The sequence below is a fragment of the Falco punctatus genome (assembly GCF_963210335.1).
Source record: "Falco punctatus genome assembly, chromosome: 1".
NCBI classification, from domain to species: Eukaryota; Metazoa; Chordata; class Aves; order Falconiformes; family Falconidae; genus Falco; species Falco punctatus.
Window position 1 is genome coordinate 113,423,329 of NC_137580.1, and position 281,775 is coordinate 113,705,103.

At 51.1% G+C, this 281,775-nt stretch overlaps 9 protein-coding genes and 1 long non-coding RNA gene across 30 annotated transcripts in view; 3 read left to right on the top strand and 7 right to left on the bottom strand.

Annotated features, from left to right (window-relative positions):
• Nucleotides 1–1,642: 1,642 nt before the first annotated feature.
• PRPSAP1 (phosphoribosyl pyrophosphate synthetase associated protein 1) lies at nt 1,643–28,801 on the bottom strand. 5 transcript variants are annotated; one of them, XM_080381817.1, is made up of 11 exons: nt 28,607–28,801; nt 27,799–27,910; nt 19,221–19,273; nt 17,733–17,799; nt 13,305–13,477; nt 12,775–12,890; nt 11,695–11,750; nt 11,024–11,169; nt 4,884–4,954; nt 4,050–4,196; nt 1,643–2,735 (listed from the first exon to the last, which is right to left on the bottom strand). In XM_080381817.1, exons 2-11 carry the CDS (start codon nt 27,879–27,881, stop codon nt 2,577–2,579), a joined length of 1,071 nt encoding a protein of 356 aa, XP_080237943.1. In that variant the 5' UTR covers nt 27,882–27,910; nt 28,607–28,801; the 3' UTR covers nt 1,643–2,576. The 5 variants fall into 5 exon arrangements, with proteins under 5 accessions (XP_080237943.1, XP_080237944.1, XP_080237942.1 ...); XM_080381818.1 differs by lacking the exon at nt 28,607–28,801 and adding an exon at nt 28,210–28,359; XM_080381816.1 differs by lacking the exon at nt 28,607–28,801 and adding an exon at nt 28,040–28,184.
• Nucleotides 28,802–36,172: 7,371 nt separating this feature from the next.
• SPHK1 (sphingosine kinase 1) lies at nt 36,173–44,551 on the top strand. The gene is made up of 5 exons (XM_080381805.1): nt 36,173–36,869; nt 41,550–41,699; nt 42,258–42,352; nt 42,578–42,693; nt 43,276–44,551. The coding sequence occupies exons 1-5, from the start codon at nt 36,350–36,352 to the stop codon at nt 44,057–44,059; spliced, it is 1,665 nt and encodes a 554-aa protein (XP_080237931.1). The 5' UTR covers nt 36,173–36,349; the 3' UTR covers nt 44,060–44,551.
• A 1,929-nt stretch (nt 44,552–46,480) lies between these two features.
• Nucleotides 46,481–112,944, bottom strand: UBE2O (ubiquitin conjugating enzyme E2 O). The gene is made up of 18 exons (XM_080380073.1): nt 112,516–112,944; nt 77,511–77,570; nt 72,233–72,343; nt 71,198–71,295; nt 69,712–69,775; nt 67,819–67,962; nt 67,067–67,176; nt 66,072–66,222; nt 64,763–65,265; nt 61,823–61,977; nt 60,272–60,384; nt 59,070–59,195; nt 57,839–57,928; nt 54,807–55,464; nt 53,744–53,880; nt 53,018–53,221; nt 52,245–52,302; nt 46,481–50,625 (listed from the first exon to the last, which is right to left on the bottom strand). Exons 1-18 carry the CDS (start codon nt 112,879–112,881, stop codon nt 49,862–49,864), a joined length of 3,912 nt encoding a protein of 1,303 aa, XP_080236199.1. The 5' UTR covers nt 112,882–112,944; the 3' UTR covers nt 46,481–49,861.
• An 86-nt stretch (nt 112,945–113,030) lies between these two features.
• AANAT (aralkylamine N-acetyltransferase) lies at nt 113,031–125,980 on the top strand. Of its 3 annotated transcripts, XM_080380144.1 has the most exons (5): nt 113,031–119,718; nt 120,940–122,768; nt 123,081–123,378; nt 124,180–124,334; nt 124,721–125,980. In XM_080380144.1, the coding sequence occupies exons 3-5, from the start codon at nt 123,222–123,224 to the stop codon at nt 125,024–125,026; spliced, it is 618 nt and encodes a 205-aa protein (XP_080236270.1). In that variant the 5' UTR covers nt 113,031–119,718; nt 120,940–122,768; nt 123,081–123,221; the 3' UTR covers nt 125,027–125,980. The 3 variants fall into 3 exon arrangements, with proteins under 3 accessions (XP_080236270.1, XP_080236269.1, XP_080236271.1); XM_080380143.1 differs by lacking the exon at nt 120,940–122,768; XM_080380145.1 differs by lacking the exon at nt 113,031–119,718 and having other exon boundaries at nt 119,725–122,768.
• A 92-nt stretch (nt 125,981–126,072) lies between these two features.
• RHBDF2 (rhomboid 5 homolog 2) lies at nt 126,073–147,878 on the bottom strand. The gene is given in 21 exon segments (XM_080380090.1): nt 126,073–127,963; nt 128,600–128,753; nt 129,016–129,116; nt 129,571–129,646; nt 129,886–129,980; nt 130,110–130,173; nt 130,648–130,748; nt 130,891–131,052; nt 131,464–131,538; nt 132,015–132,126; nt 132,295–132,507; nt 132,748–132,881; nt 133,257–133,385; nt 133,944–134,156; nt 134,228–134,420; nt 134,984–135,108; nt 135,203–135,243; nt 135,246–135,352; nt 137,542–137,665; nt 145,917–146,005; nt 147,775–147,878. Coding segments are annotated over 21 exon segments (2,823 nt in total). The 5' UTR covers nt 147,870–147,878; the 3' UTR covers nt 126,073–127,543.
• A 5,982-nt stretch (nt 147,879–153,860) lies between these two features.
• CYGB (cytoglobin) lies at nt 153,861–179,944 on the bottom strand. Of its 2 annotated transcripts, XM_080380178.1 has the most exons (4): nt 174,245–179,944; nt 163,354–163,585; nt 162,633–162,761; nt 153,861–154,334 (listed from the first exon to the last, which is right to left on the bottom strand). In XM_080380178.1, exons 1-4 carry the CDS (start codon nt 174,385–174,387, stop codon nt 154,272–154,274), a joined length of 567 nt encoding a protein of 188 aa, XP_080236304.1. In that variant the 5' UTR covers nt 174,388–179,944; the 3' UTR covers nt 153,861–154,271. The 2 variants fall into 2 exon arrangements, with proteins under 2 accessions (XP_080236304.1, XP_080236305.1); XM_080380179.1 differs by lacking the exon at nt 153,861–154,334 and having other exon boundaries at nt 157,278–162,761; nt 174,245–179,942.
• Nucleotides 179,945–179,972: 28 nt separating this feature from the next.
• Nucleotides 179,973–211,323, top strand: LOC308060904. 5 transcript variants are annotated; one of them, XR_013926961.1, is made up of 8 exons: nt 179,973–183,053; nt 188,753–188,836; nt 189,639–208,018; nt 208,765–208,929; nt 209,835–210,006; nt 210,566–210,654; nt 210,937–211,076; nt 211,242–211,323. It is a non-coding gene; the product is annotated as an uncharacterized lncRNA (long non-coding RNA). The 5 variants fall into 5 exon arrangements; XR_013926963.1 differs by having other exon boundaries at nt 210,585–210,654; XR_013926960.1 differs by having other exon boundaries at nt 210,566–211,076.
• A 1,104-nt stretch (nt 211,324–212,427) lies between these two features.
• Nucleotides 212,428–224,368, bottom strand: ST6GALNAC2 (ST6 N-acetylgalactosaminide alpha-2,6-sialyltransferase 2). Of its 6 annotated transcripts, XM_080380108.1 has the most exons (11): nt 223,582–224,367; nt 223,080–223,471; nt 217,384–217,476; nt 217,204–217,261; nt 216,351–216,525; nt 215,379–215,544; nt 215,158–215,296; nt 214,891–214,994; nt 214,647–214,730; nt 213,951–214,050; nt 212,428–213,734 (listed from the first exon to the last, which is right to left on the bottom strand). In XM_080380108.1, the coding sequence occupies exons 2-11, from the start codon at nt 223,202–223,204 to the stop codon at nt 213,567–213,569; spliced, it is 1,212 nt and encodes a 403-aa protein (XP_080236234.1). In that variant the 5' UTR covers nt 223,205–223,471; nt 223,582–224,367; the 3' UTR covers nt 212,428–213,566. The 6 variants fall into 6 exon arrangements, 4 of the variants coding, with proteins under 4 accessions (XP_080236234.1, XP_080236233.1, XP_080236232.1 ...); XM_080380107.1 differs by having other exon boundaries at nt 223,080–224,367; XM_080380106.1 differs by lacking the exons at nt 223,080–223,471; nt 223,582–224,367 and adding an exon at nt 219,326–221,079.
• Nucleotides 224,369–227,501: 3,133 nt separating this feature from the next.
• ST6GALNAC1 (ST6 N-acetylgalactosaminide alpha-2,6-sialyltransferase 1) lies at nt 227,502–262,977 on the bottom strand. 2 transcript variants are annotated; one of them, XM_080395108.1, is made up of 13 exons: nt 258,945–262,977; nt 256,770–256,871; nt 251,999–252,099; nt 246,523–246,660; nt 244,466–244,501; nt 240,564–241,200; nt 236,240–236,408; nt 235,872–236,043; nt 235,371–235,509; nt 234,883–234,986; nt 234,213–234,302; nt 232,838–232,937; nt 227,502–232,418 (listed from the first exon to the last, which is right to left on the bottom strand). In XM_080395108.1, the coding sequence occupies exons 3-13, from the start codon at nt 252,022–252,024 to the stop codon at nt 232,248–232,250; spliced, it is 1,782 nt and encodes a 593-aa protein (XP_080251234.1). In that variant the 5' UTR covers nt 252,025–252,099; nt 256,770–256,871; nt 258,945–262,977; the 3' UTR covers nt 227,502–232,247. The 2 variants fall into 2 exon arrangements, with proteins under 2 accessions (XP_080251234.1, XP_080251233.1); XM_080395107.1 differs by lacking the exon at nt 256,770–256,871.
• A 462-nt stretch (nt 262,978–263,439) lies between these two features.
• The window catches only part of MXRA7 (matrix remodeling associated 7), a 29,166-nt gene continuing 10,830 nt past the window's right edge, over nt 263,440–281,775 (bottom strand). For 2 of the 4 annotated variants that reach the window (XM_080395221.1, XM_080395218.1), the window contains 2 exons: nt 278,210–278,309; nt 263,440–263,770 (listed from right to left, as the gene is read on the bottom strand). In XM_080395221.1, coding sequence (XP_080251347.1) covers nt 263,656–263,770; nt 278,210–278,309 — 215 coding nt within the window. In that variant the 3' untranslated portion in view covers nt 263,440–263,655. Of the gene's footprint in view, nt 263,771–266,873; nt 268,656–275,605; nt 275,687–278,209; nt 278,310–281,775 lie in introns of those variants that run through there. The other 2 variants (XM_080395220.1, XM_080395219.1) reach the window with 2 other exon arrangements.

Consider the following 281,775-nt stretch of genomic DNA (forward strand, 5'->3'; position numbering starts at 1 on the left):
CCCACAGCACAACACACGCTCTTTTCAAAGACACCAGACCGCCCTTCCCGGGTATTAACACCAAAGCATATAGAACTGTTCTGCATGTGCCTTTTTCTTTTCCAAGCTGGGAGTATGGAATACAAGTAGAAAGATTCAGAGATGGGAACAAGATGCATGGGGGCAAGCAGCTAACCTTCTTACAAGGGAGTGTAAGCCTCAACTCTAGTAAGTGACAGAGCTGCAGCATCAGGAGCTCTAAAGCTACACCCAGGGGCTGGTCAAGCTTGCTGCCAGCACTCCAGGCTGGCAGGGGAAGCTGGAAGAAGTTGCACAGTGCTACGGCCACAGCAGGGGGGGAATCCCAGGGCCAAAGGGAAAACCATCCAGCTTGATGCTGCGATGGTGACAGCAGCATCCAAGGTCCAGGCTGGCTCAGGTCAGGCAGATGGTCTGTCCTAGCATATACCGGCCCCAAGCCACTGTCTCCATGTGACCTTCGGGAGCTCAGTGCATAGAGGGTACCAGTTTTCCTAAAGCATTGAGGGATTCTGAGTTGTGAGCAGCTCCCGGCTTCAGTTCAGCCAGCTGCTTTTAGCTTCCACTCCAGCACCAGCCTCTGCTCGCTGGTGCCGTAGTTCCATGGTTTCTACCCAAATACAGCCCAGCAAAAGCAAGTCTGAGTGGGGCAACAGCATCCAACAGGTGCTGACCTTGCTTCTGGCAGGGCTGACAAGCAGTTTGAAGGGGAGAGAAGAGCGATACCGCTCGCACTTTGAACACTTCACACTGGAAGCCACAGCACCGTCTAATAGTGGCTCAGAATGAGGAGCCACGCAGACTTCACACACTTCAGCCAATCCATTCAGTAATACCTGCAGCACAGTACTGTGCTACTCCAGCAGGCTGAGGAGCCACACTGCAGTCACAGAGCACAGCTGTGGTTTGTCCATAGTATTTTGAAAATGCAGGCAAACCATCCACAGCCTTAAGGCCTCATCTGGCCCTGTGCATCCCTTGGGGGATTTGGCTTGGAGGTTTAATCCATGCTGGATCCTGGAGATGACCCAACCACTCTGGGCCTTTCTGTACCCTCATTACCTATGAGACAGGACACTATTCTGCAAGACACAGGGTCCTCTGCTGAGGCACACTTGTTTGCTTGGTGTTCAAGGCTTGTCCTGCTCACAGAGTCACTGCCTGCCCCTGGTACTGTACACATTTTAGATGCTGGCACGGACAAGAAGGATGTAGGCAGAAGCTGAAGGATAAGCAAAACTAAACAACTGCCTGCTAGAGGCAGCCCGTCACCAGCAGCGCTCTTTTGAAGCAACTGCCTCCAGCAGGATTTGTTCCTCACATCAGTAGGCTAGAAAGTGGTATAGCTTTTACTGGAGCATGTCTGCCTGCCTCTAAGGGGATGATCAAAGTCTGGGAATTCATCCTTATATCAATCATCCCAGAGACCAAGCCCTTCACAAGCACTTTGTGCTGCTTTCTCAAGCAGCCTCTCCACCAAAGGATTAGTGTCACTCAAAAAAGGAGCAAGCTGTGAGTCCTACTTCCCCATGGAAGGTGGCTGCAAGTCTGTTGCAGCAACAGCCCCATGGTACAGACTGAGCAGCTGTTCAGAGGGTACAGGGCTCATAGGAAGCACCAAAAATGAAAATTCTTATGCTTTTTATTGCAGGTTCAGTGTTAGTGTTTTGGAAAGCACAGCTGCATTAGAGGCAGATATTGCTCCACTCCCCCGCAACTCATCAGCCCCAGGCAACTCCAGAAATTGTGCCTGGTTTTGCAGTGCAGACAAGCGTTCAAGTGAAGACCCAGACCCTCATGTGACTTGCCACTGAAGAACAACAATGACCCAAAGTTCACAAAATGAAAAGGCCAGCGCATTAACTAGCATCCCTTGCCTTGCTGGGAGACACATGTGAGCTTGTTCCCAGCACCCCACCACAAGGATGAGTAGCCCTGCAAATGGGTTGCCCTAAGCTGCCCTTTCTGGATGTTCCGCTAACTTAGTTTTGATGAAAGTCCTTGCTATGCTGTGCAAGAGATGAGAGGCCACTCAGCTGGCAAGGAGCTGCTCTGCTGATCAGCTCTGCCAGCAGCATGAAGTCCAGCCCAGCTCCTGAAAGAAACATTCCCCTCTGTGCTCTCAGGCGAGTCACACTGAGAAACAGAAACCCAAAGACTGTCTCCTCTTGCTGCCCACACAGAGCAATGAGCAGTGTCTCTTCCTTTCTCACAAGCTGACAGCTACTTCTTTTTTGTTTTTCTTTCCCCCACTACAGAACAAGAGATAACACACTAAAAAAAATATTAAAGGAAGTTAAAAATTCAACACCACTTCATTTCTCTGTCTCTCTTAATTAAGAAGTAATCCTTCCCATTCATTGCCAGTGGCCTCTTCTATTCACCTGTAAAGTGCTGGTCAGGTTGATTTTTTTCCTATTAGATCTCAAGGCTCAAGATCCTGAAAACCTTCAGGCTCCTACAAGAATAAAAATTGCATTATGCCTATAATTTATGGTATTGCCTTTTCATGCGTATTTCCTTCTCTTGTGGAAGCCAAGACAGGAGCAGCACCAGGTCTAGTCATCAACAGTAATGTTACGAAAGAGATAGGCCATGGACTCGCCATTGTGGATTCGTCGGATGGCTTCAGAGAGAATCAAACTTATATCCACAGTCTTTATCTTGGGGCACTGCAGCTTCTGTACCTCGTGAGGAACCGTGTTGGTTACTACCACCTACAGAGTGCCAAAAAGAAAAAGACCATTAGTTGTGCCGCTGATATGCTCGCTCTCACTGAACAGCTACCCTAGGGTTAACTCCAGGAGGGAGCAGCTGTACCTGCTGTTTCACAGTTCAGGGGGAGAAATCCTTGTATGTTAGAAAAAAAAAAATAATAAAGCAAATTGTCTTCCCTACATGACAGTCAACCTGCTGAGGGGACCAGCACTCTACAACAGCCATCTCCACACAGGCTGATGGGTCCATTTAGATTGCAGGGTCTGACATGTTTGTTACTAAGGGTGAGGTCTGAAATCTTATGCTCTTAAATGTACCCAACAGCCCATCATCAGCTGCAGGAGAGGGACAGATAGAAGGTCTGTACAGTGAGAAAGCAGTCACATGCACCCAGCTGTGGTGAGGGAAGCGTCCAGGCAGGGACGACTAATAACGGTGCATTAGGGAGAAAACAGAGAAGCAGATCTGATCCAAACAAGTATTAATCACACGTGCCTTTTTTTTTCCCCCTCCAATGAAGAACCAGCTAACTGACAGCATCTGATGAAAGCAGTAATTTCAGACATGAGCTAGGTGGCAGGGTATCCTGGTTTCAGCTGGGATAGAGTTAATTTTCTTCTTAGTAGTTAGTACAGTGCTGCGTTTTGATATGACACTGATATTTTTAGTTGTTGCTGGGTGATATTTATACTAAATCAAGGAGTGGCACAGAAAACTAGGAGGGGACACAGCCAGGACAGGTGACCCAAGCTAGCCAAAGGGATACTCCATACCATACGACATCATGCTGAGTATATAAACTGGGGGAAGAAGAAGGAAAGGGGGGACATTTGGCATTATGGCATTTGTCTTCCCGAGTAACCGTTAGGTGTGATGGAGCCCTGCTCTCCTGGGGATGGCCAAACACCTGCCTGCCCATGGGAAGTGGTGAATGAATTCCTTGCTTTGCTTGCATGCGCAGTTTTTGCTTTACCCTTTTTCCCTGGCTTTCCATCCTAATTGTTATTACTATTATTACTGTTGTTCTTATCTTTTTATTCTGTTAATTATTAATTTTTATATTTTTATAATTCTGTAAATTATTACATTGTTCTTATCTCAACTGTCAAGTTTTACATTCCTTTCTGATTTTCCTCCCCACCCTGCTGGGTCGGGGTGGGGAGCGAGCAAGCAAGCAGCTGCGTGGTGCTTGGTTGCCAGCTGGAGTTAAACCACAACACAGGGGAAGAACATCAGTTTGTGGGTCTTGGAGCCTTAAATCAACCCAGCTACCAGAGCCAGCCCTTCCTCTGCAATCCAGAAAGCAAACGCACCTCATCAATGGAGGATTCCTCTATGAGACGGGGGGCATCTGCTGACAGGAGCCCATGAGTAGCCATCACAAAAATCTTGTAGGCTCCACGCTCTTTCAGGATCTCTGCAGCAGCTACAAAGCTTTCCACATCATCAATGATGTCATCCTGAGAAGAAACAGAAATAACATCAAAACCAGGAGTTTACTGCGCCTGCAGGGCGGGAGAGGATCTGTAAGGTACTGCACCTTTGGCTACACACACAGACGAAAATAATGCCTGGCTACTTCAGCTGCTATTGAGATGCAATGACAGTCTAGTGCACAACTTAAGTCTGTGAACTACTTACCTAATTTACGGACCCTTCTGCTAGTGTGCAAAACAAATACTGTGTCTTGGAAACAAATTAATCCCTGCACATGCACGCACACAAACAGAGCTTATCTTCAGCAAGGGTGTTTTTTTTTTTAATTCTGATAGCAGCTGTATGTTGATTACTTACACTACAGCATGGCACAGCAAGTATGAGAAGCTCAGCAAGTTTTTTTGGTTGGGTTTTTTTAAAACACTTCAGGAGATTTCTCTGCATGTCCTGGATTTGTGGCAGATTTGTAGACATTAACATTTGTAGATTCAAGGGAGCAAGGAGATTTCAGGGCTTAAGGTGCTGAAGTACAAAGGGTTTTCAACAGAAAGATGAAATAACCAAAGCCACCATCATAGCTGGAGAAAACACTGGTAACAATCACATTGCTACCCCTACACCAGCAATCCCTCCTACCCTCTGGGATAAAGCAGCTCAAGGAAAGATGCTGGGAGAAAACCACCCACTCCCCCCCTTCGTCACAGTCATACCACAATGATGGCAATTCTTCCTCCAACATCTCCAACCACAGTTATTGGTGGCTTCTCCTTGGCCATCATCACTAAAGAAGAAAAAAAAAAAAAGCCCAGGTCAGTTAACTTCGAGTCAAACCACAACAGCTCCACCACACGTGAGGCCCAGCCCTTAACTGTGTCTTATATTGGTGCACAGATAAGAGACAGGTGCTTTGCATTATCCTGACACCCACCAAAGTGAGTAACCACTGGTTTAACCATTGTTTTCCTCCTTAAATGAACAGCACTGCTGCATTAAGATGAAACTGTTTCTGTGAGGAATCTGTGCTGACCTCAGAGACAGTAAGCAAACCCAAATATCTAACAGACCCCTGTGCAAAGAGAGCTACAAAGCAGCACTTAGCTTATGGGAAACATCAGTGACTTTGTGCTCCAGAACAGAACTTGAAAAAAAGGGGTATCTCATGACTGGGAACAACAAATGGGCTTCTGCGAGCAACACCTCTCAAAGGCATATGCTTTACAACGTGCTATTTTTCACCTGTTGGACTCACTGATTCATCAGAAGGATTTGAGAATCACGCTGCAGCTTGCTTGCTTTCTCTCATATCACCAAACACATAAGGATGTTAATAACACCTGCTCAGGCAAAGAAAGCTTAAGGAAGTTTACAGAAACAGATTTCCCGATTTTTTTTTTTTTTTTAGAGTGGATTAATAGAAAAAGCAGGACAAAACCCAGTTCAAACTTAGTTCTACAAGCCAGTGCAACCAGCAATTAAAAGCAAAAGGACACATTGATGAGCTGTGCTATCTGACACATGGTGAAGAGAAAAATTGGGAAATAAGGTTCCACTCCCCAAAGACCACTTCTGCACTGACACAGTTCATGCAAAAACTACATGTGTAACAGGTTTTGTTTTGTTTTTTATCCTGAAAAACTTCCAACAGCAGTATAAAAAAATAACAGAGATATGGACCAGGATGCTCTGAGAATACTGAGATGTAACACAGCCTTCAGACTCACACCAAACAGCAATCAGCCTCTGATACAGGCCAGGGACTTGCTATCCAATAAGCCACACCTCTCACTTGCCAGAAGGTGCTGGTTTATACAGTGAATACAGTATAAAACCTCCCAGCACAGAAAGGACATGATGGTGGGCATGCACGTTGTCATTAGGTGACAATTTGATCTAACCACTGAAGCAAAGAGGAACATCCAGCATTTTGTAACACTTACCTGGCCCACCTGCACCCCCCAGATTCTACACTCTCTACGGGGAGTGCAGCAAAGCGTCCTACCAAGGCACTTCGTACCCCTTCTCTTTGTATGCTCAGGTCTTGCCAGGATTCTGGCCACAGAGACTTCTCAAGTGACAAGGAGTTTTAGACACACTAGATGGCAAGATTTTTCTCCTGTAAGATAACCTACTTCAACATAATACTTGAGCAGCATGAGAACACAAGCCATTGCCCATCTAAAGGCTTGCCTGAATATTGATTTCTGCCCTCCTGGGTCGAAAAAGTCCTACACAAAACTCCCCATCCTGCACAGTAGGCTGATCTAGTACTGTTCCCACAACTCATCAGTGCCTGGGAATGCTTAAGAGTACAAGCACAGCTGGGTGAGCGAGTCAGACTGAGGGATGCGATGAAAGCAATTAGAAGGACCACAGCTCCGTAGATTCATGAGTAGAGTCATTCTTCATACACAGGACCTACTCCACAGACTGGTTTTCTGTAAGCCTACCAAAACTATAAAGGGTGTCCAATAGTTCTGTTTTGACCAAAGTTATATTACTCATTGCTAGGTTTGCAGTTAAAAGTCACAGCTACCTTAACTGCTCTTTGGAGCACAGATTCCCCAGCCTCCTGTGCACTGTTATTTCTGAGTCTCCTACCAAATGCAAAGTCATGTCCAAATCCTGAAGGGAAAATGTTTTTATAAGAAGGAAAAGTATTTGTAATAAACTAAGGTTAAGCATCACAAGAGATAAGCAGATGACAAATTTCAATTACAGGCAGTACCTACCTGCTTAGGTTAGTTATGAGTTTATTATCTAGTTTGGACAGTAATAGAACTCCTGGCAAGAGCTGTGAAATACCAAAATACACGTGGCCGCCATCCCATCCTTCATGTGCATCCACAGACGAGTACCTTTTCTGTTTAAAAGAGCCAGGCTACGGAAAACTCTTTTCTAAGCAAATGGTGAACAGGCCTAAGGAGCTGAAATTCAGCACTATTTTACTCACAAACACATGAAGTTTCAGCAAAACAGTATCCTTCTATTCCGTAAAGGAAGCAGACACATTCCTTGCTATGCTTAAAGGCTAACACAGCAGCTAGCAACATTAGCAGTGCTATGCATCTCTTTGTTTTTAAATGCTCTATTTCCATTTTGCTTTATTTTTAAAGTACGGTAGGCAACATGTCGACCTACCCGGATCCTAAAGAGATGTTCTCCCTTTTTCGTGTTCAATTTCCTCTGCAAAAAAAAGAAAAAAATTGCAAGCCAAAGATCTACCCACAACCACATCGTATCTCAAGAGAACTGCTCCAGCGTGATGAGAGTTTATGCAACGGTTATTGCAGCCAAGTTTTTTTTCTTCAAAATCTTTAGAAATATCAAGATGTGCAAGTCAGAACTTCTACGAGAAGGTGACTTGAAAAATTATTCAAAAAATAAAAAATGTTTTCCTCCCAGACACAAAACCTCTATTTGTAGGTAGACAAGGGGGCAACAGAAGTAAGCCACAGCTGTAACTCCTGCCTGGCATAACCCTTTGGATTATGTTTAGGTTGAAAGTTTCTGGGTTTTTTTCCTGGAGAGTCAGAAAAGGTTCTTGTGGTATCTGTAACTTCTGGTGGGAACAATAAAGAAAAGAGAAAACCACAAACCAACCACCATTTTTATAAAACAAGAATATCAAAGAACACAGAGAGGCGGCGGGGAAGTAAGTTCATCAGCCAAACACTCTAACCTGCACATTCTTCTACACGCATGGCGCTTAGAACTACCATGTGTTAAAGGCAAGATTATCACTGGCACAAGGAAACAGCATTTCCAGGTGCATAAACCAGTTGCTTTATTTAGTTAAGTAGTCAAAAATGGGTTAAGAAATGCTAAAACAATTCTGTTTGGAGCTGACAGCGTGCATTATAGTGATAATCAGCAAGATAAATAATGCAGCATTTACAACTGAGTCTATGAGCAAAAGGCTGCTCAAGAACAAACTGTTTTGTGAAGAGATAGACCTGTAAGGACAGATAATATCCTTGTGCCCAGGCTAAACACAGGGAAGAGACAGGGGTAAGGAAGTAGGAACAGACCTACGGTCACTCCAATGTTTTCATCCAAACTCTTCCTTCATAGCAGTTTGCTGGGCTCTGGGTTTGAAGCAGACCATTAAGCTATCTGTGGAAAGCACTGAGTTTCAAAGCCACTGAAATGATTCAGCAGATGGTGCTCCACTCCTTTTCTCAAGGACAAAAAAAACATGCAAAGAGTCCACATGTGTTATTAAAGCACAGCCCCAAGCCAGCTGCAAGCTTTGAGGCACAAAGAGCACACAATCAAAGAGAATAAACTCAGAGTAACATCCAGTCTCAAAGACTCCGATTTCTGGGGTTTGAGTGACATGAGCTGTTGCTGCAGCTTTAGCACAGCACTTTTAAGTGCAGTTGGAAGCATCTTTGGCATTTTTCTGTTACGGCTACACCAAATCAGAGCATTGTATCAGGCTACACCCAGGACAATAAATAAGCCATTTCACTCATTAATTAAAGGCACATGATGTCTACTAAAATATGGAGAAAAAGTGCATGCCAGGATGCAGGAGCCCAGCCAATTCACTAGAAGCCCATGAAGAATGGCATGAAACCTAAGTCATTGGTGTAGGCCTCTGGGGCTGCTCCCAGACACAGGTTTCATGCCTCTCTGGCTGGAACTGCTGGGGACCCTGTACTGCAGAGTCTAGAGAGGGAAGATAGGATGTTCCACAAGACCTGGCTGTAGCCCAGAGCAGGATGCTCTATATTTAGTCTCAGCCAGGAGGCACCTCCTAACTGCCCAGACCCATGTTTGTGGTAGCAAAGCCAGGCAGACCTGGAGACCAGTGCTGTTTCAAGGTTTTTCTGGCCAGTTTTGATATAAGGAAGCATACAGCTCTGGGCGAGTAGCGCATGTCCTACCTTTCACAATCAATACAGGGACACAGCTGAACCCTGCTTCACTCCGCCACCAGACCTCACACCACTAGGATGGCCGATCAAGGGTTTTGTTTGATGTTCCCCTTGAGGTGGCAAGACACTTTTCAAATGACTGAATCAGACAAGGAAGGAGGCATGGCAGAGAGGGTAAACACAGTCTCTCACAGCATTGCCATCCTTAATGATAGCTGCAGTTTCACGTCTGCGTGGCAGAGCCTGCAACAGATGCTTACAAACTGCTTTTAGACAGATAAGACCTCAGTATTCGGCACCTCCAGTAACAGAACCCAGCTCACTCAAAACCAGGTATTTATCAGATTAGAAAACTGAAAAGCACCTTTCTACTGAGAGTTTTGGACAAGTTCACCCCATAATCCACTCCACATCCCCTCAAAAGACAGCTACCAAACTACTGCTTGAATCTTCTATGCTTGTGTCTTAGGCATGCAGGAATTAGCCAAGTGCTGAGTTTCTGCAGGAAATAAAGCAGTGACACACAGCAAATTAGTTTGTGTTTGGATAGCTGAGGACTGAAAACAACTTTCCACTAGAGTCGTAACTAAACCGGACAAGGGCACACTTCTAGGTGAGCTACCATTTACAGGGCTCTCCAGCAGCATAAGCTCACGCAGTCAAACTTCCTTAAAGTGACACAGTTGGAAATAAAAATACAGTTGTATCGATGCTCTGGTAGCAGACAAACATCAGCTAGTGATGTTTTGGAGGACAGCATCCTCTTCAGAGTAGGAGGGGAAGGAAAAGGCCAAGAGTGACCTCACAAACTCCTGCTTTGTTGGAAGGGCATGAAAAAAATCCCCTTGTCAGAAGGGAGACAATCAAGATGAAGTCCCAAACTTCACTGCCAAACCCCACCTGTCCCCAAGGCCCAAGAGGAGTTTCACCAGCAACATAAGCATTGTTTAATTGATTGTATTATAGTGAGTGATGACTGGGGTAATGTAAAACGCCCACAGTCTTACTTGCCTCCTTTCCACAACCTGCCCACAAACTGGTTGGATGTCCTCCCTAAACTTCAAAAGACAAGAGGAGACACTTTATCAGCAGCCTTAGCCACTGCTGGTATAATTATGTTTGGCTGCATGATGGAGATAGCTCCTTACCACATACAGCAGCATCCATCCTTTCCCACAGTCACTTCCCAGCCACATTCACAGCACTCAATTTCTGTCCTACCACCATCTACCTAGAAAGCTAAAAAATCCTCCCAAAACAAAGCTGGATTTGGACCGTACTGTTGTTACTTTACTGCTGCTGTTGCAGGAATACAAGCAATTCTAAGAGGACAACATTTCCCAGAACACAGGTTTCCTCCTTCTTTTGCTCTGTGCTCCCAGAACAGCAGCTTATCAATTGATGGCAAGAGCACAGGAAGCTGCTCAGCAGTGCTCTTGGAGAACCTATTCACCCTAGCCACACAAACCTCAAAACCTTATCAAAACAGACACTGGAAGATGATCACCTGGATGCCAAGATGGAAGAAAATTTCCAGCAGTAACCATGGCTGCAGCAGGAGAGGAACACAAAGGCCAGCCCTCCTCCTCTCTACGCTGGGGAACAGCAGTCTGTCTCAGTGGCTGTTCCCATATCAGTTACACTTTCACATTTCTTTTGTTCCATTAGCTCAAGGAGTTTTGTTGCTAAGCACTGTAAAAGAACCACCTTTACCAGAGGTCTGTCAGTCTAACACTGTTGAGTGGGGACAGCCAAGGAGAACAATACTAATGCTCTGCACGTCCAGAAGTTAAGTAAAAACCTTCCCCTGTACCTTCTCCTACAACTCATTGATATCAACCTTTCCTTGAGAAAAATTTCACTGGTCCAACTGCCATCAGGTTGGTTATACCTACACAGCTAAACCAACAGCTACTTCCCACCAAACTTTTCTCTTTTGCCCAAAGGTAAGCTGAGAAGCTTAATCTTACAAGGCAGCTCCAGACCAGGATGCACAGTCGCATTTTTGACCATCGGAGGGGAGTGACGACCATCATCCATGTCCTGCTCTGTACACTGAGCCTCTCCGTGAATCACTGCTAGTCCCAGCCGTAGTCTCTCAGCGTAAGACTGAGCCCTGCAGGACAATCACAGCATGTCAGGAAGATGTTGGGCTGACAACTTCACAGTCCAGTTCAGCAGGCCTCTCCCAGACCCAATAGGGCAGGCAAAGGCTGTTCCCCAGCAAGAAACTTCACTGGAAGTGACTTTTCATTCCTCCTCCTTAATATCCCAAAGCCCACTCTACCCCTTGGCTTCACCGCAAGGGTTTCCTGGTGTCCTGGTAGTCTCCACAGGCTAAATGCTTTCTGAGATCGTCAGGTACCACTGAACCTCATGCAGTAAGACTGATCCTAGCCCCCGGTGAACCACCTAGCTCTGCAGCAGCAGAAACCTCCAGAGTTTACTCCCACATGTTTGGGACTGCAAAATTCAGCTGCCCATCTGCACCACTAGACATCCATCCCATTTCCAGCCACAAAGGACTTATGGACCAAACTGCTGACCCATTTGTGACCCTCCCATATTTTCCCTGGTGTAATTCCCATCAGCCCAGATATTTCCAAGTTACTTTTAACCAGCTATTAAAGCATCTATTTACCTTTTAGCTGCATCAGGAGATTTGGCTACAATAACTGCGTTTCTGTAATCTGGAATCTGGATGTGATAAAAAGTTATTTAAGTAAAGACCTTCTTGCCAGCGAGTAACTGATTTGATACATGGATCAATAATTGCACCCACTCTCCTTCCCCAGAATCAAATCTTCAATCTGTGGCAAGAAAATAGAGGCAATTGTACTTGGTTTTCAACATCAGTATTTGTGCATTCTGCCCCAAACGCAACACACAAGTTTAGCACAGGCAGTGCTGCAGGTCCTACTCTGCACATGACTGCAGCTCTGCGCCTCCTTCCCTGCCAGCGCCCACAAGTTACGGCCTGGTCTGCAGTGCTGAGCAGAGCTGAGCGAGACACAGGGCACCACACACAGTGGGGGGAAGGAAGGGGAAGGTGCAGAGACCAAATGCTGGCTCTCTCCAACATACAGAGCCCCAGTGCCCTTACAGAGAGGGTGCTAGCCTTGTGTTCAAAACAGGTAAAAGCGGGAATGCTCACTGTGTTTAACCTATGCTACACGGACCGGCTGCAGCTAATTCTGTCCAAACCCAGGGCCCACTCTCCCCGTATACGGAAGCTTTGCTCTCACTGTGTGGGCATAAATCATCATCCTTTGAGCAGGGAAAATAAAACCACTGCGCCCTACCCCCATCCCTGCTGTGCGCAGTATTCCTACACTCAGGCCAAGACAAAGTCTATCAATAATTCAGAGCAGTCAGACATCCACTGCAGAACAAAAGGCGAGGGAAGACAGTTTAACAGGACTTAAAAGGTGATTAGAGGCAGAAGCATAAATAGCATCTCTCAAATGGCACTAACTCTACAGAGAGCAAGCTCATCTGCTTATGGTCAAGAATTCAATTTCTATCCAAGTACAATCATACAATACATTTTTCCACTTTTCTAAGAAACATGTAATAGGTACCCCCTAAAAGAGAATTAATTAACAGAATGATTGACCTAATCTGACCACACAACCTCTACGTAAGTGGAGGTCCAAGGCTGCTATCCCATTAAGGTGAATTAAGGCAAGCTGACATATATATAGAACTAGAGTAACCTCACTTCTTCCTGTATATACTGAAGCAAGAAAGGAGATGCTCTCAGGTTGTCTACTGGGAAGCTGAAGAAGCCTTGAATTTCCTTTTGATGAAGGTCCATTGTGATAATGTGTGTTAAACCTAAGAGAAAGAAAAACAGATAAATAATTCATTGAGATGACTCCCTCATGACTGGAGTTCCTCAAGTGTCTCTGTTTTCCAGACTATTTTAGCTGTTACTCAGACTACTATGCCATGTGATAAAATAAGCATAAACACGTTAATGTAAGAAGTTCCAAAGACGTAATGAGAAACAGGCATGCAGTAGGTCACAGCACTAGGCTGACACTGAATTTCAGTATGACACTTCTAGGCCACTTTCCCAGCTGCAAGGTACAAAGAAATAAAATTAAGCTGAAGAAAACGAATTCCCCTGAAGTACTTCAAGGGCTCAGCAGGAGAAGAATGGAAGGATAGATGCCCTCTGGGATGCCCAGCAGCCACATGCACTGAAGCATCTGAGCTTGCCATGCTGTTGTTCCTTGTGACACTCACCTGCCTTGGCAAGCATCGAAGCCAGTAGCTTGCAGACTATAGACCCCCTCTTCCTCATTTTACTCTGTTTGCTGTAGGGGAAGTACGGGATGACTCCAATGATGTTCCTAGCACAGGAAGTCTTCAGTGCATACGCCATTATCAGCAGCTCCATGACAGCAGTATTCACATCTCTAGGAAATTTCAAAACCATTCCAAATATTAGTAGCTGTTTTTCCAGTGCAACTCCTTTTACTTTTATACCCATACCCCTCCTTACCAAACTCCAAGCAAATAATGTTCCATCTTATGCTAATATATGCAAGAGCCAAATTGTAATTGCACAGCTCCTTCCACCATGCCACAGCAGATTACAATCAACTGTTGTATGTATAGGACACAGCTCCAGCACTCAAGAGCTGTGGACTGGAATCTGATTTTGTATTTTAACATGAGGCATATGATGATTTCCCTCCATCATCACAACAACAAAAAAAAAAAGACATTTTTTTCTTTTATGTTGGAACAAATGTCACTTCATACAGCATATTTTGAAATAAAACAGTCTTTTAAAGAAGCAGTACACATGCAGCCAACAACTTCACATACACTGGATTTAAAGTATTTTTATTTTTAACAATGTAAGGCAGATTATTTGTCCTGCCTTAAGAAACACTGTGTTTTGCAGCAGTACGAAGTCCAGACTCATCACTTTGGTGGAGGTGCTGACCTCCATGCTATCTAGCTTATCTAGAGGTGGAAGGAACAACAGCACAGTAAATGCTAAACAACTGTTTCTTGAAAGAAAAAAATAAAAATGCAACATAGGCAGAACATACCTGTAGACCACAGCAAGGAATACACCTAAAACACAATTTTCAGGTAGCTTCGCCACAATGATTGGTGTGGTCCAGCTGAAGTGTATTAATCTGCATTTTAATTCATTTTGGAAGGGGAGGGGAAAAGCCAAGCCCTTTTAGTTCCTTAAAACCCTCGCCAAGGGATACTGTCTGCATCATGACTGAACTGATTCAAGACCATTTGGGAACTGAAGAACATGCACTTCAGAGAAGACAAAGGGACAGGCACTCCTCCTACAATGCAGACACCCTTGCTTGGGGGTATTTCAGCAAGGACAGCCTCAAATGACACACCACTTCCCCAGACTGGTCACCAGGAGGACAACACTGCCAGTGGCTCAGCCATGGAGCCTGTGGTGATATGGGGGCCTGACTGAGCCATCTTTCCACACAGCAGCAGAAGAATAAACAGCACAGAGCAGCTCAAAGCTCTGCAGAGCTTTTTGTACTTTACCCAGGTACTGCTCAAGGACCTGTTTTCCTCCTGACCACTGGGGACAGCTTCTCCAAGAGCTCACAGATACTGTTTTCCAAGCCTCCATCTGTGTGACCCATGACAAACCTTCAACATTTCCATTTCTCCATATCTTCCCCCTTCTTCAGAAATTAACCTCTGTTTGTGCCTCAGTTTGCGAGCACTCTGGGTCTCTGTTCTCCTGCTGTCCCTGCCAGCCCTCGCACACAATGCCGTTTACACACAAGAAAGCTTTGTTAGCTCTGAAGCACCCAGCCAAGAATTACATAAAACATAGCCCCCTGCCACACAGGACAATGAGCAAACAAAGAACCGTTTCTTCCCTTTGGTGTTTTAGCTGTGCCAGTGGGACCACAAGAGGAGAAAAAGATTCTACGATCAGTACTGTATAAAAACAAAGTGGCCAAGTTTAAGTCTACTTAAAGTTCACCCCAAAAATTCCGTATTTTCCATCCTTACATTTCAAATTACTCTTAAAAAAAACATTCACATGGAAAGCAGATAGAGAACAAGACTGCTCCTAGGAGAAAATGTTACTACTGATTTCAAAAGGCACCAGCAGTCCTGGTCCTGCTGTGGGACACTAGTAGCCATACTGATGGAAAAATCACTGGAGGAACAGTACCTCCCTCAATATTCAAGCAGGACCCCTGCTGGACTCCAGGAAGCTCCTGCTGGGCAGACTCATCTGTCCCTTCAGCAGGGCCCGGGGCAGGGGGGTGGCTTGAGGGGCTCATCGATTCGAGGAGTACCATCCTGGATGCTTCATGCTGAGCCAGCTGCCACAGTGATCTGCTCCTCTGCAAGGGGTGCTGACACCAACCAAGGGCCTGGCTTCATGGGGGGAACTAACATCTGTGGTGGAACCCCAGCCACAGGATCTCCAAAACAGGTCCCCAGGAGAGCATCCCAGTCTCCTTGCTGCCCTCCCCACCTCCTGCCTTGATGTCGTACTTACGGTTACTGCCAGAAAGCCTGAGCCAAGACCACACACAGGGACTGTCGGCTCCTTACCAGGACATTTAACGCCAGCTCAGCTATCCCCCACACTCTACTTACCACCCCTCTCCAGCAGCCTGAAGCCTCCCTCACTGCTCCCCATCCCTGCCTGAGCCATCCCTGGAGATCCCTGTTCTTGGGGCTGAACAAATGGCCTACATGAAGCTGCCAATCAACTTTGCAACAACACTCAGCACTAAAAAAAGACTCCTTTTGCTTTTAGTGTATCACTAATAGTTTTCCCTCATAAGAATGCTAGTCCACACACCAGTAGTCTTGGAGGATACCTGTCTTTGCAACTTTTTTAGTTCTGCTATATGATTTTTGGACAGGGAGCTTATATCAAATACTCAGGTCTTTCTCTTCTCTCTGTGCATTTAAGATGCAGGCTGTGAATTCATTCCGCAGCATAGCAAGGTTGTTTACTTCTCTACTCCTTTCCTACCAAGTCCTAATATTTTGTTTGCTTTTCAAACCGCTACTGAGTGCAGAAGTCCTATACTTAGATTATTCAATACAGTCTGTGTTTTTAATCTCCTGAAAAACTCCCTGAAACCCACTGCAAAACTGAGATGCCCTTGAACCTGTCCTCTCAAGCAATGCAGCAAGGCACAGCTGCAGCTTAAGAATAAAAGATGACTTGGCAGCGTAACAGTGGCTCCTCACCTGGGGGGCCTTGAACATTTTGGTTAAAAGGGACCCTTTTCTTGGCCCACAACACTGAATTCAGTTTATGGAAAAAACAAGGAGATCAACAAGTTAAAAGCAGGGGAGGTTTTCCCATCTCAAAACTACTGCTGTCCATAATGCTCTCTCTGAACACCTTATCTGTTCCATGTTTACACAGCTCTCAGTTACAAGTTATTTCAGAGAACTCTCTCACAAGGGACAACAGAATGGCACTATTCTCCTGAAACATAATCCCGCATCAGTGGATTTTCATTTTGCAGAGATTTAGTTGTGCCCTGAGGGAGTAACCACTTGGAGCACCTCTCTGGAGAGAGATGAGCTCTAGGAAAATGTCTCAGCCTGCAAGAGTAATTCCAGAAGTGAGCAAGCTGATCTTGTAGTCTACTGATTTCTTTAACAACAGGCCAAGCATTAAAAGGAGAACATGAACTTGAATTCTCACTGGCCTCTATTTCTTTGGCAAGCAAGAAAAATTTCTGTTTCAAGGGTATTCTGCTACCTTCTTGAGCTCTAGTACCTACTAGTTCCTGTGATCTCCAAAAATCTGAGCTGAATTTGGTAACTTGAAAAAAAACTATCAGACCAGGAATATCTTTGTTTTGCTAACTGTGCAAAAGGCATCCTATCAATACTTCATCTCTGAAACAGCACCTCCCTTACTCATAGTTGGTAATTTTGCAGTTAACATTTACATGCAGGCTCCCTTCCCAAAACACTAGTGCTGCACTCTTTCTCTGCCAACAAGCAACAAGGTTCCTGAGGTTAGCAGCTGGTTTCCTAACCCCTCGGTTACTTGCAGCACTTCTTTTTCCTCTTACTCCAAGGCTAGAACAGCCCTACGTAAAAAATAAGAAGGCCCACTTAAGAGAAGGCTCAAGATCATTAAGAACTATAAGAGTACAGGAAGGAAGCTATGGGCTTCCACCTGAGCTCAGTTATACATCACTGCAACAAGAGAGGAAAAATAATCCAGCTTGTAATAAAAGCAATAGCTGCTGCTTGTTGCTGGCTCTGCTGCTTGGTAATTGGAAGGCAGAGGAAATTACACATTCTGCAATGGACATGCCAGTCAGAAATCACCAAGCAACTGAGCCTGCAAGGACATCAACAGACAGACCAGGGATGTTTCACTTGAAGCCATCAGTCATACTTGTTCTTGCCAAGTGACATACTGAAGCTATTTGACAACAAGCTTCTCAGTTTGCTGTGGCACAAGCGATGCTCTGGGAATTTTAACAGCTTAACACTATGCAGTGTCTTAAATGTAAGTCAAAGCAATGACAACACTGGAAAGCGACTGGTTATCACACCGGGTAACAGTGAGCAAACCATCAACATCAGCAAATCATCAAAACATCGAACAATCTGCTGAACCAGAAATTCAAAGCATATTACAGCTGTAAAACTGAGCCACTGGCCCCTTACCTGGGGATTGTCTGTATAATGAAGATATCCTGTCCTCGGACGGATTCTTTTATTTCAACTCTTGTTTCTGAAGAGGATTGAACACAGAAGTCAGGGAGTTTTTTTCAAACATCAGATTTACAGTGATAACACACCATGTTTCAGCAGCACTCTGAACCCACTGGTCAGGGCAGATGAGGACTTGCTCCTTTGCCCTTCATGCACATACACACAGGTTTTCTAAAGGCTGGTCCTGGGAAGTAAAGAGCTGGCATGGCATACCAGTGAGTGAGTTGTGTTTACAATGCAAAACCAGGCTGAATAGCTGTTCTCTTACATGTAGAAGACAATTACCTAACTCTCAAGGAGAGATCCTTTTCACTTCTGCATGCAGAGTGTTGAAAGCTGTCAATATCACATTTCTTAGTGAAAAATAATCCCCCCCAAAGCAGAACAACCTTCAGTACTTACCAAGAAGGTGAGCAACTGCTCTTTTGCAGCTTACCACTGGGTCAGCTCCATACAGGCTGGATAGCCCAAGGCAACACCAGCAGCACAGAGTTCAGAGGGACAACTCCCCGATTTCACTATCAAGGTCAAGACTTCAACACTGACACAAGCTGGAAACCAGGGTCTCTGCTCAACACAATTCCTGCAGTCCCAGGCTCAAATGCAAAAGCTGAGCCCCAAAGCAGCTCTGCAAAGCCAAAGCAATGACACCAGGTTTCCCAAGGCGCCTGTCTTAGCCACTTATTTTCCACACAGTCATGAACTAGAGAGCAGAGATAAGCTAAAGGAGAGAAATATCTACCCAGCTACCAAACTCAGAGTCTAATTGCCTAGGCACACTGGCAGCAACCTTAAGGGACCCTGCTGAAAGCTGACTGTGAGTTGCTGTGCAGTGATGAAGAATAACTTCAGACCTTGTAGCAAGCAACCTGATTTAAAACTAACCCCAAAGGGCAGCGAGCTCTTACTAGCACAAATGCAACAGCCAATCCAACCATAACCACAGCAGCTTACACACTGCATGGCCCACTCTGGCTGTAAGAGCAGCAGCACTACCATAAATCCTCATGCTGAGCCAAGACTCTTTCCATCCCTTCCTAGGGCAGCTATAAACTGCCTGTGGCAGGAGAGGGCTGGAAGAAGGGGATAAATTTAAAAGTTTTCAAGGCAGACACTTAGAAAGCAGGCCATTACTTTTAAACCTGGGACAAGTTTTGCTAACCACTAGAGCATGTAAGATTTTGTAGCAGCTAACACCTGAGGTAGGACTCTCCTCTACAAGAGAGTTAGCTGATGGGCAGACAAATGAGATAACAGGGGAAAACAAGGAAGACGTTTAATGGCTTTGTCCAAGGTCAGACACAGAGGTTAGCAGTGCCAGGAGCAGCAGTAGTATCATAGCTGGATCACTGCACTTATTAGACAGGTTTGGCTAATGGAGTTACCCAGTATTTCTAAGACTACCTCAAAACAGTTGCGAATAGTAAAGATTTCTCTTACCTCCATTAGTTTCCTGGTACACCACAGATTTTCCCAGCTCAGCTCCAAGACGCCTGGAGAGAAAAAAGGAAATTAAAAATGGAGAAACCCAGCAGTTTGTGATCCAAAGCAGAGACTGGACAAAATATCACAAGATACTTTACCAAAATATCACCAAGAAAACACAGCACTGCCTAACAGGTTGCTGAGTATGCTAGCCAGTCCACGGAACTACAGGTTCTCCCCTTCCTTGGGGGTCTCCTTCCCCCTGACATCCCTGGGGCACACTGCTCTGCAGCCCACCAATGCCATGCTCTAAGAGCCAGGCTTCACATGACTGACCAGAGGCTGTGTCTCCTTATGACAAAGGACATCTTGCTAATCTATGCAATGCCACCTTAGGTGGATCTGTTCCAGAACTAAATATTAATGATTTACTCGGACTTGATTAATGGCAGTTTAGTCACTTTTTCTGACTCCCACATCTCTTATTTCCCCACAAGCCTTTCTTTCAAAATAACTCAGCTGATTGAAGAAATTTTAACTTAAGTTTTCTGATTTTTTTAAATTACTCCCTCCTCTTCCTGAATGTCAAACCTACGACATTCATCACAACAAAGATTACAGTTGCCACCTGCTCCCTGGCCCCCTCCCTTTTTTCTTTAAATTTCTTTCTTATATAATAAAAATCCACTTTGAAGAGCACTTCTTAAAAGGCAGACTTTTCCCTCAGGTGACACTTCTGTATTTAACTGTACTGACAAGTAATCCATTAGTAAGAAAGACCATGCATCAGCGAGATGCTTGGGACAGGTGTGTTGCTGCAGCTCAAGGCAAGTCCCTCCTCTCTTGTAGGGTCTGCTCTGTGGCTATGCCCACATGCTGGATTAGGAAACAGTTTATGCCTGAAAAATACCTTTGTTCAACACGTTGATTATGGTGGTACTTTCCTGTCTGCCTATATACTGTATTTACCTGGACACATGCCAAAATCTTGTGAGTCAGTACTAACCCTGAACAAAAGAGCCCACATCTGTCACTGGCTCTCCCCAGCCTACTGCCTTCAGAAGTCAATCTCTCTCCACAGACTCAGCCTTGTATTTAAATCACCTCAAATATTTGCTTTTTCAGAAGTCAATGAGTGAGACAGCCTGACACTGACATGCTGCTCGCCCATCAGCAACTGCTGGACTTAGCTATGAGCCCACAAGCTGGAGGTCTCAACTAGAAGCTGGCCTGGAAAGCGTGGCCAGGACAGCTGTGACAACAGATACTTGAACGCAACGTGATATATTTACTTAGCTGGCTACAAAGTGCGTATTTGGCACACACGCATTCTTGATCGCATGTGTGGCAGCACGTTTTGCAATGGCTGTGGCTGGTGAGTGAACTCCCACATCAAGAACTGTATGTGTGAGATTGTAACCAGCCTGGCTCATGTACTGACTGCAGCATTGCCCAGGGACCGTGCAGTCCAGAGCAGGCAAGCCACCTTGCCTAATCCCTAATTCGGCTTCTCTCATCAGCCCCACCGGGTTAAAACTTGTGGCTGCAATACAAAGGCATCCTCAGTACCTTCAAAAAACTGCTGGCAGCTGGTCAAGCAAAGGCAAGTCCCACTTACTGATGCACAGTAAAAGTGAGTTTTGCAGATTAGATCCATCAAGCTCTTGCTGCCCACTGGGGATCCCACTGCCTTTCTGATGACAGCCAGGCATTTGCAACCACTAAGCTTTGGCCGAATTGCTGCCAAGGCATCCAAGTTGAAACAAGCTCAGGAATCACAAGCAAAACAAACCAGTATTCGTGGGGAAATGTTTAGTGACTCACACTTGTTCCTCCACAACTGCACAGCAAGTCTTGCAAGCTCTCTTTGGAGGCATGTGCACCCTGACTTCACTGCAGACAGCACATTCTGACCTCACTACTGGTAGAAAACCTCCATTAATGAGACTGTGCAAGTGCCTTTGGTCAACCAACCCTGCATCTCATGGCCGGAAGGAAAGCTTCAAAACCAGTTCAGCCAGACACATCACAGCAAAACACCCTTTGGAAGGTGGCACTTTCAATGCTAAGTGCTGGCAAACAAACACAGCAGAAGTCTGTGACACTGTGAGGATGTACCTGGCAAGGAGAAACCAGAGCTCAGTGCTCCCCTATTCAGACTGTACAGCAGCAATGCAGTTTCTATGCTGCTGAAATAAGAAATCAGAAAGACAAGTTTGCTCCCTGCTGGAAAAAGGGACACTGAACAGCTCTGCTTATCAAACCTGGGTGGAGATAACAGCAGAAGAGACAGTAAGCAGCTGCCAAATTAAATGAATGAGTGGTAGTAGATTGCTCTAGTCAAACAATAAATCCCATCTCTGCTCCAACTGTTGACTGCAAGTAAACAAGGGCAATGGGGAGGATAGGAGATAAAACAGCCCGTAAACCATACATCAACACTGCCTGCAGCACTCTGCAGTCCCACGAGCTGCGGGCATGGCAGACAGACCGACAGGAAGCTCCACCAGAGCAGTTCAGGTATGTTTACCCAAGGGGCACACCTTCCACTAAATGCCTTTCTGAAGGCTTGTGTAAGCAGAGACTTCAGCCAGTGAACAAGGCTAATAAAACCTTGATTTAGTCAAGGATATTAAAGAGGGGACTGTTCTAGCAGCTCTTGTTGTAAAGCACTGAATTCCAGAGGACTTGTGTCAAAAGGAAGATTTGCAGAGAAGTCAAGGGCAGAGCATGGCCTTAGCCACTGCACAGCCTGGGAGCAACTGTTTGTAATGGAGGTCTGAGATAAATTCCCCCTTCCTGTCACTTCTCCCTTCTTCCTCCTCCATCCCCAACTTCTTTCTCTGTAACTCCTCTCCATGCAGAAGCTTCCAATCGGTCATTGCTTTAGGCAACAGAGGCATTAAACTGACAGCAAGAAGTCTGTTTGCATTTGGCTTCAGGACTAACAGCATAACCATATGAACAGAGGCTATCACAATTCCTGGATCACTTGTCTGCAGATACTGGCAGATCCATGCTAGGAAAGAAAAAGTAACGCAGAGCACATCCCCCTGCACAGATACAGCTTCTTCTGGTAAAAATAATACTTCAGGTCCTGCAGATAAACCACATCTCCAAGCAAAACGAGCTCCATCAACAAAAGCCTTGCTATGTGGTGTGGTATTTGGGTATGGGGAGGTGGGGGCCTTCGGTGATACTGAAGTGTTTAAGACTACAGAACAGTCAGGCTGATTTAACAGTATTTGTAGAAATCTCACTTGTTATATCAGTCCCGTGCAGACATCAGAGCATGCACGTACCTCTGGAAGCTCCCTTCTCCACCCGAGCGACACAGAAACTCAGCTTGGTGTTGGTTTTGTTTTTAAAAGCAGCAGTCTTCAGAACTAGGATCTGTTAAAAAAAGCTATGCACACACAGTCCCGCCAAGCCCAGCCGGGCACAGTGAGATCAAGGTACTACCACTCCAGGCTGCTCCCAGCTCTTAGTTTTTAACACCACCTCAGTGCAAGCCTTCCCTGTGCAACCACTCACTGCTCCTGATAGGGAAAGCCCTGCTCCTTGCTCTGCTGTCCTCACACCAGCTCTGTCACTAAACCGAAGACCTGATAGCATCCAAAAGAAAAATTTTATTTGTGGCTTTAAAAATTTTTCTCAGAGCAATTGGCCAGTAAACAATTTATATTGACCTGGAATATCTCTCTCTGTAAACACTGCCCAGGAAAGATGATCTAAATTTCCAGAGTCTCAACAGATGCCAAGAAGATGTTAAGCTGTGGATACAAAAGTGTTTACAAAATCTGTCTTCAATTCACAACCTAAATGTGAACAGCTCAGAAGTCACCTGTAGTTTAAGAAAGTGACACACTGCAGTATTTTAAGAATTACTACAAGGCTGTATTAGACTGTACTTTAAAATGGTCCTCTGAAGGCTGTCAAAAACCACTGTACCAGGCTCTTGAGACAAAGGACAATCCATTAAAAGAGTCCTGACGTATAACTGAATCAAAATTCAAGAGGCAAGGGCACTTGCAATATTTCATGCCATCAAAGCACATTTCAGTACCGCTGGGAAGGGCTCTCAGCCTGGGCTGTGTTTGCTTCTCTCCCTCTGCACCTAAAGAGACATTTGTGAAGTTATCTCTGAAGGCAGATTCCAGCCAACTTGCAGTGCAAACATTAAATTTGAAGAGAAATCTGCATACAAAGCCCTTGACTATGATATGATTTTATTTTGGCAATATCCTCTTCATCACAAATACTTTTACTGGTCTCAGCTCTGCAAATACCCAACTCCCCTCACGCCTACAGACTCTACCATTGGCTGTATAACCCAGAAGGAGCTGGAGCTGACAGCAGAATATCTGCTCTGTGCTTGACCGTGGCCAATGCAAACCACAGCCTGACTTCAAATTGCTTTTCAAACTTCAGCAAACCTTTAAAGATCAGTCAACCAGTCCAGCTAACACAGTGGCAGCTCTACAGTCTATTTCCTAACCTCCCACTACAAGAGCAAGCCAGAAAAGGGAAAGGAAACAGCAGCTTCCTGGATACAAGGTAATCTGTTCAGATGACGTTATAACTATCTGAGCTCTCCTTTACCCTCCTCTATCCACCCAACACGACTAGATACTTGAAGAACAGTCCCTACTCCTCGTCTGCCACTTGCACCCAGAGTCATCCAGTACTTGCATCACTCATTCCAGCCATGCCAAAAGCCATGCAGCTGAACTACTGGCAAATACCATGCAGATTTTCCTCTACTCCTACCAGTCTGCCCATGAAGGAACTTCCCCTAAACCTGGCACTGGCCAGCACAGAAAGCTACTATGCAAAGCTTATCTGCTCAGTCATATTACATGCTCCATCTAGGTTGCACAGAAAAATCTCAAAGCCCAGCTGCTCCACACTCACCCTACTTCAGCACTGTCCCCTGCCTGTAACCCTCTTCAACTGTATTACTTTTTAGATGGTTATTCTTTTCCCTTCCCAAAATCCTTCGATGCAGTTTCACCCTGTAGCATCTCTTTAGCCTCCTGCCACAGCGCTGCATCTTCCAAGATGGAAAAAGAGCTGGTGCCACCTCCTCTCCTCCTGTAGCACCACACAAGAGCTCTTTCCAGAAGGCAAGAACAGGGCTTGGAGATGGGGGAAAGCAGCATCACAAGGTTACTGTGTCTGACTCCCCTGTGCTATTCTCTCACATGCTGGCAAGATAACCTAATGAGGAAGGCTCTTCCTCCATCCCATCAGAAATTCTCCTTCAGCTGAGGAAGGTTGCTGCAAGTCCTCCTAACATACTGTCTCTTCCAAAAGCAGGGTTCACCTCCCACTCAGACACAGCAAACACCACCCTGGTTTTAGTGTTGTGTACCCAGCTTCTTATGACCAAAGATCAGAACACAAGTCTCCAATTTTCCTCATTACTCCACACTGTTTAGGCTCACAGCAGTGCTTTTACCTTTATATCGCCAGCACTTTCCATGCTGCAAACCAAATGCATGTCTAGAACACTCACAGCCTGCAATGAGTTTACAACAGTATCACAGCCCACACAACACAAACCTGCAGGAGCACAGGGGAGGGATTAGGAAGCTTCAATCAGCAATCCCCTCCAACCCAAACAGACAAGCAGGGAGTGGAATGTAATATTTGTACCATCTGAGCCAAACACTGCAGTCAGAAGGAGATCTAAATGCAGCTGTTGGACTCGAGATTAAAAAGATTTCCTAAACCTCCCTCCCCGCAGCAGCACATAAGGCCCATTCGGGATCAGCACTGGCCACAGAAATTATCTTTTTCCCCTGCAAATGCAGCTTGCGATCAGGTGCCAAGTGTCCTAATTACAGCAGGAGGATTTTTTCCATCTGGGAGAGAATTTTTAAAAACAACATCCCTCTCAATTTGTAAGATACAAGTAAACGTATGGGTTTGTTTATGTTTCAGTCACCCTGAATTTAAGGAGCATCTTTACTACTTAGTTGCATGCGGTGTTTGGTTCTCATAAACCAGAACATAAACAAAAGCTCTGAAACTTAGCCTAACCATTTAGTCACTCAGCCTATAACCAGACAAGAATACATAATGGGAAACTGTAAAGATCAGAAGTGTGCCAGAATGCCACAAAGCCTGAATCGAAAGCAAGTTTGGAAGTTTTGCATTAAAAGAAGCAAGGAGATCGAACAGCTTTCAGATGTCTGGTTTATGTCACACTGCTCCTCTCCAGGCTTGAGATTAAAAAGACAAAGGATAAGGCAGGATTGCTCAAGTGTCAATTTTAACATCATACCTGCAGGCAAAAAGCAACAGAGCCTAGAGGGACGAGTGTCTCAAGGGGCCCTACTCCTAATATTGTGTGTTGTTTTAAAGTTCTTTTACTACTTATACTAAAGGTCATAAAAAAACTTTAAAAAGAACGCACAATATTAGAAGACAAACTCACCCTTATAAGACTGCTCCAACTCTATTAAAAGGCGCAACTGACCTCCCCAGCAAAGTACAGGCTGGGATGTGACACAGTGGGAAAGCCAGCAGTCATGCAACTTTTGCAACCTGAAAGAACAAGGGATATATTACACACGTGTTGCAACAGCCCCTGAGCTCCTAAGGGAAGTCAGTACAAAACCCACCACATAAGATGCTGAAAATACCTTTACTTTTGAGATTCTTTACTGCAGGCAAATCTGTACTATTAATGGCTCCTGATTTTGCACCCTACTCCAACAAAACCTCATCCATATATAATGTTTTACACCTTTTCATTTCAGAATGGTCACTACTCCCATTTTACAGAGCTACATGTCGTTAGATCTCAATTTAAGCAGCAGCTGCGTACCACACTGTTGTGCTCATACCACCACTGGAGCATCCAACTTCCTTGCTGACATTAAATCCAAGGCAAGATGTCCACATCACCTCTAATAAAAGTTTACTTTGTGAAGGACAGCCAGGAAGGAGGTCATTCTCTGGATCCTGCCATCATTCACCCTCAGAGAATCACTGGAAACCCTGCAGAGGGTTACATCAGCACATCACACAGCCAGCTGTGCACACCATGTCCTGGGGAAGCTGGCTCTGTGTCTCTTTTCATTACATCTTTTTTAAAAGTGAGTAATTTCTAAGACAAAGAGCAAAGAATAAAGATTGCCTGTTTGCTCTTTCTGTCCTGAGAACAGATGCCAGAGGACTTCTGTTATGTTCTGTGTTGATGCAACAGGACAAGCCTTGTAAAACCACGTCCCTTTTGCTGCAGCAAAACTTACTTTTTTTATATAGAGAGACTTCATTTTCAGAGCTGTATCAGTGAAGGGAAAGTGATACGGACTGACAAAATATAGCAAAAATACATGAAAAAAAAAAAAGCAAAAAAAAAAGCTTTCCACTCCCAAACACAAGGATTTTCCTCTCTACCTCACACCCAGCAAGGTCCACTGCTGTTATCCAACACACATCCCATCAACACCAGCGATCCCAGCCAAACAAGTCAAGTCAGCTTCCTGGAGATAATCTGTGCTAGGGATTGAACATACTGTTTACTAAAGCTTGCTGGACAAATAGCAAAATGTTCTTCCAGTTTAAGGTGACAGCACACCTGTATTTAGCAATGTTTCCAATTTAAGCATGCCCTTGGAGTCGGGAATGGGCCAGCAGCTGCCAAAGGAGTAGCAAGGATGCTATCTGCTGCAGCAGGCAAACAAGCACTAAGCCCCCTCAATTTTGGGAGCAGCTTCCTATGAACTGTAGCTGAGAAGAATCAGAAAGGAAATCCAAATCCAGCTTTAGGATGACAGCTCCCCAATACACAGATGACTCTACCAGAAAAGCCCCTTTGGCTGGGAGTGCCCCAACTGGAACCAAATTAATTCAAAACAAAAGATCAAGTGTCAGGGGAAACTCAGTGCTCCTCTGTGCACCAAGAGCCCCATTTTAGAGCCACCTGTTACCCCCACCCACCCCCATTCAGCAGAACCCAACATATCCACCCTTGCCAAGCCAAGGTCAAACTCTGCCCAAATTGATGGACTGAAAAAAAAAAAAAGCACACTTCCATCCCTAAACTTTGTTAGCACGTGCTGCCCACCTCTCCTACCCCATCAAAACCCACTTCGGTTTCAGTGCAACTGCAGGTGTTGCATCAAGATCCACAGATGGAATGCTCTCTGCACCCCATGCAGGGTCACCAGCCCGTCCCTGCAAAACGTGGTGGAGAGAGTTTTGAGCATCTCTCAAACCAGTTAAAACGCTTTCTCATTCAGCCAGGTTTCACCTCCTCCCTCCCCAAAAGTAACAGCCTCCGCTGCAGCCTGGCCTTTCCAGCATTGAAACGGACGTCAGAGACAGAAGAGGCAGAAAGCAGCGGGTTCGTTTTCATCCCTAGGTCAAACTGAGTTATCAGGAGGGATGAGCCAGCGCTGAGGAGAAGGGAAGAGCTGCTTAAGACTCCCAGTGCAAAACCTCCACAGCAAAGGTGTTTGCAGCAGATGCCTTTGGCTTGGGAAGGCGGGAGGACGCCCACAGCCCCTCTGAAGAAAGGCTGCCTGCACAGCGGCTCAGGGAGGGGTGAGGAGGGACACCTGGAAGAGAAGGAACTTACTCCGTGATCCTCTTCGCCAGCTCGGTGCAGGCTGCCGTGGAGTTGGCTGAGAAGACTCGGTAGCCACTTCTGGCTGCGTTCATCGCCAAAGCGTCATGCAACCCCCGTGGAGCTCGAAAGTGAGAAAAAACAGATTTATAAGGCAACAGCAGCTTCCGTGGCATCCTTTTCTTCCTCTCCGCCACGATCACCGCCCCTTAAGGGGTGGGGAGGAGGAGGAGGAGGGGAACCCTTCCGCTACCTATGGTCATGCTGGTCCACTCCTGTAGCGGAGTATAAAAAGGCGGCCGGAAAATATTACTATTAAAATGGAGGAGCAGCTGCCCTGGGCGGGCAGCCCTGCAGAGCAAACACCCCTCCCCCAGGGGTCAGGCCTCGGGGTACCCCAACCCAAACCTGCCCCACGCTCACCCAGAGGCACCTCATGCACCAGGAGAGGGAAGACCCCCCGAATGTGGGTGGGGGTCTAGGGGCAATGCAGAGAGGGGCTCTCTCGGCTGGGGAAGGGGGGGGGGGGGGGGCGCTAAGGGGGTGTTGCGGGAAGATGCGGGGGGCTAGGGGGTTTCCCTGTGAGGCAGCAAGGCTGGAGGACGATCCCTACGGGGCCGGGCGTGTGAGGATCTCCCTCCCGGTCCCCTCACACAGCTAAGCGAGTTCCGCCGCCTGGCTAGAGCGCCGCTCCCCTCGGCGGCCATCTTCTCCGCGAGCGAGACTGCCCCCACCGCCATCTTAGGTGAGGGCACAGCGGCCACGCTCTCCCCTCACAGCGGGAGAACAGTATCAGCTACTAGCCGAACAGCGCCGGTACCTGAACAGCAAGCGTGAGAACGGCGTAAACTCTCCCTCCTCAGGGTAGGGGGTGGGGTGAATCGCCCGCTTCCCCGGCGCAGCTACTTCCCGTTTCTGCCGAGCAGTGTGAGGCACGACCTCAATGCGGCAGCTTCACTGCCCGCACCTAAGATGGCGGCCGCTCCGGTGGCCCACCGGAAGCGCTGCGGCGGCGCTCTAGCCTCGCTCTATGGCATGGGGGCGGGGGCGGCCTCCCGCCCCACAGGGCTGAAGCCTGAGCTCGGCCGGGGCCCTGCAGGGCCTTGGCTGCGCGCTGGGCCAGGGGCTCCCCGCAGTACCCCGGGGGGAGATGCTGCTGGAGCTCAGCCTGGTCTCTGCACCGTTTGCTGAGGGAATGCTCGCTGATGGGGCTTCTTGGATGCGAAGACAAAGTCCCCCCTGGATACAGGCGCTAAATGACTGACCTAAACAGAAAATTTAACAGATCTAGAGCTCTGTGCTGGCCTTTCCAGGCCCGAAGAGTGTGTTTTGTATCACAGGGATGGCAAACAGCATTCATTTCATCACAAGGATTGCCCTGCGTTGCTTTGTCTGCCCTGGAGGGAAAGGTTCCCAGTAGCTTTAGAAGCCGCAGTGCAAGGTCATCATCATCCCAGTTTTCATCACCCAGTGGAGGGTGGAGAAGGAGGAGGAGGTCATGATAGGTTTCGCTCAGGACATGGAGGACAGGACGTAACACCTCTATTAGCAGCTGTCCCCCTCCTGGGCTGTTTTGGTGTGTGGGATTGGGTGCGTGATGGCAGAGGTGCCTATGGCAGTGGCTCCTGTCAGAAACATTTTGTGCTTAGCTGGGAGCTGCAGCATTGCTGTCACTCTCCTTACACTAAGCACTTCATTAAATGTTGTCTCTCTCCAGCCTTTGTTAAGATGCAGCATCTTCAGTGCAAAGAGAAATGCATCAGTGTCCCCTCCATATGCGGCTGCTGCACTGGCCAGGCACCAGGGTGGAAGGCTGTCTCCCTTTCACCATGCCTCCCTCCACAATCACTCAAGACCACCCAACAGTTATTTACCTGGTGCACAAGCCAGGAGAGTTCCCCCCTTTCACCTCACCAGCCACCTGGGTTTGTTCCTGCAGCAGGATCAGGCCACGGGGTTCTGTACAGGTGCCCTATCACAGCTGTAGGCCTGCCTGGACCAGCCACGAGCACAGCAAAACAGGCCACAGGGTCACATGCTGCAGCTGGACAAGGTCAAGATTTCTATCATTGCCTGCGCTGGCAGGGTGAGGGGAGCTGGGGCACATTCCTCACCCCCTTTGCTTGCTGCAGGGGACAGAGCCAGTGCAGCAACAGGCACCTCCCCCATGTGCTGCCACCAAAGCTGTGTGTGGTTCCCGGTGCCTCTCTAAGTCCTGTGTCCCCCACAGGTCCTTCATCTGTGCCTTGTCACAACAGGGACTATTCTAGCTCAGTTCCCATGTTCCAGCTTGTTCCCCACTGGCAGCGTAAAGCAAAGCAAGAACTAACAGCATCAGCTGTTGGGATTCACTGCAAGAAGGCAGCACAGCCAGGCATGTGATGCTGATCAGGCCTTCAGGCTGGCAATAGCCTTGCAGCTTGGGGTGAATCAGCAGCACCCGTTACGCCTTATGGGCACCCCCAACCCCGGGCAGGGCTCTCCCTCAGCCACATACATGGGTGCGTGTTTAGCTGCTGCTGTACTGCAAGGCACAGGTGTCTGGTAGCAGTCACAACACCCATGCTAAGCCATTCGTCCCAAGTTACTGGCTTTATCCTTCAAAAGGAAGGAGCTGAAAAAAATGTGAGGGGACAAAGTATTTTTGTGATGTAGGAAGCTGGCTGCTTCCTAAGGTCCCTACTGCACCCACCAGGGAAATGGCAGTTCCCAGGGGAGCAGGGATACTCCAGGGGTCTGGGACAGCAGCAATAAACTGCTGCAGGGACACCCTGGCAGGGCAACAGCAGCAACAAACCCCAGAGCAGCACCTAGGCTGGGGGAAGCAAGGGGGAACATGCCCCAGGGGTGGGGAGGGAGACCCAGTGCTGCAGGGGCCACAGCACCTCTGCAGGGTACTCAGCTTCCTACCAGCTCCTTCCCAGGCCCCCAGGAAGGGAATGGCTGCTGCCTTCCTCTTTTAGCACCCTTCCCTCCTGGTTTGCCATGCAATTCAGGTGTGCTGGATAAAGAAGGGTTGTTTAACCCCTTCCCACCCGGGGCCAGCTGGCTCCTCACTCAGCAGCCTCAACACACCAACTCAGTGCTGGTGCTATAGCCTCTTTCAATGTCCTCGGCCTCTGCTTTGCCATCCAGGTCCCCCAGCACCACCCTCTAGACCTCATTCCTGCTGCCACATAGGGTGTTCAGAGCCATCCTGGCCATAGGGGATGGATCCTGCCTGCATTGTCACCTCCCCTTGATTTCCCAGCTGCTGAAGCGGAGATGCAGTGAGTTTGCGTGTTCTGCTGCAGGGCAGCCACTGGCACAGCAGACCCCAGGTGGCACCTCTGTGCCCACCTTGAAGGACTCGACAACACTTTCTGCCCCAAACACAGCCTGCACTCATGTTTCTGAAATTCCCTCCGTGTGTCACCAACTCCGTCCTCGTGGGGAGAGGCCCAGCAGCCTGGCATGGGTGGCCCTGCAGGTCCCACCGGGGTGGCTGGTGGAGCTGCGAGGTTGGTATCAGCCCCCAAGGAGCCCGAGCAGGGCAGTGGGCAGAGATCGCAGCTGTTATCACTGTAACAACCAACCTTTCTCCTGAAAAAGGGAGCGACTCCAGATTCTCTGTGGGCTGGCAGTCACACCTGGTTTTACAGCCAGGCAAAGGAGAAGAAAGAAGCAATTCTGTTTACTTAGGGGCTAATTAATATCCCAGCTCCTGGCATGTACAGAGGCAGCAGAAACCTCCCCCACAGCGTGGTGGAGAGCAAGGCTTTGCAGCCCTTTATTATTTCATTATCAACCAGGCAGGATTAGGAGGGCGGGTCAGGGAACAAGCACCGGTTTTAAGCAGGTTTAGCTCCTTTGAAAAGGCTTACCTCAGTTCAGCCTCACTTGCTGGCTACAATGCAGTTATTTCCCAAGTGGAGGGGTTTGAGTAAGGGCAGGGGCATGGGGATGATGCATTTTTATAGCAAAAGATGGAAGCCCATCAGGGAAAACCTGGGAGGTTCCTTTACCAGAAACCGGCTTTATATGTGGAATTGCAATGACGAGGGAGGGCAGTTTCTCAGTTCTGCCAAGCCCTGCATTGCTCCCTGGAGAAAACCAGGGTCTTGGTGCTGCTCTGTGCACACTGGGGTGTTTTGGGACAGTTTTGTGCATGGGGCCAACACAGTGCTGGGGCAGGACAGCCATCGCAGGCAGAGCAGGAGGAGGTTTTGCTCTTCCTCCTGTACCAAGTTTCTCCCTGGGTGGTGTGGCTTGGAGCACACCCAGCCCAGCCCTGTAAGGAAAGAGGAGCTGTGGGAACTGCACCAGCAAATCGTTCTTCTTTCCCAGGCCAGAAAGGGGGGGATGCAGTGGGATGCCATGTCCCCCATAAATAATTCTGCCCTGTGGATGCTGCCCACAGGCCCCAAGCGTTGCAGTGGGGATCAGCCCGGGATGGAGCCTCCCAGCCCAGCCAGGTGGTTCTCATTGCAGCCTCTGACTCACCTCCCAAAAAAGCTTGTGACGAGATCGTGGTGGGAAACCACTATCGGGAAGTGGTAAAAACTCTGCAATGGCCTGAAATGTGGCTTCCCTCAGCAAAGGGGGAGATCAAACAGCAGCACTTTGGCCTCAATCCCTCTGACACCAGGGCTAGTCATCGGGGTGACTTTTCAGCTCAGCACGTGGTACATGTGGTTCCTCCAGACTCAGCAGCTTCTCGTAAAGCATTTGGGAGTGTTTTGCTCAAGGCGGCCTGACCTCAGAAACATTTTTGAGTAAATCATCAGCTGAAAGGTATGAGCTCAGCCTGCTGGTGCTGCCCATGGCTTCCTGGTAAACCCCTGTGGTCCTGGGCTGTGCTAGCAGATGACGAGAGCTCGGTGGGGGGTCAGGGCTGGGTAGCAGCCCCCAGCAGGTTGCAGAGCCTGGCTGTGATTTAGGAGCTGCTGTAACCCCCAGCTCCTCAGAGGTTAAGAAACCACCTGGGTCAATCCCTGGGCACTGTGTGAAGCTGGGCTTGTGGGTGATTCCTGCTGCTTATGGGCCACAGAGACAGAGACCAAGGGTGCAGTCACTTGCCAGAGTGCTGCAGCAAATCAGCAGCAGACCCAAAACCTGTGTCCCAGCACATGCATCTCAGGTGGGATGCGATCCCAATCACTCTCCTCCAGGAGATAGCTCTGTTAATTTCAGTCCCCTCCTGCTCTGTGCTGGTCTCCTGTGTCAGCACCAGTACCTCCCCAGGGAGCCACAGGGTGACTTCTCCTTGCGAGACCCTGCGGTGGGGGCTGAGAGGGGCCGAGCCGCAGTCCCCGTGCTGGATCTGCCCTGAAATGGCTCTGTCTCTGCATCGGCTGCTCTCGCAGGCTCTGCCTGGAAAGTTCCCACTGCTGCAGTCAGTGCCTGTCCCCCTGCCAAACCCTGCAGCCCAGCCGGCCCCGATGCAGCACCAAGCCGCGCTATTTCTGGCTCCACCTTGAGACATGTACCTTCAGCAGCGGAAACGATGCTAAAAAAGACAGATCCAGGATGAGCGCATCCCCCTCCCATTCCCATCCCTGGGTGGCTGCCGGTGGACGTGGCAGTTCATCTTGCAGCAGAGCCATGTCCTCCGCACGCCTCCTCCGGGGCTGCCTGCCACTGCTGTGTAGGCAGTAGGAGCCCAAAATCCGGGGCCTGCCCTGGCACTGAGAGCCTCCTGCAGCCAGGATGCATCACCTGGGGAGGGCAAAGGGTCATAGCCGGGCCAGAAAGCCTCCAGCCCCTGGGACAAGCTCCCTGGGGGACCAGCTCCTCTAGCAGCTGGGGGCAGGAGGAGGAAGAGCCTGGGGGCAGCAGGGAGCTGAGGAGGTGTTTAGTTGCCATATTTAACCCTTGACTTCTTGCACAACTCAAGGCAAACCCTGTCTGCTGCTTCTGCCTCAGTTTCCCCAAATACAGAGCATCCAAGCATCCATCACCTTCTCCAGTGAGTCTGGGGCATGGCACTCTGGATGTATGAGCCTTCTTCCCTAAATGATGTCTGTGGGGTCTGAGATACCCCACAGGCCCTCCCAGGACAGGAGTTTGAGGGGTATTTGTTCTTGCAGGGAGACTGGTGGCCTCTGTGGTCATGGCTGGACAGGACACCCTGCACCGTAGGCAAACTCCCTTCGTAATGAGAAAGGAGGTGGGAGAATTCACCACTGGCTATTCCCACCGGTACACTGGCTCCACATCACATCCCGGTGCTGCTTTCCCACACACACAGCCTTTGGAGCACCACGTGGGTGGGGATGGAGCCCATCAGGGCAAACAATAGCCCACAGCATGGGAGCCCTGGCTGCCAAGCACCCTTCGGGCTGCTGGTCAGGCCAAGGGAGCTTGTTAAGGCTCTTGTAATTAAGATAGCCAGAAAGGACTGTTTATCAGCACCGAGCAGTGAAGGAATCAATCCCACTTCTGCACTACACATTACATCTGGAGCCAACAAATGGTACCTGCGGGACTGGGTCAAATCAGCCCAGCACTAAGATGGAAAAGGTCTGCCTGGGTGTCCCCTGCTGTCACAGAGGCTGAGTTTATGACAGTCCCATTCAGCACCCAAGAAAAACCTGGCTGCAGCCTCCCCATTTCCCTGCCCCTGGCATTGCCCCCATGGGCAGCACTGCCTTAACCCTTCCTGTGCCCAAATGTGGTGGCATTGCCAGCTTCAACAGCTGGGGACAAAGCCGTTCTCAGCCCCTTTCCCCAGCCCACAGCACGGCTGTGGCCAGCAGAGCCCGGACGGGTATGTCACTCCTATTTAAAGCACAGGCAAGCAGTGCAAGGGGGGTGCCTGCAGCGCGGGGCCCCAGACGGATGTAGCGCGGTGAGGACAGAACCCAAAGCAGCCTCGTCGTTCCATGGCACCTGCAGGGAGCAGTGTGACAGCTGTTGTCATATCCTCCCACCATGTCTCGTGCCTTCCGGAGCGGAAATTGGGAGCAGGTTAGTCACTGAGAAGGGTGAGGGGCAGGTCAGGGCGCTCCCCAGCATCCAGCTATTTTCTCCTGTGACACCTTGCCAAGGACCTCGGGGCTGTTTACAAATGCTGGACCACAGCACAACAGTGGCTGGTGAAGTGGCCATGCCCAAATCTCACCCAGAATCAGCTGTGGGTGCTGTGATCCCCCAGCTGAAAGCATCGGCCAGTAAACAGCTGGGAGTGGGTTTTGCCCCACCACCCCTTCTAAGCAGCTCTCTGAACCCATAGCGCCCAGGGAAGTCTTTCTGGAAAGTGTGCTTCTCCAAATCATGGCATCTCGGCTCTCATTTTAGGTCACTGTGGGAAAGCAAGACTTATCTGCCCAGCTGGTTATCCTGTGCCTTCCCTGCAATTTTTGGCCAGTTCCAGCGGGTTTAAGTAGGGACAAAGGGCTGAGAGCTAATTAAACTGCTGTAAGTGTGAAGAGCGATGCCTCCCTGAGGTGCAAGCTCAAGGTTATGGGGCCCCCAGGCTGCTCCAGCCCAGCAGCACACAGTGTGCAAAACCCACACAAGTATTGCCATGAAGGGTCATCTGAGGGATGAGGAAGGGGCAAGGAAGGCCCAGGGGAGGCGGAGGAGGGGACTGGGGCACCTCTCCACCTGCCTTACCATTCCCACAATGCTTTTCCGAGTGCTTGTCATCTGCTTACCCGTGCAGAGGCTCAGCTCAGCTCAGCTTGGGTGAGAACCTCAGGAGAGCGAAGGGCCAGCTGGAGCATGTGGAGCAGAGCTATAGCCATGGTTGGCAAAGAAAATCATTGTTGGGCTGGGCCAGACCCCCTGGAGCCCAGCAGCCCCTCGGGAGGGTGAGGTCAGTCCTGTCATTGTAACAAGCTGCTGTCAGTGATTTTTGCCAGCCGCCACAGAGTGGCTCCCAGCCACGCTGGCAAGTCGCCTGGGCTCTGTCCCCAGCACCCTGTGCCCTGAGGTGGGGTTCATGACACAGCCCACCTCCCTCCACGGTGCTCCTTGCCCATGGCATCCCCCAACCCTCACTGATGTCTGATGGCAAGCCACCAGTGACGGGCAAGACATCGTCCCCCTCCATCCTCCCTCCTGGACGTGTCCCTGCCAGCTGCCCGCTGTCTTCCTCAATCCTTGTCACGCCTCGATTTCTCCAGGCACCCACTTCGGTCCTCTTGCCCTGTCCCAGCTGGAAGATGCAGAAATGGTGTTAAAAGCTGGTCAGCCCAGCGTGGAGCTCGAGGGACTCGCGCAGGCAGGCTCTCCCTGCCAGTGCCCATCTCTGCCTTGCTGGACACTGTGCACACAGGCTGGGGCTGGCGTGGCTGCCCAGCGCTGTGCCGTTGCCCTCCCCGGTGTGAGTGTGGGCCGGTGCCGTGCCAGCCCCAGGACCGTGGGAGCACCCACGTCGGTCGGGGCCGATGCACCCACAGCAAACCCGTGGCGTCACTTTGCCCACGCGTGTCTGCAGAGCCCTGCTCCAGCTGGGCCGGCGCTGGGGGAAACTGAGGCAGGCTGCCGGGAAGGCGGGGTAGGGCCGGGGCAGCCCCGGGCCGGTTGCCCCCCGGCGGGGAGGGGGGTATGGCTGGGTAGGTGGGTGGGTTAAATTTTTATGAATGGGGCCGCCCCGCCTGCCATTGCCGGGCGGCGCGGCGGGCGTCAGCAGCGAGCCAGCGGCGGGCGGCGCTCCCCGGCGCGTCCCGCTCCCGTTCCGCCGCCGATGGCTGCCGGCCGCCGCGCTCCCCCGGAGCCCGGGGGCGGGGGGGCGCCGGTATTACTTCAAGGCATCTTCGGTGCGGGCCCGTCCCCCGGTGCTGCCCCCTGCTCGCTGGCTTTGACGGCCCGGGAGCTGCAGGTGCGGCGTCCCGGGGGCTCGGCCGGTCCCGACACCGCGCTCCGCCTGGCCGACTGCGTGGGCTCCGCCGCCTTCCCCGCCGCCGCCGCCGCTGCCTGCTTCTCGCTGGTCTGCTACCCCCTCCGCGGGCCACGCTGGGGCTCGCCCGCCCGCCAGCGCCTGGAGCGGACCTTCCGCGTCTGCCTGGGACCCGACGCCGAGGGCAACCTGCGCATCGCCCAGGCCTGGAGCCGCAGAATCCGGGAGCTCTCGGTGCCCGCCGTGCCCACGCAGGACGGTCAGTACCGAGCCGCCGCCCCGCGCTCACGCGCGGCTGCGGGGGAGAAATTGTCCCCGTTCCGCCGCCGGTCCCGACGGAGCGGGCCTCGAACCCTGGGTGCCGGGGTTGTACCGGGCCCGTGGCTGGCAGCGGGGGCCCGCCAGCGCTCCACCGCCCGTGCCCAGGGGGGCGGCTGTCCCCGAGGGGCGGCGTGGGGACGCGGCTGGCGCCGAGCCGGGGGCACTGCGCCGTGCCCGGGCTGCAGGGGCGCAGCTCGGGGCCGGGGGGGGACACACGGCCGGGGGGGGGGACGCGCATCCCCGCAGGGTCACTTGAATCCCCCGGCCCCGAACCGCGGGAGGGGGACACGGGGACATCCCTGCGCACGGCACTGGGGGTGGCTTCTCCCCCGTCTCACCCTTAAACCAAAGGGGCAGCAGGGACGGGGTCGCACCACGGGGCCCCTTTGCACCCCTCCCCCCCCCCCTCCGTCCGCATCGCTTCGGTTCAATAACTAGCAAAGCTCCAAAGGGCAGCATTAACCAAGGAAAAAAAAAAAAGTCCTCGTTGCTGACGCAGGCAGGACAGGAGCCAGGCATCGTCCCCGGCAGGTCCCATCCATCATTTGGGAGCAGGCGAATCCCCCCGGGACCCCGCAGGGCCCAGTGGGGTCTCAGGGCAGCACGGAGGGGTCCAGGTTTAAGTTCCCTCAGCCCCTGCGAGCTGCCAGCAGCTCGGAGGGGAGTGGGGGGCTGAGACCTCCAGCTCCGGTGGGCAGGCTGGCATATATTTGAACATCTGAGTGCAGATTCAATTATATGCACTACTTCATTTATTTAGCTGTCCAGTCGCACTGATCAGACTTGGAAATTAAGAGGCATGCGGTTAGAGGGATCCTGTCAAATCATATTTAGCCCAGCTCTTCCCTTCTTGGATTTTAAAATGCAGCTTTTTTACATGGCCTGCAGCTACAAAACAACTTTCTGCTACTCTTCCTAAAGAATAACAAAAAAATCCAGTGGAACGTAGTGAGGGCAAAACCAGTTCCCCGGCTCTAGTTCCAGCCTGAACTCTGCAGCTGTAAGTCTCCGAGCGTTTTAAAACCCTCGCCCTTTCAGCAGGCGGTGGCGAGGGTGCTGGGGCAGCAGCAGCTCATTGCATGGCAGGGGCCTCAGGGGAGCCCAAGGAAGGAGGACAGGAGAAGGTAGTGTGGAATTTTGCAGTTATTTTTCTAGCTGAGGGCCAGCAGGATTTGCAAACCTCCTTCCCCAGTTTGGGACAGAGCTACAAATGCCTCTCACCACACCCTGCGCTTGCACGCACCCTCGTGTGCCAGCACTGTGACATGTGCGGGACAGATAAGGCTGTGCTGGGAAGCTGCTGTGCTCTGTGCAGAGCAATCCTGCTACTCTGTTCCTGCGGGGAGGGGACCCAGGGAGCCACCAGCCATCCTGTCCTGGTGTCATCTCAGCTCTAGCATCCTCTGGGATAAAAGCCCTGCAGACAGCTGCAGCAGGGGTGAAGCTTCCCCCTCCCTGTTTCACTCCTAGGGGAAAAAAAAAAAAAAAATCCCTCCACAGTTAATAACCCCCAAGTGGGGGCTGCCAACAGTGTGCAGGAAAGTGTCCCGCCCTGCAGCTGTCCCGGGGGGAGCAAAACGCCCCTGCGCTTGTATCCTGATGGGGAAATCCAACCCCTGGTCACAGCAGGAAGCTGCCATTGAGCAGCTGGTGTCACCACGGTATCACAGTGTGTGGGCAGTGCTGCCAGCAGCGAACGGGACCTGGCCTGGCTGCATGCCACCGTTTTGGGGTACTCCCTTGCTGTGCTCATCCCCTTGCTGTGTGGAGGTGACACTCTGCGGAGGCAGGATGCGGTGGGCATGCCCCTGTCCGTCCCAGCCATGCAGCAGCTGGGTCACCGGGCAGGACAGTCTTGTCCCTGCCAGCTGGGCATGCTTGTTCCTTGTGCCCAGAGAGTTTCCAGAAGGATGTGGGGACATAACGGAGCAGCTGGGGCTGCTGATGGCAGAGCTGTGGCAGCATGGTCCCTGCCTGAGTGTGACCAGGACACAAGTTGCGTGAGGGGATGTGGGCAGAGAGGGGAGAGCAGAGTTTGTGCGCTGGCAGCAGCTGGAGCCCCTTCCTCTTGCTGACTCAGTGTCTGTTTTGCTCAGCATTTGAGGTTGAAAGCAACCACGCTGTGCCGGGAAGTGGCTGAGCCTTGCCGAGATGACAGGGGCCGGCCAGTGTTGTGCAATCCAAAGGGATGCTCCTGACATCATTCCCACCCCCACCCCCCCAAGCATTGCTGCTGATGGGCTCCAGCTCTGAACCAGCACCTCTGCCATGGGAACCTGGGCTGAGCCTGGTGCTGCTGGTGTCACCAGTCCCAAATCGGGATCATGTCCCCATCCCTATTCACACCTTGGTACCAGCAGTCTGCCCCTTGTGATGGAGTCATGGCTTGAGCAGGGTTCGTCTTTCCTCCTCCAGCCATGGAATGGGTCCTTGGGGTCCCAGCCATACCCCACCGCCCTGCAGTGCCACAAGCTAGCAGCTACGGGGCCAGGCAGGGTTTTCAGGCAAGAGCCAGGTGCAGCTTTGTGTGTATGTCAGAAACGACGTGGCCGATTAGAAACACGGTGGGTTTAAAAACTGCGTTTAGGTTCTTGAAGCGCCTTGTATTCTTGCTCTGCATCCTTCAGGGCTGGGAGGGAGAAAGAGAGAAAAGCCCCCCATCACCTTCCTCTAGCAGCTGGGGCTTGAGCACAAACCCCCTGCCTGGGGGCTCGGCTGCATTTGCCTAGAGGATTTAGTGCCGGCTGTGCCTGAGGAAGGCTCTGGAGGGGCAGGAGCAGGGCCAGCCCAGCTCCGGAGTTGCCTGCTATGCATGACCTGAGCGCTTCACTGCTGTCCCCGAGGGCAGCTGGTCCCCTCGCATCTGGCAGCGCTGATAAGGGGCCGGAGAGGGCGGGGGGCAGCCGGCAGCTCCCCCTGGCCCTGGGCGGCAGCAGAGAGAGCCAGCTCAGATCAGCGCCCGGACCCGGGCTCAGCCCGGGGCTGACGAGGCTCACATGGGCAGATCTTTGCTGTGGACTTGGTGGCAGGTCCCAAGCAGCCAGCACGGTGACAGGGAAATGTCGTGGACAGTGACAGCCTTACCGGGTCATTCCTGGGGGCTGAAAATCAACCTGATGATGCTGAAGTCAGCAGAGCTGTGTGTGCCCTCAGGCCTGGGACCAGCACAGAGATGGGATGCTCCAGGCACTTCTCCCTGCAGGGCAGCTTGTGGAACTCGGCATGCCCGGGCTTCCCCATCACTGACGTAATGCTGAGTGTCACACAGGTGAGGTGGCACACATGGTGACCTCCATCATCCCAGGCTCCCCTCTCCCTGCCTCCATCCTGGTGGGAGCAGCAGGAGGAGGTTTAGCTAGAAAAACGCTACTCGTGGGTTCAAACAATTCAAATCACCTGGTGAATGCAACTCAAATCACCTGGTGTATGCAGGTGGACAGCCCCGGTGCCCGAGCTGGATGGCCCTGCCCAGGTTAGAGGGGGGGTTCCTGGCCTGGGGCAGTGCTGGGAAATGCCTTCTGCTTTCCTGACTCAGCTCCTGATGGAGCACTCTTTTTGCTGAGTCAGCAGGTGCAGCCCCCATGCTGCCTTGCAGAGCCCATGCACCCTGGTGGGCACCTACCAACTCCCCAAGGGCCAGGTCACGGCTTAGGGGGCCCACAGCTGGTGGGGACAGCCCCCAACCTCCCCCAAACTGACTTCACCCTGCAGGGCCAAGGGTTTCCAGAGGTGCTGTGGGAGCTCGAGGCATGCTGCCCTGCTTGTTTCAGGGCTGGGGGTGCCCAAGCAGCACCCAGGGGTCCTGCCCTCAAGCATGCTGCCGCCAGCTCCTCTGGGTGCCATCGCATCGCTTCTGCTCCCTGTGCCTGCCTTGCAGGGCAGCTGCAGCCTGGGCTCACACTGTCCCCCCTCACGGGGACCGCTGGGCTTGGGGGGGGGGCTGGAAGCAGGCTGGGGGACAGAGGGATGTGGAATCCTGCCAGGCTTGTAACTACAGCCCAACCAGGGCCCTCATGCACAGAACCTGAGCCCCGTGGGGAACAGGGGAAGCAGAAGTGTCCGTCTGCCAGTGCAGGTGTCTTTCCTGGCCCCACCCCATCCGCAGTGAATGCGGGGAATTGGGACCTTGAGTCCCAGCATGCTGGGGGGACTGAGCCGTGTCATGAGTTGTGGGGTTCAGCCCGTTAAAGTCACGGCCAAGAGTGTTTGGGGCCAGGTGCCCCTGGGGAGGTTAGGTTTTGAACCTCCGCTTTGGTTCCACCTTTCTTTCCTCAGGGTGTCCGAAAGCGCAGCTGGCATCACCTGGGGTGTGCAGGGATGCTCAGTGCGAGGCTCTGGCCTGGGCGTAAAACATCTCTGCAGACTGTGGGAGTGCTCAAGACGAATCTCTGCAGGACCCTGTGTCCCCATCTGTGCCACCTCCCCTGCTTTTCCAGCAAGGCCCCTCCATCCCAGCTCACCTCCCATGGCCTCTGATAGGGATGCAGCTCAGGGAGCTTGTGGGGATCGGGGGCAGCTCCCCTTCCTGTGGGGCTGTGGCAAATGCTGCCCCAGCTCAAAAAGCCCTCCCTAGGATGCACCACGACCCCACCACCCTAAGCCCTGCTCTCCCTGCCAGGTGACAGCTATGGGGTGCTGCCCCGGCCCTGCCGTGCGCTAGTGCTGCTGAACCCGCAGAGCGGCGCTGGCCGCGCCATCCAGGACTTCCAGGTGGTGGTGCAGCCCATGCTGGCTGAGGCCGACATCGCTACCACTGTCTTCGTTACCGGTGAGTCCACAAACAGCTCCCTCACCTCCTTCTCCTCCCTTCCTGGGATCCTACTTGGGTGCTGCCGTGCTGGGATGGGCTCCTCGGAGGGCCCGTACCCCTGGCATTGCCACAGCTGTGGCTCCTGTGGGGTTGGTTTGGACAAGACGATGGGTGGGTTGCACTCAATAGAATCATAGAGTCATTGCATGGTTTGGGTTGGAAGGGACCTTAAGGATCACCTGGTTCCACCTACCTGCCCTGGGCAGGAACACCTTCCACTAGCCCAGGGTGCCCCCAGCCCCGTCCAGCCCGGCCTCGGGCACTGCCAGGGATGGGGCACCCACAGCTGCTCTGGGCAACCTGTTCCAGTGCCTCACCACCCTCACAGTGAAGGATTTCTTCCTCATATCTAAATCTACCCTCCCTTAGTTAACAGGGGTGGCTGCCTTGCCTCCTGCACCCCTGGCTGGAACCCCCATGGGCACAGTGGGGCTGGGGTCACTGCCTGAGGGGTGGCAGCAGGCAGGGCAGAGAGGCTTGAGGGTGACGCTCGACTCTCTCCACTTTCCCCTGCAGAGAGACCCTACCATGCACAGGAGAAGGTGCGGGATGAGGACCTGTCACAGTGGGACACATTGGTGATCATGTCTGGGGACGGGCTGCTGTATGAGGTGAGCAGCATGTGGGCATCCCCCTGGCCAGGGTGGGCAGAGAGCCAGGACAAGAGGGGTACCTGCGGCAGGAGCCAAGCTTCGAGACACAAAGGCAGGCAGGGAATGGCGAAGGAGAGATGGCATCTGGCCAGGGGCTCTGCGGGCTCTGCTCCCCCCAGGCTGGGCAGGGGCCACTGGGTTCCCTGCCCCCTTGGGTGCCACAAGCTCCCTCCATCCCTGCAGGTGGTGAATGGGCTCATGGAGCGGTCGGACTGGGAGGATGCCATGAAGAAGCCACTGTGCATCTTGCCCGGGGGCTCTGGGAATGCCCTGGCTGCCTCCATCAACCACTACGCAGGGTGAGCATCGGCTCCGCTGCCAGCACTGCACTGGCTGGCACCGCACAGGCTGGCACACGTGGCTGTGCTGACACGGAGGCAGGGGGGATGAGGGAAGCGAAAGGCTGTGCATAGCTGCAGCCCAGGGGAGGGGTGCTGGGCTGCCCAGCACGGGGGTGCCTGTCTGGGCCCCCATCTCCCTGCAGGCTGGTGCAGCACAGCTCCAGCTGGGCCCTGTGACCATCAGGTTGCATCCCTGCATCGTCAGCTCCCCCCAGGCCCTTCCTCCTCTCTGGGCTCTGAGTCTGGCAAAGCTTTACCCTGAAGGGTCCACCCTGGGGCACAGCTGATCCTGCCGCAGGGAAGGGGGACTGGGATTGCCCTGGCCCAGCAGCCCCAACTCAGTTCCCTCTTTCAGGAGCTGGTTTATCCTTCCAACCCCCAGCAACGTCTCTCCCATCAGCTGTCCCTGAGGGACACTGGTACCCAGCTGAGATACATCCCAGCCGTGACACAGGGGTGAGGGTTGCGCGTGGATGCTGTGACAGCAGGAGAGGCCCCGAGCTGGGTCCAGCCCAAACTCACCCTCTCCATCCCTTGCAGCAATGATCACGTCGCCAAGAAGAAGCTGCTGACAAACTGCACCTTCATCCTCTGCAAGGGGCTGCACACGCAGATGGACCTGGTCTCGCTGAGCACGGCCTCAGGCAAGCGCCTGTTCTCCTTCCTCGGCTTCGGCTGGGGCTTCATCTCGGATGTGGACATCGACAGTGAGAAGTACCGCTGGCTGGGCAATGCCCGCTTCACCCTGGGCACCCTTCAGTGCCTGGCCAAGCTGCGGGTATACCAGGGCCGCCTCTCCTACCTGCCTGCTGTCCCCGGGCAGGACACCTCCTCGGCACCCAGGGACCCCCCCATGCCTGTCACCAATGGCCAGCCTAGCCACGTCCCGCCGCCAGTGGGGACGGATGTGCCTGGGTCTCTGCCCAACGACTCGCTGCTGGTGCCGCTGGGCCAGCCGGTGCCGGCGCACTGGACAGTGGTCCCTGAGGAGGAGTTTGTCTCTGTCTATGCCATTTACCAGTCCCACCTGGGCACTAACCTGCTGATGGCACCGGCGGCCCGGCTGCACGATGACTGCATCCACCTCTTCTACCTGAAGGCTGGCATCAGCCGTGTGGCGCTGCTGAAGCTCTTCCTGGCCATGGCCAGGGGGACTCACCTGGAATTGAACTGTCCCCACCTGTGCTACGTCTGTGTCCGGGCTTTCCGCCTGGAGCCGCGCGCAGCCACAGGCATCATGACAGTGGATGGCGAGGCGCTGGCTTGTGAGCCCGTGCAGGGCCAAATCCACAGCCGCCTCTGCCGCATCCTCAGTGGCTCCTGAGCTGCCAGGTTCGGCACCCCTGTGGTGCTGAGCTGCCGGCACAGCCCAGCACGAGGGCAGCAGAGCCTTCCTCCCACTCAGGAACCTCCTTCTCCTCCTCCTCCCATAGCAATAGCTCTTGGGGGCAGTGGGTACTCATGCCCTTGCTTGCCCCCATGCTTAGCTTTACCCCCCTGGGACAGCCACCAACACTGTCCCAAAAATGAGCCACGAGCCCCATCAGGTACTCGGTGCCAGCAAGATGCCAGCGTGTTTTATCCTGGTACGAGGTCCCGACCCCAGGTGGCTGCGCCGGCACAGCCCTGTCCCCTCCCCGGCTTGGATGCACCTGGTGGCATCGCTCTTGTCCCCGCCATGGATGGTCAGGACCAATATATCATATATCTAGTACAAGAAATTGACTTTTTAAATAATGTTTCTACCCAAAGCTTCCTGTAGAAGCAGAGTTTATTCTTGCAAGAAGTGCAATAAATATCTAGTGTTTGCAAAAAATTTCCCCCTGGTTTTTAAATCCAAGCTCATGGCTGCCGTCAGGGTCAGGGCTGCAGTGCTGTCACCCCAGGCCCACTTGGCTGTCAGGCGAGGTTTAGCTCAGCACCCTTTGCCCCCCGGCATCCTGCCCAGGCTGCCAGACCACTGTCATCTCAGGGTCAGGACCAGCACGGAGTGATGGCCCCAGGAGATGCTCCCAGGGAAGATGCCTCAGAGGTGGGACGTGGGACATCGCTGCCACTGACCCTGATTTTTGGGGTGCGCCGGTGCCTCCCTGCTCAGCCTTGCGCTGGGGCTGATTGAATCCAGGCGGCTCAGCCCCACAGCAATGTTTTGGGACGCCTTGGGGAAGGTTCAGTGCTGCTGAGCAAGGGCAGGGAAGGGGGTGTTGGAGCAGAGGAGTTTGGCTTTCTGGAGGGAGCAGGGGGTCCTATAGGTCCTATAGCTCATGCCTCCCCTTTGCCCAGGCAGCCCAGGGCTAGCTGGAGCCCTGCAACATGTCCCTGAGTGGGGACTTGCCTATGGGGGATTACTCAGCCTGCTTGGTATAAAATTGCAGTAATTAAACCTGATTTACAGCACTCAAGTACAAAGTAGATGAGTGAACAGTGGTGGCTGTTTGCATTTATTCATCTGCAAACTATGCAATTAGGATTGTGGAACCGGGAAAGAAGAGCGCAATTGTTCCCAGCTCCCCCCACCCCCCCCCCGGCCCCGCTTCCTTCTGGGGAGCCCAGCTCCCACTCCAGGACAGCAACCAGGCAAGCAGCAGCTTGGAACCACCTCCCAAAATAATTTCCCTCGTGGCGTTGGGCCAGGTGTAAACACGGGCTCAGCGATGCTTCACTGAACTCTAATCGCACTCCACAGCCGCTGCTGGCAGAGGAGGCTGTGGGGAGAACCCCAGGGCAGGAGTGTGCTCAGAGCCCTTGGCTACCTCTTTCAAGCGAGATGGCTCGCTAGAGCAGAGCCACGGGGGCCTGCAGCACCTGAAAGGCTCCCTGGAGTCTCCTCCCAGGAATGGCTGCATTGCTCACAGCAGCGGGTGGGTTGGGATCTCCCTTACACAGGTTTTCCTGCACAAATCTCTTCCTTGACCCAAGAGCTGTCAGCCAGCAGCCATGGGCTCTTCCTGAGGAGCCCCGAACAGCTCCTCCTGTGCAGCCCCCCCACCCCAACACGTGAGGGGGGTGGCAGCAGCTGCTACACACCCAAGAGGCAGATGCTTGCTGGTTTTGAACAACTCCAGCAAAGCCACAAGTCTCCAAACACCGACATACCTGTCCGTCTCCTCTGCCCACACTAGCACCCTTGCAGCCTCTCCTTGCAGGGGGGGCAGGGAAGGCAGCCGTGACCCCACCAGCACCCGGGAGGTGCAGTAGCCCCTTGGCCCCAACAGCCTGGACACTGCAGCATTTGCACCTCATTACACACTTACCTGCGCGCCGAGGCGAGGGGCTGGGCAGGCAGCACCAGGGCAGAGCTGCCAGGGCCCACAAGCCATCGGCGGTCTGCAGAGGGTTTTGCTTCACTCCAGGTCTGGCCCCATGCACTGGAGCAGCTGCCAGCTCCACTAGGGCACACAGCAAGCTGCTGGGCAGCCCGCATGCACCACAAGCCAGCAAAGAGCACAGAACACCAGTCCGTCCCCCCCCGTCCCCCCCCCATTAATAATAAAAACCCATGAATGAGGGGTTTGGCGAGTTGGTTTACGCAGATGGCGAGTTGGTTTATGCAGAGCCACGGAGGCAGCCCCTCTCTGCCAGATCTGCCTGGCTCCCTCCAGACTCACTGCCAACCTCCATGCCGTCACCTTCAGCCCGTGGGACCCCATCCAGGCCAGACCCTGGCGCAGAGGTGCACGCTGGAGACAGGGCAAGTGCCAAAAGCGTGGAGGAGAGGGGGAAAGAAAGAGGCAACAGTCAGAACTACTCACAGAGGCAAAATTTAATGGCAAGTCATCTTCCCTCCTTTATTACACCTTGGTTAGCCAAACAAACAAAAAAAAAATTCTGCAGGTAAAAAAAGTTTTAATGGTCACACAGCACTTTATACATATATTGTAAGCAACCAAGCATCCACATCTGCACGTGAACGACACACCTCTAAGCATGGCCTCAATAGTCAGGTCTTTTTTTATATCATTAAATACTGTACAGAATCAAGGCTACAAACTGATTTTGTAATGCTTCTTCCCCAACCCCAGCACTTAAAACAGTTACAGGCTGTTCTCATTTGTACATCACACAGTCGTGTAGCCAGTTTTAAGGCTAACAATATGCATCATGCTTTGGCTTTTTTTATGTGTTTTTGATATTTTTTTTTTAAGGTTTTAGCCTTTTAAATTTTGTTACCCTTAAATATTACATACATACACAAAAAATTACATAGCTGCAGTGTGCTCACCATCAACCTCATCACCCAGGAGCTTCACATTATCAAAAGCTTTAGAAAATTTGTAAACCTCTGTGCACGCTTCGGTTTGGGACAGCCAGCTACAGTGAGCAAGTGATGCCAGGGGTAGCGGCAGCTGGGGAGCCGCGTCCCCTTCCAGAAGGCCAATACACACCTTGGTAGGAAGCCCCAGGAACCTGTGCAAAAGCTCTTTATTACGATCAGAGGAAACTAAGAGACTTCTTGGGTGAAGGGGAGGGACTCCAGCTCATGCCAGCAGCCCACGCTCCTCCCTGGGCAGGTGGGCAGCCTGACCAGCCCCTGCTGACCACCTTCCCCTTGAGATGAAAGCCACAAAGAGTGGGCAAAGCAGGGAATCCTAGATCTCCTCCATCCCTCCATCCCCAGCTTGGCCCTGAAGTGTTTTCTCCCTCCTTCCCTGGCCAGCAGGGCTAAGAACAGCCCAGCACAGGGGACAGAAGTCGTCGACATCAGTAGATCACCAACAGCAGTTTTGTCTGGTAAGAGGTTTAATCATTTGTGGAACAAGCCTCTCTGCCTGCCCTTCCTTCCCCTGCCCTGAAGCAACAGCCTCACCCCTCTGCCCCAGTCAGCCCTTCGTATTTTGGAGACGCCCCCGCTCCTCGCTGAAAGGGATTCATTCATTTAGCACCAGCCATAGCCAGAAAGGGGCCGCGAGTTACACACGTGCCTTGCACAGCCCTGACTGTGGCTCAAAGCATCTCTCCACACCCCAGGTGGGGGTCTGCACCCCAGGTGGGGGTCTGCACCCCAGGTGGGGGTCTGCACCCCAGGTGGGGGTCTGCCATGTTGCCAGACCTCCTGCCTGCAGGGTGGGGAGGGCTCCTGGTGCCCGAGCAGGGCCAGAGCTGCTGCACAGGCGATCCACCTGCAGATCAGTGCTTAGAGAGCTCTGCAGGCTCAGATCTGCATTTGCAGCCAAGCCCTGCTTCCTCTGGAGCACCTGGAGCAGGACATACCTTCCAAAATCCCAGCAGCAGCTGGTGACACAAGAGGGGCTTTGTAGAGCCAGTCCCCCGGCTCTGCAGCATCACCGCAGCGGGCACAGGGAGCTGCGGGTGGGGGGATTTGGAGCAGCAGGTGCAGACCCCGGTGTTTCAAGGAGTAGAAAGCACTATGCAAAAGCACCGAGATTTGCCTGCTGTTCTTAGTTTCAAAATGAGAAGGCTAGATCCTGGCCCGGGTGGGGGGAAGGGAACGCAGCCCTACTGAGCAAGAGCAAAGGAGAGTTTTGGCTCCATCCTTACTTCTGGCAGAACCATCTGCTCAGCCTGACTCCTCCCTGGGAAGCCTGGCACCACTGGCTCCCTGTGCCGGCTAGAAGGACCGACGGACTCTCCCCAACAGACTGTGCTCCACGTAGATGCTAAACAGGTGCTTCTCCAATGCCTAAACATTGGGCAAATGCAGTATCCCTGGAGCGTGACCTCCCAGCGTGGACCCAGTGAAAGTGCGCGCACACAGAAAAAGAGGCTTCAGGAAGGTGTCTTGACCAGGAGACTCTGGCAAGTCACTGCTTCAAAGTGCTCATGGTCACCAGCTCAGACAGCTCTCTTGCTGCTGAAACACAGGCTGGTCTCACCAGTTGTTTCCCAGAGTGGCAGGGCAGTGCTGCAGTTGAGATTAGGGATAGTATGTGCTGTGCCCACAACGCTGCTGGCCACAGAGAACCCAGGCCACCACGGGAAATGGCTGGCGAGGGAAGGAATTGATAACAGTCCACACCAGTGTCTGATATGCTCCAACTGCTGGCTGAGTAACAGCACAGGAACAGTCACAAACTGCTGCTGCTGCTGCAGTAGGGCCTCATCACAACGTGACAGCTCCCTTCCCTTGGGTGACCCTGGCTCAAACAGCTCCAAAACACCCATCTACAGCTGAACGACACAGAAGCAGCAGCTGTGCCAGGTTCACCATCCAGACTAGCTGCTAGATCTACAACACCCCCCAAAATCACTCGCTGCTGCCTGCCCAGGCAAGGCTGAGATCCAGGGGTAGGTGTAGTGCTGTGTGACAGCCAGGATGGCTGGGAACAAAAGACGCAGATACCTAAGCAAGTAACAGGGCAGAACCCTGAATCCCATGTATTTCTAGAAGACAGGCATGCATGGTGAGGAAAGGGAAGTTTGCCTTACTCTGGAGAAAAAGAAGAGGGGATGGCTAGAATTGCTTCCAGAAGACTGACTAGAAGTTGCAGAACTGCCTGGAAACCCCACAGCACTACCACAGCAGCACAAGTGCTAGCGCAGAGCCTGGTTCTGCCTACCAAGTCCTGGACTGAAAGAACCTCGTAGCTACTGGTGAACAACTAAAACTAGAGCAACTCCATGTGGTGTAGACAGCTTCAATGCAAACACAATCCAATGTCTTAAGTACATATAAGCTGGGGCAGACTTCATAAACCCCATGGTTAACAGAGAAAAATGAAAGCCTAGAAGGGCATTGCCCTTCACTTCCAGATACTACAGCGATCGCTTCTCCCGGCTTGAACCCCACCAGAACAAGCTGCTGGGTGTAGCGCTGGGTGGGAAGAGTCCTTGTGTGGAAAGGTGCTCCAAGATGAAAGTGCAGAGGGAACGTGGCTGCAAGACTGCTTCTGTGCAGGTCTCAAATCTTAACCATTGCAGGGTCAAACTCGCAAGAGGAGCACATACATGGGACAGGGGAAGGAAGAAGGGCTGGGGGCAAAGAGTTATTCATGCTTAGACAACCTTTCCTCGGAGGAGCAATCAGGCCTACCACCTTCTTTGGAACAAACCAAGCTGAGGAAGAAAAGCTGGAAGGAGAAGCCAGTTTACTGGTAACAGCATTTGCCAATTTTCTTTCTGCTGCTTTCCCTTCTCCCCTGCACCTACCTGTCCCTAACCTGACAGTTTATTTGTCCTCTGTCCACTCTGGGATATTGGCCCCTGCTAAGGCAGCCCGGTACTGCTGCAAGACACCGCGGATACTTTTAATGAACCCCTTGGATAAAGGGAAGAGGGGGAACCCGATATCAGGGTAACCACTCTTCTCCGGAAGGAAACTCCTGTAGCTCTTTCTCCTTTTCTTTGGTTTCACACTAGGCTGCAAGGCAGAGTCCTGGGCAGCCTTCCCCTCGTCCGTTCGGTCTCTGGCCAGGTCCACCTCCCTGGCTTGGCCTGTGCTCTCCGAGTCTGAGTACTGTGGGAGATCACCAGTGCTGGGCATTGAGGTTGTGAACTCCGACTCATCCAGCTCCTCCTTCCCGTCGAGCGCCGAGTCTGAAAGCTCAGCGGCTGCCCCCTGCTCCGAGCTGCTGCCATATTCCCCCAGCGATCCTGCATTGTCTCCTGTGCTCTCGGCCAGGTTGCTGCAGGCAGAGAGAAGGGAGGCAGAATCCGCCCCATTGGCCTGTTCGTGGCTCCGCTCCACCAGCTCATTTGTCTCCAGCCAGGATTCGATACGGGACACCAGGCGCCAGCCATTGCAGCGAAAATGCTCACGGATTTCGTGCTCAAAGACTTCCACCGGCCTGCACAGCAGCTGCATCATGGACTGCACCACCCGGATCAGGGTCATCTCATTGTAGCAGCGACTGTTCTCATAGCCCTCCTGGAGGCCCCGGTCGCTATCAAAGCCTGCCTCGTTGTAGTAGGGCTCGTTCACTAGGATGAGACCTGCCAAGAGAAGGGGAGATCAAGGGGTTAAAGGAGGAACTTTACTGCGGATCGATATCAGAGGCAGACACTGCTGTGATTTCTGCCAAGGTGGCAGAGATTCAAAGGTCACAGCACTGCCTTGCTGAGGTGCCACGCTGGCTTCACCCACAGCCACACCGACACAGGCGGCCCGAGGCTGGCAGCAGGCAGCGTAGGGAAGGGGCTGCAGGAGGACGCATTGTGGGAAGCCATGCTTTGACCTCAAGCGGGTAGCAGAGGCCAGGTTGGACAACCAGAAATCTGCAAGATGCAATGGACTAGTATCGCAAAGGAAGCACTTGTGGGAATGGGTCTCTGGTCTTCTGCTGGGGTGGTGGGGATCTTGGGCACCACTGCCAGTGGCATTCATGATCCTTGGCTGGCAAGAATACTTTTCCACCAGTGCAATGCACAAAGCATGCAACAGCAGGAGGTCAAAAAGGCAGAAGGGGAAAGGTTTCACAGCTCCTTTCTCTTCCCTCCCCTCCCAGGAAAAAAAAAAAACAACCAAACAACAAACCCACAAACACACCCAAAGCTTTTTTTTTCTTGAATAGTTTTTCTCCTTCTCTTAATCAGAACAAAGGCCAATCTTCACTAACAGGCTTTGAGCTGGCCAGGTCCTATGCTATCGAGCATGGTCCCATCAGACAGTGCAGTTCTGAGACAGTGAATACTGTGACGAGTCACCCATACCAAGCTTTCTCCTGCTTGCTTCTGGTCTAACACAACTACATGAATGTAGCAATGGCACCAATACTGCCAGGCTGCTGGCAGCCTGCCACAAACTGCCTTAGAGCTGGTGGAGGTGAGATCACGAGTCTCAAAGCCCAGGCAGCAGGAGGGAGAAAGGAGATTTCTCACTAGCACCAAGTTGCTCCAGTGAAACTTTTAGTATTTTGTTTTCTAAATTTGGATCTTCAGCTTTGTAAATGAGAAACGGCTTTTCTTGTGGTGTCAGAGGATACATGTGAACTTCAGAGGAGCAGGAGTTGCCTGGGCTCCCTGAACAGAAAGTTGGCCTTGAGGAAGAGATTTAGCCTGTCTGCTCCCAAACTAGATATGGCAGGGCAAAGCCCCATGGCAGGAAGCCCTGGGGCTGGTCTAGACACACCCCTGATTATTCTCTGCTTTGGAAGGAGCATAAACACCAGCAACATGTGCAAAAACATGCCCAAGTAGGATGGGCGGGTGACTCAGTGGGGATAAAAACAGTCCTGCAAATGAAGCCCAGTTTAGCAACTTCAACTAACTTCGGTAACTGGCTGAGGACACAGTTGTTCACCTTTGTCAGCTCAGAATAATAGGCAAACCAGCTCTCTGCTTAGCTGCTGCAGTAAGAAAAAGGGAAAGCATTGTGTCAGGGACCTGTGATGCAGCCAGAAATTGGGACGTGAGAAAAGCTTGTATCTGTTTCGACTGCTGAACTGGAGAGATAAGGACACTGCTCCGTCTGGCAAGGTGAGAGCAAGAGGCAGCACTAACCCAACTGGGGTGGCAGATCCCAATTGTGTGTGTCCCCCCCCATAAGCCTACATCCCATCCCCTCCTTCCTCTGCCTTTTCCTGTCCTGCAGGCTCTGCAGGAGGAGCATTTACCTTGGATGGAGATGAGTACTTGAAGGAGGCTGGATTTACTGGTCCACCTTTCTGTCCCCTGAAATGCGCATAAAAATGTGTTAAAGAGCTGAAGCACCATCAGTTTGCTCTGTGATAATTGTTAGATGAAGCTAGGCCACAGTTTCTGTGTTTCTGTTGCTAAGGTCCTGTGGCTCATAGCAGGAGCGAGGAACTGACTCAACAAGCATGTTATGTGCTAGCATCCCATTGCACCAACCCATCTCTCCGTTATTTTTTTTTTTACCAGCACTGCACCCCATCAGGCCAGTTCTGCCTGGAACAGTGTGACCCTACGCACCAGGCACCAGTTCCAACTCCTCCCCAGCGTTGATCTACCTGCCCAAAACACAGCATTTCCCTGGCTCTGTTTGTTCCAGGTCTCCAGCTAGACTTTGTGCCACTCTACATTATTCACCCGCAGGGTGGGAGACAGGGACCCAAACCACAGGAGAACAGCCCATGCTGGTGTTGGCACCTCTGCTCTGTCCAACTGTGACGCAGTGCAGCTGGTCTGACTGCAAGCTTCTCACCAAGACAGAGAAGAGCCAAATACAAAGACAGAAGCAGCCAAACTACACCAGTTACCTGCTCCAGACATCTAAGGCAGAGCCCAAAGCCTAAGCCACCCCCAGCTCAAGCACCACTGAGTCCAGAAGTCACCCCAGGATTCCTGGCCTTGTAGGAAGTGGCTTGTTCCAAAAGCAGCCTGGCACAACCACTGCTCCCCATGGATGGGCAGATGAAAGCGTTACCTTGCCTATCCACGTCCCCAGGAGGCTGACACACACTTTGCCATTGTCATACAGGTTGGGATTCAGTCGCCCACTGCACTGGGAGAGATAGCGGAAGAGAGGTGGGACAGCTGGGTAGATGTTGGGGAGCTGGATATCGAAGAGAAAGAGGCCATCTTCATAGGGCGTGCGCGTGGGCCCTTTTATAAGTGCTGAGAAAAGATCCTGTGGAGACAGGCAATACAAACCAGGCACTGTGAAACATCCTCTTACCTTGGCAGAGTTGTATTTACGTAGAGGGAGAGAGGGGATGTGATTAACCTAGCGCTTGCAAAAGCCAGCTCAAGCAACACATCTCAGGGCACCTTCCCTCTAGAAGCTGCACTCCTGCAATAGCCTGACACCAAACCGAGCCTTCAGAGCTGAAGCAGGGCTTCAAGGATGGCCACCAATCCCCAGACTGCTCACTGGCTGCCCTCTTGCCTTTTCTGCTTGGTGGGACAGGCAGCCTAGTGGGCAAAACACCTGAAATAGCCTTCCTGCAATGAGGATCTCCCTGTTCTTTGCTGCCCTGACCTGGGGAATGCAGAAGCAGCCGTTTATAGTAATTACAGTCGTATTTCAAATGCCGCGCACATTCCTGCAGTTCTAATGCAAAGGATTAAGGCTAAGCACAGAGTTCCAAAGAAAGTGATCTGGATGCTGAGCCCAGCACTAACACACAGGCATTTGAGAGCAGGCACTTGCCATTCGATCCTCGAAGGTTTTAACCATGATGCCATCAGGCAAGGAGGTGGCCAGGAGAGCCATCTCTTTCCGCACAGTGCTAAAGAACTTCTTTGCTTCCGGGGGCTGGAACTCCATTTTCTTGAAGGCATGGGTATCTGCGGGGCAAGGAAGAGAATGGATTAAAGGCTGCCTATGGAACCTGCCACAGGTTCCTTGGGAAGGCAAATCTATCCATCTGTTTGTTAAACGCATCATCTGGAAGAGAAGAGTTGACTTGCTCTGGCGCTGAGCCAGGAGGGAGCCTAGAGATTGATTTTTTTTTCCCCCCACATTGTACAGCAGCCACAATCTGCATCTCCTGTTCTCTGTCCCACACAACATTGTCCCTGTGCCCCAACAAGAAGCCCTGTCCCACAGCTGGGACAACTGCAAAAAGCAACGACCTTTTCCCTACAAAATCTCAGCATAGCTCCCCATTTTTACGTATGCATGCAGATTCAAAACAGTCTGGCCACCTTTCCTTCACTCATCTGGCCTGGCTGGCTGGCCCACTGAGCACCTTGGGCTGTGCTGTCACCAACGTTCCACGCAACCGGATGCTCTTTCTTATTTTTGGCTGATTAACGTTCACATAAGTGAACCGGGACACTCACCCACCAAGGACATCCTGCACAAGAACACCAGCTCCCCTTTTCAACCAATTCATCCCTGCAATAAAAGCCTAAACAAACCCTGCAGCTTTCAAGAAAGTATCTGTGGCGGAAAGCAACTGATCTCCCACAGCCCTCCAAAGTTAGTTACCAATGTGGACAAAAGGGAAGCACGCTTCTGTGGCTTCAGAAGTTGCAGAAGTGCCTAGAGATGCCATCTAAAAGCCAGGTTTAGGTCCCAGAACAGACTGTACTACAGAGCTTGTCTTAATTTCTCCTCCCCAGTTAATGAGCTGTGAAAAAGACTAGGAAGAAGAGAGGATACCCAAACCAAAAGGCCTAGAAACAAAAGGTTTTGCAGAAAGAAGCTGCAGGATGGCAATGCAGGACAGAGTATCCTACTCTGGCCTGATCTGACACTACACACTCACCTGGAGCATACTCCAACACAGAGAAGACTTCTCCCTTGGCACTGGTGAAGGTGACTCCAGGCTTGCCTCCACTCTGCTGGCAGAGCACTGGGGTCTCACTGGGCCACTCTGATCTCACTGGTGTCTGCACCTCTGCTTTTTCTTCTTTCTTCTCTGTCTCCACCATGGCTTCCATCTTTTCCTCCTCTGCAATAGCCACATTATCCAAGGTCTTCTTTAGATTTTCCTGCAGCTTTTTAATATCGTCCAAGAACTTCTTCTCCCGAGTGGGTTTTTCCAGCTCTACAGTTGGGGAGGTGGGAGAGCCAGTCAGCAGCTGCTCCACAGTCATATTTTTCAGGCTTTCCAAGATCTTGATGGCCTCCTTTAGTTCCCGGAAGCTCTTTGGGGCTCCGTCCTTGCCAGCTTTCTCTGCAGCAAGATCTGCAACTGCCATAGCCACAGCTCCCTGGACTTGTTCCTCTACTTTTTTCACCTCCTCTGCTGCTGGCTCCTCAGGCTCTAAATCCTCAATTTTTGGGTGGTCGTCTTCCACGAGGCCATTGTCTGTCTCCCAGCTGTCGCTTTCATCCTCCCACTCCGAGGATGCCCCGCTGGTGCTGCCATCGACAGAATCATAGTCCGACTCCTCAATTTCTGATTCAATATTGTATAAGTGCTAAAGGAGAGCAGAGTTACAAGAGACTTAGGCTGAAACACAGAGTTTTAGTTGTTTTTAAATGCAAGTCAGCTCTCCCTGTGAAAAGAAAGCTTTCACCTAGGATTGGGTCAGGGCTTTTTTCAACCCTTCCGCCTATGCAGGATAGACTGATTTAAATAACATGCACAATGACTGGCACATATTATGAATCAGCATAGCCCATCCTCCACTCTTCAGAGCAGAGCACTAGGGAAAAAGTAAAGAAAGTTCTAGGTGGGCTGCAGCCATCCCAGTGGCTGGAATCCAGCCAAGGAGAGCACGCAGGGGCCAAGTATACCTGGATGCCCCAGGGTTTCTGAACACAGAGCTAGTTCAGAAGGTATTAGGTATCACGTGCAGAGTTAGTATTTCTAGTCCTGCTTCTGTACCAGCAACTGTGTTGGCACACAGCCCTGGCTTGGCTGTCTCCACACTGCATCCTTCCACAGAGACAATGCTGGAATGAGGAAAACACTCCCACCTTTCTTCTTCTGTGGCACACGCTACTTGCCATCAGAGCCCTGCTACACTGCTTTAGCTGTTGTATGTCATTACTGCTTAAAATTCAGCTGAAACAATGAAGCCTAACCCAAATTGCTGAATAAGCTCTTACATAAAACGTTCTTTTCCCCTTCACTACTGGAAATTGAACCTATCCAAACTCCACCCAGCTTCACCTCTTATAAATATGCTTATGCACATGCTTCATCTCTCATGAGATTCCCCCTGCAGAGGCTTACAGACATACTCCAGCTACAAGCACCAACAAAGAAGAAGGGAAGCAAGAACAACTTTATAGAGTTGCGCTAGGAATTACAAAATGGAGCATTTTATCTACATGTTTCTGACACTTGAATGATGACCCAGGAATCCTCTTAATCTTGCAAGATACAGCCCCAGAGGCTATAGTACATGGAGATTCGGTCGTCTTGTCAAAGCCTTGAACTGAACCAGCACTGTATAGCTAGTCCTGTGCCACCCAGAGACAGGCAGCCAGCAGAGGTTAGCTGGGTTCAGCACAAGTGACTGCGGGCAGGAAAAGCCATCAAAACGCTCACTGCCCTCAAAGCTAATCCAAATCAGAGTCAGAAAGTTAATTAGCCAGTTAATGCCATCTTTATTTTTAGAGCTGAGAAAAAGCACCCAAACAGCTCATTTCTGGGCACCTGGTAAAACCATGATTTATCAATGCCTGTCCAACTGATAATTCATGTTCCTGACATTTCCTGAGCTCCCATAATTACGCAGACGAACAGAATCGAAGGGACTGGCGTGACACAGCAGGAGCTGCTGCAGAGCCCCAGCACCGCAGTGTGAGAACAACCCTTTGTGGAACGCACATCAGACCTCCGATTGTGCCTGTGATCCAAGCACATGTGACAACAGGGGGAAGGGAGACAGCAGTCTGCTTTGTAACGCTGTAGTCCACTGCCATAGTGCAGGCATTGACTATTCTACTGTAATTAATGCAGAGCTGCTTGGTTTAAAAAGAAGTCTTGATCGAGTACTTTCTACTTGCAAAGGCATCTCTGCAGCAGAGGCAGCGGTGTTCTCTGCCACAGCGACGAAGACAAGACCCTACAGATGCAGGTCTTATCTTTAGGCTGTCTGCCTTAATTTGAGGCAACAAGGAGAAAAGACATGGGATGAAACAGTGTGGGGAGTAGTGAATAAGATTACAAGACAGTACAACAAAAGCTTCAGACCAATGTAGAAGACATATCAATGGGGTTAAGTGGATTAGCAGTGTGGCTATATCTATGTCTTTAAGCTTGCACTCAACCCTTTTCCCCTCATTGCCCTGGGAAGAGATTCGGGTCTGATCCCTACATTAGCTAAGGTGACAAATTGTGGCTCTAGCCCAGCTTCTGGAGGAGCTTCTTTAACCAAAGAAAATACTATTGTGCCATTTCCAAGCCAGACAGAACAACCAATTGTCTTTCAGCAGCATCTTTGTTGGGCGATTCAGTGAACCTGGGCTTAAGTCAGAGCTGATGATCCCTGAGCTCTGCAACCCCCTCTGCAAGGCAGCAGGTGCTGGAGGCCAGGAGCAGGGCTGTGGTCAGAGCTGTGAACATGCGGTGCAGCGTGTGAAGGGAGCAGCAGTCTGTTCATACTTTCCTATTCTCTATACTTAAGAGCAGTGATGACCAATTAGCTGGCCAGTCCTCCTGACAAAGGAAGGATTTTCTCATGCTAGCAGAACTGGCAAGCCACCCTATCATATGGGAAGGCAGCAATAAATAGAGCAAGACTTCCTCACCCGGTGAATCTCTGCAACAAGGATTTTAAACCAAGACTTGTTACTCAGCTAAGAATTACAGGGATCTTATGAGCTGGAACAGGACCTCACCTGAGGCAGAATGATAGTTTTGGAGTTATCAGCCCACACCACTTCCACTTTACTGCTGACATCTACACGAGCCACCTGTCCAACCGAAGGCTGTGGAAACAAGAGCAGTTTGTCAGTTCGTTTTCTTTCCCAGGCACTTCAACGCAGAGCAGGAAGGTTTGATAAACAGATGCTCCCCAGTTAAAGAACAACCTGGAGCAATGCTTGCAGCCTGCAGCAGAAGTGGCAGGAGTCCTGGGGTCCCATGCTGAGGGGGAGAAGAATCCTACACATACAGACCCCACAACACTGACGTGGAGATGGGGAAAACTCCCCCAGCGAGGAGGCAAGGACCAGGAGGGCTGGTCTGGCAGGAGATCCCGGTTTCTGATCAGGACAGGGGCCATCGCAGGGCTGTGGCCGTCCCACAGGCAGCACCACAAGGGCTGCCCGGAATCGGGGTGCCCTCTAGTGGGGTGCCAGCGGGCAGCCCTTAGGCTTGGACACCCAGCACCGGGGCCACAGCAGCTTCTCCTGGCAGAGCGTGCAGGCATGAACAGACAAGTTGCAGTTGGCACCAGCTGTGCACATTAAGTAGCATCTTGCACCAAAGGAAGGTTATTTAGGTCAGCTAAGCAAGCTCAGATGTGCTGCTGAAACTAGAACCGCAAGAAGAGCCACACTATACCCCTTAACCCTTTGTAAGGGAAGCGGTCTCGAAAGCTGGAGGTCTTACCTACACAGTAGGGAAACCTATTTCCTAGCAAAAAGTGTGTATCCCCTACAATATAAATTGTTCCCTCTTCCTTCCCAGGAGATCAATCAGCTCAACCAAATTAACATGTACGTAATAACTCAGATGAAAACCAGAACCCCCAGTCTTCTGTTGCTAAGTGAAGCTGGTTTCACAACAAATTCACCTTCAACTCTTGCTCAGGAGCCCACAGAATATCCTCACATTAGAAATTACTCTGAAATCCTAAGCAAGAGTTTTATTAAAAACCCTCGGGTGTGTTTGATTCTTGTCTCAACTTTGTTCTTGCTCTGCTATAGACTGTAAACTTGAAATCCTTTGTCCTTGGTGACATCTCCACCAGACTTAGAGATTTGATATATTACTCACGACAGCAGGGGACATGACACAAAGCTAGCAAGCTACGGAGTGGGGCTGAAGGCCCTCCTGTTGACTCTTTCAAGTGTCTCCACTAATACTTGGTGACAATATGGTCACATAACCGTGTCCAGAACCCACCTCATCCTCCTTAGCTGTGGCTCCGTCCGAGTTGCCAATGCGAATCACGATGTCAGTAGTGCGGAAGCGAAAGTCTGGATGATCAGCAATATCATACACACTCACATCCTCCTCCTCCCCGATGAGCTGCATGGGAGACAGAATGCAAGCATGTCAGCTCCAGGATGCTGCACTGACCTTCAGAGCATGCCTTCAACACCTGAAAGTACTTTGTGTTACATTTGATTAATTTTTTCAGTTGCCCCAACAGCCTGCAAGGAGCTGCTCATGTCCCTTCTTGTCACCTTGTCCTGCAGCACATCAGTCAAGGCACAACAATGAACAGAAGCAGATACTCTTGCCTCATCTGCTCACCCTCACCTTTACTTTAGTTCCACATTGCTATGATTACAAGACATGCTAGAACATTTTATTCCCTTGTGAACACCCAGATTTCTCAAAGCAGTTCACTGGGGCCCAAAGGGTTACAGTTTACTTTTGAAATGATCTAAGGCAACAGGAAGTATCTGACAAAGCTGACAATTAATGGGAAACATCTTTCCTTTGATTTCACCTGCAGGAAGAGAGCTATGAGCTCAGAAACAACGAGAAACCCTAGGCCAGGCTGATGTTCTGCTTCTGGATGTAAGGGGTCCTGCTCCGTTATGACAATGTGGCCTCCCACCTCAAGGCAGAAAGCAGTGCATGAGATCTGTGTGGTTCAAGTCTCCCTCATCTCCAACTAGACCGCAGTCTATCGAAGACTCTGCAAAATACAGTGTTCCTACAAGCCCTGAGAAAAAGGTATTAGGCTTACTATAGACAACAGTGTCTGGTAGAGGCGAACAGGACAACATGCAATAGATTGATTCTCTTTCCACAAACTAGCAAAGACATGGGAAGGAAAAATTCCTACAGTGAACTCAAGCAATCAACTGCCTGTGACAACTTCAGCAAAAATCTTTATCCATACCAGAACCTGATGTTGACTATGGGATGTAATCCCCCTGCTTGGTCTTTGCTGCCTTGCAGACATCTACAAATACAAAGTGACACTACCGCTAGCTAAGCCTCCCAGGCCCAAGAACACATTGCTGTTCCCATCCTCAAGGTCAAACTCCACAGCAGAGCCGGCAGGCTTATCTGTTTATTTGTGAACCCTGTGCTGTTGTGCAGCTGCTTTCTCTTAGCTGGTTCCAACAGGCACTGGCTCCTCCACATACCTCCACATCGTCTCCGCTGGATTTCAACTTGAACCACTTCACCACACAGGTACGGCCAATATGGTCACCGGACTGCACAACTCCATATAACCCGGGGTCCTGGGAGCTCTGAGCTTTTGGTCACAATGGTAGGGAAGGAAACAGACAAGTTAAGTGGAGGAGCACAGACTCTGCACAGCAACTGAGGCTGTCAGCTCCCAAGCTCTCACAGCTGAAACCTTCCATTTGTGAATGGCATGAGGAAAAACAGTTCTTCCTACGCTGTCAAAACTGTACTCAGCTAATGAGTTGCATTTTAACGGGGCATAAGGTGATGATAAAGTAAGATTACGTTGCATTGGCCTGGGGGAACACATTCACTTTGGGCCCACTTTCAAGCTCTATCACCGAGAGAAAACACACTCCCACCTTAAGTGCTCTGCTCTCCAAATTAGCTCCGCCCCAAGACTGTCAGAGCTTCTGGACATGCTGGCCAAGAGCTCCATGAGGGTAGCCCTGGCTGCCAAGTTCTTCCTCTAGAAATATGCTACCCACAATAGTTTTGCTCTTCTGGAAAAATGGACTGGACCACAAAGGTGGAAGGCAGGCAGCATGCAGGCAGGTATACATGTGCATATGCATGCATCAGGGATCCAGCAACATCATAGCTGGGCCTGAACCACCTCTCAAGGCCTGAGCTGTTATCCAGCACACTTGCATCCAGACATCTTTCAGTTTTATCTGGCTGACAAGGACCCACCTCCCAGCACTCTTAGCAGTGGGCTGCAAGGAACCGTGGGCATCTCAGACTGCTTGGAGAGTATGTTTGACAGACAGAGGAATACAGATTCCTAGAGACTTAACTAGAATGGTAGAGCTGGAGCTAAATTTAGTTGCCACAAACTACATCTAACCCACCAGACCAGTCAGATTACACTCATCAGAAATGGCCACACAAAGCAGCACCTTTTTTTGCCAAACCGGCTTTCCCTCTTCCCAACCTGACAATATCTTGTGCTCCCCACTGTTGAGGGTCTACCCTGATGGAAGAGGAGCTGAGAGCCAGATGGTGTGCCATTTATGTTTTATATCCAAAAGCTTTAAGTCTCCTTGAACTTGTACTGTGACCCTCACTAGGGTAATCAATTGGTTTGGTGAAGAAAAGGGATGCAAGAAGATGCCTCTGTATCCCAAAACCCACCCTGAAAAAGTAGGAGGGTCTTGATAGACAAGTCATACAGAGAAAGCAGCCTGAGGTGAGCTGTTCATTTCTCCCCTCATTCTGCAAGAGCTCTGATTTGTTGACACCTTCATGAAGAAGGTGTGCCACCTCTACTCTACAGAAATACTGAGAATCCTAGCTTTGCTCCTTGGCATTTATTCCTTCCACACCTTGCCAGTTGTCATAGTTCAATTTTGGTATTTAAATAGTGGTTCTCTGCTGACATTCATGTTAAGTCAGCTACCGTAAAAAGGGCTACAATGTACATTAGGAGATCCAGGCTGAAGAATACTTTGCAATTTAAGAGCATGTTTGTTCCCCAAGAAAAGCATTGCTTTCACACCCAATACCTCTTTTGTCCACCACAAAATCCCCAGGGCAGAACTCATTGTTGTCCAGATGATGGACTGGAATCAGCTCATTGGAGCGAATATTTGTCTCCACAGTGCCATCCTGCCACATCACATCAGCTGAAGTCATCGTGGTCACCACTTCTACAGCAACCCTGAGAACACAGAAAAGCAATGAGTTACCAGGGGGAACATGCAAGACCACAACCAGAATGCGATGCTGCCAACATCAGGAATCAAGATGGATCTCAGCCACACAAAGGTACACATATCAGCAGGCTAGGAAGCAAGTAAGGAAACCCCATCTAGTCCCAGTGTAAGCAGGAACACAGCAGGCTTTGTTTTGATGGGTTCTCAAACGCTGCAGATATGTTGCTGGACTTGCTTTCCAGGGAGCTGATGCTGAGCTCCCTTTTATTCCCAGTGGAACAAATTAACATCTACTAGCACCCACTTTCTACCCCTGGCAGAGGCACAAGAGGAGCTTCAAATACTTTGAAACTTAAGATCTTTTCTCCATTGAAGCACCTTATAGCCTGGCAGCTCTGAGGTGTCTTTGAAGCTAGAGAAGCACGGGACTTGAAGAGACAGACAAAGCAGCATCCACCTCAGCCCTTCCAGAACGAAAAAAAAATCCCCCAAAGCCAAGGAACACATTGAATGTAGGTAAAACAAGAGGATTTTATTTAAAAGAGAAAAGTCTCAGCTGTTCAAACATATACATGTGTGTCTGCAGCTCAGAAATGAAACCCAAACACGCAACAATGGACCAGATGCTGGTACTTTACTGTGGAGCTTGACAGTTGCTTGAAGAGGCAAACTGCTTGGGGGCAGGAGGAATGGAGCTGCAGTTTAGCTGGACAGACTCTTCTAACGAGCCCTCCGCCATATTCAACCCTCTTACAGCACAGAACAAATTGAATTCCATGCTGATTTTAAATCTTGGCTTTATTTTGCTGACCAGGCCTTGCAGACATAACACTAGCTCTGCATTTATATTGGTTTCAAGTCAAACCATAAAGAAGATACAATAGGCAAATACAACTGTTTTCCCCCAGCACCGCTTTTATAAGTGTCAGAGAAATATTTTTAAGTGGAAATAACACAAAGTTTCTAGCAGGGCCAAAACTCAACAGCACAAATCACCGGAGAAGGAAGTGTCATGGGTGACAGGCCAACAGATGGTTCCTTTGGGGAGGTGGGGGCATGTGCCAGTGAAGATGGGGGAGTAGAAAGGCAGGCCACCCAAGGAAATGATACAGTCCCATCTGCAGCACAGTTTATGTGGCTTCACAAACAAAAGTCACGACTTGACATTAATAAAAATCCCTGTATATCCTCACTAAAAAAAAAATAACCAGAGGTCTATGTGCTGCCCAGAGAGCTGCAGCAGGTCACAGAACTGTGGTAAAGCCACATGCTGAGTTGGCCTCCTGCAGTCAGAGATGCCCATGAGCTGACACATCAGATCTGGTGACTAACTGCAGCAAGCCAATCCACTTTGCATTTCTCAGCAGTGCTTGGCAGTGCACCTATAGATGGTCTCACCAGCTTCATCTCAATACTCAACACTGAAGACCCCTCACACTGAGCTGTGACCAGCTGTCACATATGCCCTTTGCTGAAAGACCCTCAATTTCTTATTCTCTGTGACACTGTCTTCTCTGCAGTGTCCCAACATCTGATCTCTGCATTTCCTTGTATTGAGCTGCCTAGATCCAGCACAGGAATCTCTCGGTGCTGTCACAGGAATTTCTCCCCGCTGCCTGTATGGTGCAGAAAGCTGCCAAGTTTACTACCTAAGTAATCCTTAACAAAAGCTTTAGTGAGCAGAAGCACTCAGCAGCGAGGTGAGAGGGAAAAGTGAACCAAGGATCAGTTCCCAGGAACTCTATCACACACACTCATTTTTTTCTTTCACTTGAGTACTGGGGTCTGCTCAGGTTTGAGACCTTGAAATGCAATTTCTCCAAAACCCACAAGGACTAAAGGAAGACCTCTCCCTGCATACAGGAAAAGCTAAAATACCCCCCAAAAATGTGAATGAAGCTTATGGCATTCTCAAACTACTAGATCCCTTGAATCCTGATAACGTCACTTTTCTGGGAGGACTCTCGCATATTATTTTGCACTAGTTCATTCCTGGTGCAGGATCTGTATACAACTGATTAGCCCAGGGAAGCCAGCAAAACAGGCTAGCCAGTTGTCAGATGTCTTTGCATCCCATGAAAACAGTTTAAATGTTTTCAAGTTAGGTAAAAGGCAAAAGCTGCTTAGATCCTGTTTTATCTAGAAATGGGCAGATACATGCAATGTTTCCTTGCCCAAGCTACTGAAATCAATTTCTCTGAGGGTCTCAAGGAGAAGTGCACTTTCTTTGTTTAAAAAAAACCAACAAACCAATAAAAAGTACACTGCTGGCAAAAGTTGCAGATCTCTCTCCAGAACAGGGTAAGGATAACAGAGACCACTGCAGTGTGAACCCCTGCCAGCACAGAGCTACGTGCTGGTCTGGAAACAGCTCTCTAAGGATAAGCTATCCATTGCTGCTAGCATGGTCTACCCTCAGCCTCTCTGCAGAAGCTGCCAATGAGATAACCAATTAGTGTCATGTCTAAGCTGTATGATCTTTATTCACCTGTCTCTCTGCATACAGAGTCTAGCACAGCAAAAATATTCTGTCGATGCCCTAAGGCACAACTGAAATAGAATAGCGTCAGTGTCACATCACGTGGCCTCAGTTTTATCAGACTGAGACCAAGCTGTTCTCACACAGGCCACTGCACAGTTATCACAAGATAATCGTCATTGGTTACTACCAATTGGTGTCCTAATGTCAGGCACATCATTCACCACCCAAGCTGAGGGGGTGGTTTACATCTGAGAACCTCAGTAAGGGAGATTTTGACAAGTATACCTGGGTTTGGAAATCCAGCTCACCTGTCTCCTGGCTTAAACTCTCGTGAAATCTTGGTCTTCTTCTTCTTGTGCTTCCGCTTCAAGTTTTTGATGGAAAGAGGGATGCTTTTCTTGCGACCGGTGCCACTGCCACTCTGCGACGAGGCAGTGGAGCTAGCAGAAGAAGTGACAGAGCTAGTGTCATCAGTGTCATCAGCTGCCTCATCATCAGCATCTTGCTCCATGGACTGAAGCCGGTAGTCAGACGTTCCCTCGTCCTTCAGCAGAAAGGGAGGCTGCTGCTGTCGAGCTGCTGCTCCACCTTTCTCCTTCCCCGTTTCTTCAGGCTGCTCCTCCTTTCTCTCCCCAGGACTTGGTGCACTGTTGGAAGAGTCATCCAGCTCACATTTTGATCCAGGCTTAACCTCTTCTGATTTCTGGTCAGCAGCTGCAGCAGACTCTTTGTCAGGGGCTTCACTGGTACCCTGAGATTCTGGGGAGCATGACATGATCTTCACTATCTGCTTCTTCAGCAGCCGCCTCACCTAGAGAAAGCAGACCTGGGTCAGACAATACACCTGTATGCTCAGCAAGCTGCCAGCCAACTCGGGGAATGGTTAGCTTTGTACAGAGGAAAACAGCACCCTGGGGGCCTCTTCTCATTGCACCTGCACCAGAGTATTCTGCAAACCAGCACCTCACCACTGCTCTACTCAGGAACAGCACTGGACTAGTCCAAGAAAAGCGAGCTTTTCTCCTTAAGGCTATTTTAAACAAGTTCTGAACTTTTTGTTATGGTAGGTCACAAGAGGCTCCACAAGTCAATTTATGTAAGATGCAGCTATGCAGGGAGGTCATCATCCACACTGATGATATCCTGTTATTCTAGGAACACTGCTGCTCTATAGCCAGCATGTAGAAACCATAGCATGACTTGTGGCCTAGGAAGCAAAGATTTCTTTCTTGTCTCACTATAGCACGGATCTAGCTGAACAGTTCAGTCCCACGAGAAACCTGAAGTCATGCTAATGAAAATGACATGTGTCTAATGGTCCCAGCTGTCAGGGCACAGCAGTTCTGACACAGCTTGATCTACGCAAGGTGACACCTCTATGTTTAAGGTCCTGTTCATGTGGTCTCGTGGCATTAGCTGCATGCTTCACCCAGTGCAGTCAGACTGCTGTACAAGGTGACTTCGCTGCTGGCAACAACAAGCCATTACTCTTTACAACAACCACTTCAGGAGTCTCATTTCAGACCACATGACTACCAGGAAGACTTTTGCTTTAAAAGCCACAGCAACCAGAAATACTTAGAGAAGTCAATGCTTCCCTTGACCTCTCAAACTCACCTTTTTGGCAACTGATCCTTCACCCAAGACACAGTTCCTCTCGGGGCATTCACAGGTGATTTTTGCAGGTTCCACTTTGTCTGGGAACACATAGAGGCATCTTTCCCCAAGCTGCCTTTGGGCATGGTCAAAACACCCCAGACGCTTTACCCTGGTAGAGCAGGAGGACAGCCATGAGCAAAGTGCAAAAGAACAGAACCTAGCAGTGATCAGGGCTGGCATGACCTCATGCCAACGGCACTTCTTGTGGGGTAGACAGAAGCTAACACCACACCAAATCTTTCCCAGGCACATGATTCTAAAGGAGTGGGAATCTCATGAGGGACTGCTAGGTGGGGATACAAAAGGACCGGGTGGGACACGAATCACTCTCCTCCCTCTAGCTCCCCCTCCCACAGAGAGCTGCCAAGAAACATCTGAAGTTAGCATTGGGGTTTTTTTTTGCTGTCATCTGAAAGCTGCTCTCTTCTAGCTTATGAATTCCAGGCAGGAACCACACTGCATTGTGCTGTTACTGATCTGACTTCCTTGCTGAGTTTTGCCCAGCCCGTTCCTGCAGCCGCAGCCTGCAGAGGGCACCTGCTGCTGCCTCAGCACTCCCCAGGGCTGGGGCCAGCACCCCACGCCTCTGCTGCCGACCAGACACACACAGTTAAAAGGTGCAGCCTGATCCAGACCCAAGTGGAAGGACAAGGGAAGAAGTGAGCTGTTGCCAGACACCGCTTTCCTTTATGCACTTGTTAGCAGGAGTGTACTTGGAGAGGATTGGCAGGAATCTAGCCCCTGTGTTAGTTTAGACAACACTTGAGTTACTAGTTTGGAAGCTATTATCTTACATTTTTGAAGCTCTGGAATACAACACAGGTGTACAACAAGGAGAAAAACTCACTGGAAACAGCAGCATTGCACCTAATCAGTTGGTAGGTGTGTCACCATAGTCTGTGCAGTGTTGTGCCCTGAGTGTTGGGAGCGAAAAGGGGTTTAACTGATCTCACCTGGACAGGTTCTCCTGGCTGATGACTGAGGGAGGAGGGCTCACACTGTCAGTACCTCCAGGACAGAAGCTTTTAGTGATCCAAGTAACCTTTAGTTCTACCACCTGTACCTGCAACGTAAAGAGAGAGAAGACAATTTAATTTTTCAGAGGCTTTCCTGGACCAGGGTCTAGGATCTGAACGTCAACGCACAGGGAAGCGGCAAACCTGCTTTTACGTTTAAGTGCACTTTCACCACACCCAGGACGTCTACAGTGTCCCCACAGCATGGCTCTTGGCAACACTGAGAGCCTCTACATTTTTTAACTTCAAGAAAGATGACATCTGGGCTTGGAAAGGAAGCTATAGCTCATACAAATCAGCAGTCCAATGTCACAAAGAGACATGCTAATGGACTTGGAACTGCTCCCTCCATCAAAGAGTCAGCAACATTTCTCTCTTTCTGGATAGCATGCAACATTAAGTTTCAATAGAAGAAGTGCTTCTGCTACCTAATGATCAGCAGTACTGGTCTCTAAGTGTACTGGCACCCTACTACCTTACAGGGTGCCAGCAGCACCCCTGGGAGGAAAAGCCAAACCATGCTGAAAAGTCCTGTCAGTCCCCAATGAGAAATTTTTCACCTCAGGAGAGCACAGCCACAGTGCATTTGCTCTTGGAAGGTTACCATGGCAAGCTGACTCTGCTCCAACACACCAGCCAGGGACCATTCTGTGCAGAAGGTGGCCGTGTGACAGCTTGTCAGTCCTTACCTCTTCCACCACCACTCTGAACTTGCTCTTGGTGCTCAGAACAGGCTTCACACCTGAGAGCCACTGCACACTGGAGAAGACTTTAGAAGGCCCGATGAGGACTTGCCCAGGATAAAAGCCGTATGAATCATCAAAGAAGAGACCCTGTGTGGGAAAGGGAGGTGGGGAAAACAACAGCATAAAGGACTCAAGATTTAAGATTCCAGCATTTCTCTTCTCTCATTCGTGATCAGTAAGATTAACCATAAAGGTAAAGTCTGCAAGCTGCCCATGAAGCTCATTCCTCTCCTGAAGTCAGCCCAGCAGTTCCTATAGCAACCTGCTCTGCCATGCATCCGAACCGGATGGGACTGACTAGGACTCAGTAGGGGAGAAGCAAAGGTACTCATAAGAAACAGAAGATGTGTATTTCCATACAAGTGTTCTCAGTAACAAAATAGCCAAGGTGGGCTGAGTTCTGGGCAACAACACCCATCTCTTTTTCATGCTCCGTTTCAAGCACCTACAGCTTTCAGAGCCAGAGGATGCCTGCCTTCACTCCTCTCCTTGTTGAATTACGTTTCTAATTATTACTCCCATCTTAGGTGGATTAGTGAATATGATCGTTCTTTGAAAACAAGAGGACAGTAAACACAGCCACTCTCCTAGAGCTCTTTCCCACTGATATTTACAGTGACTTGATGAGCCAAAGATTCAGAATGCGAGGGTGGACAGAACAGCTTAAGGTAGATAAAACAATGAGCACAAAACTGTATTGAGTCTTGTCAGGATAAGAGCAGCGCAACAAGATCTAAGTCAGGTAAGTATCTAACACACAACAATTCTGAGTGCAGGATCACCAGTAACACTGGAGACAACTTTCAGACGAAACTGCAAGTCTCCAGGGGACTGCATACACCTTAAAGGCAGCTTAACTCAAAACAAGGTCTCTCAAAAACAGGGTAACCAGAAGCTGGATGCTGCTAGAACATCCACTTAGGAAGCAGAACACATATTGCACAACCCAATATAGCAGAGACTAAGATATCGGTGAGTATCTAGCAACAGAATACTCCTCCTCTGTACAAAACAGGAAAACCATAGCAGCACATCCTATTAAACTGATATTCCATTTACTCTTCAAGAAACAGGCATCAAATTTTAACAGAAATGCAGTTTGAGATCAAAGGGACCTTTGCTTTGAAGGCTGGGAAGGATAAGGGCTGACTGCCTTGCTAGTTCCTAAGAATTACATGCCACTCTCAGTCAACTCCCAACACTGCTGCCAGGAGTGCAGCAAGGCCCTACCGATGCCATTTGGAAGAAGCAGCAAGTTGTTGTCAGCCTCTGAAGGTGAGGAGAGGTTAGATCCCATCATCACACAGGGAACTCCGTTTTACCCAAAAGCTAGCAAAACCTTCCCCACCACATGATTTGGAAAATGCCAGTATGGTGGCAGGTCTCCATTCAGAGAATGTAATGGACTACAATAACGAGACAGGCAGTATTTTATGTGATCTGAAAATGGGCTTCTAGCAGAACACCTTTTAAACAATACGCCCTATTCCAGAAGGGGAACAATTTTGAAAGCATTATTAAATGGCATAAGAGCTTTTTCAAGCATGTACGGATATAATGAGCAGTGAAATGCCTTGACATCAGCCATTTGACTGCATGTTATGCAAGTTGTTTGCAAGGAAAGCAGTTCAAAACCTGTTCATTACTAAACATTACCTTTAAGCTACATCCTGTTACATTTACATCAAGTGAAGATCTAGTGAAGTGTTTTTGAGTTGTGATGCATCGTTTAATTTTTAGGGTAAGTGCCTATCGTTTTGCCTTCTCCTTCCCTCCTGCACAGAAAGCTTACAAGATGAAGTTGATCAAAGACACACAGGAGAACCAGAAGCTCACCGAGTCACTGACATGAGGACAAACGTCATACAGCTTAGCTCCATCTTCTGTGCTCATGGAACACCTGTAAAACAGACAACAGACACGGTCACATTTCCAGAGCCATCCACCTCAAAAGCAAATGGCACCAAATTAACCAACACTATCTAAGCAGGTCTGTCCATATGCCCAGCAGTATATCGCTGCACATTTATGGTCCAGAGCAAAACTGGTTAAAGGCAAACTATAAAAGCACTGTCTGGTATCTAAATGTTCCATTTAATATGTAAAAAAAAAAGTAATATGCAGGGTGCTGGACAAGATTTGTCTGCTGCAAAGATCTGGTTTGTTATTCACACTGATTCTGGAACCTAAAGGCAATCTGGGTGTACTTCCTTCAGTAATAGCTTCATTTCCAGAGCGAGACTTGGTGGGATTTCAAATGATTTATTAGGAAGAGATTTTGAAAACCGTTACCTCATTTTACATAGCTATGCATGAGCTGGTAACAGATACCAAGCAAGGTTTTAAATTGCACCAGTAACTGCAAGCAATACAGACAGAGAAGCATAGCTGTTTTTCACTCCCAGTTTAACACGCAAGAACCTTCCAGCCTGGGTTAACTGAATGCTAAAATAATCAAAATCACAGATGCATCCACCAATCATCTGTTACAGTTCTTGCATTACTTGCTTCTCTTAGAGCTGGCTGCAGGACTGTGGGGTTTTTGATTATTATTTTTTTAAACATCAGCATCAATACTCAATTTCTAAGACAGATGGGTTATTCCCCAGTGGCCAGGCCCATAAGTCTCTTTGGCCTCCACTGGTTCCTTCCTTCCCTTGCATCAATAAAAAATAGTTTGTTGGACAAGACAGGCCTCAGGAACAGGGTGAATGAAGTGAATTCATAGGGGTTTAGCTCACAAGTAACTGTCTCAACATGCACAAGGAACAGAATGCAGATCCTTGTGTTGTTTTTGACATATGACTTTGGATTATGTCTTCATTGAAAAAACATTCCTAATACAGTTGCAAATAACAGTGAAATACCAAAGCTGTTCAATCTTGGTCTGCTTTTTCATCTTTGATAAAAAATGCTAACCTGCAAGTTTCTACACTTCACAGACTTTTTTCAGGGTAAGAAACCTCCCTCCCTGCATCTCACTGAAGTTATGCTCTCATACTGAGAAAAGGTTTGAAATAACAATCCATTTTAAACAGCTTCTTTTCCAGGGGAGAAGCACAGTTTAAAGACCAACGTGCTTTAGTTGAGAAGCACTGATCTGCCTGGGATTGAAAAAAATTGGCACCTTCCAGACAACAGCTTTTTCCGGAGGGTTACCAATGAATCTCAATGTTTTCAGAGAAAGATGTGTTCTTACTCTATGTGTGAAGATAATGTAAGCAGTAACTTAGCATGTGAGTGAAGTCCAGCCTGTTTCTAGTTTTCTAAAAATGGACCAGGATTGTGAAATCCAAGGGGGACATTCTTCAGGAAGAAGTACCTGGCTCCATTGGAAAGCTTGAGGATGACCTGGTTCTTCAAATCATAGACCTTGCCCAGCCAGCAGTCATAGGCTATGTAGTCACCATACATGAATGGCTATGAAGAAAACAGGTAACAAAAACTTATAAACATTAACCCTCGTACTTTGAACCATCAAGTTAAGTCCTCACACAATACAGATGAGATAGCAATCTCAAAGGGACTTATGACAGCAACTGCAGATCTCACTGTGAACTAGAATTACGGTACATCGAAGAGTTTGCTTGACAGTCAGAGCACAGCCTGGATTCTCCAGTTAAGCAGCTTGGGCTTTCTCTGGGATTTTTTCCCCTCTGATCTTAAACTTCAAGTGTCCACTTCAAGAGATGCTCTGCAAAGTAGAGGCATACTTGCACTTGCCTTCAGTTAATATTAACAATTTTTATCAGAGACTGATTTTCCATCCCAGAGAAGCTTGTATCCCACTACCTTTCCACAGGCTGTTTCTTGAGAAGGGTTGTGACACTCCTGCTCTTCATTCCCAAATTAACTTTTTCTCAAAGGAAAAAGAATGAGAAAATCCCATCCCACCTGGCCTTTGGAAATCACCTACCCAACTCAAGAGGGAGAGCCAGATGTTTCAGACTGTTCCATCTCAACAGAAAGCTGCTTGACTCATCTCAGCATTTTCGTAGCCTGTTTAAACAGTAATGACTTGCACCACTAAAGCTCTGTGCCACTGCCATGGGGCTGCCCCAATCAGGTTGTCACACCAGTCTATCTCAACACAGTTCTCACACAATTGACTGTGAACCTAGCCCTTCAAGACAATTTGGTCTCAGCAATGTGATCAAAAACACAGAACAGATGGGGAGATGAGGCGATGCTGCATCATTTCTTCCAGGGAGGATGCTTACATTATGTTTAAAATAAAACTGCAGATGCATCTTGCACAATATGGATGCTTCCCTTGCATGTGTTACTTGAAATACAGCAGCATTCCTCCAAACCACCAAGCCCTGGCCTCCCACATGTATTTTGGCTGTATTCTCACCCAGATATGTTGCAGGTCTTTGCTGTTGACAGGGTAGAGGATGCAGTTGGTTCCTACCAGCTTCACAGCACACTCTATGTTGACATCAATTACAGTTCCACACTGGCTGTCCTGAAAACACAAGAGAAGAAAGGGTTTATCACCTCGGGAAGGGTCCTACACACACACACGTACATGCTCTGTGTACAAATCAGAAGTGCAAAGACAAGTGAACTTTCAAGATTAAACCCCCTCTTACCCTTCAGGCCCTCATTCTGAAGGGGCATTTCATGACCCTAACACAATTCAGAAGGTGAGATCACTATTAGAAGACCTGTAGTGTTTTCTTCCCAGTTAAAATTTGCAATGGCTGATAAAGCAGCAGTCCAGAGACTCCTGCATCTGGTCAAATAAGACCACACTAAATCAGGTGATTGGTATTTACTTCCTTTAAAATCTGCCCAGCTCCTTGGTCTATTCAACTGAGCAGATCTCCTCAACTCCACGGGACCATCCTGTAGGGGACTGCCCCGAGACAGGAAAGGCAGGGGGAGATCATTAACCCCAGAACAATAGACAAGTTCTTTAAAGCTTTCTGTGACTTCTCACGTAAAGTTTGATTTTGCAGGACATTATAAAAGGTCTTCACTTACTGCCATACTGAAAGAAAAAAATTAAAATTGGCACCTTTAGTCAGATTTCAAGGTTTCAAGCCAGATAATTTACAGTTGGTCCAGTTACGAGATGGTTGTCATTATCTCCCTCACTTTTTAGCAAAGTTTTAATCTTTTTTGTCTCCAAGACAATAACACATGCTGTCAAGAGCCTTCTGGGGATAGGTTGGCAGGGAGCACACAATATGCATGTTGCTCACACATATGGTGGAGCCCTGCAAGGAAGGGCTGCTAACCCAAACACTGTCAAATGTGGCAGCTGCCCTGGCCTCCTGACAGCTGCAACAATTGATACTCTTATTCATTAAAGACCACAAGTCCATTATAAAAGCTGAGGGCCAGCATGACAAACGCCCTGGTATCTGCAGCTTCTGAGGCTGTCCTTACCTCAAACATCAAGCTCTCTGCTTCAATAGACTTGAGCATAACACTCAAAGGGCTTATACCCTATGAGAAGTGGATTTGTTTGCTCAGTCCACTTATAAAGATGCTGTTCTTTTGACCACAGTAAATATTTATTCAAGGCTTTCACTCAGGGCCCTGCGCAGCCCTTTTGGGAGTTCAGGAGTTTGCTGGTGCTCAACTCATCCAGACTCACCTTGGGGACTGGTAGGTAGAGCAGACTCCTGCAGTCCAGGATAATTCCTGGACAGATTGCTCAGGCCATTTGGCAGGCTTGATTTCCACCTGCCTTCTGCAAGTCATCTTCCTTACATCACACAAACCCTGTGCTTCACAGCCCCCTCAGCTCCCCAGGAGGAGGTAATGAGACAAGTGGGTCCTGCCCCACGCCTTGCCCAATAGCTGTGCCAGCATATCCAGCAGGGCTGGGAGAGCCAGGCTGGCAGACCTTAAAGCAGCAGGGGCTCATTCCCTCCAGCTGCTCCACATATCACTCCTATTTCTTTCTAGAAAGGCTGGGAAGCAAAGGGAGCCTTTCTCAGCAATAACTCCATCGCAACAGACAGCAGCTAAGCCTAACGTAGCTTGCAGCATGCACAGGCTGCCAGGAAAGAGCCCAGCAGAGCTGTACTGTAACTCTCACCTGAAAAGGGTTTGGCAGAACTACACCAATTCACAACAGCTGCTGCCAGCACGATTTGAGCCATAGGATGAGCAAGGCCTGTTCAGAAGTGGCACCTGCTCAACAAACCCACAGCTTCTGTAGGCTAGAGCACAGCTACCTACCCTGCTTTTCCCCCAGATTAAGCTAAATTAAGTATGCCCCATCCATCTTCTGCCTATGCTTTGCAGTTCAGGCCCTGTGTTTTAGACTGCTTAGTAGTCAGAACCAAAAAAACCCTCAAGAAACAAATTCTTTGCCCTGCATTGAGCATTTCAGAATTAATTTTTCCTTTATCAGTAGCCAACATGACAGTAGCTCTGAGATACGATACAATCCAACACCTGCAGTTTCTGTGGATCATCTTGTCTCTGGCTCTAAACCGCCTCTTTTATTGATAGTGAAAAGTAAAAAAAAAACAGGCCTTGGGTGACTGACACCAACACCCTCTGCCCATTCTCTAAGTGACAGTTTCCCCATGGAGAAGGTGCCTGCACCACCCTACAAGCCTGCCTCCCATCTAAAACTGCTGGATCCCGTTAGTCACGGGCAAGAGGATCACATTTAGTTCAGTTTGCTTCTTCCAGTTGCAGAGCACTTGAGCAAGCACAGAGCGCTGTCTGTGGTTAAGAATGATCAATGTTGTAAGCAGCCCCAGAAGCTACAGGGCTGTTGAGTCACAGCTCTCCTCCCTCACCTGTCACTGAACTTTGTTTATTATGAGTTTATTTCACTGTCACATGAAACATTAGCCTACAACACTGGAGGCAGATTTACAGGCTGAGGGGTTCTGCTGAATCACTCTGCAAGATTATAGTTGTGCTCAGCAATGCAGTCCCGGAGGGAGAAGTTGCCAGCTTTTCTCTTGTCTTCCAGGGCAAGTCTACAGCTAGAGTATGGCTCCCCACCAGCCTGCTCAAATACAACTGTCCCATACTGTTCATTAGATGCTCCCATTAAAGGGGGAGCCAAATTAAATGAGCTGACATTTCACAGTTCTGTTACAAAAAACCCAACAACTATTTCCATCAACCCCAACAGCAGAACTGGAAAAGGGATGCGACTGACCTTTGTTAGAAGAATTGACAGGTTCAAGCCTCACTCACACCAGAATTGAATGCACTCCCTAGACAGTCTTCCTGCTTCTTCTGGTACCCTGACAGCATTCACCATGCTGGAGATACTGAGTATTTAAGCAGTGAATGGACGAAGAAGTGAGTCTTTTCCTTCCCCATCAGAGATAAGGCTTTAAGGCAGACCAGCAAACTCCCACCTGAGAGCACAGTGGCTCAGCAAGCACAGGCTTCAATCCAGCATCTCCTGTCTCCCATCCTTCTACTCTTTCCCTCAACACACTCTTTTCAAATAAGGGGATCTTTATACCACCCTCTTATTCCTTTTAAATAAAGGGACAGCATAGCCCAGCACCTTTTGTAGCAACAAAACCCTAACCTGCCATATTATAGACCTGCTTCTAATCTTTCCCCCAAATTAGCATATCACCTGGAAAAAGGAACACTGACACTTTCACCACTTCTCATCCAGCTGGATTAGATTTACAGGCCCAACTGTGTTCAGGGAAAATTATCTCATTTTATGCATTAACCCCTGAAGCAGTCTTTCGCCACACTCAGGGCTCAATAAGAAGCACATGAATTTGAGTCAGCTCTCTTCTCTTGAGGAACAGAGGATTTTGGGTCCTTCTCGCTCAAGGTTAAAAACAAGCCCTCAGAGAGTGTGGTGAATACAGAATAAGTTCCACATTGTGCATTTGCCAGGCCAACTGGTGCAGGGCAGCCATCCCACATCCTGAATTTGGCAGGCTGAAGCTTGCAGATTTTCTATTTTAAGTGCTCTTGTAATTTTTTAAATATATATGATTAACAAGTGAAGGTTTTCTTTGGGATAGGAATTTGTTTCATTTACCACTGACACTTAAAGCATACTTGAGGGTAAGGTGAAATGTAAGTCACCCTCAGAATTCCTACACTTTTGAATAGAGAGAAGAAATTGAGTTACACCCTCACCATTCCATCAATTAAAAAAAAAGTTATCAGGCACTAGTACAAATGATCTAGCAAACGCCAGGGTTTAAACATGCAAAACAGACAATAAATGAGCATGCAAAACAACTGCTGGGTAATATAGCTGTCGATACACATGCGGCAAGCCAGAGAAGCCAGTTACTGCTCAGATAAGTATGAAAATTGCAAACAAAAGCAGCACATCCATGTTTGCCAAGAGAACAACTTGCTGTCCTGAAAGCTTAAAATTACTTTAAGCAGCATCAGAGAACCAGTCAAGAGGCATGACTCAAAGCATCTCTTTGAGCGAGGACATACTAAAGAGTCCAGCTGCACCAGGTACAACAGCATGAACAGCTGATATTTCAGTTTGCTAGCTGTTCATTATTTTGGATTGAAACGCTTTCATAAAGTTGCAGTTTTAGTAAGAAATGTTGACTCCAAATTTCCATTTCAAACAACAATTAGATTTCTTAAGGAAATAACTTGTTTTAGCATTTTTCAAATTGCCCTTCAAGTTATCCCTCCCTTCTCTTTGCAACATTCTGTGAAAAAGGAGTGGGTTTACTTTTTAATTGACAAAAAAGGCTTTATTTAAAAAAACAAAACACCCAGGTCAGAGAAAGGCCTTCCCCATCCCCACACCAGGCTGCACACACCATGTGGTGCAAATGCAGCAGTTAGTGGCCAGCTGCCTGCTTCATCACAACCTTGGTAGCCACATTGCTGGAAGCAAGTCAAGAGAAGATGCAGGCATGCACATGGCAGGCCATATGGCTTGGGGTTATAGGTTAGGTGTGAGCAACAGCAAAAAACTGCCAACCTAGCTAAGCTCTTAAGAGATCACAGCTCATCTGATAATTGAAACTAAATAACATTCCCAGTATTTCCTACACAAGAGAAATCCACACATCTCTGATAAGCACAAATGCTGTACAACTAGAATAGAATGACTAGGGCTTAATATAGTATCCAGAAAGAATAAAGGTAACTATTACGGGCTCTGATTAAGAACCAGCTTTCTTGTCAACCTAGCTGTGTCAGGCATTTCAGCAGTGTCTGGATTTGCTGTATTTCTGAAAGAAACTGGACAAGATGGTGCTCACTGTAGATTGAGGTGTCCCTGAAAATATTTCCTCCAAGTTCTCTACCATAGCACACTGAAAGGCAAGCAGCGGCAATGTGATCTGCCTCCACTCCAGCCTCCCCATTAGGCCTGGCAGAGCATATCCACACTCCCCACAACTCAGAACAGTTTGATTTAAAACTTAAAGGATGGCAGGATAGACAAGCTTGTTGTCTCATTACCTGACATTATCAGGTTTGCTTGCTCAGAGGACCTCTGCAAATACGCAACGGTAGAGAAGCAGCCTTATCAGCATTTCATTTTCAAAGCATGAAGCTAGGTCTATCAAACACACTAAAAATAGACTATGCTCCAAACATTACTGTTCAACTTCATTCAGGCAGTTTGGCAAATCTTAGAAATCCATGCAGCAGTATCATGATCAAAAACAGACAGAGAAAAAAGCACTTACGCTGGAGCTCATATGTCTGACCACATCTCGAGGGACCACAGAGCGATCTTCAAGCTTCAGCTAACGGGAGAGAGAGACTGAATTTAGTGACTCCACATGATATTTAGTCAGAAATAACATGACAAACACAAATACACAGTATCCCAGCCCTCTGGACTAAGGAGGTTTTCACAGCAGAGGATGCTAAGACACCTCTATACACAGAATTAAACCCCTCAGTACATTCACAAAATCCAGTTGAGAGATCTGAAACACAGCAACCAGGCTATCCATCCACCACTGTGCATCAAAAAGGGTGCAAACATTCTGACTCATTCATCACTTCGAGATTCCCTCTCCTCATCTCTGCATCATGCATCATTTCCTACCCACATCCAGTCTATGCACTAGAGAACACAGAAGACAGAGGAAGAAGCACATCACACCATAGTTGTGGTCTCATCCTGCACGCATTTCACCCAAGATACCCACAAATATCTGTGGAAATCCTGTTTGGTCCGGAACATTTTAAGGTACGGTACAGTGAGAAGTCTTAGCTAGCAAGGGAATTGGTGCCAAATTTAGTGCAGAAAGCACTTGCGTTGGTGGGGTAAAAAAAAAGGAAAAGAAATGACTGTCACTGCACTTAGTAGCCCCCAGGTCCATGCCGATAAACTGGTAAGAGCATGGATAAAGTCAAAGCACTGCTCATATTCCAGCTCCTGCTAAAGTACTTGCTGGCAAAGAGCTGGTGCTGGCAACAAGAGATGCGGCTGGACCACGATTACATATCCTATGTTAGATCATGCAGAGCTATGGGCACCAGGAATCATTACTGGTAAGGGGAGGTATCACTTGATGAATCTCTAGTGATTACTGGTCAGTTAACCAAGTGATGTCCTTCCAAAAGTGGTCTTTCATCAAGCTGTTTCAGTGATCTCAAGACTACTTAAAGACTATTTCATTAAGTGTTATCAGCAAGCTCAAAACTACAAAATGCAGTTGCCATTGAATACATTAATACTAAAATGCTACATGGGGGTTAATGTCCTAAGCATACTAAGTAGGGAGACCACAAGACTGAACTCCAATTTCAGGGTTGCTGAGCCTCACTATAACTCAGCTAAGATTTCCTTTTGCTGAACAGGGAGAAGTCCCGTGCATTTCAGTGGTCAAGAACATACTTGCATTGGTACATCATTCTGAGCCCCGCAAATACACTAGTTACCATGCATTTTGGGAAGCACCATGTGAATACAGTATCAGGGACAGAGCCCCTTGCACATTTCGCTTTCAGAATCCACCCCTCCACTATTGCTGCATTTGTTGCTTTTCCTTGTTGATCCCCAGCCCAAAATCCACCGTGCTTTGTCAGCATTTCATCATAACCCACACCCTGGCTTACAGCCTGCTTTACTAAATTAAGACATAAATCTACAATCCAAGAGCAGGATCCGGAATAAAACCCAAGCACCTGAGTATTTATTGCCTTCTTGATTACATGTTTCAGTAAGAGAGGAAGAGAGCCAGCCAGCTAGGCTTTTAGACCCAACTTCTGGAGTCAGAACTCCACCAGAGTGGGAAACCTGAAGCTTCCCACAGCCCATTTCCAGATTGTGGAAGTGTTTTCATTGCCTCCCATATCCCACCAGGGTATACAGACAGACATCAATTTTTATACAGCTTTCTAAAATTATTTGTTAAAGTAAGTACTGTATAGATAGCCTCTTAACATCCAGAAGCAGGCAGCAACATTCACATTCCAGTAAGTACCCAAGCGTGGTTTGGGTATTTTAACTGTAGTTCTCTTGCTGCAGAGCTCAATACTTTCATTTCAACATGCATTAGGGCAATTTAACCTCTGACACGTGGTGTTTAAATTTATGCATTATGTTTCAACATATCATTGAGCCATACCGCTCCATTCTGTATTAAACAGTATCTGAAGAATCCAGACTGACAAGATGATCTGATGCTACCTGGAAGCAGCGATATTTGTGTTAGTAAACATAAATCATAAAAGTTGCAAATTAGTACCTTTCTCATTTTGTGATCCTTCCTGAAGGATATAATCACACAGATTCTTCCCAAAGCAAGGCATAAAACTTTCTCTGCAGGGGATTACATCTAACCATTTTCAGATCTTCTGATTTTTAAAAGGCAGCACAACTATTTTCAGCTCCACGTGCCAGACCCACCTGCCTCAGTTGCTAGGATAAGCAAGCCAAGTAGTAGGCAGAATGCCAGCATCAACAATAAATACTTAGCAGGTCTGTCATCACACACAAGACTCAAAATCCAGGAGAAACCCAACCAGAGGAAGCCAGAATGGCTGTTGATAAACACATGACAGTCGTCATTCCTCCTGTTGTCTGTTATACCCAGAGTGACGTGATCATCAGGCTAAGGTCAGCCCCCTCAACCAGGCAAGGGAATTCAATATTGGAGCAGCACTTTCAGGATAGGTACTTACAGCTCAGTTGCTGTATTTACCTCTGTGAAAGTCAGTATTAACATGACTAGCTTTGTGTTCTAGCCATGTGCCTTGACAATAGCCATAAGCATGACAAACAGCAGTTTCCCAGAGATGCTCCCAGCTAGTCCTGCACTCCTGCATGCCAAGCTGGGCTCAGCACCCTCCAAACACCTCAAATGCAGAGCATGCTTTGTGCTGCCTTTTTAAAAAATAAATTCACATTTATATATGTTAAAGCAAACCACAGACACTCATCACTGAACACACATTTTACCCAGGCAAAAAGGGGCAACCAACACCCTCCCACCAGGAGTCAGATATGTCAGTAAATGCACCGACTGCAAAAAGAAGTGGCAGAACAGCTTTGGCACCCATTTATTCCCTCTGCTGTTCAGATGTTCTCTTGGTGCTCAGCACAGCATCAATGCCTGAGCTCCACAGCACATCTAGTCAAAAGGCACCAGCTGCAATCTGGAGAACATATGATACTTCACCAGGTCTGATGATGCTCTCCTAACCACACACAGCAGGAGGGGTACATAAATGTTGATTTTTGCAGAGGAGCATGTTCTCCTTCTCAGCTCTCACCTGAAACTGGGTAGATTAGGAGAGAAGAACAGACATTTCTGCCTGGCTGCCAAGCATTAACTCATCAAGCCTTGGTAGCTTATTGCTTCAAATAATTTATCTAATTCCTTATCACAAACAACCTTGTCATTTGAAGCAAAGCCTTTGTGATTCTTTATTAATTAGTTGCAGAGGTTGGGAGATACCTCTGTGACTGTAAACTGGATCCTCACTTTAGCAAACAATTCAGCAGTTAAATGTAAGCATCCTTGGGCAGGGGTGTGCTAAACTCACTAACTCTCTGGGTTTAACCTCTCAACTCCATAAAGCAAATGGGAGACATGGGGCCAATTTTCTTCCCCAACAACTATCTCCTGATGAGATCAAAACCAAAGCAATTTATTTTGACGATGTGGGCTGGCCACCAGTGCCAAGTGTTGCGGCAGGTAAGTAAGAAGCAATCACTTCTGAAGTTTAGGGACAAATAATACAACAGTTGCTGAGATTGATATAGGGACAACTAGCCCCAGTCGGTGTGTATCCAAAGAAAAGCAGTACTGGACATACTCAGTATTGGCATAAATCCTTGGTCACTATCTGCATATTTAAAAGCAGAGGTTAAATTCACTAATTACCTGCTCAGGTTTGCTTGTAACAACATTGGTACCCAACAATGGACAAACACACCTTTACACAGGCTCCAGCTACCAGTGTCGTCCCCCACCACCAAGGAGAAAACAGAACACATACCGGCTTACTGCCGGCACATCTCTTCCTTTCCTATTCCCACACAGTGTCTTTTCTGCATGAGCAGGAGTCTTGCTATTTTACTTTAGGAGAAATAAAAGAAGGTAATTCTACCTGTAAAAAGCAGCATTTTGTTTTGCTACTGCCACACTTCCAAGTGGGTAATGTTGTCAGAGGAGATAATTACAAACAAACTGTCCCCTGCTCCAAACAACCCAACAAAAGAAGCTGGGGGACAAGCTTAAACACAGAAAGGAATCACAGTTCTAAAGGCTGAATACACCTACATGCAGTCCTTGGTTGTTCAGTCTCAAATACGCCAGCACACACCTTTTGCACAGGCTCCCTTACCAGCTTTCAGAGGAGCTGACTACTCAGTGGACCTTGCAGGTTCAGCCCACACTTGGACACCAGGAAGGACAGGAGACCTTGTCACTATGACTCACCACTGCCCAAGGCTGAATGTCAGATCACAGTTCCTTACTCTTCAACACCCAGCAACACACGGACTTGGGAGCACACCTCTCACCTGGCTCAGCCACCGTTTTACAACCGCATTTCTGCTCAGCTACCCAGCAACACAGAGTGCATCCTGGCTATGGAAGATGACACCTGATCCAGTATAAAGCTTGCCAGTACCAACTTAAACTGTTAAAGTTCACGCTTAGTCAGTGCTGTCTCACGTAACCGTAATGTCTGACCAATAAAGAATAAAATTTGCTCGGGGGTGCTAGTGTGATCCCACAGCCTCTACTTCCAACAAAATCACTGTGGTGAGAACATCAGTTTCTATTCTAGACGCACTCCAGATTTTATCCTCTGAAACAAGAGCTCTGGGAATAAGCACATAAGGATGGATAAAAAAAAAAGAGCACACACCCACCCTCCCTTGGTAACTGCTTATAAAAATGGGAATACAGGACATTTAAAAAAATGGAGGAAAGCACAGTGCTGGAGATGAAACTCTACACATTTACCTGAACTGCTATATGATGGTTGAGATGTTTATCCAAAGAAGAGGCAGAAGTGAACTATTATGGAAACTGCTTCTGCCACTTGAGTTAAGCAAGGGCTTGGCTAGCAGTGGTCACCACCATGAAAGCAGGAAAGCCAGGCTTTGACCTGCACAGATCTGCCACCACTATCCATTCTGGGCTGAAATAGCCATCTTACATGGCCCAGCATTCTCCTCACACATTTTCTGTAACTGATGTAATATATTTAACAGCATATAAACTGCTGTTCCCAGGCTCCCCTTCTACATTTGTAAGCAAAAAAGTAAAAAAAAAAAACAAACCCAAAACCTTGCAATTTTATAAAGCCTGTCTCATATTAGGGATGGTGAGCTCTCTCAGTGGGCCTAAGAAAAAATGTGAGGAGAAAAATAATAAATGCCTTTTGGTTGTATTACCATTCTGTGGTCTCCTTTTCAGCCAAGCCAAGGTATTATACACAGAAAACATGTCACACTTTCCTTTTCTGTGCCAACAGACATATATCATGATGGAGCTGATGAACTACATATCTGATCCTCTTTAAATTTAACAGTTAGGATTTCAGTCTTACATGTATCAAATTTTGGTTGGTTTTGTGGGGTTTTTTTTGTTTTTTTTTTTTTTTTTTTTGTTGTTGTTTGTGGTGTGGGGTTTTTTTTGTGTGGTTTTTTTTTTTTTTTTTTTTTTTTTTTTTTTTTTTTTTTAACTGCACTGGGGAGTGCTCCTGGCAAGTCAACAGGCTGAATCTGTTCTGGAGTGAAAAATTAATCCCGTCCCTGGGATGTCCTTCCAGATGACCAACTCTGACTGCCAGTGTCTTACAATCCCAACGTTAGTATTTTTGTTTTGAAGAGAGAACATCTACATATTAGCTTAGAAGTAGTCATGGAAACTTGTAGCATCAGTGTTCAGAGGAAAAGAAAAACTACAGGTTAAGAGCAAACCATAGGGAAAGCAGTCTACTGCAGCAACAGGTAACAAGGTAGAGCTCTCCAAACCCAGCACACAGAGGATGCTCCCATCATCAGTTAAAGCTAAATCCAAGCACCTGACCTGTGAAAAGATACAGCCTTGCTTCATTCAGCTGACAAGACTCCTCCTAGGTCTTTTGAATGACCAGGCCTCTCAGCACCTGAAGTCCACATGAAGCAGGACATGGTGTACCATATTTCTGTGGTTTTAAACCTGAAAGCAATTAGGTCCTTTTCTGCAACACTGAAGCTGTCAACCAGAAGCCTACACCAGATAGCAATGGTTTATGACTGGGACCACTGCAGGGCTCTTACTAGAGGTCAAGGTGAAATTTCCTTACTACATGAAGCAGCTCCAGTCATGGGCACTAAGAGAAAATAGAACGGTGCCAACTGATGCTATGGATCACTATAACGTGGAGCAGCTCAGCAGCTGCCCTGGTGCCGGGGGTGACTGTGAGACAGAAGGGAGCACTGCTGGCAGCAGGCCTGGCAGCAGCCAACTCCAGTCAGCATCCTCCAAATTTTTTTGTTTTGTTGTTGTTTTTTAACTTTAAGGTCTGATTGCACACCCAAATTCACTTCAGCTAAAACAGTATCATAACGATCATCTCAACACAAGCTGTTTTTATTTAAATCCAAATGAGGTGTCTAAAATAGCAAGTCAGCTGTCCAAACATAGCATGGATACACAGTTAGATGACAAAGGTTCAGAAATTCAAAGACTCAGAAGATCTGAAGCCAAGATATATTTAATATCATTTCAGTATCAACACATTACCAGTGGCATCACATACTACTCCCAGGAAAATATGTTCTACATACAAAGTTCACTTCCCTTGAAAGACTTCTGTTACATTGATCATATTGCATTGCACATGTGCTGTCTAAAAAGTATGAAACTATGAAGCAGCAAGAACAGAGACTCCCATAGAAGCTCATACTTTGGTTCACACCACAACATTTGAAGTGGTACACATTGCTTCACTCCTAACAACCATAGGTTTCCAGCCACGCTGGGTTTTATGGGGATGGAAGATGGGAGAATGGGGCAGAAGAAAGATTACTAGAAACTTAAAAACTCCCGAGAACCAAAATTTGCCTACCCAGAAGAGCTGAACAATACAGCAGGTTTTAAAAACCCTTGAGGGATGTTGCTGCAAAGCTACAAGAATAAATCTGTACCGACTGGCACAGAAGTTCTGCCTGTGACAGCTCCTGGCCACTCCCACATGGCAAGCACATGTAGTCTGTGGCTCTTCCAGACAGCAAGTTCAAAATCTGTTTGAGACAGGAGGTTGCAGAGCCTCCTGCGCTACTTACAGAAGAGCCATGCACTTCTGGGACAAGGTCTAGGCTTCTGTCTGATCAAGCAGTGGATGTCAGTGGTGTGTGGCTCCCAACACCTACTACAGAACAGTCAGTCACCACTATGTCACATAACTAATGCCTTTAGATGCATTTAAGTTTTTAGCCATTTTGCTTTTTAGCATCATTCTGCATTTTCGTAATATCATGATACCACCTGTCATCTCAAAGCACTCAAACAAAAGAAAATATTTTAGTTTCTTAGGAATTGCACTAGGCTATTAAAAAATTGTTCAATATGGCCTGTATAGAACTGTCCAAAACCTTGAGTGACTCAGGAGCACACAGTTCCCCATCTGGAGTGGTCAAAGCAGGAGGAGGACAGTGAGCAGGGTCTTTGTTTCCTATATTCAGCACAAAAGTCCAAAAGCTTGCTCATGAGGCTGTTCTGGGCAGCACAAAACACTGCAAAAGGTCAGGTTGATAATTAACTTCAGCTGCAGGAAGAATAGAACAGGGGTAAGCGGGGAAGCACTAAAATGCTCCCCAAAACTTAAATACATTTTTTTAAAGGACTTCGCTGAGGCCAAGATGAAATCAAGACAGCTTTGCATCATATGCAGCTCTACCTGCAGACAGTCAACTGATAACGTATTATACTCTCGTTCATGCAACTAGCAGACCTGAATCTGCCAATCATCCAACATTCAGCACATTCACAACTAGCAGCACAAACTTAAGATTTACCACTAAGCCTACTCCAAGCAGTGCCTGTTACGAGCAATCTACTGTGGATATAATTTTACCATATGGACATAACACTTTTTCAGAAAACAAGCAAAAGGCACAACCTAAAGTAGGATTTCCTAATTAGCTCACAAAGATCCCATTGCTGGTAGGGATGAACACAGCAGCTTCCAGCCCCAAGCCATCACACACACTGCTCAAAAACAAACTTGACTGTCCCCAGCTGAATGCCTAAAGCAGCTTTAAACCCGTGTACTAAGGGGACATGAATTTTTATCAAATTACACACCAGTTGTTTACTACTGGACTGCCAGAGCCAAGCAGCACCTGCGATCTTTTAGAGTCATGTAGGAAACACCAAGAGGGTGACTGCAGGGAAGGCAGCAGAGGAGGGAAGCCTTTGCAACACCCACAGGAGATCAGGCAATCTGAAAAACAAGATTCAAATCATTGGCTCTGCATTGTGGTTCCCTGTCAACACTGTTAACAGTGCAGAAAGGCTTGTTACACAAGCAGCTTCAAAATCCAGCTGTGTCATTAGTTCTTATAATTTCCCAACACTGCAAGCCTCCCCAGGGACCTGCAGCGTTCCTAAGACAAACTGACAGCTCTTTAATTTGTCTTTATGACATATTGTGGAGACACAGAAAACTGAAGCTGTGCCACTCAGTTAAAGTTCCTTCCAACTGCAGGCTGAAGCTTCCTGAGCCTCCCCTAACTACACATCTACTACCTGCAAGCAACTTGTAGCTACTTTTGTCCCTGTCTACATTTCTGATCATCCTACCTGTTGGGTTTTTTTTTTTACCCTCCTCATTATTTTTGGCTAGTAAAGTTCTTTGGTAGCAGAATATCCTTCCATCCTCCATAAGTACAAAACTTCTGCAGCACAGTTCTGGTCTTTCACTCACAGTCATATGCTGCAGCATCTTTCCCCTCCGCCCAACAAGTATCACCTTTGAGCCTTCTGGCAGAAAGACAATGAAAGGCTCTACTTTTTCAAGAAGTAGAACTTGGCTAAAAAATTCGAACAAACCCATGGATGCAACAAAAGTTCAGTTTAATTATGATGTGGGTAAATGCTGTGCTTTGGAGCCCAGGAATCTGGCTTTAACATAAATCTTTTGCTTAGCAAAAGTAAGTCTTTTACTTGGATCTCCCTTGTCCAAGACAGTCAAGCATTATTTATTATACCAGCAACAAATCACTTCTGTAGCTCTGCAAAATTACATGACATTTTAGAAAACACTGCAAGACAGATTTCCCTGGCCTGGTGAACTCACCGATCTAACAATGAAGACAAAGTACAAGGCAGTAACTCAAGGGAAGGAAGACAAGACAGCAGGAAGGTTACTGGGTTATTATTTAAAGGAAAAGAAGTGGGTCTGGGAGCATTTCCCAGCAGAGGCAGCAACATGGTTAGTAGAGAGGAGGATCCTGTATGTAGAACAAGGAGAGCTGCACAAATCCACCTTGCTCTCAGCTTTGCTTGGAAGCAACAGAAAGTCTCAGCTTTATCAGCATCCTTAGCCTCACATTCCTCTCTCATGTGGGTAAAAGGTGAGCACCACTGCTCATCACAAAAGGTATGTGGCAACAGGGAACCCACTCACATGTGAGCCTGGCTTAGCTGCCTGAAGAAGGGGCAAAGCACCACCAACCAGCTGGTACCTAAAGTGCCAGCTCTGGCTTGAAGACAACCTGAACAGCATACTGAGCTTTCTAGACTCAGCTAGCAAGAATCATCTTCAGTGCAATTGGGCAAAGGATTACAGAAAAGTTTGACTTTGTCCAATGCTGTCATCAAGTGCTACTGAATTATTTGTTCAAACAGGCTTACATCACATATACTCACATCATCCAGTACCCAGGTGTTTCCATCTGGGAATGCAAAGTGAACCCTGTGTGTGCAAAAATGTTTACAAAACCTTAGAGGAGATCTGAAAAATAACTCAGAATGAACATGATCATGATGCTCAGCACAAAGATACGGAAGACTAAAGTTTAAATATACATGGCTATGACTAAACACACAGAAAGATCTTCTAAGAGAAGATTTACGACTAGTAAGTCTAGCAGTAAGCCACTTAGAGTCCTATGGGGAATCTTTCAAAGATATCTCCAATTACAGGATTTAATTTAAACATAGGATTTTTCTTCTTAGCAGCAGTTTACAGTAAAAGATATGATCCCCCTCCTCCGTGGTTATACTTCTTGCTTCACATACCCATTCTTCTGGGTATAGCAGTTCTGGAAAAATCAGTTGCTTAACAGAAAAGACAAGACAGGCCTAAAGGATCTTCTCCACATGCAATGTCCCCACAGCAAAGATAATTTCAGGACATCCCTCCTCCCATTTTCTTACAGTAAGATGGCTGATTAAAAGCAACACCATCCTACCACCTCTGCCTAAGAATTTGAGAAAAGCTTGATAAAGAGCCGTGCTCTAGCACCAGATGGCACTGTTACCTGAAAAAAACCATGAGACTGCAGTTAAGCCAGGAGAAGCTGGCTGGAAGCAGTAAGCAGAAAAGTAGACATTTTGCCTACACATCAGCCATCACTTCTCGCAAACAGGCTGTCTCAGCACGCCCTCACTAAAGCCTCACCTGAAACACAGGTCAGAGCTAGAAAACCCCACCAAGAAGAATAAAGCTGTGAGGAGCACAGCACCTCTGCAGACACCCAAGCCCAGCTTGTCAAGAGATGCCCAGCTCAAGCAGGACCTAAGGGGATGGCTGTGGAAACCTTAGTGAATACTGAACCATCCAGGGTGAAAGCAACAGTTGTGCTGATCTATTTGGCAGTATCTACCAAGGTCTAAGCAAGGTGCATTTGAGTGCTAGAGAAGACTCCCCTAAGGAGAAGCTCACCTGGATGCTAACACTGATCAGCACGTCTGAGAGAGCAGAAACCCATTTCAGCCACCAATCCAGATTCCTGGGATTCCCAAGAGCCTGCTGTTTTGGCTTGCCAATTAAGCTGTGTTCTTCCTTGTGTGCAAAATGTCTAGTAGCTCTTCCATTTACCTGAAGCAAAAGAATTCCTCAAATTGTTGCCTTGGGAAGGAGATGGCAGCAGTTAGGCAACAGGTTTTCTACCTTCCCACTGGATTGTGCTGGGGTTGCCATCTGAACAGCATCAGCAATGGAGAAATTAGTCACTGCCACTCTGAGCAGCATCTGGGGCACACTGGCAGACCTGGAGGAAAGAGCAAAGCTGCTCCAACCTCTATTTGCGTTTCCAGAGGATAAAAAAAAAAGATGCTGCAAGGAAATTGTGTGACTGTTGCTGACCAATTCACTCCTGAGGCACAGTAAATGCACTGCACCTTTCCACATCTTTGGGAGTGGGAGCTAAGAGTATATCCATGAAAAATATTCCTTTGCTCCATTCCCGGAGCAAACCAGGGAGGGGCTCTTCTGCTAAGCCAAAACTGGATGGTGCTGGGTTGGTGGTAACTCTGTGCTAGGGAACGAAGCACCCTCTCTCCTCCTGCAATCAGATCAGCGGTGTGCAGGAAGAGCTCCTTACTAGCCCACAGCAAAAATCCACCTTGCAAAAACTGCCAGGGAACAACAAGAGGGAGACATATCAAGAGAAAATCACCATGTCTGCTTTCCAGCTGGTTAGCTCATATGCTGCTGTGAGTACAAGCCAGCCATTTAAATTAGCTTCTAATTGTTCACAATTATTCAGAGACAGCATAACCTGAAAGCAGCTTTACAATGGCAGACAAGTAGGAGAGAGAGAAAGAATGGTTTAAGATGCCTTAACAAGATTCATACATTCATGCTTTGCAGTTTCACAGCCTGCAATCTCTGGCAATGCTGCCTTTCCAACAGACCCCCCAGCCCCGCCCCCCCCCCCCCCCCCCCCCCCCCCAGATGTGTGCTCTGCATTGCCCAGGAAGATAACCCAAGGTTGTTTCTACACTTCAGGCTTCTACTCTTTCTTGCTCCAGTTTTTGGACTGGTTCAAAAATTAAACCAGTAACATTTTGGTCTACCCCGTCGTTCACAGTCTCTGCACACGCAGGCAGCTTGAGCAACACTATTTATAAAGCTGCTTAAAATTCTGGACACAGCCAGAGCTTTTTAATAGGATGTCAGCCATGCGACACCCGAACGTAGGAGGTTGACACAGGATGGTTAGTATAATACAGCCCACTCTTCTTTGCCTTTCTTTCACCCAGAGCCTCCACTACCACCCTCACAGGAGTCCCTTCCCCCACAGACAGTCATGTTTCACAATTGCCACAATTTTCTCTTCGAGGAGAGAAGGAACACACTAGCCTGTTATCCTTAAACCCCTAGCATGTGGATTTTGGTTCACACAAGACCCAATGCAAGTCTAGTCTGCAGGTCAAATCAGTTTAGGGGACTGAATCCAGATGTACCTTAATGATGGCATTCCCTCACATTCAGCCACGTTTGGACCCAGCACTGCCACAGAGCCAAAGTACTCATCTAGCTCTAGAAACTGTAGCAAGTTTAATAAACAAGCAGAATTATGTTATCAATTACAGAATCTCCTACACACAACAAAATAACACTTGAGAGCAATGTATAAATAGCTGTAGCTGAAAGCACAGCAAATGCTGTGTCATGCTACACTCTCAAGTCAGTCCTGGGCAGTGAGCGCATGGAGTGGGCTAGTACTTCTTGTAGCTTCTCTAAGCTTCATGGATGCTCTGAAATGAAAGCATCCCCCTGGAGAAATATTCTTGGTTGATCTCACAGGCAGAACACTCTCCCCAAACACGCTGCAGTGCCTTACTGCTCTGCTGCATATGAGGAATGCTGCACAGACAGACAGGCTGACTGGAGCCCAAACAGAAGAGGCAGAGCGCTGAATTCAACGACACAGAACAGGACCTGGGTAAATTTGCTGTTAGCTGAGAAATACAGGATGCTCAGACTGCAGATGGGGGCAGTTTCCACAGCTACTGATTGAGACGTCTCAGGGGAAACTCTAAAATTTAACTCACTAAGAAACTGGTATCACTGCCTCCTCGACAGGACACAGCCAGGGCAGAGGTCTAGGGCAGGCCACCTCTCCAGTCCCTCCTCACACAGCAAAGGCAAGCGCTGTTTTAAGAGGTACAGTGGCTAACACTAGCTGTAAGATATAGCAAATATTCTGCAACGGCCTTCTGAACCAGCTGTATCCACAGTTAAGTCAGATACTGTTTTAAAAAAAGACAATCAAAGCCTTTATGAACAGTTCAAGCAACCTCTGAAACGCTAGAGAGAATCCACCCAAAATTCAGTAACTTTGTGGGCACCCCCTGTATGCATTTATTTCTGATAAACAGCAAAGCCACTCCCCCAGCTCACACCGCAGAAGAGTGTGTGAATGCTACTGGGACAATGCAGCACAATTGCATCATTGCCCCAAAAACCTCAGCTGCATTTTCTATTCACTGAAAGCGTTTCAGTTATCCCCCCCATACATAAATGCTGTATTGGCCATTACAAACAGAAGGAACAGCCCCTACTGAATCCATACATCAGGCCACCAAAGCCCAGCTATTTAACAACTGAATTTCTGCAACTCCTGCACTGTTACATGCCTTTTCATTCAAGGGTTGTATTCACCACTTGTAGAATGGCCTGGGGAAGACTAAAACATCTCCCAGCCAGAGCAGTTTCAATTCACTGCCTCCTGTTTGTGCATCCTATAATACAAAAGCAACCAACCTTCAAGCCCCTTCGATAAATTTGAGAAAAATCTCACCAGGACTGGTGACAGCAGCGATGCAATAGGGACCGAAGTGTAAAAGCCCTTCAGAGTCTGACTTAACACTGTTGGAGCAAAGCACTGTTTCCCCCCCTTGCCCAGGTAAGTCTAGTAGCTCAAACTTTTCCTTCTTCCAGAGCATGAAGCTTTCAGCATAATATTTAAAACCCATCAATGCAATCATACAACACTACTATATTATTTTGCCTTTAGGTGTTTTCTAGGTTGGCTTCTAAAATCATTTATCATAAGCTCTCCAGATCTGTGCCAGCAACCTAAGACAACACAGCATTTGCCCAGCAGAACATCCAACATCTTCATGGAAACACTGCTCTCCTCTCTGCATTACTCCGCAGGTATCCACTCAGTTATTGAGCAGCACATTTCATGTGACAATAATTCAAGATTATAGCTCGAGGAATCTTTTCTTCTTCCCCGTCCCCTTCTTGGCAACTGAGCAACCAAAAAGCACATATATAGACGGCTCACAGAAGCCAATGTATGTAAACACTTACAGCAATGGCACAGAAACCAGAGGGGTAATAAAGCCAGATGTTCCCTGGTTTTATATGAAGTACGCTGTAGTCCCCACTCTAAACCTGCTGGAGTTATATTAAGTACCTCCCCATACACAGGTTTTAACAGCAAAATCCTTTATACCTGCATTAATCCTTGCCAGTCTGGTTTTCCTCTGGACATAGCATAGACAACAGTAAACTTGCAGGAGTACATCTTTATGCTCCTAAACTCTGTGCATGCTGTACAGCAATCATAAATTACTGGGAAAAAATATTTCCCAAGATGCTAAAATCCAGTTTTCAAGAATGGCTTAGGCATTTAGGAGACCCAGCATTGGAAGAGTCCCCAGGGCAGTAACACACTTCTAGGCCAACTGGGAAACTGCAAAATCTTCCATTTTTAATGAGAGGAGCATCTTGGAGAAACCTGGAACTACCCCTTCACTACAAACATTTCTGAAAGGTCACCTCTTACAGGCAAGCAAGGGGAGACTGACTGTTAGTAGAACTCACCTTGGAACTGCCTATCTTCCCATAAAAGTTAGACTTAAGTATCAGAATTTTCCTAACTGAGGCTTAAAACTGTTTTGCTGCATCCCTCACCTCCACATATAGATCAGCAGGTTGCTCCTAGCAAGTTTTTTAAAAGCCTTCTCTGAATTTCTACACCTTCAGCAAAAAACATAGGAACATGCCTCTTCTCTTCTTGGCCCAATATGACAAATATCAGATAACAACATCACCTGCAAGATATTTCAATGCAGACCTGGTTAGAAAAGATGCTAAAATGACATTGGGGATGTCATATTTGACTCAGCAGCTCTGTGAAATACTGCACACTTATAAAGTGCATTTGTTCCCCTTCTATCCTTTCTACCCCTCCTTTCAGACCTTCTAACTCAGCCTAAGGTCTGAGATGAGCTGAGGTCTTTCACCTTAAGCATCTTCACTGCCTCCGTGGACTCTCAGGTGTAACCTGACTGGATGTAAATAGCTCTGCTGAGGATGCCCTTAGAGGAGCTCACTCCAGACAGCACTAGCAAAAAGCAGTAAAAACCTGTTTGCCTTAAGTCAGCAGTTCTGCCTCCAGACACAGATAGTCACTGAGAGGCTTTTTCTTCTCACCCACCACACCCCGCCACCCCGCCCTCCCCCAGAAAAAAAACAAACAAAAAACAACTCACAAAACAAAACCTTTCAGAACAGAAAGGCACTAGATTCCTAGCACAGATGCAATACTGAGTCTTACATTGTACCTGTGCTAAGTATCTCAGGACTATCATAACAAAGAAGAAAAACCACTAAGGACAAATGATGCAGCTAATCAATTACAAAGCCACTGATCCCTGTCCCTGCAGTGGCAGGACTTCGAACATATGCTTTGTGTATCTGGATGCCTTTGCAGCTACACACCAAAGAGTAAGAACAGTCTGTTGAACAACTAATCAATTGCCCTGTCTGCAAAATACATTTTACCTTCTTAAACCAGGTCAGTTATTGTTGACAAGGAGCCCCATATTTCCTGGAACTGTAATTCACTTGATGCCTACTTCCTAAAATAACCTTTTTTGAGGATATATTGCCAGGTACATACAAAATAGAAAAATGCATATATTGCTTTAACACCAGACTCTTTGTTATGTGCCATATATATACATACCATGTTCTTTGCTTTAATGACTTCCATGTTTGCAAACACTGTAGTACCTTTGCAAGATGATTTAGACAGCTCTGCTTCCCTGACAGCTGGAGCAGTGCTCTGCCTCCTCCTCGCTGCTTCCAGCAAAATGGAGGTTAACTGAACTCTCCCTCTAGTGAGGGCTGCCAAAATGCCATAGTGAGGACTATCCTGCAAACCCTTAAAAGAGGTACAAAGCTGCAGGCCTGTGACTGTGGGAAATAAGGACTGGACAGCAGATTTCAAAGTCCCTGAAAAGCCACGTAGCATGAGCTGAACGTGGCTCATTAGTATGACAGTAAGCAGAACTTCTTTGAGATGCTGAGCCCCAACTGTGTTCAGGGAAGGGTCCATGGGTTGGTACGTCTTAAGCTGTCTTATGTGGCCTGTTGTTCCTAATTAAACATACAAACTAGGTTCTTCCTTAAAACTGGCCCTACTCATTAATTGCCACTGTATACTCCTCAGATTTGGCAGGCTCCTGAATAGGATATATAACCTCCTGCAGCAACACAAATCAGGGCAGACCAGCCACTATTAGTACATTCCTACACTTACAACAGTGATTTTTACTTAAAGATTCCCCAGCTTTCCAACGCTATGCATATGCAAAGCCACTGAATTGCAGCTAGCACTGGGGTTGAACAAAGTAGCTATAAAAAAATCAGGTGTATCATTAAACAGTGGACAACAATAAGCCAAGAACACAGCAGTACTTCTCCATTTGAAAGTGTACTCTGCATATATACTCAAGTACTCAAGATACTGTCAAGATTAATTAGTATGTTGAGTACACATAAAAAGCAGCAAAAGGGATACTTTTGCTATGAATATGAAATGACATGCTGTGCTCTTAGCACAAACAAAAAAAAAACCAAAACCAGAAGCACCTGATGCGGCAGAACTCCATAGTGAGAGGTCCTTGGCTCTGAACATCTGCATAATATAACCACTAGCCTTAGACTCACTGCTGACAGGCATTTGTTGTCTTTGTAATTTTTTTTTTTATATATATACCCTTTATCAGGTATACATCAGGAGATCTCCTGCATGTTACAACACATGCCTTTGCAACAGATTCATGCAGTGAACACAGAACACCCCCCTTCTCTGCACAGAGCCAGCTTCCATCCCACTTAATTCATCTGTCCAGATCCATTTCTCATTACCCTGGAGCATCATGCCTGGCTCAGATGGCCATGTATGCAACATTACCTTTATCCTATCAGGTACTTAATGGTGCCTCACACCTTGCTCACTGCTTTCCTCTTCTACCCTTGCCTTGGGCACTGAAGGCTGACAATGCTGATCTGGACAGAAAAACCACTGCAGACAGGAGGATGCACTGGTCAGGATGCCAGTCCTAAAGCCCTAAGAATCACATGTGCCATGGAATTTAGTAGGGCTGAGGCTGCTACTTAATTAGGTTTGCTTAATGAGTCATATTAAATAGTATATATGTAAGAACAGGTTTTCCATTAGTGTGAGGACCTCACTGGATTATCTAGGTGAAATGCTGCCATTACAATGAAGTGTTTTTTTCATTTTATATATTTAACCATGACCTACATTCCATTGCTCAGAGGAGGCCCACCTCCAGAGGGAATGTGCCTCTTTAATCAGCTCCAGCATTTTCTCAGGGTTCAGCAGGGATGGATGGAGCACCCTCGTGTCTCTTCAGATAACACACAGCTTACAGACGCTCCAGGAGAGAGCAGTAAAAAAGCCATCAAGTTCAAATAAGGGCAGGCAGTATCTGCAGCCTGATCTGACCAGCACCCCTCTGCTCCAGAGACCGCTGGGATCAATGAACACCAGAGCCTCCATGGGGTCCCACAGTAAGCCTGGCCAGCTGCTTTACCTTGTCATGCTAGGGGCTGTCTTCCTGGTGAAGCTGCAGTCAAGATCGGGTTTGAGGAAGACAACAAAATTGGAAGTCTTTGGGGCAGTCGACAACCTTAACTCTTGCCTCCACAGGCAAGAAGCCTATGAACCATTAGTATAGATGATGTACAGACAAGCAGACTCACTGGCTGCATTAACATACAAAGAGGGAGCAGCAACTCACATGGAAAGGTTTATACCTTACCCTTGTTTCCCAAAAGTTTTGGGAAATTCAAACTGCTTCCAAGATACAGCCTCTCTCTCCTCCCTACTAATGCAGAACCAGCAAAAAGTGACCCCAAACACTCCTCACCCCCCCAAACCCACCTTAAGAAAACTCAAAAAACCAGAAAGGAACCACAGAAGGCTCAAATGAGAAGGAATTTGTACAAAGCTGGTCTTGGGCCATGTGTCTGGGAAGCTGGGCTTATCCCTCAGGGCTCTAGCCTGAGCTGCTCAGGGCTACTCCCAGGCACAGCAGGGACAGGGACACAGCTTGCCTGAAGGGCATCAGGCTACTGGGACAACAGCTCACTCCAAGAGCATCAGGGCTTCAATGAGAACTGAGAAGGGCCAGAAAAAGCAGCGACAGAGTAACACTTACTGCCACAGCCTTTCGAAAACACTAATTTGATCAACATGTTCTCCTCATCAGGATGTGTTTCAGATTTAAGACATTTTCAATCCCATATCAATTTGAGGTGTTACATTTTGAGACAGTTTTTACAAGCTAAACTACATCATTTTTCTGCCCTCTCCATCACCACCAGCAATAAAAATTCCCTGATACCTCTGAATGCTGTTAGCTTTGTTGATGCACGATGCAGAACAGGATACACCCAATGTTGCAAAGCTCAACAATACTGACAGCAGCAAAAATAACTCCTGCTTTGGTATACTAAGCAGTTAAGATCAGGAGCTGCACAGAGAACGTGCATACAATAATACAATAAGTTGTCACAAAATGACAAGGATTATGTTCCACAGAAATAGGTCTGAGATTTAAACAAATATGAGATCATCAGGGGTGTGGTAAGAAAGCCACAGATGAAGTCAGTCCCACGATTTTCTTTTGTTCACATAATCACAAACCGAACAAACTAAGGAGCAAACAGGCTTAAAGTTCTCTCCAACTGGAAGGAAACAAGCATGCCCCCTCCTTTGTTCCGGTATAAACTCCTTTCCTTTGCAAGTGCAGCTCTTCTGAGAGCAAGCTGGGGGATGTTGGCGAAAAGGGCCTTGCCTGCACAGAGCCAGCCGTCAGCGCAGGTCTGGCAGCCAGACTGCATCCAGATCCAGGCTACCTACCCCCGGACAGACCCAAGCTTCACACTGTGGCAGGACCCACCACCACAGCACCATTCCTACCACATCCTACTTCCTCGCTGCAGCACCAGTACCCCTCAAGTTCCTGGTGCTGTTCAGCATCACATCGTCTCTCAAACTTTTCCAACCCATGTGCCAGACTGGGAAATGAAACAAAGATCCCAAATCAGCTGTGTGCAAGCATGCACTCTCACACTGCACTCTACCAGAGCATAACAGGCTCAGCAAGGAGGCAAGGGATGGAGAGGTAAAGTCTGCTTGTCTTCCTCTCCTTGTACAACCCTTTACAGAACTATCATTTTCCTTGCCAGTAAGTTTCATTTTCAAATCTCAGCCAGAAAAGCATAACCTGGGAGTACAAAGTCATTAAACTACTTCTGGCCTGGAGTCCAAGCAATGGGATAAGGCAGGACAAACAGATTTTCCAAAGGCTTCAACCCATGAGGGGCTGCCTGCCCACAAAGCTACTACTTTCTACACAAGAAGAAATCACCAGTCTCACTGAAAAACCATACAGAAGAGTTTATGAAGCCTGTTGTATGACATTCTCGAGGGCCACTGAATATACAAACCACACTGTAAACTGATCTCATCTCTTTACTTTTGTCGATGTTCAGACCTTAGAACAAGATAAGGTTACTTTTCACAATCACCTAAAATATGAAGACCCCGAAGTGGAACACTTACCTGTTTTAGAAGTTTAATCCCAGATTTTTTAGGGAAACTTAAGCCAACATTTACACTTAAACTAAAACATAACAAGAGTCTCCCCTTCTGATCAGCAGTAACACAAACCATTTGTGGCATAGTCCCAGCAGAAATACAAGTAACCTCTGAAATCATCCCCTGCCTACAAGGGCCGCACTGATGGATGGTTTGAAGTACTGCAATAATTAGTAAATTATTAATTGAATAGAAAATAACCATACAGCTCTCCTATGAGAAATTTGCATTTTCAACTCAAGAGAAGAGGCAAACAACACCATCTTTCTGTGTGAAACTATTTTATAGAAACTCCAACTCTTACCACCCTGAATTTGTGCACCCCTCAGGATGGAGCCTCTAATTATATTCTTACCATACTGGTGTCTTGAACAGACAAAGCATACATGTTGTTTCACCCCCAAATTCAGAGTTCTTCCTAGCTTTCAGACTGGTCAGCATCCTAGGCACAAAAACCAGAATTACTAAAAATCATTTATATGGTGGTATGGTAAGCACTTGTCCATCAGTGCTCAAGTCTTCTGCCACAGCCATGTTCCAGAGTATTTTCAGGATTATATTGTCACCAAAATGACATCAACCCCAGATGTCAGCACTAAGCCTCCTTAACAGTCACAAGCAGGGTAACACAGAGATAACTTCCACAGGCTTTGGATGTTAAAGATTTTTACCAATACCTTACTAACTCACTTAATAAAGCAAGTAAATGCAAAAAGGCGCTCTCCAGTCAAGCTCTCCATCCAGCCACCTGAAGCCTCTAAGCACCTCAGTGGTAAAGCATTTATGTGTCACGCACCTTTTGAACAGAACAGCCCAAAGATCCGAAGTTGGCTTAAGTGCCAAAGCCTATAATTAAAAAATCCAGATCTATTTCACCTAGCAAAGATGGTTTTGATATAGTAGCTTTAAAAAAAAAGATGCCAATGAAGTTTAAAAAGCAGCTTCTGCTCTCATCTCAAGATAAGTGATGATCAGTAGAGTTCATCTCAGAAAGTGATCGTGATAAAAGGCAAGTAAAATTTGCAATTGAATCCTACTTTTATTCTACCATATGCACCAATCACAGACCTCTCCTCAAAGTTCAAGTAACACTTCAGGGTTGAATGGATCAAGAAAAGTGTCAATTTTCCTCTTGTAGAAAACCTCAGCATCAGAAGTCTAGTCCCCCAGCAGAGATGGCGTGTGACACAAGTATTTCAACGGGGAAGTCATCATAGCCTACTCTTTCAGAGGTGTACTGGGTCTGGCAGAGCTTTCCAGCAGCCCTGGGCTCTGTGCAGGCAGCTAGAAAGGTGCTGATACCACAGCGGTGCTTTGGCTCCTGCTGAGCAGCGCTCACAGCACCAGGGCTGTCCCTACAGCCTCCCCCTCACCAGCAGGCTGGGGGTGGGCAACTTCTTGGGAGGGGACACAGCCAGGACAGCTGACCCAGCCTGGCCAAAGGGATATTCCACACCATGGGACACCTGCTCAGATACAAAAGCTAAGAGAAAGGAGGAGGAAGGGGGGACATTTGTTATTAATGGTGTTTGTCTCCTGGAGCAACTGCTGCGCGTACTGCATCCCTGCTTGCTGAGAAGTGGCCGGGCATCACCTGTTGATGCGAAGTGGAGAATAATATTGTTTTCCTTTGCTTCTGCACACATGACCTTTGCTATTGCTTCGTTAAACTGCCCTTTATATTGACCCACAAGGTTTTTTTCACCTTATTTTCTGTCCCCTCCATTCTGCTCAGGGAGAGAGTGATAGAACAGCTTGGTGGGCACCTGGCATCCAGCCAAGGTCAACCCACCATAAGAGAAGAATTAAAGACAATTGTGAAGATACTTGAACGCTGCACCAAAAAGCATATTGCTAGATGTTACCAACAGTCTGGGCACTTGAACAACACTTCTTTTCATAGTAACAGGACACCACCCCCCCCACACCTTGTGATGTACACAAAAGTAGGGAACTGAAAAAGTATAGTGTTTCCTGGGAAAAGAATAATCACAGTGCGGGAGTGGGATAAAAACAATACATATCTATCAGTGTGATGTGTTAATAACAACAGCAGCAGCAGCTTTCGTGAATGGAGCACTAAGATGATTCAAGAAAATATGAGTTTCAAAAACACTTCAAAGAGAAACTCTGATCAATAGCTGTCTCACCATTACAACATCTCTTGGCAGAGATGCACGGCTTTCAATCCATCCGACTAGGCAAGACAATGCCCCTCTCTGGTCAGAGACATGCATTGAACACATCACTCAGATTTCACCCAAGTGACATTTCAGTAGCACCTGGCCCCAGTTAAAATAGCTATTTATAGCAAGGTGGGTGTCAAGAAGGGTAATTTTACCCATCACTTGAGGCTTGGGTGCAAATCACAGACCACATGTCATCATTTATGATTAAAAGCACTTCCTTTTCCTGGTCTGTAGCAGAGATTTGCCACTTTGCTAAATCAACAGTGTAGCTGAACATGACAGGTGCCTCCTTTTCCTGAAAGCACAAGATAAACTCCAAGGAACATATTAAACATCCTTTGTTTCACTCTTCCTCAGAACACAGATAATCTTGCCTCATTTCAAATACCCTAAAACAATTTAGGGGAAAAAATGCCCTTTTAGCTCACACACCAGCACTGTTCATTAAGCAGGAAAACCCAAAAATCCATCTCAACATCATTCCTCAGTTCAGAGATGCAACACTCCCAGGCTAGAAGGTCGTACTTCACCAATTAAGTGCTTTGAGAACAACCAGAAGTTTTTTTTCTGATGAAACTGGAAAAGTGAGAGGCCAAACAGATGCCCTGCCAGCTGGGGAGGCAAAGTCCAGGACAAGTCTGCCACTGTCCAGAGCAGGGTACGGACCACACGCTTAAGAGCAACATGCTATTGCCCCAAATAACTCCCAGAGAAAAAAAATAAGATAGCAAAGATAAGGGATATGAGGATAAATGGGTGGGGAGAAAGGGCCTATGAGGCACCAGAGATCCTGGTGTGGGGAGAAAACGTAATCAAAGGGCATGAACACTTAAGGGCCTCTGAAGCAGCAAAACAGTTTAAAAATGAAAGAGCTATGCAAAAAGACCTGCTACCACAGCACACTTTTGTCTAAAGAAGCAGCAACACACCTGATCCTCATAGAGCACAGCAGAAACCAGCTGAGCTAAGAGCCAACCTAGCAAATACTTAAGAAAAGACTGGTGTCTTTTCTACCATGCTCAGTAGTACATACAAGTTGGACAGTGATGCCATGAGTGTAGTTCTGTGTCTAATCCTTGATCTTTTGTTTTAAGCCTTCATTCAAGCACTGCCAGCACTGTAGATCAGAGGCAGGCAACACAAACTGAACTGTAGCTGAGCTAAGTTAGCAGCCCTAACAAGAACAAACGGCATTTCATGAAGATTTCTTAGGCTGCTTTCCAGAACAAGTATCACGGACTTTCCAGTTCCTGGGCTGTTTGGTACGCTGCCATCATTGCATCAACACAATCCTCCCAGCACCAAGTAGATGCAGACAGAAGCTGCACAGCAGACCTCTAAGATTGCTCAAAAATGCCTCTACAAAATGGCTTGCTAGCCCCAAATTACTGGAAAGCAAGAGCTTTCCACCTTGAGTTTGTTGCACCCTCCACACGCTCATCCTTCACAGCATAAGAGCACAACACTCATTTAGAAAGGCAGGTAGACAAGCACAGAGATAGCACTCTGCCATACAAACACCACCTTTAAAAGCTGATCTTTTCAGTCCCTTCATTTCTCATCTCAGCTCTCCTGACAGCAAACACTTATCAATGCCAAATTAAAAGAGATTAACTAAATTATCACAAGAGAAATTTAAGGTTCATGTCAGTCACCACAGGCAGTAAAGTACACTCAGTAGTAACTATCAGAGGTAGGGTAGCTGATGAGACCAGTCTACTCAACTGACTACCACCAAGAAGGTCAAGTGTAATTTGTCAGACCCAACATATAGGGCTCACCATTAGTCTCCAATTATCTCCACCATCACTAAAGAAAAAAAAAGCTTTTGCAGTGAGTGCTCATTTTACAGCCAGTAGGACAGCTACAGGAGTTCTCAAATAAGAGTATTCTCTCTACAAAACAGCCTTGCTTGCATGGTTGTACATATGCTAATCAGAAAGACTGCTGTAATCTGAAGAGAAAGCAACTTCCTGGGGCAGAAACAAAAGTAGCCAAAGCATCACTGTGAGGGAGAAGACTGTTAGGTGTGAATATACATTGTGTGTTTGCACCTGAAGGTCAATTAAACAGTTGAATACACAGAATTAGTACAACACACTCAGGCCACATTCACTATCCTAGTATAACTCAACTCACAATTATTTTAACCATTGTGCAAGAGCAGATAGATTCCAAATAGTAACCAGTATCTATGGATGGCAATCTGGAACCAAATTATGTTACCGAGAATGGCGGGGGGGTGGGGGGGGGTGGGGGGGGTGGGAATACAGACAGCACAATTAAGAGGAAGCCAGGAACTTAGCCTGGATTTCTTCCAAAGCTCAAAACATCAACACTGGAAAAAACAGAAAGACTCCTCCAATTAAAGATTTTACATATGCATTCAGTGACCACATATCGTATTTCTGATATTTATTTCCTGTTAATTATTAATCATTCTCTAAGACCCCAACAAAATAAGAAATACAAGAGATCATATAACACTCCTGTGAAATACAGAGTGCTTGATATGGGAAGTGTTAAGTTTTCATGTAACACTTGAGCTCAGATAAAAGCAGCCTCAGCAAAGAGACATTAATACCATTCAACAAGGTACTTGAGGCTGATCAGGGCAGGCAGAACCAATCCTGACCTAGAAAGCGCAGTGTGAGCTGGAGCAGGTGTGGACAAGGACTGCAAGAGGAGCAGGGAAAGAGCCTATCTGGCAAGGAAGTTAGTGACACAGTCTGAGTATGAAAGGGGAGAAAATGATTGTGCTTCACCACATAATAGCATATTTATAAAAACAAGAAGCTACTTAGGAGCCAGGTTTACTTTTTACAAGAAGAGACAGGTGTAGACTGCTTGCGCATTTATGCTAGAAATTACAAATTTTCTCATTAGGATTGGGACAGCTTCTTAATTCAAGAAATCAAAGCAGTTAACTTTTTTTATAAGACCTTCCGTGATGGGTATATGAGCAGTCTGCTGCTGCAGTGACAGCGGGGACTGGCTCAGGATGCCCTCACTAGCACCAGCCTGGAGTGCTCACTAGTAATCACAGGGAGTTCCTGCCCAGCACACATTTTATTACAGTAAAGTCACTGTGTACTTTGCACTTTGCTTTATCATTACAGGGCATATTTTGTTTGTGAACCAAATGAGACATTCCTCTGTCATGTACCAGCACAATCCCCAACACCACAAAAAAACCTAAATAGATGAAGTTTCTAGCCACAGAGTCAAAAGGGCAAATAAGCCAATTCAGCTATGCAGATCAGATGTTCTGGGTGAAAAGGTAGTTACTGAGCCAATAACACACTCTGAATCTCATTGTCTAATTTTTATATGTAAAGTGAGATTTCAAAACATTGAGAACTGGCAAACTAGGATGATAAAAATATCAATTAATGTATTAAAAAATCCTGCAGTTTCTTCCTAACCTAAGCAGCCATGAATAATGGTATTTCCTGCACAGTATCACCTTCCCTGCTGTGTAATTCTGCAAGGCGCTCTTTCTTGTATTTCAGGAACATACAGAGGCGCATAGTCTAGGAAGCAACTTACTGCCTCCAGGATGCAGCCTGCTTCATCCTGTGAAGTTTGCCCCAGCTCAGAAAGCTTCCGCGGTCAAGATAATTCAGGCCTATACTCATCAATCACAAGCTGCATTAAATATACCCCAAGGAGGAAACATTATATACTATTACACCTCCTAAGGAAGAGCTTCCCAAGCCCTTTGGAATATACCCGAAATGCTGGCCAGCCCACCTCTTACAGGAAGCAAATGAATCATCCATATCTGCAGAATTTAAAAAAAAAAAAAAAACACAACAAAACCAGAAGTTTTCCAGGAAGGACAAGATTCCTCCCTCTCCCCTGCTCCCATTTACTGCTTTAAACTGAAGCCCACAGACAATTCACTGAGACAAGATTGTACTTCAGCACGGGAAACTAGAGTCACTTACAACCTGTGGCACAAGGACAGAGAAAAGGCTTTGACAGAAGTTGCATGTGTTAAGGACAAAACAAATATGAAGTGGCAGATCATTATGTACCATCTCCAGCCAGTTACACAACTGCATAGTAACTCTAAATTTAGAAAACGTGGTTATTTTGTCTCGAGACTAATGCTGTTTCAAGGAACTTGGCCTCAGATGCTGAACAGAAGCAGGAGTATTTCTTGCAATAGTCATGAGAATGATTCACTTGGATTAGATACATAACCCACCTTCCAAAGTCAAAAAACAACTTTCATCTTCAAAAGCAGACAGAAGGGCAAAGCCAAAGGACAAATAGGGCCACGCTGGAAATCTGATGAACTCTGAACAAAAATATTAAGCAGCGCTCCATGCACACTCACCTCAAATACTGAAAAGCAAAGGTGTGAGGGGAGAGGCCAGTGACAGCACCAGCCACTTGGGATGGGCAGCACACCCCCATGCTGTAGGGGCTGAGACCTCCAACCCCTCTCCAGCTGCAGATAACAGAAGTTGCCATTTTAGTGCCATGTGGAACAAAGCTGGATGAAGGCAAATGCAAAGGTTCCTCGATGATCAGAGTGCTATTCAAGCTCCAGCTGTGTTTCAGCATAGCTGCTGCCTTCACTGAGGCCTAAGATCTAGGACCAGTTATTTAACAATATATCTTGAGCTAAGAGGCCTGAAACACCACCATGAACTAAGTTAACAGCCTACATCTAAGCTGCTCTTCACAGACTACATTTCTAACCTAGCCTCGCAAAACATACAGCTCACTAGATTTATGCCTAATACCTAAACTAACTTCTTAAAATGCTACGTTACTTAGTTTAGCTACTCATATGAGTAAAATCAAATCAAAATCGAGTGCCTCAATAGCAAGAGATAGAGTATGCCACCTAGTTTCCAAGCATCCCATTTTACACATATGCTGAATAGCCAGTGCAGTATGGTTTGGGGTGAGAATAATTTGCCCAGACCGAAGTTTCTGCACTGAGGAACATCAAGAGTTTTTCCTGAAAGCAGAGAGCTCATGCTCTCCAGCCCTGACCAGAAAGGGTCAAAGAAAGAAGGCACCGAGCACACACCAGGAGAACAGCACCAGGGCCTGGCAACACTGATGCTGGCCAGAGTCACCTCAGGGGGAAGTTTTTGTCACCTTTCTAGCAAGTGCACAACCGAAGAGGCACTGCCACATCAGAGCCCAGAAAACACTTTGAAGATTAAAACTGCTACTTATTTGCTAAGTATCCTTATCAGGAGAGAAGCAGCACTGTTCCTTACAACCAAAACTATTCATACGCAAAATTATTTTATTCTCAAATAAGTTATATCCTTTCAAAAGTAGGTAAAAAAATAAATCAGTCGTGATGGAACTAATTCCAGCTCTCACAGTATTAGCGCATTTCACTAAGCAGAAGGTCCATCACCCACTGACAAATGAAAACTGTACCCAGTCACTTCAACAGGAATGATGCACCAGCTTTGGGCTAAGAAACACAGTCAAAAGCCTTAAGCTCCTGATCTTTGCAACTGGTGATCAAATAGCCCTCTTCACTTGTCAGTCTTCAAACCCCTCCTTCACAAGCAGAAAAGCTAATAGCTTTACAGGGAGCCTAAGAACAAACCACCCAGGCTGACGTGTGCTGAATCAGAAGCACATGGTACCGCTGCTGCAATTTTTTTTGTACAAAACTAATGCTGCTTACTGGACCAAGGGTATAAGCTACCCAGTTTCTCTTCAGCTCGAGAAACTGTAACCAGAGGCTGTGAAGTGATAGCATTGCAAATGCAAGCTGAGAAGAGTTTCCTCGTTTTAAATTTACTCCCGTGATTTTAATTTTTTCCTGGCCTGGAAGCTACAGTAAGATACCAAGCGCTCCTGTCCTCTCTTCCCTACTTTGCTGCAGGTTTTTGGTCTCACCTCCCACCAACAGCTGTCACACTGCCCATTTGTTTCATGAAGAGTTACAGCACCAGCTGCTGAGGAATGAAACTGAGGTCATGATTTTAAAGACCATGGTAGAAGCAGGGAAAAACTTCAGCTTTGCCACCTCAAAGAAGCCTACCTACCTAGGGCATCCAACATATACCCATAGCAGGGAGCTGTGTTTCAAGGAGTTGTTCAAACTCCTTGAAAAACCGGGCAAATTATTTAAGATTAGTTCAATACGTCCCACCTCCAAGACTTCAGCATGTATGCACAAAAAGCATTTTGTATCTTGGCTTCCACCTGCTCCCCTTACGTACCCAGGCAACCTTCTATGCCATGCCAAAAGCTAAAATAACAAGCACTACAGAGTCGCACTGAGATACTGCTGTAGACACCACTTGCATGCATCTCTAACTATTAATTTGTTAACATTTAAACCAACAGGTCAGGAGACAAGTGATGTACCCTCTATGCTCACAGCATACAGGCATCAACACTACTTAGCTTAAGTCTTGCTCATGACCTGAACAGAACTGCACTGCAACCCCCTGCAGAATCACAGAACTACAGGGCTTCTCTGCACAACATGCACCTGACTGATGCAGAAGGATGAACTAAGCATAAAGGTGATGTCATTTCCTTAGAAAACAAGCTAAAAAGCAAAGTCTAATGTACAGAGGGACATATTTCCTAGTCTTAAAATCTGACCACTCTCAACCTGTGTTTTTGGCCAAAACCTACACGTCATATTCTGGAAGCAGGAGGAATTCCACCTGCAGGTGGATCTCTCCATTAAGTTGCTTTAAACTCTACACAATTAAGGGCAAAAGACATATGCAACATCACCCACACTTCCCCTTACCACTCCCACACAAGCAGATATCCAACATACAGTTATCAAGTCCACATCCACCATCAACATGCTTGTTTCCATCTATACCACAGTCTGAAGATTTGAGCCCAGTAAACATTCACAGTTCCTATTTGGGCCACTTCCACTGCCTGGTCCAAGCATCCCCAAAGGCTGGGGTAGAAAGCGCAGCAGATGTGACTCCACACCTTTCTTTTTGCCAGATGTACCGTCAAATGCACAAGGTAGGTAAGCATACTACTGAAACACACAGTAAGAGATGCTTTCTATCAATCTGATGTCACAACATGCCTAACTGCACAAAGCTGGGCTGTGTTTGCTCTGGCTTACCCCTACAGGCATAGGATCCTCCATGCAATTCATTCAGGACAGACTGAAAAGGACACCTGTCAACTTGAAACTCCAGCACATCTGAAAGCACTGCAATTATTAGTTATCAGTCATCTCCACCACCTCTACTGCCAAAACCACATTTGTCACAGCATTTTTAATCACCCCTTGCAATCATTACTGCTCTACCCCCCACATAGTCTCCTGCTCCCTTCACAGAAACACTTAACATTCAGAAAGAAAAAAACCTTACCTGTCAGAGGTAAATCCCGCAACCCAGTCCCAGGACCTTGCCATTAAGAGAAACTGACTTTTGCTGAAGTTTGTTAACTTGCAAATTCAAGTTATCAGAATATTTTGGTTCCAAGCACAAACACGCACACATCTATTTAGCAGCCTAACAGCCCACAGAAAATGGAAAAAAGCCCAAATATTACCATGGAGTCTCCTATGGCAGTGGGTTTTTTGTTCCAGAAGATGGAGTAAGCATTATTCTACCTCACCACATGTCTAAAGGTTTCAGGGGTGGTACACATCAGCTATACAAGGTAGAGCCTGAACTGAATTAAAGATCAAGTGCTCCAGAGCACGACAAAAAGAAGAAAGCCAAGCCATCATCTCAGATCCAGGAAACTCAGGACTGACAAGCTCAAAAGCAAGTGCAAAGATTTCACATTCAAGTATCAGCTCCTGTGCTTACAATGACCCATTTGGGCAAAAACCCAGCAGCGGTGGGAGGTAAGAGCAGAGAGGAAACAATGAGGCAGGTTTCTCCTAAGTGGCATTTAGGAAGGTGTCATGACCTTCTGAGCCTTCAAAATCCCCCAAGTAATTAAACAGTCAATGGAGAAGAGACTTTCAGCTTTGCAAACGCCAATTATTTCCCAGCATCAACAGAGATGCCAAACATTAAAAATAGTGTCCTCCTCCTGAAGAGAGGAGGAGCAGAAGACATCTGCCATAAGCAAGCAAGACCTTGCCCCAAAAAACATCTGTCAAAGCTTCTGCCATTTAACTGCAATGAAGAACATTCAGCCAAAAAAGTAACTACAAAACTGCTTAAAGCCGATTCTTTCCAGAAGTCTGCGTCACATCAGCAAAGGAAGAACTTGTAAGAAAAAAGTCACAACAAAATGCTTCATTCACACAGGTACTTCAAAGTCCATCATGGCCTTTGATGGATTCCTTCTAAAGCTTTTAGTGCACATTAGTTTGTTTACTAGTCTTAAGAGCATTACTAATTTAGTTTTAGGGTTTTTTTTAAGCTATATCAGCACATTGAGAGTGAGTGCACCCTGGAATAGAGCACGTCACAAAAACTGCTTGCATGGGGAGAGGTTTCATCCATTTTAAAAATAATACTCCTGTCTAGATTTGGACTAGTTATAATTAATTGCTTAGTCCAGGTGGCCACTTGCAGCTCCTGAACTATCAATTCACTCTGCACACTATACAAAAAACAACTCTGCGTACAGTAATAGTGTACACTATTTAGTACTCCTGAGATTTCCATACTGTGAGTTGTGCAGGATTCTACTTCTGCAGTAAAATACTAATAATGATCCCCAAGTCTATATTGTAGGAGCCAAACAAATCAAAGTAAAATGGGGAATCATCTCAAGGGTATGTAACCTTGACAGGATACTCACAGGATGGAAAGGTCACCTGTTACAGTGGTTCTATTTTACACAGAACTGCAAAAATTCCAGTAAGTCTTTTCTCCTAATGGCTACAAACATCAGGTGGTTTCAAAGAACCCCCCTGGGAGATTAACTGAAATGTCAGATGCAAGAGGAGGGTTACACAGAGCTTCCTCACACAATAAAAGCCGGTATTAGTAATTGATGGGCATGGAATTTTAGTGCTGCAACAAAGTAGAGTTCTGCACTGTGACCAGCATTTCCTCCTGGCTCCTGAAAAGGACGCTGCGTGTGCAAGGCAGAGCTATCCCTCTTCACCTCCTCATCGCCGCACTTCCAGATGGCAAACGCCTTGCCAGGTTTGAAGATGGAAGATTTTTAAGGCGCTCTGTTTTCACTCCTCAATTGCAAATAGGTTCCACCGAGTCACTAACTAGGATAAACATCTGAAGAGTGAACGCTGGTGGACCAGCATCCTAGCAGTGAGGGCTGAGAGTGGCTGTATAGGGAGAGAGGGAAAACACAGACCTTCAGTAAAGCAAAGTATTTCCTTCTTGTACAGTATAAGCATAGAAAGATCATAACTTAGAAGTTTAGGTCACAGCAGTAACTACCTGGCAGAATTCAGACAAGAAATAAAATATTCATTGAAATCTTGAAATGATGCAAGTATAACTTCTTCAGAAACTTCTCCTACAACCTTATATTCACGACTCCATATTTGAGGTCAAGAAATTATATAAATGAAGGTGGAAAGGAATAGAAAGGCTGTGTGGGATGAAACAGAGTTGAATTAATAGAGACACTTATGGAGATAACATCAAATAGTTTCCAGCTAATAAGCTGATCAACCACTGGATTATGTCTGAGGAGCCCTGATAGTTTGAATCCATTCCCAAATCAAAGCTGAATGTAGTAAGAGAGCCACCCTTACAAAACAAAAGGCTGATAAAAAACTTTAAAATAATTGCACCTTAACTCTTCTGGCAAACGTACCACAGCATCACACCAAGCAAGATGCTAGCACAAGGATCCGCTCCCAGAGGTTAACACAGAGCAGGAGGCAGGGAACTGGCCAGCTGAAAGCCTCCAGATAAGGTGCTGAAATGCAACACCTGCACTTCCCATTTCCCCCAGCTGCAGAAGAGGCATATCTGCCCTGCACAGGCTTTGTGAAAATGAAAGGTGGCAAAGAGCTCTGAGGCTTTCAGGTGAGAGGCAGAAGGAAAGGTAGCAGCCTTTTAAAGCGCCCTATGAGCCTTAATAATATACAATATGTTTGAGCATTTTTCTAGTTTCCAAAGGCAGCTCAAGTGTGCAGCAGGAGCGCTAACCTACAGCTGAGAAATCCTGAAATTAAAATTCAGCTGGGTCTCAAGTACTCCTGCTAATTTGTTAGAAAACACATCAAGTGCTCACACCAGTTCACAGTACTTTCACAACCCACATTGCAAATCATATCCAGCATTCAAACAGTACCACTAAGACAAGAGATACTGCTTCAGACAATCAGAGAAACTGCTCTTCAGGTTTATCGAGTCAGGCAAGACATGGATGGCAAAAATATTTGAAAAGGGAAGTTTTCTCCTTCCAGGACTGCTTGGATTTTACAATATTCAGCAACAATGTCTCCTCAGTGTTTTAAGTGGGGAAAGTGGTCATGGAAGGCAGGAAAGGAGCACACTGAGCCAGAGCGTAAGAAATCCCAGCTCTTTTATTCACATCATTGTCATGATAGTACTAATGACTATCAACACAGGAATCAAAGGCAGGAATGCGCTCAGATATACCACTTATTACTGGAGGAGCTAGTGCGGCTTTGTACCAACTGCTAGCTCTATGTCAAGAGAAAGTTTCTATTTCTTATTAACATCAGCAATCGTGCATTTGGATTTAAGTGGCAGTCTGCCTACCATTTCCAATAGGAAAGAGCAACAGCAAACACTGAACTTCTAGAATCAACAGTGGAAGTGATTAGCCTACCTATTCCCCTGCTGGAAAAAAATTATTTAACCACCCGTAGTTTAAAGAAAAGACAGGAAAGCTCTAGGATTGTAATTGGGTACAGAAAGCCGCTTCTGACATTTGCACTGGAAGCCAAAGATGCTGTTTCACTATTTTCAAAATTTACAACTTATTTCTCCCTCTGATACAACACTTGCTCTATCCAATACATGCACCAGGGGGTTCACAGATCTTGAAGCACCTGACAAACTGGAGATAGACAGGCACTCAGCCTTCCACACAAAAGCAGGATCTAACATACAAAACAGGCACACAACAGCACAAGATGGAGCTAGTGAAAGCCCTGGCCCCAACACCACCTTTACCTTCTGCCCATTTCAGAATTAAAAGCTCAGGGAAATAAAAGGTAATTAAAAGGGTGCTACAAGCACCCTCTTGAATCCATGGTTTAGCAGTGACCAGAACAGATTAACATCCTTAAGTACACAAACAGGAATCTCACAGCCAAAGATGCTAGAGTCAGTCACAGCCAAAAGATGTTATCTGCAGATAACAGCAGGCAACAGCACCCAAAAGCCAACAAACTTTAGGCCCAGGACAACCATGTGGTGCCTATGGTTTGTACCACTCCCAGCATGGACAATGATAAGCACATCAGGCTTACCTGGCTGGTTCTTACTCATCACTGTAACCCAAAAAGGGCTGGGTCAGCAGACAGCTAAAAAACCCAATTATAACCACAAAATGCTAAGTCCTACAGCAGCATGTCTCCAATGGAGTCGGATTTGTTTTTAGCAACCCTAAGCTGCAGCACAGATAGTACACAATGCCTCTCAATTTTGTTAGCGGGCAGCTTTTCAAATGGAAAAATCAATATAAGTATACCTAAAGTCCTCAAGCACTTAGGAAACTTCCCCCCAGGGTCTACTACCCAAGTGGTAAAGATGTCTATACGACGGGGAGGAGGACCATGAAAAGCAAAGACAGATGGACAGTTTATTTACATAACTGTCTTTGATTTCTGATCCTCCCCAGGCTAGCTTTTTCTACCATTGCAAAGTGTACAGCTACCAAGCGACTAAAGTCAGAGCTGACACTTCTGGGTTTAGGAACCTACTAATTCCTGAGTTTACTCACCCAACTTGAGGTGGCTTTGTTTAGATGTTAAAAATCATGCTCAGCTTGGGACAAATTTCTGCTGCAGGAGCACACAAAGATTTTATTGGAAGGCTGCAGTGATTGAATTGTGGTTCTTTAGAGAAATAAGGCTTTTTTTTTTCTTTAAGATAGAAATACATCACATGGGAATCTTTTCTGAATACCTGTTTTCATTTTCCTTATCTCCAACTGGTCACGTGTCTAGTGACACTACCACCTAAATTTAGCTTGTTCTGTTAGCATTTGCAATCCTGCTGATGCCTGTAGGACTGCAACACACCTTTCTTCCTCTCAGCCTCCTCTCTCTCCTTTGGTTGGTGTACAGGGCCATTTCAGAAGCAGCAAAGCAGATGGCATACCGGGAGCCCCCCGCTTTTGCCTGCCACCCCCAGAAGTGCACTGGGACCCTCTCCGCTGCAAGGACAGTGCAGGCCGCCTGTTCTGTTCGGTGCAACGCCCATGCCTTGCAGGCCTCTTTGTGCTATATTACAGTGCCCCCTCGCTCGCTTTTGTCTCCATACTGTCAGTCGGTAGGCACCAAGCCCCACACCAGGTGAACTTTGGGAAGTGGGAATATCCTAGCACAGCCCTACACCTTGTGGCTCTTCAGGTATAATTAAGAGGTCACAGACTGACGTATGCCCCATCAGCAGGGGGTGAGCGCTCACCTAAACAAGAGCAGACCCAAGCTATGGTTGCTCCTAGTCGAAATCTTTATCTAGTTGGTTTCCCTATTGGGCTGTTGACTCCCCCAAAACAGGCGATGACAACACCATGCAATCAAGGCAGAAATGCTGGCCCACCTCCCCAGCGAGCGAGGGGGGCCTGCAGGCTGGGTGGAATCACCTCCACAGGCAGGCCTCTCCTCAGGGCACCAAACCCCAGCGACCCGGCAAGGCAGCCGCGCCATGAACGAAAGGCCACAGCAGCTCCCGTGCCGGGCTTCCAGGAGCGTGACGAAAGAATGGGAAGGGATTTCTGACTCTGGAGGACACCGACCCCGGCGGGGAGGCACAGGGGGCGAGGGGTAAGGAGCTGCAGGCCCCTTGCCGGGGGGGGGGGGGGGGGGGGGGGGGGGGGGCGGGCCGCGCAGGCCGACACCGCAGCCCGCGGGGCAGGGGGCCGGCAGTCCCGCAGAGCTGCAGGCCGCGCAGGCCTCTGCCCCGGGAGGCCTCCAAGGCGGAGCCCCGGCCTCGCAGCCAGGCCCTCGGGCTGGGGGGGGCCGCGGGGAGCGCGCTGGGCCGCGGGTAGCCCCCCGCAGCGGGGGCCGGCGCAGCCCGAGGCCGCCGCGGTTACCTTGGTCTCCTTGACGTGCTGCTTGATGCCCTCCGGGTACCACTGCACCCGCACGTAGCCCCGCCGCAGCGGGCTGGCGCGGCCCTCCTCCGCGCCGCCGGCCCCGGGGCCTCCCGACTCGGAGCCCCCCGAGCTGCCGGCGCCGCCGCCGGTCCCGCGCCCGCCCTCCTCCGAGTCCTCCTCCGAGTCCTCGCCGTGGATGAGGCGCACCAGGCCGAAGCGCACCGAGCCGCGGTAGCGGCCCGACACCAGGTCGTGGGAGAAGAGGAGGCGCTGCGAGCCGCCCGGCGGGGCCGGCAGGGGCAGGGCGGCGGGGGGGGCCGGGGCGGCGGGGGCCGGGGCCGCCTCAGCGGGCTGGTCCGCCATGGCGCCGGGCAGAGCGGGAGAGCGCGCGGCCGCCGGCACAGGCTGGGGGAGGGGCGGGGCGGTGCGGGTCGCGCGCAAGTAACGGCCCGGGGGGGCGGGGCCACAGGGGACACGCCCACCATCGCGCCACGCCCACCAGGCGGGAGGGGCCGGAGCCGGGATCCGGGGGGGCGCCGCGCTGCATCGTCCCCGGGCATGGGGGTCTGATCGGCATCACCCCGGGGATCCGGTCATGAGGGGGCTGCACAGCATCATCCCAGAGCCCCGGTCATGGGGGCTGCACAGCATCATCCCACGGCCCCGGTCGCTGGGGGGCTGCACAGCATCATCCCGGTTCTCAGTCATGGGGGGAACTGGGCTGCATCAACCCTGAGCCTCCAGTTCTTGGGGGGCCTGCATCATCCTCGGGTCCCCAGTCATGGGGCGGGGGGGGGGGGCTGCGCTGCATCATTCCCAGTATCCCACTCACTGAGAGGACAGAGATGCCCCCAACCCCAGCGCCCGTCTGGAGCAGCCCATGGGTGTCACCCTAGAAGTGTGTGTACTTATACTATAAAAGCCCTCAATAGTGCAACCCAGATGCAGTATCTGCATGGGGAGGGGGTACAAAGCCCACCAGCCACCCCTCACCCCCACCCCAGGCCCTCCCTGCCCTGCCGACACTGCAACCCTGGACATGGGGTGGGGTCCCCCTGGCACCAGGCACTGCCCTGTGCTGGGAAGTCCTCTTTAGCCCACAGCGAAGCCTGGCCTTGCTTTTTACAGCTCCTAGAAGCCCTCATTAGGGTGTGCAAATAAGCCAAATATTTGGCTTCATTGACTCTAACAGATTTTTTTCCCCCTCTGTCTGCAGGGATTCTTGAAATAGAAATGGCTTCTTGATCAGGTCCTGCAGCTCTGGCAGTTAAAGAACTAAAGGAAATCCAAAATGGCCTTCACTGCCTGTCCTTTACCCAAAGACTCCCTGCCTCTTTGCTCCCCAGATCTCCCCCTCCCCCCGACAGCACCAGCTGGAACACCAGGGAGATGCCCAAAATCCTCAGCCTGACTTGTTTTGTTGCGGGAAAGATCCCAGGAGCAGCAGAGCAGTGGATTCCCCCTTGCCCTTTCCCCCTGCTGCTCTGCCTCGGTTGGATCAGCCAGGTGGCTATCAGTTCTCCCTCAAAGGTTTCTCCTTTTAGGAAAAGTAACTGGGATGAAGGTCTGCCCATGCTCTCCTCCGAGACTCATCACTCCATGAGGGAGCAGAAACCCTGTCCTCAGGCCTGCTGGGATTTTCCAACCTTGAAAATGGCCCTAAAACCCTGGAAAGCAGCTGGGAAGAGGCTGGGGCAGATGGGTGGTGTGAGTAAGGGATGTGCTGGGACCCAGCCAGTGTTTCAGCTCTGCCTGGTTCCTTGGCTATCCCAAGGTATCATCAAGGCAGCATGATGCTATAAGTGATCATGAAGTACAAACTATTCCCATCTTGCCTCCAGATCAGGGAGCTGCAGACAGCGAAGCACTCTCAGTGTCTGCCTTCCCCCAGGCCAGCCCGACCTCCACGCCAGTATTTAATCGCTCACTACAGTATCATTTTAATCAGAAGGGCAGCGTGTTGATGTGGTTCCCTGCTGGAACACTTCTTGGCATCAACCCCAGGGATAAGGAACTGAATAGAGCTAAAAGGGACCATTGGGTGGGAAAATAGTAGCATACCCTTGGGGAAAGACAGTTTAAATATCCATTTAGTGCCACGTGGTTATACACTGTTTACAGGGAGGCGCTTTGGGGAGTACAGACCTCTTGTCCACAAACCATGACCTCTGTAAAGTGGACTAGGCAGGGAGCAAAAAGGCAGCGCTCAGGACTTGCTGAGCACACGAGTGCCTCCAGCATGAGGATTTCACCCTCCTACCATTGCCGTGCCTGGAGCAGGGAGCGTGGCACATCTCCACAGGACATTCAGCCAGCCCGCCTGGAGCTGGGGACAAGGTACTGACCTCTCTTCCTCTGTAGTCAGGGAGAATTGTGCCTTTGTGGGAATAGGATCAGGCCTTTGGGAGAGGAAGAAGGTGCTCTTTGGTTCCATTTGAGCTGCTACCCTGTTCTTCTCAAGGTTTCAAAGCATGGCTTTATCCAGCATGGTAATGCTTCTCATCATGTCCTTAATGTACATCGCAACGGCCGCTAATAAAATATAGATACATGTAATGGATATAATCATGTGTGTAGATGGAAACTGTCCCTCTCCAGAGCAATTACATGCTGAAGAGCAGCAGTGGGGTTTCAGATAGCCACAAATAGGCATGCAAACAATCACATTATGCAACCAGCTGGGCTCACGGCAGGGGGATTTTAATGGGGACAAGTCAGGGCTGTTTGCTAGTTAGCAGGAGTTGAGCTGGGTGTGTTTTTGAACTGTGATCCCAGCTGGAGCTCTGATGTGCTTCCATCAGGAAGTGGCACTGAAGGATGCCACTCATTGCTTTTTCAGGACACAGCAGCCTGGGCCCGGACTGTTGCAACACTGACATGCTTTGGGCACATTAGAGTCCCAGGGTGTCAAAAAGAGCATCTCCCATTCCATGCACCAGGCTGTTCGGATCTCCACTGAGGGACCTCAGCAAGTCAGACCGCCCTGCAAAATACTGTCAAACCCAAGAAGTATTTTGCATGCATGATTTTTTTTGGCGAATGAGACTGATTCAGCAGGAGGTCTGAACACACAGGACTTCTGCAAAGTGACACATGTCAAGCAGCTCCCCCCTAGGCCCTGTTTAGGGACAATTCCTGCTGTTAGGCTGTTTTGGGAAGCAATGGCCTTTGCTCTGTGGAAGGACATCCTCCCTGTAAGCAAGATGCCTGTGTGATCTGACTGGCTTGCAGTTAGACCACCAGTGTCTCCCTGTCAAGATACTGCTAAAAAGCAAGCCTTGTTCTTCCTCCCTGGGACCCAGCTGGCACCAGGTGCACCTCTGATGGGTCATCATTGGACAGGCTTTGCAGGTCTTAAGGGGCAGGTGTTGGGATGCCTGCTTGGTCCTGGGATGCCCAGAGGGTACCTGGACGCCCGCAGGGTGCTGGGGTGCCTGCCAGGTACTGGGGCTGCCCACAGATTACCAGGATGCTTGACAGTTGCTGTGAATGTCTGCAGGGTACCAGAACGTCAGCCAGGTGCTGGGGTACCCACAAGGCACTGAAATGCCTGCTGGGTGCTGGGATGTTCACCAGGGATACCCACAGGGTGCCCACAGCGTGCTGGAGATGCCTGTTGGGTGCCAGAGATGCTCCCAGGGTGCCGAGATGCCTGCAGCGTGCTGGGGATGCCCAGAGGGTGCCAGGATGCCTTCGGGGTGCCGGGGATGCTCGTTGGGTGCTGGCTGCCCTCAGGGGGCCCGCAGGGTGCGGGGTCCGGCCTGCGGCGGGGCTCTGGTGCCACCTCGTGGGCTGTCGCCTCCCGCCGCAGCGCAGGGAATGTCTCCAGAGTCTCCCACGGGAACAGGCTGGGAGTTTATCACCGTTACGTAGATAAACATCTCAGCAGTAATCACTGCGTCCTGATCACATCAGGGAACAGAAATATCAGCAAGTGATGCAGCGCATGGCAATCTTTCATCCCATCCTGGTGAGGCCAGCAAACCTCCCCAGGCTGGGTGGGCAGAGGAAAGCCTCTCTCCTGCAAGAGGGGTCCCCAGCAGTGCCCAGTGCCCTCGTCCCACACTGGGTTATCCAGCCCATGCCCTCCTTGCTTGTGCTGCCCTGATCAAACACCTCTGGCCCTCCCCACAAATGGCTTCGGAGTGGCATCACCTTGTATATGTATAAATGTGTGCAAGCACAGTCCTCCTCCACTCCTTCCTTTCATCCTCTTTGCTGAGACCAGGACCTCACCAGTCCCCTGACGGGGAGATGCTCTGCAGGATTTGGCTTTCCCTTAGGTGGCATGTGGCCCTCAACCATCTCCGTGGGGTGACCTGGGCTTCCACCAGCAGTGTGCCAGGGCTGGGGCTGGACCAGGGGCAGGAGAGCACCCATAAGAAGCAGGATGCCCCAGCAACCACCATCAACTGCCATGTCACAGAGTCAGAACTGGATCTAAACTGCCTGGAGGTCTGGGACCAGAGGGTGGGGGCTGCCTCTGCTGAACCTCTTCGCACCTGCCTGGCCCTCTCCTCCCAGAGGAGCCCCTGCAGCCCCCACTGAATCCATCCTCCTTCCTCCCAGGGACTGTATCATGAGTAGCCATGACCTAGTTACAAAGTACCACAGCCCCGCAGAGCACAAAGCAAAGGAAAAGAGATGCATCACTGCCACGGCCTGTGCTCCAGGGAAGGGATAAAAGAGGTCCTGGCCCCCCACCTCCTGCTTTTGGCTGAGGCTGCCATGGCCAAGCAGATGTGGGTGAAATTGTCCCCCAGACTATTTGTACTCTTTCCTCAAAGGCCCACATAGAGGAGTAACAAGATACACCAGCCCTGCAAAGGCACATTTTGATCTAGTGCAGGTCAAAGCCTGTTTCCCCTGCCCATGGCTGGGATCCCAAATAAGCTGTGAAGTAGCTTTGCTTCAGCCCTTCCCCAGATCCCTGTGACTGCAGAGGGAATCAGCCCTGCACCCTCACAGAAGGGCATCAGCTGCACTGATGGGCCAAGAAGAATATACCAGAGGAAAGCCACATGTGTATATTTGCATGTTATATGTATATTAACATTTCAGAGCACAGAGCAGAACCAGCCCCTCTAGGATCTATTTAGAGCCTGGGGCTGGGGTCTGGCCAGCATCCTTAGGAGCCCTGTTTTGCTGTTTTGAAAGAGAACCAGCTCCCTGGCTCCTACGCCTCATGGAATGCCCTGCTCCAGTGGAGAGGCTGGAGGCATGCTGGCCTTGCAGGACCTGCTGGTGATTTTGAAGTGCTCTTGGCAGCACGAGAGGGGGGCATGAGGGATAAAAGCAGCAGGTACCCAGGCTGGCAAGTGCTGAGAATACCAAGTCTGTCCAAAGAGCCACATCCTGCTGTGAAGTTACGACAAGCACTTGCATGATGCCAGTCTGTGGCAGCTGATGAAAAGGCAGGAGACAAGGGAGAATGAAATCAGAGCCCGTGGCTGACCTTGCAGCGATGCCAAACTGCAGAGTCCTGCTGCCACCCTGTTATGCCATTACCAGGAGGAAAGCGTCACCCTCTTGGGTACACAAGTCCCAATGCCTAAGCCAGGGGAAGGTGCAGAACAGGGCTGTAAGCAGAGTGTCCAGCTTGGCAATTATGTGGGTATTTACATGAGTTTGGGAGATAAACTTTCCTGATTGTGCCACTCAGGGGAGGAACCCTGATGCCACCTGTGTCCCCTGTGATGGCAGACTGAAGGCTGCAGCCACCAAAAGCAGCTTAATCACCCTGAGCACTGGAATAACAGGCACTGAAGCAGGGACTGAGGCAGAGTGTGGCACAGCTGGGGAGCCCTTGGGCTCTGTGTGTGTTACTTCATTTCCAAGCCGTGGAGGGTGGGGGGAGACATATATGAGTCATGATTCATCTGCCTCCCACGTGTTGCCCCTGGCTGCAAATCCTAGCCAGAGATAATTGCTATCTTCCTTAGTGGGCTTCCCAGTGGAGGGACCAGCCTGGCCGTGGGGCCAGAGTGACAGCTTGGGGTTCTTTGAAGATGCTGAAAGAGCTGCTAAATATGCAAATCTCAGCACACTGCTGTGGCTCTCATTTAATGGAGTTTTTGACCCTCTAGCTGTGTAGGGGCAGAGACCCAGCTAAAACCACTGAATGCAGCACCCTTGCTTGACTATTCCAGCCACAGGCCAGCCTCTGCTCTGCTGGGCTCAGTTTTAATGGCAGCGAGTTGCTTTGAAATGCCATTTCTGAAGAGCAGAAAAGCTACTGGATCATATTTCTGTTTTGAGTCTATGAGAAAAACTTAAAAGAGGGAGATAAGGGTGTATCCCCAGGTCACTTTGCCCATGGCTGGAAACTAAAGCAGGTCCTGAGCAACCCTGGAGATGTTGCCAGTGGAGCAAAGCCAGCTCTGCTTCCTGCCTCCTGCTTCTTTCAGAGCTGCATCTGGTTCATGATGATAATGATGATGCCAACATCATGCTCCTGCCTGGGATAATCCCCCTTTTATTACACATGTCCTGACGTGGACAAATATTGCTGGCTTTGCCTATTTGGTTTCTTATGTAATAGCTGGCAGGGACCGAGGGCTGCGTCAGGGAGAGAGACTTGGTCTTTGGAGTGAGCTCCTTGGGGCAGATACCTTCTGTCTGGCCCCCCATCCTACAAGGAGGCAGCAGATTCCCCTGGGAAATACGCCACTGCTCAAGCCCAAGCGACGATCACCCCTGGCACGATCAACAGGCTCCCCATCCTTGCCACAAAGAAAGCTCATCCACTCTTGGCAGGGCTGCCTTCAGCTTCCTACAGGCTCCCGATGCCATCAGAGAGGTTTGGGTCAGGCACAGCGCGTTGCTTTCCTTTTCTAGCTAACTCCTCTGCTGTCCCTGCCCAGCCTGCAGCTGGGACTCAGCGCAGAGCAATCAGCTAAATGCTTTATCCCTCTGCAGGCAGTCTTGGCAGGGGGAAAAAAAAAATAAAAGCCTGATGGGATCCTTTTGCTGGCCTGTCACCTTAAAGCCTCTCACCTCTCTCTGTCTTTCATCAGAGTTATAAACTCCTTAGGGTGTCATCACGTGCTCCATAAATAACAAATATATATAAGGAGGGGCTGTGGAGGCTGCAGCAGACAGAGGAGGGGAGGCAAAAGCCCAGGTCCTCCTCTCCTGCCAGCTGCGAGACAGCACCACCAGAGCCAGGTGGGCAGAGGAGCGGCGTGGGGTCCCCATCCGGTAAGCACCCACATTTCTGTTGCATCCCGGTGGTACTTACAGCTGGTGTCCCAAGACTGCTGTGACTTGCTGACCCCAGTATCCTAGGATGGGGGGAATTGCCCTGGAAGGGTGGGAAGTTGGTGCATGGAGCTTAGCTTGCCTGAAAAGTGACTGGTGGAGGTAAGAGTGTGACTCTCATTGCAGCCCACATCCCATCCCTACACTTCCAACCCATGCTACCAAACGCTGGGTGTAGGGACCCTGCTCATTAAAACCCTCCATGCTTGGGGTGTGGGAGGAACTTGAGCTCTTTTGCAAAGAATATTTGGTTTCAAAATTGGGTGAATAACTCCTTATTACCAACTCATTTAAGAATTCAAGCTCCAAATCCAGGCAGACATTTATAACATAATTAAAAGATGCTGTTAGGGACATACTGCAGACTTGCCTGTTTGTTTACATGTAAGCACCTCTCTGGACCATGCAGATGCTTTGATCTCTAGTGCACAAACACAAATGGGGGGGAGGGCGGGAAACGTATGTGCAGGGCAAGCTTCTACACTGCTTACATATAGGTACATATAAGCTACATATGCTTACACATAGGTACACTGCTATGTACTTACAAATGTATTGGGCTCATCTCGGGCAGGTCTGGTAAGGGATTAGAGCACAAAAATTACCCGGAGGTCTAAGTGACTTGAACAGTATAGAGGAGGCTGTGCTGGAGCATTGGAAGACAGATGTCTCAAGTCAGGGAGAGAGGATTTTCCTTCTCCTCACCCTGATTCTTACTTACTCTGTGAGCTGGGGTGAGTTTCCTTCACGTCTGCAGTTCAGATGCTTCCCCAGTGTATCAGCAGTGCTGGTACCCCCATGGCCGTGCAGGGCCTGGGGTCAGCTCTGGGGAATGGGCTGCGAAGGACATCTGGTCCCTCTGCACTCTGCAGGTCCTGTACATCTCCCTACTCATTAAGACCTTTGCATCCGTGGGGAGCTGAGAAGCAAAGCAAGAAGCTCATTTCCAGAAAAAAAAACCCCGCAAATATATCATCCCTCCAGCTGTGTAACCTGGGTTGCCAGGAATAAAGTGCCAGAGGGGAAAAAATGCAAGGACAACAAGGAACAGCCTTTCCCCATCATTGGCTTCTGCTCCGTGCTCTTGCTGGCTGGGGTCTCAAGAAATTTCTAAAACTAGCTGAAGGGATCTGATTCTCCTTTCCTGGTTATCTCTAACAGGAATGGAGCAGCCACTTGCACAAAAGGCCTTCAACCCTCCAGCTCTGTAGGCATCTCTGGAGACTTCCCACCATTCAGTTCTTTCCAGCATTCATATGATCTGGGATAAAGACTTGCTCTGGGACAGTGAGCTGTTTAACGGTGGCTATTGGTGAGCAACATCCCTGAGCAACCTGGTCTAGTTGATGTCCCTTCTCATTGCGGGGGGGGGGGGCTAGATGGCCTTTAATGGTCCCTTCAACCCAAACTATTCTATGATTCCATGATCCTGCTCTGTAATTCCCATGGCTGCTGAAAGGCCAGCCCTGCCCAAGGCCATATACTCAGCTGGCCACGCTGCCCTGTCATCCCTGCACAGCCATCCCCTGGTCTAATTCAGCAGCATCCCCAGAACCAGCCCCACATGCTCAGCACCACCCAGGATCAAACCACCACTGCATTTTCTAGGTGACCTGAGCCTACTCCCTTACCTGCTCTGGCATTTATCCAGGTGGATGAGCCCCTAATCCAATTAGCAGCATGAGTTCCAGATGATTTGATAATAAGCTCTACAAACACCACAACCCCCCAGCACCCCACTCCCCTACACAGTTTCTGGCAGCATGAACCACCCATTCCCAGCACCATTTCAGTTAGACCTTGGTGACTAGAATAGGCACTGGTGATGCTAAATAATTCCCCCACGAAAGAAAACCCTTCTTCCTGACGGACCTGATCTCTTAGATACATACCCACTGCAAAACCAGCAATTCATTGAAAACAAATCACGCCACCCCATCTCACCTCAGACTGGATAAAACAGGCATTTCAAACACCCAGCCTTTGGCATTTCAGGATGGAAAATTCCCAGCTTGCGCCGGTTCTGCCCTGTGCAATGTTTGTGCTGGTAATGCTTTTGTTTCTATAAATCCTATTAGCTGGAGGCAAGCCTATAATTAGCAGGGAAAGCTGGCACCTCTCAAGCAATAATCGAAAATGACCTGGCTTTGCATTGGCTTTGCTGCAAATTGCTTGAATATTGGGCTGAGCAGGGATGGATGGATGGATGGCTCTGGGAGCAATTCCCACTATTTCTGCCTGGGGGATGTTTGTGTTTAGTAAATTTATTAGCTCAGTTTTGTGGTTATCCCTGGATTTATTAACCTGGTTCACTCACACATGAAACCAGGGGCAGATTGAAGCTATAGGCTCTGATCCAGATAGAGGGATTTGGCTGGGCAGTGCAGGATGGGTGCTGTTGGATGAGCTCAGGGAGCTTGGGTGCTGGTGACCCTCCTGGGGGAACTGAGGATTCTGGGGTCCCGTGTAGCTGGCAGCACATCCTGGGAGGGGCTGTGCCCAGTGGGATCACGCTGCCCAAAGCTCCTGGGGCAGGGGGCAAAGCCTGGGGGCACCTCACCCAGGGAGGACACCTGAGGCTTGCAGCCATAGGCACCCAATCATTCTGCCATGGACCCGTCTCAGCTCAGTTTGTGAGCATGGATGTGACCTAAGAGCCAACAGGGTTTAAGCTGTGTCACTTACCCAATGAGTGAGCCGGAAAAGGGGGTAAATCCTGGCAGCTCAAGCTGGCTCTGGGAGGTGGCTCCAGCTGCCTGACGTGTCCTGACGTCCACCTCATTGCACGCGTGGTGGCCTGGCACCAACCTCTCGCTCGCGCACAGCTGTGCTGCACCAGAAACGCAAAAGCATCTCAGGAAGCTTTCACCCAGAGATGCTCATTTTGCAGCCTCTTGGTTTCCTGCAGCCACATCCCATCCCGCCTGTCCCCAGGACTGGGACTTGCCCCAGGACTCTCCTGCCTGTCCCACTTTGCTGGGAAGTGCTGGGTAAGATGCTTGGCCTCACGCCTGCTCCCCCTGCTCCCCCTCTAACAGCCTTGTCCCTGCTCTGTCCCACCACCCAGACCCCCAACTGGTCACCATGCTTTTGCCCCTCTGGTCCCTGGGGCCATGGGGTTGGTGCAGCCCATGGCTGATGCCAGCTCCCCCGTCCCCAGGCACCGGCCCTGGCTCACAGCAACAGTAGGTTGGCAATGAGGTCAGTGTGAGCAGGTATTTGCTGTACCTATCTATATATATACACACACATATGTATAGGGAAAGGGTGGCAACCAGCCTAATCCCGAGTGTGATCAACAGGTATTTTTAGCAGCTAAGAGCACTGGAGAAGATTGGCTGAAATAAAGGGTGCTGCGCTGCCGCCGGGACCAGGAGCCAGCAGAAGCTGCCCTGAACAGACGGAGCTGTGGGAAGCTGAGCAGGAGAAGGAGGAGGAGGACGATGCCGGCACTCAGCGCATTGCCTTTCCTGAAGCCCATTCACCTGAGGTCCCCCCGAAGCTCGGCGGGGGGCCAGCGCCGCCACACTCTGCCCGCCAGCGAGTTTCGCTGCCTCAGCCCCGAGGATGCTGTCAGCGTGTTTGAGATCGAGCGGGAAGGTAAGGGGCTGCCCAGCAGAGGTCCTGCCTGGTGACATTGGCCAGAGATGACACATCCCCTTCCCTCTCTAGTCCATCGTGCTCCTTGAGGCCACACCATGATGGCAAACCCCTGACGTGTGCCCTCATGGGTGACATGGGAGGGAACCAGTAGCTGCGACTTGTGGCCAGGCCACCTTGGGCTGCCTAACGAGGTGGGGGAGGCTGTGATTAATGAGCTAGAGAGCCATGACCCCCAGCTCACCCAGGGTGGGGATGGTGGGAGGTGATGCCCTGGGCTCAGCAGCCTGGGGTGATCCTGGAGCGGGACCAGGTGAGCAAGGGGCAGCTCCCCCAAAACAGCCCTGCCAGAGCCAGTGGGCAGGATAGGAGAGAGAGAAACAGGAGGAAGGACAGCACACTTTGCCTCCTGTTGCACAGGGGCACTTTGAAATGCACCCTTGGCAACCTTCCCCCCTCCCCTCACCCAGATTCCCCCCAGCCCACTTCTCCTTCCTCTCCAAAGGGCAAGGGCAGCTGGGAGATGCCAGGAGGGATGATTCAACTTGGCCCCCACTGCTGTAGCCCTGGAATCAGCAACAAGCCCCCTGGGCCCTGGGGGGGGGTCTGCCTCTGGAGGAGCAGAGCTGCTCCCTGGAGCCGTCCATGTCCCTTAGAGCTTCTTTAGACCAAGTAGGCAGCAGGACAAATGCCACCTCTCCCGATCACACCCCGCTTCCCCCGCTCCATTGGTGCTGGGGAGTTTTCTGGGTCTGGGTGTCCTTAAGCCCCCTTCCTGCACTCACTGCCACCCCCCTCCAGCCTTTATATCTGTTTCTGGGGACTGTCCCCTCCACCTGGATGAGATCCGCCACTTTCTGAACCTGTGCCCGGAGCTCTCCCTTGGCTGGTTTGAGGAAGGGCGGCTTGTGGCATTCATCATCGGCTCCCTCTGGGACCAGGAGAGGCTCAGCCAGGTAAGAGCCAGACCCTCTTCTTACCAGCTTGTGCACTGGGAGAGGCACTGCCAGAGCCTGGGGATGGGGAGAAGCTCCCGGGGCCCCAAGGCTGCTCACTAAGTCTTCTCCCAAGACTGACTGCTACAGGGCTGCTCTGGTGGAAATGAACTTTTGCATTAATTAATTTTACTGATGCTGTTAAAAATATGCCAAGTAATTCCCCTCAACATTCATTCTAAAATTAAAAGGCCTCCGAGGATGATGGTGGGAGGTAAAGGGGGATGGCACTGGGACCCTTCTTCCTTTGGGGGAGGATGCAGACCCTGGTTCTTTGGGGTGGGGAATGAAGGACTAGCAGGACGGGACCCCCCTGGTCACACTAACCCCCGCTCCCCACTTTGCAGGCAGCGCTGACCCTGCACAAGCCGCTAGGCACGGCCGTGCACATTCACGTGCTGGCTGTGCACCGCACCTTCCGGCAGCAGGGCAAGGGCTCCATCCTCATGTGGCGGTACCTGCAGTACCTGCGCTGCCTGCCCTTTGCCCGGCGTGCCCTGCTCATGTGCGAAGATTTCCTTGTACCCTTCTACCAGAAGTGCGGTTTTGAGGTGCTGGGGCCCTGTGAGGTGACGGTGGGGGAGCTGGCCTTCATCGAGATGCAGCATCCTGTGAGGGGACATGCCTTCATGCGCAGGAACAGTGGCTGCTGAGTGCCTGCAGTCCAGGCCTGCTGGGAGCGGGGGCTGGAGAGAGGTTAGGGGGCAGGTAAGAGGCTGCAACCCCTCTCCATCCCTACCCATGGCTGTACATCTTCCCTGGCTGGCCCTGGCCACATCTGCCTTGCCAGATCAGCCTGGTCCCACCAAAGCCCCACAGGGCTGGGGACAGAATTCCTTGGTCTGGCCCCGCTGGCAGCACCAGCCCCCTGGGCTCCGCTGGCACGCCTGGGTGGGCTGCATGCCCCGCGGGGAGGCAAAGGCATTGTCCTAGGAGCAGCTGGCGGGGGCTTTTAATTGGCATTTAAGGGCTCTCTCAGCCACATTTGGCTAAGACACCCACCAGAGCCTATACACACATGCCCCAGTCCTGCACCCCCTTAAGTGAAGCACACCACGGCCAAGCCTGTCCTGAGCAGCCCCCAGCCCAGGCAGGGATCCCAGCTGTTGTCCCCTGCCCACAGGCATCTTACCAGACCCCTAGGAGCAAACCCCCAGCCCCTGGCTGCCCCCAGTCACACATTGCAGAGCCTCCCTGGGGGGCTGGTCTAAACCAGCCCCCCTCACCCCAGACCCACTACTGGCCCAGGACAAGCCTTCTGCCAACACCTTGGGCTGTTGTGAAGCGGCAAATAAAGACATGGCGGTGGTTTCTAGGCAGCCTGTGTGCGTTCCTGCCCTGGTCTGACTGCCACAAGGGGACATCCACCACCCTGGGGGCATCTCAGCTTCGAGGGAGATGGGACAAATCCAGCCCCGCATCATTCAGTGAAGGGTGGGATACAGGCAGGGGTGGCTCTGCACTTAGGCAGGGTCGGGAGGGTCTATGGGTCTTTTTGCTCCAGCTCTTCAGCTTCCCCTTGAAATCCTGCCCCCTCCCAGGAAGGGGTTTGGGGAGTACCAGGGGACAGTGCAGCCCTGCACATCAGGCGCTGCCAACTCATTCTCCTTCCCTTCCACACCAACCATTACGAAAACAACCAGAACCCCCTAGAAGTGCTGCATCCCTGCGGCTGAGAAAGGAGAAGAGGCCTTGTGCGTCTCATTAAATACAGGTAGAAATTTATTAAGGGGGGAAAAAACCCACAGCTTTTAAAAAAAGTATCAAAAAGAGACAAATGAGGTGAAGTGTCTGTCTTTGGCTGGAGCAGCAACCAGAGGGACAGAGAACTGGCCCATGGTGGAAGGAGGGACACAAGGTGCCACAGAGCTCCTGGGCTCAGCCGGGGAACAGTTACGGACAACAGGAGCTGAGCTCCCAGCCCTTGAATACTCATGCCAGGACATCCCGGCTGGGGGATTCCCACCTTCCTCCATTTAACAGTGCTGAGCCCCAGCAGCACCAAAGCAACATGTACCAGGGGAGGGAGAGCCTGGCACCAGCCTGGGTCCAAACCAGCCCAGAGGGGTCACCCGGACCCCAGGAAGGACCTGCCTTCATGCCACAGCCGGTGGGAGGGAGGAGGAGATGCTGGGGAGTAGCAGCCCAGGGCTGGGGGTAGGTGGGGATGTGCAGCCTCGGGCAGGGGAGGGGGAAGGCAACTGCCCCCCTCAGCACTTCTCTGTTTGAGGAAGGAGAGTTACCCAGGTCTCTATGCTTTGAGAAAGGGAAAGGGGTAACAGCAGGGACTCGAGGCAGAGTGAAAGGTGGGAACACCAATGGCTTCCCGAAAGGTCTGTGGGTTTCAGGGGCTGCCACACAACACCCCCACCCCTCCAGGGTGTTGTTCTCCATGCTTGCCTCCTTGGCATGGCACTACAAATGCAGTATGTGCTGCTTCTCTGCTTCCAAAAATGTAATTTCACTGAAATAAAGGGAAAAGAAGTCCCTCTGGGCCCAAGTCCTGCCTCTCCATCCCACGAGGAACCCAGGTGGCAAGTACAAGTCTCCTTCTATGGCCTCAAGGGAGCATCAGATGCTAGAGTGGGGCTGAATAATACCTTCAAATCCCAGCATTGAACACCTCACGGCCACAGCAGAGGTCCTGGGGAGCCCAAAGTGGGGGAAACCCTCAGCCTAAAGAGCTGCTGGTAAAAGAATAAAAATAAAAAAAGTGCCCCTGCAAAAAAGGGGGTTGTGTTCACAGTATGAGCTGCAGCACCCAGGGGCACCGAGGTGGGACGGGGTCCCAGGCAGGCAGAGGCACAGGCAGGAGACCTCAGCAGCTTCAGCTCCAGGGCTGGGAGCCCAGCCTGGCCATGGATGCACCAAAATCCCGCTTCCCTCGGCCCTTCCCCCATGCAGGCAGCAGCCAGGGTCAGCACCCGAACCAGTTATGGCTTTTCAGGGTCAAGAGGCAGCCCCAAAGGGGTGCAAAGCAGGGCTGGCTCCAGCCCTGCTCCCCACTGCATCCCCAGTGTTTAACAGGGGTGAGCCCGAGGGTGAAGCTGTGCCCCAGGGTCTGTCCCACCCCAGAGAAGCTGCTGCCATTTCCTCCAGGCTAAGGAAGACCTACCCCACAGGAAGCATCACTGCCGGTGCCTGCCCCAGCCCCAGCCCCACCAGCAGGGTCAGTGCAGGACCTGCTCCAGCTCGTACTTCTCGCAGAACTTGCTGGTGAAGGGCAGGCAGGTGAGATACTCCACCCAGCGCCAGTTCACAGGGTAGACGTAGAGCCAGACCACCAGCGAGGCAAAGAGCCCCATGAAGACCAGCAAGGAGACTATGATCATGGCTCGCTTACGGTACTTGTCCACTGTGCCGAAGGTGATGTAGGGCAGGAAGGCGAAGGAGAGGAGGAGGCCGCTGAGGAAGCCAAAGAGGTGAGCAATGTTATCTATCCATGGCAAAAGGCCGCAGATGAAGAGGAAGAGGACAATGCCGAAGAGGTTGAGGAAGGCTTTCCAGGGTTTCTCCAGCACTTGCCAGCTCTGGAAGAGCTCCACGAAGAGGCAGGCTAGCAAGCCAAACTGGGACCCAGCAGGGCCCACCTGCAGGGATGGGGGAAGTCATGGCCAGATCTGCACATATCACCCTGGACACATCCCCGTGTCCCCAGGGACTGTCTCTTCCCCATGCAAAATGCATTTGGCTCCCACATCCCTCCAAGGGCTGCAGTCAAACTGGTGTGGAGCTCAGGGGCAGAAGCCCTGGCACGGGAGAAAGAGGAGAGGAGCACGCTGGTACTGTTTCAACAGAACCTGTACTTTCCATGACTCAGCAGCCAGGCAGCATCACCTCCTCCCATGCCACAGCCCCCCCGTCCCCATCCTGATGAACCCCCAGGTGGGATTAGGGCACTCAGCGTGATCTCATTTAAAGCCTGGCAGTGTTTCGCTCCAGCAGATTAGCCATCTGCCTGCCCAGGAACCCCGCACACACACCGACACGTGGCAGCGTGTGGCCCATGCAGCACGTGCGAGTCCGACACGTGGGCAGACTGTGCCACATGGACACCAGCCTCCCACCCCACCGTGGCAAAATGTGCCAAGGCACGAGCGCTTTGTGCTGCAGCCCCCTCCCTAAGCCTCTGCCAGGACAGGGATGGGGAGGGGTGTCCTTTAGTCCCCCCAGGGGAGCTGACTGGTTTCAGGGTGATGAGGGCAGAGCCCCCCCGCAACCCTCACCTCTGCCCTGTACGGCAGGAAGATGGCACTGGCCAGATTGCCCGTGATGCCACTGAGGATGAAAATGATGGAGATGCGATGCCAGCCTGCCAGCTTCTCCAGGTCCCTCAGCACTGTCATCTGGAAAGTCACTGACACCAGGCAATGGATGATGCTGGAGGAAAACACCCTGTGTTAGAGACCCCTGCCCTGCCAGAGACCCCTGCCCTGCCAGAGCTCCTGCCTAGCCCTCCCACCCGCTGCCCTGGGGCACCAGAATTCTTACAAAACACCCTCCACTGATGGCACCTGTTGTTGTAGCCTGGGGGTGTGCTCTCCTCTTCTCTCCCAACCCATCAGGGATCGGAAGACCATCCCAATGGATACTCTAGTCCCCCCACCCCCCAGGGCAGGGGTGTGTGTGTGCTGTGGCTCACCCAGCGTGCAGGAACAGGGACAGCCACAGGCGGTAGAACTGGTCGGGGACCTCTGGGTTGAGGAAGGGCAGGAGACCACAGACCTCATCCAGGCAGTGCACCTGCAAAGGCAGATGGGGTTGGGGGGTGACAGGGGGCTCAGCGCCAATCCCAAAGCCACAGGGATGCATAGGCCAGTGATGCCATGTATCAGTTGGTGGGGGGGGGAGACACACGACCCTGGGTGGTAGTGGTGGACCCACATTGCCCAGGTATCGGGCAGGGAGCAACCAAGCATCCCCAGTGCCCCAGGAGATGCTCAAGGGCTGTTTTCCTGCCTGGGATGTGCCTTTCCCAAGGACACGGGTGCTGCCCAGCTGAAGCCCTACATCCCCTCCTGCCCCACACCAGCGAGGCGGGCACACAGCAGCAGCAGTCCAGCTGATAGTTGGGCATCCCCCTGCTCACACCCATCCCATCCCTGGTGGGATATTATAAAGCCCTTTGGCATCAGCACAATGATGCACAACCTGCCTGCCAGAATTGTCCCACATACCCCCCTCCAGCCTTGCTCACCTGTGAGCAGAGCGTTGCCTCCTCATGGAAGTAGCCATGCATGAACTCGCAGTATTCCCGCGTCGTGATCTCACAGCTGGGCAGACGCAGGGAGCAGGCTCGCTCAGGGCAGAGCTCGCTCCCCATTTCCCCCCAAGCATCCCCCTCTGCTCCCATAGCCGTTTCTGCCACCGCCATGCTTCCCACACACACCCCGAGGCTCCGTAACCTCCCTCTCCCCCTGGCACAGCTCTGGACACTGATGAGGCAACAAGAGGCAGCAGGGCAGAGGGGGGAGCTGAGCCCCGTCTGGGTGCCTCCATCGTTGTGACCCACCTGCCCTTGGTGCCGATGCAGCAGGGCCTGCCCTTGATCTGGCAGTCCATGTGGGCGAAGCCCGTGTGGTTGGTTTTGGTCTCGTAGGTGCAGATCTAGAGGCATGAGAGAGAAGCTGTGGTCAGGGGCTGGCCCAGGGCTCTCCCTGCAGCCCCTTGCCTGGCTCGTTGCCCACTGTGCCTCCTCACAGTGCCAGCCAGCTTATGGTGGCACTGGGCTCTTACCGGCCACTTGGTGATGTCGTCTGGCCACACGTGGGGTGGGTTGGATGCTGGCTCCTCACAGGTCCTGCCAGGAGGATGGGGGTAGGGAGTCAGGTGGGGTCCCCCCTCCAACACATCCCTCTCTGCAGACCAGTAATGCCCCTTGGGCACAGACAGTCCTGGGACCTGCCCCCTCCCCTGGCTTGGGAGGGATCCTGCACATCAGCGTCCTGCAGCACCCGCAGCACTCACATCTGCCAGACAACCCCATTGATGCCTGCCCACAGCATCACCCATACCAGCGCAGCAGAGCAGGCAGGGACCAGCGCAAGACAATGCTGTCACCTGTCACCACCTATGTTTAAGACAGACCCCACCTCAGTTTCCTCACCAATTCCCTCTTCCTTATCATTCTCCTACAGTATGCAAGAGCCCCCCAGCCCCTTGGACAAGGGGATTCAAGGCACCCAAGCTGAAAAATGCAGCCCCAGCAGCACCCCCACCATGCCCTGCATACAGCCAAGTGACCGTGCTGCCTCTCCCCAGCTGTCACTCCTACCTGGGGTCCTGGTGACACACAGCCCCTGATGTCCGCTTCTCACCCGAGCCCCTGGCTGGTGCATTGGTGCCTGGCCACTTGATGAACGTTGCTAGTGTCTCCTGCAATGAGGATGGAGACACTAAGGATACAGCAGTTAATGCACCGCTCTGAGCCTGCATGCATCCTGCCCTGGTGCTATGCAGGGCGCAGATGGTTTCCCCCTTTCCCCCAGCACTTCCCAGGACCCACGGTGGCACGCACCGAACAGTCCTGCGGCAGGGTCTGGATGCAGCCCGAGTTGTCGTTCTGAACGCAGCAGCCAGAGCCACGCTCCCGGTCCCGCTCGCGCTGGATGAGCCGCTCCACCTGCCGATCCTTCCGGATGCAGGGGGAGAACTTGGCTCCCAGGTGGATCAGGTCGATCTGGGAGGGAGATGTCAGTCCAGGGGGGATGTCCCATGGCCGCCTGCACCTCCCCTTCCTCCAGCTGCCCCCAGGGAGCACTCAGCAGGGGCAGGGGGTCCTCACAGGTGAGAGCCCAGAGTCTCAGTTACACCAGTGGAGGGAAGGTGGGTGGGGAAGGGGATGGGGTCTCTCCTGACCACCCTACTGTGATGCTGCAGCTCTGGGAAGCACTGCTGAGCCTCCAGCCTGGCCAGGGACCAGGCGCACTGGGTCCCAGAAGGATGAGTACACCAAGGGCCCAGGGCAGCAGGCTGGGACGAGGGGTTGAGCTCTCCCCCCAGGGACCCCCCTTGGCTCGACGCAGGGGGAGCAGAAGCTGCCAGAGGGCAGAGCCTCAGGCCAGGGGGTGAAGGGCAGTGGAGACCTTACCGAGCTGGGCCCAATCCAGAAGTTCTCCTGCTGGATGTACTTAACGCTCTCGTAGACACCCTTGTTCCTCAGCACCTGCCGGGCCAGGCCAGGGTCAGCTCCTGCCAAGGCAGCCGGCCGTGTAGGGGTGCAGCCCCCTCTGTCTGCTGCTGCGTCCCACCAGCAACATGGGAGGGAGAGCGGCTCTGCTGCCAGCACGCACGCTGCTGCAACATGCTGCTGCTCCTCCAGAACACGCACCCCTCCTGTCCTGGCTACTTAATGGAGCCTCTCCAACAGCAGGAGCCAGCAGCACCCTGAGATGCTCCCACTCCTAGCAGGGAGCACATCAGGCATGGAACACTGGTTGTCACAGCCCCCCCCCCCCCCCCGAAGATGGATGCCTACTCTCTGGCCTGGGTGCCAGGGAGCAACACAGCCGGCTGCAGGTTCCCAAGTTCAACCCCATCAGCCTGGCTTTCCTCAGCAGTTAGCTGGTTGCCATTTCAGAGCCAGACATGTCACTGGACAGCTGGAAGGGGACAGCCCTGGCCAGTAGCTCTTAAACTTACTAACTCTGTCGTCACGTGCTGGGTGAAGCCAATGGGGGCAATGCCATAGGTGCCAATGACCAGCAAGGTGATGAGGATGTGGACAAAGGTGATCCAGTATGTGAAATACGGCCTGTGGAGGAAAGGACCCAAAACTTGAGCAGCTCGGGGATGGCTGGGCAAAGGGATGCTGTAGTCCCCTGAGCCCTGGTCCCCAAGCATTGAGGGGGGACACATCTGAGTTACAGCTGGGGAGCCCTGAGGAGCCCCATGCCCACCCACCCCATCAGTCCCCCCTTACCGGTGGCTGTCTGTGATCTCCAGCTGCGACTGCACGATGCTGCTCAGGCTGCGGCGGTACGTCCTGTTCAGCCACTTCCCTACCACCCCCAGCCCGTAGTAGCGTTTCTTGCGGTCAAAAGCAAAGTGCTTCACTTTGGAAGCGATGCGCCTGCCTCGCCGGGGAGCTGGGCTGGTGCCAGCAGAGGCTGAAGCAAGCTGGGTACCCTCCCGCCTGCAGAGAGAAGAGAAAGCCATCACACCTGCTGAAAGGGACCAGTTGAGAAATACCCCACAACCACAGCCCCGAGGATGCCCTGGAATGAGGGCTAGGGGCACCTCTTGGCTTCATCCTCCCAGAAGCGAGCTGAAAGTGCCTGGTGCCCACAGCAGGGATGGCTAGGGACATTGTCCTGACTGCAGCAGGGCATCTGGGCAGCCTCAGGGGCAGCCCCTGCTGAGAGCCGGTACTCACTGGGTGGGCTGCTCCACCTCAGGAGACAACCTGGCATCCTCCCCCACCGGGTGCATGCGTAAGTACGTGGCCGATAGAGGCGGCGACTCGAAGACATCATCGGGCATGGAGTACGTCTCGTCATGCATGTCCATCTGAAAGGAGGATGGAGGCATGTTCTTGGATGCATGCAAAGGGTGAGAAACCTTCCCCTGACCGAGCATGTCCATCAACTACTAACCCAGCTCTGCCTGGTTCCAGAACCCAGGGAGGGGGTAACCCCCACCCACATCCCACCAACTGCATGTCACAGGGTGTGACACATCCCCATGATGGTGGTGGCATTGCTCCCTGCCACTCCCAGGGAGCACCACAGCACTGGGCACAGCAGTCGCTGATGCCCCTGCTCCTGGGGCAGGGCAAAGCACCAACACAGGGGTCTCCGTCAGAGCTCCGCTCCACATCCAGTCCCTGTGCAGGGGCATGGGGACCCCTCCCTGCTCCAGGAACTGGTGTGGAACGGCGCTTGCCTTACTGAAGAAGGATGAGTCCAGGGTATCGGCAGCATCCACCATGTCCTCGTCCATGAAGCTGGGGTACATGAAGCTCCTCTTGTTACTCCTCTGCTTGGGAGCCAGCGGCTCCAGGACAGAGCGTCCCTTTGGCAAGGGAAGCAAATGCAGGTAAGCAACCAGAAGCCCCTCAGTTTTTGCAGCACTGAGGGTTTCTCAGAGCTTCCCTCCACAAAGTGCAAAGCATTAAGTCCCAACTGGACACCATATCCCCCAGGGTGGGAAGGGTAGGCAGCAGGGGCTGGCAGCAGATGCTGCTGCCTTTAGCTCCTCAGGGCCAGTGTTGGACCATGACCACGTTAATCAGCATGACAAGTGAATCCCATTCGGTCCCAGTCCCACAAACCCATACCCAAGGGTTGCTCAGGGCTCCCCAGGGGCTAGAGAGCTGTCAGAGAAGCTTCCTGGCGCCTCAACAGTAAAACCCAGAAACTGCTTTTTTCTTGGGATGTCCAGTCCTCACTAGAAATTCTCTTTTTAAGCAGAGCCCAGGCTAAAACTCACCAGAGCCTCCCCCCTCAAAGCCATGCTGGAGAGTCAGAGATCTCTGTGCAAAGCAAAAAGCCAAGAAGCAAAGACGATGGGCAAGAGAGAGAGCTGAAACTTCAGGAAGATCATGATGCTCCCCAGGTCCCCAAAACTCACGCGGAGAAGGGCTGCGGCCGCCTTGAAGCTCATGTGGGCAACAGACTCCCTCTTCCTGCGCGGCAGGCGGCTGTAGCCGGAGCGGATGCTGTTGAAGGATGCCAAGGAGACAACGCTGGGGGTGAGTGGGGGCAGGACGTGGTGAGGTGTGTGGGGACGGTCAGTCTCATCAGGATGGCGGAAGGGACGGCCCCTGGCCAGCGGGTCCACGATCTGGAGGAGGGAAGAGGTGTCGGTGCTGGGAAAGCAAGGCTGGCAGCCCAACCCCACATCCCGGGCTCTACCTTGGGCATCTTGGCAGTCTTGGGTGACTCTGTGCCTTGGAAGGAGGGCACCTCCTGGCTGGGCAGCTCCATGTCACGGTAGGCAGGCTTCAGCTTGCCATATCTCATGCTGCAGTGCTGCAAGCTCTTGCGCTGCCACTGCTGCCGCTTCCCCTCCCAGTCGCTGCTGATGCCAAACCATTGTGCTGTGCCCCTGGACACACAATGTGCACACTTGTCACCCAGCTGGTCCCCCCACCCCAGGTACTGCCATTCCACCTGGCATCCCATCTGGTAGATGATTTGGGTTGGGGTGGCCCGGCCCAGCCCACAGCAGGGAGGTTTTGACCTTGCTGTGGGTCTCAGGGAAGGGGGAAAGGGAAGGGAGGGGGCTGCTGGCCTTTGGGTCTCTCTGGAGAGGTAACTCCATCGACACTTGCACTTTGCACAGGACAGTGCATCAGCTCAAGGCTGCAGCAGATGTCCATCCTGAGGCGCCTGTGAAAGTCCTACATAAACAGGGCTGAGAAACTTCCCCAACATAGAAAAAATGGTGTGAATTGGCACTAAACCATTCTGCTGCGGGATTATCCCCAGGCAGATACCAGTGAGTCAAAGCAGAGCTGGCTGCACAAAACCCTCTAAGGCATTCCATTCCGAGACATGACCCTCTATCCCACAGCCACGACACCCCAACGAGGACCGAGGGACCTCTCCAGTGACCCAGCCACTGCCAGAGCCAACCCTGCCCTCACGCTGCTGCTCCCTGGCCCTCACTTGCGGATGCTCTGGGACAGGGAAGTCTGCCGGCGGAAGCCGGGCCGGTGCTCCAAGCTGTCAGATCCTTTTGAGCGGGGCTCCTGCAGGCTCTTACTCTTTCGGTAGATGGGAACCTTGGAGGGCTGGAAGGCAGATCAAGGCATTAGGGACAGGATGGCACGGCGGGGGGTGGTGCCCTGGGGATGGCAGCCCCCCAAGCCCAGCCCTGTCACTCACCTCCTTACGGATGCCATCCTCCTCTGCCTCCCGGGGGGGGATGACGATGGAAAGGTTGGGGGGCTTCTTGCTCTGCAGGCGGCTGCTGCTGGAGCGGCAGCCCCTGTTCTTGTCGCCGGCTGACATCTCGGGCCGGCAGCAGTTGGCAGGCTGGGAAGGTGCAAGGAGTCAGCGAGAGAGGAAGGAAAAATCTCCCCTGGTGTTTGTGTGTGTGGAAAGGCTGGGTCCCAGTGGGAGACAGGGCCTCAACAGTGGGATCTCACTGCCTCAGCCCCCTGGGCCACCAGCTGTGCTGCTGAGATCTCGCTGCCACCAGCCCAGCCACTGCATCCCCGGAGCCTTCATCGCCTCCCTGGGTTTGGGTGGACTGGAGGGCTTCCATCACACCCCAGTACCGCCCTTTCACCTGCTGGAAGCAGAGCAAGGGATGGCAGGAGCAATGGGGTCAGAGCATCCCCAGCAGCCCAGCAGCACCCGTGGGACACCCAGGTTTCACACCCCATCAGGATGTGCCTGAGCAACTTGGCATCTGCATGGGAGACATGGGGGGGATCCCTGCAAGCCCTGGCCTGGCCCATGGCACACAGCCACAGCTCTCAGACATGGGGACATTGGCCCCCCTGGTTTGGTACAGCGACAGAGCAGATGGGGGCTCACAGGCACTCCTGAGGGGTCTGCAAAGCACCCACCTTGCCCATGCAGGGCAGGGTGAGACACGAGGGGATGCAGCCAGGCAGGAGACATACAAAGCCTGAAAACACCCGATTCACACCCCGACCTGCACCACAGCCCCCACACAGGGGACAGCTCCTGCTGCAGCGAGTGGTTGGGGCAGCCCACGTCACCTCCAGCCATGGAGCCGGGACCTGCCGTGTGTGTGTATGGGTGTCCCATGGGAGGGGAGATGCGGGATATTCCTCTTCGGGGCATGTATACACATGCCAGGCTGGGAGACGGAATCCTCCCTGGCCCCACGTGCAAGTAAGGTGAAGCTTAATGGCTAAGAGGCGGTTAATTCCTCGAGCAATCCCCTCCCGAGGGTCCCTGTAGCCTGGCTCTACCAGGCAGGACCTCGAAGGCAAGGTAATTCCATCCGAGTGCAAGGGAGCAAGTCCCAGATCCTATTAGGGGCTATGGAGGCTCTCAAAGGGAGGCACAACCCCCCTGTCCTCTTCTCATCCCCCCGACCACGTGCCAGCACAGGGACAGTGCCTCCTGCCATGCTCCCCCTGTGTGGCGTGCGCCGAGCCCTGCCACGGGCTGGCCACAAGCACTGGCATTCCCATGGGATCTGCTCCCTAAGGGAGCTGGCCCTCTCCGCCTAAGCGGGATGGTAGAGTCCCCTGGGAGAACCAGGCAGCCTACTGTGGCTCCTCTGCTGTCACCCACCACCACCGAGTCAAGCTCAGAGTCCAACAGTGCCACTGGCTGCCAAATCCCAGCTTGATGCACAGGCTCAGCTCCTCTCTGCCCAGGATCTGAATAACCAGCCTCGTACAGCTCCACTCTCCTTAGGTAACCACACTTGAGCAATCAGCTGAGTGACCAGGACCCCAGTAGCCCCCTCTGCAACAGGGTCGCTCTTGGCAGCCTGTTCCTGAAGCAGAAGCCAGCACAGGGACACATTTATAGCTCTCCCAGCACCCCAAGCTGCAAGCATAACCCTCCGCTCAGACCCCACCACAAGCAAAACTTGGCTTTAGGAGCATGGGGACCCCATGGGACCTGCAGGATGCAGGAGCCCGTCACCAGTTCCCTGGGGACATGGGAGCCTGGAACTGGTGGTGCTAGAAGGCACCACTGCCCTCCATCAGCTCCTGGGCCAGGTGACAGCCTGCTGCCCCTGCACTGAAATTCGTGCTATGCTCCCCTCCTGCAGGGCTGGCTGTGGTACCGCTGGATGAGATACTGGGGACACGTGAAACGCGTGTGGCTGGGGAAATGCCAGGCACAACCAGGGCAGTGGCTTCGCTAAGACCCCTCCATCCAAGGGCACCAGCAGCCCTGGCTGGTGGCAGGGCAGGCTGGATTAACCCTGCTCCTCTCTGGCCAGGGCGACAAATAAGGTTCATGGTGGGGATCTAGACGGGAAGACGCAAGGCAGCCATCACACAGACAACACCAGGACCACGTGAGATATTGCTGGAGGCAGCACCTGTGATCACAGGCAGCATCCCAGCATGCTGCCTGCCTCCCCTCCTCCCCAGGTGCACCAAAGCAGCACCCTTGGGTGCTGCCAGCTGCTCAGCTGCTGCCTCACCCCTTGCTGCCATTAAGTGCCAAAGCTGTGAGCAACCAGCTCCCAGTTTCTCCTGGGGGGTCAGCCAGGGTCTCCCTACCTCATAAGAGTGGCAGGGATCCCACACAGCACGTCTTGATGGCAAACACCCACTGCAGCCTTCCTCTTCCTCCTCCGTCCTTCATGCACGGCAGCACCAGGACACGGCTGATCTCCTGCCTCACCTGGCAGACAGAAAGGCTGCAATGAAAAGCCACGCGTGGAAAAGCAGGGAGGGCTGCGGGAGCATCCCAGGCGGAGGGAGAGCTGAGCTCTGCACTCCCTGGGCCTTGGGGATGGGGCCGCTGGCAGCTGGGCACTGGCGACACGGACCAGCCATGGCACAGCGGCAGGAGGAGGAAGAGCCGCCACTCGCAGCAACGCACCTTGCTCCATGGCCGGGGAACTGCACGGGGCAGGCAGGGAGCTTCTGCCCACTGCTGCCAAGCAAAGGTATCGGGAAGCGAGACACCCACGAGAGTGGGCATGGAAGGAGAGTGCCTCGCCGAGGTATTTAATAGCTGCGCAGCTGGGACAATGCCAGCCAGGCAGTCCAGCCCCAGCAAGCAAAACTTTCCATCCCACTGGTGAGCTGGAGACGCTGTTTGTTTTCCTCCCTGGGCAGCCAGCAATGAACTTGAGATGCCAGCTGCTCTGGAGAGCCAGGGGTGGGAACATGCTGGGATCAGAGCAAGCCCTGGGACACCCTCATCCTCCTCCAGCACTGGGGAATGGCTGTCAGTGGTGGGAGCCAGGAGCACAGAAACTGAAGCCAAACTGCATCGTTCAGAGGTGCGAGAGGACACTGTGCCCTTGCACAGCCCCACTCTTACACCCCCATCCTGAAATCCCACCCCAGGCAGCTCTCTGCAGGGACCCCCATGCTTCCTGGTGCAGCAGTTCTGCAGCCCACCTAACAGCCCAGTCCCACTCCCCACCGGCTCCCAGTGCTGCATGGGTGGAGGGATGGAGCTGGCCTCCCCGGAGTAGCGAGGTGACGCAGCTCCCGGGGCAGTTGGCACAACCGGCAGGCACCTGCCGTCCTGGTCACGCAGCACGGCTGGAGCAGTTTTCACAGCTCTGTGCATTAACACAATGTTTGGCACTAAGAGAGAGGGGGGAGGAGGAGAGCAGCCCCCAAGGGCTGAAGTCCCCATGGCCACATGGGCTGGGTGCAGCGGCCACCCCGGAGCACAGATCCTGACCCACAACAAGTTTTACCCCATGCCAGCCACAGAAATCCCCTAGGGACAGTTCTGGGAAGGGGTTTTCCAGCTCCTCACATGTTTTGCACTGGCATCCAACCTCTCTGGTGCTGACACCACTCTTGCCCAGCACGCTTGGTGTGAGAACGGGCTGGCCAGCACCTCCAGCCAGAGCAACCCTGCCATCAGCTCAGCACTGCGGGTCCCCTTCACCCCCGGGACAACGCCACCAGTAGCACTGCCCTCCACTCGGCAGCCCTGGCACCAGTCCCATCTGCTGGGCACATCCTGGCCACCCAGTGGTGCTGTGGGTCCGGAGGGAGCCTTGGCACAGTCCCCAGGAGGGATGCAGTGGCTTTGCTCTGGGGTCAGGAAAGGGAAGTGAGAGGCTTGCAGGGGGGGGACGGACCGGACGGACACACACACTGGACAGCGACGGGACAGGGACAGGATGGACGGATGACAGCTGTGTGAATGCCCTGCTGCAGGGACAAGGCAGGTGACAGCAGCGGGGGGTGCAGAAGCACGTCCTAAGCTTGGCAGGAGCTGTGTGCTTTGAGCTAGAAGAAGGGTCCTGGGGGCAGCACAGTGTCACTTCAAGCTGGAAAAGATCTCCAGGGAGAGAGAAAAATGCACTAAGGATGCTGCTGTCTCTCACGGGAGAGAGATAAATGGGCAGAGGGATGCAGGGGGGTAAGCTGGTCTGGTCAATAAGAACAAGAGATCCCACATCACCATCTTCCCTCTCAAAGCTCTCTTGCCCACTGAAGCTCACCAAAGCCTGACATCCAGCAGCAGGGGGATGAAACCCCCATCTTCTCCCAAGAGGGCAGCTGTATTGGGGTCAGTGGTGAGCAACCGGGATGAGGTTTTGGTCTTCAGCCAGGCAAGGTACAGGGAGGGTGAGGAGTGCTGGCTCCTAGCCCCAGGGTAAATCATGACAGATGCTGACCTGAGGAAGCACACCCAAGGAAGAAAGTGATGGAAAAAACTGATGCAGCTCATACAAGGCATCACTGCAGGATGCTCCAAGCAACACAAAGGGACCATCAGCAAGGCCAAGTGGCAACCTGCAGAGCAGAGTTGGGGGCAACCAAGCACAACCATCATGTAGACAGCACTGCAGAGCAGCCCCGGTTGGAGGAGGATGTATGCAGCATATGGTGGGTGCACAGATGCTCAAAGAAGGATCAGAATTGCTTTCCTGAGCCTGATGGTGTGGAGGGAGGCAACATTACCAGTACTGGAATAAAAAGCGCATCGTGCCGGTGCAATTAAGCAGGGAGGAGAAAGCAGCTCTGAGCCACCCGAGGGTGTAGGGTCAGGAGCAGGACCCCCGTGAGCACAATGCGCCCCTGCTCTTCCCTCTCAGTCTTTGTACGGGAGCGAGAAAGGGGTCAGCAGTGCTGCAGAGCCCCTGAAAAAGCCCCACAGCCATCACAGTTGCTCGCACCCAAGAGCCCATCGGGCAGAGCATGCCGCTGCTGCACGCCAATGGCTGCCCGTAAATGATTCACGAGCGTGTTAAAGACTCTCTCAAGCCTGGAGCCTTGTTAAAAGATGCTCCTAGTTATTAAGAGCCTTGGATAGGAAAGTCAATTCGTCCAATTGCTCTAAGCTTCAAGTCCCTGTGGACTCACACCCGAGCGGAGGACCCCGGGCGGCTGCCCAGCACCTCCCCCCCTTCTGCTCCCTTTCTAAAAGCTTTTCACCATTTTCCAGTCTCAAGTTTCAGGTCTGAGAGAAGCAGTCCAGCACAAACAGCTCTTGAAATGAAAAGATAATATTGGGAAGAAGAAAAAAAAAGGAAAAATAATTCTGGGATGGGGAACTAAATATCTGAACATTTTTCCTTCTTCTTGGAAAGCCCAGACCTGTGTGCGCCTCAGCCCCTCATGGACCCACTCAAATAGGGAAACCTGGAGAGCACCAACCCCCAAGGCAAGGAGCAGCCTGGCTCTGCTGCCTGCCTCCTCCCAACCTCTACTTAAGTACTCAGGCCTTTTTTTTTAAAAAAAAAAAAAAAAAAAAAAAAAGATAAAAAAAAAGAACAAAATACACTTTACAGCTCTGCTGCAGGAACCCTCCTGTCCCTTGGGGACCCTGCACAGCCCCATGCCCACAGCACAGACACACACCCCCCCCCCCCAGCTCACACATGGCCATTTCACACCCTGGCACCACATTAGGCTGATTTTTTTTTCTCCTCCCAGCACAGAGAAGGCAACCCCATCTTTTCCCCAAGCGTGCCCACCCCACTGCAATGGGACCACTCAGCAAACCTGCGACACGCAAGGTTTCACTCTGAGTCCTAAGAGAGGACTGCTGTGTTTCAGGAGGTATTTTAAGCTGCCCCCTCCCTCTCCCACATCACTGACCCATGCAGTCGGCACCAACACTAGCAGGAGCTTTAATCCCCATCTTCAGTGCAGCTGGGGTGGCAAGACAGGTTCTGGATGCCCGACGAGTGCTGAGAGCCCGGCTGGTCCCTGGGGCGTGCAGGCAGCTGGCGTGTACCTCACCCACGCTGCCATTAGGAAATCCTCTCCTATTTTCCACATCAGGCAGGACATTGGGCAACTGCAGCGGGTTTGTTCAGCCCAGGCAAGTGCCGTGCCCTGGGAGGAAGCAAAGCTACCCGGGGAGATAGAGCACGCTGGCCGGGGGTGCTGCGCTGGATGCTGCTGATAAAGGTGCAGTGGGCAGAGCAAGCGGGAGCCGGGGAGGGTGCATGGCTGCTCGTGCCACTGCACAAGGCAGCCATGTGCTGGACTTCCCTGCCGCAAGGGTCTGATCGCCGGGAGTGTGTGGTCCCGGCCTGCCCGGCCATCCTGGGTGCTGCTACTGGTATCAGCAAAGAGAGGGAAGGATTTGCCAGCGACATCTGGGAGTGGGTGGAAAGAGCCATGCGGAGGATTTCCTGCATCTCAGCCATGGCCTGTTTCCCACCCGCATTAATTTTTACCGGTGCAACAACCCCCTGTCCCAGCGGTTCAAGCGCTGGCATCTGAAGGCTTCTTGACCTGCTGGGGTGGGCAGTGAGCCCTGGTGAGCCGGGGTCCCCCGGTGCTACTGACCACTCACCCCACACCTCCCCACTCCCCCTTCCCTGGGGGCTCCAGGGGGTCCACAGACCCTCACAGCAGAATAACCTCAAACAGGGGGCACTGCACAAACCCACTCTCTGCTTCCCACAGCAAAGACGCACCAGCTGGGGTGGCGGGTGCTGCTGGAGGGGCCATGGCTGCACAAGGGGACCCTCAGCCCACCAGCCCTTTTGTTGGGCTGGAGCCCAAGCCAAGCTGGGAACATGCATGTGGAGGCCTCGAGCCACCCCAACAGCTTTGGAAAGAGCAAAGCCACCACTGGCAGCAAGGGCAGCTCCACCAGTGACCGTGCAGAGGGGCCAGCTGCTCCGCGGCAGCACCGCAGGCAGGGCTGCAGCACCCTCCATCCCAAGGAAAGCTCTTTTCCAGGCGCCGCACGGATTCCCCAGGCTACCAGGATTGATCTAACTTGATTTTATCTCAGAACTGAGTAATTACTCAGACCTACTTTGATTCCTCATTAGCTTGGCTTAAACATGGGGTGCACGGGCGTGATGGTGCAAGTGCTGTGGCCCTGGCTGCGCTTTCTGGAAGGGGCTGAGGGGTCCCAGGTGGTTGCTTACCCAAGGCAAGGGGGCAGCCTGCCTGCAGGCTGTCTGCTCGTGATCCCCCACGCCACAGGTCATTACTGAGTTCATTCTCACTTCCGTCTTCGAAGTAAAATTCTTGGTGCAAGATGACAATGGGGATGGAGGGGGACTTTCTTCCTCCAGTTCTTCTGCAGAACACTCATTTTGACAGTGACTCTGGGCACAAGGGCTCAAGCTGGACTTGCAGACTTCCCTAATCCCCCACTGCCTGTTTCAGAGAGCACCGAGCCACCCAGAGCAGCACTATGCTGGGAGGAACGCCCTGTATTTGCAGAAGATCCCCTCGCCATGAGCTCTGAGCATCCCTGTGCCTTGTGGGATGTGGCAGTGGGAAGTGGTGCTCAGCCCTGCAAATGAATTCAGCTCATCCCAGACACAAGATGAGCCCTGGGCTGGCAGCAGGACTCGCCCCCTCAGCTGCAGCTCCCTATCTCTGGGAACAGGCTCCTTATCTCAGCTCAGCCGTTTCAAGGTTTGTACAACAGGCTGCTCACCCAGCCAGCCCCCATTCTGTACAAAGGGAGAGACCCAGGTGGATGCCAGCAGCCTCCTTCAATCCCCGCTCAGGGCAAGGAGCTCCCTGAGGAGAGGGGACAAGGACCTTGCAGTGTCCCTCTGTGCCATGGATGAAGATGGCACCTTGGCTGGCAGCGGGCTGCCCCTCAGACACTCCATTGAGCCTCAGTGGTCCCCTGGCCCCAGCGCAACCCAGGAAGGCTGCTCCCTGCCACCCCTCCATCCTCTCAAGCACCAGCAGCCGAATGGGGGCCGCTCTTCAGCCTTGTTCCCTTTGGTCCCAATTGCCACAAGGCCAGAAACACCCAGGTCTGCACCCTGCAGAGGAAAGCCTGACCACAAACAGCTCATCTCCATCCAACACAGCGCAAGGCCAGCATGAGGGATCCTATGCTCACCGGTGCCTACTGAAACCATGTGATGCTCTCACCCCATCGCAGCATTGCCATGGACCTGTGCCAGCAACGCACTTTGCAGTCTTTCAGCTGCCAAGAGCTGGTGATGGGGTCTCCCTCACCATCCTCCTCTTGCCTGCCATCCCACCTCAGGGATGTTGCACCCACAGGGAAGCCACACAGCTCACTGTAGGGGCTTGAGATGCTGATTTTTAAGGAGCCAACTCCATGTCTTCCTCAGGAGCTCTTGGACTGCGTTAAGCCACCATGTGCATGAGCAGACTTCACCCTGATCATGGCATCACCTGTGGAAAAGCCCTATGCCAGCAGCACTGTGCCAGTCCCAGCAAAATCTCCCTGCTCACACCATGGAGGAGCTGAGGAAAGGACAGGACACAGCAATGCCAAGCACTGGGGATTCACCCTGGCTGCCCACGAGCTCAGAGTGCAGCCTTCGGGCTTATGCATAACAGGAGGTCATTCCCAGCCCAGTCTTGGCATTCCTGCAGGCCAGCAAATTACAAGGATAACCGTGCCAAATCCCTGGCACAAGCTGCCACATGATGCATGGGGAGCAAAGGCAGCCCCACAGTGAGGGGGGATGCTCCGACACATTGAGCATCTCAGGGGGGTACCAGCCACATCTCCCTTGCCCCAAGCAGGTCTGTCAGACCAGAGGAATACATCAGGAATTATTATTTTTAAGCAAAAGGTCAATTAAAAAAAACCACTAAACCAACACAGACTGCTAGAAGGAGGGGCCCATTGCCCTGGGCTGCAGCAGCTCACAAAGGCACCTGTAGGTGGGAGGGATGGCTGGGCAAGTGGCAGCCCCCAGGATGGGAGCAGAGGGCAGGACCACCTGGCCGAGCAGCCCACCACAGGGCTGAACATCCAGCACAGAGACAGCATGCCCCCCATGCTGGCTGATTTCTCCCTCCCACCCAAGGGCTGCTAGGAAAAGGTTGAGGAGCATCACTGGGCACTGCCCTGCTCCCTCCCTGCCCCCATGCCCTGCCGCAGCCCCCAGCACCACGGCTGTTGAGTGAGTCTGTTCACAGCTACATTCTCCCCTCTCAAGCTATGGCCACATCAGCAAGTCCTGCACCAGTGGCTGCTCAAACTCCCCTTGAGGTGATAAGCAGTGGGTTTTACAGGAGCTAGTCATGCTTTCTGACTCATTTGTGGTATTTCATAGGTGCGGAAACTGAGGCATTGCAATGCAATAAGCCTCCCTGCCTTCCCACTGCCACACTGCCCGAGAGCTGGTCCCTTCCCTGGGCAGCTTGTAAGGCTTTATCAAAATCTGTACAACTCCCCCAAATTTAAGGTATTGGAGGATGGGGGGGGAAGCCCTTGCACGTAAACCCCATGAACACTTCATTTCCACCAGGGGAGCAGGCTGCTCCCCTGCCCTCCCAAACTGGTTATTTGGGGGTTGCCCCCATCCCGCGCTCAGCTAACACAACCAGCACCCCACGACGCTGGCCCTCAGGGTGTGGGTTCCTAAGGATGAGGGGGGAACAGGGGTACTGTGCAGCGGCCAGGAAGAGGACAGGGTTGGTCCTGGGGCCACCCAGCACATGGGCCTTCCCTAAAGCACCCTCCCCCCGTCCATTACCCACCCTAAATGGCTCATGAAGAGAGCAACCACCAACCAACTGGGTTTTGTTTTGTTTTTTTTAGGAAATGGGGATTAAGTGAGAAAAAGGGTACCAGCTTCCATACTCACAAGCAGACATACAGCTTTCAGCACTCACTCAGAGGCCAGGAAACAACCACAACTCAGAGCATCCCACGCTCCCAACAAACCACAGTTCTGGAGCCTTGTAATTAAAAGAGACCATACCCATCCCCTCTGGGGGCTCGTCACATTACATCTCCCAGCCTGCCAGGACAGCAGGGACCAGCAGTCATTAGCTAAAAAGCTCCGCAAGAGTAGAGTTTATGATCCCATCACTTGTGAGTTCATATAGATTTAAGTAATTAGTTTTCAGCCTTCACTAATTGACTCCTTTGGTCCAGAGCCCCTGCCAGCACCAAGCCCATGCTTGCTCCTCTGGGCTCAGGTCCCTGCTGGGCTCCCAGTGACCGTGAGAAATGTGGAAACATCACAGGAGCCCCACGCCAGCCTGGGCAGCTCCCCACACGCAGCAGGCAAGGGATAGCATGAGAAGGACAAGCCCCCCCCTCACAGAGCATAGCTCACTGCCACAGATGCTTTAGGACGTGGGACCAGGGCTCCCACCACCACACACCCTTCACAACTCCCCCACTGGCAGCCTCTCCATCAGCAGTCCCCCACTTTCTTTGGGGACAAGCACTGTTCTGAGTCCAAGCTCATCCCAAGGTTTGTTTTCAGATCAAGACCAATAACCTAAGGGAAGGAATAAGGTTTTCTTTGGGAGAATCCCTCAGCTTCACTGTAAGAGTTAAATGGGAGCATTATCAAAGGGCAAAATGCAGACTCAGAATGCAGCCACATGCTCGTCTTTCACCCCAGCACAGCCAAACACCACCTGAATTCCCCATATCATCCCATGGAGTGCAGCCCCCCAAAGAGAGACAACCCCGCCAGCAACCTTCCCCCCCAGATTCACAACACTGCATTTCCAGCACCCACCGGCATCTATTGTTCCTCCTGCCAGCATCCACGCTCTGGCAATGCCGCTCACACATGCATCTGACAGAAACACCGGGCTCGGCCTCATCCTGCAGAATTTGTACCGAGGTGGCTGTTTTAGCATTAAACCTCACTCCACACACTGTGGTTTACCCTTTCTCACCCCGGGGCTCACAGCGCCTCCAGGTGCAGTTTCCAGCACAGCTGCAGCAGTGCTGGAGAAACCCCCACTGTGGGGTGGGGGGGGTAGGGGGGAGAAGGAAGGTTAACGAAGCTCACTTCAGTCACATGCTTTCCAGCAAACAGGAGCAAAACCTGCAGAAGCCACCCTCCAAATGAGCAAGCAGCAACAGGTGTCAATCACCTCGTTAATTGCAAAGGAGCTTGGAACCACAGAGCTCAGGTAGGGCAGCCTGGGAGCCCAGGAAGCCACTTGTGAAGCCAGTGGTGCCTGGGGTACAGCAGGCAGAGGCAGCTCTGGTTTCTCTCAGGCATGGCTGCAGTTGAACCCTCCAGCTCGTTTTGGAGGTGGGACACTTCCAAGCTGGTTATTTCCCACTTGAGAAACAGGCAGGAGCCAAAGGATGCTCCTTCAGAGGGCACAATGGAGTGAGCTGAGCTGGGTGGCGTTTGCCCACTCAGGATAGCCATGGGATGCTCCTAAACCCTCCAGCTGGGCCAGTGCGCTGCAAGCCCAGGACAGCAACAATATGATGAGCTCACCCTGGAAATCCCCAGAAGTGACCATCCAGGACCTGGGCACATGCAGGCGGGAGAAGGTCCTGGCTCCCTGCAGTGGGAAGGATGATGCTGTGCTGGGGAAGAGAGCAAGCACTTCCTCTTGCTGCAGGGACCCAGCGGCGACAAGGCAGCCTCTCGGGTCCCCTTCCCCCTTGCAGAGTGTGGGTGTGGGGAGCTGAGTGAACGCTGTGGGGTCTCAGGCTACGGTGGACACCGCAACCTGGCTGCTGGCAAGCCTGGTGGGGCCAGCTCTGCCCTGTGCTGCTGGTGGGCAGCAAGGCAGGGCAGGACCAAGGTAATGCTCAGCCTCACACCTCTGTCCCAAAACCACTGAGAGCCAACAGCAGGAGAGCCAGTGGCTAAAACATGCCCACCCAGCATCCCTCTGCTCCCTGCGGGATGCCCGTAGGGATGCAGGATGACCGGACCCTTCTGATCTCGCAGGGTTTTGTTGGCAGGGGGCTGGCGGCAGCACGTGCGAGCGCCAAAGCCTCCAACCAAAGCTCACACCAGCAGCGACAACAAAGCCCCAGCGGCGGGACAGGAGGACGATGGTCCCTACAGGGGCACCCTGCCCCCCCCCCGGCACCCTGCCCGCCCTCGCCTGTACATCGAGGCTGCTGCTGCTCCGCAGGGCGCTGCCAGCCTCCCTCACCTGGGAGGGGGAAAACCCACCCGCAAAACCGCCGGCCCGCTTGTTTATCGGGCCATCAGCTCCAGAAGTAGGTTAGGGCCTTCCTGCCCCGGGCAGGGCAGCGGGCAGGGCAGCGAGCAGGGCCCGCCCCGGCAGCACGGCCGGGCTACCCCGCCGGGCCACGCACCCACCTGCCCCCGTGATGAAGAAGAGGAAGAGGAGGGTCCCCCCATCTGCCCGCCCCGGGGGGCACGGCCGCAGCCCTGGCGGGGGGACCCGCGCCGCCCTGGCAAAGGGTCCGGGGTGGGGGTGGGGGCGGTGGGTGCAGGAGCAGGCGCCCACCCGGGCCGGGCCGAATCGGGCGGGAGCGGCGGGGCGAAGGAGGAAGCTGGCGGGACGCGCCCGGTCACAAAGCGGCAAGAAACCGAGACGGCACGGAGGCACCGGGATCCCCGCCCCGCTCCCACGCTCGGCCCCGCTCACCTCGGTGCGGCCCCGGTCCTGACCCTGCTCCCGGTCCCGTCCCGCCGGCACCAGCCGCCGCTCCCCGCCGCTTCCACCTGGGCCGGGCTGGGCATGGGGGCGGTACCGGGGCGGGGCCTCCCTGGGGCGGGGTCTCTGTGGGGGCGGGGTCCCATGGGGCGGGGACGCCCAGGGTCCCGCCCCGCCGAGCGCCCGCCCATGGCGTCATGCGTGGGTGTTCCCGCGGGGCCCCGCCCCAGCGGCAGCTCCCTGGGCCCCGCGGCCCGCAGGGGCTGCCGGCGCACGGGCGGTGCTGAGCCCCTGCCACCTGCCCCGGGCCTCTGCCCCGGCGTACCGGGTACTGGGCGGCGGGACACCGCCGGCACCGCGCGCTGTTAGGACCGGCCACTGTCAGGACTGGGCACTATTAAAACCAGCTGCTACTAGGACTGGCCAGTGTTAAGACCAGGCAGTATTAGGACAGGCCGGTATCAGGACTAGTCACTGTGAAGACCAGCTGCTACTAGGACTGGTCAATGTTAGGGCTGGCCACTATTAGGACTGGTTACTACTAGGACCAGTCACTATTAGGGCTGGCCACTATTAGGACCCCTCACTGTCTGAACTGGTCACCATTAGGGTTGGCCACTGTTAGGGACAGCCACCATTAGAACCAGTCACCATTAGGACCAGCTGCTACTGGAACCAGTCACTATTAGGGCTGGCCACTATTAGGACCCATTGCTATTCGAACTGGTCACCATTAGGGCTGGCCACTGTTAGGGCCAGCCACCATTAGGACTGGCCGCAGCTAGGACCCCAGGGCACTGTCCCTGACCCCACTGCCAAGCCGCAGGGGTGCTGGTGTGTGAGGCATCGTGGCGGGCATGGTGTGGGCTGACACACCCCAGAGGGCCCCGCGGGCTCCGGCACAGCCGGCTGGGTAACGACAGCAAGGCTGGGGCAGAGCCGGTCACGTTGGCTCTGGCTGTCGTGACTCACCCAGCACCTGGCAGAGCCGAGCCCCTCGGGGTGCTGCCCTGCCGCCCACCGCCCACGGCACCCCACAGCAGCCTCCCCCCTCCATGGAGGGTGCCGGCAGGATCGGGGGGGCTGAGGGGAGGCCTTTCTAGGCTGGGTTTGGCGTGGCTGAGGCTTTTACACAGGAAAATACGCCCTGGGGTTTGGCCACAAAATAAATCCTTGATTCACGACTTGCTGCAGGTCTCAGGCAAGCAGCGACTGCATTTACAGCCAGGACCAGGCGGGAGCAGGGATTAACTTTGCCTCGCTATTCAAAACTGCGTTTTCCTTTTATGTTTACCTTACCCTCACAGGGAGACTTCAAGCGAGCGTGCTGTGCTAAAACTGTCCCTGGGTGCTGCAGCTCAGGTCCAGCTTGGCTTCACTGCTGTCTAGTAGGGTGTTGAGCTGGTGCTGGCGGTGGCCCCACACCTTCCACATCCATGGGCTCTTGCTCAGCAAATCTGCTCCCGGTTCCTGGTAGAAAAAAGGGTGGAGAAAGCTTTCATTTTCTCCCGGCTCCTTTGAAGTTGTGCTTTGAAGCAGGTGCAGAAGGGGAGGGCTCCGGATGGGTGCTGGATGGGTGGCTGTGGCACCCCGACATAGGCTGGGGGGGGGGGCAGGGGAATGCTTCCTGCCTGTGACTCAGGAGGGAGGTGGGGGTGTCCCCAGCTGCAGGCTGTGGCAGGTGGCAAGCAGGGACCTGTGCCAAGATGCCAGGCACCGACTTCTCAGTGCGTCTGGGAGGGGACATATCAGCCTTGTCTTTGGCTGGGACAAACAATGGCCGACCAAAGCCATGGCTGACGTGGTCCTGCCCACATCCCACTCCAAGGCTTGGACCTGCAGGATGTGTCCTGTGGAGGAGCTGGGCAGAGCCCTATGTGGGCTGGCAAGGCCCACAGATGGAAAGAGAGGATGGTGACTGCCACCTGTGCAAACCCGGCGGAGCGTTGGGCAATAAGGAAGCGAAAGAAATGACCAAAAAACCCCCAAGGCAGCAACGTCAGGGTGTTGCATCAGCGTGCCGTGCAGGGGAGATACTCTGCAGAGCACTTCCCTTTGCAGTGCAAAGCTGGCCTGGCCAGAAATGTCCTGGCTGGCCTGTCCCCAGGGGAGATCAGGGAGGGGACACTGCTGCCACGCCCCAGCATTGGGAGACCCGTCCTGTACAGGGGACAGCCTCCAGCAGGGCCGATGGGTGACTTGCTGGGAGCCCCGGTGCAGTGTGCCAGGCCCAGGGCTGGGGCATCTCGGCAGAAGCCATCCCTCCCTGTTATGCCATGAAATCTTCTGGGGTGGGATCCATCCCCAGCAGGCTGAGGCCAGGCAAGGTCCTGCTGCTTACTGCCTGCTGCTCCAGAGCAGGTCCTGGCTCTGGATGTGGAGACACATTGAAGCACCGGTGGGGAGAAGATCTAAGCAGCATTGCGATTCATTAGCAACCAAAGCCAAGGTTTCAGGGCATTTCAAAGAGGATTTTCAGTGGCAAGCTCAGCCCAGCTTCCCTTGGCCTTGGTATTCCTGTAGCAGGACTTTTTCTCAGATAATTCAAATATGTTTGGAAGAAGACATTTGCATTCAGGGCAGCTGTGGGTTTTCCTCCCAAGGATGACAGTGCACAAACCTGTATGCCAATGGGACTGTGATATGTGGCATGAGCCCAGCCGTGCACTGCAGGAGAGCTGGCGGAGCCAGGAGGCTGCCTGCTCCAAAGGGAGAGGGAGCCCTGCCTCCTGCGGTATTTGACCTTCCCCAGTCGCCAGGCACCCTCCAGCCCTGGCTGGGGGACACAGGTGGACTGGGATCTGCTGGGGCTGGATGGAGCTGGGGAATGGCCTTTCGGGTGAGTGCCTGCCTGCAGAGGGGCTCTGGGAGCCTGGCACCAGCTCCAGCGACTCTTCAGAGGCAGGTCACAAAGATGTTCAGGGTGGAAGATCCTGATTTTCACAACCTTATATTTTTCGCGTTGTAATAACCACATGTTCCCATCCTGGGGCTGTAGTCCAAGGTTTCCTTGTCTTTCCAACATATCAACTGCTCCCTAAAACATCTCGATCCAGGTTCTCCAGGAGTTTTTTCCCCTTGTTGGCTCTTCACAAGCCCCCATCTGGGTGTGAGTGCTCCGGGTTGTCCTGAGTTGCTCCCACACACAGGCAGATGGGATTGTGTCCCCACACCCTCTCTGGGAGCCGGTCCCCCCATCCCCTCGTCCCCTGCTTTATCGGGACACAACCTGGGGGGCAAATCCCACATGGAGGGGACACATCTTGCCCCAGCTCTCACCAGTGGGTTGGACCCCCGCCATGTCCTGCTCTCACTCTGGCTCATCTCAGTCAGAGTTAAAAGCTGCCCGTCCCTGCTGCCATCCTACCCTGCCTGCCATGCCTGCCGAGGGCAGCCCGCAGCCGGTGCCGGTGCCCGCAGCGCTGCCGTTCCCGGTGCGAACGGCAGAGGCCAGGCCATGGCCGCGCTCAGCACCGCGGGGAGCAGGCTGGAAGCTCTTCCCAGCAGCGGCAGAGGATGCTCAGCCTCTGGAATCACTTAGTGCTCCCTTCCCTCTCACCTCCATCTCACCAGCGCCTGCTGCCCCACTTGCCATCCCGGTGGGTACCGTGCCAGTGTCACGGCTGTCACCCCTGCCCAGCCCCTGGGGGACACGGGGTGCCCTGGGACCATCTAGCTCTTGGTGCTTCACCGGGAAGTTTTTCCTATCAGGCAAGCTGGGAACCCAGTTCTGGTTCTGTGAGCCTTCCCCACTGGCATCACAGTGCTGGTGGCAGCAGTGCCAACCGGCTATGTGGCAGACAGAGCTTGTCACGATGTCACTGCCTGGCAGTCCCTGCTGTTCCCTTGTCTTGGCCATGGAGGGGCTGGGAGATGGAAAGCAGCCCCCGTCGCCCACCTGTGCTGTGCTCTGCAGCTGCCCCGTGCTCAATCACCTTTGCAAACATAGGGATGCTCCTGCTCACCTTCACAGCCTGGGGAGCTGGGCAACCCCAGCTCCCGTCCTCAGAGGCACTGTCACCCCCAGAGCAGCACACAGACCCCTCCAGATACAGATGTTAGTGAGAAATTTGTATTTTTACACCCTTCAAGCACTGTTTCCTCCTGCCCCCCCCTCCCTCCTCAGCCAGCCAGCGGTGGGAAAGCACTAAGAAATAAAACAATATCAAATGCAACCAAAGGCAGGCTGGTGGGAATTTCTCTTTTGAGGTTTCTTTCTCTTTTATTGCTTTCCCAAAGAATAAACATTTGGGAGGGCTCTGGGGTGATTTAGTGGAGCAGGAAAGGGCAGGAGGCTGGAAGCTGTCTGCTCCCTTTTGCAAAACTCATAGGATAAAGGTCCAACCTTGGGGATTTTCCTTCCAGTAGAAATGACTGTCCAGTAGATGATAAGGCTGGGAATAGCCTGGCTTGATGGGGGAGCTGCTTCGCCCCCTAGCACTGGGGCTGGGGTTAGTGGGAGCTGCTGGGACAGGAGCTAGGGCAGAGAGTGCTGCCATGGAGAGGAGGAGGGAATGAAGCGGGCTAATTCATAGCAGTGCGGAGGAAGCAGTGACCTTTGAGAAGCAATCTTCCTCGTCCGCTGCTATTTATCCAGCTCTCCCCGCAGCCCCTTCAGCCAAGCCCAACCCTGTATGCAGAGGCCAGGCTGGGAGATGCTGGGCTCCCTGGTGCTGAGCCATGGCTGTCTCCTACTCAGGAGTGGTTCTGGTTTGTGGAGCCGAATACAACGTTTTCTGCTGGAACAGCAGCTCTGCAAAAGGCTGAACCTTCCTGCCTGCCAGGTGTCCTTGGGCAAGCGAGTGGGGAGGAGAAGCTGTCCAGTTGTCCCCAAGCAGCCCCCTTGCCTGGCCTACCTCCCCGCTGCCGCTGCTGGGACCGCAGGATGAGCCGTGCCCGGGCTCAGAGAATCCACGCCTGGCTAAGCACAGGCTGCAGCACGGTGTTTACCTGCACAGCCATCTGCATTCACCTTCGGAGAGGTTACCTGCTGACAGTGCTCAGCCAAGCTGCATCCAGCAGCTGGGCTGGTGTGGGGAGCAACGCTCTGGCTGACTGGGCACCACAGCCCTCCATCAGCCCCAGCCCCTCTTAGCCAGGGCAGGGCTGTGGCCAGGGGGGCTCCAGCATCCTCAATACAGGACCCCAGGGGAGATGGGTGCAAGGCTGGACTGCCAAAACGGTCCTGGCACATCCCTGCCCGCACCCGCATCTCTGCCGGCACCCTGTATCTCCATTGGCACCCCAGTGTCTGCAGGCACAACACCTCTGCAGACACCCCAACCCTGCAGGCACCCCATTCTGCTGTCACCCTGACCCCTCTGCTAGCCTGTACGATCCCAAAGGGCACCGTGTCACATGGGGTTTCACAGAGAGGGGGATGGCTGCTGTCTCACTGGTACACCCCCCCACACCCCTCCATCATCACTAGGATTATTTTTTAAATCAGGTTCCCAAAGCTGACAGTACCATTCCCAGGACCTGTTCCCCGCCTTTTGCACCCCTCATCACCTGCAGAGCTGGTGCAGATGTCACCTGGTGCCCTGGCAGACATGGGCCAGGGATATTCTGTTGCAAGGGACAGAAAGCAGCTCAGTAAAGGTGCCCAGCTGCATCCTGGAAGCAGGCAGAAGGCAGGGCACAGGCAGGGCAGCCAGGCCTTCCGCTGGGAAACAGCAGCAGCACCACCAGGCATACAGAGCCACCCATCTCCCAGCAGCACCAGGACCTCAAAATACAGCTACAGGACTACATTATATGTAGGTCGATATGAAATATATCGTTAAAACCTGAGCATAACCATAATTTGCTGGTGACAGAGCCCTGAGTGATGCACAGCTCTTGGAAAACGTGGGCTTTCCTAAGTTTAAAATAAACCGATTTAATTGTCCGTGTGCTGCTGGGCTTTTCGTCCAGCCCATTTTTCCTCTACCAAGAAAACAATAAAAATAAGTGGAAGTATTTGTAGTTATTTACTGAAATATCTAAAGAAAGCAAATGAAAATCACATTATTTCTCAGAAAAGTATCCCCAAAACAAGCCCCTCTGCTACATAAATATAAAACCACAACAATGCACCAGAGCCCAACGATTATTTTATTTCAGGAGCTGTTTGGAACATCAGCCTCAAAACTGATCAAACATACAAACAGCAGCATCTGCAGGGCAGTTTTCTAAAGCTTTCCCTTAAAGCAGATATACTTGTCAATGAATAAAAAGGATTTGTAATTAACAGCAATAGATGTCCCATCTGTGTGGGGATGGGAGCCCTCCCAGCAGCAAAGCTGTTTTGTTCGGGTGATCTCATGGTGTTTAATGTGGTGAGCAATGGGAACGTGCTTTTTTGCTGGTTTGTTCCCCAGACTGGGGGGCGCAGGTGCTCGTTAGCGTGGGGACATCAAGTGCCCCCCCAGCTAACGCACACCCACCCAGCAGCAAGTGGAAAGCAAAGGGGGGCTCCTCTCGGGCACAGTGCCAGCTGCGCGGGTTCAGGTGTCCGGGAGCACCTCGGTGCCTTCGGCACTGCTTCCTCCGCTGGCACCTGGGGGGTCCTGCAAAACCAGAGGATGATTGGGCTGGGCTGGGGGCTGCAGGCCCTGTCCCCCCCCACCCCTGCGTCCCTGGCAGTAGGGCCAGCTCCTGTGCATGGGGCACGTGTAGTTTCCCCACTTCCTTAGGTCCCAGCCTGCCTCCCCAGGAACCATCCTCCTCCTCCTGGTCCTCTCCCCCATCCTCCCTCTGCCCTTGGCTTCGTTCTCTCTCAAGAGTGCCTGGGAGAAGAGAAACCTGGCTGCAAATTAGCAAGGAGGATTTTTCAGTCTGAGACGTGCACTTCCCACCCTGAGCACTGTTATTTCATCACTTGGCTGCCAAACTCCCGGGAATTAATCCTGGCCGGCGCTGACAGTGTTTACATTCAGTGCTGCTCAGATAAACCATATCAGACGGCACAGCAGAAGAGGAGCCGGGTGCGGAAGGAGGGGCTGGCTTCTGCTCAGTGTCAGCCCCACCGGGTGGGATGATTTTTTCCTGCTTTTTTTCCCCCCTGTCAGGGGCTTTGCTCTGAGCAAGGAGCTGCCAAAAACCCCGCACTGGTGAGGGTGGCCATAAGGCGGTTTGTACAGCAAAGCCTGGAGCTCCCAGCTCTTATCTCGGTGCAGATAATGGAGAAAAAGAAGGTATGTGTCCTTCAAGCCAGTGGGAGCCTGCAAGCTCTGTCCCCCGAGGTTTCTTGCCCTGTGCCACCCAGCGCACAAAGGAGGACTTGTCCTTACCGCCAGCTCACATGGGCTGGTTTTTCACAGGTATCTGTGCAGTACAGTTATTGCAGATTCTCTTTTTTAATCTCCCCCTTGCAGATGTATTTCTGGCTGTCCCTCACAGTAATCTCCTGGCTTTCCCCTTGGCTGTCTCTGGGCACTGACTGGACATGGACACACAGTGATGTGCCACCTCTGAGCCCACATCTGCGCTGCGCCCATGGAGCTGTAATTCCTCCAGCACATGGCAGGCACAGGACCCCATGGCCAGCAGTGTGGGGCAGAGGGGTTATCCCAGGGCTGGACCATGGGAGACAGGCTGGAAGCACACCCCATGCCATGCCTTAGCTATCAAATATCCCCTCTCCCTTCATTTCCCAGCCTGTAAAACATCACCAGAGCCACCAAGGTGGTTTCCAAGAGCTGGATCTCCACCAGCTCCCTTGGGCGAGGGGTGCCTCCTGGAAAGCAGCATCGCCAGGCTGTGACATTTGGAAACAAGGTGGTTTTAGCCCTCCCTGGGCACAGGGTGGTCAGAGGGTGTGAGCCCATCACCCAGGTGCCTAGGTCAATTTTCCAGTGTGCCCTGAGCCTCAATCTCCCACCCTGTTCCCTTTTCCACCAGTGCTTGCAGAGCACCGGTGTGGCCACCAGGTCCAGGTCACAGTGCGATCGTCACAGCCACCCTGAAGTGACAGGATCTGTGGGTAAATATTAGTACAAAGTGAAGGGCTGTATACATATTTTCTCCCTGCAAGGTAATGCTGAAAATCCCAGCTCCTTTTCAAGAAGCCATTGGAAAAACAAGCCCCGTGTTGGCATCCTGTGGCCACCGCTGGTTCTGGCTAGTCTCAGCCCAGTGTGCAAAAGTCTAAGAGCTTCAGGTCCCCACTGCAACCTCCCCACTCCTGAGCTGGCCAGTTCTTTTGCTTGTGGTTTCAAAGCTAATGTTTCCCATCTGGACCATAGCAGCGCGCAGGCTTTGCTGACCATGCGCTTCTGCCTGGAAGTGTATACAGGATGCAGCAGAGACTCTGAGGATGGCTTATTAATCTCATTAACAGCACCAAGTGGTTTTCGCCACAAAAAAAGATGAAGCGGGAGAAGATAGATTGAACTAGGCACTTATTCCTTTCACCACGTGAGTTGGCCTTTGGTTCCCTTTGACATGGCCATGGCCAGATTAACTTGATTTGGCTAAGCTTCAGGGGAAGAAATAGGCTCCCCTTGCATGGCTACCCCAGTCCCTGTAGCCTGGGGACCCCTGAGTAGCTCACATGCCTGCCCACAGAAGAGCTACTCCACCACGTGCAGGGCTGGAGAACATCATTGCTGCCCTCAGCCCAACAGGAGACATGCCAGTGTCAGGCTCCCCAAGACCCTTGGCAGCCTCTGAGGCCCTAAACTCTGCCCTCCTCCCTCTCAGACCCCACTGAGCGCCCCCCCCCCCCCCCCCCCCAGCCTCAGACCAGGGTCCTAAACCTAAGATTGCTCCCCTTAAAATTGCTTGTGGCCAGGCGCTGGTGGTTTCTACCATCCTGGTGGGATAGGCTTTCCCTTCCCTGAAAGCCCGTTCTGACTTGTGCTGATGTACTCTGCATCAGCAGGGGAGCACAATAAAAAGGATTGCTCAGATTTCTTTCCCAAGCTTACACACCACAGAAATGAGGCTTATGGGACCATTACACACATCTGTCTGTCTGCTGTCCACCCGTCCCCTGCCAACAATTTTGGAAAAGCTGGCCAGCATCAGCCAAATCTGACTCTGCCTCCTGCAGCAGAGAGGAGCCTTCATCTCGGATCCTGCCAGGATTCATGTGCCACGGAGGCAAAGTCCCCGGCTGGTCCCATGCAGCAAATCCTCCTGGCGTGCATTTTGGGCTGGCCAGGCTGGAGAAGGCAGAAAGAGCTGCTGATTCAGGGAGAGCCCTCAGAGGTTTGCACAACGTACCTGGAAGCCAAGTAAAGAGCCTGGAGGAAGAGCAGACCCTCCCCTTCGCACCTGAGCCTGTTAGTAGAATTCCTCCAGCCACCTCTACCACCCTTGGTGCAGAAGGGCAGTGAAGGGCAGTGAAGGGCACATCTCTTCCTTTTGCTGCTGCTTTCCAGCCACGAAGCTCCCTCACTGGTTTCCTCAGAGCAAGCAGGAACCCACAGACCCGTCTAGCCATAGGGCAGCCTCCCACATCCCCCCACCTCGCAGCCACCCCACCAGAAAGAAACCAAGAAGAGCTGGAGGGGTTTGATTGATTTATCCACTGAAGATACAAGTTTCAGTTTAATAACACCATTCTGTCCGGTTACAAACATACTAAAAACCTACAAAAAGAAAAACAAGTTACACCCATCGTACACGGAACAGCATGTATAAAACCAGCACAGAAGCACCGAGAAACACACACATGAACAGTATCCGCAGCTGTAACAGGAAAGACACGGAGTTACATCAGACCACGCCGGCTCATGTCGGTGGGTCATGGTGGGACTCATTAAGACATACTAACAATTAAAGACAACTTCAGCTATGGAAAATAATTAGCGTCGCAGTCTGTCAAAGAGGTTGGACCCAGGTGGGTAGTTTTATCCATCCCTTTCTGTAAGTTGGTCCAAGATTAGCTCATGGGTTTCCCTTCCACCCGTCTGTCTGGTGTCGCTGGTGCTGGCCCTGAGCAGCCTGTGCACCAACATCAGCACACTGGGGCAGCTTCCCTCTGGCAAGGGGCAGGGAAGGCTGAGCTCTGGTGCCAGAGTCCAGCCAGCCAAAATCTGGTCCCCACTGAAGTCACTGGGCATGTCTCCAGAGAGCAGGGAGATGCTGGGATCCCCTTTACTGGGGCAAACTGGAGCAAACTGGCAGAGATGCAAGAGGAGTCCCCCTGGAGAACCTGCAGCTTGGCTGCCTTGGGGATTTGTCTCACCATAAGAGAAGATGAGGGTGGTGGCATAAGGTCCTTAAGGACTCCTCGTCCAACCAGCTCTGGTGGCAGTGGGGTGTCCTTCTGGCTGGCTGCGTGCCTATGGAGCTATACCTGCCATGAGCATTGGCCGGAGGGGGACACCAGGCGGATGGGATCTGTGTCCCATCCCAACCCAGAATGTCCCATTCCCTCCAGCGCTGACCTGCCTCTGACCAAACGCAGCGCTGAATGTGGGCTGGGGGGGGACACAAGCGGATTGCCATGAGCGGGTGTCCCCCAAGACATCCAGGATGAGGTGCTTGGGGGCAGGGGATGACCCTGCCTGAGGGACACTGAATGCCCCCCCTCACTCGGCACTCATCTGCTGATGGCAGGGGGCACAAAGACTTTCCCACCCAGGTCACACGCCCCCAAGCCCAGTGCTGACACTAACACAGAGAGGCTGGCTGAGCCAGGGGCCAGATCCTGCCCTGGTTGCAGGGGTGGAAGCTGAGACCTGAGCTCAGCTTGCACAGAGGCAGCCGCAATGGCATGGGCATCAGAGAGGAGAAGAGCAAGCAGGAGCAGCCAGCGGCATCCCTGGGGAAGGTGGACGGGGCTGGGGGACATCAAGGTCCCCTCCAGGGCAGAGAACAAACCAGGAGTCCCTAGCTGCCATGCCCTGAGCCCCCAGCTCCCACCTGTGAATTTTGGGAGACCGCATTTACAAGTCGGTCCCTACCTGCCACCACCAAGGAGAGCAAAGCAGAGCCAAAGCACACATGGGCAGCGCCCTTACCTCAGCCCAGGCACGCTGGGAGGGGAAACTTCGAGCCCCAGCGAGCAGGGCCTGGAGGGAAGAGGGGATAAGGGGGTCCCCAGCCAGCTGTGGTGGGTTCCAGGGGGGGCAACAGGTAACAGGGAGCAGCTGTGCAGGTGTCTGTGCCGGAAAGCCATGCTCGGAGCAGGAACCTGGCCTCCCTTTCTGCTCTTTAACATGGTGTTTATCAGCCCTGTCACTCCGGAATGATATTTTTTTTTCCTTTTTCTGTTAACTTTCATCTATCTCCAGATGAGAGTTTTCCCTGATTTAAGCAATGCCTCCTCTGCTGCAGGTGGCAAAGAGGGGGCATTTGCTTTATCTCCATCTCTTCCCCTCACAAGTTTTGCCCCAGGAGCCCTCCCTGCTTCATTTTACTTCCTGCAGTGCTGGTAAAAATAAATGTTTTTGTTTGCATATATTCAACTGGCCTGCAAGTTGGCTGATGGGGGGGGGGGGGCAGTCCTCAAGGGACAGCAGCTGCATGCATCTGGATTTGCTTTAGAAAAATGTGCCTGGAAAAAAACCCAAGCGCAGCACACATGCGTGGGTGCACAAGGTCATGGGTCAGATTTTTCTAGAGATGCAAAAAAAAAAAAATAAGAATAAAGAAACCAAGCCCCATTCAAAGGCGAGGGGACACACTTCACTGATGCTCCCCCAAAGCCAAGGCACTCGGGTAGGTTGGGCATGAACGCAGGGACTTTAGAGTCACCCGAAAAATCGCTTCCCTGCTGACCATGACTGATTCAAATTTTGGTTGTGGGAAGGGAGAGAAAGAGTTTGTATTGTGAAACTAAAATTCCCACCTGGAGAATATTAAGCTCAAAGGTTAATGTGTGAACTTTGTTTAAAGATAAAACATCCCTGGTACGAAAACATCCTTGGCCCAGCATCCGCAGAGCATGGGGAGTACATGAACTCATTGAAAATATGCGCTGCTGGCCCCAAGGTTTTGGCAGAAATCAGTGAAGCTGTGCTCATGAGAGTCCTGTGATGCACCCAAAAAAATAAAATCTAACAGTCTTGCTCCGAGCAATTGCTCTCCAGTCTTGTGCTGGCACAAAGTCAACAACTGAACAGGTCTTTTCCCACCTGCACAGGCCTGATGCTGACCCCAGCCAGCAGCTGCCTCTTGAAGGATGTCTCCACCAACCCTGCAAGGGACGAGCGGCTGCTTTGACATTCAGACATGAGCTGGAGGCATCAGCTGCTGGCACCTTCACTGGTGCAGGCTGGTGAGCTGAATTTTGGGTGTGCTGACTCTAAATGACAGCCCACCACATGAGCAAAGCAGTATCACTCGTCACCCTGTGCACATCCCTTCCTTTCATAAACCCCTTGACCTTGCATGCTGCCGTGCCAAGGACAGCTGTGCCCTCAGCAGGTATTTCCACCCATCCCTCCATGGATGCCCAGGATGTGCCATTGCTCCTGGCCCCATCACTCTTCTCCACCTGTTATATTGTAAGACATAGGGAGGAAAGAACCGCAAGGCTAGAGAGCAGCTGTAATGTCATTAGTGGAGTCCTGGCACTATTTTGGGGACTTAACCCTGGTCCCAGGGCTGTGCAGGAAAGCAAGGGAGCACTGCGGAATGCAGCCAAGAGGTTGCATCCCTCCCCAAAGCCCTCTTTGCCCAGAGCCAGGGCACCAGCACAAACTCCTGGCTGCATCTAACTGAGTCCAGAGGAACAGGAGAAGACATTTCCCCCCAGGCGTACCTCCCCTGCTCTTTGAGCAGCGGTGCCCAAGGCTGCTGCCCAGCCATGGATCGTGCCAGCATCTTGGTATGAGTGAGGGAAAGGGCAGGGCTAGGGTCCAGGGGTTTGCCCGTCTATACAGGCTCCCACAGACCCTGAGCAGAAACCTGCTGTTACAGCCAAGAGAGGAAAGGGGAAAACTCCACTGAGAGCTTTTCTGGGAGCAGGCACCTGATGCTGGCCACCCTCCCAGCAGCGCCAGGGCTGGGGGGCAAAGGAGCCCCTTGGCATGGAAGCAAAACACCAGAAACAGGAAAAACCCTATTCCCCAGGGGTGATTAAAAGCACAGATTAATTGGTTGTGGGTGAGCAAAGCAGGAGTTTCTGGCTGGCTGCTCCAGGGGAGGGAGGTCAGCCCCAGGAAAAGTTGCTGCTGCCACCTCCAGCAGTGTCCCTGTGGCATGGGGATGTCCCCAAGGTGGCTGTGGAGACACCAGCCGGGGACTGTGGGCTCACTGCCTGTCAAGCCAACATCCAGGAGAGGAGCTGGTCTCTCCCAGAAAGCTGCCAGCTCTTCAGGGCAGTAGTGGAACGAGAACCAGAGAAAGTCTCAGAAGGGACACCCCACCCCCACCCCCCGCTCCCACTTCAATAGGTAACATTGCCCTTAATGCTAGGGCTCTAAAAATAAGAGAGACATTTTGGGAAATAACTGGGTGACAGGGATGCCAAAGCTTCCTAGCACATCCGATGTTTCGTCCCCAATCCTTTGCCAATCAGTCCCCAGAGTGTCCTATAAATCCAAGCACATACGTGTAGGAGGCAACAGGGCTGCTCCTCCTCCCTTTTTCATAACCAAAGGCGAAACAGTCAGAAACCAAGCAGACTCACCCACAGAGCTGCAGAAGTCAGTATCAGAGGCAGGATGAGGGCTGCCAGCCCTGCAGCCACATCTCACTTTGGGGGGGAGGGGGCCTTTGCCAGGCACCCGCAGGAGCACTGCTGGCCTCCGAGTAGGGACACAGCTCCTGCATGAGCTGATTTTGACCAGGCACTTTATTTGAAGGAACATGGTTTCACAAGAGGGCAGGAATATGCTCTATGTAATAAGTTATTTATTAATTTTAACAGAGCAGGGACCTTTCTTCACACCCAGGAATCCCTCCTGTTATGTCCACTTCATCTTCCCCCCTCCTGATCACAGCCTGAACCCCACTTCTCACCAAGCTGGGCAGAGCCACCCCAGCCCTCTGTCCCTGCATTGCCCTGCTGCTGGCTGCTGGACAAACAGACCTACACATGCCAGCTCCCAAGGCAATGGCACAGCACGTGCCACGGGTGGGCTCACCAGCTCCTGCCATCTGAACAAGGATCTCACCTATGCACTGTGCTCCGAGCCACGAGGGGAGGCAGCCCAAATCCCTCCTTTCCCACTCCCTCACACTGGAGGAGCACATTTTCCCCTCCACTTTGCTCCCTCCAACCCCAGGAGGGTTTGCAACAGCCAGCCAAGGAGAGGGAGTGTGGATGACGGGAGAGCAAGGGCTGCTGCTGGTCCCTGGTGCAGGGCGATGGACAGCTGAGAGCAGCTCTGGCCACAGCCATCAGCCCTGCCACCCTGCCAGGTGAGTGCAGAAAGTGCGAAGCAAAGCATTTTTGGTGCCAGCCAGGCAGCTGGTGGTTCCCATAAGAATCGTGCCCCCAAAAGCAAGGAGCCAGGTTTACCCGGGGGCTTTGCATGGAGAGCAAGGGTCACATCAGTGAACAGGGCTGCACATCACTGCTGCACAGCAGTGCTTGTCCAAGGGACTGTGAGATGGTGCAAGCGAGGTGCAGGATTTGGGAGGTGGTGATGGACAGGCCAGGACAGTAAGATGGAGCCAACAACCAACCAGCACTCTACATCCCCTGCAACTGCTTCACTCTGACCCACCCACACCCTTTGTGCTTCTATTCTTTTGGCTTATTTAGTTTGGTTTTTTTAAACCCCATGGAGATCAAATTGTGACTTGGCAGCTAACAGAGCCGGCCCTACCGGGCTCCCCAGACTGAGCAAAGATCTTGAGAAGAGACCAGAGTGAAGTCCTGGGGTGAGCGAAGCCCTCCCTGCCCCTCGCCTGGCCCCGCTGGCCGCTCACAGGGTGGCGGTGGGGTACTGCGCCCAGCCCACCTCCTTGTACGCCGCCGTCACGTGGGTGTAGATGAGGGTCTTCATCTTCGTCCAGGCGCCGTGTGCCTCTGGGGTGAAGTCATTAGCGTATTCTTCAGCAATGACCTCCAGCATGACACCGGTGAGTTTCTGGAGGGAGGCGGACAGCAAAGGGTTAATAACTCTCCAGGGACAGGCTTACAGCAAATTTAGCTTTTTCCTCCGAAAACAATTTAACCCTGCGGCCGAGTTCTGGAAACAGCCACCGCCTTCGGGACAGACAGAGGTGTGGGAGGTCTGTCAAGACCCCAGGGAACGGGCAGGGCAGGTAACGAGCCTGCCCCAGCAGGGAGGAGGCTGCGGGGTGCTGCTTGCAGGGTCAAGCATTTCCCTAATGTGGGTACCTCAAATTTATTCCCTCCTATCATGCTTAATTTCTAAAAGAAGGGACATGTGACCACAGCCACACCGGAGGGGCTGCAGGCAGGGCACAGGCAGGTGAACTTCCCTGGGCTGGGGGAGGTACGTGATGCTGCAGCAGTGGCTCCATTTGGGAACGGTGGGCTGCGTGGGACAGCATGGCCGTGGGACACTGCAGCTGCATCGGGAGCAACCCCATAACCAGTCAGCCAGCCTCCCCCAGGCGAGGACAGGCGGCACCAGCTCGCTGTGGCTCCCTCTCTCCTGCCCTCTTCCTAATTTCTAAAGCACCCCAGCAATTTTTTTTGCTCCCGTCCTTTACCTTGAAGTAGATGGGCTCCACTTTGTGCTTGAGGGCATGGGCCTTGCCCACCAGGGCCAGAACGGAGGAGACCTTTTCGGAGTCATTGAGGTTCTCCACCACAGTGTTAATGGCACCCATGACCCGCCGAGCGTGCTTACGCAGTTGCAAGCTCCTCTCCATCTCCAGCGGGTCCTCCATGTGCTTGAACTGGCTGAAGTACTGCTTGGCCGAAGGGAAGTTGACAAAAAACCTTCAAAAAAAGAACAGATACAAAATGCCATCAGGAGGGTGAGAGCAGGCTGAGAGGTTAAAGCAAAGTATGGAATGGTGGAGATGCTGGAAAAAGCTCCCCTGCATCTAACACAGTCAGAGCTGGTTTTCTCATTGCATTCCCCAGGAGCTGTGACATTCAGCTGCCTAAAAATCAGCAGGTTAATGCCTTTCTCCACAGCCTTCCCTATCTGCTACAAGGGCATCACAGCTGGATATTAACCTACAAAGCAGAGGCAAGACGGAGTTTCTTGATATCCAGAGACTCCACCCAGGCATACCAGATGCTGTAGTCATGCCGACATACATCAAACCATCCAGTCCTGTCTCAGAGAGCTGGAGATGAGCACAAAAACCTCTCTTTATCCCAGCCAGCCTCTCCCTGCCCCTCTTCCCCAAGCCCCACAGCAGCTTCCTGGCCCCGTGGGCTTTATTCCTGTATTGCCACCCAGAGCAACCCCCTTCCCCAACACCACCACCACATCTCACAGATCAGCACCACCAGAATCCCTAGCAAGATCTCAGCCCTGAGCTCACATCACCCTTCACCTATGCCAGGAGCTGTTGTCTCCAGCACAAGGATGCCCCAAACACCCAGCCAACCCCTCTGAGAGACTGAGGACTCTCTTGCCTGCAGGATTAAATCAACCCCAATGAAATGCAGCTGAAGCAAATGAAGCTGTGGTTGCAGCTGATGCACTGAGCTCCCCGGGGAGCTGGATGGTGTGGGTGTTTGAAGGGCACAAGAGGACAGGGTGTAGGGGCTGGGACTACTGGTGCCAGCATTGCAGCAGATCACTCTCAGCAGCTGGGGCTGATGCTCGAGTGGTGTTAACCAACCCCTTCCACCTGATTTACACTGGAGAGAACCGTAGAGGCATTTGCTCCCCCTTTCACCCAGCTCCCTCTCTCTGACAGGGCTCTCCCTGCCTCCTCCTGGGTGCCCCTTCACCTGAACCAGTGAAGGATGCTCCTGAGGTGGCAGGCAGCTCCCAGGGCTGCCCCCATCACCCTGGGCTCCAGGCATATTGCCTCCTCCCCTCTCCTAGCCTGCCATAACCCCCACCCCAAGCATCATCCCAAGCCACGTGAAGCATCCCACTTCTTCTCCCAAGAATCGCTACCTCACTCCAGGACCAGGTGGGATCCTCTCCCCCACTCACCACTCCACGAATAATCACAATATTGAGGACTAGGCTCATTTACCACTTCATTATCCTCTTTTTTCCCCCCTCTCTTCCTTTCCCCGCTCCCTTGGCTTGCAAGAGCTAGGGGGTATTGCCAAGGAAGTGGTGTGAAGAAGTGCCTGGAGTGCACCACCGCTTCTGTTGCTTCCCTGAGGCATCTGGGATTCATCAGATGGCCCAAAATAGGTTTCGGAGGTGTGAAGAGTAAGTGTAGGAAAGGGTGGGGGAGGAAGGAAGGTGGAAGGGAGAGGCAAGGTGTTACTTTTAAAACCTGGAGGGGACCCACGACAGAACTCTTGTTGTTGTGCAGCCTCCCCCCGGGCAAAGCTCCTCCTGACACATCTGGTCCCTGTCAGGAGAAATCATTCCCAGGCTTGACTGTCTCCAGCTCCTGTCAGCACAGAGATGCTCAGTCCATACCTTCAGCTTGAGCTGTCAGAGACGGATACTGGTCCCCTGGCTGGGGCCATACATACAACACTGTTCCCAGGTTTCAAGACTCCTGCCCTGAACATTTCTCTGCAGAAGGAAAAATTTCTTCTCCGTTTCAATGGGACCGTTTTTTACATCTGGCCCCAGCATACTTCTCCTGCCATCCTGCCCCTCCCCACCTCTGCGCAAGCTGCTGCGGCCCCTGAGCCTGCAGCTCCAGCCAGCCCTCCAGCTATAGACAGTGAACACACTGCCGAGGTCGGGGTCGGACCTAAGAGTTTTGCCATCCCTGCTAGTGGATCTTTTCCCCCTCACCCTCCAGCTCTGGCAGACATCCCCCTCAGGCACTGGGAGCAGGGGTTGCAGCTGGAAGTGGGACTTGCTGCCCACAGACTACCCCAGTTTAGAGGATGGAGGCTGCCAGCCGGTCAATGCATGCCCAAGCCTCTGAATCCCAAACCATCAGGCATTCCCTAGAAAGCCCTATTTGATCTCAGCTCAAGGGCATGATGATGTGAAGACCCAGGGAACAAGCTGAGAAAAAATCCTGGTCTGAGCTAGCCTTTTGCAGCAGAAGAGTACAGCAAGGTGGGGGGCTGACCCTTGCATTGCCAGGATCCACAGCATCCGCCTGCCAAGAGACCCACCAAAAAAAGCCACCAGGCTCTTTTAAATTTTTAAACCCCAAAAATTCCCCAACCTGCACAAGGTCAGGTGACAGAAGGATCCAAATATTTAGTTCCTAACCTTCCCCACCTTTGCAGACCCTCAAGGTGACACCCCTGGGGGAGCTGAGCCCAGCAGTTTTCCCAAGGGACCTGCAGGAAGGATGGCGGTGATGCTGGTGGTATGTAAAACCAACAACCCCCCAGCTCACATGCTATCTGCTCACTTTCAGCGATGGAGAACTGAAACAGGGGAGCCCAAACCAGCTTCACGTTGAAAAGCAAATTCATGGCCAGCCAGAGACCCGCAGGCACCTCTCCTCGGCCAGCACCTCTACAGGGGTGGGGAGAGGCAGGCGCCTGCAGCAAGAACTTCTGGCCTAGAGCAAATATTTGAGTTGTCGAACCAAGAAGAAGAGGGAAGGAGGCTCGCTTAGTGGTAGTTGTTAATAAACAGAGAAGATTAATTTAACACAAAGGTTAAATATAACCAGAGGAAGGGGGGGGGGGGGGAAGGAAGAAATAAAATAACTCAAACAATAGTGAATTAGAAGAGGTGTCAGCTGGGGTTTTTCCATCTACAGAACATATTTCCAGAGTTCAAACATCTCAGGCTCTGGAATTTTGTTCGGTTGTTGTGTGTGTTTTGGGCTCTTTTTCTTCATCGGAGTTATTAAAAAGACTATATTTACCATTGCATATCACACAAAATGATGATTGATAGAAACCAGATGCCTGCATACCAATCTCATTAAATTTCTTTTTAAGTGTTTCCATTCTGCACCCGCTAATTTGTACTCTGTGAGCTACATCTGGACCCAACGGACAGGATGTCAGGATTGCTTTTCCTCTCTTTTGTCCTTTTAACAACTTTAAGGATACAACCATTCCCAGCAGCAGAGCCTGTTTTCTGTTCAGGAGAGATGCCACTTCTCCTCCAGTCTCTCTCCCTCTTCCCAGACCCTGCAGAGCAAACCCTGCATGGAGGAAATCGCCAAGCCCAGCCATCTTCCTTCCCCAGCTGGAAAGAGAACACCTGGGTGCTGCTGGCTTGGTCCCCCTGAGCACTGAAACCCTTGATGCCTCACTTACCCTGTTTGCAAACTGCAGGACGAATGCTAGGGAGCTTTCAAAGCTGTCGGGAGGCTTCAGCTGAGCCCCCAGCCAGCACTCGTAGACTTTTTGCTAGATTTTCCTACCAATGCTTTCACATTTTCTCTCACCTCATCCTCCCTACGTGGGAGAAACTCTCTCTAACACAGCCTGGAGCCTCTCTGCATCCCTTTTCAAACTTCTACTTCCTTTCTGCTCTGGCGTCTACAAAGCAGCTGATAATGGGTAGGTAGGTGGTGTGTGATGCTGCTGTTTATTATGCTGAGTGCTGTCTCACCGCTGCCTGCACCTTCCCCCTGCTCCTCCCAGCCACCTGTAGTCTACCATACTATTTTCAGGCTGGGGCAAGGGTGCTGCCTGTGGTTACAGCTCCCAGCCCAAGGTGAGAACAGTCCCAGCCATGTCAATGCCACTACTCAGCAAGACAGAAAAAGGCAGATCTAATTGGAGTAGGAAGAGGATGGTGCCTGCTCACTCCTGCAGCATAGCTCTGCCCATGTCCTGTCTCTGAGGGCTCATGGACCGGTGGAGATGGTGGTGGGAAGTATCTCCAGCTCTGGCAAGGGAGAGCTGGATGGAAAAGGGTCAAGCTCCCAGTCCACCCACATTTAACTGATGCTAAATTCAACTTCTTCTGCAGCTGAGGGAGAAGAGGTGTAGCTGGCCTTCCTCCAGGTGAAGCCCATGTCCTGCTGCGAAGCCTCCAGAGCAGCCTCCAGCACAATGCTGAGCCATGCTTGGAGGCCGTCATGCCCCGGGCACTGCAGAGCCCCAGGGCAGAGGGACTGGGACACCCCAGTGAGGCTGGGAGAGGACCCAGCAGCAAAGATTCAGACAAATACATGTGGGCATGTCCTGCTCGCTTGCATGTGCATGGCTCACGCCTCCAGGTCCTCCTTGCTGTCGTCTTCCCCTACCACGTGTGTGGATTCAGCCCAGAGCCTCTTGGCTGCAGAGATGAAGCTTCAGGCTGAGGTAAGGACAGCTTTCATCAGATAAATGAATTAACAATGCTAAAGGGGCTTTCCCACATGGCTTCCGTTTCCTATGGTTCTTGCAGTCCCCTTTTCTTAGTGCCTTCATCCACACCATCAACATCATCAGGCCCTCCTCATTTGTGTCCCTGCACCTCTCCGCTGCCAAGCTGCTGTCCCTGCCTGCGTCCTTGCCTGCTGGGTGCAAGCAGCACGCAGGGGTGGCTGGTCAGCCCCCTCCACCCTGCCACCAGCATTCCCCCCGCACCAAGCACCCTTCCTACAGCTCTGCCAAGCAGGGCCAGCATGGCCAGCAGGAACTGTAGGTGTTTGGAAACAACGCTAAAACGTGACTCTCGTTGCTGAGGCAGATGCAGGGTGAGGATGGAGTTTGCAGGGACAGCAGAGGGGTTTGGATGTAGAAGACAAACCCCAGCTGGGTGGGGAAGGGGTAATCCAGATTCACAAGGATGTGCTCCCTGTGCCGGGACCCACCGTCCACCCAGCAAAACTGGGAATCCAATTTTTGCTGGTGCCCACCACCATTGTCCCATCCAATGCTCCCATGCCAATTCCCAGCAGCCCCAGTTCGGCGTTACCAGCTGCTCTGCCGGCCGCTTCCCCTGGCACTGTGCTCCGGCGGGACTGCCAGCCAGCCGGCACTCTCCATTCCACAGCCATGCTCAGTGCCAGCCTGGCGAGGGCTGTCCTGACATTTCTCTGACTTTAATGAGTGCTGAAACTCCGCAGATGGGCGCTCGCCAGGCTGCGTGCAGAGGTACAGCCCCGCTCCACTGCAGCAGCATCGTTAATAGCGCCAGTTAGCAGAGCAGAAACTTGGCCCTTGCCTCCTGCTCCGGGGGAGGGATTTTCAGGGCTGGTACCAACACATCCAGCATGTCCTTGGCCATAGCCAGGGAAATTAGCCATGGAAACTGTTTGACCCCCTCTGCTTTTGCTTCTCTTGGCCTCTTGGCCACCTCTTGACCCCTCACGGCTCTTGAAAGATCCTACTCAACACCCCTAGCCTTGTGCAGCTCACAGGTGATGCAAAAGCAGCCCTGGGACAGGGGATGTGGGGGAGGCTCTTCTCGGCTCACCCTGAGAGCTGCTGGCACCCCCAAAGCCGCAGCTGGTGCAGGATGTGCCACAGGGATCCCCGTGCAGCCACCTTGGCTGTGAAGTGTTGAAAGGGCCGGTTCCAGGTGCTGCGATCAGAGAGACAACACAGCCCTACAAACAGGGGCTGTTTCTAGACAAAACCCACACTTGCCCCCTTCACCACCCGGGAGGGAGCCGTGGTTTTGGAAAATGCTCCTTGTGCGTGTCCTTGCCAGCAGAGCAGTGTCCTGCTGCTCTCGGGCTCTCCTTGTTGCCCAGCAAGCATCTCTCCAGCTGGACCACAGTGATTGGCAAGTCTGTGGCAAGCTGTGGGACAGGGGGACAGGGACATTGCCACACAGAAGGCCAGTCTTTTCACTGGGCCCTTTCAAAGTGAGATATTGCAGCAGGAGGATCTTTCTGAGCTGCTTTGCTCGGAAATTTGCCCTCCGGCAGCCAAGAATGGACCCCTTCCCTATGGACCCCTCCACAAAGCACATGCTGGCTTTGGGAGTAGCTGCAAAATCATTTATTTAAATGCCATTTTTGGGTGGATTCAACCCATTATTTTGGATTCAGCTGGGGAAAAAAGGGGGTTTCTGCATTGCCAGACTCATTGCTCAGGCTTTTTGCTATTTTAACCTAAAACTTACAATATCTGGCATCTACGAAGTGCTTTTATATTTCAAAGTTCTTTGCAAACTGTCTGAATCCAGGTGTATTAGCTCAGACTAAGGAGCTGTTGAAATCTGCGGGCCTGATTTTACTTTGGCAATCCCTTTGCTTCCCCTCCTACACCTCCTGAGAGGGAAAGAGCACATCAGGAGTGATGGCAAAGGTAACAAATCTGGAAATTTGGAAAACTACTGGAGCTGGAGGGAACAATGACGAAGAAATGCTGTGGATGTGGCACAGCCTGTGGTGGCTGTGGCAGGTTGCGTTGCCTGAGCTTGGCACAGAATTAACATTTGGTGCAGATTTGCCCTGGAGCTAATAGAAACTGTCCCTGGGTTTTATCGCCTGATGAGATCCGCAAATTTTTGTGGTCCCACATCTGTGACCACAGTACGTGTGTGTGGGTGTGGGAGCGAATACGTTTGAAGATCAGGACAGACTGTGGGTTTAGTCCTGCCGTCCTGGACTTGGTCAGGGTCTGCAAAGGAGTGAGGGTCCCGAGCCCCCACTGACGCTCAGCCCTGTTTGCCTGAGTGCCCTCAGCCCCTGCATGCCACGAAGGGTGGGCAACAGGAGGGCTGAGCCACTTGGGTGCTGGCACCCCCCAGCACAGTCTCAGAACGTGGGGTATGGGCAATAAGCCGTTGCAAGGGCATTAGTGAAAGGGAGGTGCTTGGGGAGCAACAGCCACGCACTCAAAGGGCTCCTGTGCCGCACACGAGGGCTAATGCAGATGCTGGAGGCTGCCCTACTCCCCTCGCACACCTGGGCTCCCTGCTCTGAACTCTCTAGTGAGGGATGTTTTTCAAAAAGGACCGAGTCCTAAATTACAGATGGGGAAACTGAGGCACAGCAATGAGCCGGGGGGCATGGAGAGGGTAGGGTTGAGCTGCAGCCCAGGGCTCCTAGCCGTGATGGCCGGTGTGCCTACTTGGGAGAAACCCAGTCAATATGCATGGCCCCAGACAGGTCGAGGCTCCAGCTGCAGCTCCAGCAAGGGTTAAGGCTGCGAGATGGCGCCTGCAGAGGCCCCTGAGCTCCAGAGGAGGAAGATGAGTGTGGCGAGGAGATTGTGCTTCCTCCGGTTCGAGGCTCCCCCACCGAGGAAACTGTCAATTAGTGACATAGCTTTAACCACACAGCGCAGATTCCCATGATCTGGTGGCTGCTCAGCCAGCAGTCCCCATTATTCATGTTTATGTCCCCTGGGATGCCAGAGACCCTGTGAGATCAGGACCCCACTGTGCTGCTGGCAGGACTGCAGGGCTTTGCTATGGCTTCAAACACTTCCCCATGAAGGCTGGAAACCTGATGGCTAGCTCTGTGCCTCAGTTTCCCCATCAGCAAAGCATGGAAAGGCTGGGGGTAGAGGAGGAGGTTGTTGAGCAGGGGCTGAAGGAGGAGCAGAGTGAGCCAGACGGGGCTCCTGGGGGACACTGGCACTGCAGCCCTCCTTATCGCTGCCTTTTGGGTGCGCATCACTGCCTCCCTGCCTTTGCCCTTGGGGCACAGGATCAGGCCTCAGATTCATGTCGACCCCCTATGTTCAGAGGTGCTGCAAACCCCCAGACCTTCCCACGCAGGAAAAAAAACATTCCCTGCCTTCAACGGCTCTGAAGGGATGGAGAGGGGACAGAGCAGGAAAGCGTGGAGATACCCTCTGCCACTGGACACAGGCAACAACCTGGTCACAACCCTGACAACAGAAATGTGGGTACTAATAGATTTGCCTGCTTTTACTGCCCTGCACATGGGAGTTGCACCAAAGGGGGGCCTGCAGCCGTGCATCCCCCTTCCCCCTCCCTGGCCACCCTTGTGCCCATCCCTTTCTGCCTCAGTTTCCATCACAAGGTGATGAGCCATGTACAGGTGAAGCACGGAGGCTGGCTGGGGCAGCTCTCAGCCCCCGGCACGTGGCATGTGATGCACCCAGAGCATGCCAGGCAGGTCAGCTCACACCGCACCAGTGGCTGCCCACTGTCCCCTCCCCAGCCCCAACCTCTGGAGCTGCTGAATCATGTCTTGGGAAGCGGCTGCCGCCCGCCCGCGCCACCCGGGCTCCCGGCGGCCTCCACGCATGACCCACTTCTCCCAGCGGCTGATGCCAGCTGGGAAACACAGCTGGGAAAGCAGTGGCCACCGGTGCTCCCAACCCCAGCCAGGGCTGCCCTGCTTTCGCCAGGCACACGCTTCCCCAGGCGAGCTCAGGTTTTGCTCATCGGAGCTGGTGGGGGGAGCGGGGCTCAGGGCAGCAGCACGAAGCCCTCTTTGGGGATGGGGTTTGCTGCCGAAGGAGCAGCTCAGCCACCGGAGCCATGGCACGGGGAGGCAGGCAGGTGCGCTGCTCCAGCCAGTGCTGCTGGAGGGGACGGTAGCTCTCCCAAACGACACCACATCATCAGGGACATGCACTGAAAGTCCAGACCTCACTTTAGGCATCCCAGGGAAGCTCTGGCTGAGGGAGCAGGCAGTGGGGTTTATCTGGGATGTGCCATGGCACATGCAATGGCCAAGCATGGAAAGGTTCCAAAGGAGCCAGTGTTCACCCTAGGAGCAGCTCAGTCCTGCCCTGTTGGCACAGCAGGGGGAAACCCCTCACCACGGCACCACAACTCACCCTGGAAAAATTAAAAACTGCACCAGAAACTTCTACTGGGAAAGTTTGAGTCAGGATCAGAGCTCAGCCACATGGTCCCCGCTGCCACACCTTGCTGCCCCCATCCCTAGCCGTGCTCTGGGCCCCATGACTGCACACAGAGAGACACCAAAAGCAATGAGCTACCCTGGGTGAACCCCCCCCAGCATTGCCATGAGTCCCTTGGCACCAGCCGCGAGCACCCAGCCACCCACCCTGTGCTTGCGGGCAGGGGAGCACCCAGCTGTGCGGACGGATGGGGCCACGGCATGACCTGAGTGCTGGGCAAGGAGCTGGCCGTGCACAGCTGCTAGCCAAGCCCCATGCTGAAGCTTATGGGAAAAAGGGGAATTTTACATCGCCCAGACCTCTGCCATGTGTGGGCTTTGAACCCAGCCCAGGTGGGTTTGGTATCCCCAGCCGTGGGGCTGTTGCACCCCCTGACCACCCTAGTCAGCTGGATGGAACAGGGGGCCGTGGGGGAACGGGCTTAGTCACCAGCTGGCTCTGAGAGGAGGTGGAGAGGGGACTCAAAGTCATTTTGGATTCTCCGCGGAGGGGTCTTGTTAGGAAAATCCCATTGCAGTGCTGGCAGGGAGCCTGGAGGGGAGCCAGCTCTGCTCACCTCCGGGGAGCCTCTGCTCTCTGCAGATCCCGTGGGCTGGAGGCATTAGCTCTCAGCCTCCTGGAAAACTTTTGGTTGTTATGAATAAGCCCTGCATTCATCCGAGGGATTCTCCAAGCACCTGCAGTACCCTGCTGCAGGAGCAAAACGGGAAGGACACAATCCAGCCTCCTGTCTGCTGGCTGGGGTTGGGTCCAGGCAGGAGCCTGGCCAAGGGGGGTTCCTGCGTTGCTGCTCCCTGGGATGGGCGGTGGGAGCTCTGTCTCTCTGGAAAGCATCTTTGCTGTTTGCCAACAGGTCAGCGCAGGCATGTCGCCTGCCCCTCTCCTCCCACTGCCCGTCAGCCTCTCCCCTCTTAAATAAGGGAAACAGCTTCTTGGTGCTGCACCCCAGTGATACCCCAAACTCCTGGCGTCTGTGGGATCCCGTGGGATTCCCACTCGGTGCTTTACCAGGGTACTCGGACAAGGGTTGCACCCCCAGACAATGCAAGAAACCCCAAAACCCCACCTGCCTGTTCCTCACCTCAACAGCATCTCCCCTGTTTTGGTTTCAGGTGCAGACACGGGGCTTGTGAGCTGCCCGTCCCTGCCGCACAGCCCCACACCGTCGGGTGATACTCTGCACCCTGCTCCTGGGGCGGCTGGGTCCCTGCCCCCGCTGCCACCCTCTCCCACTTGTGCCCCCCACATCGCCCTTCCACCGCCAACTTCAGTGCTCTCCTTCCTGCCGACGCTGCCGCCGAAGGGACAGATGGTGCCCTCGGAGACACACCTGCTTGGGTTTTATCTTGGCTCCCAACTTGCATTATTTCACCCGCCAGCCTGCTACGTACTGATGCCATCCACACACAGCTAACCGGGGGTGTGTGTGTAAAAAAAAATACCCCCAAACCACCCAAGCCCAGCACCACTCTCCCCCAAAGCTGCCACCCCCCCAGCTCTGTCCACGGGCTAAGGTGACCTTTGCAATGGAAGCAGCTTCCCTCAAAGTCCCCAGCAAGGCTCCCCCCGCTCCCCCCCCCCCCCCCCCCTCCCCCCCACGGCTCAAAGGTGTGGAAATCAGAGGAGTGCTGTGAAACCCTCACTGCTCCCAGCCAGCAAATACACCCAGCCAGCTCCCCACTCACTGTCATTCATTTCAGTTCAGTTATATATATTCTGCCTCTTTCTCAGCTATAAAGAGATTTAGTTGGATTTGCTGCTTCCTTTTTTTGTTTGTTTTTTAAATACCTGATGAGTATGGAGACCCCAATGTCCTCGCAGTTTGCATATGCTCTGCTCCATGTCTCTTGAATAACCTTTTTCTCTGCGTCTGAAATCTCTTCACTTCTTTCCCATCTTTCAATCTCCATTTCTCCCTGGACTTTCTCCATGGAAAACAGCCGGCACGATCCTCCAGGAAGCCAGGAGGAGATAAAGAGAGATGTGTGTGAGCGGGTATATCCTGCGAGAAGAGACAAGGTGTTTGCTCAGTGGCCGTGCGGGTGCTGGCGGCTCTGCCGACGTGTGGATGTATATTTGTGTGTGTGTGAGCGCGGCTGCCTGTCAGTGTGTTTATATATGTAATTTAAAAAATATCCCGGAGGTATGATGCATGCGATTAGATTTCAGATCTCCTAGTACTGTCCATGGCTGTAGTTAGCTTCAGCTCAGCTCGGATCTGTGTGGCTGACTGATAGGGAACTGCCTAAAAGTAAAATATTCAAAGGCATTGCAAGACCAGCCTCTTTACCAACGTGTGAACGTGAGCTCACTTTCTCCCTCTCTCCTCCTCTCTCCCACTCCTCCCTCCTTCTCTTTTTTTTTTCCCCTGAATGGGAGGGATGAGGGAGATGTTCTGGGCAACATCAGGACGGAGTTGGGCGGGGGGAAGGTAGGGCTCGAAGTTTTGGGGTTTTTTTCAGCCCTTGCAAACAGCTCAGAGGAAATTCAGAATCCAAAGTGCTGAGCTGAAGTTATCCCAACCGCTGGCTGCGCTGAGCTCTGCCTTGGCTCTCCCCCTTGTGCTCCCTTGTTTTGTAGGTGGTTGTGTTTTGAAGGACAGACCCAGACCCTCGCTTGCCTCTGAATTTTGGGCTGCATGGAGAGTCGGGGTGATAGGGGAGCACGAGGGACCCCCACCCACGAGCATCTCTCTGCCATGCAGGAGAGATCGTGGTCTTTCCCACGGGGACTTTTTAATTTGCTCTCGTGGCAGGACCCAATCGTACAGGGATCCAGAGTTAATGCACTCATGAAATGAATAAATTATTGTTGTTCTGTGATTGCATAGCTCCTGGTAGCATCTTGGCAGGGACAAGGAGCGCGGGAACACCTCCACACCAGCCTTCTCACTGCCTTTGTGTGTGTGCTTTTGGGCTGTTTTTTTACCCAAATGCCATTTCCAGCTCCCTGACAATCTGGCATATTAAACCCGCAGCACAGTCCATTTGCACAGAGAGGAGGAAAATACTACAGAGGCATGTAATAACCGACAATCCCCCAGAGGGGGATCAGAGACAAGAGAAGCAGCCTGGTGTGCACAGCCACCTCCCCCACCCGCTGCGCACCCTGGCAGGGCAGGCAGGCAGACGGACAGACAGGCTGAGGATGCCGCTCCGACACCCGGGCAGGCTGGGGCTGGGGAGGTGGCTGAGCCCATTTGCGGGCTGAGGCTTTGTTATTGCAGATCTGTCGAGGCTTTTTGCTGTATTTCTCCTCCAAACCAGCCTCGGCCACCTCCCGTTTACAGCAGCCAGACCGGCAATGTCTACCAATTTGCTTTTGTGAATCTAAGGAGCGCTGGTGGAGAAGATGCTGCTGCCCACAGGTCCCCCACTGTGGGTCCCCCACTGAATTTCTGTGGGGACAGACCAGGACCCCACACATCTGTGAACCCCACGGCTCAGGGGCACAAAGCTCAACTCACCTGGAAGCTGCCAAACCCACCAGTGCAGAAACAGCAGTGTGGCCAACCCTACCCGGCCAGAGGTTGGGCTCATTCAGGTCCGCGATAACACGACCCCTGGCTTCCAAACCATTGGATTTTCACCAGCCAGCTTAATGTTTATATTTGCTTTCCATCCTTTAGCCACTGGGATTAGCATCCATGAGCCTGAGCTCAAACGTTAACTACAATGTGCCTAGGTGGCCACCATGCAGCAGAGAAACCCCTCTGGACCCAGGATGGCATGGCCAAGCTTATCACCCTCCCTTAAAAATGCAGGGGCAGACATGCTCTGCTTAGACCCAGCCTAAACCAAAGCAAAACTGCAATGCAGCACTAGCGCTTTCAAAAGGGAAAAAACTCAATTTCTGATAAATATGAACACTCGGGCAAAAATCTAAGTGGAGCATTGGTTAAGTTATTACTTGCTGTGTGTTTAAGGAAAAGGACTCCAAAGTTGTTGGACCTTGTGGCTGGGTCAGTACTGGGCTTGCAGCCTGGTGCCTGGTACATGGTGAGCCTGGCTGCAGTGGGCGCTTCGCCTCACTCCCTAGCGCCAGGAAGCAAAGGGTCTTGGCTCAAGAGCCTCCATTTAGAAATACTAGAATATTAGAAAATATTAGAGAAGTAAGTGAAAAATACCCCAGCCTTTTCAAGGTTTCTGCCTCCCTCTTTGGGGGCATCACATCTGGCCCTGGCAGGAACCCAGCCCCATTCCCACATACCATCCTGCTCCACAACCAGGATACAGTGACTAAAGCAACAGCGATGCTCTGCTGCCTCAAAATCCCAAACAAACCCCAATGGCCCTGAACTTCTGCGTCTCATCCCAGACGTGGGACGTAAATCGGGACAGGAGCACAGGCACATGCTCTTACGTGCCAGCCACCCATTTCCATGGTTTCCCATGACTATTGCTCTCGAGGGCCAGGGTTAGGACACAACTTGTTCCAGAAGGAGAAAGATGCTGTGTTGACACCATTGCTACAAAATCCCAGCTGGGGACTGCACTGGCAGGCGGGCAGCATCGCCCTGCAATGCCCTGCCAGCCTGTACAGCCCCATAGTGACTTGGGTGACCCCCTGGTCCCTTTGGTGCCAGGTGCTGTGCGAAGGGAGGTGGCAGCCCTGAGGGCTGAGATGGCATTTGCTCACTCTGCCCAGCCCAAGATGCCTGTGGTTGCTGCCTGCTGTCCCAGAGGGGAGCTCAGCACAGTGCCCACTGCCACGGCAGGGTGGCCCAGGGCCATGGAGCTCAGGGATGGGGACAGAGGACTTGGTCCCCATGGGCAGTGGGAAGGCTGAGATAACATCAGGCTGGGTAATCCATATGGAAGGAATCACTCCATCTCTCTCATAGCCCAAATCATTTTAACACCCTGATCCCTCTCCCCGCTCTAGTCGAGCATCGCAGCCCTCCTGCTTTCCACCTCCTTCCCATGGACCTGTCCCCATGACAAGGTCCCTGCTCCTTCCACAGCTTCTGCACAGCAGGGAGACATCAAATGCCTGTTCAAGCCATCCTCCATCTGCACAGCCACAGGGGGTGAGGAGGGGTTTCCAGGCTCTCAGAGCCTCTGCCCACAGCTCGCTGTGTTCCTACGGGGTCTGTATCCACCTGCCGATGGCTTTTCCCACTCCCCCCATGCCCTCCTACATTGCCTCTCCTCCTCCCTGTGCGCTGGGTGCAATGAGAAATGTACTTGGCTCCCAATCCTCGAGTGGGAGGTGAAGGCAAAAAAGCCTGAGACTTCAGCTCCACAGCGTGTGGGATGTGGATGATGGCAGATCCCCACCCTTGACTCCTCCACTGTCTCTGGGGCTAAGGCAGAAACCCCAAATCCAGACCCTCAGGGCTGAGCCCACTTTCCTTAAGAGGGGATATCCTCATTATTTGGTTCCTGGAGAAAAGCGGGGGACTTTTTGTGCCCCTTGCAAAGTCAGCTCCCTGGGACCTTCTGACAAACACCACTAGTTGGGGTGACCCTGGGAAGAGACCCCATGAGCTCTGTCAGGGAGCGCTTTGGGAAGGAGCCACAGCAGCTGCCCCAAGTCCTTGATGCTGGTGTGTGTGAGTCCGGTGAGGACCCCTTCTCCATACCCTCGAGACACACACCTGGCCAGAACAGGAGAAGTCCTGGGACTCTAAGTGAAATAAGGCTGGAGTCACTAGTGTGGTAAAGCTGAAGGCATCCAGAGAAGCAGCCCTGCCCCTGCCCCTTTTCCCTCTGAGCCGGACAGGGTTGGGGGTAGAAGATGCTGATAGCGGCTGAGGACTATTGCAGCACACGTGTGAGTTGCCAGGTTGGGAGTTCCTCCTTCACCCTCCTCTCGGAGCTGCTCCAGGCTGCTGCACTATACCACCCAGAGACGTTGGACTTGTCACCCTGAACACTGGTGAAACGAAGCCCATGGTTGCCAGCCCGGCTCACGCACCATTGCCCCCAGCGTGCAATGCCTCTCTCCCCCGCTTCCTAATACAGCCCTGCTTGCCAGCTGCAAAGTCCTGGCCTGAAAAAGAGTAACAAGACTTTAGGAAATGGCTTTGCAGTCCCTGCTACCTGGGGAGGGAAGGATTTAGCCTAAAGCCTGTATAAATGCTTTGTACTTATTGCAGGTTTCCTTCCCCCGGCTTCTCTGATCCCAGGAGACCCGTGCACAATCCCAGTGCTCCAGCTCTGCGCTGGCAGCGCCTGTGGCCTGCGAGCTGTCACTGTGGGAACGGGCTGGAGGACAATATGCTGGGGGGTTATAAGGGGCTACAGCCAACAGGACCCCCCCAGATCCAGCTGGGGTTCCACCACTGCCTGTATCTCCATCACATGGAGGTGGTGAGCCCACGCGGGATGCTGTCGGATCCCAGTTTAATCACACAGCGATTGTCCATGTCACTGGTACGTTCAGTCATTTACTTGTAAAGACCAGTAGTACTGAGAGACTGGGATAACCCAACTCCAGCTCCACCAGGCAGCTGGGAAGAGCTGGGCCAGGGAAGCAAGAGCGTGGGGAGCTGTTACCCCCTCCCAGCCCTGGGCAGCCCTGGGGTAGGACCCCAGGGTGCTTGTGCAGGACGAAGCTGGGGGCAGCCATTCCTCCTCTGATTGAAAGCAGACCTCAGTCAGTGCTGTTCCCAGTGGGAACGCATTCAAACCAAATCATCCCAGAATCTCCTTGCATGGAAACAGGGCTCACCTGCTCTGGGGTCAAAGTCCAACAGATGCAGCTTTGTGCAGAGACTGAGGTCTGTGGTGCTACAGAAGCAAAGCCCCCCATGGGACCCTGCCCTGAGCCCCTGCTCCTAGAGGAGACCCCAACCCCTGGCGCCACCCCGACCTCCAGCTCACCACCCGACATGTGGGAGCAGGATGGTGTGGGATGCCAGGAACGCTGGCCTGGGGACTGGGACAGCAGCAGCGCTGCGGTAACGTCCGGGAAGGGAGCACGAGATGAAGACACCCAGGCAGGACCCTTGGCAGCAGTGGGCAGAGGGAAGGCTGGTGGGTGAGAGGGGGAAAGCATAGCCTCCCTGTGGTCTTCTTAAACCTTGTGTCAGCTTTCCACCTCCCTCTCAAAAAAAGTCCCTACCAGCCCACACAATCTAAAAAACCCCGAGGATTAGGAAATCCAGGGGGGGGGAAAGGAAGCAGAGAGGGGCCCTGAGAGCAGGGCTGGGTGCTGCCCAGGGCTCACAGGCAGGGCAGGGCAGGATGAGAAGCTGCCTCAGCAGCCCTGGAGAGCACTTCCCATCCAGACCGACCTGGTCCCAGCCTGGGAACTATTGCAAAACCCCACAGTCCTACCCTGGGATTTGAGGAAACTGAAACCTTGTGATGCAACCGTGAGGGATGAAGCAATAGGCGCTTGCTCAGGAAGCAGGTGACTGATCCAGTACCGTGGGGTTGCACAGGCAAGGCGTCAGCTGGCTGCTAAACTTCCTCAGATCCTGAACAGCCTCTGCTGTCACCATCTTTCCCTTCTTTCCCCACTGTGCCAAGCTCTCCCTACTGGCGGGAACTGCTCCCCCCCCCGCCCCCCCCCCGGGAGCACAGCCCCTGTCACAACCAGTAAGATGGGGTAAGATGGGGTAAGATGTGGTATACCACATCAGTGATAAGCGAGGATGACAGGGTTATTGGGAAACAAGTCGACACTTCCAAACAGATTCTCTTTGCTGCTCTTTTCCTTCCTGAAGCTGGTCTGAGCGTGGCAGGGGTTGCTCAGGAAAGCCAGTAAGCTAATATATTCATGTCAACTCACATTTGGTGCCAGGACATGAAGTAAACACCGTCAGGAACCTTGCTCCGGTTCAAAGACAAGCCCTGTTTCTTATTCCGATCACATTATCCATGCTCCCCGTACAGCTTCATTGATTCATATCTTAAAAAGAAAAGCCTTCAAAACCCATTAAGTCTGCCTTGCCATTCCAGCCCTGCTCTCAAGGGCTAGGGCAAGAAGCATTAACTAATCTGCTCACATTACCTTGCCTTTGAACCGAGCATCTCTCGGTGTCAATCAAGAGTGTTTGGAAGCGATACGCTCCCACACAGGGTGAGTTTTGGCTGCTGAGGTCACCCAATGTCAAGCAAGTGGAGGGACCAGCCCCCTGCACTGGGCTCCTTTTCGCACCTGGGCAGCACCCAGAGCTTGTGCCTATGGAGACGTGGTGGAGCAGCCCCTTAGAGTCCTCTGGCTGGTTACGGAGGACCAGACAGTTATAAACCAGCCCATGAAGGAGCAAGCTCCTGCAGCTGTATTTTTTCAGGGCCTCAGATGGCACCTGGGGCATGAGAGCAGGGACCTTGCTGGTGGCAACTAGGTCTCGGTGAGGGGAGAAGGGTTTGCAAGCAATGACGTCCTCCCAGGGATTACGAAAGCCATGCTGCCTGTTGCCAGGGAAGAAGGCCCTTCCAGCTTCTTGGGCTCCAGCTCAGCCAGCAGCCGCTGTTTATTTGGCTTCAATGACTTCCCAGCATACCAAAATGTGCTCCTGGGGGCCCAGCATGCTCCAGCGCAGCTGGCCGAGACATCAGGCTCAGCCACCCCACGCGCTCCCTGGTGCCTTGCATAAGGCAGCTTTGCACCCTCTGGCCTGACTTCCACTCGGGAAGAAATTATTCACTCTCATTTTCATCTGGCTGCAGGAGACACTTGGGATGTTTCTTCCACTGCCCTCCCAAAGGCTTCCCATCCTGCCAGTGCCAGCAGCAAGGCAGGTTCCATCCTCTCTGCCCCTGGCCGACCCCCAAGTTCAGGGACAGGGACTATTTACTGGACAGGCTTAGAGGGATTTGGTTTTACTAACATTTCAAGTGCTGCTCATGAGTGTTGTTTTTAGGGTTTGGAGCACTTTGAGAGGACGTGTCCACCAAGAAGGGATTAACCACAGCCAGCCCAGGCTCCTGCCATAGCTGGGCTTGGGGGGCATCTCCAGCACCAGCTGGATGGGAATGGAAAGCCAGGCTTCCTGGAAAGCTCAGCTTTGCTTTCTCTTTCAGACCCAACCAGTCATTGAACCCGGAGCAATCTAGGTTGCTTGGATTCAGTTCTGTTTTCAAAATCCTTTAGCTGGGGGAAGCTGTCTTCCAGCTGAGTTACAGGGATGCCCAGCTTGGGGCTTTTCTCAACTGTCCTGCTGCAGCCAGCATCCATCCCACTTCAGCCCCTGCCTCATGCCCCAGGGCCAAAATGGAGCCAGGGCATGGCATAAAAGGCAGAACAGCAGAGTTGCGTGCAGGCCCCTGGGCACAGCCCCAAAGGGAGACGTGTCCCAAATTTGCTGAGCACCAGTGTCAGAGCCCTGAGGGTGTCCACAGCCTGGAACCCACTGCCAGTGCTGGTGTGGGGCAGGCAGCGCTGGGGTGTAGGTAGCAGAGAGCATTCACCCAAAGATCCTCATGGCAAAACCCCACCTAGGGGCAAAAACCCATGTGGGGGCAAAAAGCCACCAGGGCACCGACCCATGGCTGCTCAGGAAGCCAGTGCCCATGGCTCCCTGCCTGCTCTTGGGTCTCCTCCAGGTCAGGACCTTCATGCACCATTACAGCCTGCATGTGTGCATTCACAAGCGTGCATGTGCACACACACGGCTGTCTTCCCCTCTTGCTCTCTCTTACAGAGGTTTCTTTCACAGTTGTTTTCTTTAATCTAAACCCACAAAGTCACTTGACTCCAGAAGGCGTTTTGCATTGCAAAGGGCTGAGCCAGGACAAGGTGTGTGAAGGCACTTCTCTGCCCATGGGCAGGGACATCTAGGGAGCTTGTAGGGGAGGGAAAGGTTTCCCTGGCAAGATAATGGAAACGGGCACAGAGGTCTGGGGGGAGACCGTGGGGGCAGAGCCGTGCGGTGCTGGGGAGCAGGTGGGGGGAGGAGGCAAACCCAGCTGGGATGAGGGGAGGATGCAGACAAGGTCTCTGGATCAGCTGGCTGAAATTCGTCCATGGGGAATTACAGGCAGGTCTGAGCCTGTCAGATTACTAGAGCCTGGAAGGGGGGAGGCAGGTTGAGGCAGGTCTGGCAGGAGGCGGGATACAGGAGCTGGAGGGAAAGGGAGGAGCCAGGGGAAGATGGGTAAAGGTGGGAGGGAGGCACACGGAAAAATGGGGAGCACCCAGCCCTGGTGGTGATGGGGCCGGTGGGAGCAGGAAGACGGCTGGGAAAACCATGGGGTGGGAAGAGGCTTGGTCTATCACGCATCACGCCCAGCATCACCTCACTGAGGTGCAGGGCCAGGGCAGCCAGGGCAGGAGCACCACGCACCAAAACCTATTAAGTGCTCAAGGGGTCACAGACAAGCTGCTGGGCTCCCCCCCACCCAAAGGTCAAAGGAAAGCGCCCTCATTTGTTGCCTCTTAATTACATCTGATCCTGCCCTAATTCCTCCTAAAACCAGCCCCGAGAGCCTTCAGGTGGCTGCTGGGGAGAGGTGCCCGTCAGCTGGGGTGGCAGGCCAGCCAGGCAGAGGTGACAGCCCTGGCCCAAGTGGTACCTCCAGGAAGGATGTGAGGGGCTGGCGGCACTGCGTGGTGATGGAGGAAGCACCATGTGCACCACCGTCCTGCTCCTCGGCACGCTGGTCATGATTCTGCGGCGCCACTTCTTCAACAAAGTTGAACCGTATGTCCTCTCCTGTCCCCTTTGTATGTCCTCTCCTGTCCCCTTCCTGTCCCCTCGGGGCCCTGGGGCTGGGGAGAGGGAGGGTGAGGGGTGGCCCTGGGGTGGAGGATCTTGCAATTCAATCTGAGACCCATCCTTAGAGAAATTTGTTTTCCTTCTGGTTTCAGTCCTCTGGGTGACACCAGGAGACATTCCCTTGTGCTGGGCTGAGGGGAGCCTTCTGTGTTGTCACCTCCTATCCGTTGTACCAGTGCTAGCAAGGTCTCCAGTCTTTCTGGTGTGAAGGGACAGGGATGAACTCCTGGGATGCTTTTGCACGCACCAATCAAGGTGTTTTCCGAATGGATCAGTCGAGCACCCTGCTATCCATCCAGGCAAGCAGCCTGGCTGCCTGTTTGTCTTCATGCCTTGACTGGGGAGGAGACTGAGCAGTGCTTTCGGCCATGGGGACATCACCAGGCTGCCAATGACACCCGGCAGCACCCAGATGGCAAACCTTCATCTAGCGTAACACAACCCCAGGGAGGTCCCACTCCATCCCTGGGGTACTGGGAGGTTGGATGAGCACCTGGGTGTGGAGGATTCTTGAAAGCACCAGCTAAATGTTGGCTCTCAAAAGAGCCAGCAGCCACCACCCTGCAGCTGTGGCCCTGTGTGCTGTGCTCCATGCCCATGCACACGCTTGCACACACTCACACATGCCCTGGCTCTGAGACAACAGCAGGGAGCAGATGGGAAGGGACTTGCTGCAGTCCCGCGTCAAGGCAATGACAAAGCTGCAACCAGAGCACAGGGTCACCTCCTGCTTGGTGCATCCCTGCCGCGCCATGGGCATGGTGCCGGCAGCTGCAGCTTCCACTACCTGCAGCTCCCCGTGTCTCTTGGGAGGGAGTTTTGTTCCAGTTCAGCACTTGCTTGGCTTCAGCTCGGGAGCAGCAATGCCATGCTCACAGTGGGGCTGAGCATCGCCCTCACTTGCTGTGCAGACGCCTGCTCCAACGCCAGGCTCAGCTCGAGGAGGTTTCTGTTGGAGATGCATAAATCTATTTACCAGTGGAGACTGGAGGCATCTGAAAGTGAGGAGGTCAAACTGGTGCTTAATGAGCCAATTAAGTCAGGGGAGGGAGAAACAAGACTGGAAGCAGGGAAGGCATCTCCTGGCCTGTGTGCCTCCGGCCCTCCCCTCCCCATGCTACCGGCAGCACTGTCTGAATTAGAGTCATCGAGTTACCTGAGCAAACACACGCTCGTGGCAGAGGTGGGGGCTGGCTCTGGGCAGGGGTATGGGGGTGGCTGGCAAAGCCAGCAGAGCTGGCAGCCTGCGGGTCCGGCTCTTGGGAAGCTGCAGGGCGAGTGGGCAGCACTGCCTGCACACAGGGCAGGTACATGGCTGGAAGGACAGGTCCCCTGGAGTGATGGCACCGGTGCTGGCAGCGTGCAGGCAGCCTGGGGAGGCAGATCCAGCCGCAGCACAAGCCCTGTCCATGGGAGCAGGCACAAGCTGCCTTCAGGGTGGCCAGGGCAGGGGAGAGGGGACAGATTTGCATCTGGCTCGGCATCCTGTTAGGAGCAAGCAAAGCATGTGGGTGCAGGAGAAAGTGTCAGGGCTGCAGGACGGGTTTGTAGCTCAGCCACTGTGTCCTTGCCGTTAGGAAAAAGCAGTGGGAAAGCATAAAACCTTGCAGGAAGAGGTATGATGGAGCCTGGAGCTGAAAAAGCTGGGGCTGAGAAGGACATGGGGGCTGCCCTGGCTATCTCTATTCATGGCAGGATCAGCACCCCTTCCACCAGGTCTAAACTGGGGCCCTGCAGCCTGGTCAGACCTCACACCTGACTGCCATCAGCACCACCACCATCATCCATGTGTGGCCGGTGAGACAGCAATGTAGTGCAGGGAGGGAGCGTGCCTTGAGCTGGCACCAGCAGCTCAAGGCTGGGCTCAGCACGAGGGGTCCCCAGCAGCACAGGGGAGACCCACAGCTGGATGGCCAGCAGAAGCCTCATCCAAGACCCACTGCAGCTTTCAGACAGGCACCTGATCTGGATGGGAAAACATCAGTCAACAGGGAAGCTGTACGTTGCTTGATTAGTTCTTTTGGTGATTAATTGCTCTCACCATTAAAGACCAGTGGCTATTAACAGGTTTTCTACTTGTTCTATTTTGGACATTAATCTACTTACCTTGCTTTGCACTGGCATAAATCAGAGCAGTTTCACTGACAGCTTTATACCATGAGAGCATTTGTCTCCATCCTTTCCTATTTTGGAAAAAGAAGCAGCAGAAGCAAGAGAAAAAAGTACTGCTGGCTAGGGACTGGGAGAAGTGGTAGAGGTGACCGAGGCAGACTGGACCAAGGTCTCAGATGGGCGTTTTGATCCAACTGGATTTTGGTGAGTTAGAGGACCAGGCTCAGGCTGGGCAGGCACCAGGAACCCATACAGCTGCAAAGATGAGGGTTTTCCATAAGTGCACGGATCTGGATGACCCCTGGATTAAAGACATGCCTGAAAAACAGCACACAAGAAAAAGACAGAGGCCCACACGTTCCATGGGATAAAGCTGCCTCAGTGCAGGAACATCCCTCTGCTCTGACGTCCCCATGTGCGAAGCAGGGCATGTGTCCTGGGCAAAGGACACAAATGAACAGCACAGGCAAGATCAGATTATGTGAAATCCCCTGCTCACTTGACCTCCTTCACGTCCCATCTTCTATTTATATGCCTTGGGGCTGCCAGGGACAGTGCAGGTTGTCCTTGGCCCCCATTTGCAGGGCTGGGGGGCTCAGCCGTGGGTCCGTGGGGTTAGGGCTCACCCCTGAAGCTGGCTGCCACCATCTCAAAAGGACAGGTTTGCAGGGTTTCCTCCTAACAGCCCAACTGTGGGGTCTGCTATCCCCTTCCTCGCTGGAGGTGAAAAGCAAACTAAAATGCTGCTCTGGACTAGCCTCCCCATCAAGGGACAGGAAGGTCAAGGGGGCTCCTTGGGCTTCGGTGCTTGTGTTTCCTCCACAAGCAGTGATTTATTCTTTGTTTTATGCAATACTTAATGAGAAGGTCCTGGCTGGGGGCCAGAGCTGGTTACAGATGTCTGCTCTGTTTGCCTTTCTCATGTTCTTCCCCTCTGGTCGCATCCCAGAGGGAGCTGCTCACCGCCTGCCCCTGAGCAGCATGGGGCTTTGGGGAGGTAGAGGTGCTGCTGACCCAGAGCCCAGGGTCTGGTCTCAGTGCTGGTCCAGCACGGGGGGACACAGGGCAGGGAGCACCCAAGGGAGTACAGAAGTACCCAAAGGAGTCTGCTGGGTGGAGAGCTCTTGGAGAGGGGCAAGGCTGGACTATGGCAAAGCAAAGTTTTGCCTTTACGACTGCTTTACTCAGCCCCCTCACAACAGGCTGGACACGAATTCCCTGGCCCCCAGAGGGTTTTTTTCCTGGGACTGGGAGCCAGGGCTATGGAGAGAGGAAGCATTTGGTGCCTGTGCCGATCTCTCCCCTCACGAGGCCACCTTCATTACACCCCACACACCGTGCTGCAAGGTGAGAACAGACCCCCTATGCCTCAGGCTGGAGAAAACAGAGCCAGTAGCTTGGCGTCATCTGGATTTAACCTTCCAGCTTAGTCTCCTCTGGGAAGCAGGACATGACCTCTTCATTTCCACCACCCAGGCACGGCTGGCAGCCGGCAGCAGTGGCACACGGCTCTGCATCCCCAGGCTGGAGCAATCAGCGCACAGCAGGCATGCACAGACAAGTGTCAGCTGAATTTCTGTATGACTTTAAATATATTAGCAAGACCACAAACACAGCTCCGAAGCACTGCAGGCACAGCTGAGCCAATAAATAACCCCCAAACCCACCAGCAAGAAAAGGACACCCCTCTTTCCACAGGAGATAAGGCTCAGTATCACTTTGCCCCTTATATCTGTATATCAGCTGAGCAGACTCACTCTCTAACTTCCTGCATTCCAGTACCAGAAGGGTCAATTCTGTGCCACTTCTGCGGAGTCATTATACTGTCGGTTATATAAATGTCTGGGCATGCACAAAAGGCAGTGCTGATACAGTGGCTCCGACACCAACTCTCTCCAACACCTGCTTTTCAGCTGGAGAGAGAGCTGAGCACAAGAACATCTCGAGAGCTGTCACACAGAAGGCTGCTGTCTTTCAAGCTGAATGGAGGTCTAAATAGCTCTCACTTCTCCTTTAGAATCTCATTTCTAAATGCAATTAATACTGGCACATGCATAATGAGAGACTGACGAGTGAATACAGACTCCGGCAATAAAGAAACCAGCCCCAAGTGCTATGTAAATATTACAAATCCTCACTAGAAGCTGACCCAGGGAAGACAGCTTTCTGACAATTAAACCCAAGTGACAATATGACTGGATTCCTACATCTGTCACAATACTACCTACTGATACATAATGAGCTACGTTAAAAGAACTAGCTCTTGCTGCTCTTCAATGCAGATAAAATGTCTATTTGTAGAATGTAATTAATCTCTTCTTCAAAATCAGGAACCTTAGTGTCCTTGGTAACAACATGCCAGTGACTCAGAGAATGTCTCTGGATTTTTCTTCTGATTTTTGAGCGAGTTATTGAAAGTGACCCCGAATTCTAGCACTGAAAAGGAGCTGTGTTTCAGAAGTAGAAAAGCCAGCTGGGTATCTGGAGGTGGGGATGTGTTTTACCAACCTCTCTGGTCTCTGCAGGGCTCCTTCGGCAGCTTAAGGAGGTTCCTGGACTTGTTTCAGCCACGTTCCCTAGGATGTGACAAGCTCTGTCCTGAGACCTGGTCCCCAACCTGTAGAGCATAAATTCCCTTTTACCAGCAGGTGTAACCAGGCAGAGAATAATGCTGAAAGCAGAGCAAGGGCAAGAATCACAGGATGAAGCTGCTCCCTCTTTTGCTTGGTTTCCACAGGCAGTAAGCGCTGTGTGCGACAGCTCTGTGTGTACATGCACACACACACGTGGCTGCTCCCCCAGATGGCTTTCGAGCCTGCTGACTTATTTCAGCCAAGTTTGGCAGGGAATAGAGGTTCAAAGACATCCAGTCCCAGGTAGCGAAGATGCAAAGCCATGAGCACTGACGTGGCAGAGGGATGCAGAGAAGTGTTGCTGGCAGAGCCCCTGGTCCCTTTGTGGGCTGCACTTGGGCATCACCTGATCTTCCAGCCACCCTGCCCTGGGCTGGCTGAGATTCATGCCGAAAAGGCAAAGCTGGGCTACTCAAAAGCACCAAGGGGCCATATCTCCTTCCTATGAATTTCAGTGGGAAGCCACTGCTGCTGAATGTTGCTCACTGACCCAGTTCCAAAGCCCAGAGGAAAGATGGGCCATGATAAAGGGACAGCTGGCTGGAGAGAGTGGGTGATGGAAGACTTGCATGATTTATTTATTTCCTGCAAAAAAAAAATTAAAAAAGAATTGCTGGATAAAATAAGCCTATTCCAGGCTAAACTGTGCTGCATCAACTCCTCATGGGACTTGAGCTGAGGTGCTTGCCTCCGCTGTAAGGGACATTCACCCCTGCCTGCTGCACGCTGCTTTGCAGAGCTGGCGGGACATGAGGAAAAGAAGGTTTCTGTTCGTGCAATGCAAAGCCGCCTTTTCTTGGAGTAAATTATCGCTTTCGTTTAGATAGGGCTGCAATCGGCACTGCTGCTCACAGCTCACCCCATCTCCTCTGTCCCCAGGCATCCCGAGGGAGAGGAAGAGACCAGGAGAGAGGCTGGCTCAGACCCTCATGCCACGTAGCACCACTTTGGAATAAAAGTCAGGTGGGATGTAGCAGTTATCTGGGACAGATGCAGCTTTGGGGTAATTGTGGAAAGTGCTAGCTTGGGGTAAAAAGCCTGGTCTTTGCCTTTCTGTCCTGCTCACAGATCCCTCAGGCATTTTAATGATGATTTGTTTCTGTTTCACCTAGAGTTTATAGGTGTGTCTGCTTACTGGTAAGGCTGTAAAGGTTCTGGAAAAGTGTCTCACTGAGGGATGGAAATCAGAGCCTGAAACGGCCAGATTGGAAAGGAAAAGCCCCTTTTCCCATCACTTTCAATAGCAGCTCAGTTCCCAGGTGAGGGCACATCCAGCCCTTCCTCTGTGGCCTCCTGCCCACTGCCTGGATGCCAGGAGCATCTCACAGCGACAGAAAAGGCAGCAAAGCCAGTGGTGGTCCAGCCATGGTGGGGATGAAGTGCATGTGATGTGGGGATTGGGGACTGATCTTGCTTTGTGTGTGGCACAGTGGCCCCAGGGAGTGAGGACTGGCTCCAGTCTGTGCTTCTGCAGCTCCCAGCAAAGGCAGGGCACTCACACCACTGTCTTGGCCCTGGAAAGAAACCTTTGGTGTCGAGGATGAGGGGACACTGGCCTGGGCTGGGGCATGTGCATGGGGTCTGGGGGGCAACTGAGAGCAGGGCTGTCTTTCCTAATCCCCCCAGGCTACAAGGCACTGCTGAATGCCCTTGGGCATCTCAAGGACTCACCTTGCCCTGCCTCCCTTCGGCAGATGTCCCAAGGCTCATAACATTGTTCTGGCTCTCATCAAACTATTAACCATGTCTCCTTCTCCTCCTGCAGCTTCACCGTACTCTGCAGCCAACACCCAGCACACCCAGCACCTCCCGGCCTCGGCACATGCCGAAAGCCCCAGTAAAACAACCCACAAGACCAGCCTGCATGCCGACGAACCCACATCACCCCTGATCCCCTCCCACAGGTCAGAGAGGACTAGGCACGGGGTTAAATGCTGCTGCAGAAAAGAAATTGGCCTGTCTTGAAGGCTGAGCCCTGGGGGGTGGCCAGCAGCCCCACAGCAATGCCCTCTGCAAGCCACAACGCAGCCTGCAGGCACGGGGCTATCAGGCGTCCTGCTCTGGGCAGTGGGGTTTGCACAGGCACTGCAGCTTTCCTGCCTATATAAATACGTTAATAAAAGATCAGTTTGCAGACGCAGCTTGCTGTAGATGACAGCATTAGAGGCGCATCTGTTTCTACTAAGCACCAGTCTCGTGCTGGGTTTATTTGGTCTGTTTGTGGTGGGGAAGAGTTGCTTTCAGCATTCAGAGATGTCTCGTGTCTGGGAGAAGCGGGGGGGCGGGGGGCGGGGGGGGGTGTGAATATATTTTTGGCTCTATTTAGCCACAAACATTCGGGTGTAGAATAAAGAAAAATATTCCTGTTTTCTGTTTGCTGCCAAACTGAGGCAGATGATTTCTTGTGCAAGCCTTCATTTGTTTGAGAACTCTGTGTCCTGTTGGAAAAATAAATGTTCTGATGGGAAAAGTCTATCCGTGTGTATTGATCAGCCATTGTGACCAGTGGACCTGCAAACATCAGCTTCAACACAACTGAAAAAGCAGTTCCCAACGCTTTTGCCAATACATACAAGGCAGAAGGAGACAGGTCTTTGCTTTTTTGGTGAGTAAAGTAGTCACACAACAGAATCCTTTCTGCAGGCACAGTTGCACTGACCTCACCACAGCTGGCATGAATTTCCAGTGCCAAACACCCACCCTTTGCACCCAGAGCAGGCGGTGTGGTCCTTCCTGAGAGCCAGCCACCACTGGCAGCCACGAGCCGGACACAGCAATGGGGAAAGGACAGCGGATGATCAGCAATGGTGGGGAAGAAGCCTGGGATGCTCCCAGGTGATGGCAACACCTTCTCCCCATGCTGGGAGTGTAGGGTCACCTCCCCTCCACCACGGTAAAGCCAGACATATGGACAAGAGCTCCCAGTGGCTTGGTTCTCCACAGTGAGAATTTCACAAACGTCTATAGAATTTTCCTAATAGATTTTTATCCCCCTGAAGCTTTTTAATTAAGCCTTTACAACCTCAACTCACTTTATACATTTTTTTTTCTTTTTTTTGTAAAGGAAATATTATGACCAGGAAGAATAAAACTGCTGTTTTACCTAGAGGTGCCTTCATTTCATAGCAGATTAAAAGCAAGGTGGAGAGTCAATAACGCCAGGAAGAGGTGGTCAGGGGATGAATGCAAGGTACATGAGCTGAAGGCAGCACAGAAGAGATTGGAGGCTGGAAAGACAAAGGCTTATCAGGACTGAAGCCTCAAAAGCAGAATCAGCTCCTCAGATGATATAAATCACCTGGACTCCCCTGACATGCTGGTATTGCTGTAGCATGGCTTTTTGGTATTGATTTAAGGGAAAATAAAGGTCAGGGGCTTAGCTGCAGAGGCAGCATCAGGGCTGAGGCTGTTCAGCTCTGGGTGGGTAGTGATGAGCAACCAGGTGAATCTGCAAGAATATGCTGGAGCTATGATAGCCCCAAAGCCTAGGAGCAAAACCTTGTGTAACCTGCTGAGGGCAGCTGACTGGAGCCCAAATTTGCAGGAGTAGCCCAAGCACAGTAATCCTGGGCTTAGGGAAAATCCAGATTTCAGCCTGGACCTTATTGTCAGTAACTCTGACCTTTCTGCCTATCTGGACTAGCACACAAAAAATCCCAGAAAGGGCAACGTGGAGCTGTCTGGAAATGGCACCTGCAAATGTCACGGTTCTGCCAGGAACAGGGTCACTGCATGGCAAACCTGGGTGTGCAAACATCGCTTGCTAAATTGACTGCACGGGGGCATTGCAGATTTGGGGGTAAAGGTTTCCTGAGCCACGGAAAGGCCAGCTCTCCGCCTGGGGACTTCTGAGAGGGTGGATTTCATGAGAAATGTTCTTTATTTACACAATCAGCCGCAGCCAGCAGCTGAGCTAAGAGCGAGTGAGACTGCCTGTAATGAGCGGCTGCGCAAGGGTTGCTGGCCGCAATGAGGTGTTTGCTGTCTGCACCAAGATTTGTGATGGTCCCGGAAGGCCCTCGGTGGGTGGGAGTGGGAATTCATTTAACTTCGTTAACTGAGTCCACTCTGCTGGCCAAAACCACCCTCTGCTTTATGAGAAACACAGAATCAGTAGTGACAGCCCTCATGGGCCAGGTGCAGTGTCACCAGCAGTTCTCCAAGGGATGGGATGGTCGCCTCAGGGCCAGGAGGTTGAAGGACATGGTCCCACCACCACGGATCTCACTGTCACAGTCCTGCTGAGAAGATGCTGTTTGTTTGAGGAGAAAGGAAGGATTGTGACACCTCTACTCGTCTTCTTTCCATCTGTGTCCCCACTAAAATACACTTTGGGAAAAACTTAGAGGGCAATGAAATGGGGGAAATGAAATGGTGAGTGGGCTACACCCAACTGGGGGGTGGTGCAGCTGGTGTGGGACCAGGAGTCCCACGCAGCCTGGAGGAGGGGGTGAAGCTGTGGGGCCTTGCTGGGCCCAGGTCCCCAGGGTTTATCTGACTGTTTTCATCATTTCTATGTGAGAAGGGAAAGGGACCACACAGCAACAGAAAGTCCTGGAAATCTGCAAGGGAGACTGTTCCCAGCATCCTCCCCTCCACCGTCACCCCTGTATACAATTGGCTATGGAAGATGTATGGCTTTGTATAGCCTCCAACTTGGTGAGATAACACCTCACAATAAAATTCCTAATTACAGACAGCAAATGCACTGTCCCAGCTCTAACCCTCCTGTCTCGGTTGCATACATGGTCACTCCAACAGAGCAAGTGGACCAGGGCTGTGGTCACCCCATCCTGACTGGCCTATCTGCTCCTTCCCCTCCATATCAGACACTGCTGCCTGTCCTCTGCTCCCACTTCTGAGGCATCCTAAAGGCTGCTTGTGCCCTATAACTTTTTCTTTTCTCAAAAAAACCAAACAAAACAAACAAAAAAAATCATCAAAAAATACAGCAGAAGAGAGGGGAGGAAATTGCTTCAAGTTTCTTAACTATCTCATGGAACAAAAATGCTTCTTAAGGCTGCTCAGGGAAAGAGAGGGTCAAAAGTCCCTCGTTAACACTGATTTACTGAGAGGGCTGGAAAGTGGAAGAGGGAGACAATCCAGCTGCCTGTCTCAGTGCACCAGGAGCCTGGTCTTGGATCCAGGCTGGGATGTGAGGGCTGGTCCCCCCAGCATGAGATCGGGGTGGTGCAGTGGGGAAGGTGCACCCACGGAAGGTGCAGTGGGGTGCAGGCTGCTGGGCTGCCTGCATGCCAGAGCAGACCTACACTAACACAGCAGAGGCAGGGCAGAACTCTCTTGGCCCTTAGTAGCAGTTTGGAAATTCAGTGACTTTCTGAAGAAAAAAGCAGAAGTTGAGTCCATTCAACCCAATTAAAACTCCAGAGGAAGTGCAGAGAGGCAGGATGTAATTACCCGTGCTGGAATCCCAATTCAGAACAGGAGGCAGAGCTCTCCGGATCAAATTAATCCCTGGTGTAACTCTGCTGAAGTTACACCAGAGCTATAATTGGCCTGAAACATTTTAACTATCTCATTTAATGTTATTCATGCTCTGCTGGAGATGAGAATGTTTATCGTAAATGAGAGACTCTAATGCTCCATAGCAGTAATAGAGTGTGAGGCTTATGCGGTTTCTCATTTACAAGGATGCTGGGGAGGCCAGATTGTCACGGAAGATGCGGCAGATCTGGACTCCCCACGTCTTTAACTATTTCCATGGCTCCTGTGATGGCTGGTTGTCCTGTTGTCCTTCCTCCAGTGTGTCCACCCTCCCTATGCCCAGGCTGCTTTTCCATTTCTTGGAGATGTTGGGGGCTTGTACCCCAGGCCCAGCCAGGGGCAGAAGTAGGAGGACATAAAGTGGTAGAAAAGGGAATGGAAAACACTGAGACAGGCCTTTCAACATTAAAGCTCCTATAAATCAGCAGAAGTGAGATTTCCCAGCAACAGACTTGCCTCCCCAGTGATGCTAAAAGGGATTTCCATTGATGAGAGCTGGCTCCATGGCCTTCCTCTGAGTCATTCAAGGGAAACAGCCCCCCAGGCTCCTGCAAAAGGAGCAGGGTCAGTGCTGCAGGTAGCTCAGCAAGCACGTGGAGCGCCGTGGTCCCTGCTGCCAGCCAGACACCCCTACGGACAGTGTTTCCAGCTGCCAGCCCTGGGTTTTCCCCTAGGCTCAGAGGATAATCCCCCAGTCATTTGAGCTGCCACCTCAGAGGAAGCCTGAGCACGCTCCACACAGCTGGAGGCAACAAGGCACTGTCACCCACCACGGGGAACGCGTCCCAGGAATCATGATCCATCCCATTCCCCTTCCCGTGGTGATCCCATCAGCCAGCCTGAACACGCACCCTGCCGCTTGGAAAGCAAAGCCTGTGGGTCACATTCCTCCCTGCCATAGCTGTATTCTGGCTGGCAGGGATGCGGTTCGGCCCCAAACCTCTACTGTGTGCCCGGCATCCTCCCTGAGCCAGCCCTGGCAGGTACCGCTCACTGCAGGCTCTGCATCGGCATTTCCAGGCTTTTGGAGGATTGTGATTTCTATCATTAAATCAACCTTCCACTCCCTAGGCTGTTTTTAAGACAGACCCCTGGTCTTTTGCTCTGCTCTCTTGCCAGTAGAAACCACAGGAAAGGCAGATCTGTTTGTTCCAAAGCAATTTTTAATGCCCTGTAGCTTAGTAGAGGTTAGAGCGTTACAATTCATTCTGGCTCCTCTCTATTCCTCAGAGGATATTAGATCCTGCTCTCAATACTTCCTCACTCTTTGTAGATGTTACCCTAGTTTTAATTTCCAGGGCTTCCAGACTGTTTTTAACAATGCTGAGCTTTCAAGTCGCTTTCTTCAAACTTTCTCCAGCCATGCTTTCCCAGAGCCTAAATAGCTTTGATTATTCCCAGATGTTTTTAGTTTGTTAAACCCAGAGTAGTATTGTGTAACGACTTGGAAAGATGACTGGTAGCAGCATCCTGGATTCTCTTTCCTAGTTCACCAAATTACTTCCCAAGCAAAAACATCTAAGAGATTTATCCTACGGAAGAAACGCCATCAGCACCACATTAACTTGCTACAGAGAACAGGACTAGAGGCAGCTGAAATCCTCTTGCTGGTGAAGATAACCCCCTGAAAGCATAGGTCATCTTCTCCACCCAGTTCCTCCTTAGACTCTCTGGTGAGATTTCTAAGCAGGATGACACACTGGGGCAACAAGCCCACAAGGAAGCCTTTGGGCAGGCAGCACCTAATGGAAAAGACCTTGCTCACCTCCAGGCCAGGCTGGATTCAAGCTGTGGCCATCCCTACCCACCAGCCACCCAGTCAACAGCACAACAGCAACTCGGCTCTGCTCTGGGCCAAGTTTTCCTTGACCTTAGAGGATGTGTGTGTATATCCTGACAGGCCAAAGCATGGGGAATAAGGAGTTTTACACAACTAGCTGAGCTCCTAACAAACCTCTGCAGCCCTCCTGACTCCAGCAATCCTGCCACTCTCGCGTTTAAGCCATTGCATTGCTAAACACATATAAAAAATATGCCTATTCCCACTAGCAGAGATCCAGGGTGTAGCTGAGCTGGCAGGAGATGCGATTCCTCTCAACCGTCCATAAATTTTCCTGAGATCACCCCAAATACCTCTTATTTCTTGGTGCCTCCACCCACCCTGCTGGATCCTTCCTCTGCCATTTCTCAGCCCATTGCTCAGGTCCAAAAAGCCCAAGGTTACTGGGATGGATGTGAATACATAACACAGCATCTCCCTCCCATATATGCAGAGGACCACGCCTGGGCAGGGCAAGGAGCAACAATGAAGGAGGAGGAAAACAAGATGGGAAAAGCAAAAAAAGCATCAAGAGAGAATATTCTTTTAGCAGATGGATAAGCTAAGCTAAAGGACAAACCAACCTGCCCCAACACATCCCTATGACAGCAGCAACCACCCAGCCATGCCAGCTTGTACCAGCTACACCTGGGAAAGCAGGTGAGAGGAAATCCAGCAGCAAATCCCCTGTACAGCCAAACTGACCTGCTGTATGAAGACTCTACCCCAAGGAAAACATCCATGCCTCTGCCTGAGACACAGAGCATCCCCAGCACCCAGCCCCACCACAGCAGGGTGCAGTTTAGTGCTGAGCAGATGTGCCTCGGGCCAGGTCTGTCTGAGCTGCACCCAGAGGTGCTCAGGACAGTAGGGAGGAGGTTGAGGGAGGAGGATCAGAAAGCCAAGCTGTGAGTGAAGAGTGTCAGTGCTTGGAAAGTGCAACCAATTTGCTTTTAGAACAGCTCATGCCTCTCCAACAGTGCCTAGAATAACAAATTCTTTCCACCCTCCAAGCCTGAATGCTGGAGGAAGCTGCTGAGAAACTTAATTGATTAGCTGGATGCGTGCACAGGAAAAAATTGCCCAGCATCAAGGAAGTCACTGTCTTGACAGTTAATGCAGACACTGGTAGGAGATTAGAGAGACCAGCTGCAGTTTTTTTATCACACAACCCTCTCTTTTAGTCTGGGAACAAGGCAAGGTCTGTTTTGATGGGACAATGCATTTTGCAGTGGTGTCGAGGGGCCGGAGCATTAGGGCTGTGTCCACACTGTGCTCACCGTGCTCCCAGGGCTTGCTGGGCAGGCATGGCCTGATACTCAGTCCTGGAATCTTCAGCTGATGAAGAGCAAGGAGGCAGGCTTTGAGCTGCCTGCACCTCTTACCCCACTCTTCAGCCCCAGAGGTCCTCTCAGCCCTGGCAGCCCCTGAGCAGCAGGAAGAGATGCCCTGAGAGCAACTTCATCATCCAGGGGGTAGTGTATGGAGCTGAGCATGTTGGAGGAGCCAAGTTTCCAGATGTCTCACAGCATCCTCCCAAAAAAAGAGGTGTCCAGCCTCCCTAGCCCCTGTAGGCCATCTCCCCCCCTCCCAGCCCCTGCCTAAGCTTTCAGCTTTGCTCTCAGCATCTCCAGCTCTGCCCTGCCTGTGAGAGGGTCACCACCTGCAACTCTGTCACTGCACAGGATTGCTTTCGCTGTTTGGCAAAAGAAAACAAGAAGCCAAAGGCCTGCAGGGGCTGTGAACTTGCCTGTCATGTTCTCTGACAGTATCAAAACCTTTTGCTGCTTGTGTTTTTCCCAAGCTGTCACTGCTCATCACACCCCTAGTTTAAACCTCTGATCCTTAAAGCCTCCCTGAGCCCTCTGCAAAACAAATGGAGAGAGCGTGGTCTGTTCTCCAAGGGGATCAGACAATGTCAGAGCTCCCCAGAGCAGGTGCAGGCAGAGCCAAGCATGCATGGCTGTGCTGTGTGGCTGCCAGTGGTGGAGGCAGGCAGCCTGCTAACCCCCAGCTTCCTCCTGTCCCTCAAACTGCTCAGCTCCTGCTTTTGGGCTCAGGGGAGGATGAAAGGGAAAAAGACTCAGCCCTCCTGTTTGCTCTCTGCTCAGCAAAACTGCTCTCCTGTCCCCTGTTTCCCCTATTACTGCTATTTGCTATTTGACCTGAGCAGCCCAGAGCAATTTTCGTCACGGTGCATTCCTAGCACAGCATCGGTTTTCTAGAGCAAAACGGGAACAGCTGCCAAGAAACAAATCTTCCCCTGATGCCAGGCACTTCTCATGGGTTGCACAAAACTTCTTGAAAGCCCAGGGGAAAAACCACCAGAGCTCAGCTGCAGCAAAAACCATCCCACTCCAGCACATCCCCTCAGGGATTTCTGCAACGTGAGGGGGCTCAGACAGAGACTAATAAGCATCATGATAGCATCCATACGGTACCACTTTGAAAGCTTTAAGTGAAAGAGGAGCTAAAGGCAGAGGACTGTGAGAGAGAGTGCACTCTGGCTGAACACCCTCAGCCCCAGCATTCAGGTCCAGCTGTGCCCAATGTCCTCCTACCTGTCCAGGCTTGTGCCTATTGTAACCGAGCAGGACCCAGGCAGGTAGCTGGTGTCGATATGGGACACATCGAGTTCACACGTGGCTTGCTGTGAGAGAGCTTTTGAGGCTTGTCAGGGCTAAGTGAGGTTTGTCCCCAAGAGCTGTGAGAAAGCCTGGTGCTGACGCTCAGCCTTAATGAGGAGGGATGCACGGGGTGGGGGTGGATGTGGGCTGAGCTGGCCCTCAGATTTCAGGTGAGGTGTCTGTGTCCGTGGGATTGCTGTGTGCTTGAACAGCAGAGCTGACAGATGTATGTAACACCTTTCCCCATGAAGGTTAGTACATTCCCCATGTATTAACCTGGTGTGGGACAGATCCTGCAACAGTCTCAGATTGCTGTGGCTCAGTTGGTTTTTGATGGAGGCTAAAGACTGATGTACAGAATCTCTAGTTACTGGGAGGAGTAAGGAGCAGAGCAGCTCAGGTAGCTGATGCAGTCAGCTCCAGCAACACTTCAGGGGAAGCAGCATTTCTTGGGAACAGGGAGATGGTCAGAGATTACCAAAGGGAATTGAGGAAAGACTTCCTGGAGGCCTGGGACCAGCTGAGACACACAAGCAGCCTCAGAACACATCGTTTCTTGGTCCTTCCAGCTGAAGGAACAACACTTGCTCTGCGTTTGTTCACATCTTGAATACGATAGATAGAATAAGGTCAGAAATATTAGTAACTCAGTTTCCTGGGGGGCTTACACCAGCTGACACCTGTTTTTTGTTGGTAACCGGGTTCCACCCTCAGTCACAATGCAGAAGGCAGCCTTCAGATAATATCAAGTCAATGTGCTTTGTCTTGTTCACCCTGCTTGAGGCTGAGGTTCATCTTGAAAGTACCCACTGCAGCTAGTGCTCAGTAGTCTCAGTCTAATAGCAAAGGCCCTGATAGAGGTTCAACTTCACCTTCCCAGTGCTTCATTTTAGCAGGATATGCTGGAACAGGCTCGGTCAGTAGCAGTACCAGTTGATAACTGTTTCTCCAGTTGTGAGGATTTTTAGGCATGAAGCATGTAGAGTTCACAGCTAGGACAGATGTAGCATGATCTGCTAAAGCCTAAGGCAGTGACACCAGGTTCACCCTAGTTAAGATACTTTCAGGTTTTCTATGAAGGTAACATGAAGTTCATGTCGCAACATGCATCACGTCCGCAGTCACCGAGAGTCCCAGGAGATTGCCATGAATGCTGCAGAGTGACTACAGCTACTGACTGCAGGCAAGTCATGGCAGCACTTGAGCTTGTAAGTTAAGATGGCAGAAAAGCCTGATCTTTGAAAAAGCAGGAGTTCATTTGTGATCCAGGTTTTCAGGCCAGGTTTACATAGCAAGCCAGTCTCAGCAAGACTAGACTGCAGCTTCTCCTTCAGTTCCTTGCCTAGACCAGGCTGTTCTGTTATAACAACACAAGCAAAGTCCACTGTCACAAACACCATCTGCTGAAGAGGAGGAAGGTTTCACACTGTGTCAGTCTCTTTTATCTCAGTGTAGGTTCTGCATAGGAGCTGGATGAAGTTAGAAAAGCAAAGGAGACCCCAGCAACAGCTTTTCCTGGTGCTGTCTGTGGGCAGTTACTGATTTGACTGGAACAGGACTTCAGAGAGACAAGACAGCACATAAGCAGGCCAGTCCCTCACATCACTCTTCAAACTCTGGTTGAAAGTAGCATCAGGGGTTTCCCCCACCAAACTGCATGAAGCCCCAGGCAACAGAAGCAGCTCTGTTCAAGAACCGGTCCAGCTGAGCTCAGTCTCTCTGCTTTGGATCAGGTCACTCCAGCAACAGCAGCAGCAGTAGCCAGGCTGGGCTAGCTGTATGAGGAACCTCTGTATACATGCATACGTCTTCCCTCCCACGTCTGCACAGAGGTACAGCCACACACATCAGCAGCAGCAAGGTCAGCTTCTTAAGGCACCCAACAGGTATTTGAGCTTCTCTGGAAACAGCATCTTCAGATCACAGCTCAGTGCCATTGTCCAATCGAACAGGTGAGGCAAGACTGTAATTCTAGAGACTGCAGAACAAATACAGCAGATCAGAGCGCATTTCTGTAGCAATACATGTTGCACGCACCAGTCAAGGCAACTCACAGCAGAAAGCAGCTACCCAGCTATGGGAGCTGAGGTGATATATACCCCACAACTCAGCGTGGGGCCAAGCAGGACAGGGCCAGAAGGAGACCGGGGCAAACACAATACTGGGTAGGAGCACAAGCCCTTTCCCTGGCTGGGCAGAAGCCGAGCAGGTGGGACTGGGCAGAAACTAGTCCCAGCTGGGGGCCAGTGACCAGCTGAGACCTCAGGCAGGTTGGTGGGGAGCACAGCCCTTCTCTGCTCCCTAGGGACCTTGCTCTCATATGTTTTCCTCATGGGCGCATCCTCAATTTCCCATGCCAAAGTCTCCCCCATGCTGAGAAGAAAGCCCCCCTTTCCCTGAGATCCCACACAGATGATGGTCCTGCTCCAGGGCTTGGAATCTGGGACCCAGAGCATCAGATCTTCATGGAGGCCGCAGAGCGGCCACCGATTACCAGCAGCCTGCAATACCCAGGGCTTTTCAGATCAAGTCCCTCTCAGCCTGGAGCCAACCCAGGATACAGCTCCAGCTCTTTAACAGCAAAAAGCTGAATTAAAGTCATGTTGTCAGCTGTGTATTCAAACAGGAATTACACAGAGTTTCTGCAGCGGTAAATGCACCAGGTGCAGGTGGTGCAACCAAGGCAGATGAGGAAGGAGGGGCAGTGGGCTGGGAAGTGGGAGCCCCCATCTCCTGAGAGGGGTGCTCAGGGGAAAAAGGGGCTCCTGATTCCCACCTTGCTCACCTGCAGGCACGGTACCCCAGCAGTCAGCCAGCTTGCAGCACCTTGCTCCTTTGAGCTCCCTGGCTCCTGCTGAGTTGTGATCACTGTGAACCTTCGATCTGGGAAAGAAAAACATTGTTGGGAGCACTCACAGCCACTGACTCCTAGCAGAGATGCCCTGGCCCTCAACTGGGATCCTATGGCGTGAGATGCTGGCCAAACACAGACATCAAAGGTGGTGCCTGTGCCAAAACTGCAGCCTCTTGCAGGAAGATGTTAGGGAAGCGATTATGAATTTGCAGCCTCCCAAAGCATGTAGCAGCTGGATCCTCTGGATAAATAAAACCCTGCCAAAAATTAAGATCTGTTTCTGCAAAGCTGAAACAGCAAACTTGTTTGTCTTTCCTCCTTCCCCTCCCAACCACGTTGTTGTCTTAAACATTTACAGAGAGCTTTATATTGTTCAAATAATGACTGGGGGCATGGGGATGTTGCTTTTACATTTTTGCCAGCTGCTCCAAGTTGGCAGCACTTCACACACAACTTCTGGTAAATCAAGTGCTGTGGTTTGAAAGAGTACCAGCCACACTGTCCTGGTTACCCCTGCCTCAGTTTGCCTGCCCCACAGCTGGTCTGGCAGAAGGAACCCCCACGACCCCCATAAGCCTCAGTCATGCCTCCACCAGCTGTCAGGGAAGGGGGTTACCCTGAGACCAGTGAACTGCAGCAGCTCCCTCTCTTCTGCAGGCTCTGCCATGTGTCTGTGCGGGAGGAGTGGTGGCAAGCGCAGCCCCTAGTTTGCTAGATAAAGGGGTATACATGCAGCTCCCACCTCACAGCCCCCCGTCTAACTCCCTCAGCAGCACTCCCCAAGCTGCAGAGCTTGCACACCGGTGCTGGTGCACACACAGGTGCCGGGCAGCCATGGTGGGCCTTTCTCTCCCTGATGTAGTGAAGAGAGGTGGAGGAGGATGCTGCCACGGCTGAGTTCTCCCATCCTCGAGCACAAGTGCTACGGCAGATTAGCCATCTCCTGCGGTGCGTGTTCTCCCGCCCACCTCCTTCAGCAGCAAGGCTGCTCAAGATGACAGCTGAGGGAAGAAAGGAGAGCACTTGAAATGTGCAGGGGGAGAGATGGCTGAAGACAGACCGACCTTTATGCAACAGCAGAAGCATTAGGTCAACAGCAAAGCAGCAGTACATGTGTTGGTAGTTAAATGAGAAAAAAAGGCACATGAGTCTCTCCCTCATGGGCAGGTCTCCAAGAATTTGGGGGCTGTGTTGGGCTGATTGAGTTTTATTTGCAACCTGGCAGAGGCTGGGGGGAAAGGGAGCGAGGAAGGCTGTCAAGGAGAGCTGGAGGCTTTTGTGCAGGATGTTTGGACTGAGTGAAATGACAGAGGAGTACGAGGCATGCTGTGAAAGCAGGATGTGGGATAGAGAGAATGTTTATACAGTCAGCCGTGGGCTAATCCATGGGAGGCTTTAGAGACCATAAAATCCATTTGCAAGTGGATAGATGACATTCTGTAGGAAACTAGTGGTTTAAAACAATGCTACCCTCACTCTTTGATCTATTCTGAAGAGATCAGACTTGGGAACCTGAAGAGAAGGGAAGGTTAAGTAGATCCATAAGTTCTGCCTGCGCAGGCAGGGTGGGTAGAAAGGACCATTCATGGTCTCTTCCTGGACAAGAACTTGAGGCCATCAAAGAAAACTAACAGGAGCCAGACACAGAACAAACAAAAGGAAGCTGGTCCCTCTCACAGCATGGGCTGACCTGCCTAAGTCCTCCCCACAGGAGGGAACAGCTGTTACAGGTTCACAGGGGGACTGGGCAAGTTCATGGAAAAGAAATCTGAAATTGCCATTCCAGGGAAAACTCATTAGTGGAGCCACAGAACTGACATCTAGCTCTTGAAGTCTGCACCCCTCAAATGACTGGTGGCTGGAAGGTACGGGGAGACATACCGTATGTAATCACACTGCTCTTGCACTTTACTAGGCATCCACTTTGGACATGGAAAAATTACATTAGTCTGGATGGTCCTTGGTGTGATGCCCTGCAGCAGTGCTTCTTCAAGGAGATGTTACCCAGAAGCTGCCACCAACAGATCTTCTTACAGACAGCAGGAGGAATAACTGCAGCCCTTTAACCAACTGCCCTCTGTAATCTAGTGAGGCCTCAGTTTACCTCTTTGGACTTGGTCAAATTAGGCGCATGGCCTGCTTTCCCTGCATAAGAGCAAGAAAAATGACCTAACAGGTCCTGAAATAATGTGACCTTTCATTATTTAAACATGTTCATTCCCACTAAGCAATGACAGTAACAGAGATGCTATTCTCAAAAGTACCTCACATTATCTTCGTCCTCTGGTACAAAGAATGGGAAGCAAGAGGTAAGCTGGAGATATGGGATTTGCAATTCTCCATTTTCAGTCTTCAGTAGGAAGAAATGTTGGTGATTTGTATTGTGCTCTGATACAACCGCTTGACCTCCATGCGGCTCATGCTAATTACTTGCAAAAATATGCTTGTTTGCTCTGCACGTGCCTAGCATATTTCTTGTATCTAAGCTTGATAGATGAAACATTGCTTATATGACAGTGCAGACTGGGTTAACTGAATCAACGGCTGGTTGGCCGAGTAATTCAAGCAAACTGAAATAGTCTGTGATAAGACGGCCTGAGTAGTTCCTCATTAATATCGCCTAGATATTTTTATACCAGCTCACTCCCTTTCTGCTTACCATGCCTTTAATCTCTCAGGCTGACACAGAAAATAGAGAGGATCCATCTCTTTGCCCAAAGCAAGGCCAACTCTCCATTCCTTGTAGCTGCTTATCTAGCTTGGCCTTAAAGACCTTCTGTGATTGAAATCTTACTCCTGGTTTTACTAGCTTTACAGGGTTAATTTTTTCCTACTGTCTTTGAGTACATTTGTGTAGCTGTACACATCTTCCATCTCTGGATATGCTCTGAGAATACACATTCTAATTAAGCATATTCATCCATGAAGAAGCTAGATTCCTACTGCTATTGTTCAACAAGTGCATATGTCTGGCCCCGGGATTTATCTATGCACTGCAATTGGAACAGTTTGTTGTGTGCTCTCTGTTCTGATCAGCTCCTCCAAGGATGAAGCTGTGAACGCAATCTGGCTAGCACAGACAAGATGGTCACTTTGCCTAGCTGGGACATCAGACCCAAAGTGATCAAATCAGCTTGTCTCCATTCCCCTGACACAACCTCCTCAAGCTCCGTTCCCTGTTGCACTTGAAGACAGTACCTTAAGGCTGGTTTCGTCGCACTGCCCAAAAGTCAGTTGAGGAAAGGGGGAAGAAGTGGGAGGAACAGCTGAGTGGCTGAAGTTGCCATTTCCTCTGCTGTTCAGCACCATGGGGGGTGGGGGTTGGGGGGGCAGAAAAAGGAACCTTTTCTGTTCACCTGCAGGAAGTCATATCATAGCCCCACCTGCAGATACCACCATGCTCCCAGAGAAGCCACCCCTTCACTCCACAGGTATTCTGTAAAGGTAAGCTCTTGTTATTCAGTGTGCAAGATTCAGACTTTAGATAATTCCCAGTTACAGCCGAGCATTTCTGAGCCTGTTAGAATTCTATGTAAGCACACAGGACATGATGAGGAGGAATGGGTTTAAGCATGCATTTAACATTAAATGGAGGCTTAAGAGCTTTGCTGTGGGGAGAAGGAAAGACATTTTGTTTGTAGTGTGCCTTGTCCTGTGTGGGAAGATGTTGCTTGTCTGCTACTGAGCTCCAAAAAGCCTTTCTGGTATTTCTTGGGACTGATTTGAAGCAGACACCATGATCTGGGACCTCATGGCAGGCTTTTTTTAACACTACAGATCTTTTATCTCAGAAGTCTGGCACCTGAAATACCAGCAAGCAATCTCCAGCCATACCCCAAGGGACTGTTCTTTGTGCACTGCTGTGCACGCAGCATATGTAACAGAAACATGCATTCTAGCTACCCCCTGCACTTCTGCATTTCCTTGTGCTTTGTATGCTCAAGCCATACAGGGGGGTGGTGCCTTTCAGATGTGGTTAGCAATGGTGAGGTAGCTTTCTAATGTGGTCAAATACCCTGGTTGCTTCCCCTGGCCACATATCATAGACCATAACCACAGCAGGGTGTCTCTGGATGAACAGATGCTTTGTTTCTCCAGGTTTGGTGGAACCCTGTCTGCAGGGTGGGGCAAGGACAGGCAGAGGGGACAATCGAGAGGAAATCAAATGGCTGTCAGTAAGCACGGTGAGTTTCTCCCTGGTGGGACTTACAGGCAGCCAAGAGGGGAAATGGGTGGGAAATTGGGAGGAGACCTTATCTTCCACTCTGAGCGTGAGATCAAAGCCTAGCTGAAGTGGGAGAAGTTCTGCCATTGATTTCTGGTTTTCTTTCCACTTTTCCCTTCTGTGTCACATATTCTGCCCATTCTCCTGTTATCTGTGCTAGGAATAACCAAATACCCTACAGCTGAGCTCAAACTTCTTTGTAGAGGGTAACGCTATGGCTTGGCAGGACAGATACTGAAGTGCCTTGAGAAAGCAGAAAGGTGGGGGCTTGAGGTAGCATGTAATTTGCTGGAGGAAGCAATTGCTTCCAGATCCTCTGCTGGGAAGTTGAAAGCAGCCCCAAGATGTTATGTTCACATATGGAAAATCTCCGTGCCCTTTTAATAGCTTTCCTTACTTGCTCAACCTTTCAAAGACTGAAGCAAGAAAATACCGTAACTGATGGAGAAAAATCTATCAAAATTATGTCCAAATTACCTTTGGGAGCAGCATAACAACTACGTGAGGAAGAAGAATACATTCAGCCAGGACTGTTCAGACCAGCCTGCAACTTCCTTCGCATCTCCAGGAGGGTTCACAGCTTCTTCAGAAGAGCCACCATGTCATGCTGACCTCTGGGAGGCTTTGCCTTGCACTGCAGCTCCCGGGTGAGGGTTGCACGCTGGAGATGTGTGTGGCATGGACGCCCTCTAAAGGGAACAGCTGAGAAACCTTGATTAACTCACACAGGCGAAGCTGCAGAGATTTAGGAAGAACGTGGGCATGGATGAGGCGATGACCTTCATCCAGAGTCTCTGTTCTGCCTCTAAAATATGCTTGGAAAAATTATCTGTTCACCGAAACCATGAGTAATTACAGCCAGCCTACTGCACACGTAGCTCATGCCCTTCCTCTGAGCTTTTAATTGTCGAGTCAGTTCATTACTTGGTACCTGTCTAAGCTTATCCATTTATAGGCACAAGCAAACAGTTACTCAATGGTTTGAGCAGCTTCCACCCAAAAATCAAGAAATGGAAAATCCCTCAGCACATCCCAGTCTACGTGTTCTCTCCTTCCAGGAGCTGAACTCTGCACAAGGGGGAATTCTGGCTGTTTTGTTTTATTAAAAAACACACACACACACACACACAAAACTTATGTCCCTTGGGGACCTAAAGGGCTAATTCTAGTTGCACGGGTTTATGTATTTGCTTATTTGGAAAGCTAAAACTAGCCAGGCAGATTGCCAGCCAGATCTTCACAGAGCAAAAGCCACCGCAATGAAGGCTGCGTTAATTACTGCCATTCTGTATCATCATCTGCCTTCCTACCAGGCCAAACACTCGTGCAACAGGCTCCTGTGGGGCAGGAAGGTGCTGAAGCTCTCACGTCCTCATGCTAGAACATGGGACCCGTTGCAGACTGCTTTCTCCAGGCTCCTGGCCCAACCTGTGCTGCTAGCAGAGAGCACAGAAGGCTGGGGAAAACCTCGTATTTAACTCCTTATGTTGGAAGTGGCTTATTTTTAACAGCACATTGGCATCTCTTTACAACCTTCTTGCACCACTGAAAAAAAGCCCTCTTGCAGTCTGTTGACTTCTTAAGAGAGACACTTAAGAAACAACGTGGGCCATTTTGGAGAGCGAAGGACTCCCAGGTCAGGTTAAATCTATACTCTGGAAAAAAATAGCAGGTTCTAAAATAGGAACAAGGCCAGGAGGATTCAGGCACTAAAAATAAACATAAAGTCACACTGCCTTTCCCTGGGAACTTGACAGCCTTGCCTGGAGAATGGCCTCCCAGAGCACAGGGCTGACCAGTGTGGGCAGCAGCACAGAGCCATCTCCCTGCAGTCGGAGGGAATCCGAGAGCAGAGACAGACTGAGCTCCTCAGCTGCGCTTCCCTCCAGCTCCTGCAACTCAGCCATTCAGGGTAACACCAGGGGTTTCAGACTTGGCAGTCCAGGTGGCCAGGTCAGACAACAGACGAGTTGGCCATGCCATACACCACCAGCGTAGGAAGCTTACTCTTGCTATGGCTGTGGGGAGCCAGGCAACTCTCCACAGCACAGCTGCAACTCAAATGCCCTGACAGACTGTGAATGCCCCACTTCTCAGGCATTTCAGGGCTGCCTCTGGTTAGATACGGGGCTTTCATCTGTACTCAGACTTCTCTACTTTCAGACTCAGATTTGTCTGCTTTCTATCTCCAGTCACAGAGCTTTTCACCAAAAGGGCGGATAAAGCTTTGCGGCAAGAAAGCGGGTATTGGCTATTCTTATTTTTCCTTCCTTTGGTTCTGTTTACACTTTGTTATTGCTCATAAGCTAGGCAGGATCCTATAGATCTCATGACAGTTTTAACAGCAGACAACCATAGTATATACTGGAAGCATCACATATTCAAAGCACAGCACATACATTCACTAACTAATCTTTGACTAATCCCCGGTCTCCAGCTAATTAGTCTTTTTGAAGTGTGCCCCTTCCTACACGAGCTAATACTTGTTCAGCCTTTTGAAGCATTTAGCGTGCTAAGTACAATCATGCGTGTCTCCCTATTAAACAGAGCACATGAAGAATGAATAAATGCAATTAACGAGCAGCATGACAGTGCAAAAGCTCTGCGTGCAGAGCCCAGGCCCAGCTCTGGGCTCACAAGCCTACACGGCAGACCCCACCCCCCCCATCAGCCGTTAGCCCCTGTCCAAAAGCGGCAGCTGTGGAACGGGCTCTGGAAGCTTCAGCCCGGCCGCTGGTGCTATGTTACACCGGTCCGTCTGACACGCTCGTTTCCCCAGCCCAGCAGGCACAGGACGAGTGAGGGAGCCGGCCCCCACGCAGCCGCGGCCAGGGGAGGCCTTCCCCCAGCACCTCTGTGCGGGCCGCAAGCGGCGCCGGGGCCTCAGGCGGGCAGCGGGAGCCCCTCGGGCCGGGCAGCGGGCGGGAGGGGGGAGGCGGGGACCCCGGGGACCCCTCGGGCCGAGCAGCGGCCTCAGGCGGGCAGCGGGGAGAGCTGGGGCCGTGAGGCCGCAGCCCGCCGGGACTGCAGTTCCCATGAGCCCCCGCGCCTCCCGTCAGCCCCGGCGCTGGCCCCACCCCTGCGCCGGCGCGTCCGGACAAGACGGCTGCGGGTGGTGAGTAGGGCCGGAGCGCCATCGCCAGCCATCCGTGGGCACAGTGGCCCCGGGAGGCGCGGGGGCAGCGGGAGGGCGAGCGCGGTTCTCTTGCCCGTCGGGAGACTGCCAGCAGGGGTGCGGCGAGGCTTCGGTGCCTGCCTGTGGGGACGTGATTGTGCCCGTCCCCCGCCATGCTGGGTGGAGGGAGGGAGGGAGGGAGGGTCGGCCCGCGCTAGGCCCCAGCGCTGCGGCCCTCCCCGGGCAGGACTGCTTCTGGCCCCACGGCCTGGCCTGGGCGGCGCTCGGCTCACAGATTTTCCCTGCGCTTGTGCCGATGCCTGCCCAGTAGCGCCTGTAGGACGGTATTTAACAGAGCAGCCTGAGCGCTGCCATTAGTACGGTACCTGGGGCTTGTCTCTGAGCAGCCCGCACGCAGCGAGGTTTCGCGGGCTCAACTCGCGTCACCCATCGCACTTGAGCGAACGCCCGGGAGGCCATTGAAGCAGGTTGTGCCCACTAGGCGTGGTTGCTGCCCGAGTGAGGAGCATGCTACCACAAAGTCAAGAACAGGCTTGGAATTATTGGGACAGCCCTGCACGGGCCGGGTTTTAGCTGCTCTCGAAGCTGAGCTAGTGATGATAAAGTTATCCCTGTCTGAAATTGATCTTTCCTCTGTGGAAGCGTAACCCTGAGGCTCAGCATTAAAGACACAAAGGCAAAAGAATGGTCTATTATGTGAACTAACTCACAGTCCCCTTCCTCAGTTTCAGAGCGTGGCATGGTGTCAAGCAACAGTAAAAACACTCACCTGCCTGGGAAGGCAATTCCTTCGCTGGACTGACAGCAAACCTGCACCAGGTGCACAATAGTGAGAAACACCAGCATCTATCTTGTCAGTCTAGTTTTCTCCTCTTGCTGAGCTGATGGAAGCAAGACTCATTCTGCTGTGTTAGATGATATCCTTCTGTGTCCCTAGGGCTACTGGGGGGAGATTAAAAAACCCAATGGCTTGATTAATGTAATTAAGCCAATCAAGGCTGTAGCTTTGTTGCAGCTGCCACCTGAGTGTGCAGCCCTTTGCTGCCATGGAGCACAAGTTGAAAGGCAGCACAGAATGAATGGGAATGTGGCTGTTGTTGGTGCTCAGTAAAGCACCTGCTTGTCAGCATGGTTGAAGATGAGCAAGAGTAGAAGGGATTAGAAATAGGAGGGATTAGATGACAGGCCATTATGGAGACACTTCAACACAGTTCATCTCATAACTATATATGTCACAGAAATAGACCTAGTGAAAGAATAATTGTTCTGTTTGCCTACCTGGAGGTGCACTGGGACAGTTTCAAACCTGCATCAGGTTGCTGGGGGCGGGGTGTGTGTGCAGTTCACATAGACCAAAGGGTCATCCTAGAAAGGACACACTCTTTCCCAGAAGCAATGTGTCTGTCCTGGGTCTGCTTGAATGTATTTCTCAAGATGAAACCATAGACAGTTTACATCCTGGATGAATGGATTATTGTTGTGTGCAAGAAGGGAGTTGGATTAAGATGTTTCTGTGTGATGATGGGGAATGTGTCTCCTTGAAACAGCTCAAAAGGGTCTAAACTATCAAAGTCTCAGAGCTGGTGAGGTTTTTTTCTAAGGAAGGATTTAAATAGCATCCACTTCTCAAAAGTTTCTTGTCTCTGAGTGAGACAACTCACTGTCAGACAAGCTGCTTTGTCTCCAAGGAACAGGTTTCTGCTGTGCTAAGTTTGTGAGACAAAAATTGCCTGCCCCTGAACAGGAAACTTCTTGCCTTTAATTCTTGCTTCTGACCCAGTGCTGTTTTTTTCAGAAGTGGTGAAGAAGAAATGGGTGGAGGACGAACATAATTTGAAGTACTGTTGCTAACAGTGTTCAATGCAACTCTTATTTACGAGGAAATCATGCTGCAGAATCTTGGGGTTGTACTGTTGCTCAAAGACATCTTTGGCAAGAGGGCAGCTGCTAAGCTGGGCTTCAAGCTGGTAAGAGAATGCTTAAGTATTGCATGCTGCTCATTTTCAATTTATTAATTGTCATATCTTTAGGCAGCATTACTCATGTGCTGAGCATGATAACTAATCTTCAGATGCTTACTAGGAGAAATACTAATCATCAGGAAGAATATTGGTCATGTTGGCATCTGGGTGTCTTTGCTGTATGTAATGTTGTAGAACTTGAGGGGTTTATATAGCCAAGGGCAGGAGTGAAACTGAGCCTGTGATGCACTGTTATCCCTGTCTGACAACTCAGCTGTGAGGGAGAAACAACTGTCCTCTGAGGCTTACATATTTCCCCTTGGTGGGTCTCCTACCCCTTGCAAAGATTCAGATGACACAAGTGGCACCAGTAGTGTAAAAGCAGCGTCTCCCTGTTCAAGTTGTGTATCTGAACAGTGAGGCACAGCAGCGGGTTGAAGGGCAGATAAGAAATGTGTTGCCTCACCTGATGTACAGTCATTGAATACACATGCTGTAACAGCACTTTGTCTCTAGGTAGCTGACAGCTGCATTCTGCTAAATGATTTCATGCTTTATTTAACAGAGTTTGCATTTGTTTGCAGAAGATCAATAACATTCACCGACAGGCTGAACCAGCAGACTTAACAACAGCGGACTTCCTAAGAAATCAGGGTTAGTAGGCAGAAGGGGAAGGGATGGTGATGCACACCAGCCTGAGTCAGAGTTTGCTCTGTCAGTACAGCAGTGTTCCAAATAGGACCAGTCACTGGGAAGAGTATGTGGGGCTTTTGGCTTCCAAGGAGTAAAGGGGGAAAAAGGTGAAGAGGCAGCTTGATGATTAGGAAAAGTAAAAGCTGCTCAGTGCTTGGAGAATAGAGAGGGGCAGGAATTCTTTCAGAACAAGCTTTTTTAGGAAGAGTTACAGCGTTGTTTTGTGGTGTCTCCCAACTCTAGAAGCAGCAGAAGGAAGATGGTTCTGGAGTGGGTCTCGCAAGTGACCCCCGATAGGTCATTTGAAACAGTGTAAAATGGCCACCTGTGCATAAGTGCAGGCTCCTCCGCGCTGCTCTGTGGTTGCTGCAACTGCATGAAGGGTAAGTTCCCAGCGAAGCCAAAGAATATTTGGGTACCAGTGCCATGGGGCGGAGGGGGGGCACATTTTTGCCTCCAGAGACCTGTACTCTCAATTAAGTAGTGCAAATCAAGAACACTTTTCAGCTGCAGTTGCTTTGGTCTGACACTGTCATTTTTTCCACTAGGACCTGATCTATAGCTGGTTGGAAGAAAAAGTGGTTCTCTGCTGTCCTCTGTTCAAGAATAAAATAAGTTCTTGTAAGCTAAGTTGGGCTTTGTTTGTGGTTTTTTGTAAAGGTTACCTACTTGAACATAAATGGTTTTGAGCAAGTAGAAAGGATTTGGAGTTAAAATGCTTTCTGAAATTTAGGCAGCTGTGAGCTTGGCCTTCGTAGGAAAACCTGCTTCTCCCTGATACCTAAAGACTTCAGTGTCTGCAGACACTGAAAGTTGAAAAGCAATTAATGGTAACAGTGTGACAGAAACTACATGTGGGTAAGCTAGGACTGGTGACAGAAATGGTTCTTGCGGTCTGCTTGGAAGCTCAGAAAGGGAGAAGCGAGAGGCGGTAGCACAGCCATCGGGTTCCTTGTCTGGTAAGCCCTTAGAATGGAGCAAGTTTAACCCCCGTGCTAGGCTACAGCCTTAGCTAGGAAACCTGCCCTTCTGAAATGGGAAAAGACATGCGCGTAATAGTTCCTGATGTGTGCAGCTACCTCTGCCCATGAGCTGGATGGGATGCCTGGCAGGATGCTGCACCATGACAGCACTCTTAAAACATGTTCCTTTTGCGTCAAGGTGCTGCTGATGGCCGTGTTCAAAGTCACCTGCATGAGCTGTGCTGCAGCTTGGCTGGAGCTGGTTTTGGTACTGTCTTGGCCAGGCATGTTCTTGTGAAAGAGGTTTTGCAGAGTGCTTTCAAATAAAAAACTTGGTACCATTGTAAGGTGGCTCTGATGCAAACAGTGGTTAATTTGAGACCTGGGAACAAAAGATGGACTCCAAGCTAGAGATTACATCTGAAACTGGCTTGCAGACTAAACTGCTGTAATGCTTATTTGAACTGGCTGAAAGCAGCCTGCTGTGAGCTTGAGGGGGTTTTTGAGTTCCCTGGCTCACAGCCAGGGTATCTCTTGCCATCTCTGCAGTAAGTTGTTCCTCCCCAGCCGAGGTACAGCAGGTAGCATCCCAAGTGGAAAAAGGGTGTGCTCAGAGCTGCCTCCAGAGATCCAGCACAGCACTCTGCGAGGGGCACCAGGCCCCCCTGCCTGCCTGGGTCTCCACAGTTCAACCCCATGCCTGTATCTGCTGCGGGAGGTAGTGGCGCTCGCCCCCACCCAGTTCATCCAAACAGCAGAAATGGGCATAAAAGAACAGACTCATTCAACATTTATGTAATTACACGAAGTGGGAGAAGTGTCTCCTGCTCCCTCTGCTGAGCCATATCAGCACTCCAGCTTCCCCAGTGGGTCTTCCCTTGGCAGCGCTGGCTTCCATGGGATGGCTGAAGGGTTCAAGACCTTCACCTCCCTCAGATTTTTTTGGGGAGGAAAAAAGAAAAAGTGACAACCACACGAATTGACCCAACGAGCTAGCAGGTTCTCCAGCCAACCTGCCATGGGGCTGCCTTCTCAAATCACTCAGAGGGCACGCCATGGTCCCTGTGCAAGAAAAACTCAACAAACCTGCTATGCATGTGGGCTGTAGATCAGCTCTTCTCCAGGATGCTCAAGGGCCGCGTTCGCCATGTCCCAGCTGAGCTGCAGTAACCCTGCTCTTAGCTGATGGCTTATAAGTCCTGCCCTTGGAGAACACCATGACCCAGGGATGGGGAAAATGACAGACACACCATGCATCTGTCACAGGAGAGCGCAACCAAGCCACTCTTCCCTGCTGATGATGAAAGCACACAGATCCTTCTGGAAAGCAGCACACATCAACCTGCAGCTGGCTGGAGTTCAGGCTTTCTGCAGTCTGGGAGGGAGGTGTTCTCCAAACGCACTGCCTTCCTGTTAGCTGGATGACCTAGTCTCCAGTCCGAGGATACATCATGCCTGTTGTGGTCCCACCATGGTGTTTGAGTCAGTGTGATGGCAAGGTGAAGGGCGTTTTCCAGCCGGAGGCTGCCACATGTAGACATCCTCAGCATCCTTTTCCAGCATCATCCTGCCCCTCCTGGGCTTCGCAGGGGCCACTGCTGGCCCACAGCCACATTGGTGGGGCTAGGACATCACAGCCACGTGCCGTGGTGCTTACTGGTGGCCCAAAGGCCATGTTCAATCACACTGAGCCATGAAACATTGCCAGACATCTCTGAGGAAACACAACATTTCTCTACCAGCTTCAGCTTGCCCCTTACCATCACAAGCACCACCAGCTGTGGTGTGGTGGCTCTGCTCCTTGGGCTGGCCAGCCAGCTGGGGAGAGCCCTCAGGAGAAGGTGGCCTTCAGGAAAGAGGAGAAGAGCCACAGGAGTCCTCGGACTTGGCCCCACGGACAGCTGCCTGGCCTCACCGCTGGTAGAGGGTCATGATCCCTGCTCGGTGCAGGCTCCTCCACAGCGCTGCCTCCAGCATCATGTCATGGTTGGCATAAAACACCAGCGGTTTCTTCTCCACCTCGTAGTAGTGATCTGAGAACTGCTCATAGTTGGTGGTGATGAACCCGTAAGCACTAACCTGCAGGGAGGGAGGTGGGACACAAAGGATGGAGTCAGGGCTGACCTCAGGTGGTCCATGCACCACCACCCCCTGCTCCAGGAACAGGTGGTAACACACATAGGAAAGCCACCAAGACATGCTGCTCCCCACCTTACAGCAGCTATTCACAAGCCCCCAGCAGCCAAAGGGGGAATCCCCTTGTCCCCAGGGGAAGGTGGCCCCATGGCCTCTTACCTGGTCACAGGTGTGGAGCGCAGTGAGGAGCATGAGCGCGCCGGTGCTGGGCATGTAGAGCGAGCCGTACTGCGTGTTCAGGAGCTCCGATCGCAGGAACCTGCCAGTGGACACAGCAGGGCCGAGGGGCTCATGGCTGGCACAACACTGCAGCCCCCAGCACCAGACCCAGCAGCACCCAGCACCTGTCCAGCCCCCACCATTTGCTTGGTGACACCAGTAAGGCAGGAGCACAGAGTAAAACACAGGGCTTGTGTGGATTCTCTTCTACTAAGGTTCAGCCCATCTGCTGCAGGTTACTAAAAGGTACCTCTCTGCTGTCCGAAATCACCCCAACCCAGGCACCTGCTGTCACAAAAGGTAGGAAGAGATGATCCCTTTGGGCCCTGCCTCTGCTCCTGTTAGACTAGGTCAAAATTTATTTTATTTTGGGAAATGGGAGGCAAGGCGAGCACAGCGAGGTGTAGGAAGGGGTGTGAGCTGTGCTAGCGAACGGGAATGGCAGGGGAGAGATGCCCCTGCCTTGTCTGCAGAGAGCAGGGCAGGGCTGCTTCCAGAGCCGGGGGAGGACTGGGACTGTGCTTTGATGCTGAGCAGCCACTGGTCCGTGCTGGAGAGAGCAGTGGTGAGAGGCAGGCGGTCTGAGCACAGACCAGAGCAAAGCTGGGCAATAGCCACGGTCCTCATCATCCTCACCTCGCTGTCAGGTACTGCAGGAAATCAGGATGCAGCAGCTTGAACTTCTCTGCAGATGCCTCTGGTCCAAAATACTTCTGTGGCCTGCAGTGGGGTGAGGAGATGAGCGGAATTCACATCACAGGAGTCCTGGGGCTACTTGGGATTCATCCCAGCAGGGACAGATGTGGGGTGAGGGCAGGCAAGTCACGCTCCCTCCAGTGTGTCACCAAGGGTTCTGGGGGAATCTTGGGGGGCTACTCACTTGTCCCCCTTGTCTGAGCCCTCGGGGACTGGGCTGCCCTGGATGGCCGACTTCAGCATGACATAGTCACGGACATCCGAAGGGATGAAGATGTACCTCAGGTCCTGCAGCGGGGACACAGACGTGGCACTTGGGGGGGCTTTGGGGCACTGCCCATGTCAGTGGGGTGAGGGCTGAGGGCTCCTGAGATGGGGAGAATGTTTGGGGGGTGAGCCCAGCCTGAAGGGACAATTTGGGGTCACCTCCCCAACAAGCCCCGAGTCTCACCTTGGCCTGGGGTATCTGGGTGAAGCCATACTCCTCATAGGTGATGAGGGAGTTCTTCATGGTGTTCACCGTGAAGCCATAGAAGGAGATCTTGGTCCCGACGTCCTCCTCAAAGCCTTTGATCACGGCACCGTTCAGCCTACAGGAAAAATGCAGGATGAGTCCAGTGCTGGCCTCGCCCCAGCACCCATGGCCCCTTCCTGCCTGGCACCCATCCGCACCTGAAGACCAGGTCGTGCGCGTCGATTGCCTTGCCCTGCCGCGAGCCGTTGAGGATGCCACCGTTGCCCACCACAGCGCAGCGGACACAGCCCCTGGGGAAGGTGCCCCTGTTGAAGAGGTGCCTGTTGGCAGAGGTGTTGAGGAGCCGGAGGGTGCTGCCCACCACTGCAACAGAGCAGGATGGGGCTGGTCAGTGGGGTGTATGGCAGCCCACGTGAGCACGTGCGTGCTTAAGCATGCACACAGACGGGCTTGTGCAAGAGCACACCCAGGAGCAGCACACAAGAATGCTCACAGCATCCTCAGGCAGGAGAGGGATCTACAGGTGAGATGGGGGGACACCAGCCAGTCCCTCCTCTCCTTGGCTTGGTGTCACCCCCTTGCAGCCCCCTACATTCCTAAGCCTGCTCCAAACAGCAGCCACCTGAGGCCATGCAAGGCACGGGGACGCATCCGGACATCTCCAGCCGCAGCCATGCAGGTGCTGCTGCCCACACCAGCCACGTCTCCTCCTAACAAAGTCTCTGCAACTGCCACTGGTTCGATCCCCCATCCCCCACCCCCACCATCCCCAGCACTTCCCAGCCCAGGGACTGAAGCTAGAGGCTGCCAGGGAGAGCAGGGAGTGGGTTTGGGGTGGGAAGGGAAACAATCTCCATCCACAACAATGAAGCGGGTTGTCCGAGCTCCTCCGGCCCCAGTTAATAATCACGCACACACTGGAGCTTTTATTCGAGGAAAATGTCACAAGATGCAGCAAGTGGCATTTGCAAAGCCATCCCCTCTGCCCCACACCCTGGGAGGCAGAGTGGGAAGTGATGAAGGTCTCTGGCCTTTCTGCAGGGCTTCTCTGCCTGCCCCATGTCTTCAACCCCTTCTGCCGGGCTCCCCAGGCCCCTCGAGCTGCCCCACTCCCTCCCATTGCCCCCTTGCCCCATCTGCTGCCACCCTCATCCTATTTGGGTCTCTACCTGTGTGGGACAAGCCTTGCCAGCCGTAGGGGACGTGTCGTGTCTTCAGCCTGTCCCAGGTCTCTGGGGTGAAGTGCTGGTCCCACATCAGCACAGGGGTGTTAAAGCGGAAGATCTCCCCAAACTTGCGGTCTGCCTTTGCTCTGGCCATCACCGAGTGGAGGCACATGCTTGGCTGGGAGGGAGGAGGACCTTGGTTCAGTCTCCAGCCTGGGTCTACCTTCCCTCTGGTATCTCCATCCCTCAGCAGGCACCGAAGAGAGGACAAACCCAGGGACAGAAATGCTCCTTGTCCATCACATGTTCTGCTGGGTCACCCAGGCAGGGCACTGCCTCATGCCTCAGTTTCCTGCTGCAAAACACCCTTTGGTAGCCAGCTCGGGGGGGGGTGGGGGGGGTGGGGGGGGTGGGGACCAGGGCTTACAGAGTCACCTGAGAACATGAGTCCTGTGAAAGATTCAGCACCTTCTAGTGTGGGCACCCTGTTAAAGGGCTTTGCTGTACGAGAACAGTCCCAAGTGCCCAGGACTGGTCCCTCCCCTCCCAGAGTCTGGGTCCATCCGCAGGAGTTTCCAGCCCAGGCTGGTGGCCCAGGTGTCACAGGGCTGGAGGGAGCAGGTGATGCTGGCTCCAACCTCCAGACCGGGGAATTGCTCAGGGAGGTGCTGCAACCGCAGCAGGGAGGCCCGAGGGGACCCACGTGCATGGACGGAGGAGGCTGCTCCTACACACACACACAAAAAAACCCTTCCAGGTGCTGCTGCTCCTTCTCAGCTTCCCCACAGACCTTCAACCAACAACACCCAGCCAGGAGGGGCAGCGGGGACACTGACTGTGCTGTGCTGATGATTACCTGCTCTCTGCTGGGCTTGGGCTCCTCCAGCTCAGCAGAAGGCTTGAAGAACTTCCCACTGGAAAGGGGGAAACGTACAGCAGAGTTAAAAATCCATCCCTCAGGCACTGGAAAACTCCACAAGAGGGCAAGGGGCTCCCAGCTCATGCCAGGACCACTGCACACACCTTCCCCTCTTACCGCTCTATGCCGCCTTCAAGAGCCCATCTGCGGCTGCTGGCTTGGTGCGATGTCCCTGGCGGAGCCAGCGCCAGCGGGTCCTGCTGCAGCAGGCTGCAGGAGAAGAAGCCGGTAGGGGCTCAGCCAGGGAGGTGACACCAAACTGCTGCACCCCAACACCCCCAGCCTGTGAGAGCCACGGGGCAGGTCCACATCAGCTCCACTCAGCTCCCGCCACCACTGCCTGCACCCACTCACCCACCCACCCTGCCCATGCACGTTCCTGCACGTGGAGAGCCAAGGATTTGCAAAATACTGCGTTTGTGCAGAAAGCAGCCGCTGTCTCCCAGTGGGTCCCACCTCCAGGACCCCCACATGTCAACTACCACACCCAGCCCAGCCTGCAGCCTTGGGGGGACCCTGCTGAAACCTCCCTGGCTCTTCTCACCATCCCACCCTTCCTGAGCCCAAGAGGGTCAGAGCAGGGACAAGCTGGGCAGGCCAGCAGGACGCATGTGGTTGCTACACTGAGAAGCAATTGCCACCTGGGATCTGGAGGCTCTGCGGGTGTATGGGACACACACCCACACCGCAGGACAGCTGGGGCATGCCCCAATCCCTCGTTTAGTGCCGGGGGACAAAAGACATCTCGGAATGCCCTGAGCTGCATGGGGCCAGGCAGAGCAGACCCAGCCTCCCGGGGGGGAGCGTGTTGGGCTGGGGGCCAGGGGCAGGCAGGGTCACAGCCTGGCAAGCAGGAGGTGGGAGCCCACCGGAGGGGAACAGGCTCCCATTCATCCACACACAGAAGGGCCCTTCAGAACCCCCCCAGTGCTGCCTCCAGCCCAGCCAGCAGGTGCTCAGGCCAGAAGGGGGGTATTGTGGAGGAGACAAGGGCCCCTTGTTACGGGATCTCCGCTTCGGAGCCCAGGGACAGGTAGAGGCAGGTGGGCAGCAGAGCTCTGCTTCCCCCCCTCCCAGCCCCGCTGGCGCGACGCAGCCCAGCCAGTGGGCGTTGGATTTCTGACCCCACCATGTCCTCTGGCAACACCAGCAGCACCCACAGTCCTGCCTGGGAGTAAATCCAGACCCATTTCCCACCCAAACTCTGCTTTGCGCCACCCTAGGAATATGGCATGACACGGGGGGCAGCCCAGCACTTTGCACGGGGGGCTGGAGTATCTCCCCAGGTACAGAAGGGGAGTCAGTGCCCAGCAGCTTTAGCCCCAGCACCCTCTTGCACCATCCCAGCACTGCTGGCTCTGGGCAGGGAGTGCCAAGGGCAAAGGCATCCCCACTGCGCAGGAGGCTGAGCACCACCAGCAGAGCAGGGCAGCATTTTAAAATCAAGCCCATGTGCCTTGCCTCAGCGTCCCATGAACAGGCAGCTCCCCAGCAAGAGCCCCCACCATTCAAAACACACACATGCTTCAGCCCAGGGGCAAGGTCCCCAGCTTAGCCCTGCCCCGTGGCCGCATCCTGCTCTCCAAACACATGCAAAGAGCTGTCCCGCTGCCTCCAGTGTGGGAGTGCTGACACCAGGGCTGGCACCAGAGCCGGGAGAAGGGTCAGGCCCGGCGCTGCTCCCACCTCCCCTTGCAGTCACCATCCCTGAGGCTTCTCCCAGGAGCACCCAAGCTGGTGGGAGAGGAGGGAGGGCAAATGCCCGGGAGAGTCTACCAAGGTGGGACTGAGCCATCCCAGGGAGATGCTAGAGCTGCAGCTTTCTGCAGGGCCTTTCTGGTGTTACCGCTGCCAGTATCTAAATAAACCCAGCCTGACCAAACCTGCCTCTGTTCCCTCGGCTCGTGGCTGGGAGCAGAGCTGCCCTGGCAGGGCCTGTGCACAGCAAGGCACCGGCTGGGGAAAGCCATCCAAAGGCTGTATGAGAGAGACCTCGTTGTTACGCTGAAGGCTGCTCTGCCAGGCACAAGCAGCACACCCCGATGAGAGCAAAACTCACCCATGCAACAGTCTTGCAGCAGCTACAAGGAAAGCCCCGCATGCTGAGTTAGCTAAGCTGCAGTCAACTGCCGTGGGATCCCCAGGGAACCCACCATCAGCAAGCCACCCTGCTTGCTTCCTCCATCTCATGATGCAGAAGATCCCCAGCCCTCATGCCTCACCAGCACGAGCTTATCAACACTACCAGCACCTGAACGATGGACTAGGGACCGAAGAAACCTCCCTGCTCCAAACCCAGTGCCAGAGCCAGCTCCTGCAAAGCCCTGAACTCCCTGTAGCAGCAAAACCCCTGCATGCAAAAGCCCCCAGTCTGGCCACACACCCTTTTTCTGGCCACAGAGGCACAGCCCACCACCAAACCCCAAAAGCCATCACCCTCACACACCATGCCCAGGCTCCTCGTGCTGCCCAGCAGCCCCACACGAACAGCCTCTCCCAGCCCCACCGCCTCCCCAGCCTTTCCCCATCAGGCTCACGAGCCCCAGCTGCACATCTCTGCCCACCCAGCCCCTCCAAGTTCTCCCACTCTTGTTTCTTGGTATAGACCTTCCCTTCCCCAGCTCATCCCTGTGCCTACAAGCCAAGGCAAGGACCGCACTGCTTTCTGAACTGCCAGGGATGCTGCGGGAGCACCGGGGGCAGCACCAGGGGCTCACACCCAGGCTGGCTGGGGGGAGGTGGGTGCAGCCAGCCTGGCAGGTTGGCTCCTGCTGACATTCAGTGGGAGCTGGGACCCACCATGGCCAGACATGGGGCATGGCACTTGTTCATCGCTTCTTCCAGGGCTTGTGCTGATCTGGTAAGTCCAGTCCCTGCGTCAGCACCTCCTTGGCACTTGCATCCCAGCTGTGGGTGCTGGAGCCAGCTCCCCAGCCATATGGGATGCCAGGGAGGGTGTGGGCTGGCTGGGCAACCCTGCCAGATGGCAGCTCAGCTGTGTGCTGGGGAGCCAAACGCTTTGACGTCACCCGCCCGCCAGGATGTGGCAAAGCACCTCGTAATGCCTGGTTGACTCGGAAGATGACAACCCTACCTGGGACCGGCTGATGCACAATGGGGCTCTGGGGAAGGAGTGGCCCGTGGCTGCCTGGGCACCAGCCGCAGCAGCAAGGGCCAGCCAAGCCTGGGTGTGCTTTTTCACTGCCGTGGCATTCACAAATATGACGTTTCTGGTCTGTGACCACCCCCCTTTTCCAGAAGATAACACCACCGTCTATGAGTGCTGTGAGCATACACTCCAGCCTTATCTTCAGCAAACACTTCCAGGGCTCCACAAAGCCACCTGACGGAGCTGAAGCAACAACGGGAACCCACCCTCAGAAGGCTTTTGCTCCATCCTACTGCAAAGGTCCATGCTCCAGAACGCATCTTGTCCCGGCACAGAGCCAGAACAGCATGGCAAGGCTGGGCACAGCTCAGTGCTCATCCCGTCTGCCCTAACAATAAAGCCACAAGTGGTGCCAGCAGCTCACCGGTGGGGTTTCAGAGAGATGGCCAGGCAGGGAGTGAGATGGGCCTGTGCCCAGCCAAACCCCAGGGGCTTCCAGGGATTTGGCTCTCCGCAGCCCCCTGACCGCAGGGTGGTCAGCTCTGCAGAGACAGGACCATTTTGCCCATATGCATAGGGGCCTCACTGCTGTCACCAGCTTTGTGCTGAACTGGAGGGGGAGATGTCATTGCCACAGGTATCTGGCCCTCAGATGATTTGGTGCTGGCAGCAGCCAACATCGGGGGGGTGGGGGTGGGGGGGTGGGGGTGCGTCTGTGTGTGCAGTTTCCTCCTGATTCTCTTCATCCTTCTGTAAATCTGCGTGGAGATGCTGCTCACACAAACCTCCTTTGCCTCTGTCACCTGCATCGATGCGTGAGCACCCCTGCCTCTCCCTTTCTGCCCTGACAGCAAGCAGAGGGAAGCACGTACTCCGTGGTACTCCGTGATCGTGCATCTGCCATGCAAAGCACCCACCGTCCCGGTTTCACCTCCAGCCTCAGCCTCGCATCCCTTGGCAGAACAGCACTGATCCCCCTGGGTGTGCAGCTCAGGCTGGACAAGCAGCCATCACAGGGCAGCGTGTTTGTAAACACAGGGAGTTGAAGCGAACAGGACTTGCTTTGGTTTGGGTCTAGCCATAGCGGTTGGATTAAAGCTAAGAGGAAAAGTCCAGGAGAGCTTTGGAGCACAGGTCAGCTCCCTGTTACCTCGCCCTGGGCTCCTTTCCAGGGCTGGACGAGCTGACCCTCAGTCCCATCAGTGGTGAGGCAGGAGCCCAGGCTGGCCCTGCAGCAGGGGGACCCGGGGCTGGGGCATGTCCAGGCAGCGTTAGGCAGTGGCTGAGCTACCTGCAGCCTGCCATGTGGTGGGGGGACCCGCTCCTGGCTCCCATCCCACCGGTCTCCCCTACACCCTGCTCCTGGGATGGGTCATGGACCCTGTGCCAGCGCATGGCTGGTTTCCATTTTCAGCTCCAGCATGGTCCTTGGCCACGTCCTGCTGCCCTCATGTGCCTCAGTTTCCCCTCTCATGGACACCATGGTCTTTGCAGGGAGTTGCTCCATACTCCAGCCGCAACCTACCCCAAGCACCGTGCGGGATGGGCTCACGCTGCTGCCACTGGCACCAGGGCTCACCCAGCGCGTCCAAGGATGGAAACAGCCAACCTGTGCCTGGGCTGCTTGGGGCACTTCTGCTCCGCAAGCCTGGCACGAGAGGGGATCTCTGACCTGGGCAGGACAAGAAGGGGCAAGGAGAGCCCCAGCTTGGAAAGAGAGTGTCTGCACCCCAGCCAGCTGCATCCCCAGCAACTCCCAGCACAAATCCGGCTGCGCTCAGCTCACCCTGTGCAGGACCAGCTCTGTTCCACAGAGCATCCTCCATTCCTGGGTAGCACCCAGGCAACTGGGCTCTGTCACACTGCTGGCACCAAAGAGCACCCAGCGTGGAGGTGAGGGACACCCATGGCACTCTCATTACCTGTTGCTTGCAGGAGAGGAGGGTGGCTGGTCCTGCAGGCTGGGTGCTGTGCGGGCTCCCTTACACCCTTCCCACTTGGCCATGCTCCCCAGGGCTCCCTGGAGGACCTCAGCACCCCTGTCCACTTGGCACTGGAGGGACTAAGGGAAGGGGCTTGGAAAGGTTGGAGGGTGCAGAGAGGGTAGATGTGACCGCAAAGGGGGAGATGCAAATTGCTGGAGTTTGGGAAATGCTGCAGCCCCTGGGAGTTTGCAAGCAGCATAGGGGCAGCCCCGGGGGTCCGAGTGCTCTGCAGTGGGGGGGCAGGGGGTCAGTGCAGCTCCATGGGGGCCAAACCTCCCCCCAGGACAATCGGCTGGCTCCGATTCTAAATCAGCCCAGCGGGGACACACGGGACTCGCAGCGGGTCTAGCTGGCTGCTGAAGGGAGTTTGATCCTGCCACGGGCTGAGCACCCTCAGCCATACCCAGACACAGCCATAGTTTCCTTTGCACTGTGATGGGCTGAACCCCCGCACGGACCCCCACAGCCCTCCAGGGTCGGGCTCTGCGCACCCCTGGGCTCGGCTGGCCGCCGCGGGCAAGACCCGGTGCCGAGGACACCTCGGGGCAGGGCAGAGCCTGCTGCGAGCACATCTCCCAAACCAGCCGACGACGGGGGGCACAGCTAGGATAACCTGCGCTAAGGGATCCCCACCGGCCCCCCACTTCCCCCTCCCCATCCCAGTTCCTCACGGTACCTCACGCTGGATTTGCACATCCCTGCCGCCCCCCTGCCCTTACCTCGCTATGATCCTCTGGCTGGCGGGCGACTCCACCGTAGCGCGGTAGTGACCGTAGAGGAGCAGGGAGGACGTTAACCCCGCCAGGAGCAGGAGGCAGAGCCGTTTCCAGTGCGGGGACCCCATCTTCGGGCACTTCAGCCGCTGGAGCAGCAGAGGGACGGGGGGAGCCCCACGCCGCCCGCAGCGGCCACACCGAGCCCCGCCGCCGGCCAGAGGCCCCGCAAACTTCCCGACCCCTCTGCTCTCCTGGCCCGCTGGCTACGGCCACTGCTCCGTCCTGCCCTGGGTGCTCAGCTGCACCTTGGAGCAGGCTGGGATATTCCTTCGGAGCGGTGGGAGGGAGGGTGTGAGCCGGAGGGAGGAGGCACCAGGCTGACTGGTTCAGACTTGCTGAGAAAAAGAGCACTTTTGAGCTGCTTTTTCTCCGAGCTGAGGATTAAACATTTACTCAGACCAGCGGGGAAATGTGCTTTTTTATGCCTCCTTTTCATGCCACCCACCTACGGCTCACAAAGCACGGCGGTTCCCCCTTTCTGTAACTTTCTTGTTCGGCTAAAACACGTGCTTTTCACAACCGGCAGCTCGCAGAGCCCACACCGACACCTGGCCACCCCCCACCCCCCCGGCTGCAGCCACCGCTGAGCATGGCCGGAGGCAGCTGCTGTTTATCATAAGTTTATCAGAATTTCCAGGCTCCAACGTAAAGCCGCACATCAGCCCCTGAGGTGCCCGATAGCAGCACCACGGCAGGGACCCGCACCCAGCTGCCTCACTGCCGGGGAAGCAAACGGGGTGCAAAAGTGGGGGGACGCTGGTTGGGTGCTGCCTCCGCGTCCTCGGCAGCTTCCTGGCTGAACGGATCGCGCCCCCGTAACGTGGCTTTGCAGCAAACAAAACCGCTCGGGGCTTTGTGCAGAGTTCGACAAATAGTTTGGGCTGGGGGAAAGGAAAAACGGGTTTGTGGGGTTTGGGGGAAAATCTGAACAAAGCATTTTGACATTTTCAGAAGGGAGGTGCTTCAGTTTCTTTTTAGACTATTTCGATATTACTTAAATTCATGGAAACAAAGAAAACAGCCCTGCAGACTGAAGCATATGCATACCAAAAAGTTTGTTGCAGCGGGGGAAGGGACTCAGCAAGGAAAACCTTTTTAGTTGATCTGCAGCAGTTTGCGGGGGTTGGATTTTTAGGACGCCGCCAGCCTCAGGGAAGAGCAGGATGGTGAGCCCTGCTCCATCCCTGAGCACCATGTTGCCCCAGGGTGTCAACCACCTCCAGCCCCTCCCCAAATACCCGCTGTGGTTATTCAGACTGAGGAACGGGGGGGGGGGGGGGGGGGGGGGCAAACCCTATCCCTGCTCCGAGTCCCACCCGCGCACCCCTCCGCTGTGAATATTCACAGCTGCATCTTCCCCAGCACTTCTTATCCTCCCCCCGCCCCCCGAGATCCAAGCGCCCCCCACTTCCATTCCTGCCTGCGCAGACACGTTTCCATAGATGCTGCTCATTCAAAGGAAGATAAATGCAAAAATAATTTTATGTGAGTTTACTTCAGTCTCCATTTCCTCTAGGAATTTTGGCTGTGTGGGGATGGCACCGTGCCGGCACCCACAAAGTGCCCAGGCTGCATCAGTGCCAATGCCCTGGTGCAAACACAGAAGCAGCTCAGCCACCCTGGTGGCACTGGTGGCAGCGCTGGCCTTGTCCCACCGGGAGAGTGGACATTGGACCTGGGTCACCACGGGGGGATGCCAGCCAGGCTGATTTTAAGGAGAACTTACAGGGAAGCAGCCCTGCTGTTGCGCAGGGGCTGGGGTGTGGTAGGCACTGGGCTGGGCACCGGGCAGCTCAGGGAAGGAGAGAGCAGGCAAGAAGCAGGACAGACCGTCACTGCTTGGACACACGGGATGAAATCAGGTCTAAAGCCCAGCTGGAGCTAAAACTACAAAAGGAAGGGCAGGAAGAGGGACTCAACAGGTACCCTAGTAGCCAAGGGCAGCTCAGAGAAATGTGGGTGTGCTGATGGAAGAACGTGATGCTTTTTGCCTCTCCCAGCCCCTGGAGGTATCAGCATCATCTAGAAGAGTCAGGGCCAGCAGAGGGGGGGACAGGAGTCTGGGGTGCTGCTCACGGGTCCCCCAGCCTGTAGCCCATCCCCACCTGGCATGACTCAGGAGTTGCCCTTGTTCACCCTGACCCAAGGGACTTGCTTCTCAGCTCATGTGCTCTTTGGTCCTTTGTTAACCGTGGCTAATTATTACCAGCTGTTCTAGTAAGTCACAAGGGACATAGAAATGCTTGGCCCTGGAGGTGGACAAGGGATGGCCTGGAGTGGGTGGCCTGCGGAAAGTCAGGAGTTTGCTGCCATTCAGACATAACTACGCAAACGCTGGTGGAGCGGCAGCTTCAGTGCATTCGCCCAGGGGGATGGAGGAGCTGGTTTCTTCACATTGCTCTCCTGTCTCTGTTTCCATGATCTGTGGTTTTCTGCATTTGGTTGGTTTTTGTTTGTTTGTTGTTTTTTTTTCCAAAGGGGTGAAAATGAGATGCACAGCTCTTCATCTGCTCTACTTGTTTTGTACTACAATGCATTTTGGCCCATGCCCCAAAGCTAAGTGGTGCTTAATTTAGAAGTTAAGTAAGTGTGAAAACCTTTTAGGATGATAGTTGCCAAATAAAGATTAGGAAAAGAACACAAAAGAAATTACAATGTAAACCAGCAAGCATCATTTTTAGCCTCGGCTTTTTATTCCAATGATTACTTCTTGGAAACAAAACCCAAACCATCCACACAGCTAGAGAGAGCAAGAGGAAAATAAGCACATTTTGCGCTAGCTGTCTGTTGGCCACAGGTTGGTGGAGGAAAGTCTTGTGGTCTTTTGCCATGATAACTGTCCAGGTGGGAGAAAATGATCTCCAAACATCTCCTGGACGATTTATATATCCCGATTTGTTCAGCACAGGTCAGAGGTGCGTTTAAGAAAGTGCCAAAAATCTGCTAATAGAACATGTCCCTGAAATTCAAAGTCTGGACCTAGGAACGCGTTGCTGTGTCAGCCTCGCTGGAGAATGTGGGGCCATATGGCTGCTTGCGGAGGGAGGCAAGGCCATCGCATAATGACAAATTCATCAGCAGATGTCGGGAGACTGACACACAGCCCCTTCCCGACCAGGTGGGGAGAGCAGCAAGAGTGGGCCTCAGCCAAACCTCCTCTCACCAGGTTCCCTGCAGAAACGGGGTCAGCACTACCTGGGTGGTGCTGTGGATGCTCCCTGATAGTCTTAGCTTGGAATTTCAGGTATTGCTGCAACCAAAGCGAGGAGGTGAGCAGGGAAGTGACCACACAGAGGATGCTTGGATGTGGGGACACCAGCACCCATTGACAGCAGTGCAGTCCCCAGTGGACATCCCACAGCTCATCCACTCAGCTGTGGGATGGGATGCTCAGGGCTGTCCTCAGCGTCACCCCATGGCAACTGCAGCTCCGAGCGATGGGCTCTGCCCTCCTGCCTTGAGCACAGCCCCACGCTACGGGCAGGGAAAGGGGCTCAGGGATGCAGCTGTGCAGTGAAACCAAGCAGATGTGCCCCATCTTTATGCCAATCTGGCAGGATGCCACCAGGGAAACACACCCTCCTGCTGCTCCTCCCAAGAGCAGTAAGGTTGCAGGGACAAGCACCACTAGCCGAGGTGGCAGGTTGGGACCTCACATGCGGTGGCAGTACATGACTTACGTTGGCTCGTTGCCCCTGGCACTGCTGGGGCCCAGCCCGGCTCTTATCACAGAGACGTCTGCACATGGCAGAGCTATTGTCACAGCTGTTGTCACCCCTGGACCATTGGACAGGGCTGAGATAAGCCAAACACACAGTCCAAAGGGCATCCCCTCTCCGCCAGGCAGAAGGCAAACCTGTCAGGCGCCGGGCTATGCCCTGGAGGGGTGCAGAGCTGGGAAACACCTTTGAGAAACTAGGGTGACAGCACAAACTGCTGCCTTCCCCTTTTCTTGCTGGCTCTGGACCAGGCAGAGCCACGTGGACTGATCCTGCGCTGTTCTTAGGAAGATAAACAATCCCTGAGCTCTGCTGAAACATGGCAGCCTCAAAGCCATGCAGCACAGCAGTCAGGCCAGGCTGTCCCCAAAGCACACAGCTGGGGAGATGGGACACCTTCTCAGAGTGCGGGTGGGCACCTCATCCACCCGTGCAGCCCCACCTGACACTACATGGCTGCCGGGGGAGGGAGCCTTGGGATCTCCTCAGGACTCAGTCTTTCCAGTATCTGCCGCCCTGAGGGCCCAGTCAGGCCAAGCTGGGAAAGACCTGCAGCACCCAGGGTCCTGCTGCTCAGCCTGGCAGAGGAACCCAGACTACCACAGCCCACTGGCCTGGGAAGCAGGAGCTGCTGCACCCCCAGGAGCTGCTGCACCCCCAGGAGCTGTTTGCCTGCATGGCCCTGCCCCAGCACCTGCAGATGAGGGCTCGCTCACTGCAGGAGGGGTGCTTTAAGTCATCTAGTGCTTTTTACACAAGAAAGCCACGGGCTGCTCTTTTATCTTGTTCTCCCACCCCTATTATCAATAGTTTTTCTGGTCTGACTGGATTTCCCTGCTGCCACATCCCCAGCAAAGGGAGAAGGGGAGAAGGTCCACACAGCAGAGGTGAGGAGGGTGAACACTCCACCCTGGCACACCAAGGACCTGCCCCAAACCTCTCTGCAATTGGGGAACATAAATTGCATCTGGTAAGTCATCAGCACAGGGGTTTTTGTGCTGACCTGGAGCAGGCACATACCTCTGCCACATTCCCACAGTGCCTAGTCAGCCACAGCTGCTTGAGAGCAACACATCCAGAGGGAGCACCTGCCCCACGCCGGCAAGCCAGGCACTGGTGGCCAGCTCTGGCTGCTCTGTGCCTTGGTTTCTGGCCTGAGAAGGAGAGACAGGAGTGACAATCTGGATGTGCCACCATGGCACAAGGCTGCCTTGAAGCCACGTGTGGCACATGCAGCGGCTCCCTCCAGCACCTGGCTGGGTTTGGTCTTGGCTGCCAGCGCTAGCAGGCACCCCAAGTCCTAGGACACAGTGCAGAGCCCATCTCATCCTCGATTCTGGTCAGCCCAACCCCGCTCTGTGGAGCCTGGCTCAGTGGGTTGGGCTGACCAGGGGTGGGGACGAGATGGGCTCTGCACAGCCCGCTCATCCCCAAGATGCATCCCTGTCCCCCAGCCCAGCAAGTCCCCATCTGCTTCCTCCTGTTTCAGACCCAGTCCCAGGCAACTACATGCTGGCAGACATGGAGCAAGACACGGTCCCTGCTTCTGCCAGACAGACAAAGCAGTCACAGCACAAAAAGGAAAGAGGTAGAAACCAAACAAAAGATTCAAAGCCCTGCCAGGAAGGCAATACAGCAAGAGCTTCTGGGTGTTACGTGGATCTGTTTCCCACAACTTGGTGGGCAGTATTTAGAGGCTGTTAACTCTTGGGGAACCTAGGAGGAGTTAGACATAGCTGTAACAATGGCTCATGGTACTCACCAGCAGCTTCCCAGAAAAGCAGGGCTGCCACAACAGCAGCTTCCAGATGTGCCAAAGCACAGTTGTGTATCTCTTCCCCAAATCAGATGTCTCTGTTTAAAACTGGCAGACCCTCGAGCTCCTGGCTGCCAGTGGGGAAAGATGCTGCTAGTGGTTGGCACTGGGTATTGTGCCATGCAGGAGGAGTCACGGTGTCTGAGGCAACACTTAGGGTGTGACCTGATCTCATTGTCGGTCCTTCCGTTTGTGCTGCCTTCAGCACCATGCCACATTGCACTGAGGTCACACCTTTGCACACACTTGCAGCTGCAAGCGTGGCACTCACGGGTACCAAACCTCTTCTGTGCATGTCCCTACATACCCCCCCCCCCCCAGGAGTTCCCGGGCCAGAAATCCTATGGGCAGGCAGGCCTTATAAAGCAGACACCGGGGGACAACAGTCTGATGCGGTGTGGGCAGCTGCAGTGTCACACAGAGCACTCCAACACCGCCAGTGCCAAACCTGCATGCGCCAGACACTGCATGATGCTGACAGGTCCCTGAACAGGAGCTGCCACCTGGTGGCACTGGGACAATCCTGCTGGCCTGCCAGCTGCCAGGACCTGGATGGGGACATTGGGGTGGCCCTGCACCATGGCACTGGCTGTGTTCAGCTGTACTGAGGAGGCTAGGGGTACTTTGGCACAGGCTGGCATTGCTGCTTTCACCCAGGGACACGTCCCCAGCTGGGGGAGTGCCCAAGCCCTGAATCCTGGCTCTCACCAAGTGTTCCAGCTGTAGCTGCTCTCCACAGGTTTTGCTCCATCAGTTTGTGCCAGGCTAGAAGGTGGCTGGGAAACGCTGCCTCCAAATCCCCTTGACTTCCCGTGGCCGCTCTAGACCTGATGCTGCAAGGTCAGGCAGCTCTGGTAAGACGCAGCTGGGTTTGTGCTGCAGGGGACGTGTCTCCATGTGTGCCCCACCTCAGCCCGCGCATGGTGGGATGGGATGCCTTGGTGCAGTGGGCACAGCAGCAAAGTGAGGAGGTGAAGAGCACCACCAGATCAGAACTGCTTTTCTGGGACCAGAAAGGATGTGGGTTTGAGCTTGCTGGGAAACTCCAGACCACAGCAAAGGCCCTTTTCCAGCCAAGGTTATCCCTGAAAACATCAAACTGTTCCAGCTATATTGAGAGGAAAGCCTGGAGGGAACAGGTTCTGCTGAAGGGAAAGCCCCCTTGGAAGTTGCCTTCCCTTGACTCTGGGAAGCCTCAGCAGCACAGAGGTGCTGGGGCAAAGCATGGGCTGGGGGCTGCCAGCCTATTCCCAAAGCCTCCTTGCCCACCATGATTCCCTGGCTCGACAGGACTCGCCCCGTCTCGCTTTCCAGAAGGAAACAAAAGAGGAGGAGGGGGAAGGGAAGGGCCTAAGAAAAACTTCTTCCAACTTCTTGGAAAGAGAAAATCCCTATTCAGGCAGGAAGAATACCCGTGCGGAGCTGGTCACTAAGCAACCCGCAGCAATTTGGTATGGCCACAAGGAACAAAGCTGCCTCACTGCCCACCGAGAGCCCAGCCGAGCGACGAGCGACGGGCTGGGAGAGCCTGCAGGGCCTGGGGACGGGGGACACCAGCCATAGACCACCGCTGTGAGGGGCTGAGACACCCAGCAGGGTCCAGAGCTCCTGGGTGCAGAAGTTTGTCCTCTGTCAGCTCTGGATGGTGACCAGCCTTTGTCAGGCTCCCACTTCACGGGGAAGCCATTTGCTGCTCAGGAAGGAATTCTGGTCTGCTCCAAAGCCTGTGGCTCCCCGTGGGTCTGGTGCTCATGTGGGGCTACATACATCACTCCCAACAGAGGCATGGTGCATTTTGGATAATTCCCTGCTCCCACAGACACTGCATGGCTTGTATGGGCAGAGCAGCCAAGTGCAGGCTACACCCTCCCCCAGATAAGCCGAATTCTTCATTTAGATTGTCAGTGTGGGGGGTTGTCCTTTGCAAACAAGCTTAGTGAGACATGAGAAACTGCTTGCCTCTCCGCACAAGGAAGAAAGGGACAAAGGAAATCAGGCCTGACAAACCCTGCTGACAATCTGCACTGAAATGCCTCCCTTGGAGCCTAAGGGTTCCTGGAGATTCTGTTGTCCTCAACAGAGATGCTGCAAAAAAGGAGAACTACTCACAGCCAGAGGCAGGTCCACTGGGACCAGTCAGTGTGCAGCTGGGCCCCCAGTCTAGAGCCTGATGAGCTGCCTGGACACCCAAAGTGGCTTTTCACTTGCATGTTGTCATGGGGGACACATCCAGCCCTTCATGCATTTATCTCCAGCTTCCGATACACTTGGACAGCAGTTGCTGGGACAAGGGCAAACTTTGCTGTTTACCCACTTCCTCAGGGAGGTGTTTGGCCAGGTGTGATCCCTGCCCTCTGACGGCAAGGTGAACAAGTGGGGGATGCTCAGGTAAGTCCACACAAGCAGAGCACTTGCAGATGGAGAGATTCTCATTAACACTCAGTCCTGCCCTTTACTCACTTCATTGTCTGCTATCTCAGCCTTTAAGCAACCACTTTGGACACATATTAAATAACCACAACTCACAGGGCTGCAATGAAAGATCAGCTTGGCCAAAGTATGGCCATTTATTTTGCTTGCAAACCCCCTTTCAGAAGGCAAATAAGCTGCAGGCATGCTGGCTGCAACTGAGTTCCTCTCAGTGCAATGGGGTCAGGCACTCCAGCCAGCAGCAAGGACGACAAGCATCCAGCCCTGCACTTGGAGAGCTCCGACCTCCCCAGGCAAGAGGGAAAACACGGTGTTTCTGGCACAGCTAGGAGCCAAGCATGGCAAAGCCCAGCTAAGCAAGGACCTGGCACACCAGAACTGTGACACAAAATCCACATCTCCTGCCGTCAGGGGAGCCCCAGAGCAAGAGGTACCAAGTCTGGCATGCCTGCTGCGCCACAGAGAGCATTTACCTGCTCTTGAGCTGACTGTGGTGCTCCTTTGGAGGTGTCATGACGAGGCCACACTGGGAAGCAGAAATGAGACTCATTCTCTCTCAGATTAGCCACCTGGAAGTGTCCCGTCCATCCTCTTTATCTGCAGGGAGCAGAGGAAGAGCAGCACCTCCAGGAATTAAGTCAAACTGAGACAAGATCTGTGTGTCCACCTCCATCCAGTGCCTGCTGAGAAAGCTTGCTTAGACAATAGACCCAACTCCAAAATGGGCACCACTAACGGAGAGGATCCATCTGAAGTAGCCCCAGCCTGAAAAGCATGTCCTTGCAGAGAGAGAAAATCTGCATGAAGATGCAGGACACTGGACCATATGTTACCCAGATCCATCCTGGATTCTTCTCTCCCAATACCAGTGCCTACAACCATCAGCAACAGTCTTGCAGCATAACCAGATGGAAAATTTTTGTTGGTGTGCTGCATTTTCTTGCTGTTCCTCTGCTCTGCAGCATTTGCACATTTGTAGAGACATTGTAAGAAAATAAAGGTGCTGAAGAAGGGAAGTATCTTTGTGAGAATGAAACGTGCCTGGAAGTCCAGAGTTAACCTTGGCTTTGGTGGTCCTCTTCTGTTCCCAGGGAGGTCTTGTTGAGATTTCCCAGGCAATGACCCCTGCCACAGAGTCTCTGGATCTCAGGATCTCTGGTAAAGCTTCATTATATTCTCATCATGAAGCCTTTTCCACACCTGCTTCTCCAGGCCGAAGTCATGGTTAGCGTAGAAAATCAGACGTTTCCAGTTCTTGTCATAGTAGTGATCTGAGTACTTCTCGTGACCCTCCGTGATGTAGCCATAGGCACTCACCTGGGAGACACAGATGGCTCACTGGGGAGAGGTACCAAGGACAGAAGGAGCCAAGTGAAATACAGGACACATTTTCCAAACTGTGTGGGAGGGAGCACAGGACAGGGATGCCAGTCAGGGTGCCTCCGGGTGACCCTGCATGGGGGTCCAGAAGAACTAGATTATGAACACTGGCTCCAGAGAGCCTGCTGGCCTCCCATGGCCTCCCTGGGAAGTAAGATGGCTCTCAGGCCATAGCAAGCTTCACAACCTCTACGTGAACTAGAGGGCTGTTTCTCTTGTCTTCAGTCTACTTCTCCACAGCTGACAAGAACCTATACACTCTCAAGGCAGATGACAGGCCGAGTTGCAGCCACCCCTGCTCTTATTCTATCCCTGCTTCCAGACAGTGCTGTGTGTAAGAATCATTGTGCCCTTACCCGGTCACAGAGATGGAGGGCAGTCAGCAGCAGGAAGGCCCCTGTTGTGGGTCTGTACAGCCGCCAGTAGGGCTTTTCTAGACTTTTAGATTTTAAAAACCTGCAGCAAGAGAGAAGCAAGCACAGAAAGCTGGGTGTGGTGGCTCAGGCTGGGCACACCTTGTCCTCCTGTAGCCTGCATGGCATCTTCCCTCCCTGCAACAGTTTGTGGTCATACAAGGCATTTCAGACAAGCCACAGTGTGCTCACACGCGCGGGTACTGCTGTGTCCTCAGTAAAGCACAAGGCCAGCCCAGAATCACCTGCATCACCTGCACTGCAAGCTAAGCCCAGCTTTGCCCCAGCTTTATGGAAGTGGTAGGTCTTGAGGCAGTGGTGATAAAGAGGGGGTAGGTTAAAGGATCTAGTACATTAAAGCCCACTCAAATCTGTCCTTTGCCTTGCAGCGCAGAAGTAGCTTTGAAGCTCCCTGGTATATTCTGCTCCCCATCCGCATTTAGGAGTGAAACAAGACATAGGAAAGGTGCAGAGGAAGGTCACAACACCCGCTAGGAGTTGCAGCTTTTTATGCCAGCAGTTGTTAGCAAGGCAGGAGTCCACACCAGGAAAAAATAGCATTCGAGTCCTCCTGGCCTTGGAAAGGACCCAAGTCAGAGGGGAGACAGCAGAACAAGCAGGAAGATCCAAGCCATCTGGTACTGCATTTGCCTTCTCTCAGAGAAGGCGCAACTCGACTCTCACGGAGATCAAAGGGTAAACACAGCCAAAGCCGGACACAACAGGAGCTCTTCTTCCTATGCCTCTTGGTCACGTCTGGCCCACAATTGGCAGATTTTACAATGACACTCACTGGCCAGCAAGCTTGTGAAAAGGATTAGAGAGGTGAAAAAGAGCAGCCAGGCCAGGCAAATGGGATACTGAAGAGGTGCCTATTACTGTGTTTGAGGGCACAAACAACTTCCCAAGTCAAGAAGGGATCTCAGGACAGAAGGGCTGTTACAGAGCCTGCCTCAAAGGTGCTAAGCAATAGGGAACAGGAAAGGTTGCTCCTGAACTAGAATAGCTATTCTGGCACTTTAGCAGCGCTCTTCCCAGCTCTAAAGTTGCCGTTTGCCCAGGACCTCTTCTGGATGCAGAAAGCCAAACTCTCTGACAGCTGTTCCTTCTCCAGCTCACAGATGCTGGACATCTACACTAACATCCCACTGCAGCACCACGGAGAATTTTAACTGGATGCACACTGATGAAGCTTACCCCCCAAATCTGGTGGTGTGGCTAAATTGCAGCTACAAGGGAGTGAGCTGTGAAGAGAGCGCCCAGAGACAGAGATGGTGCTGGCCAGAAAGCCCGTTAGAGCACATAAGTGCCAGCTCACCTGTTTTTCATGTATCTGAGGAAATCAGGGTGAACCACCAGGTATCTGTCCATCGTGAAATCTTCACTGAATCTCTCCCGGGGCCTCTGCCTAAGGACAAGAATGTGGAGGCTCAGGACAAGCTCCTATATTTCATCACAGCTGGAAAGCATCAGCCCTGATGCACTGGGTGATAAGAGGAGAACCATAAACACTGATAAGTTGTTCTGCAACACTTCCCAGATTATGACAAAGCCTCCATAACCTGCGTGCATTGCAGAGGAAGAGATCAGGAAGGAGAGGCAACAGGAGACAGGAAAAACAAAAGCACGTATGTGTATAGACAAGAATTGGTGAAATCAGGCCTTCATCCATGCGCAGGCCACCGTGTACAGACACCAGACCAGACAACAGCACGTGTTCATCCCAGAGGACCACAACGCTTTCTCCAAGCTCTGTCTGCACATCACTAAAATCAGCTATTTCTGGGAAGGTGGTATACTGGTTACAGCAGTGCTCAGAGCTGTGGAAGCAGTAAGCTATTTCTCCAGACAAATCTGCTGAGGAGGGATGCTTTAAACTAGCTTTACCCTGGCCTGCACCTCGGCAGGGCTGAGCACTGTGGAGAGAAAAAGGACAAAATACAGAGCTCCACACTGAAGGATGTAGAGGTGGGGCTAGTTTTGTTTACCCATAGTGGCTCAAGAATCCTTTCCTGATGTTCTTGTTCAGCAGAAGAGCCTTCAGCCACTCATAGTCTCTAGCTCCCTCCAGGAAGTGAATGTATCTGACATGCTACGGAAACAAGTGAGCATTAGTGAACAGCACAAGAGAGGTGCATCCTTTAAAAATGGAAAGCAAGCAGGCATTAGGCTCAGTGAGTTTCTCACACACACATCTTCGGTCTGCAGCATTTAACTATCCCACAGAAGCAGAATGGACATAACACCTGATGTGCAGCTACTTCTACACACCGAAAGGCCAGGGTAGGAGTGACACAGCTTACCACTGCAAATACTCACCCCGAGCCAAGCCAATGCAGGTTCCCTCACTAAGGGTAATGCTGAAGTGTTAGCTCAGCCCCTTTGCTCCTCATGCACGGCAAGGTCAGAACTGAAGGCCACAGACTAACAGCATCCTGTCAAAGCTGTGCATGCATACAGCATGGACCTGACTTACTTTTCCCTGTGGGATGTTGCTGAACCCTCTGTGTCCCAAGATCTCAAGAGAGGACACCAGGGAGTAGGCTGTGAATCCATAAAAGGAGGTTTTTGTTCCCACATCTTTTTCGTAACCTTTGATTACAGCCCCGCTCACCCTGGCCAAGGAAATCAAACAGAGGAGCAGAGTTAGAAGGTCACCCTTGAAAACCCTTGCATCCATGTTCCCAACAGGAAAATACAATGGTAGTGTGGAGGAAGGGAGGATTAGGCCCATTTTGAGCTACATCTCTTGGTCCACAGGAGAGCCCCTGCTTTGGAGATGACTCTTTACTGCTTATTTGTGAGAATCCAGGCTCTTCCTGTGTGCTTTGGAACTTTTTTCATCTCCTCCTGCCATCACTCATTTTGGCACTTGGGAGTCAGTGTAATACTAAAAGAGGTGAAGTTATCTAGCTGTCATCATCTGCTAGCCAGAATAAGCTATCTGTGTATCTTCTAAGAAGGAAGCCTGCCTTACCGGAAGATGTAGTCATGGGAGTCAATCTCCTGGCCCATCCCAGAGTTATTCAGTATTCCTCCATTTCCCACGACAGCACAGCTGATGCATGCTGGCATGCTGCTGTTGCTGTTGGCCAGGAGCAGCTGCTGGTGGGGATTCGGGGGCAGCAGGGACATGACTTCCTCCACCACTATGAAGCAAACACGGTGGAGAGTTAGCATCAAGAGCCTTCGGGATGGACACAGTGAAACCACCACAGTTTCCACCATGCAATCCACCTAGCCTGATGCCTTTGACAGGGAGATGCTGCAACCCCCCAGCTACTTGGCATAAGGCTCCTGTTGGGAGTTTGATGGTCCCATCCTGACATGCCCTGAGGGACTCACATGAATAATTCAGCTCCATAAAGCCATAGGGAGGTGCAAAATGCTCCAGGCGGTCCCACTCACTGTCATTGAAGTACCTCTTGTCTGTGAAGAGCACAATGTTGGGCAGGAAAAGATCTCGCAGCCAGTCAGACTTGGCAGCTTTGGCCTTTACTGATTCAGAGCAGGTCTTGAAAAACAAAAAGAAAACAATAAGGACTGATTAGCAGGGAGCTGATAAACCTGACTCCTGAAAGAGTACCAGTGCTTGTCTGCCTGTGTGTGAGATTATTGGAAAGAAGCATGGAAACTCCAGTGGCACATCAACCATTACCCTCAGTGTCCCTGTAACCATGAACATGAGGCATAATTTCAGCACTACATCAGTAATGAGCTGGTGAAAAGTCACCTACAAGGAAGCCAGAGTGAGCCCAGGTCTCCGAGACTTTCCTCTTCAGAACAACAGGCCTGTGATGCTCAGGTTTTACTGGCTTTAAGCCTCACTAACTGATGCAAACTACTATCTGTAATAGGTCTAACCTAAACATGCCAGGTAAGGCTAGCAGTCCCTGTTGGCAACACACCTCACAAGGTCCTGGCCTCAGAGTGCACACGAGCAAACACATTGAGGTATATGTGAGATCAGATCATCTTTATCACTCCCTTGAAAGATGAAAAAAAGCATGCAAACAACCTGTTCAGTGTCATAAATGAATCAGAGAAGTGTGCAGCTGAGAAGGGAATCCAAACCAGCTTATCCTAACAAGAGGGGTCTCATTGTAGCTGACAAGAGTTAGGCTGTGTGTACAGATGGAGAGCAAGCAACTACACTACCCTGGTTTTTCCACCCGGTCAGTCTGGGCTCTACTTTCTTAGACATCTTCCCCAAATATCTACTGTAATACCCACTGAAAGACAAAACAGGAGACCAAGGGGACCCACATGCCCAGCTCAAGTGGACCCCACATTGCCAAAGCCTCGCTGTGTGCTCCGCGGCTGAGCTGGGCTCTTTGCTATGGGTGAGGATGACAATCCAGTCACAGCCTCAGGAGACAGCCCTCATTCTGCCTGTCACAACAGGAGTTCAGTAAGAAAAACATTGTGGAGGGTTTCATGTTGGCATCATTTCACTTGTAGCACATTTCAGGGCCAAAGACAGGGACATTCCCTTCCTGTTCAAGCTGTGCTTTGTACTGTCCAGGGCCTGGTACTTTTTGTGCCTCCACAGCTAGACTGGATCGATACCAGAGGAACTAGAGAAAAGTCTGATTATGCAGGAAATGAAGGAGGTGGGAAAGCTTCTAGTCACTCCCTCTCTCTGCAGAATTAGAGATCAGGTGTGGGAGTGAGACTCAACATGTGATGTCTGGATCAGCATCTTCACTGAAGACCCTTCTGTGTGCATTTTCACCCCTTTTACATACTGGGGAAGGGTCTTCCCCACTGTCTCAGATGTTATGCACACCCAGATGCTCTGCAGCCTCAGTTACAGTGGAGGATGTTCTCAGCTTCCTGCTGTGAACTGCTGTCTCATATTTCTCTGCCAGCTCCTGCTCTGCACTTCTGAGATGGCTACACATGCTCTGCAACTCATCAGGTGAGAAGATGGGAGCATGTGACAGTAAATGAGCAGGATCACGGTGACCTAACCCCACTGCTAGAGGCAGTAACATTAGGCAGGTGGGGTGAGGTACTGTCTCAGGTGGCATACATGCTCTTGGCTATATAATTCACCTGCTTCCATCATATATTGGGTGCCTTGAGACCATGTGGAGCCCAGGAAGAAGGATGCACATCCTGCTCAAACCACAGACTGGATCATCTGCCAGGCCTTTCTGCTGTGACTCAGTAAGGCTGGGCCAGTGCGTGAGCTCAAGCGTTTAACAGCCAAGTTCCATATTTAATAGTCACAGATCTTTGGATAACAGAAGTATCTTTGGGGCCAGTTGCTCCTCTCGAGCGGCTCAATGCACACTAAAGAGCACATCACATCAGCAAAAGAATGGCTTGCACTGCCAAAAGGGGCAATGGGGAATAACATCAAAATACTAGAAGGGAGACAGAACTTAAAAATAAAGCATCAAACAATAAAACTCATCTTAAGATAATTTTTTTATCAGCCCAGCTCACCTACCTCTGCTTGCTGCATGTCTCCCAGGGCATCCTGGGAACCCTGGGGTTGGGGAATGGGATTAAATTTTTCAAGAGTAGCTCCTGCTCCAGTGGGAGATGTCTGAGCAGAACAACGTGGTGCTTGCAGCCCTGACAGTCCGCTGCAGCAATATCTACATTCCCCCCAATGCCACCAAAATGACACATGGCAGCAGTGGAAGACTGTGGCTCTGGGACTTTAAATGGGCAAACAGCTCATCTAAGACCACTGAGCCAGAGCAGGGGCACCCATCCCCTGCTCATCTGCCCATACCCTCTCTCCTCCCTAAACATGAGTAGCGTGTAAATGCCACTTAGACACATGTACAAAGACTCTCCTTACTCTAAAGAGGGTTACACACCTGCCCAAGCCTTCCAGCAATAGGAGTGACAGGGAAAACTGCTCTGGCTAAGTTTTACAGAGTTACCAGCATAAGATGGGGAACAGAGACAGTACTGGGCACCACAATCAGCCCCATCTGCTTGTTGAGAACTTTACTACAGTTTACAACTTTCCTAAAGACCCTGTTCCTGGACCCAAGTAATTATGAGATACTCAAAGTTCACTTTAAATTAGTTCCAAACCCTCATAGCTACAAAATAAAGGTCAAAAATATGGTCAGAATGAGAGTTCAGTGCAAAACAGAAAAGAAAAAGGCAGGCGTTCAATTCCATGGCTGTTAAGACAACCTGACGGCAGGCACCAGAATTAGCATTTTGGAAGATCGCATCACTAACATAACCTATTCAGGCTGAGGTGATCACCAAAACTAACCTACAGAACAACACTCCCAACAAACAGGATCTGTAAGAAAACTTTGAAGCTGTAGCTGTGCAAGTGCTACTGTATCATTTGAGATTCCCATCTTCACCTCTACCAAAATATGTCACCTGCACTGACCAAGCCTACGGTTGTTTCTATTTAACGAAGAGGAACAAAGCAAGACTGTTGAATGCCACATCCGTTTATAAATTATTTGCTCTGCTGTGATGAAGGCTCAATGTATTGCAGGAAAATCCTAGACAGCAACCCAACATGCTGGGACCATCTGTGTCATGGAGCTCTGAATGGGTAAAGAATCAGCTTGCTCACTACAGGTGTCTACACACAGAGTGGAAAATGTGAATTGGCAGCACCTGGGAAAGACTCTCCTCTTGTTGATAATAAACCACAAGAACATAAAAAGAGTTACTTTTTAACCACCATTTCTCCAATGGGGAACACATACACATAGTTGAATTTTTGCCAATATTGACAGAAACCCTAAAAATGGGAAGAGTCCCCACCCTACTGTCTCCAAAGCAGGCAGGTACATGCTTATCAATCCTCATCAAACCCTTCTTCTTTGACCTTATTTTGACTTTAATAGAAGCAACTAACAAAGCCTCCGTTCCCATGCACTGAGACTCTCCTTACCATCATGGTCAGCATCATTCTTCACAGCCTAGCACAGCACAAGTGTCACTGCTGCCCCATTGCTGCCAAAGCTTTTGGTTTACTTTGGTACGTGTGTGCTGGGGCACACAGAGGAATTCCTATTCCTGTTCCTCACCATGACCCTCCTTGTTTTCTTTAGCTGGGCTGTATAAAACTGAGATCAAGGCAAATCTGGGGTTGCAAACCTGAGTCTTCATAGGAATGTAAATGTTCAGTTTCCCAAGAGATCAGGTTAGAAATGAGATGCCTGCATGACCATTTAGTATCAGACATCTAATGCCTGCTCATACGCATCACAAAGACTAGATGTGACCCACCTTACCTTAGGGTGCCATGTCACAGGGAACATACATGTCATATTGTGTGCTTAAGTCCCCTATGCAATATATCAAGGCACTTATGAGTGGGACCACCTGGCAGCACATGTAGAAAGACAGATATTTTCCCCAGCATCTTATGCACCTGAACTCCAGAAAGGGCTTCTAGGGCTGACTTTCAAAGTAACCCATGGAAATATGTGCAGTTGCAGTAAGTTCCCATACTGGAGCATGGTGGAGGACTGGACAGGCTAATTGAGTCATTACATATAGGTCTCCCTCTCTGGGTCCCAGCAGCGTCTGCATATACCAGTGAGTTGACCTACCAGCTTGAAGATCATCCTTGACTGCAAAGAGCACACATGCCCAGGAGACAGCAGACAAGGAGGTCAACAAGGAGGCATCAATCTTGGTGAACACACAGGGCCATCTCACCTACCGATGGTGGAGATGAATTGTCCAGCAGGTACCTGTCCTCGAAATCCCACTGTGGCTCAGACTTGAAGTCAGCAGCCCTCAGTTTCTTCTTTTTTGTCACTGCTGCAGCCGGAGGAACAGGTCTTAAAATTTTCACTGATGCAGGAGGCTCTTCTGGCTTTATTTCATCTTTTGATGCGTTCTTTTCATGAACTCCCTTCACCCCAGAGGATGGTTTCACTGTTGCCTTCTCCTTCGCTCCCTCCACCATGGGAAGTGGTTTCACTGTTGTCTTTTCCTTGGCTTCTTGCACCCCTGGGGCTGGTCTCACTGTTGTTTTCTCCTGGTTTCCCTGCACTCTAGGGGCTGTTTTCACTGTTGCATTCTTAATTCCCTCCAGTCCAGGAACTAGTTTCACAGTCATGTTCTCCTTGGCTTCCTCCACCCTGGCGATTGGTTTCACCATTTTCTTCTGGTCCTCCTTTCCTTCCCATTTTGATGTCCTCTCAACCATATCTAGCTTGAGCCTGGAAATGTCTCTCCCCAAAGTCATCTTTAAAAATCTCCTTGAGTTCCCAGTGTCAGAAAAGTTTAAATCCTGTTGCTCTTGAGTGTCCACTTGTAGCATATCTGGGGCATCTTGGAAAATGGTGAGTTGCCTGAATGCAATTAAAGGAAAAGAAGACATATCACACACACTTCCCACATCTTCCAGCCCATTTCTAGTGCTCTTGATTCTGAGCACTGCTCTGTGCTTCAGAGCAACCACTGAACATGACAACCATACCCAGAGGGCATGCCTTGGCAGCTGCTGCTGAGTTTCTGTAGGATGCTGTATGCAGGGGTCCTCAAACTATGGCCCACGGGCTGGATACGGCCCCCCGGGGTCCTCAATCTGGCCCCCGGTATTTACAGACCTCCCCTGCCCCCCCCCCGCCTGGGGGTTGGGGGGGAAACCAAGCAACCGCAGATGACTGCCTGCCACTTCATCCACGCACCGGCCCCCTGTTTAAAAAGTTTGAGGACCCCTGCTGTATGAATTCATTTTCAGCTTTGCCCCTGAAGTGTTATTCAGCTTCCCACACCATTCTGGCCTGTATACCACTTCTCTCCCCACTAAGCAAATCCCAGAGGCTACACAACGTTCTCAGCACTTGGCTCCTGAAAGATCCACACTAGCAGTAACTACAAACCAGTACAGAACAGCTTTGCCCTGTGCTGGGCAGGACGTCTGGCAATGTCCCCAGAGCACCGCAGGACAGTTTTGGAGATCCTGAGCTAAGGACATGGTACACACCATGAAGGCAGCCATCTGGTTCTCTTCTTTGCCAGCAGGGCCACGTGCTTCAGCAACAAAGCATAAAGATCTCCCAGAATTCAGTAAGGAAAGTGTAATAAGAAGTGAAAGACTCCTTTACCATACACCACTTCTTAAACATTTGGGGCCAGAAGGCACTTCTTCCTCTCCTCCTCCCACTCAGCCAGCTAATGCAATGGCCTCACCCAGCACTTTGAAGCTATTAAAATACACTGTGAAGCTTAAAAACGTAAAGACCTCTGCATTTTCAGCAACTGCCTCTAATACTGCAGCTGCCCTGTTGCCTGATTCAGAGGCACAGGCAGGTACAAGGATATCGTAGGAGGATACAGCTGCCAACAGCAGAAGAGCCACCTGCAGCAAGACTGGGCTGAAACCCAGCAAAAAAATCAAGGCAGAAGCGGAGGATTTTTGTCCCAAACATTAATTCTTATCTGCACATGTCTGGAGGGTGGAACAGGAAAAAGGAAGGTGAAAAATTTCTGCAGCTGAGCTTTTATGTACAGCAAAGCTTTTCAGGATAAACCAGCACAGTTGTGGCAGTTTGATTTCACACTCATGTTCACCCTCTGCATGACACATTTGTTTTGGAGAGCTGTGGATTGCTTCCGAGGTGATAAATGGGAAGAAAAAGCACCTTTGCAGATAGCAGGCTGTAGATAACAGTTCAATTGCTGCTGAAGTTTCAGAGTGGTATGGCATTCATTAAAGTGCTCAGGAAATTATCAGCTAAGGAGGTTTTTAAAAATCATTTTGTACCAGATAAATATTTGAACGCTTCCAACGCTATTTCTAAGAAAAAAAGGTTGTAGTAAATGGCCTATCAGCTCTTCCTCTACTTCCCTACATAATCATTAACAGTTTCAACTAACTATGCAGCAGTTGCTTTCTACCATAGTGCTTCATGTATAAACTTGTGCTACTGTTTACTGCCTAATAAGAGGAAAGATTTTATATATACACTTTAAGTAAAAAGAAATTTGGTAAGGTAGCTCAGGCAGATCTTAAATCCCTGGATGATCTTCTGTTGTATTTTTAAGATGACATTTAAAATTTTGAAATTAAACAGCAGAGAAAAATGAAACAGGACAGTATGACAAACCACCCCCTACCCCAGACTTTCCGTATATGCTGTCTTGTAGGGCACAGAGTCCACCCCAGCTTTAATTTCAAATACTGTCCCAAATATACAGAGACCAAAATGTAAAACTGAGGGCCCTTCACACCCAAAACCTTACTCCCTGCAGTCAGACCAACATGGCCAGGCACTCATGCCTACAGAGGACTCTGCTCTCCTGACCAGCACTTTAAATGCAGACAAATGGTCAAAGCAGCTCATCCAATTTCAGGCTCTAGAGTCCATCTGGCAAACAACTGCAGAAGCTCAATGACATTTACTGTCATTTTCCTCTCCATTTACAGAGCCCTAGGACAAATAGAGGATAAAGCCATGAAAACGCTGCTTTGTGTATTTTATGTTACATATTAAGGTACATAAATAGAACTGACACACAGATAACCACATACAGCGTGTGCCTGGTTGTGTTTTACTTAAGTTGCAAAAACATGGATATTTCCATTACCTGAAACTACAGCAGAATGAAATGCCTTCAAGCAGCTGGGCATGGAGACCCAGTTCTTGTCCCAGCTCTGGTACTGATGGGCTTTGTGATCAAGGACAACTCACTTCATTTCTCTGCACCTCCTCCTCTCCTTCTCCCCTGCCTCCCTTGTGCAGATTCCGACCTCTCCAAACTGATCACTGTGCCTGTGGTGTCAAGTCGCTGGAGCTGAGCTAAACTCATGCCACCTCCAGAAGAGATGTAGGTGTTCCCAGCCTCTCCCCTCCTGCCTGCCCCCACAGCTTCAGCCCTGACAGGACAGAAAACTAATCCCACCAAGAACAGCCAGACAAGCTCACCAGGACAGGTGGGGCTATATGAGTACTGGTGGGGAGGCTGAGGAGCAGTGCTTCCTATGCATAAGGTGCCATGCTTGTAGTAGGAAAGGCTCAGATATCTGCTGTGCTCATGCCAGGAACAGTGCTTCATGCCAACAATGCTGGAGACATTTTACTGCATGGCAATTCCCTCCACACCCACTGCTGTAGTATTTACTTGACAATTTACATAAAAAATAATATATATATATGCATCATGTCTGCATGACATTGGTCTCCCAGTCTGCAGCATATCTGTGTTAGGAATCAAACGCTGAACTCACTGTAAATTCAAAGCTATCCCACCAAATTCAATGCCCAGCAATGCAAACTGGACTAGGGCTGAATGAGATCCTTCTGGAAGTCACCAGAAACAGCAAATACTATGTAGTGTCAGAGTACAAAAACAGCATTAAGAAAGCAAAAGCTGCTTTCTCAAACAGCTACACATGGAAACATGGAAACTAGCAATCCAGCAGGTGCAAGTTTTTGACTGTGGAACTTCCAACACTGTGCTCCAATTGTACACAACATGGTCTGCTAAAGCAAAGTGGTAATCTAACTCAGATCAGAATTGCAAGTTTCAGGGTAAAAAGACACAAAGACAGAGAAAGAAAGCAAGCAAAAGCACCTGACAGTGCATATCACAAAGAAGCTGGTCTCCTACCTGAAAGTCCTCATCTTCAACAAGCCAAACAAGGAGCTGAAATTAGTAATGAAGACACAAAAGTGTATTAAAACAATGAGCCAAATGAGGGCTCTGGGAATTTTAGGAAGCCTTCTCCTGAAAAAACACATGGTGAGATGCCTGAGAGCTACAAAGGCTCAGCTGCTGCTGCCCAGAGGTGCTCATCAGCAGTGCTTTTCCAAAGGTGTGTTTGAATGAGTGGGTTGGTCTTCTCTCTGGATTTCCGTACAAGAAAACAAACACCCTCTCTCCCAACATTCCCAGACTTTCTACACACAGGTCCAATTTCTGAAACAAAACAGCAGCTTTACATTGTTTCCATCTACCCCACTAAGCTTATTGCAACACAGAGTGGGAAAAGAAAACCTTTTACTGCAAACAATGGAAGTTTGCTACGTTCTCCTTAACGGGGTTAGCCCAGCCTAATCTGCTGGAAACATCACTGGGAACATTCGTATGAATTAAGGAAGTAGCCATAGTTACAGCCAAAGAAATTAGTTTTCGTACTACCATCTGTCCAAGGGCCCAGGCAAGATTCTAGGCATAATCATAAACATATCTTTATTTTCTTCTTCATGCATTAGTTGCTTATAGCTCCAATCTAGAAGCATCCCTGCCCCCAGAAACTGATGGCTACATACACATCCATTTTACCTTGTGATTGCTTTGAAGTAAGTCAAATAAAGAGTCCTTGCAAGTCCACCATAGAACAGAGGAGTTTGTGTTTAAGGGCAGATTAGTGCTTGGGTAAAGCATCAGAGGACAGGGCTTAGAGTCAGACAGCCCCATCCCTCTCTAATAAAGATGACCTGCCTTTAGGGCAACTGGAAAAACTTCAATCCGGCATTTCACTTGTGTGAAAGGTGTCAACTCCATCACAATCTAACTGCACTATTTCTGACAAACTTGTTACACAGGCCTGCCTGCAGCTCAGGTTCCCAAGCTGAATCAAGTTTGCCACTTCAGCTCTGAGCTGCTTGTAGACAAAGCAGCAATACACATTCTTCAGCTGCTCTTCTTTTTGAGCTTTCAGTCAAGCTGCCTCCAGTACCAACACTAGGACTAGTCTTTTGACTTTTGAATGATCCCATCATTTCAAAGGGATCACTGAGCGGGCGGGAAAGGATAGCTATGTCAGTTGACAACTAAAACAGGACCTGGATGGATTTGAGTCTGTGGCTAGCTGTAGAATTTAAAAGAACTAAATCACCCTGGAGACCCCCACAGCACCACTCCTTGAAATCCAGTTGGTTTCAATGGAGCATCTAATATATCTGAATTTTTATTCCACATGACACCAAGATAAATTTCATGTTTCTCATATCTGTGAACTATGCCATCATGGACAGACAGACAATTGCCTTCTGCATTACTGCCCTTAGTGGGACTCTGGTCATTTGGATTTTTTACAGTACAAGCAGGCTTTGCCCATGAACAGTGTCAGTTAAAACAAAGCTTCACTAATGCCACGCGCAAATGAAATGCTCTGTAATGAATCCCTGCCACAACCCTAGGAGTTTGCACTACGCTTGGTTTGAGCTATGAGCATATTCAGACCTGGGATATGTTGCTTCTTATTGATAGGTAGCACCTGACAATCAATCTCCCCATCCCAAGTTCCACAATACGTATCTCATCCTCTTCATGAAAATCAGTGGTCTGCCTGGAGATTGATCTTTGGTAGTCCAGAATACATCTCCCCACCAGCAAAGGGAAGATTAGCAGAGATCAAGACCACAGCCAGAGAAACTATTACCTGTGCCAGAGATGCCGTTTTACATGCTACAGCAAAGGGCTGTTTTAATTCATGGGGACCTGTTAAATATTAACCCTGACAGTTCAAGGCGAGATGGCTATATCGCTTCTTACAACATAGACTGCTGTTGCACAGCTCTTCTTAAAAATTAAGCTCAGATATAAAAAAGCTTTTGTTGAAAATCTCAGAAGCTAGCACTCACACTGTTACTGAATACACAGAGAACTGAAAATGTTTGCTTTAAGTTACAGGAAAGCCAGTCAACAGGTTTCATACTTACCTTGTACCCCTCCGTGCATCACAGCAAAAAGCTGCAAGGTTTCCCTTGCTCAGTAGTAGCTGCATTTCTTTATTGTCCGTACTTCCTGACAAGTTATTCTCTCTAGATTTAAGTGCAAGACATTGGTTATCAGAGGACCTAGGAGAGAAAAATGAAACAATAACACAGGTTTGAAAAGCCCTTGAAGAAACACAAGGGAGGTTGTTAATCCAGGGTACAACCCTGCCGCCATCTACAGCAAAACATTTCGCTATTGCCCAAACTGAGCATAGGATCAAAGGAAATCCACGGAACAATTACAGGCACTGAGAAAGGGATCAGCCAAGATTTTGCCATATTCCTAGGTGGCCCTCACTAGCTCCAGGCAATTATAGAGAGGTGGGCTACAGGTCTGAGTGTGCAGCAGGCAAGTAGCAACTCTGTGCCCACAAGATCTCCAACAGGACATTCTTACAGGAACCAGTACCGGAGACCTGAAGCTCTGATATGCAGCATGCATCGTAACGGCTTCACTTTAGCCGTCCTCTTTCAAGCCCTACACATCTTCAGGCATAATGCTTGGAAGAAGCCGCTTGTGTGCAACTACAAGACTTTTTTTGTTAATAGGGTCCCAAAGGGAAATTCTGGAGGCAGCAAACATTTTCCTTCAACCTCCTCCATGTAACATTACTGTGAAGTCAAGACCCACAAGGGACAGCAAGATTCCTACAACCAGAAAAAGACAGCTTTCTTTGCTTTTAAAGAACTGGGCTGGCAATTGTGGAGAGCATGTCTGTAGTACTCCGTGTTCACGAAAGACTGTGCTTGGAAGAATATCCAAATCCGCGGCAAGCGCACTGGCCAAAAGCAGACTTGCTATGCAAAACACAGAGCTTTTCACCTTCTTGGTATAGAGAAAAGAAAATCTGTACTGGCTTTCACTTGGCTTGGAATTTCATCCTCCTCCTTGCCCACTGCTGAAATTAGTCTGTCAGAGCTCAGGCTGCCAGGCTGGTTAGCTCAAACATGAGGTCACACTGGGAAATGCAGATGTATTGCAGCTCCTCAGGGATGGCCAGGTGAAAACTGGAACAAGTTGCCCAGAGAAGATGAACACTGCCAGGAATGGGGAATCCTCAAGGCCAGGCTGGATGTGACTTGGAACACCCTGGGCTAGTGGAAGGTGTCCCTGCCCATGGTAGGGGGGGTTGGAACTAGATGATCTTTAAGGTCCCTTCCAACCCAACCCATTCTATAAAAAGTGAGGCCAAGAGCAGAGCTTCTCCCTTACAAAGCTCTGTAACCCTGGGGATACACAGGGGTCCCAGCCCACAGACAGGAAGATAATAAATAAAGACTGCACCTAACACAGGGGCTGGAAACCTCTCAAGGGTCACAGGCCAGATGCCAGCCTCCTCTTTCAAACAAGGTTTTTAATGTTCTCTGGTAGTCCTACTGGCAATCCCAGGAGGTGCTGCTTCTCTCATGGTGTAGAGATTCTGAGCTCAGCACCATTACTCCATGCTCAGTGTGTCCAGCTACCAATATCAATGCCCACACCAGAAGTTCCATTCTTTAGTTTGTGAAAACAAAGATTATTTTTTTTTTCTAATTCCACCTGGGATCATCATGTGAAGATGGTTATCTGTCAGCCCTTTTCCATCTCCAATACTCCATTTAATTCCACACCTACTTAACTACATCCTGGATAGATAAAAAGGGCAGATTTCCCTTTCTGTTTTTTTTCTTCCATTTGTTTTTTTATTTTTAATGAACAAACTTTATCTCCATTAGATCTTAAGCTGTGTGTGTTGTGGGTGTTGGCTAGAGTCTGAACTACGCCAGCAATTTATCTGCGTGCATGTTCTCCAGAAGGCTGTGTATTAAATCTTGTTTACTTGCTTGTGCACTGTATGCTTTCCATTTTCCCATGGCTCTGGGCTAGGGAACAGGGGATCACAAGATGTGCTTTAAAAACAGAGCTCTTCTACAAATTGATTAAGCTTCAACATAGGACAAACTTGTCTTTCAGTGATGTCCACAACATGCCAAAATGAGTACTTGACTGGAAGCCTGTGGAATAAGAAGCTGCTAAAACAGCTTGGGAGTTGTTTGGACTGGTTCACAGTATTACTTGATGCTATAAGAACTGAGTGAGTTACAACTGGGAGAGAAAAAGAATGACATTTCTTGCAGTCATGCCTGTGAGTTAGCAAAGGCTTGGCTTGAAAAATGTTAAGATTCTTGTTTTCCCCTCCCAGTTCAGTAGTCATCTTCAGAAGCACATGCTTTCAGGCTGGGAATTCAGAGAGGAAAGAAATTACAAGAGCATGCTCTGCACAGCCATTCATCTTGTTTTCACCAAACAAAACTAATAGCCCAAAAACTCCCAAGCTTGTCTTAATTCCCCACTCCCTAGCCATTTTTCAGCTAGCCCATTCCCTTTTGCAGCAAACCTTCTCACAAAAACATGGAACAAACACCCAGAGACAACAGGATTTATCGAGACAAAGCCCCCACCTCTTCTACTTGCCAGAATACCTGCAGATTTGCTACAGAGCAAAGGCTCAGAGAACTGTGCCAGGAGGTGGGGAACAGCTTAGTGAGCCAACTGATCCGTGTTCTCCATAGGCTGAAATGCCCCAGGAGAGAGCGAGTGTGACTTTCACAGTGGAATGCTAACAAGCACCTTTCTGTCCACACAGCAGAGTTGCAGAGAATGCAAAACTTTGAGGGGTTTCTTAGTGCTGTTTTGTCTGCTTGGTATCCAGCCTCACCCAGTTAATGCCCCAGTAAAGAAACTGCTTTGAATTTATGTTGTGACAGCAGGTAATATGGGTCCAAGCTGGAATATTTCCCTCTCCCACACAGTAATGGAACCATAGGCAGGCTCTTCTAGCCAGCTCCCATGCACCAGGGAAAGTCCGTGCCTAGAGAAATCACTGGGGGATAGGGTGTAAGTGCTCTGAATTTGGCCATATTATAGCCTCTGGTCACTCGAACGTGTTTTAGTTCTTTCTGCAAGCACAAAAACTACTCAGCTACTGAGCATGTTCCCTATGGCCACAGCTATAGGTACTAACCACTCTGTATTGAGTGAAGCAGACTGTCTTACATCACACTGCTTTTCTGCTTCTTGAGCTCTTGCCATTCACCCCATCCTGCTTAAGCTACAACACTGAAATGGCTCTGGTGCCTGCATTCCTTTCTCAGATACACAAAGCTGAGAAGACTGATGAGCCACTTCATTTGAGAGAATTAAAAAAAAAAAACAACCAAAAACCAGAAAAATACACTCCCAGTATCAATGCCTGGAAACATCAGCTGGAAAGAACCAGGGATCCTTTATTCAAATGCCTCCCTCAACAAGCTTTTTGTCTGTGCCATCCCAGCAGGAAGCCTAACATATTGCCCGAGAGCTGACAGAGATACAAACTGACACCACTTCAAGGCTGATATGGATTGTGGGATTTTTTTCCCCTTTAAAATCTGTTTGATGGAAAGGAAGAAATTATTCTGCTCCTTGACTAGGAATCTCTCGGAGAGCTGTTCCCCCAAGAAGCAAGGCAGTACTGCAGACAGGCGAGGAGGTAATTTATTAAACTCAGGGCTAACTGACCTCCCATCAGAAAAGCAGCCTCCCCAGTTCCTGTCCCTGACAGCTGCCAGGAGTAGGAGCATTCTAGGACTCTCCACTGCTCCAGAGAAACACAAGAATCACAAAGCTCAAATCACTCTCTGTACCTTTGGCAAAAAATGCAGGTATATTATATCCACACTTCACATTTGGCTGCAAAAATCAGGCCCTGCACAGATATGAACTGCAGAACCACATCTGTGCAGGGGTCTACTAATTTTAGAGACAAAAGTGAAATATTTCTTGCTACAGGTCTTTCCCACACTCTTCCACTGACTTAACATCAGAAACCATCCCTCTTGACATCTGGTAGGACAAATGTGCCATTTGGCATCATTCTGGATGAAAAGTGCTATAGGAATGCAAAATGTAAGTCTGCTTCTTGAGTGGTATAAATCACAGTGTCCCTGACTTACACTTGAAAAAAATGGGGCCTCGCAGTGCCTTCGTCTCTGTTCCTGACAGATACATCAGAGAAGTGCAGTCACATTTTTAGCTGCCACAGTAGCACAGCCACAGGGTCCTGTGAGAAGCAAGATGGGCATACTGCTGGGAATCACATGCTTCTCTTTCCTTCTGTCTTTTGTCTATTGTCTTCTATTTAACAGACATTTATTGTCTTCTGCTGCTGCTTTGTTTAGATACCTCGAGGGTCCAGTGCTATTTATCTACACCCTCCTCCTATGAACTTGACAGAAGCTTTTGCCAGCCATGGAGAGAAGGTAATTCTTTGCCACAACTGCACTACATCTATCAACCTCATACTGAGAGAAGCCCAGGCACAGTAATTGCTGGGCAGGAGAGCACCACACTGTGCTACTGTAGTGGAAATGTGAGATCTTTGTGCTCAGGAAGGGCATGCCATTCTCTCCTGGTACCCTAGGAGCTGCTTAGCATCTGTTCAATTGGGATTTGTCTCACAGGCGTTAGATCTCTGGGAAGGACACTCCTGTTGCACAGTCTCAGCCAGGGCCAAGAGGATCAGCCAGTCTGTTTCTAGTAATGCTGCTCAATGACATTATTCATCTCCTCCCATACGCTGCACCTCCTAAAGATGGGTGTCACTAGTGAAAAGCGTGGCACAGAGAATTCAGACAGGACATACAGTGACTGTGCTTGTTCCTAGCTCTGCAGCTTGCATCTCAAGCCTTGTGTCCCCAATTTTTAGTTATCAAATGGGAATGACCAGGCCTACAACAGGAACGGTCTAAGCTGTGTTGTTAACAGGATGATGTCAAATTCAGGTGGTGTCCTGCCCTTACAACTCTCTCTGTAGCGAGCATTTTGCACTCACTGAGACACTACCCATTCATCTAGAGTAAGTTACACTACAGAGGCACAGCAACAAAGGCTGGAAGAAACATCCTGGAAGGTCATCCCATGCTGCTCCAAGGTTCAGTGATATCTAAACCAGCCCTGTGACTCACAGCAGATGTCAGTTGGGGCTTGTTTATCTTTTGGCACTTGAGGTTTCCCTCCCTCTCCCTAAGCAATCTACTACTGCGTCACACTCCATTGACCATCATCTAGGGCACCCTCTTTGTTCCACCCCACCTTTCAGCTTGGTCAATGTTTGAGTTCATATTTACACCTTGATATTGTAACCATAAGTAAACACAAGCCCAGTTAACCACAATAATTAGTATCTTAAGAGTAAATGCACAAAACAGTAAAGAGCAAGAGGACACCGAAAGCTCTGTAGAAAAATAAGGACTGTGGAAAATGACTCTTCTGGTTGTTTAACTACATGTATGATTCTGTGAAACCATATGGTAAAATGCTCTGAGAATCCAAGGGCAAATAACAAGCCCTGGGGTTTATAAACTTTATGTAATTTATGCTAAAACACTTGCAAATTACCTTACTGTGTTTCCTGCAGTTGACATTGAAAGGCAGTCATTGCTGAGAGGAGTATGATGAGTGATGCTACAGCACCACACACTTTTCCAGACAGAAGGTCTCTGAAATAAACAGAAAGGAGTATTAATGATGTACGGAATTAGACTCTATAGCTCAAAAGTTATAAAGTAGGTATGTTTATTGCGCGCAGATGCACGGGGGATCGCTCCTCCACAAGCGTGCATGCCCAAAGTGATGAACCATCTCACATTTATACAATAAAACAAATGAATATTCAATTAACGCCTATACATATTCGTTACCTAAACCCGCTTACGCTCGCTTCGTATGTTAATTATCTTATCAGTCCTTTGCCTGGAATATGGTGGTCTTGCAGGTTTGTAGGTGATTCATGTCCTTGTGACCATCCGATCTTCTCCAGCAAGAAGCCTTAGCACTCCCTCCCTCTAAATAACATTGGAATGTCTCTCATCCTTTTTATAAATAGCCCCTTTGTTAGAGGAAGAAGGGTAGGTGTCTCCTCAAAGCTGTGTGAGTATGTGACCATACACCACACCCATGACCAGTCACCATACCCACATTCCTTGAGCAAACATAGACAATCACAATCGATGTCCATTGTCCCCATTTCACACTATTTCTCCATATCATTAAAAGGCAGTTAATCGCATGAGAATTTAACAAGGATGGTGCCAACAGTCGTGTTTTCACCCAGACCTACATGGATTATCTGTCTTCAGCTTTATCGAGACACCGGTGTCTCCACCACAATGTCCTCAGAACTCTGATGGCTGAAGCCACAATGCTCTGGCAGCTCACGAGTCTAAGGTGGGCTATCTGTTTTGCCACTGCCAAAGTATTTCACTATTGTTCAAGAGGCCGATCTATTAAAGCATTTGGATATATCATCAAATGCCCCACAAACACATTAAAATAACTACACTGTTTCATGGAAGTTCAGGTTCCCCCTTAAAATACAATTTGATTTGAGAATTAGCTTTATCTCACCCATAACTCCCATCTGCAAAATGCAGATTGTCTCTTTCAAGATAAATAGGTGGCATCTTACTCATGGAACTTCACATGGTTTGCTATCTAATCTATGGGGGGGGTGGGGGTGGGGGTGTGGGGAATATCCCATCTTGTCATGTGGTTAGTTTTTGGGTTCTGTTATCCTGCAAAAGAATTTCTTGCCTAGGGATTGCAGCTGAATTGCAAGAGTTTTTCGAGAAGGTCAGTTCCTTCAGTTGTCTACTGTTTTCTGTAGAATGCTGTATTCAGACAGGCTCTCACTTCTCTTAATAGTAGTATTTGACAAGTTCTGGCCTTACAACTTCAAGTAAATCAGAAGACTGCAGTTCCATTAATGCATAAATACATAGTGCATGCTTCACCAAAAACGCCATTCACTGTACATACCTCAGGCACAAGTTTATCTGCTACAAACTTTCAAGTGCACCAGCAGTCTGGAAGGTCAACAGAAATGGTATTTTAAGGCCGCCTGATCTTGTGCCGGGGACTCTGGGTTAGATATGCTCAGTCACAGATACCTGTTCTACCTGCCCACTCTGCCATCTGCACCTGAAATGCCAAAATCAAGACAGGCTTGGTGGCCACCAACATTACCAGGGTTTTCCTGCAGGCCAAATCTGAGTCACAATCATGCCTGCAAACCCTTGGTCTCACCAGTTTTATTAACCTGGTTTGACTCAGAGCAGAGTCCAGGTGATGAAATTTTGTTCCAACACTGCAATTGGCAAGTAGAATTGATGCATGAAGAAGAGATGAGCAGAACTGGCAAACAACAGACAATCTTTACGCCATCTCTTCCTATATGCACCAAAACACAACTTCAAATAACACACCTGTCAATACCTTCAGCTAAGTGACTCAAGAAGCACATTCTCAGTACACCAGCCACCTCCTTCTCCAAAACTAGCTGTACACATGGCTATTTTATCATATTTTGTGCTCACAAAGAAGGGAAAAGAATTGAGTTCCTGACCTTTGGTGGGTTTGTTTAGAAAGAAACAAGGTTTGTACGAGGGGGTGTCGGATCACACCACATGCTGATGATCTCCTGGGTTGAGGGGACAGAACCCTGCCATTACCATCACCACATATGCTCTCCCACCTTAGAACACCACGGTGGATCAGTCTTGCACTCCCAGATCCTAATCCCAAGTGTCTGCATGGTGTGCTGCACCCCCCCCCCCCCTTCCCTGTATTAGAACAGTCACTTCTCAGCTGAGTCAGTCACCACAACTGCAGAGGGCAGGATAAAGCCCACCGTGTTTTGATACGGTTAGCAAAAGGGTGTCTGCCCTATCTCTTGTTGCAGAAAGGTGAATAGGGATATTAATACCATTGTCACAGGCTTGTCAGTATAAACAAACGTCATGCACAACAAAGATTGATCCCGGATACAGAATAGCCATGTACAAACAAGCCTAACCCACCTTTTACTAAGGAACCATTTGCCACAAAAGGCTATAGAGGTGGAGCTGGCAAAAAGGATGATGGGAGCCAGAGAGAGCGGGTGATGCTCCCACAGCTCCATGGGATCCTACCCAGACAGGCAGCATCACTTGGCTGCAAAGACAGACTTTTGCCATGAAGGAGCTTTCGGAGGGGCCTCCCAAAAACAGTATTTCTGCTGGAAACCAGTATAAAGGTACTGGATGCAGGTCCATCATCTTCTCTGCTTGTGCACCTAGTTTTGCAGTGATAAAGTTGCCACCCCCAACCAGTACCAGCAGCAGTGGAGCAGCTCCACTAGCAGCCTTGCATGGATTAAGGGGCTTCTTGTAAACCTGCAGCACCTCTACTGAGATGACTGCTGAGCTGCAGGTGAGGTAGAAGTGCAAGAGGAGAGGGACCATCCCAAATTTTGTTTGCACAAGTTCTCAGCCCTCAGAATAGGAAACCACCTGCTAACACCAGTTAGCAGGATCTTCACAGCTGTACTGAGTCCTGGGCAGAACATTTCAGTGGTGAAAGCTTCCCAGAAGGCACAGGCCCATGAGCCACTGGTGCAGGGTTTTATTTTTATGACTTTGTATCACACAGGAATTTCTCTGTTCTGCAATACATTATATTCCCAGATTTTCTCCCCTCATTCTGCTCTCTGTTCTCATCTGTGAGAACATATGATAAAGGAAAGCTTGGGACCAGAGTCCCTCACAGGTCTCGGAGGCAGCACAAAGGACTGCTGGATCTTTCAGTTGCCTGAACGGTGTGTTAAATCAAACAGCCAAACAGAAAATTTCCCACCTCAACTGTGCTGACAGCAGTTTTTAAAAAACAAAAGAGGTGTGTAAGATAGGGTGCAACTTCCTCAGGACGTTTTAGAGAACCATCTCATCAACCCACTCACAGTGCAGTTATAGGGTTGCTGAAATTGTCATGGTCTACACACAAAACAAGAAGAAAGAATCGAGACTCGTCACTCTTGGGTTTTCATGGGCAGCTTGAGAATAACTGGATGATAAAATCCCTCACTAAAAACAAGTTTTCAGAATGCCTCTGCTCCTATCTCAAGGTTGCTAGGTTCATACACAGCAGTACTCCCCTTCTTCACTAAGGTCATACAGTTCTATGCTACCCCAAGGACAGCAGATAATAAACAGAAATCCTTTATTGCAGGACAAAGAAACACAGCCCACTGAGGAGAAAGAAATGGCAATACCCAAACTACAATTTTCAAGCAGCACTCCCTGAAATAGAAGCCTTTTTGCTCATGCCAAAAGTCAAACTTCACCACTACAAAGTTGATTTAAGTGCATGGCTGTGAAAATCTCATCAGCGTAGTCTGTACAGAGGAAGGCTGAATTTTCTACTTTCTCCATCCAGCTTCCTTTGGTCTGCCTATTGCCAATATGCAGGTAATACCCTGTGTAACTCATCCCATAGCTTCACATCACAGTGGAAAAACAGAAAGAACAAAAACCATGGAAGAGGAACAGACAACATCTACCTGGCAGATCGAAACTGAAGTGTATATACACACAGAGGAGATCTTTTAACAAAAAGCCAAAACAAACAAAGTTCAGGAATCAACAGGTGTGAGCCTTTCTCCCAGCCATTCTGATCACACACAAACCACATCTTAGAAGTATCTAGAAACTGTAACTCCTCCATTTCACAAGACATAGCTCTAACTTTTAGTACAAACATCAGATACTGGACATGCCTAGGCAGCCAGTCATTCTACCTCCTTGCAAATCTGTTTCCCCAGGCAGTTCTGGTTTATCCACCAAGTCATATTTTCAGTAAGTTCCTCTTCCCTCCAAAGGTCACAGTCATCTCAATTAGCTGCTGGGCTGTAATGTTTCTCCTCCAAAATTAAACTGCTGGATTTTCAGATAGTCCTTGCTGACACGAAAGTACACACTCCGCACAAACGAGTAGCAGCTAAAGGGAATTCAGGGTGACAGGAGGGATTAGAAAGATCCTGTGCTTCAATGGGGAACCACTACCCTGAGTCCAAACAGCTTACAATAAGATGAGACATTAAGGCATGAATCTGACACAGGACTTGCTTCATATATGAATCATCGGCATCCTCAAAGATGCTATCTCTTCTGACCTCGCTTTTGTAGCAGCCAGTCTCTAGACCCTGGTTAGTCACACTCACACATGCACCCCACCAAATCTGCTCTTGATTAGCTCAGACATGACTGCTGCAGGAACCTGGGTACCGATGAAAGCCTTGCCACTGACACAGAACACAATGCGCTGAACCAGTGCCACCAACACAGGGGTTTTCTACCTGTAGCCCACAGACTTGCAGCGATCATCAGAAACCTATTTACTGCCAGCAGACTGCAGTTTTCTCTGCAAAGTTCTCCTCTGCTACCAGAATTTGGGGTATCTGGAAACAAAAAAGTTGACATTTAGTCCTCTGATGCTGGAAGGCACTAAACATTCAAAGTATCACCTTTCAGAAGAGTTACTGAACCAATGTGGCCATCTTCACTTACTACAAATTAATACTTTCACCACTTCTCACCCTCCAATTTCCTTAAAATCAGCATCTTGAGTTAGTTTCTGCTTCTATCAATTATCAGTAGCAGAATTCCAACAACTGAGTAATAGGCAGAGCTTGCAAAACAATTTCTTGTAACAACCAGGCTACTATTCTTTGTTTCCTTTCCAATAAAGGCTGTAACAGTGTTGACAAGGAAGACAAATTACAGAGGCAGTGATCCACAAAGTCCTCTCCTTCTTAAGAATTACCATTTTAAGAAAGAGTTATAAAACAATACAATAAAAAGTTACAGGAACATTAAACCAATGTCACATAAATTGCAAATACCTATTTGAGATCTTATCTAATGTTATGGCACACAAACAACATTTAAACTCAAGTCCTGGCCTCTGGGAAGGTGGCTTCGTCAGAGGAACAGGTCTTTTCTTCCCCCACGATGAAGTATAACCACAGGATCTGAAAACAAGCTTTTCCTCCAGTGACTCCCAGCTAGCTTACTGCACTTGAGCGAGCCAACAAATACTCATCCTACATACAGGTGTATACATACAGGTGTATACATACAGGTGTATACATACAGGTGTAACAAAGCTTAACTTGTGGTGGGTGAGGGTGGGCTGGTGGATTGAAGGAAGTTTTAAATAAGATTTTTCAGAAAAGTTCTGGTCCTGATCAGGAGTAATTGCTCAGAAAACAGTTTTCCCATCTGCAGTGATTAGTTAAGTTTAGCAAGTTACAGGAATGCTGGATAACAGGCAGATCACAACATGGATTCACAAGAGATTTGCTATGGAGAAAAGGACTGTGTATATCCTCCTTAATTCTCTCTGAAAGAAAAACAGTGCTTGAAGTCTTCAGTCCGAGTTAGGCAGAACGCGTCTGCTGTTTGAATACAACAGCACCATCCAGCGGATAAGCAGCACTTGCTTCTCCTCTCCCACCACCTCACCTACATTTACCTATAGAACACGCAGTATATAAACCTTCTTCCAGCTTTGAGCATTTTAGACCACATTAGAAAGCGTGAGCCATTTCAGGAGAGTGGTAAAAAACATCTCCAAAAAGAACTACACTTTCGACTGCCAGGCAGCTCTGGCAGCAGCAGATTACATAGCCCCATCTCTCTCTAGGTGTTACATTTCCTTGCACCAGAGCTGCAATCTCTTAACCCCTGTAGAGGAGAAAAGGTTGACCCTGATGTAACAACTGACCATACCTCACCCTTGGATTTTACCACTGGGAACAGCTTCACAGCCAGACACGCTGCAGTGAGTCCACACGTGACCCCATGGAGAAGGCAGGCAACCTCCTCTGCACGTTTGGCCCGGTTCACACTCCAATTTTGCAGATGCATCCAGACTGCTTGTGACTCCTCAGGACGATGACAGTTGGCTGTTTCATCTCTTTCCACAGCGGCATCCCTAACAATTTGTCTTAACACTTGCAAACAGTCAGAACCCCCCCAGGAGGTTTGACACTACGCCCTCTCACAGGAGACAGGATCAATTATCCCCTTTCTTTGAGGCAAATGAAGATGAGACAAACTATGTAATGCCTCCTCCTTGTTAGTTTATTGTTCCCAATGCAATTTAGCAGTTAACAAATGTAATAAATCTATCCAAAGTTAAAAAAAAAAAAATGAAAATCACAAGGACTTCCATGTTTTGCTCTGTTCCCATCCTAGCAGAAAGCCAGATTCAAATCCATGGTACTAGCACTTGGTCCCCATCCCCTGAGATTATCTTTAGGAATTCTTACTAACTAGTGCCGCTTCCATAACTCAGTCTGAACACTTACTCATAGATCAGTCTCTGCGCTTCACCTGACACTCACAGAAGACTCACAAGAAAGATCACATTACTAGAACACGTCAAAATGCCTACAAAATCTTACCTTTGTGAGAAAAGCTTTAGTCACATTACGGAGGAAGAATAAAACAAAATACCATTGACTTACCACAAAGAGAAGGTAGCAGACACCACTATGTTTTCTACCACCTCTGAGGTTGGGTTGGTCAGACAATTTCCAGAGAAATGCAGGTAGCAAAGGCTGCAATATCAAGGATTTTGTAGATATATGTCTGTCTGACCCTTTTAATACAGTTCTTACATTATATCAAAATGTGATTCACCAATGGGTGGTCATAAAGGTAAAGCTGCCTTCTTAAAACAGGAGAAGCTCATGCCACACATTCACTGCTTGATTACTACACAAATTCCCTGTAGTCACCAAGTTTCAGAACCAGTTATTTCACTCCCCAGAGGAAATTAAATTCTCTAAAATTGACTGTTATCTACAACATGATTTTCGAACTTTTTTCCCACCATTCTTATGTGAATAAACTCAAGTCTATTATAAATTCAGAGACTGTGGATTTAATTCCCTGTCAAATGCATGTAGCCTGGATACAGTGATTAAGAGACATGAGGGACTGGGGCAGGCAGGGGTGGAAAGGAGTGAAGGTTTTTCAGTGTTATGATAACCCCAAAGCTTGTCTGAAAACTCCTGCTTGTTCTCCTCTGGCGGATATCAATGAGAACTTTTGCCTTTGATTCATACCCCTGAGGAACTTACACAAAATATTTAACATAGTTCGAAAAAAAAAATCCCGTAACATCCCTGAACAACAGAGAAAGCTAGAATACAACCTTGTAGGTGCAAAAAGCAGGTTTATGGTGGGTTTAGGGCCACACTCTTTCCCATCTGTAACTATTCCCATTTCCTTCAAAGGAAAGGACAGTGGAAACATGCCTCTTTATTATCAGATACACTTGACAAGTTCACTGGCACAATTCCCCATACTGTTGGCACAGCCATCTGTTTACACTGCTAACGCACTGGGCCAAGCCCAATTTACTGACTTTAGCCAGCTACAGAATGTAAAGCAGATGCTGTTGTATTGTGGAACATAAGGTTTACCAATTCCAGAAGCAACCTATGCAAAAAAACCCATTTAAACGACCTGTATAAGACAGTCTCTAAACCTGAAATCCCTACCAAAGCTACCTACAGAGCCACAGCAGAATGATTCTGCTCACTTCCTCCTGCCTTCTCCACCTACTAGATCTCCTTAACTAAATAATTTCAGATTTTTTTTTAAACCTGCATCTGTGGTTTAGAAAGACTGCCCAAGTTTGCATGTGAAGTGGAAAACACATCCAGTAACGCTGAGGATGCAGAACAAAATGCTCTCATTTTCTCATCTACCCATGATTCGATTGGGACAACATAATCTATTTCTTATGTGCAGGATCAAGGGTTGTTAACAGTAGATTACACTAAAGCACGTTTAGTGGGATGTCAGGAACACACACGAATAAGAGCATCAGAAAATACGTGGCTACAAAACATCATAGCAAAGATCTAGGACGAACCATTCTTGACAAGTACGCCAGAGAGGGCGGCAACACACCCTGCGCTGGGCGCTCTGCAGGGGCGGACGATCCATTTCAGCACAGGCAGAGCCCCAGACCATCACCGAGCACAGATTTATTAAACAGTTTAAACCGTCAGCACCGCATCCCACTGAACCCCGACGGAAACGACTGCCCTGACGCCTTCAACGGCCGCCGGGCCAGGCGAAATACCCGGCGAAAACCGCCAGCGCACACCGGGCCAGCCCGGGCGGCAAGGCCGCAGCTCGGGGGCCGGCGGAGGGGCGGCAGGTGAGGCCGAGCCCCCCCGCCACCCCCACGCGGCAGCCCACCTCGCAGGCCCCCTCCGAGCGGCCCGCAGCGCCCCACACACCCGCAGGCCCAGCGTATCACCAGAGGCTGCCGCGGGCCGCCAAGACAAACGCCCGCAGCCAGCCCGACCCGCCGCCATTTCGGGGTGAAGGGCGCGGAGCGGCCCCGCCTCGGGCAGGCGGCGGAGTGACGTCACCCGCAGCGCCTGGCGCCCACGTGGAGCGCATGCGCGTTGCGTCACACCGGCGGTTCGGCCTCGTCCCACCCTGCCCCGCCCCTCCCGTCCGGGCCACGCGGGCCGGCGAGGGAGGAGCCGGGCCCGTTCCGCACGGCGCATCGCGTGTGCGGTCGCGGGTGGCCCGGGGCTGGTTGCCATAGCAGCGGCACCCCTCGCCGGGCCCTGGCCAGCCTCCGCCGAGGCCGCGGGCCTTGCGGCCCCAGAGACCCGCCACGCTGGGCCCTGGCCCCCGTCGCCCTTCCGAAGCGTCCGCGACGGGGCAGGAGCTGCCGCCGGCCGCGGGAGCAGTGCCAGGGCGGGGGGCAGTGCCGAGGCTGGGGCTCCATGTGCTGAAGGGCCGTGAGAGGCCCCTCGGTGGCAGCGCTGACTCGGGGTCCTCCCACCCGTGTCGGGGGCCTAGAGCTTGTCAGAAGGGTGAAGGGTCTCCCCAGGGGCCCTGACAGCGAGGCCCCGCTGCCCGCAGGTGTTCATACAGCCACCTCTCCACCCTACGGCCACCTCAGTGCCCTATGACCCTGTGTGAGGCTGAGGAAACGCTGTCAGTGTCATTTAAAGGACAATACCCGGAAGGGGCGATCCTGCCATAGCAACTGGTGAAATTTCCTGTATAAATATTGATGAGCCCAGAGGGAGAAGTAAATGAGAAGCCGGCCGGCCAAGTCGGGACATAGCCTGCCAGTGCAGGCCCGGCAGCAGCCTGTGGACTCCGAACGCTGCCTCCCCCCAGCTGCCCCGACTCCAGGGTGCCTTTATTTCAGCCTTGCAACTGCACACAGAGAAAACATCACTTAAAACCCATGGGGTTTACACCTAGGCATCCCGTTGTTTCATGTCTTCGGCAGAGGCTTTTTTTACTTTGCTTCACTTCTTTCTTAAATCGACCTAGGAAATGTCAGATCTTTTACCGCTGTCCTGTTATGAACAGTGTTGTAACGCTTTGGTGACAGTGCTTGTAGTTGGTCTGGACAGAACAGGTTTAATGCCAGCTGCTCTGCCTTATTCAGCATATCATTGCTGGCATGATGTGAAGCTGAGGAGTTTGAGGAATTTTTCCAGAAATGTTCCTATTCAGAGAAGGCCCAAATGTAAAAGAAGAAATATAAAAATATTTTTGAAATAATCTGTAAAGTCTACAAGAGAAAGACTAAAAATCAACTAAACCTTAACTCTCCATTGCTTGCTTTCAAGAAGAGCTTTGGAAAAGATCCTGCTTTCAATTTTGAACTAGAGAGAAGTCCCATATACAGATTTTCTACATTTTCCCCCTTGCACAGCTTGACAAAGGAAACTGTGGCCTAGATACACAGCAAGCTAGGATGATGTTTCCCATCATGAGACTCCTTTTCACCCTTAATTCCTTCACATTGAGTAAGAAGAGGTGATTTTCAGACATTAGATTAAGTCATGACTAGTAGCAAACCCAGCTTGATCTCATGATAAATATGCCTTCATCTAAGTGAAAACAATTAGAAGATAAAATGATTTTTAGAAGTCAAATAGTATGGTGTTATAGAAGATACTGTAGTGGGAAACAGTGACCAGATAATGAGATACTTGGTTTCCCAGACTCAAAAGGATTACACAAAATAAAGCAAACCTAATCTTTTAAGAGATCATTCCCTAAAACTGGCTCAGAAAATATTGCCTTCCTTTGTCAGCAGTTATTAAAACTGAGAAAATCCTCCCTGATAATGAAGTATTTAACAGGATTTCATAGGAGAGATAAGCACACCAGAAGACATTCAGTTAAAATTAGGAATGCTTATTGATTTACTCTGTCCAAACCCAGGGCTGGTTAAGACTGTTCAAAAGACTTGACAAATTCACAGAGATTTCCTAAGTATGTAGTTTCCCACATATTTTTTATATTAGGGTAACAGGATCTGAGTTTGACACAATCATCCTTGTAGAAAAGCCAGCCACCTTTCTGCACTACTTTCACCAGTGTCAAGAGGCGAAGAGATGTTTGTGTTTCCAGGCTGAAGTTAGCTGCTGGTTTTTTTTTCAGGTATGAAGATGAGCTCAACGAGGTCAGCCGGAACTGACTTGGCTCTGTTTCAAGAAGCCAGCATGAAGGAGGATGAAGCGTTCCTTCCAAGGAGTTGAGAAAGACAACTCACCTCTGATCAGAGCACTAATGCCTTGGCTTTGGCTATTTGTTTTCCAACTGTAGGATTGGAAGCCTCTCTGCCAAGAGAGGTTGTGCAGTCTCCATCTTTGGAGGTTTTCAAGGCCCAACAGGATAAAGCCCTGAGTAACCTGGCTTGATCTCATAGCTGATACTGCTTTGAGCAGGAGGTTGGACTACAGTCCTCCTTAGATCCCTTCCAATCTGAGTTATTCCATGATTCTATTATTTTCGTTCATTTTACATCTATTTTCTTTGGCTTTCTTCAGATATCAAACTGGTAAACACTAGGTTTGAAAGTTCATTTTTATAAAGCATGGCCAGAAAGAAGTTGTGAGTTTAACTGCTTTGCGTGACTGAGATATATGACCCAGCCAGAAAGAGGTAAAAATCTCTGTATGAGATGAAAATATCATCATTATTCAAGGAAATACAATAAAAAGGGTGAGAAATTACAGGTCTTTTGAAATACATATCACAGGCCTATATGCATTTGCAAAACAAACTGGAACAGCAAAATATCTACGGGAACACATTTATAGCGCTACAGCCTCCAGTGTCCTGCATAGTAAGGGCCAAGATCAGGTTTGGGCATAGTCTCCACTGGCTGCAAGGTTATATATCATACAGTCTAAGCTGCTCCTTCATGTCTCCTTCAGACATCTCTCCAAATGTGTCACTTTTTTCCTTCATGAGCCTGAAGATGGCAGCCAGCTGCTCTCTCTGAACCCTGTCAAGAAGAAAAGGAGAAGTAGGAATAGCCAGTCCCCGAAGGCACTTTGAGCAAAAAAACTATGGTCAAGTCAAACACAAAGCCAAACGCAGGTCATTTTATAAGCCTTACTGGCTACAGGAAATCTGCCCATGTGAGATAAGAAAGAGGTAGCCTCTGGTTCTCCTTCCTCCACCTTCCCATCTATCCAATCATCCTGCACATCTCTCTGTAGTTCTTTAAATATGGACATAAACCAGACTGCTTTAACTCTAGCTTCGGAGATCCTTAGGGCTTAACCTATGCTCAGAGTTTCAAGATGACATGTAGAATTTCATAAGACCAACATGTCCCAATTTAGCAGACTCCATAATGAAACTGGATTAAGCTTCATCAACACAGTGTCCTTTCATTCTGTAATGACAGCATGTAGATACAGAGTAATTCGGAAACAGCTATTAAATTTTAAATGCATACCCTATCTTAAAACTAGAGACCAAACTGCGTTCTAGTGGGGACATGACTTTAATCAGCCACTGGAAGATAAGATCACAGAGGGAATTTTGCTTTGATTTGAGAATTTGCCTGCCAGTGTCAAATAGAGAGATGGACTCATGTAGCCAGTCCAGCAGTGAAGTGATCCCTGTGCGGGCAGAGGCTGACCAGCAGACCACCTAGCTCAGCTTTCCTTCCCTGGAAAGTCCCATAGTGGATGATTAACACCCTTCTCCCCATAACAGATGATATCCTGATTTTTCCCTAAGCTGAAGCAGTTAACCATTGTTGTATGTCCTGCAGCATGAAGATTGGTATCTGTCACAGGGCTTTATTTGAGGAAGGTTTGGAGGAGGGCTTATATTGGTCATACATCTACGGATCATCATTCAGAGATACAGAAGGGTGGGCAGCACAGGGGTGTCATTTGTGCACAACTAGCTCATGAACTGATGCAAGCATCTACAGAATCCTCTTTTAGGGCAAAACAAACGTGCACCTCGGCTCCAGTCAGGGTTGGCTGCAGGCTGGTACGTTCTCATCGCCAGACTCCTGCCTGATTGGGATCAGACTGCAGTATTGCCTAGCACATCTCATACCTGACTCTCCTGTGTGAGATTAAAAGAACTAATGAGGTTGTGGTGCTTTATGGCTTTAACAAGGGAGAAGCAGTTTCTATTACTTCAAGGCTCATTTGCCCCCTACGTGACTGCGGGGCCAGAATTCAGCGACAGCTCAGCAGCTCAGAGCACAGATCTGCTGCAATCCCAGCTCTCCTGCTTGCTTAGCATCTTTAGACCTCCCATGGGCTAGAAAGACAGACTCTGGCTTTTACTTCCATATGGTCACCCTGTCAGGAGTCCTCTTCTCTGTCACAGCCAGCTTTCCACATAGGACTTTAATACACTGTCATTAATCCATTTAAACGCGTGCCACTAGTTAACGTGGGGTAGTCTTCCTGCAAGTCCTGTGTGGACAAGGTGTTAGCTGTTCCAGTAACAGGAGGGGCAGAAATACCTATTGACAGACAAAACCGGGACACAATCTTGTCTTGAAAGAAGAAGACAGCATCAACACATCAGAAGCAACACCACCACGAATAAGATCGATGGAACGAGACAGCCAGGAACAAGCAGAGGGGCCCTTGCGTGCTGAGCTCCTGCTGAGTGGAGCTCTGCATTTTTTCCTTTCCTGGGCTAAGCCCCAGCAGAAGCAGGACCAGCAGGCTGTCCTTCCAGCACCATTGGAGCAGGCAGGGCAGGAAAAAAGCAGGTGCTGGCAAAAGAAAGCTTATTTGTCTGTTCTTTTCTATTGCAATTAAAATGTAATTGTCCTAAGGCCAAACATATCCTGGTAACGATGTGGGATCTTTTGGTTATGAAAGCTCTGCCCATAGGCTGTCAAGCGCCTGGATTTGTCTGTCTCTTCTGTAATTTTTTGTGCCCTCATGAATAACATCCAACTGCCCTTTCCAGACAAGAGGAAGGGAAGCACAGTCGTTAATGATCAATATTTTATTTTAGATCACTGCTGGGCACCAGAGGGCACATTTCCAGTCTGGTGTGGAGAAATTCAATACACAGCTTTGCCTCATGTGTCTGAAATGCATGCCAGCTGGGAGTGCTCCACACAGGTCTTGCATCCCTCACTCATCATTTCACAGACATTAACACCCGTGAAACCTCCCCAAAGGTCTGTTTCCTTGTCTCCAAATCTCCAAAATCAAGATCACAGACAATATTCACTCTATTTTTTTAAGCACAACATCAATGCACTTTGGCTCTTCCCTCACCTTTACATATCATGACTGCGTATTTGAAAAACAGAAATTAAAAAAAGCTATTACTGCTGTTACTTCTCTGTACTACATAATTACAACAGGAAAGCAAAACAAAGATAAAGAGAGAAAAGAGCCTGGGAAGGAAGAGTAAGGCATCAAAAACATGAAACTGATTTTAAAAAGGAGTTTCTATCAAAGGCAGCCTTGCAAGACTACTTCGTACTGCTCCACATTGCTTTTTTATTATTATTATTTCAGATCAAGCCTATCCCATTCTCAATAAAATCATTCTTTCTTCCCGTAAGTGGCATCCTTAGAACTACTTGGATTCAGGAGGTCAAACAGGATTTTACTTACTGCTGACAAAATAGGTTAATTAAGGATTTTCAAATTGCCTTGATAGGCAATTGAATTTGCATACTTAACTCCCTTAGGCTCTTTTTAGGCATTTCACTCCAAGACGTTTACAATTAGCTGGAGGTTTGGGGCAGTGAGCTGTAGGTATTTTAAAGGAGATCTGTTTCAGGAACTGCTAGGCACCCGTGTTCACAGCAGCTAAAATCCTGGGCAGAGCTCTGCATTAGGAACGTTGCTAATTACTCTGCAGCCAAACAAGACCAGGATCCTGCTGTGACACTCTGTTGCTCCAGCAGAACTAAGGGAAAATCCCTGACTTTCACCATGGGTCTGACACTATTGTTAAGGAAGCCACTAGAATCTTTTATGGGGTAAAAGGCGTAGGAGGACAGAATGTACCTCTAACCTAAAATCCAAATTTTTCAACACAAATCTCTTGAGAAAGAAGTTACAAGCTGCTGGAGGCAGGGAGAACAAGCACAAACCAAATAAACTATTCAAAGGTTTATTGGACCAAACAAAGGCAATTTTTACAGATTCAAGCCACTAGAATTACAGTCCTTTGTATAAGAGCCACCATCAGATACAAAACAAACAAACAAAACAAACAAAAGTAAAAAATACCCAGACAGCCATTTGAGTTGAAGAAATAGTTTGACTTGCTGCCACTAGCAAAAATCTGGACTCAGCTCTAGACTTTGCTCAATGTACATATTGCCATGTAACTTCAACACAATGTATATAAGGCATTCTTTGCATAGTTGGGTGCTCGGGACACAGAGTCAGCCAGCCAGCACCAAGGGGAGACAGCGGCTGTACCAGCGGGATGTTGAAGCAGAGGGTCCAGATGTGCCTAAATTCATATGCAAACCAGTGAACACACTTGCAGTTGTCGGCTGTGAAGGGGCAGCCCAGCCTCTTCTAAAGCTGAAGCCTCCTGCTGTTCTTTAAATGAGCCCTTTTATTAAGAGTTTGCCAACCCCAGGTGCTGGAAATGACAACTGTGTACAACGTTTCAAGTATTGTCTGCATAGGAATTCAAAAGAAAAAAAAAAAAAAAAAAAAAAAAAAGCAGCCTGTTGGGTTTCCGATATGTTTGCAGCGTTAGCCAAGAGGCCGTTGTCCGGCAATGAAACGGGAACTTAAGGACCCATCCCCACCCAGCCTGGTACTCATACAACACTGCTAGAAGACTCAGATCCTCTTGTCACGCTTGCAAACCAGCTGGGTTTGATTTGAAACCTGCTATGTCTGAAGCAGGTATACACGCCCAGCCGAATTCATCTATACGTGACAAAGCTGAGGAGCAATGCTGAGCTCTGGCTCCAGTGGACAAGCCATGGGGCTAGCAAGAGAAGAGGGCACTGGAACAGCAAGCAGTCAGAGGGTGAGGAGGAGGATGTCTCTTCTAGGACCCCCACTAAATCATCCTGAGCCAGAGGGAACCCCTGATGCTATAGCTACCTCCTTGGGTGTCTCCTCTTGGGAACCGGCATAGGGAAAAGTGAGAATCCAGATATTAACAGCAGCCAAAGTGTGGCCTCCTAAACCTCCACCACAAACAGAACAGCTAAACTATCAATCCTTGTCACTTCTCGAGTCTTCTGTCTACCTACAGAATCAGCTTTCTGCTAAAATAACTACAGAAGCAAGATTTGAGTCAGTCCAGCTACCATCTGCCATCCCTCACTTGGACCCCACTTTGTCCCTCCACCCCTCAGAATAAAGCAGCATCATACAACATTTTAAATCATAGACAGTTTCCACCCCCCAGCAATAAAGAGGGAGTTTGGCCCTAGGAAGAAACAACTTAGTCTAGTATAAGGTCCAGGCTGGTCTGGAGAAGAGCTATGGTTCACCCACCCGAATAAAGGAACAACAGAATTCATGACAAGTAATACATGGTAATGAACACAACTAACAGACTCACTGCATATTTAGTGTCAAATGTGGGTTCTGTTTAGGGGAGGGGGAGAAAGGTTCATCCCAGCCCCTCCAAACACAACTCAAGTCACTGCTTGGGCCCAGCCCCGGTCCCCCCAAGCCACACAACAGGATCTCCTTAAACCAACAGGATCTCCTTAAACTTGACACCACAGGAGTTTTTGAAGAGCTCAACTTCAGACCAAGAGGGGATCCCAAATTTTGAGGGTTTATGGATTTCTCTTATGGGTGTGTTTGGTTGGTTTTGGTATTTCTCTCAAGCCTTTAAAAGATGCCAAGGGATGCCTTTAGGAGGAGGCTAGGGACAACTTCATATAGTCTTCAGTTCTGCAAAAAGAAACAGGGAGAGAAGAGAAATTTCAGTCATTTTCACCCCTCAGGCTGGTTCATTATTATTCACATAAATGAGCAGGGGGAAAACTCAGTGTGTACGTGGGAGAAGGCAAGGCAACTTCCCACCTCAGGGCAGAACAAGCTGCTGTTTGCAAACCTCATGCCTCTAAGAAGGAGACACTTTGCTTCATCAACTGCAGCAGGATAGTCAAAACCCAATCAGAAATGTAAACTCTCTCATCTGGCACCAATCTAAGTTACGGCCCTTTTGACCTACTGACGAGAGCTGGAGAAGCCCAGCTAATTGGAAGCCTTCATTAGCTCTAGGGGTTATTGCCTCACTGTCCTGTGCAGAGCCTCCCTGAGCTGCTGGCACCCTCGTCCAGCCCAGATTCCTCTTCCCTGCAGCCAGATGAGCTGGGAACTAGCACTGGTTTCACAGGGCAGTGCGCCTGAACAGGTTGACCTTTCTCAATTTTCCTACAAATGTGTCTGTTCAAGGGAAGGAGGCAAAAAGCCCCAGACTCTGCAGGTCACGAGGCTTCCTCTTCACGGGAAGCTCTCCTAATGTCCCAGGGAAGGAGGGTGAGATAATTAGAGATGTTTTATGTGTGGAGACATCCAGGCACTCCCTGAGGTCTTGCAGCACGTTGTTAGCAGAGCCAGGGCTAAAAAACGTGATCCCTCATTCTCAGCTTGAACCTTTCAGACACTCTGCCCTTACTGCCCCAGCATCTCCCATGGCCCAACCATCCACAAGGGGAAACACCTTACAGTAGGCTGGGCAGCTGCCCACGGACAGAGACCTGCACTGAGGGAGAGGGAAGCCTCAATACACGTTACCTGGGTAGTTGCAAACACACGCAGACACACCATAGCCTAATTCCTCCTGAATTCAATAGGGTTCACTGTCTGTAATGCCTGAACCCCATTTGAAAGGTCCTTACTCCTGCCAGCCGCAGCATGAAGGCAAGTTACAGCCTCAATTCTTCCTCACTCTTCTGCAAAAGTTTGCCTCCTCCAGCAGCCTTGCAAGTGCTGCTGGCAGCTTGGATCCCCCATGGGAGATGCAGAGTGAAGCATCACGTGGGACCAGGGTTATTTGAGCAATGATGCAGAGGCTCAGTGGCCAGCCCATTAGGACAAAGAAAGGAAGTTCTCCGGAGTAGATAATCGCTCTGTGGGATTCACAGTGCTGAGGATCAGATCATCCCGCTCAAGTCACGCAAGCATAATCAGATTTCACGCGTGAGGGCATAAGGTTGTTGCCACAGGGGCCCAGAAGGAGAGGTCCCCTGCAGCATGCCACAGTTGGAGCAGGGAGGGATGAAGGCTCAGTGGCAGCCTACAGCCCCTCACAGGGATACTCACCTCCAGGACATGGCCAGGCCAACAGCTGGGGTAAGATGATTTTAAACCAAGTATGAACTTAATGGAGGAAGTCCATCAGAGCCATAAATTCCCCATCTGCAAGACAGGGTTCCCCCTTTCTGCTGCTGGAGCAAGCTGTGAGGGGAATTAGACTAAAGAACATGAGGCAGTCCCTCACTGGGGACATCAGGGCCATATAACTGCCTAGGCTGAGAAGCTCTGGCATTGCTGCCATGGAGCCTGAAAAACTTAATTAGCTTGGGATGGAGGCTGAGAGCTTTGAGCCACTGCTTATCCTTGATTCTTCCCTCCTTTCCGTTCACCTTGAACAATGAAATCCACCTGATCAGCATGCTTTTCCCCAGCAGCACAGCAATCAAGCCAGGTTAGGGTCTTCTTTTGCTGGAAGCCCATATCCTTTCTTCAGATATAGATTACCCAAATATCTCTGCTCTGGCCCAAGCTGAGGGCTAAGTTCACAAATCATACGATTTTTCAGCTGGACATGGTTCTGTGCAAGGAACAGCTGGAGAATAAGGAGCTTAGACAAGAGCAGGTCCTGGATTATGAGAGAGGCTCAGGTGCTGAAGGTCTCGAAAGACCATGCTTCTCCTGAAGCATGGAAACTGAGTGTCCTTCTGGTGGCTTCAGAAGCATTCCCCTTGCTCCCTCTCAGCCATGGCATTGGCACAAGGCTCCTTGCCTTTGACAGCAGACAGCGTCCCAGCACTGACAAACAGGGTGGGCTGGTGGCATTCCTGTGTGCCTATATCCCTAGTGTGCAAAATCTGCAGTGGGTCAGGAAATCCTGTAGCCCATCAATAGACTGTAGCTTTCCAAAGGAGTCCTGACCTGCTGTAAGGAGATCCCAGAGCATCCTGCTGTAACCACTTCTGGTAATTGCTTGTGCCCTTTCCAGGAAGAGTGTCACTCAGGAAGCTGATTTTCAGAAGCATGGAGCATTCCAGCTCCTTCCCCTGGCAGAAGGAGAAGGTGCTCAGCTTGTCGGGACCATCAGTCCTCTGGTCTGAAATCCTGGCAAGGAGGGCAGATGGCAATCTGTCTCCAGAGTCTTCTTATTCTAGTCAGGCTAGGATTGACCCTTGAGGATCAAAAGCAGTGAAGAAAGGCCCTAGACAGACCTGGCAATGGGTGGTCAAGCCCTCCCCAAGCAGATCCCTCCCATCTCACTGCTGGGGATGGTCCCATCACTACTGCTTCCCATTTCTTTACCACAAGGACAGCTACCATCTCATTTCTGGTAGCAACCGTAGCCTGGTCTTGTCCAGGACTGGGGTATTGCAAGAAGAATATGAGGAATGACACACTAAATCTAAGCTTTCCCAGTGGTCCCAAAAGTGTGGGCCAGTTGCTTCAGCCAACAGGTAAAACACAGAGAGAGGAGACATAAATGCAGAACAGGGAGAGACAGTCAGTGCTTAGGAAGGACAAGAGCAGGAGAGCGAGAGGTACCAAAGGGAGCTTCTATCAACATAAAGCCAAAATTCCTCCAATGGGACAGAAAAGTTGAAAGGGGCACTCGACCTTGGGAATCACCCCTGCTCCTCAGGAACACCAGGAAAGAAGTTGAGGTTACCGGTGCCTGCATAACCGGGGAACGCAAGTCCCATTGCCTTTAGGACAGGGGCCAGCAAGAAGTCAGTGGGGTTGGGGACTGCATCACCCCCCTGAGCAGACCTTGCCTACCGCTGTTTCAAGGCAGAAGCCTCCCATGTCTCCCAGCCACAGCAGCAACAGCTGAAAAGGCCAGAGCACAGCCAGGAAGGTGGCGCAAGCTCCTGGCCAGCTCAGCCAAAAGGCCACAATTGCCTCCTTCAGTTGTGTGCCCATCTCATTGCAACACTCCTGACCCCCCCAGCCAACATCACAGCAGCGGGGAAAGCCGTGGACAGGCCAGACGGTGCTTTCCTCCATCACTCGGTGTTTGTGCCCCAGTGAACTGTCTACCACTTGCACCCAGCCTGGTGTAATGCCCCCATTCCCCGCAGCCCTTGGGGAATGAAATTAAACTCCCTGGCCGCAGGGGAGCCTCAGGAGAGGCAGGGCCAGGCTCCCAGAGAATTAGCAGATAAAGAACGGCAAGCTGCCCATGCTGCACAGGATTAAGCAGAAGCAGATGAAGACAAGTTGTGAGCATTGGGTGAGGGAAACACGGAGAAGCAGCCACAAACTAGGACAATTCAGGACCTGAGCCGAAAGAAAAAACCCAGAAGCTCAAGCAGAATTGCTGTTTGGTCTGAAATCTCATGCCAAGGCAGGGTCAGAGACTCATACCCTGCAAAGACTATGCAGGAACTTGCAAAACTTTCCTCTCTGGAACAGGAGAGGAGGAGACGGGGAAGGGGCCTCCTGGCCTCCCCTTCCCTGGGTTTCTGAGGGAGGTATCCAGAGTTGCTCAATTGTTAAAGCTGCTGGGGACTCATGACTCAATCAGATGCTCTATAAATAGGGACAGAGCTCAAGCCTACTGTCATCTCATAGATCAGAGATTTTCCTTGGGGACATGGTGGAGGCAGGGAACAGCACTGGGCCACCAGGAGACTCCCTCCTCATACAAGCAGAGCCTGGCATCTAGGGAGGGAGCATCAGAGCAGGGGAAGCTCAGCAGGGACCTCCCAAACACACAGTGCCCCTTTCCTACAAGAGGAAGGTGGGAAGGAAACGTGCCTCATGCACTGGGTGTTTTGCAGCTGAAAGCAGCCTTGCCCGTGTTGGGTGCCATCCCCATGGCTGGTGGCCACAGTGAAGCAGTGGCCAGCCTGACCTGAAGAGTCCCCATGGCTTTGCAATCCTTTGCTGCCACTCCTCCTCCCTCTGCCCAGGATGACTATCGTGCTGCAGAAGATGAAAAGCAAACAAATAATAAAACCTCAAAGAAAACCCAAACTTACCAGCTTCCCTCATCCAAAAGAAGCACCATGCTGGACAGGACAGCAAAGCTGCTGGCTTGGGGGTGAAGGTTAGCAAAAGAGAAGGGAGGAGAAAGAAGGCCAGATCCCATGCTATACAGAGCGGGGAGCAAGCAAGCAAGCCAGGGCTGTGTGATGGCAATGCAGGGGGTGGACAGGGACACATGCCAATGGAGAGCTCTCCTGAAACGCAACCTCCCCCAGCCCAGTCCACCCACTTATTTTTGGAGAGCCAGTAGTGGAGATGTTTGGAATAGGTCAGGGTCTGTCAACACAGTCATTAAACCCCTGCAGCTGCTTCCTGCTCTTGTGTGCTCCAGAGTTGTCATCACAAGCATTGTTTCATTCAAAACCAATCTTCAGCACGGCTGTCCCTCAAAAGCCACAGCTGCATCCCCACTTTGATCCAAGATGTCTGGCAGAGCAGGGAAAGGTCTCTCCTCTCTGCCATTCCCTGGAGCCAGGGTCCATCCAGGGCACCCTGCCTTGCTGAAACTCCAGGGCTCAAGCCCAGTTTTATTCAGCGCCTCATAACCAAGAGGTACTCTGAACCCAGCTGGGGAGGAGACAGGTTTCCATTGCTAAATTCCCACCAAGAAAAGGACTGAGCATGAGATTTACAGCCACTCAATTCCCCTTGCATTAATTCCAACTTGCAGTGTCCCCTCAACCCATCCATGGCCAGCCACGAGATGAGAGGAGAGGACTGAGAGGCAGGAGGACAATTTGCTCCTAGAATGGGTCACCTGGCTGCAGGAACTGAGCCCATTAGCCAGGGAGACCGGGAAGCCATCTCCACCTTCTCCTCAGTCTTACAGAGACTGAGTCCATGTAAGTGCATCTCCAAACAGTGGAGCGTGTCCGAGCAGTTTGGTGCCATTCACTTGGACCTTGCTCAAGGGGTGCCCTAGCTGAGGCTCATGGGGCAGATTCTGGCTCTCCAGCCCAACCTAAATCCCAGAAAGAAGAGAGAGGACAAAGAGGAGAGACCTTTGCACAGACTGTCAGATGGGTTCTGCTTTCCTTTCTCCAGCCAAAACACCTAGCAAAGAGTGGCAAGAACAGAGCACAAACAGCTCAACCCCTTGGCATCACTGATGCCAACCAAAACTGCCCTGCCTCAAGGAAAGAGAGAACTGAAAGCAGAGACCCAGAGGAGTAATTTCTCCTGACTGTTTTCTCTTTTACTATGAGTGGAGCCTTCTCGCAGCTGTCGATGCTTAAGAGTCCTGATCATTCTCCTTTCTAACTGCAAAAAAACCCTCACTTAACCTCTTTCAACTTCAAGGGAGGTTTGACAAGCAGCTGGTAGAGACCACTTCAATTCATCCATGTGAGCCAGGCGCCGGAGGCACACTGGGGAGCCCTTCCTCTTCCTCCCTCATCTGCACGATGTGCCCAGCCATGACAGCAACACCTAACAGTCAGCCTTTGTCAGCTGCGTCTCATTCCTACACAACTCAGCCCTGTCTGAACAGGGGTGAGCTGCACTGCTACCAGTCACATATCTCAGCCTGAGCTACTGCTTTGCACCATGGCAGCTGCAGTTGGCAATAGATGGTCAAAAGCCTCTGGTGCAGAATAGAAGGGTTTGGGAAATAAGCTGTGCTGGCTTGACTAAGAGCTGCATCCTTCCCCTGCACTCTTCCCCTTCCTGCCCAGACTGTTTTTCTCCCCCAGGGAAGCAAATGCTACGTGCTTCTGTACTAGAAGTACTGGTGACTCCCAAGCATGATCGAGCACAGCCACCACCTGTGCAGATGTATTTGCCAACTAGATTTACTGTCCTCCTCCCTCATTGAGCAGTCCCTCTATTTTTTAAGGCTGAAGTAACCAGAAGGAGGAAGTTGCATCGCTCAGTAAAGGTCACATTCCTTCTCGTTTTAGTTCTGATTTAGCACCAGTTCGAAGCCACAAGACTCACGTGAATACTAGGCAAGAACCACAACTTCTGGAGTGATGCAGCTTAGAGCAGAAGTAGGTTTTCGGCTAAATATCCCAGTCTACCGCATGCCTGTCCTCACCTGTCTGAAGTCCTACAGCTCTGCCTGGAAAAGGCAAGTAATTCTTTCAATGGCACCTCCAAAATTAGGGGTCCCTAAATTAAGACTTGTGGACACCGGTCAACACAAGTAGCCTCAAGGGGGTCTGGGGGACCCACTTGCATTTTTGGGATGTTGCTTACAAGCTCCTTCACGTGGGAACCTGTTGGTCCATGGGAAAGCTGGAGGAGTGACAAGTCTAAAAGCAAAGACTAAGCCTGTCTCAGCTTTGGCAACACACCTTACGACTAACTACCCACTCACTCAGCAGCCCTAATTATTCCGAATCAGCAAACAGAAGTGGTTGTGGGACACCCAGTTTCAGACATCTAAGACAGAATAGATAAGCATCTGAATATGAAAGGCCCCATTCCCGCCCCCCTCCCTTCCCCTAGTGCTCATGGAAAACAAGATGCAGGCAGAGGGGAGAGGACTCATTAACCTGTTATGAGGAGGGAAGGGGGAGGGAGGTGAGACAGGCGGTCAACTGCAGCTCAGAAACCCTCCCCCAGAAAATGAGACACAAAAGCAAAAATAAACAAAAAACACATTAGCAGATATTATCAGTGGTACCACTACTTCTAAGAAGCAGCGTCCTTACCAAATAGATTTGCAAGAATGTTTGTGGTCGAGGACCTAATGTACTGGCTACAGAGATGTGAGATCAGAGGTCAGCTCAATCCTGCAACATAAAGGTGGCAAACCTGGGTCACAGCAGATCAGCAGCATGGTCGGGGTGCACAGAGTTAGGGAAAGGGATGGGACTGCCGAGGGAGAAGGATGAAGGACTGGGCTGAGCCACTGCGCTCAGCTCACCTGGGAGCTTACCTGGCAGCAGCCCTGCCCCCTTACACCATCTGCGAGGCCTGAAATGAAAACCTGCTGATGCCGCAGTGAAGATTTGGGGGGAGGGAGAAAGTAAGCCAGCAACAAAGCAAGAGAAAAAAAAATTCACAAAGCTGCCTTAAAGAAATGAACAACACAAATATGGAAGAGAAGAAAATAAAGGAGCAGTAGAAAAAGCACATCTGCCAATGGTCCTCAGTGTGGAAGGCTGCTTGGTCCCTTGGAGGGACCCAATGCCTGGGCACTATCCATCAGTTCTAGGTGCACTGTCCTGCCCTGGGATTGCTCCAGACAGACGTGAGAAGTGATGCCTGGGAGGTCCTTCATGCCCGGGAAAGGTCCATCACCCCCTGGAGCCTGTTCTACAGTCCTGAGTACAAAACCCCCATCCCACTGCTGTCCATAGCCAATGCCCCCTCAGTGTCCCCAGGGTGACAGCAGGAGCATTTGTTGCCACAGAGGAACCAGCCCAAGGCCCTACAGGACTCCTGGCCTTGAAAACCTGAGCAACGATTGCTCAGCTGGTTTGGATGGAGCTGCTGGTCTTGCTGCAGGTAGACTTCTTGCATTGGAACTCAGCAGGATCCTGAAAAGCAATTCCCATTGAGCCCCATGGCCTCCTCCCACATCCACTCGGTTCAATCCACCACCACCCACCCCAGGTGAAAAATACAGTGACACTAACAGACCTGCTTAGCACTTTACAGGCTGGGGGCTTCAGGCACGATAAAGATATAACAAAAGGAAGCAAGCAAATAATGTTTTTTCTGATGCCACCAATGCAGATTCAACCGTGTGCCAGAGGAAACTGGAGTTCATTTCTGTTCCTGACCCCAGAACACACAGCCCTTGCAGGTATTTGCTCCTGGCAGTGCTAGAAGGTAGGTAAAGCCCAAGATTTGAGGACAACTGGGAGCCCAGAAACTAGGGGAGAAAGGAAAGACATCTCTTGTTGCCGACATGGAAAGGATAGCTGCAGGCTCAGCTAGTGAAGGCAGCCTGCACAAAGCCCCGTGCACCACCTGAGTCCTTCCCAGGACCAGAGTGAGCATGTGTCAGTGCCTTGGGCAGGTCTCTGGATTTACGCTGCCTACTGCAATGCCCTGCTCATGCCACAGAGACAAACCCTGGCCAGCCCAGCAACTGGCAATGCAGAGATATTGCCCAAGGGCCTTGAGGCAAGGCTTGCCAGCAGGAGCACGCCTCGCCCAGGGGTGAGGTGTGATCCCTCCTCCATCCTTGCATTCTTTGCTGCACTCAAGTTTCCATTTGGTCTGTATCAGGCCCTTACACCATATCAGTTGTGGTGGTACTGAGACCACGACACCACAGGCGAATGGCGACAAATTCCCACAAATCATTCTAGGAGGTGCACACCACTGGGTGCAGAATTGGGTCCTGCAGCTCCTGGGACAGCAATGGAGAGAACAACATCTCCCAGGCTTGTTGAGCCACCACTGGGAAATGAGTTCCCTGCAGCCTGACCAAGAGGGAAGGGGTACGAGCTGCACACATCTGCTAGGGAGCAGCCTGCTACAGAGCCTGCCTGCAGGGCAAAGCCCTTGGCTGTGGGGTTTGACATCTCTGGTTCAGCGTGGGTTCTGCATGCTGGTGAGCTAAGGGCTCCCGCTGCACGTGGGCAGAGGCTTCACGCTGACAGCACAGACTGGCTTTGGACAGGGCTTTGCAGCTCGAGGTGCAAGGCTGGCATTGATTTCCGTTGCATAGGCTGTGAAATCCTCAGCTAGAAAGCTTGGTTTCAGTAACAGGACAGGCTCTTCCTTTCTTCATGCAGGGCTCAGGAGGACACTAGCAAAAAGCGTGAGATGAACGATTCTCCAGCTCTCCCAGGCCCAATACGTGGCAAATCCCCACTACTTACAGCGGAGGAGCCAGCCCTGGGTACAGACATTTCCAGTCTCAGCCCTATCACAGTGAACTCTAAAGCTCCACACTCACTCACTTTGCTCCAGCATTTCTCAGCTATGCCTGTGTCCTCAGTTTGGAGGCCATCCACAGGGTAAAGGGAGGGGAAGTAGCTAGAGATCAGCTCCTCAACAGATGTAAATCAACATGGTACTAATAGGATCAGGGGAACTACACCAACTTGCATCAGCTGGAAGATTTGGTCTAAGCATCCAGAGAAGGAGCCACACACAGTGTTTCCATCTCCTAAATCAGTGTGACTTTATTTGTTCTCGTACCTTCCTTGGTGGGAGAGGTCTGGACCACTGTGCAATGAGACGTTGAGCCTGAGGCTACCAAGGCAGTATGGGGAGAGAGAGGTCTGAACACACCAGGCTTGCTTCAAGAGGATGATAACCAGATGGCCTTGGGCAAGAAGAAAAAGGAAACTCACCTTTGTTCTTCCTCAAGTTCTTCTTTGGTCATCATTGACTTGTACTGGTTTCCCCTCAGCTTTCCAGGACTGTATTTAAAAGAGAATGTCTCATCTGCAGCTGGAAAGGGGGAGAGACAAAGAAAATCAAGAGATCATGTGAGCCAGAGACCTCCCGCGAGCAACAACCAACAGCAGTGGGCTTGTTCCCTTGAGATGCTTGCTGACCCCTGCTCCTGCACACATACCCCAAACACTACAGCCACCCCCAAACCACTCTTCCTCAGTCAGCTCCAGTCTCCAGAAAGCCTGGGCAGCGCTGGGGAAACTGTGTGGATTGCAGTGGAGAGCCGAGGTGTTGCTGGCCAGAGGATGGCAGGAGTCCGGGCTGCAGCTAGCACTGGCAACAGCACGGACTGTTGTGAGCAAGCAGCCCTGCTTGGAAGCAGATACAAGTAAATCCTACAGCACGGGAACCATATGCTATTGCTCTCCCTGGATTCAAAGCCTTGCAGGCCCATCTTGGCTTATCAAGACATGGTAATCCTTCCCTGATTAGCTCACAGCATTTTCCACTTCTCTCCAGACTTGCACTCCTCCTTCCTCCCTCTCCTCGTCCAGGGGCCCTTTCCCAAGCTTGGGGCTCCCAGACAGTGCCACAAGCACAGCCGTCCCAGGCCACGCAGCCCAGCAGCTCTCCTTCAGCCCTTGGCAAAGCCTGCGAAAAAAGGAGGTGCCACACTGCAAATCCCAGCGCAGCCCCAGGAGCACCAGCATAGCTGGGTCCGAGTCCCTCTGTCACCAGCCAACAAACCTGAAGAGGAAACCAAGGTCTCCTTCTCCAAGCCTGGATGGTCTCCTACCCAGATTGCCAGCCTCAGTCCTGTGCTAATTACAGCACCGAAGCTCACAGACTCTGAGCCAAAGCCAATCCTTCTCCAATCGGATTTTGTTCGAGCACTATTTGCTTTTAAAAACCTCTCCTCTGCTTTATCTTACTACAGAGGGGAGAAAACAACAGAGTGGAGGTCAATCCAAAGGGCAGGCCAGGAAGAGCAGCTGCTTCGGGTAGTTGCCTTTATTGGTTATCTGTGGGCTGTTTATCTGCAAGCTGTTATCTCCCAAGGACTGCAGGACTCGGCGGCTGGTTCACATCAAGCCATCTAGCATTGCTGTTTCCACATCCACCCAGAAACATCTGCAGATACTTCCAAAGCATCCGCAAAAGGAAGATGTTATGGTATTATCTGCACGGCCCTGAAAAATTGCACATCATCCACAAACCAAATATCCAGGGTGATACTTCCCAGAACCAGCAAGACCCCAAAAGTGGTGAAACTCTCCTGATTTTCTCACCTGATGTGGCAGATGAGAAAGCCCCAACTTGCGCGTCACCCGTGGACCCATCCCCTGTCCTCAGCCACCTAAGAAGACCCTTCCAATCCTTGCCACTGCTGCTGCGGGCACCACATGCATGACAGTCTCTCCTCCACCTGCCCAAATGAAAAAAACACCCCACAGCCCCTTTCCTCCCTTCCTCACACTGGGAAGGATTCAGCATCAAGCAGCTTCCCTGTATTTTCTGGTCAATACTGCCATTAAGGATTTTCTGCCCACATCCAAGGTCAGCTGCTTCATTTAGTGATTTCTCCCAACCCCAAGCTCACACGTGCATTCAGCTGCTGCCAGAGCTCTCGCAGACCTTGGGGACCCCCACGCAAAAGGCAAGGCAGAGCCACATTTTGTAGATGGGGATGCCTGAGATCTCAAAAACAAGGCTATGTGGGCAGGTACAGGACCGAGCATGCCGGCAACAGCAAGGTCACTGCCACTAGCATAGAGTCTGCCTGGAGCAACAGCAGCGGGCTGGGAATTTCACAGAAACCTCCTCCCTGCAGATACCCACATTTCCTCCCTTCTCTATATCTCTGTCCCTCATCTTGGGGAGCTTCCCTGGGAAGTGCTGGTGGATTACTGTGCAGTTACTGATCAAGAGTGTTCCTCTAATCCCCAAATGCCATCAGAGCTCCCGGGGGAACTACAAGGCAAACCCTTTCCCTAGCATCTTCATAAGTGTCTGAACACAAGTGCCCCGATGCTCCGGTCCTGCAGCCCCAAACATTCAGCTTGGCCACATCCCACTTCCCTCGGTGGGAAAACCCTCCAACCAGGCAGACAAACAAGTCTGGAAGCAAGCAGTAACGCTGTGGCTTATCAGCCTTTTGGGTGGCCATTAAAGTGAACAGAAAGAAAATTCAGCTGGCTGCTGCTTTGGGAGATATTAACAGAGAAATTAAAAAAAAAAAAAAAAGCAAGGTGTAACATCCTGTTTCTTACCCTGATGCAGAGCAGGAGCCGTTTTGTTACCTTTGTATAGCTCGCCTGATTTCAATAACAGTTAAGATCATTTCCCTGACGTGACTTTCTGCCAAGTAAATTGAGATTTGGGACTTTGCCTGTCCCCAAAAGGGCAGTTGAATTGCCATCCCTCCAGAAAAGAGTAAGGGAAGGGGGAGGCAAGAAGCTACCCATCTCCCTGCCCACATGTTGTGGTTGAAAAGGAGCCAGTCTGCAGCTTTGGAAACCACTGGCTGTTTTCTGAGCTCAGGAACTTTCTTTGCAGACCAAAAAAACACTTCAGGAAACACACAGAAAAGGGGAGGCTGGCTTTTCACAGGGACAGCAAAAACACTACAGAAATACGGTGACCTGCTTACTCAGAGCCTCCATGAGTTCATATTAAAGAAAACATTCATCTTTCATCTCTCTGCCCTCGCGTCGCCAGTGCCGTGACCCGGAGCTGGCAGGGAGAATGCAGCCCCAAGAGCGCACCTCTCCCTGAACATGCTCACTCTGGCACATACCGCATCTGCTCCCTGCCAGCTTTGCTGCCCAAAGCACACAGAAGGCTGTTCCGGTGGGTTTGGCCACCACAGCAGCATCCCAGGCTGGTGACAGACCACCTGCATGATGCCCAAGGGGAGCCTCTGCTCGCGGGCTTGCCAGGCAGCAGCTCAGCAGCTTGAGTTGGGCCAGGACCAAGCGACACACAGGAGACAGTGAAGGGAGGAACGAGGTTGCTTCTCAGCAAAGCCAGGGCACTGCCGTTATTCCCAGCTGCAAACTGCTTGCCACCTCAGGCTGAGCCATTGCTTTACCCAGTCCCATTATAAAGCACTACAGAAATGGTGCAAATAATTCAGGAGAGGGGTTGATGGCTGTCTGCAGGAGATGCTTAGGGGGAATGCTGGGATAGCCACAACTCACGGCCAGGGACCATCATCTCCTTTTGATCCCAAGCCACAGCCGCTTTGGGGTGATGCACAGCTGCGCTGGAGCAGCCTGAAACGGAGATGAACTGAAGGAGGCAGACCCTGGCAGAGCTTCTATGTGGCAGGATACATCCATCATTTCTGCAGTCCTGCATGGTAACATACCTGATCACCAGTGCTGCAAGGAAGCCTAACAGGGTGGAATAAGTGTGTTTTGAGAACCCCACCTCCAAAGGCACTTCCCCCACCTTGTGGGCACAGCACCAGGATTAAAATTTGATTCTCCATGGCATTAGGCATAATCCTCCTGAGCTG

Bases quoted from the DNA above. Each gene is read 5' to 3' on its own strand.
- UBE2O (XM_080380073.1), bottom strand. From the start codon at position 112,881: ATGGCGGACCAGCCCGCTGAGGCGGCCCCGGCCCCCGCCGCCCCGGCC. The intron at 69,776-71,197 runs GTACTTCTTCCT...TCTGTTTTACAG, and splicing joins AAGCTTTCCAATGGAGCCAG to GTGTTCCATGAGCACAGAAG. The intron at 61,978-64,762 runs GTGAGCTGGATT...CTGTGTTCTCAG, and splicing joins GAGTTTAAGCCAGGAGACAG to GGTTGCTGTAGAAGTGGTGA.
- CYGB (XM_080380178.1), bottom strand. From the start codon at position 174,387: ATGGAGAAAGTCCAGGGAGAAATGGAGATTGAAAGATGGGAAAGAAGT. The intron at 162,762-163,353 runs GTAAAGGACGGG...GCCTCCCTCCAG, and splicing joins TGGAGCCCATCTACTTCAAG to AAACTCACCGGTGTCATGCT. The intron at 154,335-162,632 runs GTGGGCTGGGCG...CTGGTTTTGCAG, and splicing joins TGACGGCGGCGTACAAGGAG to GACCCCCCAGGTGCCAGCGG.
- ST6GALNAC1 (XM_080395107.1), bottom strand. From the start codon at position 252,024: ATGTCAACTGCAGGAAACACAGTAAG. The intron at 236,409-240,563 runs GTAGGTGAGATG...TTGTTTTTCAAG, and splicing joins ACAATTCATCTCCACCATCG to ACCTGCTCTGAATCAGTAAA. The intron at 234,303-234,882 runs GTAAACAAAACT...TCTTGTCCTTAG, and splicing joins GGATTCTTGAGCCACTATGG to GCAGAGGCCCCGGGAGAGAT.
- PRPSAP1 (XM_080381815.1), bottom strand. From the start codon at position 27,962: ATGCCACGGAAGCTGCTGTTGCCTTATAAATCTGTTTTTTCTCACTTT. The intron at 19,274-27,798 runs GTAAGTTCCTTC...TTTTCTCTCCAG, and splicing joins CTGGCGAAGAGGATCACGGA to GCGTCTTGGAGCTGAGCTGG. The intron at 11,751-12,774 runs GTGAGGTTACTC...TATCACATCCAG, and splicing joins TTCAGTATATACAGGAAGAA to ATTCCAGATTACAGAAACGC.
- AANAT (XM_080380144.1), top strand. From the start codon at position 123,222: ATGCCGGCACTCAGCGCATTGCCTTTCCTGAAGCCCATTCACCTGAGG. The intron at 123,379-124,179 runs GTAAGGGGCTGC...ACCCCCCTCCAG, and splicing joins GTTTGAGATCGAGCGGGAAG to CCTTTATATCTGTTTCTGGG. The intron at 124,335-124,720 runs GTAAGAGCCAGA...CCCACTTTGCAG, and splicing joins ACCAGGAGAGGCTCAGCCAG to GCAGCGCTGACCCTGCACAA.
- ST6GALNAC2 (XM_080380106.1), bottom strand. From the start codon at position 219,456: ATGAGATGGAGGAAGCAAGCAGGGTGGCTTGCTGATGGTGGGTTCCCT. The intron at 217,262-217,383 runs GTAAGAGGGGAA...CCCCCTTTCCAG, and splicing joins CTTGAAGGCGGCATAGAGCG to TGGGAAGTTCTTCAAGCCTT. The intron at 215,297-215,378 runs GTGCGGATGGGT...TTTTTCCTGTAG, and splicing joins GCGCACGACCTGGTCTTCAG to GCTGAACGGTGCCGTGATCA.
- SPHK1 (XM_080381805.1), top strand. From the start codon at position 36,350: ATGAATGGGGCCGCCCCGCCTGCCATTGCCGGGCGGCGCGGCGGGCGT. The intron at 42,353-42,577 runs GTGAGCAGCATG...CCATCCCTGCAG, and splicing joins GGGACGGGCTGCTGTATGAG to GTGGTGAATGGGCTCATGGA. The intron at 42,694-43,275 runs GTGAGCATCGGC...CATCCCTTGCAG, and splicing joins TCCATCAACCACTACGCAGG to CAATGATCACGTCGCCAAGA.